A 263463-nucleotide genomic window follows, 5' to 3' on the forward strand; every position below is an offset into this window, starting at 1 on the left:
AAAAATGTCACACAATTTTGACATTGTTTTATTATATGTCTGGCCTGTTCTTTAGTTATTTTAAAACGCTTTTGTAAAGTATTAGCATTGACATGGAACCTTTTATGAAAATTTATAGCTTCTTCTATTGTGGAGAAAATATGTATGTCATGTGTAGATTTATCTGCTAGTTCATTGCCCATACTAAGGGCTCCAGGCAATCCTGTATGTGCCCTGATATGACCTATGAAGAATGGATCTTTTCGGTCCCAGATTAGACTTTGTATATCGGAAAACAAAGAGAAAACAGTAGAGGAAGGGGAAATCCTACCAGCATCTTCAAGGGAATTAATAGCATTAACTACATACTGACTATCAGAAAATAAATTAAATACAGAATCTTTAAACATCATAAAAGCTTGTAATACTGCATTAAGCTCTACCTTTTGAGCTGATTGTTTGGGTACTAAAAATGTAAAAGTTTGATCAGGAGTAACTACTGCTGCTGTACCATTGTTTGACCCATCAGTGAATATATTTGGAGCATTTATGATAGGGGTTTTTCTTGTCATTTTTGGAAAAACTACAGGATGCTTAGACCAAAAAGACAACAAAGGATTAGATGGTAAGTGATTATCAAATGAAACACTAGTTTTACACAGGATTATTGCCCAAGTATTTAACTCATTAGCTAACTCATCAATTTGATCCATAGTATATGGAGTAATAATTTTATTGGGAGAAATCCCAAACACTCCCTTAGCTGCTTTTATTCCTTTGAGTATTAATTGTCCTACAGCCTCAGGATATCTAGTAAGAATAGTGTTAGGGGAATAAGATAAATGTATCCACAATAATGGACCTTCTTGCCAAAATACTCCTGTAGGAATATTTTTTGTTGGTAGTACAATAAATAATAAAGGCAAACTTATATCAATTCTATCCAAATGCATATTTTCCATATATGTTTCAATGATTTTTAATACTTTTCTTGCTTCAGGCGTTAACATGCGGGGTGAATTTGGATCTGATGGACCTTTTAGAATATCAAATAAAGGTCCTAACTCTCCTGTTGGTATGCCTAGATAAGGCCTTATCCAATTTATGTCTCCCAATAACTTTTGAAAGTCATTAAGTGATTTGAGTTGATCTACTCGTATTTGAATTTTTGGTGGACGGACCATGGTTGAGGATAATAGAACTCCTAAATAATTAATTGGAAGATTTAATTGTACTTTATCTATTGCTATCTCTAGATTATAGTTTTTCAATAAGTTTGTAAGTGTGGCATAACATTCTAGTAATGTGTTTTTATCTTTATGTGCCAATAACACATCATCCATATAGTGAAATATTTGTAGTTCAGGATTTTGGTTTCTAAGTGGCTGGATTGCTTTATTAACATAAATTTGACACATAGTTGGGCTGTTAGCCATCCCTTGAGGGAGTACTTTCCATTCATATCTCTGATCAGGACCTTCATGATTCAGTGCAGGGATAGTAAATGCAAAATGTGGACTATCCTCGGGATGAATTGGAATTGAAAAGAAACAATCTTTAATATCTATAACTAAAACATGCCAGGTTTTTGGTAAAGCAGACAATTGAGGAATCCCTGATTGAGCAGGTCCCATAATAACCATCTCATTATTAATGGCTCTTAAATCTTGTAATAATCTCCATTTACCAGATTTCTTTTTAATGACAAAAATGGGAGTATTATAGGGGGATACGGAAGGTTGTATATGTCCTTCCGCTAACTGTTGTCTGACCAAGTCATGGGCTACTTGTATCTTTTCTTTAGTCAAGGGCCACTGAGGAACCCACACTGGTCTTTCTGATTTCCAAGTAATTTTGATTGTCTCAGTGGCCCTTTCTGAAAACCCAATTCATGTCTATTTATTTCTTGATCTATTTGAATAGGTGCTGTCATACCTTGTTCTTGTTCTCTTAATCTTTTTTCTTTCCTAAAGCCTTGTTTAGCCCTAGTAGTGGGCACGTTAGGATTGATGTTATTTGTTAATGTCAATCCTAATTGATCTAGGACATCTCGTCCCCATAAATTTACAGGAAGATGATCCAATACATAGGGCTGTATAGTTCCTTCACATCCTTCAGGATCCCTCCAATCTAATACCATAGCACTTCTATGGGGATTTGTTGCCACTCCTAGGCCTCGAAGCGTTTGAGTGGCTTGTTGTAATGGCCAATATTTTGGCCATTCTTGACGAGAGATGACACTAAGGTCAGCTCCTGTGTCCAGCAGCCCATTAAAGTCATGTCCTTGAATATTTAATTTTAGCATTGGGCGAGAATCTAAATTCAAAGACAGCATAGCCCAATCTACACCTGTGGAGCCTAATCCCTTGGAACCTCTTTCTACATTACAACTGGAAAATTTATCATGCAGGCTGGGTATTATTAATAACTGTGCTATTCTATCTCCTGGTGAAATTACTGATATACCTCTTGGAGAACTAGCTATAATTTTTATTTCACCTTCATAATCGGGATCAATTACCCCAGGACTTATCATAAGTCCTTTTAGTGTAGAAGAACTGCGTCCCAATAATAAGCCTACTGTTCCCTGGGGAAGAGGTCCTTTTACTCCTGTGGGAATGATTTGAATTCCCATCTCTGGGGTTAGTACTGCTCTGGCATAGGCGCAGATGTCCAGCCCTGCGCTCCCTCTAGTTTGTCTGATGAGGGATTTAATGGATAATGCGTCCTGGGCACTACCTTGATGGGGCTGTTGGGTTCCTCCATTGCCCCATATATTTGTGGTTTGGGGCCCCGGGGCATTGGGCCCTCTAGTCCGTTTTTTGGCAATGGAGCTTGATACCTTTCTCCACGATATCGTGGGTATACACTTGGTCCTTGTCCGTTTTTTGATAACGGAATACCCTCTATGGTGGTTTGAGAACGGCATTCATTAGCCCAATGTCTCCCTCTACGGCATCGTGGGCAAATACCTGGTATTCTATTCCTTTGATATCCAGCTTTGTTAAACCCTCCTCTTATGGGGCAACTCCTTTTAAAATGTCCTGTTTGATTACAATTATAGCATGTTCTTGGCCTGGCATCTAAAGCCTGTTGTACTGCTGCTAAGACTTGCCCCTGTTCATTAATGTCTCTACATAATTTAATATATGTGTTTAAATCCTCATGTCTCCATGGTCTAATGACCTCTCTGCAGCAACGATTTGCTTGGTCATAAGCCAGTTGTTTTATAAATGGCATTACCTGTTCTGTATTTCCAAATATCCTAGAGGCTGACTGAATAAGTCTATCTACAAATTCAGCATAAGGTTCATTAGTTCCTTGTATTACCTTAGATAATTGACCTTGTAAGTCTCCATGCCCCTGTAAAGTTTTCCATGCCCTAACTGCATCTACAGCAATTTGTGCGTACACACCAGGGTCATATTCAATTTGTTGTCTTTGACCCTCATAAGGTCCCTTCCCCAAAAGCATTTCTATATTTCTTTGAGGATAACCAGCTTCTGCATTTCGCCTAGCTGTCTCCATGCAAAATTCCTCATTGGCAACCTTCCATAACAAATATTGTCCTCCGTTTAGCACAGATCGACACATGTTAGCCCAATCTGCTGGTGTCATGTCCAAGTTGGTAACAGATTCGACCATGCTTATTGTGAAGGGAGCTTGCGGCCCATAGGTCGTTACAGCCTCCTTTAATTGCTTTATTGTTTTGAAATCTAAAGCACGGTGAATTCGTTGCCCTCCTGCCTGCTCAAGTACAGGGCATGCTAATCTTTGGGGTCCTGCCTCAGAATTCCGTCCATCAACTACGGGAATTGAGGGCCGCTCAGCGGTAGATGGAGCTGTTGGCTGAGTTACGCCCTCTGGTGATAGAACGGAGTTGGTAGTAACCTCCTGTTGTAATTCTCCACCTGATGGCTGCTTGTCCTCTAAGCTTGCTTTTTTTAAATTTTCCTCTGTCTGACTAGCTTGAGAGACCTTCTCTTTTGCTTGACCTAGCGTTTTTTCTACCATAGTCTGGACCTCTAACAATTTACTTAACAGTTTTTCGGTTTGTTTTTTATTGGATTCTAATCTACTATAACCTAACCCAATAAGGTAGGATAAAACAAAGCCGAAGCAGAATGAAACAAAAACGGAGCAGACAATGGTTGTATCAATTTTCTCTTTCTCAGGGCCGAATAACTTCAAACCTTGAGCCAACCATTTTTCCCAGTTCGCCTGAGAAAATTCTAGGGCTAGGGAGCTCGAAATAAAAACAAAATAAATCAAAACAAGAACACATTGTTTTTTGAGAAGGTCATCCATCCTGTCGCCTTCCCTCAGGGGCGAGCAATTTACTCACCTCTAAGCTTCAGGCGTTCCCCGCACGGGCCGCCAAATGCCGCAGTCTTGGCTGGGCACAGAATCACGAGCCAATCAAGCAGGAAAAAAACTTTATTTTGAAAAAGCCGCTAACACTCTCAGCGCCAGCAAGTCAAAAACCGGTCCTCCCACGAGGGTGTCCGACCGGAACCGCGCGCCGACCGGAACCCCGGGGTCCCCCGGACCTCCCCCGGAATTTCCTCCTACTATCCTTCCCCAACCAATGGGAACTCTCCAAGAGTCTGGTAACATGAGTCCGTAACATGAGTCCGGTAGCAGGCCAAGGTGAACAGCGGGAGTCCAATTTGCATATGAATGTAAATCTTAACATAATCATCTCAGTGGCTAGCTGGCGTCACTTTACAACCAAAGGTGCCATACATTGTATATTTGCTTGTGGCTCCTAGCACATATGGACACACCAAGACATGGAGGCTCACACCACATTAATGACTGATAATAAGATGCAGGACAACTTAATCCACCTGATCATCTTCAGGAATATTGGTTTCAGATGTGGTAGGAAAACCTTCTTCTGGGCCACTTGTCTACTTTACCCTATCTCTTCTTCCCCTTTCCTACCCTCCAGCTTTGGCATGTAAGTGTATCCACATCTCACCAATCTAGGTTGTAATGGAGGTTTCTTATGAAGACAGATTAAATGATGCAGACACACCAATAGGAAGATTAATAGATCAAAAAGGGACAAAAGAGAAGTTGAACGAGCACAGTTAAAAGGCATAGACAATTAGATGATGGCTAAGATTCCTTGTAAATCACAGGACCTTACCTTTTCTTGGAAAGTGGGAGGCAAGGGCAGAATAGGAGAAACCCAGGAAAAGGTGTTGTTGTGAGAATGAACAGAAAGTAATAGAGTGATTACAGGATGGATGTGTTCTTGGTGGAAGGGGTTAGTGCTAGAAGCAAGAAAAATTTTTCCAAGGAAGTCCAACCTGATAGCAATTCTGGAGGCTTGACAGGGGTTTTCTGGGCTTGATGTGGAGCAAAGGGTAGGACATTCCAGACAGGATGAGCATATAGTAACAAGAAACAAATAATCCACTTTATAATTGCTTTTCAACACTGGTTTTCAGAATTAAGTTTGTTTGGTTCCATCTGATAATTTTGTTATATTAGGTTATATAGCAACTGAACATGAGGAAGGAGGTCCCTAGATAAGCTATATGTGAGGTGAGAATCAGCCACAGGCATTATTCTAAGAGAACAATTCACAGGGATATTTGAGTAATGATTGACTTGATGTTTTGTTATGAAATCTCTATTAAGCACACATTTTGCAGAGTTAATTTTTCTAATGTTTCCTACCTGAATGCTATGTATAGTTCTTTTTCCTTATAAATATATTAATATATTTTAATATATTTTCTTTTTTAATGTATTTAATATTTTTTTTAGTTGTAGATGGATGCAATATCTTTACTTATTTTTATGTGGTGCTGAGGATTGAACTCAATGCCTCACACACGCTAGGCAAGCGCTCTGCCACTAAGCTACAGCCTCAGCCCTGTATAGTGCTTTTACTTTGTCATAAAATTCTTTATATGTTTAGTCTATTCATTCTGATGAGATTTTACTGGCCCAGTTGACTGTTAAAGTAATAAGTATAGGAAGTGTAGAGAAGCATGTCCAAGCCCTCTGGCAAACTTGGATCAAATGAAGACTTATACTCCAAGAGACCTCTAAATCACTGCAAAAGAAGCCTGGCCTCAACCACGGATTGTGTGCTAGGGAAGAGGTCATCACCATTATCTTCCAGTCATGGCTTCTTTTCTGTGTCTACTAGTCATCTGACTGCAGTAAAATAACATTTACTGCTTTTTGTTTTATGTTCTAGAATGGATGATTAGGAAGCCATTGGAATAGAGACAATGGGTAATCGCAGAATCAGTGAAATGTCCTGACCGGCCCTCTCTCTTGAGTTGCTGTTGTTGATGATAGGCAGAAGAGACAGAGAATGAAGCTGCTTCATCTTACCCTGAAGTATGACCAGAGCTAAAGTAGAAGGTAGGAAGCTTCTACTTTACCAAGGTCTTCGATACGGACAGGCTTAGGAGTGGTCTTTGATGGAGACTATTGTGAGGAGAGGTGCCATTATAAATCCCTGAGCTACAGGCTAGGAAGAACAGCCATCCTTCTTCCCTGTTCAACATTCCCCGCCCCAGAAGGAAGGGTCCCTCATCATCCATTTGTCTCACTTAGGAGTGAGCAAAGTTGCTAACAGGAAAAGGAACCTCAGCATGGGAACTGAGGGCCTTCGTCTTTATGTGAGAAGCCACATTTCACCTTGTTCCATCTTCATCTTCTTTTCAATATGTGGTCTTCAGGTTTAACCCACAATTATTTTCTTCTTTGAAAAATACACAGTGGTTTTCACACCCAATCTTTAAACATTGCCTTTTGAGTTACCAGGGTAGATTCTTCCCTGCATCTCTCCACCGCAAGAGTGTTTAGAAAAGTGAAGTACAAATGGTCTTCTGCTCAGACAATCCTGGCAGGATCCTGGTGGCAAGGTTCACGAAGATTTGGGTTACTCAGTCCAAGTCCTGCAGACTGTGTCTTTGAAATTCCTCCTCTCTCATCTTTCTTTTGGAATGCTTCTCTTCTCCTCTCCATGTTGCCTGTAATCATCACTTTTTCAATTTTACCTCCATTACCCAGACTTGGATTCCTGTACTGGTCTCGCTAGCTGGTGGATCTGATTGCCTGCTTAGACATTTGAAAAACTCCCTATTTTATTATAAAATGCACACATCCCTATCTAGGAAAGAAGTCCTGCCATGCTACCCATCAGGAGTGGTTAGCGTCTTCCTTACTTCAGGTTACAGATCCTCTGATCTGATATGGCCATGTCCTCACTAACCCAGATCACAGCCTTGGAAGACTTATTGCTGTTTTATTTTTTTATGGAATGTCAAGAGGACATTCCCTCCTTCTTGTCACATCTTCCTCAGCCTTTAAGACCCAGTCTTCCAAGAAGAACATTCTTGTTCTCATTCTCCTACAAATTTCTCTGGGGCTTCCTGACTATACCAATAAATTATGCAGTTTAGCATTGACATTTTTTAAATTTAAAATATATTTAATGATGATAATTCAGTACATATTTCTTTAGTATGTTTAAAGTGGTCCCCCAAATCCTAGGTCCATAATAATTCTGAACAAATACTTATTACTTGATTAATTTTGCATTTTATTTCATGGAAGGAGACTGTAGTTAGTTCCAGAAAAAAAAAGTGTCACTTGTTCCATTCTTCACAATGACTTTAAGACAATTTTAACATCTTTAGGGGGTTATGGTTTTGGTACTCTAGGTCCAGGATTTTTATGCTTTTCATTTGGGGAATCTTTTTTTCAAAACAAAGTCATTGTTGTGACCAGCATTCTTTTGTTCCTTCTAAATATCACCAAAATGTTCCCCTTTCTCTCTCCTTTCCGCTGCATGTTCAGACCTCTTAAATGCAAGAATTTCACCTGAGTATGGTGCTGCATTCCTTCCATTCTTCCCTACAGTTATTTCTTTTAAAACATGTATATTGAGTTTTTTTTTTTTAAATATGGATCATTGTGTTTATACACAGAGTGAAGTACAACACATTAATGCACTAACACCTCTCACTCTGAACCATAACTACAACATGTGGTTGTCACATGGATCCTCACTCCTAAGGCAACTCAAGGTCTTGGTCCTAATATCTGTCATGCTAGAGACAGCAGGATCAATGTCTCTTGTTTCAAGGTCATTGAAATTTAACTTTTCTGCCTTATACAATTGGAAGTAAAAATGAATCAACTTGTAGGGAGTAGGACACATCATTTTTTGTCAGGAAGGAACAGTTTCATTGATCCCCAAAGAACACTGGTCTTTTATTTCTTTATTATACAGCAAAAATCACTAATGGATTTTCCACCCCCTCCTCTGCTTTCTTTCCTCTGTTCCAGTTTTGCTCAAGGTTTGCACGGGGGACAGTCTTCTTCAGGATATAGCACTTCTCCTGGGTTAAAATGTCACATCCGTAGTAGTTCCATTTTCTTTCTTCCTAGGTTTTCCTTAAAATTTGTTTACTTTCTCCCCTCTTCATTTTCTAGGCCACTAACAAAGACACCCAGTGGTCAGCTCTCAAAGGAGCTGACTGTTAATTCATGACCAACCCCATTTCTCAAGAAAATTACAGGATGTATCTTCTCATCCATTTTAGCTTCAGTTAAAAAGAAAAAATAAACAATTAAGCTGTTGGCACAATAATTTCATACTATCTCTATACCACTGGACCTCCTGATTTCCTGTGTTGTCTTTACATTAAAGAATCGAGCTTAACAGTGATTTCTCAGTGATGCGTGGAGCTTTGGGTTCACCTGAAGAGTAGGAATTCATTTCCTGAAATGTTGTCTGGAAATGTAAATGAGATTAAAAGATTTAAGAGATTGCTCTTGGGAAGCACTATGCACAGGATAAAATAGAATCTCTGATGTGTCCAAATCCTTCCACTTGATCAGGGGTGCTCTTGTTTCTTTTCTAACATTCAGGAATTTTTGTAGTCCCTAACTTGGTCTGTTTCACTAACATATTAGTCACTCGCTTCTAGCTAGGACTTTTCCCTCCACTCACCACTTGATTTCTTCCATTTTAGGAGATTTTTCAATAGAGTTAGATTTAGAAGGAATACTTTTGGATGGAAAACAGAACACCCACACCAACAAGGATAGAATTCCTCACTCCTTTGTGAGGCTATTTGTAACCCAGGGTTAAACTTGATTAAGAACAAGTGTTGAAATTTCAGTTTCCTTGTACTAAGAAAACCCCAAATCTTGCCTGAACAGTGCACGGAGAGCGTGGATATCAGCAGAGAGATCCGCATTTAGGAATGGAAGTTCCTGCATTGCAAAGTGGCCACCACTTAGTAGGGCAGGAAATGAGGTCATGTGCATTGTCAAACAGGCACGGGTGACTGGAGAAACTGAACAGAGTTCAACAGGCTAAAGAGATCAGCTCCTCCGCTCCCCATGCAGGCGTCCTGTCTGCCGCCGAAAACCAATAGCCCTGTGCTTCCAGCATTTCTATCCAAGACTGTGTTTTGGTTGTATGGTTGTTTATTTTGGAAATGTCACAATAAATAACTGAAGAGGCAATATGAGAGAAAGCCTCCTTGGGAAAGCCTACAAATTCTTTGGGGACATAAAGCCACATGCATGTGGCCTCTGATAAGAGGAAATCGCTATAGATAATATTTGCTTTTTCTATATTCCCTGAGGACAATAAACCAGAAACAGGAACAAGCAGTAGAAAAAAAAAATCTATTTGTTTATCTAGGAAAGCCTTCTATTTTAGTCATTCTGGTTAAACAAGGGAATGAGGACACTGGATCCTAAGCTCACTGAGTACCCTAAGGCATGCTGGAACACTCAGGAGTTAGATGGCCAGATCCGGAGGGGTGTGATCCATTTTTACTCTTCCATGCTTGGGCCAGCTCTTTGGGGAACATGCCAGGGCTGTACTGCATGGATTAGGTCTCTGATCCATCTTGTCTGCCACAACCTGAGACTTTCTGACACACAGTGATCTGGAGGCAGTTTGTAGCCTTAGCTAAGGTGAAAGAAGAATAAAAATCAAAGCAACCCCCTCCCCACCCCATGGCACAATCCTGTTTGTGCATACATGGGCGGCAGGGGTGGGGGGTCTTTCCTTCCTAATCTCTTTGAGCTTTGCTCTGTAAGAGTTTTGTCCTGGTCACATAAACCGCCACAAGAAACACTGAGCCAGATCCAAATCTTACATCACTGAGAAGATAAAATGTTCCCTGTATTAGACCTGAAGCCACAGCATCTGGGGCAGTGACCCTCCCCAGGACTCTTGCCCTCCACCTGGAGGAGGAAAGACCCCTTAAGGAGTCCATGAGTTACTCAGGGGCTCATCAAAGAAAGGATTTTACTTCCCTGAAGAGTTGTTTATTTTTCTTCCTAATTACTAAAGAAGAAAGCCATCTTTTCCGGAATGTTGATTTGGAGATTCTGAATTTGAATTTGTGAGGCTGCCTTCCTTAGCTTGCCAGAGAGTGACATCCTAAACAACCCAGCAGGAAGACTTTAGGATTCCAATATCCCTAGAGGAAGAGGTGGACAGAAGGGTCAGAGAACACTTAGGTGACTGACACTTTCAAAGGAGTTAGTAAGGTGGAGAAAGACCAACAGATCTCCATGAAAGGCGGACAGAAGCCACTGCATTAAAAATACAGGGCCTCAGCAAACAACAGTCCCCTAGAATGAAAGGGATTAATTACACTTTGAATCTCAGAGGAAGATTCCTCTCATGTTGTAGATGACAGAAATGAAGAATGAACTTCATTATCTGATCTGAAGTGGGGAGTCAGAAGTTACTGAGAAGATCCACATGGCTGACAGGGAGGAAGGAACCAGAACAAGTTTAAAATAAGCTCAGGAAAAGCTTCTTTCTTTTTTCTTTTTCTTTTTTTTTTTCTTTTGGAGGAGGGGTGTCTAAAAGCCATAGAATACTATCCTGTTTGGACTGTAAATAACATGTTTCAAAGAGGAAAAAGCTGTAATAAGGAGAAAGAAAGTACCTGCCCGGGCATCCAGGCACTCTGAGGCTCTGTGCCACCTGGGACTCTCTTTGAAATCTACCCATCCACAGGTGTAGTTTGTGGAACGACCAACATGCCGGGTTAGTCTGGGTCCTCTGACAAAGTAGATGCCAAGATGAGATTATTGTGTGAACATCTGTATAGGGTGAACACCTGTGTGAGGGGAAAATAGCACAGGAGCCAGAATAAGATGAGAATCCTCATATTAATTTTGTAAATCAGATGCAGAACGAGGATCCTGGAAAGGATGTTTGAATGGAAATATCCAAGATGACCATGGAGTTCAAGGAAGGTTTAATAGGGCCACTGGGGAGCCCTTGAGCAAAGGCAGTCCCATGTCTCTGAGAAGTTTCATGTCTCCCAGGGGTACCCTGCTGTGCTATGTCATTGACTGGGGATCAGCTTGTGAAGGGTGACTTTGAGGCCAATGTCATGATGGACTTCAAGGCCCACAGATGGATGCTTTGGTCAATTACTTCCTGAAGTTGGAGATTTGCATGGTGCATTTTCCTGGCTGCTAAAAGAATTTATTTTTGTCCTCCGTGCTAGAGTTTTCAATACTTCTTTCTTATTCCATAACCCCTTTATAGAGAATTTGCTCCATCCTGAGCCCAGATAGGACAGCTTTGATTACTGTATGACTTGGCCTTTAGGGACACAGATAATGGGTCATTGATCATTAACTGTCCAAAGCTGAATTGTGAATAATCTTATGCAGAAATTTGTAACTGGGAAACAAAGACTGAGTTTGTTACCCGTAGGAAGTGAGACTCAGGGTAATATAGACTCAAGTGCTGATGTATGGTTCATTGTGAGCTACACATGAATAAATAAATAAATAAATAAACAAGCAGAGAAATCCGTGCAGCATAGTGGTTATGGAGTGAAAGTGAGAGAGTGAGAGGGAGAGAGAGAGAGAGAGAGAGAGAGAGAGAGAGAGAGAGAGAGAGAGAGAAAGAGAGTGGGGGTAGGGAGGGAAAGGGAGAGAGAGAGAGAGAGAGAGAGAGAGAGAGAGAGAGAGAGAGAGAGAGAATGCCTTCTGGAGGCTTTACTATAGAGCACACTGAAAGGCACATAGGCCTGCTACCTTGGGAGTCTGTCACTTTGCTTTTTTGCTGGCTCCCACAATTCTTGACCAGGTCAGGTGCCTCGTCCCACCCAGGCTTGGCTCACCAAAGTGCAGACCTGCTGCTTCTTTTGGGATAAACTGATGGCTGTGGCCAAGTGGTGCTCTGTGCAGAGGGTTTTAGTGAGAGGGGAAGGTAAACCAGACATTCTTCCCCTGATAATGGCGATGTTAGCTGGCTCAGGCATGGGAGGGGCAAGCCTTTGAGGCCCATTTCTAAAGAAGGAGGAGTTGGCTGGGTCTGGGATTTGAGTAAAAATGCCTTTAGGTCAGCAGGGGCTGGTCACATTTGTATTTCTTGAAGTTGATTCTGGGCAGTTGGACAAGGGAAGAAAGTCAGATGCCCCTGCATCTTTCAAATAATGTCTTTTTCTAAATCCTGGCCTCTTTTTGGTTCCTTTCTTAAAAATCATGAGACACTGAGAGTTAACTGATCTGTGGAAGCTTGGAAGCTGAGACAGGAGTGCCAGTGGCTTCTGCTGGAGGTCAGGAGAAAAGCAGAGAAAGACAAGTAGGTCTCAGTGAACCCAGTTGAGCCATTGAAAGTCCCAGCTCTCACCAATGCCTTCCGGTCCTTTCATGCTCTTCACAAAGGTAAATAGAAAATGTCATTTGTGATGACCTGGGTGGGTCAGAGGCTGGGAAAGGAGGAGGCCCAGTGAAACCAAAGCCAAGGGATCATTCCCTTCTGATCTCAGAGAAGCAGAGAACACAGTCTCCTTGTTCACCCCACTGTTTCCTGGAGTGAGTTAATAAAATGGCACCATGGGAGGCAGCCTTGCTGATCTTAGCCAGAGGCTGGAGCTCAGCTGGGGTCTTCCAGCTGAGCCTAAAAAGCAGCAGGTATAAGATTGGGGCCATTGTTGGTGGATATTCTACTTCCACTGAAAGATATCAGAACCACTCTATAGAGTATTTAAATAACTGCAAATATAATAATAGGTAGATCAAACATTGGGTATTGATGAGAGCTGTAGACATGGTTATTATGCTTAGTACAAAAATGATCTCACAAACTGTTGGAAGTTCCAAAGTCTTGATAATTATTAACCATTTATTCCAAATTTCTGGAATATTTCTCAGAGAAGACTGAAAAGCCTTTTATGTCTTAGACAGCTCAGAGTTAAAAATTAAGCCCAATTTCTGTTGAGGAACAGTTAGGTAAGTTGCCAAAGTCTTGCAGTGACAATGGAAATTAGGTCTCTAAATTGTAGTTGCTATTGAGAACACTAAACGTGGGTTAAATGCCAATTAGCTAGTTGTTCGAGTGATATATGAGCTATTTAAATCACCTTCCTGTAACTTTGGTGTCTTGTTAAACCATAGAAAATTTAAAGAACTGCTTTCTTTTCTTTCTCCTCTCTCCCTCCCTCCCTCTCTCCCTTCCTTCCTTCAGGGGCACTTAACCAATGGGCTATATCCCCAGCCCTTTTTATTTTGATACAAGATCTTTCTAAGTTGCCTACAGCCTGGCTGAGTTGCTGAGGCTGGCCTCAAATTTGCCATCCTCCTGTCTCAGCCTCCCAAGTTGCTGGGATTATAGTCATGTGCCTAGCTTCTCTCTGCTTTCTTAAGTGGGAATAAATCAACAAATTAATGCAGAAGTTACAGTAATTTCCAGAGTGTTTTTTTTTTCTGCCAAAGAGTAGGCTCAGTTTTTGCCTACATGATTTTCATTATTTAAGACTAAAATTAGAATAAAGTCATTTTTGAAAAGAAAGATCAGATATGAGTATAATGGTCCCCTTAACCTTTTTCTCCTTTTTTTTGGGGGGGGGGCATGCCAGGGATTGAACTCGGGGGCATGTGAACGTCTAGTGCGTTCGGGTCCCTGGGTAAGTGTGGCGAAATCACCGGGACACAGGGGATGCAGAGCCAAGGCAGCAATTGCAACTGCATGCTGAGGTTTATTTGTAAGCTCCTTTTATATTCTTCTTCTAACAAAGCAAGCAATTCTTCAGTAACATTTCATCTACATTGCCCAAATATCATGCCTCAGCGGGTACACAGAGCTAAATTCAGACTGTTCCTGTTCATTTGATAAGTACCCTCCCAAAGTTCTTTGTAGACATTATCTAATCCCCGAATGTACTGTTCCCAGGTCCAGTATGCAGGAAGCTTCTTCCTCTTGGCCAAACCTTGCAGAACTTGTGAATTGCGATAAGGGGAAGAGAACTTTTCCTCCTCCTAACTGAGGTTTGCCTCAGCTGACCTAAATCACAACCACAGCTCTTGCAACCTGTCAGGCCTGAGGGAGCTAAACTCTGCAGACTCAAACCCCAACAGGGGCACTCAACAACTGAGCCACATCCCCAGCCCTGTTTTATATTTTATTTAGAGACAGATTCTCACTGAGTTGCTTAGCACCTCACTGTTGCTGAGGCTGGCTTTGAACTCGTGATCCTCCTGCCTCAGCCTTCATACAGGCATGCACCCTTATGCCAGGCTCTTTGTCTTTTAAAGTGTGGAAAGTCAGGCAAGTTAAATGCAAATTAAAAGTGCTTAGTACAAAATCTGAGAAGACGTTGTAATATATTTGCAGTACCTCTGGTGGGAAGTTCATTCAGTTAAAAAATTTATTGTGCACCTGGTATGTGCCAGGCATATAAAATACCTATGTTTATTACTTGTATAGAGATGAAATGAGGGAACAAATCTAAGTCTGCCCCTTGAAACTTATGTATAATACCACTACCAAAAAACACATGCAATATTAAATCTCACCAAGACCAATATAGATAAGTGGAGACAACTTTGGGTGGCAAATTAAGAAACCTTTTCTTTAAGCCTTTGCTATATATCACCAAAATAGCTTTAATCTTTGGGAAATTGCTGGATACTTTTTTTCCTACAGCTCTGTAACCTCCTGAAGGGCAGATCCAGCATCTAATTTGTCCAAGTCTTCTACATTGCCTAACAGATTCCTGGGTCTAACAAATGTTGTGTAAATATCTGTTGAATGAACAGGCCTCCCCCCTTTTCTTACATTTCTATCATTCTAGTCAGCCATGATGGTATTACAGATTGTTTTTGTTTTTGAGAGTTGAATTTTACATCTCTCACATGCCAGTGTTTATAGACAAACCCCTCAAAGAAAGAATGCAGGAGGGATTTTCCTCTATCTGCACTCTTCACACATACCAAAGAAGCCAAGAAGTGTTTAGCATGGCTCCTAAGTCTTCTCTGGTGGCTCAATTTGTGCCACAGTACTCTAAGATGAGTTTCACTGAAGGTCCCACACCCACATGCTTGTCACTCTTGACTCCAGCCTGCAGGCTACTTCCCCCAGAGAAGTGGCCCCTGTAAGCAAGGTGTGGGTCAACTTCAAGATTCCAAATTGCAAGTAAGTTGAAGAATTTTTCAAGGATGGCAGGTAAGGCAAAATATGTAGGCGATAGGCATATGCAGAACCAAGGACAGGATTCGTATCACTTGGTGGCAGTTTTAGCTAGCTTTTGAGTTCTTCTCTACTAGCCCTGTTGATCCTCAGAATCCAGAATTGGTGTCCCTCTGTCCCATCACCACATATCCAAGGATAAGTCTCTTTGCTGAATAAGTGTGTGTGTGTATATATATATATATATATATATATATATATATATATATATATATATATTTCTGGTCATTCTTCCTTTTCTCTCATTTTTGTGTGTCTCTCTCAGGCTATGAACTGCTTGTGAGTCATGACTGTTGGGTTTGTAAACCTCACCATATTAAATTTTGGCATAATTTCAATGCCGGCATTGATAGCTAAATTTAAAACCAAATGGAACACAAGTCTTTACCTAAACAAGGCAAGGACATCAGAGCTCTCACCCAGGAAAGTCATTAAAGAAGGTGTTTTACTCAGCTTTTTTCTTTGCAGTGACTAAGGGATCTGACCAGAACAACTATAGAGGAGGAAAAGTTTGTTTGAGGGCTCTTAGTTTCAGAGGTCTTAGTCCATAGAAGGCTGGCTCCACTTCTTGGGGCTCAAGGTGAGGCTGAACATTGTGGCGGAGTGTGTGAAAGAGGGAAGCCACTCACATCACAGTGTTCAGGAGGCAGAGAGACTCTACTTGCCAGATACAAATATGTACCCAAAGCCCCACTCCAGTTCCCACCTCCTCCAGCCACGTCCTACCACTTCAGTTACCACTCAGTTAATCCCTATCAGGGGATTAAATCACTGAATGGGTTAAGACTCTTACAACCCAATCATGTGTCCTCTGAACCTTCTTGCATTGTCTTACACAAGAGCTTTTGGGGGACACCTTACATCTAAACCATAACTGAAGGCTTTGGAAACAATTGGGGAAACTTAAATATGGACTAGGCATCAGATAGTTACTATGAATTTTCTCAGTGGTAACAATCATATTGTGATTATGTAGGAAAACATATTATTTTTAGTAGATGCTTGATAATATATTTTTGGTAAAGTGTCATGATAACTGTAATTTGCTTTCAAGTAACTTGCAGTATCTATCTATCTCTCTACCCATCTAGATAAAACACACATGGTAAAATGTCAACAATTTTGGATTCCTGATAATAGATCTGTGTGTGAGCATTCTATTTTTCTGTATGCCTGAGAATTTTTACAAAAGCATTGAAGAAAGTGATAAGGCAGATGTTTCTCTTCTTGGGGACAAGTATGACCCCAAAGAAGCCTCTTATTCAGGCTTGCCTATCTCAGAATCATACTTGAACATGAGTGTTGGAGAATAATCTTTCTTTCCAGGGAGAATTCTGCCACTTTTGGCAGCCTACTCTGTATTTTCAAAATCTTTTCGATCAATAAATTCTTTCTTATGTCCATTTCAAATGATAACTGGAATTCCTCAAGCTCTTGGCTATTTTGGTCCCTTCTAAAGTTCAGCAGTGATTTGGATGTAGGATCAGATTTTCACTTTTTTTTTTTTTTTCTTTTCAGGATTTGAATTCCCACGGACATTTTAGAATGGCTGGTAAGACAGGCTCCTCTCCAGTGTGGTCTGATGTTTATGTGAAAAACAGAAGGGAAACAGAACACAGAACTATGATGCTAAGCTACACAGCCCCATGTCCCCCTCCCTCCCTCCCTTCTTTTTGCTGTCCTGGTGCCCTCTCCTCACAGAAACCTTTCCTTCCTGACTGCTTATCTACCAGAGCCCTCCCCCCATTACTCTTTTCCCTATTTCCTTCATTTACTTTTTTTTTTTTAAAGACAGCATTGATCATTTCCTGACATGATCTTGCACATCTTGTGCATTTATTGCCTGCCTCTTCCACTAGAAACACACTCCACGGGCAGGACCTTGGTCTATGTGGGTGGCTCTATAACTTTATTTATTTATTTAGTTTTTATTTTTCGGAGGCAGGATCTCGCTATGGTACTTGGCTGATTTCAAACTCCCCTAATGTTGTCAGGCTGAGTGGAGATAGAGTAACCATTAATTTAGCAGAATGTTCTGGGCTCAAGGGATCCCCCTGCCTCTGCCTCCTGAGTAGTGAGTTTTCAGATGGGCACCACCATGCCCAGCATGGTTTTCTGATTTCACTGTGCACCAGAATCCCTTGGGGAGCTCATTGAACAGAAGAACTGCTGGGGCCCTTACCCCAGAGTTTGTGGATCTGTAGGTCTGAGGTAGAGCTCAATAATTTGCATTTCTAGAAAGATTTTCAGTGATGCTGATGTTTCTGGTCCACACACCACATTTTGAGAGTCATCAGTCTGTTCTTCACCAATGTATTCCAGATATTTGTTGAACGGATGAATGCATGAATGACTGCATGGGTGAAAGCTGTTAGTTAATATTATCACAGGTTCTGGGAGTGAGAGAATTTTTACAACCAAATGAGCAGCTGAAGAAAGCAATGTGGTTCCCTGACTCGAGGACTGCACATTTCACCAGGAGGAGCATGGCACACAGTCCTTGTTTTGGATCATTAACCATCATTAGCCAGGAATTTTGGGATGTTTAGGTACATTTTAAACTTTGGAGGACAATGTTATAGAGGACAAATTCTATCCCTTATTAGAATATGAAAAAAGTGGACAAGTCCATGATTTGAATCTGTAGGATATTTCTTTGTTGGCTTTGCTCTCCTCCTGGTTCTCCTTTTCCTCTTCCTCTTCTCTCCTCTCCTCCCCCACCTTCTTCTTCTCCTCCTCCTCCTCCTCCTCCTTCTCCCCTCCTCCTCCTCCTCCTCCTCCTCCTCCTTCTTCTTCTTCTTTTCTCTCTCTCTCTCTCTCTCTCTCTCTCTCTCTCTCTCTCTCTCAATACTGAGGATGGAACCCAGGGATGCTTTATTACTCAGCTACATTCCCAGCCCTGTTCATTTTTTATTTTGAGACAGGATCTTGCTAAATTACTAAGGCTGGCTTTGAACTTGCAATCCTCTTGTCTCAGCCCCCTGAGTCTCTGGGTTTAGAGGCATGTGCCACCTCACCTGGCTGCTTAGGTGTCTTCTTAGGATGCTTACCGTTCAGTTGGATTATTTTCTTTTAGTCAATTCCATTCTAAAGGAAGCACTGTTATAAGAGATCCTTCACTTGGAATTACATACTTAGGGACATTTGGGTGACAACCAAGAAGCCATTCCCTAGTTTTATTTAATCTCTAAAATCTCACAGAGACATGATAGCCTTAGCTAAGTGCCTCAAATTCTTTTCCTCAAGCTATATATGATTGTTTTCTATTCATATAAACAAAACACGCTATATAGAGAACCAGTTTATTTAATTAAGTGCCAGAGAGTAAGAACAGAACAATCTTAGGTATTATTAGTAATGTGTTATATTTGTGTAAAACAATACTTTCCAAATGACACAAATGATCTCATTTACTTGGTGTTATTTTGTAGTGGACAGTTTGGTGTTTTGGAAACTCTGGACAAGTTGAGTAATTTCCATTTCCAGATGTACATTTGTTGGTCAAGATGATGGGCTCACATGCACCCTGGTAGAAGTAAGTTCTAGTCCGAAAGTGCACGTGTGTGCATATGCACACACACACACACACACACACACACACACACAGAGGCACAAGTGTGCACGCTGACATCCCTGCTAGGAAAGCTATGTTGCCCTGGATGTGCTCAGAAGGCTGGGGGAGAGGGAGTCTGGTATGTTTCCAGGGTTCTGTTTTGGTGTCAGATTGAGTGGAGATAGAGCACCCATTAATTTAGCAGAGCATCTGGGATCTTTAAAGCCAGAAAGAGCCATACAATTTATCAATCTTAATTTGCTCGCACTACAGTTAGACAGAGAAGATCTCTGGGAAACTCTGACAGGACCCAGATGTTCTCCATTCGGCTGATATCACACACATCAGCAAAGGCTATATGGCTCCCACCCTGGCTTCCTTAGCCCCGCTATGCCTCGTCCCTTGTGCTTGGGACTGCTGTGCTGGAGCCTGGATAGCGTGGAGTGGCAGAAACACACTAATGCAGCCAGGCCTCCTCTCTCCATGCAACAGGAAATTACCCTCTTGTAAGTCGTTGGCATTGGGGGTCAGGGTGAAACTTTCAATCAAATAAACATTGGGGTTGAGTTAGAGGACTGAGAGGGAATTGGCCAACTTACCCAGTGTCCAGAACATGCTCTGAGCTCTGCAACGATCAGCCCCATGTTTGAGGGCCAGTGGAGAGATTACCACAGTCACTTCATTGTTTGGAATTCTTGAAAGATATAAATTAAATGTTATATGTCTTTTAAAAAATTATTTTATTCATTCTTTTTAGATAGACATGACAGTAGAATGTATTTCAGCATATTATACATATGTGAAGTATAAATTATTCTAATTAGGAGCCTATTCTTGTGGTTGTACATGATGGGAAGTTACCCTGGTTGTGTATTCAAATACAAGGCTAGGAAAGTTATGTCTGATTAATTCTACTGTCCTTCCTATTCTCCTCCCCACTCTCTTCTCTTGGTCTAATCCAACGGACTTCTATTCTTACCCTCCTCACCCTCCCTTGTTATGGGGGTAGCATCTACATATCAGAGAGAACATTCAGCCTTTGGTTATTTGGGACTGGCTTATTTCTCCAGTTCCATCTATTTACCTGAAAATGCCAAAATTTCATTCTTCTCTATGGCTGAGTAAGATTCCATTGTATGTGTGTGTGTGTGTGTGTGTGTGTGTGTGTGTGTGTGTGTGTGTATCATGTTTTCCTTATCCAATCATCTGTTGAAGGGCACCTATGTTGGTTCCATTGTTTGGCTATTGTGAATTGAGTTGCTATAAACATTGATGTGGCTGCATTATTGTACTATGCTGATTTTAAGTCTTTTGGGTATAGAATAAGAGTGGAATAACTGGATCAAACAGTGATTCCATTCCAAGTTTTCCAAAGAATCTCCATACTGCTTTCCAGAGTGGTTGAACCAATTTGCTGTCTCACCAGCAATGTATGAGAGTACTTTCCTCCCCACATCCTTACCAACATTTATTTAACAATGCCTAATATAGCAATGTTTAGTTCATGAGTATGGCTGAATGGAATTATTAGAATTTCACTAAATCATCCATTTTCATATATTCCTATTCTCTTTGAAAATAGGGTTTTTAGTTATATAGGATTAAACACACACACACACACACTCACACTCACAATTTCTGTATTCTTTATGCTATGTATTGCCTATTGTGTGCCAGGGCCAGGTTATGGGCATACAGAAGGAGATAAGACAGACACCATTTTTGACCCCACAAAATTTAAGGTTTGGACGAGAAGGAGAAGGAAACATTAATTACATGAAAAGTAATAAGGAGCAAGAGAGGGGGAAGCATGGGTTTTTGAAAGGGGTTAGTTGATTTCTTACTGTACCCCAGAAATCAGGGAGAAGGAAGCAACCTTTGTTTAGATTCCTAATGCATAAGAAGGAGAGAGGCAGCCAGAGATGGGAGTGACTCTTAACACAAAGTTTATAAAGGAGTTGAGCAGGGTAAGGCTGGGTTTGGGGGTAACTGTTGTGTCAGTTACTTAGATGGCATGGAGTGAAAGAGTCCCTTCACCTTTCTAGTGATGACCTTAGGCATGGAAAGAGGAAGTGACTTTTCTTTTACTATATAGAGACACAAGGTTCTTGGCATTTGCCCAGTTCCTTGGAACTAAATCATTATATTTCAAAAGATCTTAGTACAAATGTAAATGCTCCCAGGAAGAGTTAATATAAAAATCACTACCCAGCAACAATTTCAAATGAATTAAATTATCTCTTCATATTTCCTAATCATCTCTCTGGACTTGGAGGAAGGGAGCAAGGAGGCTGTTGAATTTTGAAGGGAAGAGGTAACATACAGAGTAAGGAAGAAGAAACAGAGATGCTAAGATCTTGAGATCCCCCAAGTGGGTTTTGGGCAACACCATTTCAATTTGGTGTTAGTAGGTCTTTTATACATCTCAAAAGTTCCCATGACCATAAACGATGGGAATACACATTTAAAGAAAGTAAAAGTATATTTAGTAAAGCTTGTTGGAGCAACTATTATGGCAAAGTGTGCTATGATTCTGCAAGAGATACCAGAATATCAAACATTTCCTAAATGTATTTGATCATGGAAGTACCTTTTTTGGTGAAATTTTTTGGGGACTAGAGTTCTAGCTGTTATACTTTGAGAAATTCTTTTTTATCCATGGAGTGGTTGAAAGGAAGGACAACTTCAGGAAGAGCTTCATTATGTCATCACAATGGTAGAAGCATTCTGTGGTAAGAGGCATTGGGGTGACTCATTTTCCCCCAAACCCAGCCTTATGACATGAATGAACATGTGCTTGACTCACCGAAGAGTTAGGAATATTTTAGCTCAGTAAATGATCTTTCCCTGATTTATTTATTTACTTTATCTAATTTGATTTTTTTTGAGATTAAAAGTTTTGAATTATGCTCCCTAAAATGAGGTAGACTGTTAGAGTGTCTGAGCTCTCATGCAATCGCTTTCCAGAGAAATGTGCAGCAAACTATGTCTATAAAAGTGCCACACAATTCATCTTGTCCACTTGACCCTCCTTTATCTTGCTTGGTTTATCAGTTCATCTTGGAAACACACTTTCACCAAGCTGACCATGACTATTTATATATACTTGGAAGACATTCCACTGGAAATCACTCTCAAATGGTTCTGTTCAGTATAGCGAGGAAGTGGTAACAGGACCCCGCTGTTTCATCACTCTGTTTCCTTAAGATTGTTTCCTGTGGTGTTATCAGCCAGTTGAGGATTAGGAAAATCTCCCTCAGGCATTCCAAACTTCCTTCCAACTCTTTTGGTTTCTTTTGGAGCAAGCAACATTCATAGTATCTCTGTGCTAAAAGCTGAGAAGGCAAAATCTAACAGGGGGAAGGGAGAGAGCTATTTGTTTTGTTAAGGATTTAGATGTCTACCATGCCCAAGAGACTCTGTTGGGTATTGCAGAAGATGTTCAAAGGGGTATCATGTGGCCATGTGGCCCTTGCCATCAAAAGTCTGACAAAAGAGGAAAACAAGACATCTGCATCACTGATAAATTATCAGGTAGATAAAGGCAGATACAGATAACAGGAAAATGCCCTGAGAGTTTCCAGGGAAGACTTCATGAGAGAATTCTCATGGCATTTGATAGGCTTTGGAAGATGGTAGAATTTCACATTGAATACAGTTGGGGATGATGTTTTAGGGGGATGGAAGAATGGGAGCAAAATGTGAGAAGATAAGGTGTGTTGAAGGGCACTAGGCAATATTTGGGCATTAGCAAAGACACATCCTGGGATGTCAGCAGCTAGAAATCTGGAGTCATTCTGATTCCTTGCCTACTTCTTTCACATTTTGCCAACAGGGCCCCCAAATCCTGTGGATTTTATCTCCTGAGTATCTTTCAATCCCACCACGGATTTTCTCCTGTTTCATCTTTCCTATCTTCTCTCTCTGCAATCAATACCTGACTACTTTCCCTGATTTCTGTCTGGGAGGCTTCTGTTGGGCTCTGCACACAGCCTCTGAAGAAAATTTCTCAAAGGGCAAATGTAACTAAAAACAATCTTCTGCCGAAGCTAATGGCCATCGAGATAGAGCCCAAATTCCTTACCATGGCTGGGGTAAGGAATAGTTTGATGACCCTGGATTCCGATTCCAGTTCCCTCACAGGTGATGTGAACAACTAAATTGACTCATGTAACCAAACCTCAGTTTCTTACCCACAAAGTGGCCATTATTAAAAGTTATCATTAATATTCATATCCCCCCTTCCTCTCCAAACCTTCCTCCTTGCCATTCTTACAGGATCCCTACTCCAGCTTTTGTCTCTGTAATGTTCTCTCTTGGCCTTACCTTTCTCCTTGAATTCTTTTCCATTCCATCTGTTTCTCCAGACTTGCCTTTAGCATCCCCTCCTCTTGGAAATCTGCCAGAACCCCCTCCACCCACTCTGTGGTCCTCAGGAGCTATTGAGTATCTGGGCTCCCATCCCACACACAGGTAGCTGACTTCATCTTTCCATACCTGGTTGCCTCCCTAGAATAGGTTCCCAGAGGTGAATTGCTGGCCAAATGAAATGTGTGTTCTGAATTCAAATACCCAGTGCCAGATTGCTCTCTAAGAAGGGCTATCCATTTCCACTCCCACAAATAGTGGAAAAAAGGGTCTTATTTCCCTCCACTTTCTAACCCTGGATAATATAACTCTTTTTAGTCTCTGCCAATCTGATAGTTGAAATATGATATACCATTGTTGTTTAATATGACTGTCTTTGATCTCTAACAGCATTTCATTGTATCTACATTTCTACCTTTATGAATTGCCTCTTTGTTTTTTGCATGTTTTTCTAGTGGGAAGTTTCTCTTTTCCTTATTATTTGCAAGATAGCCTTCTCTATGTGCCCTTAAAAAGACGCCTTGCAAATATTTCTCCTAACTTGTTTATTACCTTTAAACTTAGCCTATGTCATATATTGCTCTTGTGTGTGCGTGCACGTGTGCACATGTGCACCATAGGGAAGTTTAAAATGTTTAGGTTGTCAAACCCATCTTTACCTTTGAAAAATCTAAGTATTTTTTATACTTAAAAAGACATTCCTACACCTGTAATCCCAGCAGCTTGGGAGGCTCAGACAGGAGAATCACGAGTTCAAAGCTAGCCTCAGCAATGGCGAGGAGCTAAGTAACTCAGTGAAACACTGAATAAAATATAAAATAGGGCTGAGGATGTGGCTCAGTGGTTGAATACCCCTGAGTTCAATCCCTGGTACCAAATCCCCAAAAAACTAGAAAATATATTCCTCATGGTAAGATTGTACACAATACTTATTTTCTTTGAATATTTTATGGTATTTATGTATGTAAAACAGATCAGTCTTCAATACATTCCTAAACCAGGTAATACAGTGTTTCAATAGTATTAGATAACACTCTTTTTTTCCCCCATGAAACACACACGTGTGCACACACATTTGAGATGAAGTCTTGCTATGTGGCCCAGGGTGACCATGAATTTGTGATCCTCCTGCCTCAGCCTCCTGAGTAGCTAGGATTGTAGATGAAACATCAGTTTAAAATATTTGCATCATACAACGAATTCATGTTATATGTGTGTGTTTGCATCTTGTTCCTGGATGCTTCGTTCCTTTCTATTGGTCTGTCTTTCCATTCTAGATGAGTTCTGCACTTTTTAAGTTAATATGGCATGGTAGTGCATTTTAGTATCTGGCTTATTAACTGTACTTTTCCCATAGCCCCGCCCTTGCCACATGGAGTGAGGAAAGGATTCACTACCATCTGAGATCCCATGAGATGTTTGAGTGTTGGAGACCTGAATGGCTTGCAGTAGTGTGTTCTTTCAGAAATCCTTGAGATTGAGCATATTTGCAGAGCTCTGGTTCTTGGTGTTGGCTCAGACCTTTGAGAGTGTCTGTGCACATTTGAAGTATTCTGAAATGATGAAGGTTCTAGGGCTTATGAATATGCCTTCTGAGGACTGAGAGTTGAAGGTAAGAATGGGGTGAGGGAGGGCCAAAAAGAGAATTATAGGGTTTTGATCTTTGTTGTCATTCTGATTTATGCTTGATAACAACGTGTTCCTCATAAAAGGAAAAATTTCATATTCATAAAATCATGATAACTGTGCTGCTTTGTTTTCTTAAAATAAGAAGGTGGGAAATGATAGATGGCAAGCATGAACACTAGTGACTAGAACACTGTGTGAAACGTTCAGTGACAGAAAGAATGAGTTGTTTATTCATACTGTGAAAAATTTTAAAATATTTTTAGGGCCAAGAGGAGAGAGATCTTACCCCCAGTACCTTATATGGGTCCCGTTCCTACCCATCCTTGAAGAGAGAGCACTTGAGTTGGCCTTGCCTCCATTCATACGCTCACATTTCTAACCACTGAAACTGTCTAGTTATCTTAACTCAATCCAGCCCCACAAAATACCATCTGCCAGAAACAGATCAAGAAAAGTAGCAAGCCAGGTTTGGATTAAGCCTGTGAAGAAGGACTGGTGCAGAACTGGTGCATGAGGAGGGGGGAATGTTACACAGGTCAAATTCCACTCAGGCAAGACTTGGGCTAAATCTTCCATGGTCTGTACTTTCCCAGTGATCAATGGATTTTCTTTAAGTGGGTTATCCCCGTGGAGTGTGGCCATCTTTTTTTTTTACTGTGCATTTTTGTGGTGACCAGATTTAATCTATAAATAGAACTCGCATGACTATGTTTGTTCCTCTGGGAACTAGGACCCAATCAACCCTAGATTGGGCTTCCACAGGTAACTTGGCAGGTTGTGGGGAGTGGACAGTTTCTCTTTCATGAAGAAAGGACACATTTTTGAGTGGAGGTGTGATCAGAGACTCTGCAATACATGGAAGGAATTTCCCTAACATGCTGCGACAGCGTCAGGACGTCTTCAGGCAGCTGATTTCTGCTCTGAGTTTACAAAATGAAACCCAGATTTCCCTTCTGGAGATGTAAACAGAATTACTCCCATGTAGAAGCATGGCCAGCAGGAGTCAAAATGAGTACTTCATTAGCTTCCAATTGTGATTTATTTTTGGTGTCTGCATTCTTTAATGTTATCGGTCCTCAGGGAAGGGAAAGCATGAATCTTTCAATCTAACTCTTCTAGTATGAGATACTTTGCTTGACCAATAATAGGCTGAAGAATCAGAATGGAACTGGGTTTGCAAGGTACAGGTCAATGTATATCTGATTTTCTTTTCTTTTTTTGTTAGTTTTTCTTTGCTTTTTGGTGGAAAGCTTGTCTGCATTATAAATCCCAGGAAATAATGACACTCTCTTAGTGGTGAACATGTGACATTTGCTGTGTGTGCCTGGACACAAAAAAGGCACAGTGATATGCCTTAGTGGAACAGAAGCAACAGAGCATACGCCATTGGGCTGATAATAGGGAAGGTGAAGAAATGAATATAGGGATGAAAATCTGTGATCTATGAGAATGTAGAGGAAGGCCAGGTATCAGAGAGGGGATGGGGCCAGGGGGCAATCACCAATAATACTGGGGAGGGGATGGTGTCTGAACTGCCTCTGGGCAGAGAAGGAGAAGTAGGTCCAATGAACAAGGAAGATTAAAAAGAAGTTCCAGGCAGAAAATTAGGATATCATAAAATCATGCTTTGGCAAAGTTATAGAGGTGTGATAAATAACTCAGGATGGGGAGACAACTGGGTGTGCCGGAAACCTCACATGATATTATTCAGAGAGCGATGCATGGCCTCTGGGAAGTGGGCAGAGAAGTTGGGGTGGAGGGCAGGGCATGATCAGATTTGTACCTAGGAATGATCATTTTGGCAAAAGGGTGAAAAAAAGGATGAAGAGTGATTGAAGGTAGTAACAGGAATTAGCTAGTTGTGGTCATGCATGTAAAAAGTAAAACAGGCTTGGACTGGCCCAGTAACACAAGGGATGGATAAAGTGCTTTTGACTAAATAGACACCTTGAGTGGTGGGTATGGAGACAGGAGTCTAGAAGGAGTTGGATGTTTGAACAACTGAATGCAGAACTATTTGACTGAGTTAGAGAATGGAGGAGGGGGACAGGGCAGAGGGGGCTTTGAAGAGGGAGGGTAAACCTGTGTCCAATCTGGACGTGTAGAACCTAAGAGTAAATGGTTCTTTTGTATTTGTGTCTGCATCAGGTGTGAACCCTGGCCTAGAGACATTTTCCCTCCCCGGTCCCTGGAAAACACAATTCCACTTTGTGCCTCTATGGATTTGATGATTTTTAAGATGACTCATATTAGTGGAATCATATAATATTTGTGAGTTTGAGTCAAAAATTTTTAACAGTATATATCTTCATCTAAGTTCATCTAAGTTGTAGCATGAATCAGAATTTCATTCTTTTTAAAAACTGAATAATATCCTGTTGTATGTACAGACCACTTTTTGTTTATCCATTCTTTTTTTTTTTTTAGTGGACACTGGATTGTTCCCTCTTTTGGCTAAGGCTGACATGAACACTGGCGTGCAAGTATCTGTTGATGCCCTGCTTTTCAATTCTTTAGGGTATATCCTTAGAATTCCTTTGGATGTTCTATAAGTGTCCAGTTAGAACTTTAATTAATAATGTAATAGAAATGAATGATACTGTGAAACTACAAAGTTTTAGGAAGGAAGAAAGCATGTAAGGTTGACAAATGTGCTAGTATTTGTGCTCTAGTCAAAATTTTGTGGGTTATAAGGAAATATATTGAATACAGTCTTAAGTTAATGGCACATTTATTTTGGGAGAAAGTATCTGCAATTAGCAAAATGCACTTAGATGAGATTTAGAGTTCATTATCATGTTAATATTTGTGTTATTTCTGATGGGGGAGGAAAGTATATTGGAGTAGGAAGGAGTAGATGGTTCTGCTGTCAACACGTAATTACAAGGATTTTTTCAAGGTCATGTTTTTAAGGACCTATGATTCTTGCAAGATAACAAGGATGAAATGTGGCTTGAACTACTGAAGCACTGAAGGAATTTTTAGTGATTGTATACAAAACCTTTTGACCTATGTCCTAAGACTTGTCCCAAGTCTTAAACCTCTTTAAAAATAGCCTTATTATAGTTGTATGAAGGACTGCCACATTTCTACCACCTCCTATAAATATAACATGGCCTAGACTTGGTCAAAATGTTACAGTTGAAAAACTGAATGAAATCTGTATTGTTCCTTATGTAACGGCATGTTAACTATAGGCAGTTAACTTTTAGAATAGAAATCCATCTTATATCATTGTGATTATCATCATCTTATTGACTTATAGAAACCATTTCCTTCTAAATTATTATGAGGTTTTTAATTTAATTTAATTGTTTTACTTTTTACTAATTTAACCACCATGATGTTGGAAGTAAAATGATTAAAATGTAGATATTCTTGAACTGCTGCTCTAGTAGAGGTGGGGACAGGGGAGGTGATGTAGTTGAAAGATTTATATGCAGAGTTGGTGACTGCTTTTTTGGGGGCCATGGGCTTCTGTTTCCACTGGGACTCCAGGCAGGAAGTGCCTCTTTTAATCCACCATGTTTTAGAGAAGGCCATTTCCTCTCTTCAGAGTCTCGACCATCTAGAGGGAATGTAGGCACAGAGTTCATTTAGAAAAACAGAGAGCAGGGCTGGGGCTGAAGCTCAGTAGTAGAACGCTTGCCTCACATGTGTGAAACACTGGGTTCAATCCTCAGCACCACATAAAAATAAATACAGCTATTGGGTCTATCTACAACTAAAGAAAAACAAAGAAAAAAGAAAAACAGAGAGCAGCAAAATTTCAAAGACATAGTCAGTGTTTGTTTTTCAGGCCAATCTGAAGGAAAATAAATCTTCCATAGGAATAGATTGATAATAATTATTTAAATGTTACTTGTTGGTTAGCTTATTTATGGTCTGTTAATCAGTCAGACTGTAAACTCCATGACAAAGGGAACATCTGATTTAGCATTGTGTAGTCTATGCCTAAACAGTGCTTGACCTGTGGCACTTACTCAATGGTTATTTATTACATAAATGAATGAATGAATCAATAAAGAAGGACTTAGCACAAAACACCAAGAAAAAAGAAAAAGTTCTGAACACATAAGGGAGAGTTAATTGGGTCACTTTGAGGTTATAGAAGATAATCGTACCTGGACTCTTTGATAGGTAAAATACTCCCCTCCCAAAGACATACATCTATATTTGAGTCCATAGAACATGTGGGTCTGTCTTATTACATGTCAAGGGTGGGGATTCAGGTTGCATATGGAACTAAGGTTGCTAATTAGCAGATCTTAAAGTAAGGAGGTCATTCTGACTTATCCCTTTGGGCCCAATATAATCATAAAAGTCCCTTGAAGTGATAGATGAAGGTAGAAGGAGAGAAGAATAAGAAAGTTGAAGATTCTGTGCTGCTGGCTTTGAAAGGAGAGGAAAGGAACACAGGCCAAGGAAAGCAGGGAGCCACCCGAAAAGGGACAAGGACAGGAAACAGATTCTCCCATGGAGCTTCCAAAGGAGCACAGTCCTGCTAACACCTTGCTCTTAACCCACATGGCCATTTTCAGACTTCTGATCTGTTGAACTGGAAGATAAATTTGTGTTGTTTTCAGCCACCGACTTTGTGATAATCTCTGATGGCAGTAATAGTAATTGCTCTATGTAGTAGGTATGTGTTGATCTCACCTGTCTCCTGATAACACTACCCTGATTCTTCTTTGAGGTGCTCCTGTTTTCAATCCCTGTCTGTATGCTTTGGGTAAAGTCAACTTCCTTCTTCATATCAAATGTGATCACGGATTCAGTCATGGCCAGTAGGAGCATCACATTTGCCTGGTCACAATGATTAGTTAAGGGTTGGGCATTGCTGAGTCAAAGTAAGGACTTTTTCTGGGATCTTCAGGAATAAGGATTATGGACTTGAAATCTGAGAGATGTTGGGGGTCATCTTACCACCATACAATTTAAGGCAACATGGAGGAGCGCACAGTCAAGAGAGGGAGACAGGCTGGGTCCCTGGATCCTGAATTTTCTTATGACACAAGTCAATAAATCTCTTTGTTGCATAAGCTCGTTTAAATCTGTTTTTCTAATTCTGTCACCAAGTTTTTAGTGAGAAGACATAGAAAAGTGATAGAAAAGTTTCTGCCTTTTATAATCCTAATATTTGAATATATGTGTTATATATTACATACTGAATTATTCTCATAGATTCTAGGTCCAGCCATTCCCAATCAGTCATCTTTATAAAGCTCTCAGTTTAATGTCCCCTATTTGCAACCACACCAACTATAGCTTTATATAGACAGATTCTCAACCTGAACCTACCTGACTGTTAGCATCAGATAATATCTAGAAGGTATCTATAAATACCTATTTATAGAATTTTGCTGCAACAAGTCTTTCTTCTATCTTTAAGTGCTTAGCATAATGAAATTCTTCCTTATTTGAAAATCTTAGCTGTTTAAAGATTTTCTTTCTTGTATTTTTTTTTTTTTTTGAGATTGGTTCTCTTTCTATTGCCCAGCCAGACTGGCCTTGAATTCCTGGGCTTACTCAATCCTCCCATCTCAGCCTCTCAAGTAGCTGGCACTACAGGTGTATATTACCGTACCCACAAGTTTCAGTTATTATCAGGAGGTAATTTTAAAGTGAAATAACTTTTTAATAATTTGTATTCACTAAATAATTTTATTTAGTTTTCTTGTGGGTTCTCCATATTTAACCAATCTATTTTTTATAAATGCACCAGTTTGAATTTGTATGCATTAGTGAGGCATGTCTTGTCATTGGGGTATTCAGAATCAGAGGGCAAAGATTTCTCTCCCACTGTGTAGAAGTCTCTTTTATGAGGCTTCGTCTTAGAATTAAGGCTTCATTTACAGGGGCCAGGCTCACCAATTCATGGCCAGGGTGTAATGAGTAAAGTGGATTGGGTGGCAATTGTGGTTGACCAGAAAACCCACATCTATCTGAAGGGGGCCTTGCCACTCAGGACCAGAGCTCTTTGCTGCAGAAGAATGTAGACCCTGTTGTGGATCTTCTAAATTTTCAAAGAAGCCAGAAATCTGGATATTTATGTACAGTTGCAAAGCTTTACATATAGGATTCAAATAAGAGTATGTTGACTCATGCTTGCTCATCCACAGAGAGCAAATTTGATCACTAGTCTCATTGTGTTTACTGTTCACATGCTTCAATTTCAGGTGTTGGGGACATTATAAACACTGACATGCTTCACCTGTGCAAAAGCGATGACACTGTTGAAAACACTAGTGAGGAAAAGCAGACATTCATGATGGAAGGAAATTAGGGAGAAAAACAAACAAATATACAAAAATGATGAATACACTGGATAAATTATTTGGGAGTTGGCATGATTCTGCAAAAGAAAGAGAATCCTACAGCACGTGAAAAGTCCACTGACATTTACAAAATTAGCAAGAAAATAAGAAAAGTGATTGACAAAATAGAAAACAAAAATAGACTAGTTAGTGAAGAATTTAGCATAAAAATAGATAGCTATTTGATCTAACACTAATTCAGGAGAAGATCAAACACCCTGAATGTACTGCTGATATTACTTTAGATCAAGACTATGTCATGGGTGAAGTAGTGAACATGTGAATGTTGTAGCTACTAAGGAATTTACAGTGATATTCATGGATGTCCTTAATAAAGAGATTTATTTGTTTCAATTGATTTGAAGTATTCATGAAGTTCTGTTTTTTTTTTAATTATGGCCAAAAAATGTAACATGGAATTTACCATTTAAAAAAAATTATATTTTCATTTTAAGTGGACACAATATCTTTATTTTATTTTTATGTGGTGCTGAGGATTGAACCCAGTGCGTCATGCACGCGAGGCAAGTGCTCTACCACTAAGCCACAACCCCAGCCTGAAATTCCCTGGTAACCACCGTGGTCTTTTTCTGTCTCCATGAATTTGATTCTTCTAGCTACTCCACACCAGTGGAACCACTTATATGCAAATTAATGCACAAAATTTATTTATTTGCTGAGGAAACTTGCTGATTGGGTAAGGGAAGGGGCAGAGGAAGGCAGATAAGAAATAAACTTAAAATGAACAAGACAATTTTATGTACAATTTGAATACATAAAGTTTGAGAATCCTATTGGAGAGTGAAGGTGTTGAGTAGGCATTGGGACGGATCAACCTGCTGTGTACATTCACGGTACAGAATTTGAATCACTGCCAGAGAGATGGTATCTAAATCTATGGAACAGAGGAGGTGAGCTAGAGACAGTGAAAAGATATCAAATGAGAAGACTGAGGTGGGATATGCTGGAGCCTTACTCTAGGCAATGACCAGTAGAAAAAGGATGTAAAAGAGACCAAAGATAATCTGGGATCAGAAGATAGGTAGCTGTGGTGAAGAAAAAGCCAGGAGAAGAGAATATAGTTGACCCTTGATGATATGGGTTTGAACAGCATGGATCCAGTTTTGCACAGATTTTTATTTTTTTTAAGATTTGTGACAATTGAAAAAAAAACTCTCAAATTAACTTTGTAGCCTGGAAATATTGAAAAAAAAATTAAAAACATGTCATAAATGCACAACATATGTAGATAATAGTCTATTATATGTTTCACTACTACAAAATACACCCAAATCTATGATAAAAAGTTAGAATTTATCAAAACTTATAAACACACCATTTGTAGTCCAGAGAAATGTAAACAGATGTAAAGATGCAGTTATCTTTAAGTTTTTATTCACTTTAATCATAAGTGCATGAAATTAACTAGTTTCTTAGACATCTCCTATTGCAATTGACTTCCAGTCAAAATTTATAAGCAGATTTTCAACTATATGGGTGTCAGTGTCCCTAACCATCACATGATTGAAATGGCAACTTGTATATCCAGAAGGAGCTGGTGGCCAACTGGGCTGAATGCACATGGAACAGGGGATGAGGAACAAGAGATGGTCCTTGGCTTTGGCCTTAAGATCACAAGGAGCCTGGATAAAGTTATAGGGGAGTGGAGGAAATAGAAATGGCCACAGTGTACAACTCTTTTGAGAGGTTATGTTGTAAAAGATGTGGAATGACAGATGAATCCTGAGATAATACAGTTGACTGTCTTTATCGGTGGGGTCTGTATGGGTGGATTCAACCAAACTTGGTTAGAAAATATTTGAAAAAAGATTGCATGTGTACCAAACATGTTCAGACTTTTTGTCTTGTCATAGTTCCCTAAACAGTATAGTATAACAACTATTTCCATGGCATTTCTGTTGTGTTAGGCATGATGAGTAATGTAGAGCTGGTTTAAAGTCTATAGGTGGATGTGCATAGGTGCTCTGCAAATACTATACTAGTTTTATATAACGGGCTGGGCCATCCACGATTTTGGTATTCTTCAGGGTGCTGGAACAAATCCTCCAAGGATACTGTGGGAGAACTGTTTCTCAGCAAGTGGGAGGAGTTTATGACCCAGCTTTCAACCTTCAAAGCGCCAACTCACTCTCTATTTAGAGGAAATGCCTCAGGCATTGCTGCCTTTGAATTTACAAACCCACTTAAGAAATACTTCTTGGAACCTAACTTATTTGTAAATGCAAGAACTCCTCCAAAGGATTCTTTCCCATCAAACTTAAAGAACGATTTAAAATATTTTGACAATTTTTGTTCTTTGAGCAACTTGGGGTAACAATTTGCACAGTAGGTCACGTTTGAGTATAGACAAAATACCGTTTTATGCTCAGATGAAGACTTTTCTATTCCAAAACAATTTTATGTGCTAGAATTATTATTTTTTTCACTAGTCAAATGGTGTGGATAGTAGATAAGAGAGGAAGAGAATCTAACTCCTGCAAAGGTGCAGAGGCCTTGGGGACATCAATTATACTCAAAAGCTGTTAGTTGCCAATGTTCTGTGACTTAAGCCCAGATTATCAAAGCAGGCATCAAACAGGAACAGATATAAAAGATGTTAGCCTCCAAACTATTTAATAGAAGTTCTCCACAAAATCTTATCAAAAGCTCTACTTGTGTCCAATAATTAATTACTGTGCAAAATTTAGAATTTCCCCAAGACCTCCCAATTTTAGTTAAGAGCATCTTTCTGGTTAATATATTTGGGGCAAAAAGTGGTTTAACAACATACATAAAATACTGAATTTCCTTTGAAAACCACTGCATTTTTTCCTCTGCCAAAGAACCTCACAACCTTAGGAAAAAAACATTGTCAGGTTAAGGCAAAATGGCTGCTGGAGGGAAGCTGCCATCTTCTCCCTTCAGCTGTTTCTCCAGTCACAGAACTTAATTCACTCCAGATGTAAACTCCTTCTCCTTACTCATAATTTTTGTCTTGATTGAAACAACTAAAAGAGACTATTTTTTTTCCTCATGTGAACTCAAAATAGGAGACACTGAATTGTAGTGATAAATACTTGGCAGTGTGTGGTTTATCTCCTGCCCCTTGGATAGACATGTAAAGTCCATGAAATGAGGGGAAAAGAATTCTTTGCAGAGATAGGCCAAAAAGGACTAGAAAAGAAATATGGTCATGCTTATCAAAGGAAAATCCTGGTTCTAAACTGAAAAAGACAATTCATAGGTAAGGACTCTCTCACAGACAACAGCATTACGAAGGAGAGAGAGAGAAGTGAGAGAGAGAGTTATGAAGACAGAGGCAGAGAGGGAGAGACACTCTAGAACACACTGGTTATATGACTGTCTCAGACAATAAAATATATGCATTCAGGTGGTAATTGTTGGTTGACTTTAAGGGCAAGAAGCTTTGAAAGACATAACTGGATATGAGAAATCCCTATATACATATACCCTTACCACAAAAATTTTAAAATATTCAATACACACCACACACACACACACACGCGCGCGCACACACACACACGCACACACACTCCACTGTACTCCAAACAGGATGTATGCATCCCAGGAAGGACTTCTCCTGTTCCTTTCCTTTTTCTATAAGGAGACTCTCTTGTAAGGACATTAGGGGAATTTTGTTGTGATTATCTCAAGAGCCTGCATAGGAATGAACGTGTGGGTGAATGGGGGCTGAGAGGAAATATCTTTCCTGCTTCCAGGTCATCATGGACCCAATCATTATCTGGGTGTTTCTGGCTATGGCCACCTCAGTAGGATGCCTCTCCATCTGCCTAAGGTGAGATTCCAGGGCATCCCTTTAATTCCCCTGCACATGTATCCTCCAGAGGAATCACATAGCATGATGGTAAAGAGTGGACTTTAATGTTGAACTTCTGCTCTTCCTTCTCAGGCAAGATTTACATCTTTTTCTGTATATAAATTTCTAGGAGTTGGCAAGGGATTCTCTAATCTACTGGGTTTGGGTGGAGCTGGTTCTGCTCCTTGTTTATCTCATTCTCCACCTGGGATAAGGAGTCCCACCTGGCATGTGTTTCTTTGGTGATGTTTAAAATGAAGATGATCAAGATTTATTGTGCATGTGTGCTTCCGACATGTTTGCTCCCCATTTGCTCAGATCCCATTGACCAGGGCATGTCAGCTGGCTGAACTCAGAAGCAAGGTGTTATGGTTTATTATAACAAAAAGCTCCGTGTTAATGCAGGAAGTGAAATGATTACATTATGAGAGCTGTAACCTTATCAATCCATCCTAGTTTGAATGGACCAACTGGGTGGTGACTGTAGGCTGGTGAGCATGGTTGGAGGAGGTGAGTCACTGGGTGCAAGTTCTGGAAGGGTTCATCTTCCCCTCCCCTTTTCCCTCTGCTTCCTGGCTGCCAAGAGCTGAGTAGCTGTCCGTGGTCATACCCTTTGGCCATGATGCTTCATCTTGGGACCAGAATCATTGCTTTAGTCAGCTTTTTTTTTTTTTTTCTGCTGTGACTAAAAGACCTGACCAGAAATATTTTAGGGGAAGAAAAGTTCATTAGGGGCTCACAGTTTCAGAGGTGTCAGTCCCTAGACAGTTAGCTCATTCCTCAGGGCTTGAGGTGAGGCAGAACATCATGGTGGAAGAATGTGGTGAAGGGAAGAATCTCACATGCTGATCAGGCAGCAGAGAGAGAGAAAAACCTTTTGCCAGATACAAAATGTATGCCCCAAAGGTACGTCCCCAATGTCCCACCTCCTCCTGTCACATCCTACCAACTTTCAGTTACCATCCAGTTAATCCCATCAGGGGATTAATTCACTCATGGGGGTAAAGCTCTCATAACACAGTCATTTCACCTCTAAGCCTTCTTGCATTGTTGCACACATGAGCTTTTGGGGGACTACTCACATTCAAACCTTAACAGCCATGGTAACAAATGATTGTGGATTGAACCTCTAAAAACCATGAGCCCAAAGAAACATTTTCTCCTTTAAATTGTCCTTGTCAAGTATTTTAGTCAGGCTGATGGAAAGCTAACACACAAGAGTTGAGGAATGACAGGTGGACTTTGATGGAGCAGTGAAGCCATGTGGTAAAGGGAATAGTTACAGGGAAAAGTGAAGAATTGGGGCCATTGAGTCTACCATTGAAAGGCACAGCAAACTCCCTTGGTATGGGTTCACCAGAATTGCAATGTTGGAGGAATAAGTTATTGATGTCACACTAAGTATTACTTTCCCACTGTCCATTGTGGAACACCATGAGATGAAGATCTGTAGAGGGGTCTCTCTTCTTCAATGCTTTCATGTTCTCAGCTCTGTCACTGTATAAACCTTCTCTTTTTCTAACCTCTGTTCTGCAAATCTCATCTGCACAGAGGGAAACTTGCTTCCCTCTCACCAGACCTCTCTATAGAGGAGAATCCATCTCTCTCCAAAGACTGTTTTCCCATGTCTTTTAGGCTAGTAGAATGTTCTTAAGATTCTTTATTGTAGCTTTTGACTTTCCATTGGCTGCTCCATTTGAGGTTTCTCCACAAGTGTGTGTGGCAGAATTCTCTCACTTTGTCTTACATGCACACACGAATACCCTTCAAATACATCATTCCCGTCTCCAAGGAATAATATTAGTTTTTGAAGGCAGCATAGTACAAACACATAAAGAGAAAGAAAATAACTTTCTGGATTTTTCTCTTTTCTACCCACCTCAAATGAAATGCTGTTGGTCCCAAGATGATTTCATATCACACCAGGCAACATAACATCATTACCTTTTCTTGATCCAGAGTTCAAGCAGGTAAGGTCCCTGGTTTTCTCCCCATTTGTGGCCCACAGGGGAGTGAGTTAGGAGAGAGTAAGAATATTTCTATTCTACAGATAGCATTTTGGTTTAAAAAAATGCATAGCATTGCAACCTCACCCAACGTGAATTACTTATGGACAGAGATTGATTTGGATTCAGTTAGCAGAACCTCCAAGGTTGAGGATGACATTGCAATTCTAATTGCCAGGCTTAATCTTTCATTACTTCTAGTTCCCAAAAGATGAAAATGAAAGATTAATCTTCTAGAAAATGAGGTCATAGACAGACGGCAATTGTTTGAGACCAAGGCGGACATTTATGTGAAATTCTCAATTGAAACAAACAAGTTTCGCATCTTTTGATTTGACAAATTAAGTTCATTCTGCCATTTAGACTTTTAACAAGTGGATTTTTCATATAAGGAAATTTATATAATAAAATATACTGTTCTCAAATCCTTGAAATCCCTGTGGCCTTGGGGATCAGCTCCAATGTTGGTAAATGACCTGAAGCAGAATCAATCTTTCTCTCTCTCTCTTTCTCTCTCTCTCTTTCTCTCTCTCTCTCCAAGAATCTTGAAAGTTAAAATAGCATTCACCAAACTGTTTAGGAGTCAAAGGATATTGGGATTGTTTAACCACATGCCTGAATCTAAGTTGACTTCTGAAAAGTTTAAGCAGACACAAGTTCTGATGTTCTAATTCCCAACTCTTTGTAAGCTGAAAGAAGGATTCAGTTCTGTACTTTTGCATCTAGAAACCCTTCACAGATCTGAGCTCTCAGCTTTTTATGCTCTCATTGTTCGAAGAGTTTAAAAAGATCCTCTAGGGCAGGAAAAACCCATTTAGCTCCCATTGTTTCCAAGGTTCCTTCTCTTCTTCCAGCATGGAATACAGTAGGGATTCTTAATACTTGTTGCCATGGTGGATTGTGTGATCTTGGTCCCAAATTAGGCAAATCTGGATTTGAATGTCCAATCTGCCACTAACTATGGTGTAAACTGGCCAGGCACTTACTGTCCCTAGACCTGAATTCATTTGTACAACAAGGTTAATTCTTGTAGTGGACAAAGATTCTCCCCTTGACTAGACTGCAGTCAGGTTCCCCTGAGCCTGCTACTCAACTTGAGCTGAACTGGGACTTTGAGCTCTGCCCTTATAGAGTCCAGTATTGGCAAGAATCCTGCTAAAGAATTCTTTCTCTCCATGTCTGTAAATTTCTCGCCCCCATTCTCTCCCAGGCAATATCCAATCACCCTGGGTGACCCCTTAGTCAGAATCCCCCTTTGCCTTGATGTATCCTTTTAGTAATTTTCCATCCTCTGCCTTCTACTCTGCTTCTTGGCTATAGATTCCTACTTTTCCTTGTTGTGTTTGCGGTTCAGTCCAGTCTCCTGCCCCTACTGCAAAACCCCATTGCAGTGGTCCCAACACCGATCGCCATGGTCCTGAATGATCTGCCTTACCTTTTAACAGGGGTCAGAATAATTTTTCTTCGACGCTGTCTGCCTCACAAGGTTGTGGTGAGGATTAAATGGAAAATGCTTGTAAAGCACTGAGTAGAAGGCCTGTCACAGAGTGCATGCATAATGCATTTCCAGTTTTATTGTCTGCATTATTGCTTTTATTATTCCATCCCCTACTAATCTCTACTTTTACGATCTCTTCCTCATAGCGGTTCCTCAGATACTTGCGGTCAGTATTTCTCCCTAGACATTCTCTTCTCTGAGTTGAACAACCCCAGATCTCTTTGCATGATATGCAGAGATGCCCCTTATTCTTGTTTCTTTACTTTCAGTGATGAAATCCGGCCAGTAGAGCTGAAGCCTGTGGCTCCTGGGCTCAAACTTCTGCATCTGAGTGTGGGCCGTGAGGCAAGTGGCTAAGGGAGATACTTCATACTTTCCACCTGGAACTGGAGCCACCTCCTGCATGCAGATTGATGGAAATTCCCTGATAAGGACTGGGAAGGAAGATGTCCAGAAGATGGAGTGGAAGCCAGGCAAGCTGAGCTTAATCATCTGCCAACCCTGACTATAGCCTATTGCCCAATCTGTGAGATCAGATGGACATCTATGAATCAGCACCTTTCTCGCCCATCTGTGGCACCAAAGGATCTGCCTTCATTTGTTTGGTAAACTCTTTCCTATCACAGGTGTGTGGCTGGGTGTCACATACAACACGTGCCCAGAGAATGGCACGTGTTTTATTTTCTGTCATTCCTTATGATAGCTATTGTTCTCAGGTCTGTATCATTACAGATTTAAACAACGCCTTTTCTGTGTCAATGAACAGTGTAGATACTAAACTCTTCAGCTTCAAGGAAGGAAATTCCCTTCCACTTTCTACTGACTCAATAATCAGTGCCTTTTGTTTCCAACCAGGGAGGAATCTGTTCAGTCATTGTGTAAGTTATATTTCTGGTGCTGTAAAAAAATAAATCCCTGAGTTTATTAATTTATAAAAGAAACGCCTTAATTAGCTCATAGTCTTGGTGGTTCTAATCTATGATAAAGTGACTCCATTGCCATGGACCTCTGGTGGGGGTGTGTAGATGGTAATATTGGGGGGTATAGGGGGAGCAAAACCACTTACATCATAAGCCAAGAAGCAAGAAAGAGGATGATACCAGGGTCCCCAAATCCTGTTCAGAGGCATGCCTCTAGTGACCAAATAACTTCCACTAGGCCTCAACTCCCAAGGGTTCCAGCATTTCCCAATAGTGCCAACCTGGGGACCCAATATTTAGCATGTGGACTTTTGGGGGTCATTCAGCATCCAAACTAGAACAATCACAAAACTCACATTTATCCTTATTGTCCATGAGAATATGATGATTATTTCAAAGGGACAAAAAAGCAGAGTATGGAAATAAACATATGAGGAAGCCACAGGTCTTCCTTTCACAATATTCTCATGCAGCAAGAATGCCATGTACTGGTAGAAAGAACTTGCAGAGCAAAGTAGAAGACATGAGGAAATGATACCAAAAAAATGCAATCATCTTAATCACCTTTGTGTATGGTGGCAGCAAGTGAATGAAAAACAAATAAATATTTGTAAATCTTTTATGCACTTAACAAAGCTTGCATTTCTCCTGGATGAGTCAAAATCAAAGGTTTGATGTAAAGCTATTCTCTTTAAATCCAGCTTATCCTTAATGTGAATGTGCTTTTCCATCTTGGGTTCATTTTTTTTCAAACTATCTTATAGGATAGATACGTTTGAAGGAGGATGTTATATTTAATGTGTTGTTTAACCCCCAGTATTTCAGAATACAATCCAATTCAGAAGGATCATCTTTATAGAGGTGATCAAGTTAAAATGAGAACAGTAGGGTGGACTGTAATTCAATATGGCCAGTGTCTATAAAGAGAGGAAACATGGACATGACACAGAGGGAAGAGGCTGAGGACACGCAGGGAGATTTCCCTGGGAAGAGATGGTATTGGTGAGGGGCAGACACTAGCCAAGGGACACCTGAGGCTACCAGTAGCTAGGAGCACTTAGGTGCTTCCTCAACACCCTGTCAACACCTTGGTCTTGGATTTCTGGCCTTTAGGACTGTAAGACAGTAACTTTCTGTTGTTTTAAGCCATTCAGTTCATGGTAGACTTAGGAAACCAAAACAGAGGAAAAATATGGAGTGTTTTTAAAATTAAAAATCCTTGGGGAAGTAAAAATTGTAAATAGGTCTGTACCCTACAGTCAATTAAGTGAATAAAAGGTGAAATCTAAAACTTTGAAACGAGGGAGGTCCACTGTTACTACTTAAAAAAGAATTCCATCTAACAGTTGGAGAGCAGAATAATTTGTTGATGACCTGGTTGTTTCTATAACACAACGCACAATCAAAATAAGCAACGGCATGGAGATATTAAGAACATTCCTACTGTGTCATATCATGGCGCCAATAGAAGTTAAATTCAAGACTTTTTATTGTCAAGAGGCCCTAGTATCAGGCTACATTTCCATATGGATTTTGTCCAACAATCATAAATAACAGAGAACTTGCTCATAAACAATTTCAAAGGCAGTGTGTCAGGCAGATGGTATTTTGCGGGTGGGGTGGAGAAATTTAAAAATGGCAAGCCAAGTTGTACCTCATGTACACTGGCCATTCTGAACTCACCACTGAACTAAGCATTGCTGGGAGAATTAGGGTTTTACTGAGCTTTCAAATGAGCCTAAATTTTAAATGTTTTAAAATCCTCATGCTAAAGAAATCAATATCTTCTGTTTTGAAAAATGAACATTAGACTCTAGGAAGTCACTGACTTAGCAATCATTGATATCAGACCAAGGTTTTCATGTTTATGCTCTTCCTGAGAGCACCAGAGAGATCTTTCTATAGGGTTAAACTGAATGGGTGCTGTAAATTTCACAAAGGAAGTGTGCACCTTGTAAGGGAATTCTACCTTGCCAGAGAATTCTGTGAGGAGTAAGCCTTTCTCATTTTTCCCTGTCTAGGAAACCAAATCCCAACTCAATGTTTAGAAGGTATTAGTGCAGTAAAGTGTTCACACATAAAATGGAGGAAAGGAGCAAGGATATCAATAGAATTTGTTGAGATGGCGGAGTTTCACCTTATATGTACAAAGTATTTTAGTATCATGAAAAAGAGTTCCTCTTCTTGCTCACTGTGAATATGTGCAGGCTTTAACCAGTGGGGCTGACTCAGGATGGATCCTTCTGTGTGTGCCTCAGGCAAGTCTAACCCTGAAGAGACTAGTTTTTATTGGGTTGGGTGGTTCCATCTTGATCTTTGGCACCCATATTCCCCTTTCTCAGATTTGGTTTAGCATATCTTCCTCCTAGATACACAAGTACCTCTGGATCACCATCAGCTTTTAGATATGTCTAAGTTTTGAAGGGCAAGTGACATACCAATATGAAGTGAAGGATTCATCCAACTGCTTGCTCTGAGCTACAGGGAAAGTACTCAGAAGTAGGTTCTTCTTGTTGAGATTCAGAATGTCAGCGAGAGAAATGGCAAGTATATAAATGTCTTGTGATATGTAGCCAATAAATTGAGTGGCTGATATATATCAGAACTCAATATTAAACATGTGCATTAAATTCACTGAATTTCAGTGAAATATAAATAAAAATAAAATCCAAAAACTATCACCAAACCATTTAAATAATGATGACAGAATTGTGAAGAAAATGATGTGTTTAAGTTGATGCAAATTGATACGGTCTTCTTAAGAGCAACATGTGATCAGGAGCTATAAACATCTTTATATACTTTCACCAAGCACTCCCCCTCCTTGAAACTTCATTCAGTGGAATAAAAAAAGAGTGCCCCACATATGATAGTATTCAGTTTGATGCTATTCTTAATGTATAAAGCTGTGAACAGTTATTCCCAACAAGAGGGAGATGGTTAAATAAATGTGGTTTGCTAGTTGAATAGAACATTGGGAAACTATTATACGAGTCGATCATCTCTTATCCAAGATGCTTGTCACCAGAAATATTTTGGATTTTGGAATATTCATACATATATGATGAGAGATCTTGGGGGTGAGACCTGTCTGAACATGAAATTCATTTATGTTTCATATACGCTTATACATGGAGCCTGAAGGCAATTTTATACAATACTTTTAGTTCACCTGTGTTTTGACTGTGACACATTGCATGAAGTCAGGTGTGGAATTTTCCACTTGTGGCATCATGTCACTGCTCAAAAGGTTTTAGATTTTGGAGCATTTCAGATTTGAGATACTTGGATTAAGGATGCTCAACTGGTAATAGCATTGTATGGGCCTTGTAAACAGGAAGATGTATACACATTTGTGTGTACTCTGGTGCTTAGATATGGAAGTGGATTTCAAAATGCATGTCACCGTGATTATTACTATGCACACAGAATACATTAATTCATTTATTCTAGAAGAATTTTTGAGCATCGTTTATATATATGGTAGGTGTTGTTGCTTGGTTTACAAAACACAGATGAAAAGATATAATTTCTTCTTCATTGAGGGTTAGTTCAGATGGAATATGGTCATGTAAACAGATGGAAAGGTGAAGTCATTTACAAAATGCTATTGGAGGGGCTGGGGATGTGGCTCAAGCGGTAGCGCGCTCGCCTGGCGTGCGTGCGACCCGGGTTCGATCCTCAGCACCACATACCAACAAAGATGTTGTGTCCGCCGAGAACTAAAAAATAAAATAAATATTAAAAATTCTCTCTCTCTCTCTCTCTCTCTCTCTCTCTCTCTCTCTCTCTCTCACCCCTCTCTCACTCTCTCTTTAAAAAAAAACAAAAACAAAATGCTATTGGAGGATAGGAGAAGAAATGATGTTGGTCAAAGGTACAAGGGAAATAAGAAGAAAAAGGAGCTAAGATGTGCATGTGGACAAAATTTAAAAGGCAATGTAAAGAAATCAGTTGTTTAAGGGTGGAAATATTAGGAGTGACTTAAAAATATTTAATCTCTTTATTCAGATATAATTCACACAGCATAAATTTACCCACTTAAAGTGTATAATTCAATAGTTTTTACATACTCACAGAGTTGAACAACCATGTCCACAATCTAAGCAGAAACTTCATCATCCCAAGGAGCATGTAGTTTTGCTTTAAATTTCTTCCAATGTTAAAAGATTTTAAAAGAATAAAGGTATCAGAATGATTTTTTTTATTTCTGTCTATTATAGCAAAGCTGTATGTTGTGCATAAAATGAAACACAAATATTCCATCAAGTCTTTAATTTTAGTTTTATTAATGACAAGGTAAATTAGGTACCTGAAAATTCTTCACAGATATCTACAAATGTATTTAAATAAAACAATATTTGAGTTTTAAGAGTGGGGTTTCAGTGGTAACTAGTATTTGTTATTCATTTACTACATAAAAAAAATCTCCAAGTTTATAAAACTTAATTTGGCCATTTTCCCATATCTTAAAAACCAGCTGCAAGAATTGGAAAAGGGAATTCTTTGAAGAGAAATACAAATAGGTTCTAAGAGGAGCACAGGGCATTGGGACTTAGGAAAGAAATAGGCAAAGCTGTAAGCATTATCTCCTCAGTGCAGCCAGAGTGCTCTCCATGCAGAGGGAGTGCCAAAGAACCCAGGACTGGAAGGCTCACCTGACCTTGCTCTCCTCCCTCCCTCCACTTGCTTCCACGTTCTGAGGGACTTTGTGCATAGGATGCTCCCCCACAGTGCCTACTGGCAGCAGTGTCCTCCTGGCTGTGACTGTAGAAGCTATGGTTGGCCTTTGAAATTCTCATGCCTTACTCTGTTCTGAGTCCCATTCCGGGCATCTCTAGTTTTCTCAGGTGTCTGCATGAACTATCTATGCAGTTCCCTATGTTTGGCTCTAAGTTTCTTCAAGGCAAAGGGTGCACTTTGTCAGGTCTATGACCAAAAGTCGCAAGGCTAATTTTTGTTGGTCACAAGTCAGATACGACAAAAGTCAGGCCATTATCTGGGGGAGAGAGAGTTGCCTGGCTTCCCTTAGGCCACATCTTATGGATGACAGATGGTCAACAATCTGTAAAACCAGTTCTACCTAAAGGTTGAACACCAAAGACCCCCAGAGGCTGGTGTGGGATCCTCAGTCTCTTAGAGGCAAGCATCATGCTTCTTTACCATCAGCCGTACAGACTGAGAGCTTGGCTTCAGCTCCTGACAGACATGAAATAGCTACCAGGACAGGATTTAATTCACAAGCAAAAAGAAGATGAACTGCAACAATGTGTTTTTCCATGTGCCTTTCGTCTGCTTTCCAATGAGGTTCTGCAGCTGTAGCCAAATGGCTTCTCTCCAGGTTAATGCACAACATAAAATTTAGTGTCTGTGAGTTTGGCTCATTTTTCAAATAAAGTGTGATTGTTGAAATTGGGACACATTTTTTTTTCTAACTGCTTTGTAAACTTGAGGATTATAGTCAGCTTGTTCTATCATATTTAATATTCAGGATATTAATTAAAAAAACTAATGCCAGTGTAAACATGCCTTAGATACATAGGTCTATAAAGTATTGCACATAAAAATTTGTTCAGCATTTCTTCATAGTAATTTCCCATTATTATAAAAAGTATACAAAAAAGTATACAAAATTGTGCAGACTATGAATTTGGCTAGCCATTCTTATTTCAAAATGATAATATTACACATGATTATGGATTATTTACAAGTGTTTTAAACAAAAGTGTTGATGGTTAAACTAAAGATGATGGGAAAATAGCTTAAATAAAAGATTATCCTCCAAGGTTATATACTATAAAGATTAGCAAAAAATGAATAATAAAGTTGGAATAAGCAACTTTAAATAAAATCTTTAGGAATTAGTTTTCTAGGTTTGTCTCACATCTATATAACTTACATGTTTCCATCCTATTTGTCTTCAACATGTTTTCTCTGTGTATACAAGCATGAAGTATAGCAGGGAAAACAGGTATTTAATCCTAAGGTAAATATTGGTGTTGCTTTTATAGCTATTAAAAATTATGTTTATCCATATTGTTAAATTTCTTTTTTATTAATGGACTCTAGAAATTTTACCATTACTTTAAAACACCACATAGTGTGATGAGTACCTTGAAAATCATGTATTAACTAAGTGAGTGGAAATATTAAAAAAAAAATATATATATATATGAAAGGAAATAAAAATGCAACATTTTTGTTAGGCTAAATGAAGCAGCTGTGAGTTTCAGAGAGTGTGAATAGTAGAGATTTCTGGTATGAGGCAGGAAAATATTAAATAAAACAAACTTCTAATATCAATTTGCTTTTTCTTAATATGGTCTGTTAATGTTACTGCACAAAGTGGTTATCATAGGAGGAAAAGAGGTGAGCGATTCAGAAAACTAGCTAACCAAATCTTAATTTCCAAATCCTCTAGATAACCAGAATCTGAACTTAGAGAAATGGAAAATAAATAAATAAAAATTTCTCCCCGCTTACAGAATGATCTTTGTCATTTCAAAAGTACTTTCACAGTACCGACAACTATTGCTTATCTCCCTGAGCCATCACTTCATTCAAAATGTTTCTTTTCCATAGGGAGATGTCAGATATTCCATTGGATACAGTAGTGTTGGACAGTTCATTCTTAGTTCACCCCAATTCTATAGTGATTCTGACATTTCGACTTTGCAACTCAAGTTGGATTGACCTGGACAACAACTTGAATTCTCATTCCCATTTCAACCATTTCAAAATGTCTGTCAAATATGGAATGAGGAAAGCAAAAGAAATCTTCCATGATGCTGATTGCTTCTACAGTGTAGGCATCTCCTTGTTCCAGAAGGTTTTCCGGGCTCTATGGAAACTTTCCTAAAGTGTGGAGCAGATGGGGTGATAATCTCAGGGGCCCTACAATTCCTAGGTCACTGGCAGGTACAGGAAAGCCTTTATTTAGCCCTTATGTCCTTTCTTTTCTTTGAACAGGATCAGTGTTTGGGTTTTTGGTCATTGCTTTTCCTTGTCACGCCTCAGGAGTTTTGTCACTGGTCAGCTGTTCCCTGTCAGCCATATCATCCTGAGGAGGTCTTGCTCTGTCAAAGAACCCGCACTATGAAAAGAAAAACAGGGTATAAAATCAAGCCATTTGGGGAACCTGTGGAGTTCCCTCATTTGAAGAATTTTCACTTTATGTATTTCCTAAGGAACTTGGGGATGTGTGAATATAATCTGCCCAGTTCTCCAAATTAAGAGGAGGAGGTAGCATGTTGTTTACCTGGAGAGAATTTATGGTATGGGTCAAGGTGGGCAGGAGGGCAGAGTGTTTGGGTAGTAGTGGTAGAAAGTACTTGTTTTATACCAACCACTCATGATTGTTGGATATTCTCCTGGGATTACAGCAGTGTGTCCCAAGGATGCCCTATCTGCTTTTCTGCATCTTTGCTGAGTCAGCAACAGTGCTAATTGTTGACCACAAAAGGGACATTATCTCCTGAAGAATTCTGTAGGAGGCCATGGGGTGGATTAAAGGAAGAAAGTGTGCTACATATCCCTCTGCACTGGGTGGGACATGCAGTACATAGAGGGAGAGCTGATTTGTTTTTTAGGCATTTTAGTGACTTTACATAGATTAACTTGGGAAGAGATGATTGTAGAATCTTTTTCCTCTTGAATTTCACCAAGGAGGATGTATCTTTTCCTAGGAATCTGGAACCTCAATTCTTATTTATTGTTTCTTGTATTGGAAGCCCAACAAGAGCTTTTTTTGTTTTGTTAGCAGAATGCTCTGTCATTTGGTACTTTGGATTGTACTTTATATTTATTGGAAATAAAGTTATAAAAATAGCAGAATAATACAAAAGTCATTTCTAAATATGTTCCATTGACTATGTGGGCTCAGGATGGCACAAAATAGGTGATAATGATTAGAAAAACCTTTCTTTCACTGGAGCCAAGACTCTTTCAGTTTATGGGTCTGTTAAGCATGCTACAAATTGTTTCAAAATAAAAATATGCAATGTTTTTTAGGGAAACACAACAATAGTGATTAATTAAGATGTGATTGAAATAGCTTATAGTCATGTAATCATTGCATTGTTTCTCTTTTGGAATGGAAAGCTCTGTAGGACTTGGCAGTTGTACATGTTTTGGGGCCAGCATTAAATTCCCATTGCAGACTTTTAGAATAAACCTCAGTATAACACATTACAGAATAAGTTATGGATCCCAATAAAGACAAATTACTTGGCAAGATTAAAAAATAAGTTCAAGCACCTTATGATATGCATGATCCATTTGGCTTAATTAATCAAAATTAAAAAATTAGAACGGACATTTTAATTGCATCAGTGCATTGCTTAGAAAAAAAAAAACCCTCAAAGGATTACTGATAGTACAATGTCAATAAGAAGCTTAAGATCTTGGTCAATGAAATTTCATAATAACATTATCACTCCAAGAATATTGGACAGAAGATCACAGGTCCTACCTAGTTAATAAAGCCTAAGTTTCTATATTTTTATTCACAAGAAATCTCAAGATAAAACCAACAACAAATACCCCCTTTTTTCTTAAATATGAGCCACACAAACAAATCAATATGTTAAAGCAAATAAAACACAATTTTCCCTTTATATCCTTTATATCTTTCAAAACCTCTAAATGATGCCTTTAGCATTACCTTTTAAAATCCCTAATAATATCTTTCTATCAATATCTGCAGAGTGACTTCTGCAGTTCAAAAGTAAAAATAAAGGAAATCAACTTACCTTCCATAAAGCTAAGGTTAAAATGGCCAGAACCAACAATCCAAGAAGTATTGCTAGTATTATGACCCACAGTGGGATGGAGAAGGATACATTTGGGGTTGCCCAAATAACTGAGGTCTTAATCTGAAATGAAAATAAAGCAAATAAGCTTTGAACTTTGAAAAAATGCTTTGGTGAAATAAGGCCGCAATTGCTTGTATAACACTGAGGATAGTTCTGAACAGATCCATATAATAACTGAAATCGTTTTAAGGAGAGATTTGTGAGATTAAGCATTTGAACACGGACTTGAAAAAACAAGCATATGTCCAGGTCTGGGCATATGGGGTGAAAGTCTTAATGATAGATGCTTCATGACTGATTGACTTGTCACGGGCAAGGGGTGGGGGGAGAGGGGGCGTGGACGCGGACAGGGAGAAGTGGACCAGTGTTGGGAGCTGCCATATAGTAGCTGAGCGCCCCCTAGCTTTGAGGGATGGAAATGTGGAGACTGGCTTCCCTGTGTGGAAGCAGGTGGATCCCCATCTCCACTCAGCAGGGGAGTGAGACTTTGGGAGTGGGTGTTACCCAATGGAGTGGGCTGCCTTCTTGTTCCTTTGTAATACTACCCCTTAGTTTTTTTTGGGTGGGATGTTGTATGAAGAGCTCCCCTCAATAAATAGGATGGTTTCAGACATGCTTCATCTGCCCCTCCCACTTCCCTAGTGGGAACTGGGGCAGAGGAGCTATCTCTGAACCCCAAGGAAAAGTTACTTTCTGTGCCTGTTATTATTTATTAGCTAGCCCAATTCACTTGGAGTGACCCTGACTAATTTAGTCGTGTGTTGCTGCAGACCAGGAACCAACAAGGTGGAAAGAAAGAACTTTAAATTGGGTTTCAAATACTGGGGTCTCGAGACCTTCACTGATAGAGCATAGAATCTAAAGAGTCCCACGACTGGCAATTGTTAGTGGTGGAAATTGCTTAGTTCTTCTGGGACTCAATTGTATCATCTGTAAAATGATCAGATTAGATTAGATGAATTCTAACCTTCTTGATGATTTCTAACTAGATTTGAACACCTGCTGACCCCCTTTTCAGCTTAATTTATTTAGTAACAAAGGGGATGCCAGTCTAAAATTGCACAGATACTTGCCGGCCAAACAGCTTTGTAAAATTGTTTTCTTCTAGCTTATTTAAAGACTCTGTGGTTCAGGATTATTATTTCACCCTATTTTATATAATCCTCCCAGTTTTTGCCTTTAAACATTTTGCCTTGCTGCAACCTCTTTAAATACGCTTACTGTTTACTACAGCTTGCACATTTCCATTGCACTGCTGTTCTATTCTCAAGTAAATACCATTGTCCTTTGGAGAATCTCTGATGTTATCTAGGTTGATGTGGCAGTGAACAAAGTAAATGTCGTCTTGATGTGTTGGAGCCCCCTTCAATGCTAAATCCAATTTTGGGTGCAAAATTAAAATAAGCATCTGGATATTGGATCCCATTTCATTCCCCACTGTTGTGAAGGAGCTTGGAGGAAAATGAGACCTTTCTAGCTGGATGGCATGCTCCACACCCTATGACCCATCCTTGCCTCCCGGAGTGGACGGAAGAAGCACTTCTATTGCTTGTGTGCTGGGAATCTGTGCAAGGAAGCTGCAGACTGCTCCCTGCCCCCAGAAAAAGCAAGGAGAGACATGGCCATGCTACTAAAACCTTTTGGGAAAGAAAATAAAAATTATTGGACTCAAATGTTACTCACCAATATAGGCATGCCAGGTTTTAACAGAGAGTAAGCATGGCTTTCACTAATGGTCTGTGTGTTCCTAGTTTTAAGTATGCTGTTTGAAAGAATCATGATTCCAAACATCCTGAAACATGCCCAAGAACTCTAGACCACAATTCTACAACCCACTCATCAGGAGAGGATACAATCATGACTAAGGTTGGTGGCTATGGAACTTGCCCTGGCAGGAAATGTCTGGATATTTTCATAGCCTGAACCCAAGTATTGGGCCCTAACCATGCTCCCTCTTCTGTTCTGCCTTCTTAACTAGATGTGGGCACCTTGCTGATGGTCTTCTCAGCTTGTCCTGGTTTTTAAATTGCTCATCCCCTTTCAGTTCACTTCCCCTATATGCAGATATGGTGATGCCCAAATTCACTGATTCTATAGTCCTGGGATCTACAGCCCTGGGTATCATTTTTATCCAGATTAAACAATGGAATCCACAGAATAGGGAGATCAGTAGTCACTCAACATTGACAGCAGTGCCAGAGACTTGACAGACCTTCTAAATAAGAAAAAGGCTGGCCTTAATCTACTTACCACTACACTTTCTCCCTTTGCCTATTAATGTTCCTTGTTAGCATTTTCCCCATTTCATCAATAAGAAAGGGTGACATTCTGTCCCAATGATGGCATCATAACTGCTGCTTGCCACTGTTCAAGGATGAGACACATGGTTCGCATATTGGAAAAAAGCATTTTAAGGACCCCAAATGGTTGCAATGCCACTTGGATTCTACAGCTCCGGTAATTTATTCTAAGATGATCCTTTGTGTATATGTGACTACATGAGCATGTCAGAACCTAGATGATTTCTCTTTATGTTTCTTTGCCTTGGTTAGTTACATCTGATGATACACATGAAATCACTGCCCAATCCTAACATTTTCAGTATTCTGGAAAAGGACATGGAGTAGTATTTCAACATAATTTTACTGGAAGCAAACTGACACAGTTTTGGTAATGAGAATTTCAGAATTTTGGAAAAGAAAGGAACAGTAGCGATCATCTGCTCAGAGTCCTGTTACAATGACCCAGGAGAGAGAAATCTGGAGCCAAGGACAATTCTGGTAATTTTTTAAAATAAAAGTTTTTTCTCCCTAAGCTCTAGTCCACCAAGAAAAAAAAAAAAATTCATTGTTGTTGTTTTTTGCCTGTGTTGGAGCTTGCCAAGTTTGCTAACAGGGAAATTGTTAAGAGCCAGATTTGTTAACAGGGAAATTCATGGTAAGAAAAGCAACAGATGCTTCAGAATCTTTAGTTTCCTGATTCACCTAATTAATATCTTAAGTTATCTCCTACTATTTCATGGTAAACTTCGGAAGCAATCCTATCTTTGTAAGTTAAGGAAATTTTGAAGGAGATGAAATAAGGGGCATAGACTCTTCACATTGTTCACCTAATAGTAGGAAATGTTATGGCATGCAAGGTGCCTCTGCTACTTGGCTAGAGCAGGCTTTGATGCATTGTCTATAAAACTGGTCTATCTATAGAAAGAGGCAGGGAAGTTCACTTACAAAGAGCTAATAAAGACATTTGAAGGGTTATTTTGCAATAGTGATGAAAATGTACAAATAAAACATGAAATAGATCAAGATATGTTTAATAGAGTCCCTTGAAGCAGGGTACTACTTTATGGGGATAGTTATAAAACTTGCTGGCTTTTTGCTTACTTTTACTTCCCAAAATTTGGACAGCAGGGCCTTAAAACAGTCTGTAAGGAAATGATCACTATGTCATGATCCAAAATTTTGAAATTCCCTTTCAGTTCCAAAATCTGAAATTCTCATTATCAAAATAGTTGCCAGTCTGCTTCCAGTAACATTAAGTTCATTTAAAAAGTACCGCTTCATACCTTTTCTCTGAGTTCTCTCAAGTATTAGGATGAAGCGTGTCTATACATTGCCTACATGTATTCCTGTGCAGTTCATCAGGGGAATGGGACACACAGTATTAAAAGACAAGCTTGGGGGGTCTCTCTGTGCCAGCATTCTTCCTCCTCACTCTCTGCCTAAATGACAGCCATATGGCACTGAGATGGCCCAATCACAGTCTATAGGTGGCTGCAACTGTAGAGACCTCCTTCACCTTGGTGTCTGCCTAAATTTTCTCTAGGCTTTTTTTTTTTTTTTTGTAGTTGTAGATGGACCAAATGCCTTTATTTTATTTGCTTATTTTTATATAGTACTAAGAGCAAACCCAGTGCCTCACATTTGATAGGCAGGCAAGCACTCTGCTCTGCCACTGAGCTACAGCCCCAGCCCTTTCTTGGCTTTTTGGTGCATATTCATAAAGTCACTACACCAAGGGCAGTGCAAATCCAGAAAATCAACAATAGTGACCCAGAGCAGTTCTGCAGACTTGCAATGTGGAGGCTCTGTCCTTGGGAAGAGCTAAATGTAATGCATAATTACAAAAGTCACATACACACACATCTTGGAAAGAGAGATCCTTCTGGAAGGACAATGACTAGGGAGTTCCATGACATTCACGTTTGTAAATCTGCCAATGGCAAGGGGGTATTTCACCTGCATGTGGAAACCAGCAAAACATAGCTTTTCCTGAAACTCAATACTGTGTCAATAAACTAGAGACTTAAACTGCCAGTCAGCTTAAAAGAAAAGAGTTGAATCAATCACTTTTATAGGACCAAGGTTTATTTAAATATGTGCCAGGACTATGGAATTTCAGGCTAATTTGGGGGAAGCTTGAGCCAGGAAGTAAAATGTTGACAAATACCAAAACTTTGTTATTTCTAATATTTATATTTGTCTCACAGCTCATCTTGACAAGCCCACAAGAATCTTGGATTGAAGGATCCACCAGATAATAAACAGAAGATTTTTAGGGCTTCTAATGACTAAGCAACAATTTACAGTAAGACTCTTTCATTGGTTTGAAACATTATTTATTAAACGCTCTGTGTTCTCTGAAGCTCTGTATTATTTTTGGCTATAGCTTCCTCCTAATGAGCCATATGTATAATTTACAATTTTCTAGTAGCCACACAAGGGTGAAAACAAATAGGGGACATTAACTTTAATATATTTTAACCCTAAGTATTAACTATTATCTATTTTCAATAAACTTATTATCATTTAAATATGTAATTGGTAGAAACATTTTAAAAGATATCTAACACTCTATTTTTATTTCTTTAAATGTCTCTGAATCCAGTGTGCACTATACACCAGTAACACATAACAATGGCTAAATTTTCAATGGTTAAAGGGAAATATAATCCTAAAAAAAAAGAAGCAATGTTTAATGGAAGAAGTAGTTAATTTTGCTTAAGTTTTTCATTTTACATCTAAATGAGTATAAATGAAATCAAGCTACAAGTTCAGTTCTTCAGTCCCACTGGCCACATATCCACCTATGACTGGCAGTTTCCACACTGGACCACTTATAGTTACTTAAAGTACAGCATACAATTTTAACAATTCACTTATTATCTGCAAGTTTAGGAAGTAGAATCCATAAATTATAAGTGGTTTGGATTTTCTTAAAGTGATCTTAGATAGGAAAAATTTAATCTTACCTTCATCATGTCATAAATCTTGTTTTTTTAATTATGGTTGAAAGACCACAAATAAATTTTTAATGTCTACATTTTATCATAGACATTTATGATATGTTTTTGTATATTTTTACAAAAAATACCAAGTTAGAAGAAAAAAACTCCTTGTATTTGCAAATGTAATTAATGTTGACATCTGTATTTATGTATCATAAAATCTTGTATAAACATACTTTGGTGGGGTCAGAAGAATGTTTTAAATAAATGTACCAAGCCACCCTACCTACAGTGCCATTTAGAACAAAATAATAACACCAAGTGGATCTGACCTCATTTTCAGCATTTAGATTGCTCCTACAAGGTAAGTAGTCACTGCAGTAAGTCTATACACCAATTATTTAATATTAGGATTCTACTGTCAGGTGTTGAAATTTTGCTAACAATTCTTAAAATCAAATGGATCTGAAGTTTACATATGAATTTTGAAATAAGGTTTTTTCACAAAATATTTGATAATGAGTCCCTTTGGAATTACACTACAAATACTTTTTCCAGATGTAAATTACAGAATTGGGCATTAGTGACATGGCATGCAAATGTCAAGGTTCACTGGGGTCTTTGTTGGACTTGAATCTCTTTGACCAACATACCTGATAGGAACAACTTCGAGGAGGGAAAATTTATTTTGGCTCGTGGTTTCCAGGTTTGGTCCTTGGTGGGCCAACTATATTGCTGCAAGCCTAAGGCTAGGCAAAACATCATGGCAGAAGGGCATGGTAGAGGGAAATTACTCCACTCATGGCAGACAGAAAGAAGAGAGAGGCACAAAGGAACCATAGGAAGGATAAAAGCTTCCAGGGCACACCCCGAGTGACCCATTTTCTCTAGCTACACCCCTCCTGCCCACAGTTAACTGCCCAATTTGTCCATTCAAACTAGGGTGAACTGATTAGGCTACTGCTTTTATAATCTAATCACCTCACTTCTGAACATTCATGCATTAACACAGAGCTTTTGGGGGACACCTCATAGTCAAACCATAACAATTGGTAAACCAAAATAGTGTTTAGTAATAATGTTCAGTAAAAAAGTATAGTAATCTTTATTCTGCTGTGCTATAATGATTCAGTGTTCTCTCATTCCCTTTGACTTCTACAACCTTTGCCTCACCTGTGAACAGGGCACATGTCACACTGCATGAAGGCATCATTTGTTATAAACACAGATATTATACAAATAGAAGATGAAAATTGCTAGTTTCTTCTATATGTAAAGCTTACATAGGCTCAAGAAATGGCTGAATTAGGACCATGTTGGAAAGATGTACAAACTAACTATACTGCACAAATATCTGGGAAAATGAGAACAAATTATTTAGTCTCATTACAAAGTCTTTTCCCAGTGGCTGATTGGAACTCTGACGATTCTAAAACTACCCATTCCAATGGATTTTACTACCTTACAGCAATTCTCTTCTGCTGGTCTTTTTTTGAGAGAACAACAAGATCTTTGAAAAGATGTTGATGCAAAAATTGTCTGCCAGCCCCAACCAGAGTTCTTCTCTCAACTCAATCCATGGAAAAACTATTTGCCTGTATTGCACAGCTAACTCTGTACTGGCAAAATCTCCAGATTGATATTGGGAGACTTGAAAGCTCTTCCATTCTTAAATGTTTTTTCAATAACCTTTACCTAAATGGTGTGGTAAATCATCTATATAAGATAATAAGTCTTTTATTTCTTCACAATATTGTAACCAGAGACGGGTTGGAGGAAGCATGCATTTGATCATTTCATGGATCTTTTGAGATGAGTTGAGAACAGCAGGCCATCACCTGTGGCCAGCACAGAAAGATGCTATTCTGTTGATGGAATCAACTGTAACATGTGTTTCTGTTATGGAACACGTGCTCAGAGAAAACAAAAGGGATTGGATTTATCTCCCTTCAAGCGATAAGCCTTTGAACCTCTTTGGATGAACATTCTATATTAAAAGCCCAAAGCCTCTGTTTTCTGGGTGGAACATAAATCTAAGCTTTAGCAGATATGTCATGAGAAAAAGAGAGGTGATGTAAACAAAGAAAGATGTGGCCATGCTGGCTTCAAAATACTTTGTGCAAATCTTGATTATCATTAATGTGGGCTGACTGAGAAAGTAAGACATTGAGGAATGTTAGAAGCATTCATTGAGACTTGAGATTTACCCGTTCCACGTACAATATTAGAGCTTTATGTACATAATTTAAAAAATTGCCTTCATAATGCCAACATGTGGATGAGGTTAACAGCCTTAGGGAAGTTAAGTGACTTCCCGAAGGTTTCCTAAGTGGAGCAAAGCAGAGCCAGGATCAAATCTGAGTGGCTCTATCTTGCAAGCCTTAGGCTTTCTTCTAGGTGATCTGACCTGCTTGTGCTTAAGTTCTTAACTCTGGTTCCACTACACAATTTGCACTTGTAAGGCTTTTAATAATTCTTTTATTGGTGTATATTAATTACACACAACAGTGGGATTCATTGTGAAGTATTCATACAAGCATAGAACACAATTTGATCAATTTTACTTGTAAGGCTTTTAAAGCACAGCACCAGGACCCCACCTCAGGTCTACCTAGTCCAGATATGTGGGATGAAATCTTAGCACATATATATTTATATTTATGTATTTTTAAAGCTGCAGGAGTGATGATTTTGTTTCATTAACCCATTGGTCAAAGTTGGATCATTGACCAATGGATCAGTTTAATTTAAATTGCTAAAAGTAGATTAGGTGATAAAGATTAACTATTACAATTAAGTAATAAATAAAGACCCAGGTAGAAAGAAATATCAATAGGACCAACTTATACACCATCTAACATAGTGCTTCTCAAACTGGAGTGTGTTTATGGATCCACTGATGATTCTGATAAAATGTAGATTGGGACTCAGCTGGTCTGGAGTGAGGCCAGTTCCTGTATTTCTAATCATCTCCCAGGTGATGCCAAGGCTCCAGACTGCCAACCACACCTTGTATAACAGAGAGTTCAATCTGGGGGTTGTAAGTACCCATGAAATGATCAAGAGATGAAAGCTGAAATCTTAATATTGTATTTCAGAGCAGTCTGTTTTTCAGAGGTTTCTGACTAACTTCACAACTTGAATGTCACAGTTTTGGTAATGGTGCCTGCTGGTCCCCTATCACCCACACCTTCATCCCTCTGTATAGCCCTTGCCACATTTCTGAGGATGTCAGAAGTTGTTCTGTGACAGACTTTGGGTGTCAGTGATGTTTAATAAGCCCTATTTTAAAAAAAGGAAATTTCATTCAACTGAAGCTCATTGTGTGCTCTTTTTTTTTTTTTTTTTTTTTTCCTTTCCAGGTCAGAATCATGGTTCTTTGCACAGAGAGGAAGTAGTGACTCTTAAAGCCATGTAGCCAGTCCATGGCTAACTTGCCCTAAGAAAGGGTTTCTTCTCTCACCAAGGAGACTCACCTTGCTGCCATTACAACTAAAGACTAAGTACAATTTCATTATGATGATCATTGCTATCTGAATTTCTCTGAAACAAAATGGCTTGATTAATAGATAATGAATACTATTAGTAATACACTGCAATTTTTTAGGTAGAAATTTATATTGGAAGTTTAAAAACCGGATCAAAAGGCACTAGAAAATTTCTAGACTGAAATAAAAAATGGTGAAGTAAAAATGGGAAACTTTTCTCAATTCAATGTAAACATTTAAATCAAGCACATCCTAAACAGTGATTAAAAATGACTTTAATGATGTAATTTGTGCCTGTGTATTTTTGAAAGATACTCACTGCTATGCTTCCTTCTGGGAGTTTAGCTGGCTGATCTTTATAAGGCATCTTCTTAACTTCAAAGGACACCAGGGATGCAAGAGCATAGGGATCATTTTTTCTCTGAAAGTAAAAATATTTATTTAAGTGTATTTCCTATAAAGCATTTAAAAGTCCTATTGGTAGCCACTTAATTGTTTTCAGTGTTTCTTTTACTGTTTTTCCTTTTTCTTCCTTCCATTCACCCATCCATCCATTCATATATCAAAGCATGCACAACTCAGCCATCTTTGTGATGTTTTCATGCTTAAGAGACATGAAATAAATATGGCAAAAAAAAAAGAAGAAAGAGAGAAAAAGAAAAAATAAAGAAAGCACTACTTGTAGAACCAGAAGTAGGAAAAAAAAAAAAAAACAAAACTCCATTCAAACATCCGTCCATCCATTCATCCATCCAAACACCCAATGAACCATTCACGCCCTTCCTATTTCTAAGGATAATTTACCTTTTTAATTAAAGACTTGTATATATGATTAATATGAAGCAGAAAATAAGGGTCCTAAAAAATGCACAAGGATTAATATAGTTACTGCGAGTGAAGTATAAAGGGCAGACACAATGAGTTACAAAATCCTTGTTATCTGACAGAGGAAAATATTGTGTACTTAGTTCATAAGAAATGTATCACATGTCACTTTGTACTGAAGACCCAAAAGTAAAGGAGACATCGCAGTGCCAGACCTCAAATTATACTACAGAGCTATAATAACAAAAATGGCATACTATGGGCTCCAATACAGACATGAAGACCAATGGAACAGAATAGAAGACAGAGACAAATCCATATAAATACACTTATCTCATACTAGACGAAGGTGCTATTAACATATGTTGGATAGAAGATAGCCTCTTCAACAAATGGTGCGGGGAAAACTGGAAATCCATAGGTAGTAAAATGAAATTTAACTCTCATCCTGCACAAAACTCAACTCAAAGTGGATCAAGAACCCAGGCATTTGGGCTGGGATTGTGGCTCAGGTTTCTCAGCTTCAATGCATGTCTTGCCACCAGATGCCCCAGTGTGAAAATCAGAAATGCCTCTAGTTATTCCCAAATGTCCCCCCAGGAGCAAAATTGCCAGTTAAGAACCACTGACCTACAAGCATACAATGTTTCTGATAGATTGTTCCCAAAAGTTCTCTTTGCTTAATTGGCTCTTATATTAAATTTTATTTATTTTTAATATTTATTCATTCTTATTTGTTCTTTTTAGATATACATGACAGTAGAGTCAATTTGACATCTAATACATACTTAAAATATAACTTATTTAATTAGGATCCCCTTCTTGTGGTTGTACATGATGTGGAGTTTCACTGGTAGTGCATTCATAAATGAACACAGGAAAGTTATTTCTGAATAATTCCACTGTCTTTCCTAATCCCATCCCTGCCTTCCTTCCATTTATTCCCCTTTGTCTAATCTGCTGAACTTTTATTCTTCCCAGCCCTATCTCCCCTTATTGTATGCTAGCATCTGCATATCAGAAAGAACATTTGGCCTTTGGTTTTGGAGATTGGCTTATTTCACTTAGCATGATAGTCTCCAGATCCATCTGTTTACTAGCAAAAGTTATACAGTCAAGACCTCTACAATGAAAACTACAGAACACTAAAGAAAGAAATTAAAGAAGACCTTAGAAGATGTAAATATCTCCCATGTTCTTGGATAAACAGAATTAATATAGTCAAAATGGCCATACTACCAAAAGTACTATACAGTTTTAATGCAATTCCTATTAAAATTCCAATGATGTTCCTCATAGAAATAGAAAAAGCAGCCATGTTTTTTTTTTCTTTTATCCATTCATCCACAGAAGGGCATCTGGGTTGGCTCCACAGTTTAGCTATTGTGAATTGTGTTGCTATAAACATTGATGTGGTTTTGTCCCTGTAGTATGCTGTTTTTAAGTCTTTTGGGTATAGACCGAGGAGAGGGATAGCTGGGTCAAATGGTGGTTCCATTCCCAGATTTCCAAAGAATCTCCATACTGCTTTCCATATTGGCTGCACCAATTTGCAGTCCCACCAGCAGTGTATGAGTGTACCTTTTCCCCCACATTTTCGCCAAAATGTGGCATATATATATATATATATACAATGGAATTTTACTCAGCAATAAAAGAGAACAAAATCATGGCATTTGCAGGTAAATGGATGGTGCTGGAGAAGGTGATGCTAAGTGAAGTTAGCCAATCCCCCCAAAACAAATGCCGAATGTTTTCTCTGATATAAGAAAGCTGATTCATAGTAGGGAGGAGGAGCATGGGAGGAATAGATGAATTCTAGATAGGGCAGAGGGGTGGGAGGGAAAGTGAGGGGGCAGGGGATTGGCAAGAATGGTGGAAAGTGATAGATATCATTATCCAAAGTACATGTATGAAGACACGAATTGGTGTCAACACACTTTATATACAACCAGAGATATGAAAAATTGTGTTGTATAAGTGTAGTAAGAATTGTAATGCATTCTGCTGTCATTTATTTTTTTTAAAAAATCAACAAAAAATCAAAAAAATAAAATCGCTTTTTTTAAATGTTAAAAAAAAAAAAAGAAAAAGAAAAAGCAGCCATGAAATTCATTTGGAAAACAAAAGGCCAAAGCAATCCTTAGTGAGAAAAGTGAAGGAAGCTGGGCGAGGTGTGCACACCTATTATTCCAGCAGCTTGGGAAGTTGAGACAGGAGAATCATGAGCTCAAAGCCAGCCTCAGCAATGGTGAGGCACTTAGCAACTCAATGAGACCCTGTCTCTGAATAAAATACAAAATAGGAGTGGGGATGTGGCTCAGTGGTCTAGTACCCCTGAGTTCAATCCCCAGTACCTCTCCCCCACAAAAAAAGTGAAGGAGACATCACAATATCAGACCTCAAATTATACTACAGAGCTATAATAAGAAAAATGGCATGCTATGGTCTCCAAAACAGACATGAAGGCCAATGTAACAGAATAGAAGACAGAGACAAATCCACATAAATACTAGACAAAGGTGGTATTAACGTACATTGGAGAAAAGACAGCCTCTTTAACAAATGGTGCTGGGAAAACTGGAAATCCATAGATAGTAGAATGAAATTTATCTCTCACCCGGCACAAAACTCAACTCAAAGTGGATCAAGAACCCAGGCATTAGACCAGAGACCCTGAGTCTACTAGAAGAAAATACAGGCCCAACTTTCTATCATGTCAATTTAGGAACTGAATTTCCCAGCAAGAAATAACATCAAGAATCAATAAACAGGATGGTATCAAACTAAAAATTTTCTTCACAGCAAAGGAAACAATCATGTTAACTATTGATTAAAGTCAAAGGGAAAATATTTGGGAATAACTTAGGAAAGTTGCTTTGAGAACTTATGCTTCTGTGACTCTCCTCCACTTGAAACAGTGACTAAACCCAATGCTGTGCTAGAGCTGGCCTCATAAAGGCTCTTGACAGCCAATTGTTAAAATTTCAAAAATTTTGGTGCTCAGTTGTTAAACAAAGGCATTATTAAACCTTCAAGGTAAATGTAAGTCCATTGTATTTCTTGGAAGGTAATGAATACTCAAAACTCAATACCTAATCATTTTAATTACATTTTCCTATTATCTATGCTCCCAATGCCATGTATGACTAAATAAATATCATATTTATAATAGTGTGCTACTGAGCATTTCTTCCCACCTCTGTATTCACTGACATTGTGTTGGTAGCCTGAAAACAGCCATGATGAAAGCATTTACACCATGGAAATCAACACAAGTTATACCTCAGAGCTTTTTTTCTCCCCTCCCAAAGAGCAGTTCAGTTTATTAAACAGTTACTAGCACATCACTATCTAAGATTCAGTGCTGGGTCTCTGGAGGCCAATTCAGTAATCTGGATTGTAATAATTTTGCTCATATATTTTTATGAAGCTTATTTTTTTCCTATGGCTGAATTTTCTTTTTCTTTGGTAAATCCTATTTTCCGCATATGATAAGGACAAGTCACAGGATACAAATTTTACATACTTAAAATTACTATATATCTGGCCTTTTTTCTTTCGAGCCCTTCAGGGTAAATAGCTCTATTCATTTGGAAAAAAATTCTTTTGAAGGTTTCATTCTTCTGCTGTTCTCTTTTCTGCTGATATTTCCATTTTAACTGAAAGTTGGATTTTTATTTCTATCTTTGAGAATTTTAAAAAATAAAGTTTGGAAATCTTTGCTCATAAAATCTTCTGTGTACTTGGCAATTTCAATCTAATTCCTTACCATCTTCACTGATAGACCCAGGGGAAATTTTAGCCTGGGCATTCTGTGTATGTGAAGATTTTAGTTGAATACTCAAGTGCATGTCCATGCTCCCAAACCCTGAACAAAGAAGCTTTCGTTCATTTCCAAGTTCACTTTAAAAGATTGGTAGAAAATCATATTCCTTCACTTGAAGTCGTATCTTTGGCAAACAAACTGTGCAAGACCCTTCCATCTTTGCATCAATTTTAGCTAAAAAGATTTGCTCTTACTTGATTTTCTGCATTTATGAAAGAATAAAATATGAAAGCTTCTTATAACATAAAAGATGAGGGTTGAAATCTAGATGTTTTTGGTCATCAATGGACCATGTATATGATGGTGGTCCCATAAGATTATATTGCCAAGTGGCATCATAGTGGCCTTCATTTAAGTACACTATGTTTACACAATGATGAAATTGCCTCCTGAGACATCTCTCTGAGTGCATCTCTATTATCTTTTTCATAAAATAATGTTAAATGATGCCTAGGTATACTTTTATCTCCAACTAGATGGTACAAATCTTCCATGGGACCTAGAACTCTGCACTAGGGCTTAATTGATATTGGTTGATTGACCACCTGAATAGAGGATGACTTAAGACATCTAATGATTTGGCTGTTTGATGATCCTACCCCATGTACCAGTCATTTGAGAGCACCTTATAAAAGGCTTAATGTTTTCAATTATTGAATTGGGTGTGCAACTTTCCATTAACTGAATTAGGAAGTTTGGGAAGTCTTAAGAGAAGGTCGTGATATATATTGAGGGCTTCAATTCACAATGAGGTCTTACCTTCATTATCGATTCACTCATGCAAACCAACACAGCCTAGGGCCTGAGTCAGTTAGGAGGTAGGCAAAGAAACTATAAAGACTGAAACTCTTACATCGGCCTGTTCTTTGTTTTAAATTCTCCAAAAGCAAAATTTCTTCTATCCTTTATGGCAAATAAAAAGGAATCTTTGTCTTTAAAAAAAAAAATTCCCTGGAGTGCCAAGGAATGGGAAATGTGTTTTATTAGACCATGATCAGCTGGGTTGATGTCAAAGATCTTAGTTCTGCATCATAGATCCAAGGTGTGGCATGGGTGGGAATTTAATTTGTAAGAAATAATTATGGGCAGTGTCACAATAATGATTCCCTGTTTAAAACTGAATGCTTTCAATTGTGCTTTTCACAAAACAAGTATAATATTCTCACATTAAAAGTAATCTCCTATCCAGCAATTACTCATATAATAGCAATCATTGCCATATTAGAGTTGATTGAAGACTGAAAAACAGGTTGTTTAATATTCCTTGACAATATCTGGGGCCTTCTTTTTACCCCAGATAGCTATTAATTCCCAGAAAAATGCCTGCCTTCTCTGTCATTACTGCATTATTTAAACTGTGGTTTTTAAGCCCACTGGCTGTCTCTATTATGTACTTTCGCACAATGGTTTGCTTACAATAATGGTACAAATAAAAATTATTGGCAACAAATGGAGAGGAGATGAGGCTTCTGAGGTGGTTAAGTACCTAAGTATGTCTGTCAAGGTCAAAACCTCTCCCTTTCCTGCCTTTGAACTGCTTAATTCCTTCTCCACAATTTTTTTTTTTAAAGAGAGAGAGTGAGAGAGGGGGAGAGAGAGAGAGAGAGAGAGAGAGAGAGAGAGAGAGAGAGAGAGAGAGAGAGAGAGAGAATTTTAATATTTATTTATTTTTTTACTTCTCGGCAGACACAACATCTTTGTTGGTATGTGGTGCTGAGGATCGAACCCGGGCCGCACGCATGCCAGGCGAGCGCGCTACCGCTTGAGCCACATCCCCAGCCCTCTCCACAATTATTTTAAAAACACATTTCCATTTTATGAGCCCATGTTTAAATACTCAACATTTCCCAGAAGCCAAGCTTTGTGAGGTGACAAAACCTAAGAAATTGCTGGAGAAACTTTAAATTATAAAGGAAATTTCCATTTTAAGCAACAATCACAGGACAAGGGGTTCATTTAGGATTAGCTAAAATAAAAACATTTTTTCAGACCCATTTGCATGTTTACAAAGGGACAGAACAAATAAATATAATGCATCAAGTTGCATCGACCATGAATTGTAGACTTTCTAGCCTGGATTAGGGAGGAAGAAAATATTTATCTCCTTTTGGATTTTGTGATAAAACTATTAAAATCCTCAATATATTATGTGTCTGTGTATACATATACATACACACACATAAACATATACAAATAGAGAGAGAGTTTGCAGTAATGCATTCCTCTCTGGTATTAGGCTTCCAAGACTGAAATACTGAAATAAGCAGAAACTGTGAAAGTATAGAAATTTGGGCTACTAGTGCGGTTAGACACATGGTGACTCATGCCAGTTTTTCTGGTATCCCAGGAAGTGACCCTTTTCCCTGGAAAGACTTCAGAATGTTGATGCAGGTTATTTGGTTTGACTCCTTGTGCTAACAACTTACTGTTTAGCCAGTCTCTCTATTACCAGGGACTTCTTCAATAAGAAACACAGGGTCTTATTTAATAGGAAAATGAAGATGCAGTTTGTACTCCGCTGACCTCTGGAATAGAATGTCACACATAGAATGGAAACATGTAGACTGAAATACTTACTTTGTCCCTCAATTGTAGGGTTGTAATGATAACTCTTTCATGGAAAAAGCATTCTCCCTCATTTCAGTATGATGTCATGCTCAAAGTCATAGGAGAAGTGCGTAGTTACCTTTAGATTGCATGGGCTTGGGGTTCCCTAATCTACCTCTCTTCCAACCCTTAGATAAGAAGCAACAGCAAAAGGCAGAGAAATCTGAAGCAAATGGAGGGAATACAAGTGGTAGAGTGGTTCTGGTTATTTGATTGAAAAGTTGTGTCATTAGGAAAATGGGCAACCCAGGGAAGCCCGTATTATTTATGAAAAGAAGAATATGACTTGAATAGGCTAATTATAATTTTCAAATTTATGTTATTTCGATACCTCTGAAATGACATAATTTTTGTTGTTCAGTCTTTGAAGAAACTAGTGTTAAAAAATGTATACCAAAGATAATTAAACAATAAAAATCTAACATGACAATTCATAATTGGGACACTAATAATTTCATTCTTGGAATTATTAGATGGTGAAAATAGTTTTTTTAAACTTATCTTTTTTATGCTTTCTCTCTATTATCTCATTTAAAGTTCCAAATTTTATGAAAGACCCTTCAAGAAACCATCTGACATTTTAACATAAAGTTTTGTGTTTAAACTTTCCTTTATAAGGCAAGAGAATGAACAGATTAAATGTTAAGTGACACAAAGATTTATATGTAATATTCTGAGATGTAGAATATTTTGCAAAGCTTCTTTGGAGTGCATGCTTGCTTCTGCATTTTTCAATTACAGAATAGCAAGCAACTTGCTTCTCATTTCCTTATAATGAGAAAGGATTTATGTTTGGCTTTGATGATAGAAACTGCATCAAACAAGGTAACAGGTTATTACTGGATATCCAGGAGGGTTCTCAGTTTCTGTATCAGCAAAAGAAATAAAAGAGAGCAAAATGCCTCAGCTATTTGAATATGTCCTTTGGTTATGTCTAAGGGGCATAGATGTGGGTTGAAGGAGACAATTTTCAAAACCTTCTCCCCTGGTTGAGTCTAAATCAATTATGACAAATGTGTGGGGAGGGTCTTGCAATGCTCAGACTTCTGAAGCTACCTGACCTTTGGCTGAGGGCTGGAAACCGTGCTGAGAGCACCTAATAGTGCTGTTCATCATCTTGGACAGGGAATAAGAAGACAATAATGACCCTTTGGACTTGTTTCTGTCACTTGGTATCCTGGATTGTCTGCCTCTTAGGACCAAAAGAATCAAATGAGGATGTGGCTCAGAGTGAAGAGGAAGCCTACTTTTTGACATTGTTAAAACCTTGCTATGGTTTTCTCCTCAATTTGAGAACCTTATCATCTCAGCCAGAAGTGTTTCATTGGAGAGAGGTAAGAAAGTGAAATGATCACTTCTTTGCCTACAAGAAGTCCTTACTAAAGCCACGTAACCAGACCAGCTTGTGGTTTGGGTGCAGGACAAGATGGCAAAGATTTGGAAGAAAAGCCAAATGTCATAGCAAACATGACCCAAAGCTCCTCACTGAAGACCTTTCCAGCTGTGCAGAGAGGTTCCAATAGGATTATCCATGTATTCATCTGTATTTTGTATCTCAAACTGAGCAAAGTGCATTTCTAGAGAAGGACATTTCAAGCCACTTCTTGTTCATGTTTTCTGGGGACATGCTGTTAACTTTGCCAGAATATTGGCTGCTTTCAGGGTTATCAGCATTAGACCAAGAATGATAATTTGTTATGATTTCATTCCTGATTAGCTTGATTGGTTTCCTTCTGAATGAATAGTCAATACGTTATGGTCCAGCCAACCCTAGAACTTGTCCACAGGTATTTCAACCATTGCAATGCCAGGTATAGCTTCCTGGACAAGGTGCTACAGGGCTGCTGGGACAGTCAAAGATAGAACATTTTTCCTGCCTCAGAGGAGCTCACATTCCTGGGTCAGCTATAAATTTGAGGAGGACTCCCTCCAAATTTAACTTTCAAAGAATGTAATCTCCCCACTTTTTTTTTCATTGTATATAGCAGAATTTCAATGTTTTATTTGCTAAGCAGTTCTGAATCCAAAAGTTTACTTGTACAGTCCCTAATTACATCCAAGCTTTGAAGTAAAGCCAACACATTTTGCTCCTCAGTCTGAACATCACATCATTTTGCTGTCCTTGCTGGCTAGTGGGGAGAGCAGGAGGTGGTTGTGTTTACTCAAACCTGGAATGCTGCACTTAGTAAAAAAGTGGATTTTTGACAAAGGTTTTTGCCTTTCGAAGCAGCAGATGATACCATCATGAAACAAAAGGAGGCCTCATTCTTACCTTATCAGGGGATATAAGAAAAGTCAGGAAACTAGTATTCAACTATGTCCAAATCTTCATTCATAGATATGATAATTGACCATATGAAATAACCTTATAAGTTTGAAGGGAAACATATTTCCCTAAAGTTCTAAAACAGTACATTTCATTGGAACTCTCTTCAAGGACAGAAATATTTTTGCACAGTTCTGTAGAGGAGTTAAGAGGAGAGATCCCTGAACACTTGAAGTGTGATTAGTGACATTGAGGAAGTGAATATTTAATTTTATTGAAATTAAAATACTTTAAATTTAGATAGTCACATGTGGCTATTACCATTATATTGGGCAATATAATTCAAGAATTATGTTTGTACTGGATTCTGAAATGGCTTGTTATGAAATTTATTGTATTCTTAAAAAAGCTAAAAAGCTTTAATACGTAGTATTTATAAAATATCTATACAGTTGTTACAGTACAGTAGTCTAACAGAAGAGTTAGTTTAGCAACCTGTAGAATTGCGATTATGATGTAAAAATCTATAGCATGTAGTTATCACATAGAAATCTCTAGCAGTTTAGCAAGGTAACATACATAGGACAAAAACTCAAAGATTCCTCCTCTTACTAGTTACATGACCTAGAGAAGGCCACTTAATCTCCATGTCTCAGCTTGCTTATCTGTAAAATGCAGCTAATAATAATAATAATAATAACATGTATCCCACAGGATTTTTGTGAGAAGAAGTTACAATTCACACACAAGCATTTACTATCCTGGCGCTGTGGTGATTACTCAATAGAAACCTTGCTATTTGCAGACATATCTCTTTGGAAAGGTTGGCTGGCTGCTCTTCAAGTTTAGAGAACCATTTAGATATAGTCTGTTCTGAGTCAACCTAAGTGTAAACATAATACAAAAGAGGCTATTAATAAAGCATGCCGAGTTATTGCTGACTTAAGCTAAGCAGAATAAACATTATAAATAACTTATTAGGAGAGGTTCCATGTGAGCTGCCCATACATCAGTAAAGTTTTAGGAATAAAAGGAGCCTTTAGCCCAATCCCTTCATCTCAAATGGGGAAAAAAAAGCCCCATGAAAGTTCACAGAGCTAGTCAGGAATAGCACCAGGCTCTTGCCTCCTGACCCAGTATCTACCAAAGATAGCAAAAACAGAGGAAATCAAGGTCAGGGCTCCTAGAACTTGTTCTAATGTGTGCATGTAGTTTTTACCACTTTGATTATGGGTAGTTTTCACAGAGGAAGGTGTGTATATATAATTCTGCTGGGTGTGGTGTTGCATGCCTGTAATCCCAGTGACTTGGAGACTGAGGCAGGAATGAGCACATGTTCAAAGCCAGCCTCAGCAACTTAGTGAGGCCCCCATGCCACTTAGCAAGACTCTGTATCAAAATAAAATATAAAAAGGGCTGGGGATGTGTTAAGCATCCTGGGTTGAATCCCTAATACCAAAAACATAAATAAAAATAAATAAAATTCAAAAACACACTTTGCCAGTGTTTACCAAAAATACAAAAGAGTCACCATAACTTTATTCTGATTAGAAAATCTGCCCAAGATTAGTGATGAAGTACCTGAGAGTATATTTTTAAAAGTATGTAATGAACTGAAAGAAAATAGTTATACCCCAAATGCCTTAAACCCAACTAATCACTTCCCCCTGTACTTTTAAGGTTAGTGACATTTTAAACAGTGTATTGTCTGGGTGTGGTGGCACACGCCTATAATCCCAGCTTCTCCAGAGGCTGAGGCAGGAGAAGAAATTCGAGGCCAGCCTGGGCAACTAAGGGAGACCTTGTCTGAAAATAAAATTTGAAAAGAGTTGGGGATATAGCTCAGTGGTAGATAGTTTGCCTAGCAAGCCAGAGACCCTGGGTTCAATTCTCAGTACTGGAAAAAGAAAAGCATACTTACAATATTAATTAATTAAAATATCGTGGCAAAATGGAGTAGCAAAGCTTTCAGTAGGGATGTTGGACTGCTGACTGGAGTGGGTTGAATAATGTCTCCCCTAAAGTCATGGCCATCCAGAATTTCATAATATGACCTTAATATAACTACATCATTACAGATGTAGTTAAGGAAAGGTTAGAGATGAGCATTTAGTAATTAGGGAGGGCTCTAATCCAGTGAATGTCCCCAGAAGAGACAGAAAGAAGATGACAAAAACATAGAGCAGGAAGTGATATGAAGACAGGGCAGGATACTGGTGTGATGTGTCTGTAGGCTACCAGATGCCAATATGGCTGGCAGCCACCAGGGGCCAGGAGGGGGCCTGGCACGGTTTCTCTCTCTCAGTGTGCAGAAGGAACCCGTTCTATGCACACCTTAGTTTTACACTTCTGACTGAGAGGGTCAATGTCTGTAGCTTGAAGATAATCAGTTTGTGGTTGTTACATCAGCTTTTAGGGCACTGACATATTGGTTATGATAGAATCATTTGTTTCTAGTTTCATTTGATTAGAGAAAGAACAGGATTTATGACTTATGCTTTGAGATAAGTTTCACCTTAAAAAAAGCAGAAAAGTAAAGAGTTGGTTAATGTAATTGGGGTAGCCAGGCTCCAAGGAGGCCCCAGTGATTCCTGCCTCCTGGTGTTTCACAACTGTATGTGGGTCCCTCCCATACTGAACAGGGGTGATACCCATGAACTGTAAGATATTGGGGAAATGCCAGAATGTGACTTCCAAGGCTAGGTCACAAGAGACATTCAAGATTTGCTCTCTCCTGGCTTGCTCGGGGGAAGTTAACCACTGTGTTAGGAGGGCATTCAATCAGCACCATCTGAAGAGGTCCACGGAGCAAGGACCTGGCTCTGCTAACATTAATCACTAGCTTTTTATGCATGTCCTTGAACCATCTTGTGGATGGTCCTCCAGCCCCAGTCAATCTTTCAGATTGACTTCAGCCCTCACTGACATTTCAATTGTATCATTCAGTGAAGATACACCAAACCAGAAGCACCCAGCTAAGCTGTGGCCAAATTCCTGACTTTCAGGGTGAAAGGATGAATACTTATTGTTTTAAATTTCCAAGTTGGGGGAAATTATTTTTATGCAGCAATAGGTAACTAATACAGTCAGAACTATAAAATTGTAAAAGAGCTCCTAGTTTCCTCCTCCCTTGAACTATTATAGTAGATTCCAAACTGTCTCAGTCCTTCTGGTATTTTCCTTTGAATGAAAGTTGTTCAATTGAATATAGGGCAAATACAAATCATCATTTATAACATATGATGATAGGGAAAATCCAAGATGAACATGTACATGACTTTTTTTAATGAAACACCATCAATACTTTGAAACATTCTCTATGTTGTTCCCTGAATGGCCCCTACTCAGGAGATACTTACTATTCTGGCGAATTTTGTGTTTTCATTCATTTGTTTTCTCTAAGATTTACCAATGAACTGTTTAGTTTTGCTTATTACTGTACTTGACTAAACAACATTATGCTCCTGAGATCCTGCACCCACCTTCCCTATAGAGGCGGCCCCCTTTCCCACTCAATCCTGTGACCTTGTTTTACTGGCTTCAGGGCACTTATCTCTGTCTAAAACAGGCTTATGCATGGTTTTGTCACTTCCGACTCTTTTGCTGAGGGGACAGCTCTGTGAAGGTTGGTGCTACATCTGCTTTGCTCACTGATATTTCCCTGTGAGGCAGTGCCTGGCACACAGTAGGTGCTCCATAAATATTTGTTAAGTGAACATATAAATAATGTTTTGGCCAAAAAAAAAAAAAAAAGGGAGAGAGAGATTAGTGGTTCAAACCTGGGGATGATTTTGCCCCCAGGAAACTGTCAATATCTGAAGACACTTTGGGGTTGTCACAAGTGGGTTAGGAGGCAGTGCTGTGGAGTCTCCTGTAATGAATGGATGACTTCAACAATGCAGGATTATCCAGTGCAACATGTTAATAGAGATGAAAGCTTTGCCTTCGATAAAAGATGATGATAATGATGATAATGAAGGTGTCCAAATGACCTTTAAAAAGTAACTAATTTTCTTCTTATTTGTTTTGGGGACAAAATTAAAAGAATTGAGAGATGGGAGAAGTATTTTAAATGGTAGAAATCATGAAAATATAGAGAAATAAAATTCTATGCTTATAGGTAGGCTCAAAAGAATTTTCAGTGGCACAATGAACCAGGTGAGTTTTTTAGTACTTAAAAAAATGAGCAAGAATGCATAGATTTGGTTGGAGTTGTAATTTAGTGTTTTAAAGAAGAACACTGCCTAATCAATAAGGTCTTAAAATATGGTAGTTAATTACTTAGTTGAATTTCATTTTATTGCCATAAAAGATATTTTTAAACTTTTAAAATGCAGACAATTAATGGACTTATCCAGAGCAGTAGAGAAACCCACAGTCAGGATAAGGCAAAGCACAGAGTAAACGATAAATTCCACAAACCAGGATCTCTGCTGAGATGCTGTTGTGGTTGGAGCCTGTGCTGCAGGATCACGTGATCTGAGGAATTTTCTGGAACACTCTCCTTTTTTTCCCATCGAAATTGATTTCCTCTTTTTTATTTTTCTGGACACATGGCTTGACTTGCGTTGCCAAACTCACCATCCTTTCATTGGCAAATATTTATGGGAGACCTACTGTGTACCTGGCACTGGGCAGATAGGGGTGAGCCAAGTGAAAATACTTGCTTGACTCTACATTACTACTGAAGGTCTTAGGGCCTCAGGGTGGCTAAATCATCTTTACCTGCAGGGAAAGATGACCTCAACTCCTCCACAGAAATTTCCTTCAAATGTTTTTAGTGAAGCAATTAAAGTTTTCAAATTTAAACATGTTAAACGTCTAAATTAAAAATTTTGCAAATGATAAAAACTTAAAAATTAAAGTGAGAATTTTAAGAACTGGGAATGTAGGTCAATGGTAGAAGGCTTCCTAGCATGTGGGAGGCCCTGGGTTTAATCCCTAATACAGCAAGAAAAAAAATTAAAATTAGAAAATCTAAAAATTTTTAAATTAAAAATTTATTTTTAAAAGACATCTCACTGAACTTTTGAGAAGAGGTTCCAGTGAATGGTATGTGGATGTATCTGTGATATTGTTACCTGGAGGAACGTGTGGGCCCATAGTCGAGATCTGACCTTGAGAACTGCACTCTCTCCTCCTTCTAGTCGTCCCACTACACAGGAGATTTGCAAACACTCGATATTTGTACAATTCTGCAACAAAACAAAACAAGCCAAAAACCCCAACATCAGGGACAGCACATTAAAAGACAGGGGCAGTTTTATGATTTAGATGCTCACATGTGAGACAATGCAAGAAGGTTTGGAGAGGAGGTGATCAGGTATTAGCATTAACCTAATCAGTGAATTAATCCCTGATGGAATTGTCTGAGTGGTAACTAGAGGCAGGTGGGGTGTGGCTGGAGGAAGCGGTTCAGTGAGGGTGTGGCTATGGGGTATATATTTTGTATCTGGAGAATGGAGTCTCTCTGCTTCTGATCACCATGTGAGCTGCTTTCCTCTGCTACTCTCTTCCACCATGATGTTCTGCCTCACCTGAAGAATGGAGCCAGATTCCTATGGACTAAGACTTCTGAAACTGTGAGCCCTCAAATAAACTTTCCCTCCTCTACAACTGTGCCGACTGGGTCTTTTAGTCATAGCAGTGAAAAAGCTGACTAAAACAGGCAGTATCTTTAAATGCTGGTAGAGAATCAACATTAAAGTCCACTTATTTCCATTTTATTTCTTCAGAAGTCACTGCCTTATCTGCAAATTTAATTTAAGGAAAGAACAGACGTATTGAAACAACCAAGGACAGGTAGGTTAGTGGTAATGATGCATGGATATTAGTGGTAAGAGAGAGAAATGGACATGCATAAAATGCAAGTTCTCTTCTAAGTACTCATCTTCTGGAAATAGTCAATGAGTTGTTCTGTTTCATTTACTCAGAACCTGGGAAGATGTTTCTTATAGACATTCTTTCCACTAGTTGCTATATTGAGCAAGTGTGGAGAGGGTTACAGAGGAAGCTCCCAAGTCCATAATCTGAGACTCAAAATTATTGACCTATTGATAAGCATTTGTTAACATGCTTCTCTCTGCCCAAAATACTTCCTAGTTGTGGAGCAGGCCCCTTTGTGAATTCTATTCATCAGGCTGTTTTTAACCAGTTCCTTAGGTTTCCCAACTTATAATGGGTCACTCTGGATATATGAGATGCATGATCCTAGAAAGTGTTCATTATGATAACATTTTACCTATCAAACCAATAATATTTTATCAATCATATTGCAGATTGAATTCCAGTATGGAAATTAATGGATGCCCATTTTCTATATGCCATTGTACAGAATGATACTTCTTTTTAAAAAGAATTTATTTATTTATTGCATTTCTTGTTACACATATAGAGCACTATTTTTCGTATCTCTGTACATACAGTATATTCACACCAACTTATGCCATTATACATGTACTCTTTTTTTTTTGCATTACAGAATACTTCCTCATTGCTTTGAATTTATCTTAGGGGTTATCCTTATTCATTTTTCATGTCTCAAACACTGGACTACAGGTGCCCAACACAAATAAGTCTATTGAACATTATGTGAAGCACTTGACCAAAGCATTTCACTTTAATGAAATTGATACATAACATAATAACCTGAAGAGCATATTACCATAAGAATATTTTTAGGAACAAAGAAAATTCTCTAAAAACTAAGCAATCAGTAACATATATCAGAATAAATTCTGGTAAGGTCAGATTTGTACAGGATGCTTCCAAATATAGGTAACTGGGCTATCCTTATAGTATTAGATTTGGAGCCTGAGGTGCTGATGATGGAAGTAGGAGATCCCAAAGCTCTGCACTTCCTGGGTCTCATGGGGACTCTTACATTTTTTATGTTCCACAATCAAGATGCTACTCACTGCTAATCCCACCCCCAGGAGGCAAGATGGAAGCCAGTTGGTGGCTGTTGTGACCTCCCTGGAGATTTCAATCCTGGTTAGCTAGCTCTGTTGGAGGACTTTGGAGAAGCTGATGTGTGGAATGGCCCTTGAAGAGTGAGAGTTACCTGGAAGAATGGGGTGACTGGCACAAGGTTCTCCTGAATGATGGAAGGGCATGCTCAGGAAAGGGGAGGGCAGGGTACGTAGGGGTGAGATGGATAGACAGAAATAAGATGAGAAAGAAAATCTAGGTAGTGAACAATACTGCTTATGCTAAGGAGCTTAGATTTAATTCAGAAGGTACTGGAGAACTGGCGTCAAGTTTTTAAATCAAGGGCCATGATCAGGTTTGTGTTTTAGAGAGAAAGGTAGTATTTGAGAAAAAAATAGAGTTAAGGCAGGAGGATAATTAAGAAGCTTGCAGCAAGAGCCCAAATGAGAAATGATAAGGCCCTGAACAGAGGCATTAAGAATAAAGAAGAAAGGTGAATTTTACAGAAATTTTGGAAGTAGAATAGACATTTGGAGATTGCAATGAAGCAGAGAGAGTAGTGGAGGGAGCTCTTTGTATTGGAACAGGGTGGAAGGGTACTGGTAGGATCCATACTGGTGTTACAAATATTGAGACTGCTAGAGAAGAGACACATTTAGGGTGGTCTTGGAGACAAGAGTTTTGAACAGGTTGGGACTGGGATGGCTACTAGACATCTAGGCAAACCTTTCAAGTCTTGACTGCAAGAAGGGAGGGCTAAGATGGCAGGCTGCATTTAGGCAGGACTGGAGATATGGTCATGCCAGAAATTTCCCTGAAAAAGCAAAATCAATGGGAGGAAAGCAGAGGTCCAGAAGATGGACATATGAGGTACAAGGGCATTTAAGGATGGGAAGAGGAGATGTCCCTTTAATTATTCTAAGAAAGGGCTAGCCAGAACATAGGACAAACCCATGAGAGAATTTTTTGGAGGGAAGCCAAGGGATATAATAGTTCCAGAAGGTGGCCAATAGTATCAAATGCTGAAGAGAAATTAAGAAAGATAAGGTTTCTGTAATCAGAGAAGTGAAAGGGAAGACAGAAAAATTTGGAGAGGATTAGAAGGAGGTGATAATAACAAGAGCAGCAGGAGAACAAGATGAGAAAGGCAAATATAGTCTTAGGTGGAGGAGAATTAAATTTCAGTGTTTTAGATACAAAAAATGTTATGCAAATTGGAAATTATGATCCCAACACAGGATGTTGGCATTTTGCACTTTTAAATTCCTAATCAGAAATGTGATTCAGTAAGTTGTTTTTAACCAAACAAAAACGGTGGGAGGTCTTATTTAGCTTTTGATTTTAGAATAAACTCTGCATAAACACTCTCCAGAGTTGTTTTGACTTGAGGACATAGGGAGGTGTATGATTTGCAAGTTTTGATCCTATAAGGGAAAATGTGAATAAAAGATGAGTTAAAATCAGATAAGGAAAAGAAAGATTACCCTGGCAATCATCCATGAGCAAGTAAGCTTCTATGATATTCAGAAGTTAAAATTTATGTCAAAATATTTAATAAGAAACAATAGAAGGAAAATATTTGACTCTACAACACAAAGGCACACGATTTTTCAGAAGAATTTTAGTTATTGATCTCTTTTGCCTCAGTGTACTCATGAGACATACACAGAAGTGGAAATTTAAAAAACAAAAAACACTCTGAATCTATTTTTCACATGGTTAGTTCTATGTGGGTTTGAACATTGGTTTTTCCAAAGGGCTTTTCCCATTTGTAGTGTACATATTAGAATTCTGCAGATGTCAATCATTGTTTTCTGTTTCATTATTTACCCTGGAAGCTTTTTCTTAATGACAATATACAGAGCTCTATGAATTTATGGGACGGGTATGTATTTATTATACGGTTATGAAATTTATAGGTACTTGAACCATAATCTGCCAATTAGAGCTTTTTGCTATATAATTTCAGGCACTTCTATTTTTAATAAACACTCCTTGCTTGACCTTAGTTTAACTGCACTGTTTGCTTGTACTTTTCTGTCCAGTTCCATGTTTGAACTTTTAATATCAAGATAAAATAAATGAATGCCAGAGTGTTTGAAACATATGTTTAAAACATCATTTTGACCATTTGAACCATATATGTGGCACCAGATATGTTTACATTGTTTTGCAACCATCACTACCGTCCATCTCCAGAACTTTCTCATCATTCCAAATTAAAATTATGGCTCTGGAAACGACTCTCCCCTTTTTAATTTATTTTTTATTTAAAAAATATTTATTTTTTAGTTGTAGATGGACAGCATGTTTTTATTTCACTTATTTATTTTTATGTGGTGCTGAGGATCGAACCCAGTGCCTGACGTATGCGAGGTAAGTGCGCTACCACTTGAGCGACATCCCCAGCCCCCCCTTTTTTGAATCAATGAACTAGAGAATTGGGATTTGAGTCTTTTCACCCCAATACTCTCTCTTTGATGGCTGCTTACTACCACTAATAAATTGTTATCGATGTGCTGGGTAACATGTTCAGAATTCTCAGAACTATGAATAATCCTTTGTGGCATTATCCTACTTTATTGAACTGAAATAAATGATTAGGATTACCAGAGTTTAAAGAAATATTTGTCTCTGCTTTTTAAAAAACAGTAATAAATTAATTCCAAGTTAGTATAGGAGGGTGAGAACAGAAAGGAAGTCAATTTAGGACTTCTCTAGTTTCCCACCTGTTTATCTTCCTCAAGGCTCGCATGCTTCTCGGCGTGTGGCTGGCTTAGACAAGGCCCCTGAATGAACTGATCTGGACTCAGAACTCAAAGAAAAGCAGAGCCTGCAGGTAGGGGGTGTTCAATTGGTATCTTTTCCAAATCTTGCCTTTATTGGAACTTCTCTGCCTCTGCCCTCCCCAACATGTACTAGCACGTAGTTGATTTTTCTAATTTAGCCAAGTATGATGCTATATGTATCCAGTGCATCCTCTGCTTTAGTTGAGGGGTCCAATGATTCATAACCTTCACTCCTACTATCATTCTAAGCTTTATCTCCTGCAATTCCTTGCTAACTTTCAATTTTTTAATTCTGTGAATTCAACTGATTATTACCCCTCTTCCAGTCATACAAATACTAAAATCAGAGATTTAATTCCTCAAGCATAGATTTATTCCCTTCAGCTATTTTGAATTATTATAGTTTCATAACTGGCTCCTATAATTATATTCCCCAAAGCAGCTGTTCATTGTCATAACAGTCATTTTATTTCAGATTCAGTAGGTAGAGAGGCTAGTGAATTGAGTCTCCATCATCACTATCTTTTTAACTGCTTGCAATATATTTAGTTAGAATTGAATTGAGGGTTCGGGGGCAGAATAAGACTAGATGGAATGTCGCAACAAGAGCATTTTGGAGGTGACTCAAAAAGCCATTAGTGGTAGCCATGATAACTTCATCCACAGTGTCATTCACACATTTGCTCAACAAATGAGCGAGGCACTGAGCTACGCCCTGAAGAAAAAATACTAAGGAAACTAAACATATTCTTATGCTTATGGGTTTTCAACAGAGTGAAAAGGTAGGGAGAAAAGAGTACCCAAGGGCCCGTTCCCTACCCCAATCCTCTGGGTGTGTCTACCCGGGATGATGGGTTTTGGGGTGATTACATGCGCAAGGCTGGAAGATGTACTTGTATGGTCTTACTCTTTATGGAACTGGTCTGTGGAACAGGGCTAAATTGTTCCTTGACGCTCATTTTCAGCCTTTGCCACATGGTCAGAGAAGTAGTGGATGTTCATGTGAGGAGATAAAGCTCTAAAAACAACATTGGGGTGAGTAGGAGAACTGCATCAAAAATACTGACTCATGAATGCTTTGTAAAGTTTTGCAAAGTACTGCCTAGGCTCAACCTAGAGCAACTACGGACCCTAACACTATGACGCTACAGGGATTATGACCCAGGAAACCTGAACACACCATTCCTGACTCTTCTGGATGGGCAGAGGACTCTGAGATTCAGGACAGGTAGGTTCTCAGGGCCCAGTGATGAACAGCCCTCCTCCAAGCTCACTTCAGACTCTCTGTGGACAGGTTAACAACTGAACCTTCATGTTCTTAAAATGGATTAAAGGTCACATTTGATGTTTTCATCCTTATTTCTCTAAAGTGGCCTCTGTGATAGGTTTAGAAGAACAAAAAGGTTATATCACAAATGCTCCTTAATCCTCACAGAAAAGTCACTTTCATTTCTTACAATATGTACTGCCAAAATATGTCAGGCATATCTGAGCATCAGAGGAGATTGCAAATAAGACTTGAAGTTAAAACCCTCTATATCTGGGATTTCTGACGGGTCCAATCATTCTCTTCAGATCTATGCACACAGAGACGACTCACCAGTATTTTTGTGGGAGTCTGTCTGTGGAGCTGGACACCAGGCACATCCCGCTTCCTGACAAGATGAGGAATGGTAGAGTTTCGCAGAAAGGCGCTGAGCTCAGGGGTGTCCTCTGGGGAGGCTGCAGGCTGCAAACAGAAAGTGGAAGAGATCATACACAATTGCATTAACAGTTGTTACCTTTCATTAGCCTTGAACTCTAGGCAGTTTTTCGCTCCCAAGTGAATCGGATTCATATGAGAGTTTAGACATGTGATTTACCAGCAAGATGTGCAACAGCAAAATGACCTGCAATGACAAGGAATGAGCCTTTCCACTCTCCTGTTACAGGAATTCATGAAGCATGGGGGAAATGCATTCTTAGGAAGTTTGTCTTGTAAGGATAAGATTTTAAGCAGCAGCAATTTCCCCAGAAGGCTAGAAAATGTGTAGCTGATTTTCAGACATGAGTTACTTTCCTCTCATTATATTTGGAGCTGGCAAAACTGAGGGTGGAAAGATGGCTTTTGAGGTAGCAGAAAAGTGGGGAAATAACCCAATGTGGTCAAGGGCCTAATGTTTGCATGACTGCATCCCACATTCCAGTGCTTGAGAAAAGTGTCCCTCAGGAGAGAACCATGTCCTAGTGAAAATGACTTTTGTAAAGCATGCCCCATGCACATGATGCTATAATGGAGTTTGTTTTTCAGCCCCGAGTTTATTTTGCAAGTGTTCTAGAACTAGTGATTTTATCTCAAGCTTCATGCTGGGTACATCCGATGGCTAAAAAAAAAAAAAAAAATTTGAGAGTTCCAATACATCACACACAATATCCTATTCACATTCTTTATTTGAGATGCACTGTCTATACAAACCTCTTTTTCTGCCCCTCCCACCCCCACTTCCATCTTGAGAATTCTGTCTTCTTTTACCTGGTTTTCCTTCAGGTCATGGAAGGGAAGCAATACTAGTATACTCAGCTCTAAGGAATGAAAAAAGAAATTTCTACATTGCAGATGTAGGATGTACCACATAAGATAACTCATAAGGATCTGGAGAAATCTACCAGACAGAAAGAGTCGAGTCCACACTCCCTAGCATGACATGTACAAGTCTTTACCCACTGATAATTGCCTTTGCCTGCTTCTTCAGCTTCATCTGCCACTGAGAGCTGCCCAGATCCAGCGCTCCAGTATGCAGAATTGTGCTGCATCCTGAGCTGCACCTGGCTAATGCCTGACCTGTTTCATGTTGCACATGCTTGCTCTGGTGCCCGTCAGTGTCTATCAAACTGAACCACAATTTCTGCTAACTGCTCTAAGTTGCCCAGTGAGAACATGTATGTGAGAAGCACAGTCATATTCAACCTCCCAGGAAGAACACACAGGCTGAGAAAGAAGATTCAGCCAGGAAAACTCAGATGGGGAAATCAGATGTAAGAGGTAGTCCAGGAAAGTGTGGTTTTATAGAAGCCCAAGGAAAAGAAAATTGCAAAAATAAACAACCAAGGATGCCAAGAGATCCTGAAAGGTAGTAAAGAAGGGTGAGGAAAAAAATCTGTTAATTAAGAAATTTTAGATGGCTGGGCGCAGTGGTACACCCCTGTAATCCGAGTGATTCGGGAAACTGAGGCAGGAGGATCGCAAATTCAAAGCCTCAGCAACTCTGCAAGGCCCTGAGCAAATTAGAAAGACTCTGTCTCAAAATAAAAAAATAAAAAGGGCTGGGGATGCGGTTAAATTGCCCTGGGGTTAAATCCCCAGTACAACCCCTGCCCCCCTCCAAAAGAAATCATGGATGCCCTTTGATTGATGGTACAGGCAAAAATCAAACTGCAGTAGCTAAGAGTGAATGGAAAAATAATTATTTGAAAAAAAAGTATAAGTTTAAATCTTTCTATTATTCTCATTAAAACAATTTCTAATGGCTCTGAGTTGAGATGAACCTTATCCTCCAAAAAAAAAAAAAGCATCAAAACAAAACATTAATTTTCCTAGCAACACTATGTATAACAGAGGAAAAAGATAGCAATCAAAACTTTATGGACAAATGTAAGTGATTGATTAAATGAATTAGGATACATGTAAACAAGACTAGATATTTTAAAAAAGCAATATAGAGCTATATTTTACTTTAGAAAGATACATGTATTAGGGGGAAAGTCAGGTTACACAATAGCATTATGTAATTAAGCTGTACTTTTTAATAGAAAAAGTGATGGATACCTATTCTATGTATCTATAAATAGAAAAGTCTGGAAGAGTAGTCATCAAAGTATTACCAGTGGTAGAGACTTGATGATAGATATCAGGGAAGTTTTGCCAATTTCCATTTTGGATATAACAATGATATTGCGAACTTTAAAAGAGTATTCTTATCTATTGGCAATATACAGTGCAACCCTTATAGGAATGAAAATATAAAACATAAGTTAATAGAACACATAAGAGTTAATGGGTGGGAACACCACTAGAGGTATAATATTTCCTTCATATATTGCCTGATATAGTCTTCTGATGGACGTTTAGTTTTTTTTAATATGAAAATTTAAAAAAATTCTAATTAAATGAGAAATATTGAAGTAGAGATAGCAAATTCAGTTTAGCTACAAATAGAAGAAAAAGAGACCCATTCCTGGAAGAGGACACAGGGCGGTGTTATTTGGCTTACTGTTTTGTTTTACAGTTGCAGGAAATTTTAGTAAGTTTACAGGATCCAAAGAAGGAATCAGTAGAAAGGGGAAGGTAGGATATACAGGAAACGGGAGATATTTGCTGCAGCAAAATTAGAGTAGGAGCTGGAGGAACAGTTGTCCTTCCTCTGAGAGTGATGAAGAGGAGTCGTGGATGGATGAGACATGATTAGAAGGTGTGTGGGGCTGGGTGGGCTGGCAAGGGGCCAGGGGTTATGAGGGGGCAATAGATCATTTTAAGATCACCTGGTAGTAAAATGTGAGAGAAAGTGGATAGGAAGTTCAAGGAGAGTCAGGAAGTTCTGGAGTAGCCATTGAGGAGAATGAAAAGGATAGATTATCAGGAGAGCAGAATTTCCTATGAGCTTGGCTGTCCCATGAGCAGTTCCTGCCATTAATCCAAAAAGTTGAGCTTGGAAAGGAAATTGAAAATTGGAGAAATCCTTAATCTCTCCTAGAGTTTCTATCATATACCTTATGTATGTGTTGTTTTCTCTTTTAGAGCCACCACATGTTATTTTTATTTTTATAGGTTGCTGACAATTAGGTTGCGGAGGTTAACTTTGTAGCTACCAAACTACAGAGAAGAGGTACTGGAATGAACTAGGGAAAGATTCTTTATTCCCATGTGACAGCCCATGATTGTATTAGAAACATCAGTATTCACCTCAATCAGTATTAGCTATCAACAATAGCCCAACAGCAAGAAATTCCTGCAAGGTTTCATGAGGTGCAATTTGTGTAGGAATATATTCTACTGGGGTACCGTGTCATTCACAATTATTTGTAAGTCTCTCGATAAAACACAGGGCTTATTCTGAGCTAGAGAATAAGTCCTTTGCAAGACAGGGGTCAGTGGAACAGTTATTTCTTTTTTTAACACTTGTATTTTACAGGTGGCAGAATACCACAAAAGGTCAAAAGGTCTTCAAGTGGCTTGGAAACCAGTTTTCTCAAATGGCATTCCAGAAATTATTTCAAAGAACAAAACAAGACAAAAAGTAAGGAAGAAGTTATCCAAGAAATGTAAACAATAAGGTCCATTTTCAAGAGGAACATTTGGAGCCATGAACCCACAGACCATGCTTTTCCTGAATCTGAACTCACTGGAAGCGAAGAGTCCAGCTTCCCAGCATCCTGTTAGGCAGACATTAAATGCTACAAGGAGCTGCTTGTAAACACTTCAGTGGCTGCCTCAGAACGAATGACAATGGTTTTTTTTCTACAATGAGGAAATAATTCTTAGTAAATATGTTTCTCCAGCTGCTACTCCAAATTTGACCCCAGCAAGAGTTATTTTCATAACTCTTCACTCTGGTATAGGTTTAAATTTATAGACCAAAGGGATACTGAGAGGCTAGAATGTGCAATGCAGCTGATCACGTAACACCGGAAGATAGGGGCTGGAAACCAAAGCCACATGGGTTACCTTTTTCTTGTTTGTGACTTGTCTTTGGATGCCAGGTATTTCTTGCACACAAGAAACAGTAGACTGTTCTCATGGGCTTCTTGGTCTGTAATTAAGTCTAAGTGGGGACAAGTCCGGGGGTCTGTCTACTTTGTAATTAAGCAAATGTTAAGGGTTTGTGGGGAAAGAAAAAAAAAACACTTTTTTTTTTCCTCTAGAAAAGTTCATGCAAACCATAACTAGAAGAATCATCACTTACTCCAGAGGTAATATTGGAGCTTTTCTTAGTCTTGGACATGGTGTTTTTGCATTTAAAAATATACATGGGCTGATGGGCTTAGGTCCCCACCCCTAAGGCTGCAGAAACCAGGTTAGCTTGAATGGCATGAATATAATGAATATACCTAACTTAGGAACTAGTACCTTCATGCTTTCATATCATTTTTCTATGGTTGGCAATTAATCCTTTAAAAAGATATATGTACACACACACATATGTGTGTGTGTGTGTGTGTGTGTGTGTGTGTATAATATAATTTTGATCTCAGGATTCTTCTTCCTTGAAGTTAGACCCAGAATGTGCTGTGATCTTAACACAGGTTACATTTGAGCATCACAGGTTACATTTGAGCATCTTAGGTACAGCCTCACATTCCTTAGTCTTTCCTTAGTCTTTCTAGTATATGTGTGTGTGTGTATAGATATATAGATATATATAGATATACAGATATAGATATGCAAATAAAATATACTCTTGGGAGTCATTTCTTTTTGTCTATCTTCTCTCTGAGATAGCCTTCCGAAGTGTGTGTGTTTGTGTATACATATATATGCATATATGTATACATACACATATATGTACACATATATGCGCACACAGACACCTGAAGGCTATCTCAAAGAAAAGATAGACAAAAAGAAATGGGACCCAAGGGGTGTATTTCTTTGGTGGCCAAGGATTTGACCTACAGGCACTGTTAAGAGTAAAAGGTGAGCGGGGTGCAGTGGTGCATACCTGTAATCTCAGCAGCTCAGGAGGCTGAGACTGGAGGATTTCGAGCCCAAAGCCAACCTCAGCAACTTAGCAAGGTGCTAAGCAACTCACTGAGACCCTGACTCTAAATAAAATACAAAAAAGTGCTGGGGATGTGGCTCAGTGGTTAAGCACCCCTGAGTTCAATCCCGGTATATTTAAAAAAAAAAAAAAGAGTAAAAGGTGAATAAATTCCTCTGCCAGAGGAAGGGTTCTCAGAAGAAAGCACACATAAGATAGGATGGAGAAGACAAACCCAGGATCTAGTGGTAGCTGTCACTATGGCATCACAGTTGGAAGAGAAGAAAATTAAATTCAGTACTGCTTTCTTGAATACACCACCCCTTACCCCCACAAGAAGGAGAGCTTGTAGCAGAAGCCTGAGCATATTACAGGGCAAGTAACAGACATCAAACAATGCCCTGGCTATGAAATAAATTGGAGCTGCAAATATTTAAGGCCCTCAAAATGATTTTAAAAAAAAGAATAAAAAGAAATCAGTAGCTAACATAAAGAAAGAAGAAATGATCTTCCTTTTTGTCTGATTTTTAAGTAGAGAGAGAGTTCGAAGGAGAGTTGTTTAAGAACTGACAGGGGTCACTGCCTTCTGAATTAATGAGAACCAGTAATCGGCGGCAGTTAGGCAAGAAGAAAGTACTCATAAGGATAAGACAAAACTATGCAAATTTGCCAAGCCACTGTCTGCAGGCCCACTTGATTCTAAAAAACGATTTGCAGGGCTATAATCCTTGACAAATGGACTGGTTCTGTGTCTCTGCAATCCATGTTTGTGCTATCTGGTTGTAATTTGGGCTTCCTGTGGGATTGGTGTTGTTGAAAAGCCTAGTTCTCAGCAGCAACCTCCTGCTTCCCAGGCCCTAAAGACAATTCTTATAAGCAGTGTGGGCTTTCTCTTAACATTATACTCTCTCCAGTGTAGTCTCCATCAGATCATTTTGATCTCAGGATTCTTCTTCCTTGAAGTTAGACCCAGAATGTGCTGTGATCTTAACACAGGTTATATTTGAGCATCTTTCTCTCTTAGGTACAGCCTCACATTCCTTAGTTTTTCCTCTCTCTCTCTCACTGTTTATTACAAAATCTTGCCAAATTGAAAAAAAATTCCCTTTACTCTTTATGAAATTTTTGGTTCCTTAGTAGATTTTACATTTTCATCTTATCAAAAAGATCATAGTGTGTTTGAAGGCCTCTCCAAACCCCAAGATAAAGTCCACCAAAATAACAAAATTGATAGTTTGAAATAATTATTTTACTGCCTTGAGTATAGTTGAGAAATACTTTACTCAATTCTAAAATCTGATTCCAAGAAGGATCTGGAACAAATTAGATTTAATGGATTGGTCTGAATACTGCAGACAGTTGAATGTTTCAGAATGTTTTGAATGGTAGAATCTGAAGAAATTGCCACATGACAGTCTTCTTCCTCTGACCTAAGATGGTGAAGGCTGGAGGCAGAACCTGCATGGATGTCTGCTAATGTCCCTAACGTCACAGACGGCAGGTGAATGAATCTGAGGAGGTGGAAGCCATCCTGGGGGAACAGAAACCCAAGGGCAGCAACCATGTCACAGAAGGCCAGAGTGAAAGCAGGAGGGAGTGAGCCCAAGGCACTTCTGGACCACCATGCGGACATTGGCTGGGTCTTGGTTTTCTCAGATAGGAAAATGAGGGTGTGCATAGCTCATCTTCTCCTGAACTCCATTATCACCCATATTTCTACCTACCTCAGACTCTGAGATTTGAACAATGTCAGCAAATCAAGTTGAATGAGTCTCACCGAAGCCTGCTGGGGGGCAGGCATTCAAATAAAAAAAGTACACAGACTTCTAACAGCATCTGTGTGTGGTCACTCTTGTCCCACCCCAACTCAGTGACTGATGCTTCCAACTTGAGCAGCCAAGGTGTGGATGAGCTGATAAGTTGGCCCATTGTTTCCTAAAGCAGCCACAGGTTAGAAAGTTCATGCTATTAGTGTTTCTTCCTCAAACTTGGGGGACATTTGGGTAATTTGGGGGATAACCAAACTCTACCAGTTACTGTTATAAAAACTGAACTCTGTTAGAGGCTCATTGGACTTTGAGGCTTATGTGAGAAGACTTTGAGCCTCATGTTGCATTTGGAACACTTCTTCAGTTTGTAGATGGGTTGGATTTCAGAAAGCTTTGGGCTGGATGTTTGGAATTCAGAATGCATTTCTCTTTAGAAATGATGTTTTGAATGGTAGTTCAGTTCTCAAGCCAGTCCACAAAAAGCCTACTTAAGCCTCAATATGGTTTTGATGCCATAAAACTGTGTATTTGCAATAAAAATAATAGTATCCAGGACTGTGGCCATATGAATAATTTTAAAAAATAGGGTAAAAAACTCATTGTGTTAAGTATATGATATTTAATGCTGATATTTAGGTGGAAATAAGTTTAATCGGAGGAAAATGAGAAAGTCCGCAGAAGCTTTGTAGAGATTCTAAGGGATATCTGGGACATTTCAAAGGCTTTAGATTGGTGGCACTGGTTCCTTGAAGTGGGTGGCCTAGAAGATGCTTCTAAGAAAATCTGGATAGTTTCTTTTTTATGATAAGATTTTTTTAGAAATCTGTGAGAGGGCTGAGAAGAGAGGAGAGCTCTCTTTTCAGTAATAATTGAGCAAAAGTAAGAATATACATGGGAGGAAAAAATTGGCTAAGACAAAATTGGCTAAGATGCATGTCTAACATTAGAGAAAGGGATTTGGTTGAAGGGAAATCAACTGAATGGCTGAGGAGGAGAATGTGGTGGGAGAATTGTGAAAATCCCTTGGCTTCTCTATGAAGGTTCTCTATGTCAGGCCATGGAACATCTGGAGGGTTGGTCCAGTGTGTGTGGAACATCCTCAGGAGGCAGAAGGATGTGTGGAAACTGGACTGCTCGCAAACACAGATGTGTCAGAAGCACTTACCACCTGTCCTTCTCCTTATAAAGAAACTGTACAGCAAATGGTCTTAGTCCGTTTTATTGCTAAAAGAGAATAACTGTGATTGGATAGTTTATAAAAGAAAATTTATGGTAGCTCATGCTCTGGAGGCTGGGGTGTCCAAGAGCATGGAGCCAGCACCTGTGCAGCTTCATGGAGGAAGAATGGAAGGAGTCCCATGGAGAGAGGAAGCGAGAGCAAGTGGAGGAACTGCTTCTACTAACAGCTTACGGCCACATTAGGGGACCCCTTACGGAGAAGTAACTAAAAGAACATCATTCATCCCTTTCATGCCGGCAGAGCTCCTGTGAACCAAAGTCCTCATGAAAGCTCCACAACCTCTCAACACCATTACCCTGAGGACCAAATTTTATCATGAGTTTTGGAGGGGACAGAACACACTCACTCCATAGCATAAGTAGGAGGAATTGTAACTTACTCCTGGGTGAATCAAGCCTGAATATTGGGATTTGATTCTTGCTTTAACAAGTATATTTCTGCCTCCCTGGTCCTTTTATTAAACCTGCTTTCTCTGTTTCTTACCAAAAAACAAAACTTTCTATACCATGTTAAAAAACAGAACAAACAAACAAATAAAGACAAACTAGCAATTAGCTTTGATGCAAGTATTTAAAATTGATATTAAATCAGAAATGTCAGGCAGGGGTTGTGGCTCAGTGGTAGACCACAAGGTGCTGGGTTTTTTTTCCTCAGCACCACATAAAAATAAATAAATAAAACAAAGTTATAAAAAATTATTTTAAAAAATCAGAAATGTCTGATGCCTATTGTGCTGAAGATAAGAACATATATATAACTTCAGAACATATATAAGAACATATATATAACTGCAGTTTCCTTTTCACTAATTTCTACTTTGTATTTAAGACAGGAAATACAGTTTATCTTTCCATTCTCTAGGAAGAAATAAATAGCCAAGTGAATTAGTAGCAATTTGACCAAGAAATTATAAATAATTTAATTTATCTTAAGAGAAAAATAATTTTCAAATGTTTTCAATTGTTTATAGCCACTGATTTGAAATATACTGGTTATCCACTTTAAAATCTATTTATTGATAAAAAGTCTTTTAGACTTTCAGGGCATATATTAGATATAGGTAGACATACTTTGAGAACCTTTAAGTAATGTTGTTTCAACCTTTTCTTGAATTCAGAATTTTAAGAATTCATATATTATTCTTTTTTTAAAGAGAGAAAGAGAGAATTTTTTAATATTTTATTTTTAGTTATCGGCGGACACAACATCTGTTTGTGTGTGGTGCTGAGGATGGAACCTGGGCTGCACACATGCCAGGTGAGCGCGCTACCACTTGAGCCACATCCTCAGCCCCTTCATATATTATTCTAATTAGTTACTTTAGCGATCTGTTGCAATTTTAATATTGTTACCAAATATTACATTCAATTTTTAGGAGTTTAGAACTTTAGAAAATGAGCAGAGGTTGCATTTTTTAAAAAAATTTTCTAGCTTTGGACAGATTTTTAATGAAAATCTATGAGTATTTACAGAATAAGTGGGAATTACTGGATACCAGGTGCTTAGTGTATACTACCACTTGGTTTTCATGAATCTGTCAACATTTGAGCAAGTTATCTAATAGTACTATTCCAGTCATTGTAAATGATTGTTTAATTGCCATAAAGGAAAAAAATAACTCAAAACCAACATAGTGAACATTAAACAAGTTACACAATATATACAAACATATATAAATAGTGTCAGATATAAACTTAAACATTGCACTCAGAGAGAGAAGTTTTCCACATTATCATGTGCTTTAAGAATCCATGACCAATATATAGTACATGAAAAATACAGAGTAGAATATGCAATAGTAGAATGAAACAGACATTATTATTACTGTGTGTATATATGTGACTACATGACCAATATGATTCTGCAACCTGTACACTCAGAAAAATGAGAAATCATATCCCATCTGATTCAAATGTATGATATGTCAAGGTCATTGAACTGTCATGTGTAACTAATTAAAACAAATAAAAAATTTAATTAAAAAAAGAATATGAAAAAGTTTGAAATTCTTCAATGTTATACATCAATATTTGAAGACATTATTGTATAAGGAGCTACAGTCTCTTAGGATGTTAAAATTATCCCAATGAAGAGTGAAGAAAGAGGAAATGGGGGGGGAGTCCTAGGGAGCAAGTATTTTAAATAACTTTTTGGAATACCAGTGGCCTTATTTATTGTTTCTCTGTGAAGAAAGAGACTGTTGCCCCACAAGTCCTTTACCATTGAGTCTCCTTTTTGTCTTCCTGTCTTTGAATAAGGAGGCATATGGGTTGACACAGAAAGCCTATTATGACTCCCAGTGACCCAATGTCTGGGCCCAGGGTCAAAGCTACCCTTTGCCCCAGATGGTTAAGTCAAATACTTCAGAAAACCTGCCCTTGCCCCATAGTTACTGTGTCCCTGTAGCTACTAAGGGAATATTTGTTCTTAAATAACATTGTCTTCTGAGGACACCATCTAATTAACCAATTTTTTTGTTTTGTTTGTTTTCATACAAATGTGACATTTTCTAGGGCTTATGCTAATTCATTTCTTTCCTTCCCAAAAGGAACCTAAGCCAAATTTGGATCTTAATCTGGATGGGATCAGCTCTTTGGACACTTGAGCTCCTTGTTAATGAACTCCAGCAGACCATCACGTGCACAGGAGGTGGGAGCTTGCAGAGAGGTGGAATGTGAGGGTCCTCCAGACCCTGCATTTCAATAGATCCCCAGGTGATTTGGAAGCATTTAAGAGATGAAGCACACTGCTGCTTTAGGTTTCTCCATAAGCTTCCAGTCTGGGGGTTTTCAGGGAGTAGAGAAGCCTTTGGCAAATTCTTGCATTTTACCACTTGCTATTGGCAACAGCTGGAAGAGCCCTTTCTGGCAAAGATGCTTGTGTCTTATGGAAATATACCAAAAAGACTTCAAAAATAGAATTTTGTACTAATTCTCCAAAACATGACATATCTATTAATGATTTTGATTTGGTGATGCTGCTCATCAAACCCTACATATAAGATGCATATTGAAATGGGCTAAATAATGACAAGTTACTATGAGCAATAAAACCTAGGAAAATTTAAGTTTTTTAGGAGTGACATTTAAATTTGGTGCTTAATTGGAAAACTAAAAGGAAAGCTCTGATCAATGATCATTGAAGCAACATAAAATTACTGTGCTATTTTAATTTTAAACAAGCAGCCATTTTTACTTTTTCCTTACTATAAAAAGTATATAAAGCTATGATTAGACCAGACTCTTACCTTTATGTCTTGTGGGTTGATATCAGGACTTGTTTGACACCGAAGAGGTCCCAGAGTTTGAATATGAAAAATATAAAGGAGAAACTCATCCTGCGCAGAGAATGGCCAGCCCACCTCCAGAATGGTGTCACTGATGGTACTTGGTCCAATATTGTGCAGCTGTAAGCAAGTGACAGATTATGGAATGGTACAGTTCAAGGTGGGAATATGAAATCCAAAACCGTCAACCTGTACCTATGTGCTATTGGTTGTAAGTCATCATGATAATAACTCTAGCAAATAAGAAAAAGAAGAAAAAAGTCCATATGGGAATCAGGAACTCTGAAAGCGTGATGTGATAATGTTTAGAAAAAACTCTTTGGTCTGGTCTGTGAAGCTCTGAAAGTGGATTTCTTCACTGAAGATCATACAGATTGAACATCTTTTACCCAAAATGCTTGGGGCCAGAAGTGTTTGGGATTTTGGAATGTTGCATTTATATAATGGGATATCTTGGGGATGAGACTGAACTCTAGACACAAAATTCATTGATAATTCATATTCACTTGAAACCTAAAGGTAATCTTTCATTGTGACCCATCACATGAGGTCAAGTATGATATTCTCTACTTGTGATATCATGTCAGGTCTCAAAAAGTTTAGGATTTTGGAATACATTTTTGATTTTCAGAATAGGCATGCCCAACCTATATTTGCCCAACCTATATTAACCATGCCTGATAATTGCAATGGTTACCTTGAATTTGTATTATTAGCACTAGAAATGTGATTATAATTAAATGCTTTCAAAACTTACTGATTTTTTCTTTATATTTGAAATCTGCCTTTTGTTCCCTGACTACTTGTCAATTGCAACCATATGTGATGCGCTCTCTTTTACTCTCTGGAAAATGGTTATCCATCAAGGGCAAAAGCCAGCCCGTGTTCACTACAGTTCATTTTGCACATTTCAAAGCTGAGCTACTTTTGTTTTAATCAGCAAATCCCATGGAAAAAAGGCCACATTGAGTAAAGAGATGGATGTTGTTAACACACAAATCCCATATTCACAGTACACAAAATAGCTTGCCAAAAACACTAAGCATATTTAGATTTATCATGGACTTAGAAATTCACTTCAAAGTTAACAAGGATCTTCCCCTCAGCCCCACAGTTCTGATAATTATCATGCTCTATGAAACAAGAAAATTTTTTTTTTTGCTTATTTAGGTGGCCTATTTAGCTGACATTATCAAAGAAGTATGGCATTCATTGGTACCGTATATTATGAGACATGAGATTAGCATGTAAGAAACATTTGATGATTGCTTTTGGCACTGCTGGTAATTACCCTAAACTTTTATGATCTCTTTATGCTAAGATCAGAAACAGCACTTCCCTGGGAATGATTGAGTCTGAGTGTTTTTTGCAAACTATAAAGTTTCAACTTTCTTGAGCAGAAACAGGCACACACAAATTTAATAAATTATTTGACAGCTTTTCATTTTTTTGGTGAGGTTCTTGATCTGAATGCCACTGGGACGGGGTTATCCCTTCACTATCAGATGAGCTTAGGGCCACACTTTGATCCAGCTCTGGACAGGGCTTGCAAACCTGAGCTGCAGTTTGGGCAGATAATAGAGGTTTCCAGGCTAATCCTACTCAGGACTTGAGGCTTTTCCCCCACTTATGGAAACAGCTCTTCAGTTTGGAAATGGCTTTATAGTTGCCCTGAGAGAATGCTATTCGTGACCCTGTAGCTTGAGATGAAAGTCAAAGCTAGAATCATTGAATTGATGGCATAAGTTACATAGGAAAAGAGCATAAGGCATTACCACTCTCGAGAAGGTACCTCAATCAGAAAACACCTTAGAACGTCATTTCATCAAAATTCAGTTTCTATTCCCTTGAAAAGGAATAACCATTCTCCACTAATAGCATTAACTTTATTAACAAACCAAACCAAAAAGCTGAACAGTGAATAAACTAACCCTTTACTATGTGTTGGTTTCTAATTGTAAAAAAAAAAAAAAAAAAAAAAAAAAATTAAATAGCTCCATGTCAATAAATCTTTACCTTGTTCACAATGTAAGACTTAAAATGGGAAAAGAATATCAGGTTCTTTTCATATTTTGCTTATTTGCTTCTGGAAAATATTTTACTAATCAACAGATTATTTAAGACTTCAAAATAAGTTGTTAATTTCTAATCAGGTTATTTGAATGAAAAATAAATTTATTTTTAGATGTCTGCGACACACCCATCTCATGTATTATATCTCATGTACATTTTTTTTAGTACAAGAAAAATTAATAAAGTTTTCTATCTGGCACCTTCTAATTGGCGACCTTCAATGGGTGGGTTTTAAGGTTATCTGAAATGAAAAAGAGTCTAGGGAGTTAGACATTTTTATGTATAGGCTATTCAAATATTAAAAAGAGAGCAAACAAAGAGCAATTAAATAAAGAAAAACAGTAACAAGATAAAATGTTTCTTACCATGTAATGGCTCTCATCACCAAGGAGAAGTGACCATGTTTGTGAGTGCCCAGAACATCTCCCACCACCCACTGAAATGTGATAGCATAAAAGCATGAATCTAAATAGTATATAAAGCTCAAAACTTGGATTGGTATCTTTTAAAATGCTGTATGTTTGTTAATAAAGAACATAAAAATAAAACCCTAATACAACTTCACTATCAGATGAGCTTAGGGCCACACTTTAGAAAACAGCTAATAGAAAATTGTTACCTAGCTGGGTACAGTGGCATATGCATGTAATCCCAGAAACTCAGGAGGCTGACATAGGAGGATCTAAATTTGAGGCCCTCAGCAACTTATTGAGATCCTGTCTCAAAAAAACAAATCTCTGGGAATGAAGCTCAATGATAAAGCATCCTTGGGTTCAATTCCCAGTGCAAAGGGGGAAAAAAAGAAACCTACCTCATAAATATGCTCCACCAATGGTCCAACTTCATCTTCTTTGTGGGGCTCCATTTCCGGTTCCCAGTTATGAATGGGCAGAATGATCTGCGGAGGGTGGGATACTCTGAAATATGGAGTGCTGTGTTAATTGCTACTGATGGCCCAGGTGAGGAATGTTTCACTAGTGTACACTGCACTGTCATCAGACAAAGCAGGTGGCTTTCAATTTATTTCAAAAGATATTTGTCAACAAGGAAAAACACTGGAAGTGAAGTTCAACAAAATGACTGAAGGAATTAGTGGAGGATTTGAAACATTTGTTCCTATTCAGAGATCAACTATTTTATAGCACCTCATCCTTGGACACCAGGAGGCATAGCAGAGAGCATTCTTGAGAGGAGTAATTGAACATTATGCATCCATCTGTCCATTTACCTGTCTATCCATCCATCCATCCATCCATCCAACCAACCATCCATCCATCCATCCATCCATCCATCCATCCATCCATCCATCCTGTGTGTGTATGTTTCTGTGTCTAAAGATTATATAATCCTTGCTTTAAGTCATATTGCAAAGTGAGATACTCTCTCTCTCTCTCTCTCTCTCTCTCTCTCTCTGTGTGTGTGTGTGTGTGTGTGTGTGTGTGTAAATTTCTAGAATCCTCTGTGATAGATGTCCAGTTGTAAAGAAATACTGTTTCTGGTTTAAGACTTCAGAATAGAAAGCAGTCATTGTATATTCCTTTTTCCTAGATATTTTTTTTCAGTTTCCTATGAATGCAATCAGACCTCTCACCAGACCAGGTTTAGAGCCAGAACAAAATGAAGCATTATTGAGTTCTAGAGTAGAGAATGCAAGGGTGAGTCCCAAATGCCATTTTAGGGATATCCAATAATTACTACAGTCTCTAGGAAATTTAAAGGTTACTGGTTTTTCTCCTCCTTGGGGGTAATCTCTTCCCAAGGTAGAAAGTACAACTTATTGTGTTAAATTATGACCCAAAGCAAGTAACTTAAAGTCAGTATGTCTGTTTTGCTTCATCTTGAAAATTATGATAAACTGTTTGGGTTGTATACCACAGACAATTGGAAAACATCTCCAATGCCTGTGGTCAAAGTTAATTTGGGTGCATTGTTTTCTAGAGGTGGGAGAAGGGCATTTCAAAATGGGCAACCCACAAAATGTTATTAGATCGTAAATTTATAGTCCCTTTGCATGTCCTTAATGTGTAACTGTTAAGTAAGAAGTGTAGGGCTCAGCTATGCTGTGCTGACACCTCAAAAATCACTTATTCAAATTGGCTTGTCATCATGCCCTGTTCTTGTCATTATGCTGTGTTCTCTTTTCCTGCTTGATTTAATTAAATCATGTTATGCTCAAACCTGGGGATATAGTGGGGAGAAGAGCACAGGACATGGTGTGTTGCTTTCATTAGATAGAATCTTGGAGATCATGAGTTCCATTCCCAAAGGCCTTGCCAGCTTTCCTACCCAAATCTTTACTTTATTCTCAGCTTGGCAATAGAGAGGAGAGTCCATGCTCAACATTCATTATTGTGCATCTCTGGGAATTTTTTTTTTCATAGAGAACAAACATAGACCTGAATACATTTTCTCTGAAATTTTGGCTCTTATGGTTTTTAATCTTATAGGACTGGTTATAAATTCTCCAGGATTACAAAATCAAATTTTTAGACCTCAACGGGTACTATGGAGACAATGTGATCAAAACTTTTCATTTTATACACAAAAGGAAAACTGGTGCACAGAGAATAATGGGTGAGCTGCAGGTGAGGACTACAGCTTACCTACTCATGTGGACTTTAGGGGCCACTAAGTTGCAATGATATTTAGTAAACACAACTTTAACTTCCTGTCAGGGCTCTGTAACAAAACTTAAGTAGAAATATATGAATAAATATAATTTATCGTGGAGCACAGAAAAATAAAGATTAAAAAGGGTCATAACAGTATGGTTTATTTATTTATCCATTGAAGACTGATTAAAAGCTGGGGAAACCATGGAAAAGAATGGGTCCCAAGTAAATCTGTGGAACACTATTGTTTCAACATGAAGCTTTTTATAAAGAAGGAAGCAAATCATCAAGAAAAAATACAATATTCTAATTTTCTTGGAATGAGCAGCCTGTGCAGTAATCTAACTACATCTATTGAATATTCCTTCCTTCTAAAATAGAGGCTAGAGCATTATCCTTGGAGATCCTCAGTTAGTAAAAAGATTGGTGTACTGTTAATTGTAGCATTGGATATCAGAAGGGAATTGGAAGCAAGGAATAGTTTTTTTTTAAATTAAATTTAATTATGAGATAATGTAGATTCATGTGCAATTTATAAGAAATAATATAAAAAAAGTCTCTTATACCCACAAATCAATCTCCCCCAATGGTAACATCTTCTAAAACAAGGTGTGCTATTGTATATAATGTCACAACCAGAATATTGACATTGATTTAGTTAAGATACAGAACATTTTTTATTTCCACAAAGAAAGCCTTTCATAGCTACACTTATTTCCCTGTGTCCCCATCCTCCCTTTCTCTCTTGACATCCACTAATCTGTTCCACATTTCTACAATTCTGTCATTTCAAGAATGTTATGTAAATGAAAACATACAGTAGACAGCCTTTTGGGATTGGATTTTTCCACTTTGTATAATTCTGAGTCCCATTCAAGTTGTCCATCTATCAATAATTCATAATATTCTATATATGGATGTATCACCGTTCATTTATCATTCACCTGTTGAAGGAAATTTGGGTTGTTTGCAGTTTGGGGTTAATTCAATAAATTGCTATAAGCATTTTTGGTATGTGTTTTATATTAACCTAATTTTCCTGAAATGAAACTTTTCTGGAATAAAGGAACTAGGTTTTTGACAGGTTAAAGTATGTATGCTGTCCAGAAGTTCAAGTCTGAGGGTCTGGTAGTATTTTGTGAACCCTGTTTTGAAATCCTATTACTTTCAAATAGCAAAGACATTCATTTATTGTCTGAACAATGCTGTGGACAGTATCCTATATAGACCTTGGTTAGATCATGATCCTTCCTAATACAAACCCATCCTATTCTGATTATTTCACAAATCCTGAAATTTATCTTTTCATAAGCTCAATATATGTTTTGATGTCTCTAGTGGCCAAATTTACTTCTCACAGAGCTATGCTAAATTGATCCTTTGTCCCAACAAATGGCATATAAATTGGGCCAAAGACAATGTTGGTGTTATCTAGCTACGAAACGAATGAAGTGGTTATCTACAATTTTCAGCTTCAACAAAAATCCATTTTGGTTTATTTTTTAAACTGTAAGAGCAACAGTAAATTAAGGAAAAAATACTATAGAAGATAGCATGTGATAAAATATGTTCAGATGAATACTATTGGACAAAAGAAAATAAAATTTTTCTTAAGATTGAACATGGAAGGTGTGTAGCATAGCAACTGTTCATTCCTTGAAGAAATAAACACTGGAACAAATATTTTTGCTGCATATTCAGAGGAAAGAGTTTTACTATATAAAAAGGTTCAAAAGAACTTCAATACTGTCTTAGAGAACAGACTTTGGACATTAATGTAACAATTAAAATAACTGTACCCATGTGAGAAACCTAACTTTAATAAACTGTTTGGATTACTGGCACAATTGAATAGAAATTTTCTTCTTTTATTTTTACTGTAAGTGATGGCAGAAATGCATCTCATAAAATAAATATATGAAAATAAAGACAGTTCCATTAAGCTTTGGATTGAGTTATGACTTATTAAATAAAAATATTTCCCAACTTTAAATTTATTTTGGAATTGCTAAACACTTCCCACTTATTTTTGGCTAGCCAAATTAAGCTAAGCCAAGCTTAAAGAAGAAGATAGAAGTTCACATATAATAGCTGAAAATTTTGAAAAGATATAAAAATAAGATAGTGCCAGTCATGGTGGTGAACACCTGTAATCTCGGCAATTTAAGAGGCTGAGGCAGAAGCATTGCTTAGTTCAAGCTGTGGAATTTAGTGAGATCCTGTCTCCAAAAAAGGTGTAAAAGAGAGTGCTGGAACCCAAAAAATTCCACCAGAAATCTTCTAGGACTAATAAATGAATTCAGCAAAGTAGCAGGATGTAAAATCCATACCCATAAATCAAAGGCATTTCTGTACATCAGTGACAAATCCTCAGAAAAAGAAACTAGGAAAATCACCCTGTTTATAATAGCCTCAAAAAAATAAAATAAAATACTTGGGAATGAACTTAACAAAAGAGGTGAAAGACCTCTACAATGAAAACTACAGAATGCTAAAGAAATAAATTAAAGAAGAGCTTGGAAGATGGAACTATCTATCTTGTTCTTGGATAGGCAGGAATAATATTGTCAAAATGACCATACTACCAAAAGTACTATACAGATTCAATGCAATCCCAATCAAAATCCCAATGACATTGCTCATAGAAATAGAAAAAGCAATCATGAAATTCATCTGGAAAAATAAGAGACCCAGAATAGCCAAAGCAGTCCTTGGCAAGAAGAGTGAAGCTGGTGGCATCACTATTCCAGACCTTAAACTCTACTACAGAGCAACTGTAACAAAAACAGTATGGTATTGGCATCTGTAGACCAATGGTACAGAATAGAGGATACAGAGACAAACCCACATAATTACAGTTATCTCATATTAGACAAAGGCACCAAAAAACATATATTGGAGAAAAGATAGCCTCTTCAACAAATGGTGCTGGGAAAACTGGAAATCCACATGTAACAAAATGAAATTATCTATCTCTATCTCTCACCATGCACAAAACTCAACTCAAAGTGGATCAAGGACCTAGGAATTAAATCAGAGATCTTGTACCTAATGAAAGAAAAAGTAGGCCCCAAACTCCATCATGTCGGATTAGGCCCGAGCTTCCTTAATAAGACTCCTATAGTGAAAAACTTAAAACCAAGAATCAATAAATGGAATGGATTCAAACTAAAAAGCTTCTTCTCAGCAAAAGAAATAATAAGTTAGGTGAATGGACAGCCTACAGAATGGGAGCAAATTTTTACCTCAAGCACATCAGATAGAGCACTAATCTCTAGGATATATAAAGCACTCAAAACCTTAACATCAAAAAACAAAACAAAAAAATAAATAACTCAATCAATAAATGAGCCAAGACACTTCTCAGAGCAGGATATACAATCAATCAAAAAATATTTGAAAAAATATCCAACATCTCTAGCAATTAGAGAAATGCAAATCAAAACTACTCTAAGATTTCATCTCACTCCAGTCAGAATGGCAGCTGTTAACAATACAAATAACCAAAAGTGTTGGAGAGGACATGGGGGAAAAGGCTGGTGGGACTGCAAGTTAGTGCAGCTAATCTGAAAAGCAGTATGGAGATTCCTTGGAAAACTGCAAATCAAACCACCATTTTTGACCCAGCTATCGAACTCCTCGGTATATACCCAAAGGAGTTAAAAACAGCATACCTCAGGGACACAACCACATCAATGTTTATAGCAGCACAATTCACAATGGCTAAATTGTGGAACCAACCTAGATGCCCTTCAGTGGATGAATGGATAAAGAAACTGTGGTACACAGCAGAATGTTACTCAGCAATAAAAGAGAATAAAATCATGGCATTTGCAGGTAAATGGATGGAATTGGAGAATATAATGCTAAGTGACGTTAGCCAATCCCCCCAAACCAAATGCTGAATGTTTTCTCTGATATAAGAAGGCTGATTCATGGTGGGATTGGGAGGCATAGCATGGGAGGATTAGATGAACTCTAGATAGGGCAAACAGGTAGGAGGGGAAGGGAGGAGGATGGGCGTAGAAAAGATGGTGGAACGAGACAGACATCATTACCCTAAGTATATGTATAAAGACATGAATGGGGTGAATATACTTTGTATACAACCAGAGATATGAAAATTGTGCTCTATATGTGTAATATGAATTGTAAAGCATTCTACTGTCATATATAACAAATTGAAATAAAAATTAAATAAATTAATTTTAAAAAAGAGGAGGCTGGGGATGTAGCTCAGAGGTAGAGCTCCCCTTGGTTTAATTCCAAATACCTTAAAAAGTAAATATATAATAGTAAAAAAATTGCTTATGTTTTCTTGTCTTTTAAAAACAGTGTTTTTTTCTCATCAAGAGCTAGAACTGAAACAGAAATCAACAAAAATAAAACATCTAGATTAGCTCCAAAAATCTAAATCAAACAAATATTTTCCCATAAGTCAACTCATGACTTAAAGAAGAAATCATAAAAGAAATTTAAAAATATTTTGAATTGATTTACAATGAAAATTTAATGTCAAAATTTTAGAATGCTACTGAAAGTCTTATAGGAAAATAATAGTACTGTATGGGTTGGATCTGATATGCCCCCCCCCCCCCCCAGCGCCCGCAAAAGCTCATAGATTGAAGGCTTGAGCTCCAAGGCAACAGTGTTTACATGTGAGTCTTTTGAAGATGATTGGATCATGAGGGCTCTAATCTCATCAATGGATCAATCTGTTTGGTGGATTCATAATTAATGGACAATCTTCAGCTCTTACCTCACACCAAATACAAAATTAACTTAAAATTAATCAGACTTAAATGTAAAATCTAAGATTATAAAACTTCTGGTAGAAAACACAGAGGATAAAAATATTTGTGACTTTGGAAAGGCAAAATATTTCTAAGGATACAAAGAGCACAAAATGTGAAAAAAATTAATCAATTGGATTTCATGCAAACTTTAGAAATTTTTGTTTGAACACAGCTAAGAAAATATGAAGCCATACCTTAGACTGGGAGAAAATGTTTTCAGGACATGTAATCGATGAATGATTTTCTATCTAGAATATGTAAAGAACTTCTACAACTCAGTAAGAAAAAGACAAACAATCACATAATGAACGAGGAAAAAAATTGAGACACTTTATCAAAAAAAGAGTTGAAAATAGGCATTGAAAGATTGCTTAATACAACTAATCATTAAGCAAATGAAAATAAAGCCTCAGGGAGATATACTACACATTTATTAGAGTGACTAAATATAAACAAACAAAACATGGTGGCTAGGATGAACATGACTAGAGAACTCTCATCCATTGCTAGTGAGAATGCAAAATGGAAATGACATAACCTTTCTGGAAAATGTTGGGCAATTTCTTACAAACATATACATCCTGAACAAATCAGTATATCCATTTGTGAAAACAAAATTCTCAACAGGGACCTGGCTGTGAATGCTCATAGCAGCTTTATTCTTAACAGCCCCAAAGTATAGACAACTTATATGTTCACCATATAACAAATACCTTGCAGGACATCATATAATGGAATACCTCCCAGCAAAAAAAGAAGCAGACTACCGATAGAGGTGAGAAAATGGATGCTTCTCAAATTCGTTATGCCAAGTGTACTCTGAATGAATGAGACCATTTATGTGACATTCTGGAAATGGTAGAAATACAGTGACAAAAAAATAGATCAAGATTCCCAGAGTGCAGGAGAAGGACTGACTAAAAAAGAATCTATAGGAATTACTGGGGTGATGATACTGTTCTATATTGAAAGTTTTTATGGTTTTATAGCTCTTCAAACTGGACTCTCAAAAGGCTGAATTTTAGTGTATGTAATTTATAACTAAGTAAATGTGACTTAAAAAACCCACAGACCCCATAAATTGTGAAAAGATATTTGCAGCATGTGTAATTAATAGATTAGTGTCTAAATTCTTGAATAGAAACAAATTTCTGTGCATTGACAAGAAAAAGTCAATCATTTTTAGAAGAAATATGTACATAATATTAACAAGAATTTTTCTGAATGTGAATAACTAATAACAAATGGGCCAAGGACCTGAACAGACACTTCTCAGAGAAGGATATACAATCAATCAACAAGTACATGAAAAAATGCTCACCATCTCTAGCAGTCAGAGAAATGCAAATCAAAACCACCCTAAGATACCATCTCACTCCAGTAAGATTGGCAGCCAATATGAAGTCCAACAACAACAAGTGCTGGCGAGGATGTGGAGAAAAGGGTACACTTGTACATTGCTGGTGGGACTGCAAATTGGTGCGGCCAATTTGGAAAGCAGTTTGGAGATTCCTGGGAAAGATGGGAATGGAACCACCATTTGACCCTGCTATTGCCCTTCTCGGACTATTCCCTGAAGACCTTAAAAGAGCATGCTACAGGGATACTGCCACATCGATGTTCATAGCAGCACAATTCACAATAGCTAGACTGTGGAACTAACCCAGATGCCCTTCAATAGATGAATGGATAAAAAAAATGTGGCATCTATACACAATGGAGTACTATGCAGCAATAAAAAATGACAAAATCATAGAATTTGCAGGGAAATGGATGGCACTAGAGCAGATTATGCTTTGTGAAGCTAGCCAATCCCTAAAAAACAAATACCAAATGTCTTCTTTGATATAATGAGAGCAACTATGAACAGAACAGGGAGGAAGAGCAGGAAGAAAAGATTAACATTAAACAGAGACATGAGATGGGAGGGAAAGGGAGAGAAAAGGGAAATTGCATGGAAATGAAGGGAGACCCTCATTGCTATACAAAATTACATATAAGAGGTTGTGAGGGGAATGGGAAAATAAACAAGGAGAGAAATGAATTACAGTAAATGGGGTAGAGAGAGAAGATGGGAGGGGAGGGGAGGGGGGATAGCAGGGGATAGGAAAGGTAGCAGAATACAACAGTTACTAATAGGGCATTATGTAAAATTGTGGATGTGTAACCGACGTGATTCTGCAATCTGCATTTGGGGTAAAATTGGGGGTTCATAACCCACTTCAATCTAATGTATGAAATATGATATGTCAAGAGCTTTGTAATGTTGTGAACAACCAATAAAAAAAAAAGAAAAAAAAACTGGAAAAAAAAAGATTTAGTTCACGGATTACTGAAAGCAAATGTCAATTTGAGAAAATAATTTTTATTTCTATTTTAACAATATGGAAATGAAAATATTCTTCTATTTCAAATATTTTATAAACATTTTCTCTTTGCAATTTTAAATAATAAATGAATAAAGAAACTTTTATAAAAAAAAAGAAAGAGAGAGAGAGGGAATTTTAATATTTATTTTTTTTTTTTGGTTCTCGGCGGACACAACATCTTTGTATGTGGTGCTGAGGATCGAACACGGGCCGAAAAAAAAAAAAAGAGACATGAACCTATAAAAAAATCTCAATTTCCTTTAAGGATAGGGAGCTGCATATCAAACTTTCAGTTACATGTTCTTTCTTATCCATCAATGGCTTAAAATTAAAAACTGGACCATTTTATCTAATAATGTGTAGCAATGAAAACTCTTATACACTTATGGTAGGAGTGCAACTTGACATAACTATTTTGAAAAAGAGATTGAAATTATTTAGTGAAATTAAATGGTGTAAACTCTCTGATCCTGAAATTCCAGTTTTTAACATAACGCCTGGCTGACATTTGTCCATTGTGTACTGGAAGACATGCATGAAAAAGTTTGTAAAAAAGGAGATAAGAAAAGTTCCAAATTTTCATCAAAAGTAGAATGGATGAATTAATTATGTTCTATTTTTACAATGTAAGACTGTTGTTCAGTTAAAATGAATGAACTACAAGTATGTGTACAAAATTGGGTAAAAATAAAAATACTGGTTTGAATACAAAAATCACAGAGCATACATACATAAATTTTATAGACAGGGTCCCAAAAAACTCTGACTCATAGGCAGGACAGGACAGCATGCTCATTCCTGAGCATGAGCTCTGAAGACAAGTTGCCAATGTACATATTCTGGCTATTTTCTACCTGTATAGCCTTTGAATTCTTGTACCATAATTCTTTTATTTGTACTAGGATACTACTATGTAATAAGATGTAATACATGGACTAGCACACAGAAAATGGTGATAAGTGTTGGGCAGTATTGATAATAATATTATGTTATTATTATTATCATCATCATCATCTAATCCACTGGGGGGGGTGCTCAGTGGTACCCAGACAGCTGGGCAGGGTCCCTGTGAGAGCACCATGGGACAGCCATAAGAAGGCCCATGGAGAATGGCTCTGGAAATGTAGAAATCCATTGTTATCATGGTGGAGTGTAAACCACTCAGGACCTGTGGAAAAGGAAGGGAACCAATATTCTGGAACCCCAAGGATGATTGGTCCAAAACACCAGTTGACATTTTTAACCAAGTCCTTGATTGTTCTGAAAACAGCAGAATTACCATAACAAGATCAATGGATTCCATATTTGTACAAGATAAGAACTTGGCCAGTCTACTGACCACTTTCCTCCTGTCTCTCAGTTGACTGCTTATTGGCACCTTCCTCAAAGAACAAGACCAAAGGGAAAAATACAGAACGTATATTCCATCCACCCTTGCACCTGAGAGTTAGTTATTTATTAATCTCAATGTGTGATAGAGTGAGGCTAAATTGTCACTGTGTCTAAAATAATTATTGAAAAGTGACCTTATTTTCAGGCAATCATATGGTTGTCTATTTTATCTAGCTTCTCATCAACTGGTTTTTATAGTTTGATTACTGAACTGTCAGTTTCGGGAATTCACTGATGTTTTGATATACTTAGAGTTAATTATTATACAAAGTTTACTGTATTTTTTGATAGAATGTTAGTGATGAGTAGAAAAGAATGAAAACTAGTAACAAATTGTGATCTCTAATACATTAGGAATATTTCATATAATTTTTTGGTATGTGTGTGTGTGGTGCTGGGAATTGAACCCAGAGCCTTGTGCATGTGAGGCAAGCACTCTACCCACTGAGATATATCCCCAGCCTCTCCATATAATCTTTACCAGTATTTCATCATAAGTCTTTACATACATGGAGCTATACTACCACTACTGCTACTGCATGCTATTATATTATTTTTATGTCTTGTTTATTACTTACCCTCTTATTTCTACTTGAGCTACAGCAGTGATGTTGATCTGCAAACTCACAAAATTGCTGTCTGGATTGTCCTTGTTGGAACTAAAACACAATGATACATTATTTAAATACATTTCCTCAGGTGTGTTACACACTATATGACCCTAAAAGACATTCTGGTGATCACAAGAGCAACACACATTCCTAACCTGATCATTCAGAAAACAATAATATATTCATTCTACAAAATCATAACCATTTGTACAGGGCAATGCTAATCTTTTATGACCAACAGTAAGGAAACAACTTTCCATGAGGAGACACTTTATCTGGAAATACAATACAGATCTAGAGAAGCCAACGCTTTTTAGTTTCATTGGCTAAAGCAAAAAGGCATTTAGCTGAGTTCATTTTCTGGCTTCTACCTTGGACAAATTCCTTAACATCTCTGAGCATCATGTTCACTGCCCATCAAATGGGAAATGACAACACAGTCAACTCCTGATTTTCCATGCTTATAAAGAGGGGAACTGGCATGAATAATCCAGAGCAGCACTTAATTGAAAAAGCATTTGTGTTTGGCTCTGGAATGCCTCATACCATACATTGTTTTGGCAGAAATTTTATCTTCCTCTTGGTTTATTTCTTAAGTTAATGTTAAAATAAGTGTATGTTCATGGCATACTCACTGTCTGGGAGAGGAGTGGGGAGTGAATTGGAAACATGGCTAATGGCAAGGAGAAACGAGACCCAAGGAAGTTGGGCATTTCATAAACAGGCCATTCAGAGGTGACATGGATCTTTCTGAAAAGCATCAAGAGTCTCAAGCTAGAAAGTGTGTGTTTACTATAATATTTCTTTGAACAGTGACAAAATTATTTTTAATTTTGCTGTTTTATTCCCTCAAGCAAATATAATTAGATATGAAAATTAAACTCCAAAAAAACAGGTGTGTTAAGTAATCAGTGTTGTAAGGAAAATAAAATGTACCTTCCAAGAGGCTCAGTCACTGGGCCATTTACATTTGTTGTCCCTCTGTGCTATCATTGAAGTCACTAGGCAGCTTTTAGCCACCTGGGATGTGGCCACATTGCCACTTATGGGTCATATTTATATTCTGGTCTCATTAAGAAAAGCTTCCTCTTTGTTCATCATTGAATCTCACTTGGATTTAAGGGACAAGATTTGACACCATGGTGATGGGAATGGGGTAGTTTCTGTCTAGATTTTGAAGATTTCAAAATGTGGGAGTGGAAAGAACAGGATGAAGTTCTGCTTTCAAAGGAAGAAGAGACAGAATTGTTCCCATGATGCTTTGCAAAGTCCTGATCCATTGTCTACACTGATAAGGCAATTCACCCTGCAAATACACATAACAGATATAAACAGGCAGGTGCCAGGCTCATTTCCTGCAATGGAGCATCACTGCTAACCTTGTGAAGGAGCCTACAAGAACTTTTTCAGTGAAGTTTGAACTCCAGTTTCCAGGCTATTCATTTAAGTATTATCTATTCTATCTAGCTTCTTTTCATTCCTCACCTCTCCTCCTCCTCTTCTTTCAAAGGCAGGATTCAAATTTCTAATCACCAAGAAATCATTACCAAATAATTCTATTTGTGGCAGAGTTTATGGTCCCAAATGTATTGAGTAACTCTTTAGTTTTGAAATTGAAATATCCTCGCTCCACGGATTAACCAGATTTTTTTTTTCTATTTCCAGTTCATTACTGCTTTGCAGTAGTGGAAATCAGAATTATGAAAAAAGTATCATTTAAGCTATTGCATAATAATTCCATTGAGTTTGTTGGTAATTAGTTTAGAGAACAACATATTCACTATGATACCCTGAAAATGTAAATGAAGATCAAATGTTGAAATTGTCTTTGAGATTCAGTCTAATATGAGGCTGTTAGAGGCTGTTTTAAGATGCAGCAAGAGCAATGACAGAGTCAGAGTCCGAACCCTCTGGTAGGTTCCCCTGTGACACAGGCATGCCATGACACTTGCTACTGAGTACCATGGGTGTTGATAAGATCTCCTTGTAATAAAGGAACCAGATTTGATACACAACTTAGATGTTTCTCTAACCTTCCTGGAAGGAAGTGTCCCTCACAAATACCCCCGCTACATTCAAACAAGTGATCCATCACTGCCACAAGGCTGAGTTATGTAAGGAAGGATGGATTTCCTCTACATGACTACGTCCTATGGCATAAACCACAGAAAAACATGTTTTTCACTTTGTTACCCAAATGCCATTTTTCTTTTTCCCATTGTTTCCTACTTTCTAACACTCTTTTTAAATTTTTCTGTGGTCCTTGGGATGTCAGCAAAGACAGTATAATGTACATTTCACCACTACTTAGGAAGTAACTTCAAGAATAATTGCAAAACCCTGTTTGTATGTGGAGACTGCTGTGTGAGAACCTCTCTACCCAGGGAGGGAAATGTTGATGTCATTTAGATCAGGGGCATGGAAACACCGTTAATTCAAATATTTGCTAATAGAAAATATTTTAAGCTTATTAACTTATAAAGCCCATTTCTCTTTTTTTTTATTTGTAGAAAAGGGAATTAGGCACAGGTAATGGTGATCAAAGTATGGTTATAAGAGTTCAGGTTTCAGAGCATTGGTTTAATTTATTTTGGATTTGAATGCAGTTAAACTGAATATAAAACTACCCATCTCAATTCTTATTTACATCTTCAGAGCCTGCCAGTGTAAGCAGATAAATGTCCATCTCTTAAATACTTTTAGTATTTGAGTTTTAAAAATATTCTCAAACACTTTTATCTCTATAATATATATTTTGAGAATTTGATGTTTTATCTATGTTCCAGTTCTTTCTGCATATTTGCATTCTTATTTTTTAGTGTAATGTTAAAATAGTCATGAGTAGACCTGAAATATAATTATGATCCATTGTTAGATGAAGGGGGATGTTAAAGATGTACCCATTTCTATTTTCTGTCCAATTCAACATTTCATTACTGAATTAATTACTTAAGTGATGCTCTAAAAGGTGGATTTGGATGTGGCATTTACAATATCATCTACTGCCTTTTGCCTCTTCAGTTAACTACTGTTTGCTTCCATTCTTTTATTCATAATTGCAATCAAGAGAAAGGAGGAAATATCAGAGAATTTGCTTGGCACTTTCTTCCTAAATAAGGCCATGCATTTTATGAGAGAGATATCCTTCGCCAAGTACATAAAGCTTCATGCTCCTGTAGGATCAATGGCATAGGCAATGATAGAGGGAAATAGAAGCTTCAGACAAAAGTCTAGAGTGATGTTGGTCCTTCACTTTGGCACTTTTCCCCTGTAAACTCAGTAATACAAGCTTAATAGTTCCAAACTGAAAATATTTACAACTATCTGAACCTTTTTGGAAATACATAGTTTTACCAATATAAAAACTCAATTTAATAATCTTTTGGTAACATGAAGAGATATTCTTTGAATACATTCATTCCATCTGATCTCATTGCTATCTGGAGAAAATAAAAATGTTCTAAGATTCAGCAGAAAATATTTAAGTTAAATTCAAGAAAGACCTAGGTAAAGTCAGAAAAGAATATCTAAGCTAAGTTAGGATACCTTCCTCCCTAGAGATCTATCACAAAATGTGAAGAGGGGTATTTTGTGATATAGGTTGCATATTTTTAAAAATATGCTATACTCTTCTAGAGTTTATATATTTTAAAAAAACCTCTAAACCTTTCATTGATGTAGTACTAAAAGGTAATCGGGTGCATAGAATAATTTTTCTAAAAGTTATCGCATACTAATGGCACTTCTTGAAAGGTATTAAGATAAATTTAGAGATTAGCCACATTGCATTGCAATTAGAGAACCAAATTCTAAGCACCAAATTGTAGTCATTTCTATCTTTAGAACAGGGATTCAAAATGTTGACAAATTATAACTATGGAAGGCACATATGTGCATCTATACCAGAGTTTTTTGAAGTTTTGAAACTTTACACCATATTATGGTTTGGATATGAGGTATCCACCAAAAGCTCATGTGTGAGACAATGTAAGAAGGTTTAGAGAAGAAATTATTGGATTATAAGAACCTTAATCCAACCATTGAATTAATCCCTGATGGGGGTTAACTGAGTGGTAACTGAGGCAGGTAGGGTGTGGCTTGAGGAGGTGGGTCCCTGGGGGCATGGATTTGTGGTATAAATTTTGTATCTGGCAAGTGCTTCCTGATCATCATGTGAGCTGCCTCCTTCCACCACTCTTCGCCATGATGTTCTGCCTCACCTCGAGCCCCAAGGAATGGAGGCTTCTGTCTATGCAGTGAGATCTCTGAAACTGTGAGGCCAAAAGAAACTTTCTTCTCCATAATTGTTCTGATTGGGTCTTTTAGTCACAGTCATGTAATAGCTGAATAAAACAGACCACACACACAAAAATACCTATCTACTTCACAAGGCACCTGCATGTGTACCACCATGCCTAGATTGTTTTCTTTTAATATGGATTTTGAGCCATTAAATTGATTCCATTCCCAGCTAATGGGTCGAAGTACATAGCCAGGAAGCCCTGACCTGCAGCCTCACTACCTGTGGGTCTTCCCACTTTTGGCCATGAAGGAGCAAACAGAATAGACAATGAAAGGACAAAGTTACAGCTGAATTCTTGAATAGGATCATCCTTAGAAAAGGGGGATGGCTATCTATGTGGCTCAGTTTATCATTGCTGGAGAAGGCTCTGCCCCCAAAATTGCACATGCAAAATCTATGCTTTTTTTTTTTTTTTGCAGATTTGCAGTAATTACCTGATGCTGTACTGAGACTATGGAGTGTGTGGTACGGGTGGGAGGCATGTGCATGGAATGTGGGAAAGTGGAAGAGAAGTGAGGTGTCCAGGACAAAATCTGATTATCTCATAATGTGGCCTATGAAATGCAGTCTCTGTGTCAAAACCAAAATGTTGAAAAAACTGAAATAATTTGAGAAAAATAAAGAATAACTGATCTGTGAAAGTCTAGGTTCTGATTTCAGAAGGATTTTTCAGATAAAAGAGCTTATAAGTGGCAGATACTATGAATCTCTGCTCGTAAGTGCTGTCCATAATGTGAGCATCGAAAGGTCTAACCTTCTGATTTGGAGATCGAAGTTAATGCTCATGTTCGTTTTCTCAAGATGTGGAACTGCAAACCGGAGGCCCAGAGAATACTGTAAACAAGGACAACAACAACAGAACACACAAAGGACACAAAATTATTATGTGAAAATATTTCCCAAGTAATTCCTCCAAAAATTGAACCTTAGTCACTGTAATATCCTTTTATCTGCTTCTGCCCTGGGTGGCTGAGAGTTGAGAGGAAGTCATGGAATCAGACTTCAGGAGTCCAGAAGATTCAGGTCACTCTACATTTTGTCCTGGACCCTCTCTTTTTATGTCACCTCCCTAATGCATTTATTGGCATCAATCCAAATATATGAGAGGATTGGTTCAGAAATCTATGATGCTTCTGTTTGGTAGACATTATATAGTTGTTGAAATTATAGCTGTAAGGTCAATGCAATAATGTGGGTGATGCTTTTGATGTAATAATGATCAACAAATAATAAAAGTTACAAAGTTCTTTGTGTAATGGGTTTTAAAAAGTCTATGCATGGAAAAATTACCACATGGGAGTGTGGATGTACTGGAGGGAAGTATGCCACAACAATATGTTGGGTTAGGGTTATGGTTGTATGGATTATTTTTTCCTCCTTTATTTCCATTTTTTTTAAAAAAACTGCTCTTATTGTTATTTTTTTGCTCTATTATTTTTATAATTTGAAAATAGATTTAAAAAATGGAGAAAACAATAATATAAAATGAGGAAGTTGGAATAATAGTTAACATGTATATAAAATTACGTTATTCTTCCAAGCACTCTACTAATGTGCCTCATGTCCTATAATCAAGACAAGCACTCTGAGATAGGTACAGTGGTTGACATTTTATAAATGAATAGCAATCTGAGGATTAAAGAGATTAAGTGTCTTGCTCCAGGTGCAGAGCAATAAACTACAGAGCAGGAATTTAAACCAATGCATAATGACTCCAGAATCACAGGTACTATAGTATGAGAATAAAATCAGATATAAAAACATATTAATGAGAATCAATAATACTCTAAGAGTAAATTATCATTTTGGTCATAGATCATCCTCATTGTTTCACTGGACTTTATGGAATGTGCTAAGGGTCAAACACCATCCTAGTAGCTTTACTTACACTATCTCAGCGTCTTTCTTCAAACCTTTCTACAAGTAGGTTTTTCCCCATTTCTCTGTGACTTGCCCAAGGTATCATAGCTGATAAGTGGCAAATCTGGTATTTAAACCCAGATGTATCTTAATTATAAAGCATGTGCACCCTCATGCTCCAGTAACAAGCAAGTCCTTTCTAATTCCAAATGAGCAATTTTTCTGTCAGGCCATTGCCCATGCTCTTTTCTCTTCTTTGAGATATTTTTTTTAGCCTTTTCTGCCTTTTCTACTTGAAGAACTCCTACTTAGGCTTCAAAACTCAGGATTAGAGTTGTTGTTTAAGTTCTGTAGTCACCGGCCAGGTCAGGAAGAATTTTTCCTTCTTCATTCTCAGTCTCCTTTATTACTCTACCACAACTCAAACCTATGACGTTGCAAATTTTGATTTTCATATTGGAAGGAAATTGTGTATCTTCATATTTATATTGTCAGATTCTAGTTTAGGAAGAGGCATATGGGAGGATGCAGTAAAAATTGTTAAAAGAATTATGAGAGTGTGCCCTTGTTTGCACACACCCATGATGGGAATTGTACTATATTGTGAATGAGGCTGCTTCACATTGGTCTTCAGTATAGAATGGTTCACAGGGATGAAGACAAATCAAGGCATGGCAAGGTCATATTGATAAGAGGCACATGTGGTCTTAACTCATACCTAACACCAGATCTCTGGACATTCATTTCAAAAATTTTTTTGATCTCCCCTCCTTTTTTCTCTTTTCATTTTCTTTTTTTAAAAATTTTTATTGTTGGTTGTTCAAAACATTACATAGTTCTTGACATATCACATTTCACACATTTGAAGTGGGTTATGAACTCCCATTTTTACCCTGTATACAGATTGCAGAATCACATCAGTTTTTCATTTTCTTATTAGAGAAAATTTGTGAGTTGTTAGGAACCTTTATTAGCATTGAACTATTTTCTATTATAACTACTAAAAGAATATGATTTTACTATTTAAAAATCAGAAGCAAAACTTCTAAATACTACCTTGAATGTTTTGTTATGTTAAAAGTCACTTGGAAATTAAATTTTTGAAAATATTGGGACTGAGATAAATATTCCTGATGATTTATGATTTTTTTAAAAAAAAGATTTAGAGCTGCATTTCTATTTGGGATTTTACTGCAATTCACTGAGAGTCTTTTAAAAGTACAAAATGAAGAAGTAAATAAATCAAAGTCTTTTATAACAAAACAGAATGCAATAAAATTTGATGTGTTTAAGGGCATTAAGGGGTAAGATAAGAAAGCTATTAGGTTTCTCCTACTAGAGAACTCGGAGATAAATGAATGTAAACAATTTACTTCCCTGACTTTTAAAGATTATTTGCTGGTAAAATGGATTGACATCCTTTCACATAAACACATTTGTGGTTCAGACCACACCGCCATTTTTACCCTCCTTTTTGAATGACACTGGTGGCCAGTTTTTGCTCCAAGACTATTCTCTGTTATCAATGACCTTATACACACTCTGGTCCATATTTAACACTTAACCAATACTGGAGAAGGACAGAGTGACTATACCTACGGATGCTAACCCTATGGCGCCATGTCAATTCATTTTCATTTGTCCTTAGGTAATCATATTGGGTGGTTGGATATTTTTCTTCAAAACTGGCAAAAGAATTTATTAGCTTCTAACTAAAAGGATTAGAGTGAAAAATGTTCTAATATCTCAGTTTGGACATCCCATTCTCTTCCATGGATTCATTTTAAAGTCTCATCTGCTCTTCATTAGTTTTTATCCAAATCCTCTCACAGTTTTGGAGACCAGACAGAGTAAGGTCTTTGTGGTTAGGCCTGGTTTATATCTGGGTCCTGTCTTCAACTTCTGTGTGACTTTGGGTAAATCATTTGACTTCTTTGTGCCCCATTCTCCTCATCCATAAATTGCAGGAATACTTGACTCATGGGGTTTTGAAAATTGAATAAAAGAACACAAAAGTACCCCCTTTCCCTAGGGATGGGTTTATAACACACAGGATAATCAATCCATGTTACCCAATAGTAATCTGTTAGAGGAATTTACCTTTCACATAAATATTTTTTTGACCCAAGAAGTAAGTTTACTGGAGTACAGCTTGGTACATTTTTCTTTAAATACCCAATATTAGTATAATAGTACAGTCTATACAGTCTATATTATTCTTGTTTATATCCTGAAGTATAAATTGGGAATACATATTATTTGAGAAAAAAGTTTCACATATTCAGGTAATTGTGTGAAGCACTGGCCTAAAAGATTTATTTACTGGAAGGCTTCTCAGTTTCTTTAAAATGCAAGTGTGTGCCTAGATCTCTCAGGGAAGGACAGGATGCTCTTAGTGACTGCAGAGCTCCCTTTAAAAGGATACCCAGAGGAGCAGCACTCTTTAGAATCCATGGAGAAGTCACTTGAATACAAACCTACATACAATTATAACTTTTCACAAATTTTTTTCAAACAAACCATTTCATTACCCAAACAAACCATTCACAAATATGAACACTAATTTTAAATCCAAGAATATGTTAGCTCAGTTTATGGAAGATTTATTATGTAGCATTTTCAGATTTCAGAATTTTTTTCCTGCCTTATGACTTTGTAATATAATTGCCATGATGAGATTTATTAAAAAATTACTATGTGTGGACTTAAACTATGATTACATAAAAGAAATTGATTATCCATAAGTAGTCCTAAGTGGGAAGTTCTTAAATCTGGAAACAGAAATAAAAAAGGAGGAGGAGAAAAACAAATAACTCCTATTCTTTTACAAGCATGTTGGAGAAAGTCATCAACCTTTTTGCCCTTGTTATCAACAATTTTCTGTGTTATTTTTCAAATGCAGACCTAGCACAAAAGCTACAGTATGGCAATAATTTAAATATGAATACTGTGAATAATATCTATATAGGAAGTTATACTGAAAATAATAGTTATTTTTTGTTGCTAAAATTAAGTTATTTTAAGTACCCCCCATACATTGTATTTATTTTTTAATTCAAAGGGGAAAGTCTTTATAAAATTAAAAAAATATTTAAGGAAAAAATCTAGTAAGAACATCTTCATAGATTTGCTGAAAAAGACTCATAAATATAGAGTCTAAAAAGAAACCCTGTAAAAGTCAACATCTTTTTGTATTTTTAACCTGTGATCATCAGTCTATGGTTATAGTGCTAAATTCCTCCACCCGGGTAATTTCCTGCCTAATTTGTTTTGGGTGCTGTGTGCTAGGTTGATGAGTGCTAATGGGGTGGGGGGGGGCGGTACGAATTCTCTGTAAAATTCAATTTGACGGAAATTGGTACATTCTGCTGGTTTTCTCTTACATTTGTTCCAGCCGCCATAGGGTTCCCAAGGTCACACACCACCATCCTGGTCACATTTTCCATCTTGTACTCACAGCTCAGTGGCCTCAAAACCTACAACGGGAAAGAACACCGGCTTGGAGTTCAGGGGGCAGAATAAATTACATCCCGTCACAAAGCAATGTGGGGCCTGGGAGCTGCCCTTGATTTCAAACACCTGTGTGAGAAGGGCTGCACAGAAATTAATCTGTGACCACTGACTCAGAAGGAACCTGAGAGGAAAAAGGGGAAAGTAAAATTTTAGAAGAAAATGTGTTGAAGGGTAAACATGGGCTTCACCGAGGAACACAATGCTCATATTTATGTGAATATTTTGGACATTATTTTCACTGATGTTAATGTTAAACTCAGGGCACGAATAAATAGATACTCCTTATGTTAGTCTGGCAAAAGCGAAATCCAGTAACATGTATGGTTCATCACAAGACTTGATGAACATTTGCAAGAGAATTTCCTTGAATACAAATTTCTACCCACCATGGTCTTGTCTAGAAATTAGAGTTAATTTTGTTCAATACTCAAAATATGCAAACAGAAGACGTTTATACTTAACCAGTATAATTCCAATCTCTTTGCTTCTCCTTATATCCTGTTCTGATTAGAGTTCATAAAAAGTCAACTTGGAAGAAGCACTTGGAATTCTAGCCTAGATAAGGGGAGGTAAAAAGAGTTTATCTTTGCTGCCTTCTGCTCCTCCCACCTCTACTTCCTGTCCTCACGCTACTACCAGCTGCCTAGAAATCCCTCCCTAGATTCTCACCCTCTTTTTGCATACTCCGGAACCTACTGGCCCATGCCCCTGCTCTCCATTGGATGATAGCTACTTATGCTAATCCATTATCTTGCTCTAACTATTACATGTCATCAATGCCCAAAGATAACCTTGCAATATGATTATTTTTTTATGGATCACCCTTTTGGGGATTTCTGTCCTGGAGATGATTCCCACCAAGATGGTCCTTTATCTACCTATCAGAAGTGTTGAAATTTTATGGAAGGAAGAAATGTGAAATTTTCAAGTAAAAGTATCAGAAAAGATCCTCTATTTCTTTATTTCTACTTTAGTAATGAAAAACCCCAAATTCAAACCCAAATCAAAACAACAAACTCCAAATTCCAGACATCTGCTTAGAGAATTCCCTAGGCAAATCACACACTTTGAGACTTCAACACACACAGTCTTAACTAAAGGGAAAAGAGTGAATCACTGACATTTGGAAGCACATTTAACACACGCTCTCTCCAAATACCCTGAATGACATGTTAGTTACGCTGAAGGAACTAAAAAGCATATTTTCCAAAAGCTGGTAATCTTCTCTTTTCTAAAGTTTGATTTAGCAAGTATTCAACTTCTTAAAATCCCATAACTAATCCTAATTACACAGAGATGTTTCATGTTGAGATTATTAACTCAGACACAAAGACAGGAAAAAAAAAAAGCTTTAACAAGTGCCCACATGTCCCTTGAATATAATTCAAGGATTTAGTTTCTATAGAAAATATTTTTTCATCTTATCTAAGCTTTAAAGGATAAATAAGGACATTTTTTCCAGCTTTCTAGAAATAGTTATTTGAAATCAATCAAAGATTTTTCTCACTCCCACATCCCCTCCACCCTCTGTCTTTTTTTAACCTTTATTTCCTTTCTACGAGGGAAACAATGATTGTTTGTCTAGATATTTCTAGATTATTTTCGTCAGCAGTTCCAGGGACATTTTGGTTCTAATCTGTTTATAGCTCATAAAGTATGATTCACTCACATATTCATCCACTAAAAATATTTACTGTGGACCAGCTATTTATCAGGTTTTGATAGATAAGATCTTTTGTCCTCATTGAATTTCTAATTAATATTATAATGGTAGCAAGTAACACCAGCAATTATAACAAGCCATGGAAACACATTATTACGTAGGAGCTAGTAAGTATTATAACAGGAGAATTAAATCATAATAAAGGAGGACATACACACAGATTTCAGCAATTGGAAATGTCCTGGAGGGGGTGGCATTTAAGTTGAAGGGGCAATGCTTGCCAGTGGTGAGATTTGAATCTTGATTCTGCTAGATCAAGTAACCTTGGGCATGCTACTTGATTTCTCCTTATCTAAAAAACAGGGATCATGATAGCAGTTTCTCTATAAGCTTGTTATGGGGCTTGAATAAATTATATACATACAAGAGCTCCAAGCAGTATCTAGCCTATAGCCACTGTTAATAACTATTAGCAACCTCAATTATTATTAAGCTTCAGTTATTAGTACATCTCAATTATTATCAATGTCTGAAGGATGAGTAAAGAGAGGTAAGTCAGGTGAGCAGAAAGAAGCAGTAAGCCATGGTGAGGCTGAAGAAGTGAGCTGGGGTGGCAGTATGAATAGCTTCAGAAGTCATCTGAAGGATTTGGATCTTATTCCCCAAACAACAGGGAACTGGTAAAGATTTCAAGTCAGAGAGTGACATGGTCGGATGTGCATTTGAAAAAGATGGTTTTCTCTGTAGTGAAGGGACTGGTAACAGGGAGATGGGAACATGAATTAGGAGACTGTTGGAAAAATCTGGTTAACGGGTCATGCCAATTGGGAGGAAGGCAGAGTCAAGTGCCAGTAATGGAGAGATGGAATATGGACTAAGAAATGAAGGACTGGTTTTAGGCTTTGGGAAATTGGGTGGCTACTGCTGCCATTCTCTTAGGAAATACAGGAGGAGTGTGTGGTGGAAAGACAAAAGTCTAGTTAGGGACAGGCTGTAGGTGAGGTGCTTGGAGAGATTTAAGTGAAGATGTATATGAACTACCTAGAATAGAAGGGGCTTTGTAGAGATAGAAAGAAGAGTGGTTCCTCAGGTCTGGGGAAAAAGGGTAATGGGACTGTAATGAAGACAGAATTTTAGTTTGGGATAATGAAAAGTTCTGGAACTGGAAAGCTGTGACAGGTGTACAACAGTGTGAACGTCAGCCACTGGATTGCACACTGCAGACAGTAAAAACAGTAAATCGGACCTCATACATATTTTATTACAACAACAATAATAAGACACATAGGCCTTTATTCCTAGAAAAATTTAGAAGAAAAGTCAATGAAAGAAAGTATATAGGTTGGCTCAATTCATGTTTCTAGAGAAAGTAATAATCAACATCTAAAAGATGAATGTTTTCAAGAACAAGAATAAAACTCCCAAATATGCAATCAGATAATTCCTAATACTTTTCCCCTTAAGAGAACGTTTTACTAAAAAAAAAAAAAAAAAAACCAAACTGCATTTAAATGAAAAGGTTCACAAACCTCAAACTGTATTAAAAACAAAGAAGGAAACAGAATGTGGCTTAGTCTTGTAAAATTCAAAGACTGAGTAAAAATCTTGGCCCAAGGGAAATTGATGGAGAGAAAAATTTGCTAAGGGTTCATTTGAGATGACGGATAAGGTCGATGGTATTATTTACAGCCAACCACAGAGTGATAAGCCCTCTCCCAGGTTTTCCATTGCAACCAAGGGAACAGTAAGCTGAAAGTTTTGCTAAAAGAACATAGATGTTTTGTTTAATGAAGTCAGGGATGGAGTGACACAAAGGGAATCAAAACAAAAATGTGAGTAGAGCTCTGGAACATTTTTAAAAATATTATACTTGAGCTTCTTTTTCGTAATTTGCTCACATATCATTTGCATATAAGTATTTGTAGGTGATTTTTCTTTCTTTGTAGAGGGTTTATTACAAGATGACAGTTTTCAACTCAAAATGGTCATCAAACACCATCTTTATAGGTGTATGTATAAGTGCTCCACTTATTCTCATTTTTTTTATATCTTGAAGTAACTTTAATGGAGAAATGAGTAAGGAAAATCACGTAATGAGAGGAAGAAGAAAATGCAATGATTATAGGCCATTCACTAGAGAAATGAAGGTACAAATTGATTTTCATGTCTGTAATGGGGACAGGAAGGAACAGGTTGTACAGCTCTATACACTTTTGAAAAGAAATGGGATGAATTTTCCTCTTCCCAGTCTCATTGCTAACATGGAAAAGAGAAAAATTTTGGACCATTTTTTAAACTCCTTTATTGAGGTATGATTGACACACCCAAAGCTATACATATTCAATGGATACAACTTGATGAACTTGGAGATATTTGTTCTATGAATTTCTTCCAGGGAAACTCATAATGATTTTAAATGAGTCAAAGATACTTGATTCTTATTCATCTGGATTTTTCTTTTCTTTTACAGGGAAGATAATTCAACTAGCACAAAATTCCATGAAACTAGAAGTGCTAACAGTGTTTCATATTCCCTAAGTATTAAAATGGCTTTAAAATAGCAATATCAAAATAGAGGAATCCCTTTTTATTGAATTATTAGAACTCCTTAATCATTAGGAAAAAAAAATCATTAGAACTCCTAGTGGTTTCAGTATTTGGAAACTAGCAAGACATTTAATAAACTTTAGCTAAATAAATCCTTCAACAACTATTTAAGGAGTGCCTGTTCCTATTGAAAGAAATGTGAAACTTGGTCTCTATTCTCAATTGTGAGTTTTGTATACTCCTGAAACTGAGGGACTCTTAATTAATCTATAATAAATTAATAATAGTTTTCTAGACCAAGTGATTAAGAACACTGTAGGAGCAGAGGATACACTGAGGTGGGAAATTTCATGTTCTGATCACGAATGTAAAGATGATAAGTAGCATTAGTGTCATTTTAACAAACATGAGAACTTAGGAAGAGGTTTGTTTTTTTTTTTTTTTTTTTTTTTTGTCCTGGTCACAATCCCAAAGTAGGCCAAGAAGAAAGAAAAATTTACTAGTTTCCTTTCCAGATTCTGTCCAGGTTGTTATCAGAGCTCAGCAAGATTGGCTGGACCTTCTTCCTCAACCAATAATCAAAACCAGGCCTCCAGTGACCTGCTGGGAACTAAAAGGAACTCAAAATAAACCTTGAAAAGCCCACAAGGATGGGTATTTAGCCTGGGATATTAGCTGATCTATCATTTTTCCCAGCTCTGTTCTCTTCCTTGCTGTAGCTTTCAGTCTTTGGCAAACTTACCTTTGTACTGTGGCAAAGACAGACATTACCACCATGTAAACCCTTCATCCTACCGTGATTTGACAGAGCAAGGTACCATTTTGTTCTCTCTCAGTTAGGAAGAAACTCACTGGGGCTTGATGACCCTACTTAACATTATGTGAATTTGAAAGCATACCCAGCTCCTTACTTCAAATAATTTTCAGGCATTACCTTGTTGTTACGTTCAATGCCAACATAATCCGCCTCTTCGGGTATCATTACAAAGAGTTCTGCTTCATAGGCCCCTTCCCCTTCATTTCTTGCATTTATTATGATCATAAGGTGATTTTCATCTCCAATGATAATCTGGTGCTTATCTCTAAAAAATGTAGTTTAGGAAGAATGATTAGTTTATTCTATTTCTCTGACTTCATGGATTTTCTTTTAAAATAATTTAGGAGGGAAAAGGAACAGAGCAAATACTAAACTAGAACTTCAACAAAGAAGATAGGTCATCATGAAGGAGTGGCAGGAAGAGTCAGGAGAACTGTGTCTGGATGGGAATGGCAGAAAAACACCCAGTGGGGTGCTGGAATTGTTTGACAATCAGGTCTCAAACCACAAAAAAATCTGATTTATAGCATTTGTGGATTCCAATGGGATAAATCATCTCACAGTAGTTAATTTCAAGCTACGAATATACTTAGCAATCTGCTAGCAAAAAATTATGCAAAATTAACATTTGGCTTAAAAGCCAGAATGAAGCAGCTTCGGGACACTGCTAAAACATATATTAGGAAGAACATAGGCTATGAGAAAAAAGAGAGATGGTTTAGAAAGTAAGAGGGGACATGACACACTTATGATAAGAAGGAAGAAATGGGCAGGACAGATCAAACAGGATCCTAACTGGCTGATAGAAGGTTTTGAAGGATTTTGAAGAACCTTAATTCACTTTGAACTCCAAATCAAACCAACATTTAGAAATGACTCTTCCACTTTTGACCTTCACTCAAATCCATTGCTTTTGACACTTGGTAAATTATGAAGTTTGGGCAAAGTTCCCTTGAGAAATTACCAAATAGATTCCAAACTACAGCAGTAACCATAGTTTCTGGGAGAGGAAGGAGCACAAATCTGCTTTTGCTACCAGAGGATGTTTTATATCTCAGTCTGAATTCTTCCTGAATGCCATGAAATTACAGATGCTCAAGTCTGGGCCCCCAGTTACTGACAACTAGGAAGCCCTTTGATTCTTATTTGACTTTCTGACATCTTATGCTTTACTCCCTTCTGTGCATTTTAAGTTCCTTTTTTTCCAGCAAGTTAAAATGAATTTTGTTTTGACAGTTTTAAGGATGGCTTTGAGCCATGCATGCTGTGAAAACCAGTTTGGTTAAGGTGTAGATAGAACCCCCCTCTCTGAATGCTTTGCCCACTTGACTCAGACAAGTAAATATAACCCCAGCCACCCCGTATGTGAGTTTACTTTTAACAAAAAATGCTGTTTTTTTTTAACTTTTGTTGAAAGACGGAATAGCTCAGGCAAAATCTCAGGGTGTCACTTGACGCCAATGACAAAGAACTAACCAAACCCCAGACTAACCCAAAGTGTTGCCAAACTCAAGAATTTCAAGTAAGTTGCTTTTTTTTTTCTCTAGTTGGAAGTGTGTACCTTCTCCAGAGAAACTTTAAATAAACACCTGTATTTCATTGGATAGAATGCACACATTTATTTATTTAAACTCACGGTCTAGCCGACAGCTTCAAATCAGGAACACACAGATTATCATCTCCACAGTCCACCAGGATGTGAGCCTGTGTTGTACAAACCACACATCAGGAATAATCTGGGAAAACCTGAAGCATATCCTTTCTCTTGAAAATTCCAAGCAATTCCAAAAATTAAACCAAAGCTTTTATCTCATGATGTCTAATTCTACCCAGTCCTGTACCCTAGGTTATGAGGTGACCTCTCGACATGGGCTAGTTTACCTTGTTGTCTAATTCCAATTCATTTGGAAATGTCTGTCAAGAATGATACATGTCAGTGTTTTGAGTATTATAGGCTGTGTTGCTTCTATTACTGCTACATTTTGAATAAATTAAATCTTGGTTCCATAAGAGGAGGGACTTCAGAAAACATCAGGATGCAGTGTTTCAAGAAACATGTTAGAAAAAACTCTTAGAAAAAAGAAAAAACTCCCAAATGTTGCGTAGTTACGCAACTATATACAGGAAACAAAACATAAGGGGCCAGCCTTCATCTCAGGTCACAGGAACCTGCACCCCCAGAGGTTACCTGTCAAAAATGCCATCAAAGTTCATCAAGGACATACCTGCTCAGTAACGACATTGTCCTTGTAGTGGTTCAGTATTGGGTTCACTTCCAGGCCTTCTTTAAAGGTGGATTCATCCAAGCTGTAATTCAAACTAATGTTGATTGGAGATAATTTATCTCGGAATTCTGTTTCATCCTAGGAAAAATTACCACAAGCTCAAGAGAGGCTCCGTGAAATAGCTGCAAGATGTTGGTCTGCAAAAGGCAGGCAACACTCAACATTGCTCAGTGAAAGTGACTGATAGAGCAACAACCATGGCAACAGGTTTAGACACATGCTGATTTATGTGGTATATAGTAGCTAGCGTAGTTAGTTTATGTTCAGTGATGCAATCATTTAGAACCCCAGCTTCACTAACATGTGCTTCTAGAGGGAATCTTTGGGATCTCTGGATTGTCAACAGCTCACACAGAATCTGTCAAGTTGCAAAGCAAAAGATTACACTTATATACTGTAAATGCAATGAAAACCACCAAGAATTAGGATTTTTGTTTTCAGGAGATTGCCAGAATTTATGAGTACACTTAGGCTCAGGGGGAAAAAAAATCTTGATTCTCTTCCTCCCTTATTATTTCTTTAAGGCCTAGCTTGCGTGAACTTCAAAACACTTTCAGCACATTTCACATTCCCTTGATAAAAGGCACAGAATTCTTCCAAGGAGAAGCTAAGCACCCACTAGCAAGCACGCAGCAGGCCTGTCACCTTTCAGTTATGCCATTTAAGGCCACAGTAAGAGGTGTGAGTCATGCCTGGCTTTTCACGTGTGAATGTGGCTGTGAATCTCTGGTCTTCCCTAGGGTTCCTCTTGCTAACCAGTCCCTTAGGGGAGAAGAAATGAGAATAAATGACCATCATCCAACCCACTGGCAAGGTGAAGGTCAATACTTGTGTTATAAATATTTGGACTTTTAAAATTTCATGGTAGGTTTTAGAGTTGTAAAAACATACTACTTTTAAAAAGCATAATTATAAATTACTTTTAAATTACTTTTAATAAAAGCCTTGAATGCCTAATGTTTTCCTAAGTTGGCTCTGAAATGCATACTGATAAAAATCTAACATGACATACTTGCATAGGATAAAAACTCAAATAAATTGTATTGAACTTTTATGATCTTTAGAGGGGAGCCACTTAGAAATGAAAACCACCTGAGTTGAGTGCTGTTATCAAGATTTTGTTCAAAACAGAAAGAAGCCTTAGAAATTAAGAGCAACAGATCATTAGGTTAGTTGAAGTCAGGGTCAGGAAGAGTATTCAACCTTGAAGTTTCCTCCTATGAAAATGAAAATAGATGTGGATCTCTGGAGACAAATAGGATGATTACATGGGGGAAAATGGCTGGAATTCAGATTTGCACGTGAGAGTCCACGAAAATGATTTCTGGAACACTTACTCGAAGGTAAACGACAAAATCCTGGCACTGGAGAGATTTCTGACGCTTTATCACCAGAGGGAAGAGGAGATGGGGCTGATGGTTATCCAAGAAGAGTGTTCTTTTAATGGCTCCTTTCTGTTTCAGGGAATCTAACTGCACCTCAGCTGTCAAGGCTAAATAGAATCAGGGGAGGAAAAGTATCCAGATATGAATTCTTATTTTAAATTGCTTATTCAGGAAATTTTTTTTTCAATTAGCTAAGATCAAACACATACATGAACTGAAAAACAAAGTCACGAAGTATTCTCCAAGCTCAAATGTTTTTGTAATGTTTTTACAGATTGTCATTTTCCTCAAAATTATATACTTTATACAAAATAGTAATACCAGTTATTGAAGTAATATTATGTACAAGTCTCCAAAAGTGCAATAGAAATCTGGGTGTTGAGCAAGGGATCTTTAGTTTTACATAGTCTATGCAGAGAGATGATTAATGTTCAGTTTTCTTGGTTCAGTACAGGAGTATACTCACCTATTGTGTTTGAAATGCTCTGACCTGCTACAGATGCACACACTCTTAAAGAAAAGCTATGAAAAAATAATAGTCAATAATTGATTGGTTAATACAGTTTTGAATCTGAAGTAGAAATCTTCCTATCCTTCTTCTCCATTAAAATGAACACATAATTTTCCCTTTATATTTTTAATTGTACACACACACACACACACAAACATATATATCTGCCACCAGTCTGCCCCAACACCAGTACAATTAAGACAGGTAACTTGTTATAGGAAAGTAATACTTGAAAAAATTACTAGAGTTCAACTGATTTAACAATTGATCAACTAATACACTGCAGCTTTTATGCAGTAAATACATATAAATATCTTCCATATGTAATGGAGTGAAGAACAAGGCAGGACAGGTGTGGATAGTAATGGCAAAGCCTGGATTAGTAGGAACATGGCCCGATCTGCAACACTGAAAGATTCATGTGGTTAGAGCATCCAGCAAGATACGGAAGTTGGTGGAGGCACAGCTGACTTGGTGGAATGATGGGAAACGGGGCTTTGAAGTCATGCTAAAGAATGTGAATTTAATCCTAAAAAGCATAGAATAGCACACTCTGCTTCACTTACATTGCCCACTCTGCTTGGAAGGACTGGAACTGGGTGGTAGCATGCTAGATGTGGGGCAAGACTGGCAGTAGAGGGAAAAGAAAAGGGAAGACAAGAGAAAGAAAATAAGGAGCTTAAGGTTGCTGTCTAGCTAGGTAGGTACAATATATAAGCTATTGGGCTGGGGATGTGGCTCAAGCGGTAGCCTGCTTGCCTGGCATGCGCGGGGCACTGGGTTCAATCCTAAGCACCACATAAAAATAAAATAAAGATGTTGTGTCTACCGAAAACTAAAAAAAAATAAAAATAAATACATATTAAAAAATTCCCCCTCTCTCTCTTTAAAAAAAAAAAAAAATATATATATATATATATATATATATATATATAGGTTATGAAGACAGTGATGAGAGGAAAGGTGTGCACGGAAGACACTTTACAGTTTTACCATGAACCTGCCTGAATCCTAATCCAAGGAAATATCTTGCTATGGCTTGTGGGATGACCTGCACTTGGCCCTGGTCTGTGACCACAGAAGGAATGAGAAACATCCCATTGTCTCCTCCTGAGTTGCCGAATGTTCTCACCTTCCTCTTGGAAAAATTCTGAGTTTTAACATATAGCATGAAAGATGGAGCCTTTTCACATTTCAAAGGAAGTAAAAAATATAAGAAAATACTTATTATGATTTAATGACCGTCTTAAAGATTTTACCAACAAAATACTATAGTATGATTTAAATATTCCCACAGAATTCAAAGTAAATAAGCCCCAATCATACTTTAATTACATGTTGGCTTCCTGTGTCAAACATAATGAAAATGTGTCACATCTGGGATTCATCTATCTCTGTGACCCCAGTCAATGTCTCCCTTCAGGGTAAATAATTCGCCACATACCATTAAGTCAAAAGTTTCCCGAGATGTCTATGCCATTACAAGTGTTTATACCACTTCCCCAGAGAGATCACAAATTCCGGTGCACTTCTACTTCAATTAGAAGTATTCAAGGACGATGACTAGTTAATCACATCTTTAAATTTTGTAGCAGGTCTGGCTTCCAAAAATGGAGATTTTCTGTGCACAACTTTTTTGTTAAAGTCATCTATTGACCTTTATTCTATTTATCATTATTCTGCATAGACAAAGCTCATTAGCTTTTAGAAGATAAATTCATATTTGTAATGAAATGATCAACATGAGTAAATTAAAATAATTTTGGAGATATTATTTTGTTTAAAACAAACAGTTCAAAAGCAATACAGGTTTTGGAAAAGGAATAAATTAAAGCTATGAAAGTGGACATTATTCCCACTTTGTGAGAAGGTATTTGGTAAATGAAGTTATCAACTGAAGGGTTCCTGTTGATTTATGGATTATATGTTAGTCTCTGTCTATATTTCTTAGTTTCCCCTTTCTGTTCCTTCAATACCATTAACAACTGGATGACTCACATTTTTCATGAAGCTTAATATAATCACTACAACTTACTGAATTACTAACAACAGTAGTCCAATCTGAATCTGTTGTTTTAAAAATGTCTTTAGCAGAAAAAAATCTTTGTAAGTCACAAGTTTCCAAGAACTCTGTTCTAATCAAAAGAGAAAAACCTCAGACTAGTTCAGCAGTGGACTGGCATATTCATCTAAAACACAGAAAAAAAAAATCTGTTATCTACAGATCCATGCACAGACATCATGTGTTTTATATACCGTAGAATTAGGACCACTTGCAGGTTAGTACATAGTTATAAAGTATACTTGGGTTGTCAGGAAAAGCTGTGAACCATTATTGAATTTATGGTCATATTCGGCATGGCCCATTATTCTGAATAGGTCTGATTGGAATAACAACCATGAAATCAATCCAGACCCCTCATCACATAAATCTAAATGAAACTGTTCACAGACAGTGCTTCTGATATGGTCAGGGCAATACAAAATCCTCATACTAATTGCCACCCATGCATGGTTGGAATAATGATCCTGTGATATGAGTCTGCTCATAGCCATCCACATATGATGAGATGAAAATGAGATCAATAAGAAACGTGATTTAAAAGTACAAAACAATTCATTTTTCATTCTCACCAATTCAATCCTTTTTTGATGATGGCAAATATTAGATTTTACATAAAGTCACTTAAATCTGGAAAGGCTTTTTGTTTGTTTTTTTCCAGATTGGTGAATTGACTAGTTACTTTTGCATTTATAAAATGCAAATTTCCACTAGTTTTTTTTTCTAATTTGTTAACAATTAATTATGCTAATATTTATTGAGTTGGATTTCCTTTTCTTTTTCTAACTCAGAAAGCCAATAGCAGATATCTTATAAAGCTACACAGCCAATTGAAAGACAGAAATCTACAATAAGCTGGGTTTGGTTATACGTGCCTGTATGCCTATGATCCTAGAAACTCAGGAGGCTGAGGCAGGAGGATCATAAATTTGAGGCCAGCCTCAGCCATGTAGCAAGGTTCTAAGCAACTTAATGAGCCCCTGTACAAATTAAAAATAAAAAGGGATGGGGTTGTAGCTCATGGTAAAGTGCCCCTGGATTCAATTACCAGTACCAAAAAAAAAAAAAAAGGAAAGACAAATCTATACTGATGAAAGTGAAGAACCATTTCAGATCTACAGTAAAAGGTTATTCACAGAGGCCTTTCAATTGCTTTGGAAAAAATACACTAAGTTATAAGAATAATAACAATAACTATAAAGAATGAGAGAGACACATTCTATACTAAAACAACTGCTACCCCTGTATTTTTTATACTCTGAGGTACCATCCAGATTTTTTTTTAATTTTTTTTTTGGTACCAAGGATTGAGCTCAGAGACCCTGGACCACTGAGCCACATTCCCAGCCCTGTTTTTGTATTTTATTTAGAGAGAGGGTCTCACTGAGTTGCTTAGTGCCTCATTTTTGCCAAGGCTGGCTTTGAACTCACCATCCTCCCTGCCTCAACCTCCTGAGCTTCTGAGATTACAGGCCCACTCATAAATTTTGCAAATGAAAATAAAAATGCCTTTCAGGAAACATATGCAATAGAATTAAATAAATAACTTTAAAGGAATGCAATATAATTTGTCTACATAAGAATCGCATCTCATCTTAATAACATGACTTAATGCAATAGGAAAATTGCTCACACAAAAAGAACATTTTCTGGTTAAAAAGTAATAATCTTTCTGTAAAACCAAACAGGTTCCATAAAACTACTTAAATCTTAAGGAAACTATCCAGGGAACTAAAAATTCTTAGAAAAAAAAATTATCTAGTTCAAAACCACCACATTCTATACCAGAATGTGCTGTCCATGCTGAAAGATCTCCTTCTAAAAATCCATGGGGTTAGAGAAGACTACATGGGGATATTAAAGTTTTAATACTCACACTCAAGTAGCACTCACAGTTCATTTAATGTTCATTTAATCATGCCAGGCTAAGGAAAAATGCTGGCCCTTTCACATATTTTCTCAGATCAGGTTTTCATTATACTATTTTATGGTCTAAACCATTTAAAAATGTGCTCAGGGCATTTCCCAACTACTTACAAAAGCAGTTAAGGGAGAGGGCATGCCTGCCCACTATAGGAACTCCCAGCAACAGGATGTTTTTGGAAGAATTCTTCAGGGTCTTCTGGATATCCCCCACCCTCCATCCTCAAGTGTTGACTCTGATATGAACTCCTGTCGAAAGGCCATCAGTAACATACTCACACGGGCTAGAAATACCTTCTTTGGGTCACGACTGGCCTGTTCTACCTTCTGACATTCTGAGAAACTGAACATACTGGCCTGAGTTAGACCGTATCTCCTGGAAAATGAGGGCAAATCTCAAACACCTCAGGGATTTATTGATTTTCCAGAAGATAAGCCCAGTTGGCATAATCCAATATAAAAATGACCTCTGACCCTTAAGGACCTACTGTTGAAATACAAGGGGGTATTTTCTTGGGTTTTGATATAATCTAGTTTCATTTTGTCCTCCTTTTATGTGACTGGCACAATTCACAAGGGACACTGAAAAGCTGGCTAAGCAATATTCTCCTGTGTTCCAGGCCAAGGAGCCATGATTCTACAACAATTCCTAATGATGAGACTGTGATCACAAAAATTCTGTTTAGGGAATACACACACACACACACACACACAAATTTTTTTTGTACTATTTACTTCTATCTAGTTGTACATGCTGTTACAAAAGTGACATCTGTTTTCAGCACCGGAAGCACTGATTTAACCCAAGCTAGACTATTAGAAAAGTTGCATGGGAGGGTACATAAGAGATATCTGAAAAGTGGTATCCATAAGCATATGCAAATGCAAGATAAGGTATTTTGTTTTATTTTTAATTTGATTATCATTTTAGTACGCCAAAGAGATCTCTCCAAGGTTTGTTTCACTGGGAATTTTCCCAAAGATTTTGATGTTTCTCATTTCAGAGCCTAAAGATCAGAGAACTAGCCAAAGGTCAGCATCACGTCATAGTTGCATTTGAAAGACTACTTCCTTGCTACTCAAACTTGGTCCACAGACAAGAGCATCAGTGGCCTCTTGAAGCTTTTTCTAGATATGCAAAGCTTCAGGCCCTACCTCAGACTTACTGCACTGAAATATTGCATTTTTTTACAAGATACCAACGTGATCTGAATCCACATTAGAGGTTGAGAAGCACTGGGTGAACTCACCAGGCCACAGGTGTCAAAGATTCTGGAATCTGGCAAGTTTTATTGTCAATATTGATAATCACTGGGTGCAGCAGAAGCTGGGCATCCACAGTCACAACTGGCCTTGCTCTGCAGGGAGAAAACACAGGGTCTGAATGGACCTCACCAGCAACAGGCAGAAGCTGTCTTCCTGAAAGACAGAAGTTTGCTTCCAAAGGCTACTGTCAACATTCCCAGCTTTGTGCCAAGAATTCTGTTCTCTGCATGAATAAAGAGGGTAGCACACTCAATTAGCTACCTCTGAACACATCTGATAGCATATGAATCCAAATAAGGGATGCCGTTGGCCTATCAAATGAAGCCATACTCACAGATCTGTTTCTTTATGGAATGGACTCACAATATTGTGGCAACATTGGTATAAAATATTGCTTTACAATTTGGTAGAATATTTATATCCATATTTGAGAAAATCCATCATCTTTCAGCCACTCACAATAAGTATTTGAATTTTACAATGTTGTTGGCTCATTGACAACGTTTTACCTCAGTTGACAATGTTCTATCTGAGCTTTGCAGAGTTAGCTAAGCACTCGAGGGTGGGTTTACAGAATAATTCTGTACTTAACTCAGAGTCGTGGTTCTTAATCTTGACTGCCCAGTAGAATCACCCAGGGAGCTTTGAAATACAAGGCTCAGACCACACCACAGAACAGCCAAAGGGGAACCTCTGGGGCAAGAACCACATTGGAATGTATTTCTAACATTCAACAAAGTTTGAGAGAAGAACTGATAGAGTTAGCACCATTCTGGCCACTCAGGTAAGGATAAAAAGACCAGAGAATAAATCACCACAGAAGTGAGTGGAGTGATCTTTAAAGCTTGGGAATCAACGCCAACAGATTTCAGGATGACCGTAGGAGTCAAGGCCACCAGGTCTCAGGATGCAGTGGGTAAATCTTCTCTGAAGACAGAAGAGGGAGCTGTGACTCAGGGGTCAGAAAGTTGCTTAGGACATTGCTTTAAACAATTTCATCATTACCACATGGGGCCTACTGGGATTTTTCCTAAGGTGTTTTATGCTGTATAGCTGTACTTCACTATTTTTATTTTCAATATTGTGTTAACTCCAGTCCTTAGAAGAGCAGAGAACAAAATGGAATTAGACATGCAAGATATTTATTGTAACAATCACCTACAAGAAAAGAAGGGAGTGAAGGGAGGAGGCTTGGAGTTTTGATACCTATAAGGATGAAGGAAGGAGAGAAGGTTGAATAAGAAAGTTCTGGTGTGGGTGATGGGGTGTCCTTGGGTCAGAGTTGCCTGTGAGGGGAGTTGCATGTCTTGTAGGAATAAGCTTCTATTTATGTCCTTGTTGTGTTCAGTAGTTGGTGGGGAGCTGCTCATGGGAAACAGGGCATTGACACAAGAGCAATGGCAGATGCAGAAAGCAGCAGTTGGGGCCATTTCTCTTCAACTTTTTGTGGCCATTGCAAATCCCAATCCCCATACTTCAAAGACTTTGGGAGTATGGAACTGATGAGGAAGAAACCCCATCTACAGAAGGAAACCTAACCTCAGACTTTCTCTGGGAGCTGACTGTATTAGCACTACCTTCCCTACATGCCTAGGGACAGCAATTTATGCTCTATGACTTTTGTCTTAATATCCTGACATAGTTTCTTAAATTCTTATAAATGTTTTAAAGGAAAGTCCAAACATTTTGAACATCAACTATCTAACCAGCTACTGTTCAGAGTACTTCATATGCAGATTCTCACTGAATTCTTTTGAACAAAGGTTACCTTATGAAATAAGCATTGATATTCCATTTTGCAGATAAAACACCTGAGGCTTAGAAAGTTATAGGAATTTGTCCAAGGTTACAAATTAGTGAGTGTGTGGAACGGCCTGGCTTGGATTCCACACCTGTTGCATTTGAACTGCTGATCAACACTTGATTTTGCAGGCTGCCAACTCCTGGTATGTTTTATTCCTTAACTCAGTGTCCACACTTGATTATAGCAGCCAAGGTAAAGAGTAAATTCCCCCACCCCAAACTCCTCTACGAGTGCACATTTCAATGATTTCCAAAGTACAAAGAAAAATTCAAATACAGTAATATTTAAAGAGTGGCTCATTTTATGATTTTCTGAATTTCAAATCTTATTTAATGTTTCACTGGTAGGGACTGGAAGTTTTGTCATCAAGTGTGAAAATAAAAATAGAGAAGGATGAAAGGCTAAAAACTGAGGACCAGAATACCTCCAGATTTTAAAAAAGAGCATCTGGAGTATTATCCAGAATAATCAGAATACGTTTTTAAGGCAAAACAAACAATAAAAAGAAAATGTACCTAAAACCATTAGAAGAACATTTGTATACCACCAGCCACATACCTGTAAACAGCTACTTTTCCTGTTCCAAATGCACCCACAAGTAAATCTAAGAAACAGGAAAAAAAATACATGCGCAGTTTATAGAAACAATCTACAGGTTGAGCATCCCTAATACAAAAGTTCAAAATTCAAAACTCAAAATGCTTCAAACAATAAAACTTTTGGAGCCCTGACATGGAACACAAGTGGAAAATGCCACACTACGATTCTTTGTTTCATGCACAAAATGATTACAAATATTTTATGAAGTTACCTTCAGGTTAGGTGTATAAGATGTATATAAAAAATATAAACCAATATCATGTTTAGACTGGGTTCCCATCCCCAAGATATCTCATTATGTATATGAAATATTCCAACACCTCCCCAAGCTGGGAATCCTAAACACTTCTGATCGGGGCTACTCAACCTGTGCTAAGCTCAGAAACATAAGTAACACATGAGCATCCTGAAGCGCTGATTGCAGAGTAGAAACCACTGAACAGGAACGAACAAACCTTTCTTAAGACATTTTGGAAAGGGTATTGGAGCTTCAGATAAACAACTAGATATGGCAGGAGAGTCAACTAATATCAAATCCTCCAGGACTCAGGGAGACCATCTTTCTAGAAGTGCCTAAGAAATTCATCATGACATCATTTTTCCTATCCTCCAAACTAGAGGTGCACATTCCTAGAAGAGGAAAAGGCACAAAGCAGTTCTCAGTGTCCACTATGCATAGTGTCTTATGAAGCCCTTACCAGCCACAACCCTATGAAGCCAGGATTATGACCCCTGGAGAGGGATACAACCATTTGTTCTTCATAGGTAGTGTGGATGGTGAGTTTGCTTTTGGCAAAGCAGTCAGCAGTTGGTGAAATAACTGACATATATTCTAACAATGTTAAATCACAAAGTGATAATAATAAATAGCTCATATTGATTGAACATTTATTTGCCACAAAAAAATTCTTCTAAACAATTTACTTTGATTCCTAACCAGAAGTTAGGAAGTCTCTATCATTAGTACAGTTTTGCAGACGAGGAAATGGAGGCTTAAGAAGGCCATGCTACAAATTTACTAAAGTTCAACAATCAGGTCAGAGGTGAAGCTTGCTTACAGCAGTAGATGATTCTGGAGTATTTGGAGGGATAGCACTCACAGTTGTTTCAGGGCTTCTCTGTGATTGGTTAGTATATATAGGTGAAACTACCCACTTTTCTCAACCTAATTTACAATGTTGGTGGGAGCAATCCAACACAAATGGGAATGACAATAGCTAAATCTGCAGAGTGAAATTCAGATGTGACAAAACTGGGCTTCATAGAAACAAGGGCCAACCAGCAGAAAACAGTTGAAATTATAATTGGTTCACTTTAGTAATAAAGTAGAAATGAAAATAGAAAAAACCCAAAACCCTCCAAAAAAACAAAAAGGAGAGGAAGGACCCTGAGTTTGTTGCTCCATATGGAAACTAATAGCCTAATTAAATTGGAATAATGGAGTTTACACAGCAGAATGATCTACAGCCACCTCAGCACCCACCTTTCCAGACAGTAAGCACCTGATTCTCCACCTGAGGGATTAATGCTTTTGGCCATTTATGAATGGAACCAGATGAAAACTAGTACAGTTTCCTATCCCTCAGGCATGATTGCCCCCGTGCCTCTGATTTTCCTGCTCAGGTGGAGCCCCAGCTGCCCATAGCAGCAGCTACCTTGATAAGAAAACAAAACAAAACAAAAAATCCTATGTCTTTCTTCCTTACTCCCTTCTCAAACCAACTACCTGTTTTCTAGTCCTTGTTTTAATATCTGCTTTGGGAAAATTAAACTTAAGACACAAAAATTCTAGTTAGAATTTGTATTTAAAAAGTGAACTCAAACATCTTTAAGATCAAAACCACAGTAAGATATCTTATAGATACACAGATTGCAACAATAGGCTCAGAATTTTGACACCAAATCTCTGCATTTAAAAAGATGCATATGCTAATATTCAGATAAGTCAAACAAAAGTCATCTAAAGAGCTCACCATTAGCGAAATGGAAGAAAACAGTAAGCAAATAGCCAACGATGGCTCATGGAACAAAACTCTTTTTTAAGGGCTTAAATCTTTGAAGATACGAAGGTTTCCTAAGTCTACCAATTTTTAATATTATAAGGATAAATGATGATATCAGAACTTCAACTTCAACTGATTTTTCTCATTCATTTTTGTTACATTTGCCTCTTTTAGCATATCAATGCATTTTTGCTATGTCACAGGAAAAGGAGCCACTGATTTGCAGAAACATAAACTCAGTCCATCCTGTGTAATCACAGACTCCAATATTTAGACAAGTGTAACACATGTGGCCCTGGCCTGAGTCCATATGTGTTGACCTGACACCAGACAGGAGTGCTCCATTATGAAAAGCAATTCAAGAGGAACTACAAGCTGTGCTCTTGACTCTGAGTAAGATGGCTATTTATACAGCAAGAGTAGAACTTGCATAAATCACAGGTGAATTTTATGAATGGACTCTCTGGATGGGCAAAGAAAACAAGACTGTAAACCTTTCCAAGCAGAAATCTTTAGGTTTGCATGTCCCCGGTACTTCATAGAATAGTATGGGTTGAAATAAAAGAAGAAATCATCCTTGCAACCACATTAGCAGGTACCCTGTCAGATACAGAGTAGAGACCTCATAAATGCTTGCTAAGTAGGGGAGTAAGTAATAATGGGATAATATACAAAAGATGAGAGGGATGAAGAAATGAGATAGTTATTCAGATGTGTTCATATAAACCACAGTTAAATTCTGCTTTGTACTTGGAGGTATTGGGACCTCCCCCCCCCCAACACACACACACCCCAGATTCTACAGAGTAATATAGAGGATTCGTCACAACTAGATTGTCATTAGAGGCGAGCATTTGAGATACCACCTGATGGTCCTCAGGAAGATAACTTTTCCTTTAGGAACTTTAATTCCTGAGCTTTAGGGTGGAAATTTTCCTACTCTGGAAAAAGAAAATAACTGGCAAAATAGGCCACAATTTTCTTTAAGAATGTGGCCACAGTTCTTTAGAGGCCAAGAAAACAGTTATCTACCACAAAAGTATGTTTGTCTTTTGAGACACCACCTTGGTATTGTGCCTGCTGGAAAAGGCCAGAGAATTTATAATCAGGACCTTAAATTGGTCAGATCTCTTTAGAGGAGCAGAATTTATTTGCTGGTTTGTGTTTCTAACCAATTTGTCTTTCCAAAATATGCGATTGGTTTTGATAAGCACTATATGATTTCTCTTTCTCTTTTGTGTCTCTCTCTCTCTATATATATGTGTGTGTGTGTGTGTGTGTGTGTGTGTATTTCATTTCATATATATTGCATATAATGTAACATTTATATGCATATACTTTAATATATGCTATAGACATGGGTACATGTACATTTATGTGTATATGTACATATTTATGTGTATACCTACACAGACAGAAACAATACCCTTTAAAATTCTTGCTTAATTCTGTGCTTAGGAATTTAAATGATAATCCGCAGACAAAATAATTTTTGTGCTGATCTTTGAATTCATAATTCTGAAGTTTCTTCCTTACTTTGAGATAACATAGGTCTCACGCTGTTATCTAATGTTTACTTGTCTTCCTTACAGAAATATCTTAAAGGCAGATCTAAAAACAAACAAAAGACACACTTTGCCCTCTCTCTACATAGACACTGTTTTTTCCACGTGCCCCCACCCCCAAGAAATAACTGGCAACTATACTTGGTTCTTTCCATTCAATCAAAAAAATGTTCTCAAAGTGCTCAAGGCCTTTCTTTTTGCCTCACATTGCCTGAGAAACAGAGTTTATTTTCCTTTTGGCTTTTGATGGAATAACTGAGTACTTTTAAGGAAACAAAAGGGCTGTTAGCATAAACGCAGGATCAGTTGGCAAGAAAAAATTACCCTAAAAATGTGAGGTCATAGGAGATGTATTATACCTTTGTTTTGTATTTCATTCTTTAAAACTGTTATTCTTATGTGAGAAAGAAGAGCCAAGCCTTTAAAGTAGTGCTTGGATTGTTGAATCTGATTCCACTAACAGTGAAAGAAATCTTAGCGTTGGAAGAAGTGCTATTTGAAAACATGAGCTTTGTTTTGAATGTTTCTTTCAGGTTTGGGTAGGTGCACAAGGTACAGGGAGGAGATGGAAAGAGGAGATTTCTTGGTAGAAAGGGCACATGGAAGAGGCAGATAGGAGGAAGAGAAGGGCCAGTATTCAAGAAGAGCCACTTCGTGGGAGAAGTCTCTGCAGCCCCTCCAGCACTACATTCCATAAGCTGTCAGCCTTTCCCACCTATCACCTCCCTGGGGACCATCTTCTCACATTTCACTCCTGTCTTGTTGAAAAATGGATGGATGCTGAAGTTGATTGCTACAAATTGCTGCAGATGTCTCCTTTTTTTTTTTTTCATTTTGGAATTAAAAAACATTCTTTAGCCGGACACAGTGGTGCACAACTGTAATCCCAGTGGCTCAGAAGGCTGAGGCAGGAGGATTGCAGGTTCAAAGCTAACCTCAGCAATTTAGCAAGGCTGTGAGCAATCTAGTGAGATCCTGCCTCAAAATAAAAGGTCAAAAAGGACCAGGGATGTGGCTCAGTGGTTAAGCATCCCTAAATTCAATCTCTGGCACACACAAAAAAAATTACTATTTTAGAATACTTCTACAATGAGAATTGCTATAAAGAACTATCAAGTGAATGAGAAACACAGGAACATATAAATACTAGTTTATGAAATGATTACAATGACTCAAAAGGGAAGACCCTCTTAAACATGAACAAGAACATAGAAATCACAAAGGAATTTTAAAAATTTTATCTTCTTCAGATAACATAAAAAAAACTTCAGTAAAGTTGAAAGAAAAATGAAAGAAGCAAGGAAATGTTTACAAAGTGTATGCTCGATCGAATGCTAGTTAATATTTTAGTGCTCAGTAGAATGGTACCTAGTAAAAATGAATGCTAATTATTATTGTTATGCCTAATTAAAAAACTCATAAAATTAATAAAACTATAAACATTCTAATAAAAAGATTATTCACATAAAAACTTATGATCAAAATATATTCAACTTCACTAGTCATCAAAGGAGTACAAAGGAATGGACAATGAAATATCTTTTTCAGCTTTTCAAATTTGAAAAGATGAAAAGGTTAGAACCAGGCAGGGTTGGCAGAGAGCAGAGGACCAAGAACTTACATGCTCTATTTGTGGAAGAATAAACTGGTATAATTTTCTTGGAATGCAGTTTGTTAATATGTGTGATAATGCATAGAATTTGCACTTCTAGGCATTTATCCTGAGATATATTGCACAATTGTATGGGGAATGTCAAACAAAAAGCTAACGTTCTAATTATCTAAAATGTGATACAGCAATCATCCTTTATAGCAGGTTCATTTTCTGTAGTTTGTTACTTACAGTCAACTATGATCTGAAAGTATTAAACAAATATTTATATATTCATTTAATATACACATGGGATATAAAAGTATAGTCATATATTTATCAATATATAAATTCATAAATAGAAAATTCCAGACATTAAAATATGTATTTTTTAAATTGGATACTGTTCTGAGAAGTGTGAAGAAATCTTGTATCAGAGTGTCCATTCTGCCCAAGACCATCTCTCTGTCTAGTATATCCACACAGTATGTGCTATCCACTCGTTAGTCACTTAGTAGTATGTTGGTTATCAAGTCAACTATCATGGTATCACAGTACTTGTGTTCAAGTAGCCCTTATATAGTTGCCTAACACTAAAACCCAATGCCTGTATCATTCATCTCACATCACCTCATCATGTAGGCATTGTATCATCTCCCATCATCACAAGAAGGGTGAGTATAGTACAGTAAGATATTTAGAGGGGGGAGACCTTATTTACATAATTTTTATGACGGTATATTGTTACAATTGTTTTATTTTACTAGTTATTAACACTTTACTGTGTCTAATTTATAAGTTAAACTTTATCATGATAATGCATAAAAAACAGAATATACAAGGTAAGATCATATTCAATTTCAGGCATCCACTAGGAGTTATGGAATGTTAAGGGAACTACTTAAACTCCTTTGTTGCAACAATCTCATGAGGAAGGTACTTTTATTATACCCACTTTATGGGAATAAAATAATAACAATAGTAATGAGGAAGAGGAGTTATAGAGAGGCAGGGCCCAGTTTGAAGACTGGACACTCTGGTGCTCAGCCACACTCCTACATGCTTACTATGATGCCACATTACATGCTATTTTTCTCTTTTCAAGGCTTTTTAAAAATTGAAGTATATTTTACCATAGTAAATTTCATTCTTTTTAATATGCAGACATGAGAGCTTTCATAACAGCATCTAGTCATGTAATTATTACCACAATTAAGAGATAGGGCATGGTGGTGAACACCTGTAATCCCATTGGCTCAGGAGGCTGAGACAAGAGGATCAGGAGTTCAAAGCCAGCCTCAGAAAATGCAAGGTGCTAAGCAATTCAGTGAGACCTGTCTCTAAATAAAATACAAAATAGGGTTGGGGATGTGGCTCAGTGGCTGAGTGCCCCTTCACCACTGAGCTCAATCCCCAGTACAAAAAAAAAAAAAGATATAGAACAATCAATCCATCATCCCAGAAAATCATCCCCAAGCAACTCTGCAGTCCAACCTGCCCTGACACCTAGCACCTGGCATCCTCTAATCTGTTCCAGAATGACATGTACAGTATGCAGCCTTTTGGATCTGGCTTCTTCCATTCTCCTTAGTGTGTCTGAGATTCAAACATGATGTGTGTTGGGAGTTCATTCCACCTGTCGCTGAGTGGTGTCCCAGTGCATGTGGCACTGGATGACCCATAATCTGACTGACCATTCTGGCTAAGAGACCCCTGAGTTATTTCTGGGTTTTGAAAAGTCACTGTACATACTTGGATACAGGTTTTTGTGCATCTACAGGCCAATTTTGATCTGCACATTGTCTCTTGTTGAATTTCTCTAAAGCCTTTGAAACCCTCTTTTCAATGCAGTGTAGTATTTCAAGTGGAAAATTAATGAATAAAAGGTAAAAACTAGGAAGTCTACCTTCTGGTCTACTTTGCCACTGGCTTCTGAACGACCTTGGAGAAGTCACCATTGACTGCCATTTCTCTGATGAAGCCTTTAAGGGTCTCAGATGAGAAAGCCAAGAACTCAGGAGAATTTGTTGGGGTGAGGCAACTGTATTCTCTGTGCTCTGATGTACAATCCAGGACTCTCCTTAGTCTCTTGACACAAAATTCCTCCTGAGGTGGGGGTCTTTTCTTGCCTCTATTAAGGTAAGGTCACTTTCTGACACTCTCCCTGGTTTTACCAGCCCTGTATGTGAGACCCTGCATGTCACCTTTGCAACTTGGCTTCACCAACTCATGGTTCCTGTCTTGGCATTTCTGCTGCCCTCACCCCACAGAATCACCTCCAGGCACTGCCCATAACTGACTGGACTCCACTTCCGGTAGCCTCTTCCCCTAGCACCCAAGTGTTTTTAAGATGAATGAAGGTTGTCAAGTGGAGTCATTTACTTGCACCTACCAAGGTCTATTCTCTTTCATTCGATGATGATATTAAGAGAAATAACAGGATTAGAGACATGGTATGAAATACTGTGGTTAAAGATGGCACGTAAATCTGGCAATGACCCTTTGGAAGTGGGCTATGACGTTGGTGTGTTTGGCACTAGAAAAACAGCTCTTGTCTGTGGAAAGGAGGCATTTAGATAAGTCAGAGGCTGTCTTTCTTCCTTGCTTTTTTATTGCAACATACAAAATATTACTGAGGGGAAGGTTATGAGTTGAGGAAGAAATGTTTGAAAAAAATGCATGATTTTATCCCAGAAAAGTAATAATCCTAACAATCTGTCTGAAATGCTTCCAAATGAACTCTGAAGAAAAACATTTATGAGCTTGAACATGGTATTAGGTTGCAACATTCTAATTTACTAAGCGTTTGCTTTCCTTTAAAAAAAAAATCCCACAAAAAAGTAAGAGCGAAATATCAAACGATGAGTCTGCCTTATGAAAATAGTTTTCTATACATTATTAACATCCTGTGGCTGCAAGGATTGTTTCTTCCCCTACTCTGCTGTATTGATCCACTTGCTGAATTCCATGTCACTGTGTCAAAGGCATTTCATTTTGTCCTTGTCGTGGCCACACCAATAAACAATATGGGTGCTGTCCAGTCAGTTACTGAATATCCCAGGGAAAAGTTTGTTTCTGTAAGACCAGGGTCATTTATAAGTAGCTTCCTATTGTGAATGGTTTCATACTTCAGAAGAGCCCAGCAGTTCACAAGACACTTCCCTTTACGTCCAACCTAATGGAGAAACTCCTATGATTGGAACCTCATGGGGTTCATAGGCTTGCTAAGTGCTGTGGGTTGAATTGTGTCCATATCCAAGTCACATGTGGAAGTTCTAACTTGTAGTACTTCAGAATGTGTCTGGATTTGGGGATAGGGTCTTTAAAGAGGTAATGCATTAAAAATGAGGTCACATGGGTAGGATAATCCAGTAGGACTGGTGTTATAAGAAGAAATCAGGACACAGACACACACACAGAGGGGAGAGCATGGGAAAAACGCAGAGAGTCAGTGGTCAGTTAAGAACCAAAGAGAGAGCCTTGGACTCCTTGATGTGGGGTTTCTTACCCCCAAAACTGGGAGGAAAGAAATTTCCTTGGTGTTCCTTAAACTACCCTCTCTGTGGTACTTTGTTATGGCCGCCCAAGCAAACCAATACCCTAAGATAGAAATGTGCAAATTTATAAAAGAAGAATAAGGAAAGGGAAGAACATTTACACCAGTGGATTTCTGTGCTGGGCATGCTCACTCAGCAACTTTTCACCTACCAGGAGCACCCACCAGGAGCCGGGCCTTGCCCTACCTAGGCACGTAGGGGGTCTGCGAAGCCAAGCACACAGGTACTCCCAGCACTCCATGTACTTAGTGTCCATCAACCAACTCATCAATGGATCATGTTGAAAACACAGACCAGGACCCACTGAATCAAAGTCTCTAGTAAGACCTACATCTTCTTAATTACTCCTATCCTGAGGAAGATATTATGATTATTAGATCCTTCCCTAGCGCACATTTGAGTAAGGGAAATAGTACACATTTCTAGAATTGGTGTGTGAGGCAGCTTTTAGGGACAGAAAGGAAAGAAGTGAAGGAAGAGAAGAACTGGGCATCCCCATATGAGCTTCCCCTACTCCATAATTTCATCTGAGGCCCGGCTAGACCCCAGGCTTTTGCTGTTTTTGCACTCTCTTATGAGCATCTTTTAGGGTTGATAGATTTTAGGTAACAGGCACTAATGTCATCACAGGAAAATGTCGGTAAACTTTGTTCAATGATTACCCTACAAAAGAACAATATTCTGTGACAATGTTTCCAAATAGAAAGGACTGAAGGGGATTTTATCACTGTACTGATTATTTTGAAAGTTGCCTATCTTTCATTTAGAGGTAGTTTTAGACATAGATTACCTGTGTCAACAGCTTATAGCACAGAAACAGATCTGGAACAAAGGACCCAGACCTCAGCCTTAAAGCTTGATTCATTCCACTCCTCCACCTCCATTTGGCCAGTGGAGTTAAGAAAGAAGAGCAATTGACTAACAGAGTAGTTTGAGAGTTTGCAAATTGTGTCCACAACAATTCTGAATGGTGGGAGTTTGGTCTAGACATTTTTCTTGTATGGTTGGATAAGCTAAGGTTAACAAGTGTAAGTATGTCCCAGGCTTCAGAGTTGGTCCATGATGGATGAGGAAAGGATCACATGGGCCCCTACCCCTGGTGTGGTGCTCTTCCCATTATGCTGGCTCTCCTGATCCAGTCACTTGAGCAGCAATTGTCACCTAAATACCCAGCTAAGATAGAACTAGGAGCAAGAGTTGAACGCTTGGCAAGAACGAGCCTGCCACTTTGGAGCCTTTTGTGCTCCCAGAAGAGGAATACCAAAGTTTATTTTCATCATCTCTATTTATATTTTCATATTCATTCTGTACAGGAATTACATAGTTTGCTGGTTAAGTAGGGTTGGAAGGCATTGGTGAGGTAAAGAGAGGAGAGCAATAATTTATGCGCAAAGATGTGTGGTTGTGAGGAAGTTGGTCTGTTCATTCATTTAGATCTTCACATTATTCATTCTATCAATCATCCATTGATGTACCCAGTATTGACCAGGGGACATTTATATCAGTCACTGTTTTGAAGACCAGGACTCCAAAGTGAGCAAAACCAAATCTGGCCTAGCTTTCAATTAATACCGCATCCAGTCTGGTGGGGTGAGAGACATTTATTTCGACTTCCTGAGGAAGTGACATTTGACCTGGGTTCCTCAGTGGGAAGTGAACTTCTGGGAGAATGGCCAGGGTGCACAAAGACCATGACACAGAGGGATGCATCAAGAGAATGACACTAAAAGGTGATTTAAAATTTGCATATTAACAAGTTAAAAATGACTTAGAGAAAAAATGGTCAGTGGGAAGGCAGAAATAATGTGGGATTCTAATATGAGGACAGCTTATTCCAATTCTTTCCCTTTCCTCTCTCCCTCCTCCTCTCACTGAAAGGAACCATGGCAAGGCAGCACGTTTTTTTTTTAACTGTATCTTTGCAAGCAAGATGAAGGGTAAATGATATTTTCTCCTACTCACTGATGCCCCGTGGCAGAAATATGTAATAGACATATATAGTCAAGAATTCACTTATCTGGTGAGGGAAATGTGCTATATTTTACTACTTTTAAGTAGGATATTATTTAAATCTGCTCTGAAGCGGACTCTAGGGTGAATCATGTATGAAAGGTTATTATTTGTGGAAAGTCTTGTTTTAGAACATGATTCAGGCATGTGAGAAGGTTTGGGTTTTCAATTTAAGGTCACTGCTGTGTCCTTGATGGAAGGCACCATATTTCAATATGGCTGCCTCATCAAAGGTGAACCAGGGGTAAGGCAGAAAGGGGCTCCCACAGGTCTTCATATCAGAATAAACAAAACAGAAATACCTGTCGCAGAGATATGACAGTTCTCAAGCTGTCATGTTTTAATTTAAACCTGGGGAGAAAAAAAAGTTCATCATACTATGATATTGGATTTGAAAATAATTGCAGATAATATTCTTTTGGTTTTTCATAACTGCAATTTTAACTATAGACCACAGTCATTTTCAAGCTCAGTCTTTGAATTTCCTCCTTGGAAAGACATCATAAACATAAAAGATGAGTGTGTTCGTGGATGCCTGGGCACTAGTTATGTAGGTATGCCAGGTTCATTTCAGGTGTACATAGAGCAATGATATAACTATCACAGAGGAGTCAATACAGCTTGAAATCAATCATGGTGGCGATATGTACACTGTGAAAATTGGTAAATTATACAAATCTTGTCTTTTTCTTTTTTTTTTTTGCTCTGGAGAGTTGGTTGTTAAATATTTTCTCCAACACACTCCTGAGTATAAAGGCTCATTTCCAATTAATGAGATGGACAGGACCTCTTAAAGGCATGCAGGATGCTCCCCAGCTGTCTGAGGGATGGGAGGCAAGGCAATCATCCGCCAGCTCTCACCAGCAGGAGCTGAGGGTTGACCTGGGCTTCTCGCTTCCAAACACTTCCAGCTGAACTCAATTGATTCAGTGCATCACTCTCACCTGGGAGTCTTTAATGTTTTCAAACTCAAGTTTCTTTTCTATTACAACTCATTCTTCTCATTGCTTAAAACCAAAGTCCTTAAAACATATAAAAGATACTGCCTTTTCTCATTGTTTTCCTAAGAGTATCAATTATTCAACCTGCTTTCAAGGCCTTTAATTATCTATCCCCAATTTACCTTTCAACTTTATTTCTCCATTTATGCTTCAATTAATTTGGATCAAATCACTTCCAAAAATTGCCTTGGAATGATGGAAAGAGAAAATCGAAATTGAGCAGTAATAATTGTTACAGGTCAGACTCGTCAGTGGATGCTTAGATTAGTGGACCATGGTATGATGAGAAACGAGATATTTGTATAGTCTCATAATAGCTCTTCAGAGATAGGGGGAAACATCCTGGGAAAACCTGGCTGATAGCACCCTTAGCAAGTGATTGAAGTGCCAAAGACAACAGACATCATCTCATGCCTCCAGGCACACGATGCAGGGCACAGCATGACCTGTGTGGTATTCTTGCCAAATATACATCAGCTCAGTCTAATTGTGAGCAAACATTTGGCAAACCTAAATTCAGAGACACTCTTGAAAACTGGCTAATACCTTCAAAAGTGTCAAATTGTGACAGCAAAGAAAGACCAAGGGACTGTCTCAGAGTAGAGAAGACTAAGCAAATGAGATAGTTAAATGCAACAAGGGATATTAGATTGGATCCTGGACGTAAAAAAAAAAAAAAAAGAATATGAATGGAACAAATGATGTAATTATGTAGAATTTCCAACAGATCAATTTGATCAGTTAATATTTCATTGTACTGCAGAGGTACAAGATGTTACTGTTAGGAAAAGCCATGTGAAGGGATTATCAGCTTTTCCAAGAATTTTTTTCCAAGCAACAGTTAAGAAAGTCTTGTATAATTTTATTAAACTTTTTTTAAAGATAAATCCTTAGTAATCCACTCAAAATTGCAAAGCAATCTGTGGAGGCAGAATATCTAGGTCTTTTTAGAATAATAGAATCAAAGAATTTTAGAGTTAAAAAAATTTAAAAAGAAATGCAATTCATACATCTACTTTACTTCTAGGTAGGAAAGGCAAGGCCTAGAGAAGTTGAGTTATTAATATCACAGTTGGGAGAATTGGTTCTAGAACTCAGGCCCTTTACCTCCCAATTCCTTTTGACTTCTACTTTATGACATTACTTGATTCAGGTCCATGAACTTTTCCAGTATAATTAATTCAATTCAATCCAAATTCATAAGATATTTTTATAAGAAATGTAACATTCTAATTTCTAATATGTTTATAATGAAATTATGAATATCTTGCTCTAAAGGAATGCAATGTTTTGCTTTTCATACGAACTTGAGGAGCAGTTTGAGAAGTGAAAATAAACTTTTACTACAAGATTTGAACTTGGTTCAACTAAACTTGATCAATTTCAAGGAAGCGCAAAGTTATTAAAATGCATCATTCTCTTCGGGTAAGCCCTCCCCCCTCCATTTCCTCTTGTATATAGACTCTCTTGTTCACTTATTTGCTTACCCCCCCACGCACACACACATATACACCTCATTAAAACAGATGATGGGTCATTTTATTTCACTGAGTGTAATTGTATGAAATGACTTCATGATATAATCATTGTATATTAGAGGTCTGAATGAAACAGTGATAGTCTTGGCATCCAGCCCATGTTTTCCTTCAGTTTTTATTGCCTGAAAGATTTCTGCTCCTCAACAAAACCTACCCTTCTCTTTCCTCCACCCTCTCATGTCTGGGCTCTGCATTTAGCAGATGGTGTTGTTATGCAATTATGTTTAACGGGATTAAACTAGATCATTGAATTTTAAAAATCCTGACCATCACAGCTGTTTTTCCTCTGAAATGCTTTCATTCAATTAATGTGTGTAAGACATCCTTCTGGTCAATCCTAGCTTTCCAAGGAGCATCAACAGGGGAACCTAAATACATCCATATTTTGGATAAGAAAAATAACTTGGGTGCTAGAAATGAAAATACTTATGACTCCTATTTCCGTATGTGTGCCCAGTGACAATATTTGTTACCAAAAAATGTCTAAAAAATACTGGATGGATACATTAGACATAAAGAAAATGATTGCCCATGTTTCTATAATCAAATCTCCATAAATCTCCCCATGTCTGTCCTTGAGACAGTATTTTTCTCAGGTATCCTGCTCAAAACTCCAGGTAGTCTTTTACAGTCACCTCTTTTTTACTTTCTGCTGTTCTGCTTTCCACTACAGCCGATAAGTCCAGTACAGTCTATTTTTCATTTACACCATTTTGTTAGTTCCTTTCCTTCAATTCCCATTGTTACCACACTAGTTCCCACCTAATTTATATGTAATCAAGTATTTTTCAATGGCTAAGGGGCTGAGAGGGAAGAGCATCTTCTCTCCCTGGCCCCCTCTAAAGCACAGCAGTAAGGAAAGAGAGAAGTACTTGGTCTCTCATCTCCCACTTTAGGGTGGGAGTGAAGAGGAATGGTAGTGGATTTTGTCACACTGGGGTAGCAAACTTATGATCTTATGGGGGATCTTCTACTGAGGGTCCAGCAACAGGAATTTTTTGAATGGTTCTCCACCCAACAGAGTCCCAACAGATATATCCTTACTCTCATATTCCCAATTGTCTGGGGCAGAAGAAGCAAATGTAGTCCTTTACATTAAACTTGGAGACCATGGAAGTTTGCTTATTTGAGCAAAAGAATATCAACTAGTTGTGTATAGGAAAAAGAATGCCTCCAAAAGATACACAGTTTTGTTTTAAAAAGTTGTTTGAAGAGCTGCTATTTATTAAACAAATTCTATATAACCTCACTGTAACTTAAATATATGATCTCATTTTATATCATAAAGTTATCTCCTTCCATTTTCACACCAATATACTCTTGTCTATTTCTATATACAAGAAAACTGAAATTCAGAGAGGCCAAGACCGTTCCTTACTCTTACATAGCTAGAAACCAGTGAGGTCAAATTTGAAACCCAGGCTATTTGTTTCTAATATCCTAGACTGCAGTTCTTTAAAATCATATGTGAGGCAATGTGACTGGGAAGTAAAGTGGTTTCTATTCTCTGAGTGGCAATCAAATTTATTTTCTTTGCTATTCTAAGCTATTCAGGACATTTTGTAAAAATCCTCTCCCAACTTAGAAATTGCAACCCACCCCTCTCCCCCGCCCAAGCAAAGTAGGTCTTTTTAGCTCTATACTACCAGATAAGGACATGGAAACTCAAAAACGTCAAATAACCCATTGAGTGCCAATTGAACCAGTGTTGCGTGGGAATTCAAAATCAGGCATCTGGTTTCCCTTTCCCTGATGGAAGTCTTTAATAAGGTTATTTTTATATTAGTTAGATGTTTTCCAAAAAGAAAGAAGTCTTACCACTCTCTTGTTATGTAAAAACATATACATACAAACAAATATAAACATATATATATATATATATATATATGTGTGTGTATCTGTGTGTATGATGGGATAATGATAATATTCTAATGGATATGCCCTGTATGTGTCTTCTATGCAGTGCTAGTATGCTTTGGACTTATAATATATCAATAGTTATAACTGCTATAATCACAAAAATATTAACAATATAATTGACTCCATTCCTGAGATCTCTGGCATTCCTCCTTCCCAAAACAAGAAGACTGAGTGGTCCTGCTAAAAGACATAACATATGTAGCTTGCAGAACAGATCCCGTGACAATCCAATTCTTTCATTTTGACACCAGCCTGTTCTCATCTAATTTTATAGAAAGGAAACTGAAATTCAGAGAGGTCAAGACATTTTATTGCTCTTACACAGCTAGAAAGCAATGGGGTCAAATTTTAAACCTGGGCTGTCTGTTCTCATCATCCTAGAATGTATAGACATACATCTTTTTACATGTCCATGCTTTTAGTTAATTCAGGTACCAGGTGAACTGATTTCTAGACAGTGTATAAGATGAAACAGCTATAATGCACAATAAGCAAACATAAAGCGTCACACTCATCCCTACTCTTTTTCCGTGTAAATAGCAGCCAGGTTATGTAAAGAACAGGTAGAGTACTGTGCTATCTATGAGTGGGGCAAAGGGTATGCTCTGCATTATTCGAGGTGGTTCCTCCCAAGCTGCCCAGACAGTGAGGACAAAGAAGGCCAACACTGCAATCTGTTTCTATCTGGCTGCTCACCACTGTAGTACCTCAAATGGGGAAAACATGCCAGTTCATTCTCAAGAATGGGGAAAGGAGCTGTGCTGCATGTCATCACTGTTGGGAAGCACCATCTCTTAGGTGTGTTCCATTTCATAATGATTCCAAGTGGTTTGACTTGTGTCAATTCAGAATTTCTAAACTCTTTGTCTTTGCATGTATTTCCTCATGATCCTGCAGGTAACCAGGCAGATGCAGTCATGAGATCTGGGATTTTTGTTTCTGGTCTATTTAGAATGGAAGAACTGGAACAGGGCCACTGAGAACACGTGACTTTGAAAAATGCATGTGAATTTTAAAATGTGCCCCTGCCCCTTCTTGAGTGGAAGACAGGCTTAAGGAATGCCCCAGAATATGAATCTTCCCCAACTTGCTCCTTGGCTGGTCATAACCTGTACATCATTTGCAGCAGCCCTGGTCCTGGAATTAGCTCAGGTTCTGGAAGTAATCAGGAGAACGGGAGATGCTTGTATATAGGGCTACAGGGCCTGTACATTCTCTTCTGGTAATGATTTTAATTAAGACCAAATGATTATAAAATTTCTAAGAGCCAACAATATTTTCCTCATAAAATATTTTAAAATTCACAAACATAATATTCAGCAACATGTTGATTTTTTTCAAGAACTATATTATTGTGTTCCAAAAAAAAAAAAAGACTTGCACTTGCAAGATTTAAGTATTTCATAAATTTGCAAATTCTTCCCTTCTATGGATTGCCTGGAGAAAGGCAAGAAAAGAGCCAAGACACAAAGAGAATTATCTCTCAGTTCAGTGTGAAGATTTATCCTTCATGTCTTGAACATATAATTGGTGGAACTGAGAAAAACTAACACTGAGCATGTTCAGAGGGGTCAAGAAGCTTTGAGCAAGGACTCCAGAGGGTAACTCACTGACAGAGAAATCTTGCTGAATCTGAATTATTCCTAACTGGCATCAAGCACAGATACCACTTTAGCCTCCACTCCCTCAGCACCTGGAGATCTGGCTGAGACCCATGCCTGCCACTGCTTGGGGCATCCCACCTGTCCCATGGGTGGGCCAAGTTATCCCAGACTCACAATGTTTAAAAATCATTATTTTCTCCACATTTCTGGTCCTCCTTCGTATTTTCTGTTTCAACAAATGGCACCACCAGCCAGCTAGTCACCAAAGCCAGAAAACTGGAAGTCATTATAAAAGCCTCCCTCTCCTTCATCCGTCCCCCATGAACAGTTGTCACCCAATCCTGTTGATTCCATGTCCCAACAAGCTCTTCAACCATTTACTTCTCCACATCTGCACTACCACTCCCGGGATCCAGGTCACTGTGAACTATACTGGTGCGACTCCCTGCCAACCCCTCTTCACACCAAGCCAAAATGAAACTTCCAAAGTGCCTTCTCCTTTTCCTCATTAGACACGAAATCACAAATGGTGTCTCCATCGGACTCCAGCCTCCTCCTCTCTTGAGCAACACACTGGCTATTTGATCAACACATCCTTCACTTCCTTTGCCTGGTGTCAGGCAGAGCCATTTTGTCTCTCAAGTCCCCTGGTACTGAGAGTGAGGGAAGGAAGCCTAAGACCGGCCTAAGGAATAGCAAGAACTTTCTAAATTAACTGTTCACCTAAATCGCAACCCAGGAGTTGAATTTCATTAATCACTGTGACATATGTTGGGTAGGAATAACATAAGGGATCTAGATTTTTGAATTATTTAAAATTAGAATACATTATGCAGGAGATCCCCTCTCCCACCCTCACCCCCTAAAAAGTAAAACTAAACATCATTGACTATACTAATATATCATGACCTAGGAAAATAACTAAATGTTCTTGACATTACCACAGGTAGAAAGCACTAGTATACGACATAATAGCAAATCCTCTTTGAGACCACTACAACATCTCTGTTGGTGTTGTGAAAGGTTTCTGGCAAATTTATAAAAATGTGTAATGTTATCCTTTTTGCCTAATCCCAGAGGAGAAGAGAAAGCCAACATATTAAAATTAATGATGTATATTTAGGCAGTCAGCTTATTGGACTCTTGCCCCAAACCAGAGAAAACCCTGGAAAATATATGGAAACATATGGAAAATTCCCAATTAGGGGAGATGCTGGTGGGAAGAGACAAGGTTTCAATAAATAGCTGAAGCTGTCAGTTAACTATTAATGATTTCTCAGCATTTATTGAAACCATTTAAAAATAACCAACAGAAAAATAAAAAGTGAACCATAAAACCAAGGAGCCTTTTGTTCTTTACTAAAAGTTCTGATTACTGAAATAATCCTTGAAGACAAACCCCTATTTTGATGTGGAATGCATAGAACATGAATTATCTATCAGCACTTTATGAATTTCAATTTGAATTAGGTAATCAAGAAGAGTTTATGATTCCCATCACAAACCACTTTTTTTGTTTTTTTTTTCCTTAAAATATTCTGTCTATCTTTGGAAAGCTCTAAAATGTGGCTGGAAAATATTTATGCTCTAAAAACATGAGTCTTATGACAGAAAATGTTGAGGCTCATCTATTGATTAACTGGAACTGTGAGCATAAATGGGAATTACTGAGTTAAAATAAATTATTCTAGAAAGGTATCTGCTGTACACTGTGTTTGTCAACAGAGACAAAATTACTGCAGGGTTTCAGTGAAAACTGGGGCTGCAAAGTTGATAAGCTTTATGTTGACTGCAGCTTTTTAAACCATCTTGCCTCTATAATGTTGTCTCTTGCTGGAAAGGGAAAGTTTGTTTTATTTTTCCTTCAAATTCTTATGAAAGTGTTTAAGCTCGACCTTCGTCTTTATGAGAGAACTGCTTACACATGATCCACTCTCCAGAGAATGGACTCTTGCCAGGAAGCAGACTCTCACATGGGAAAAGGAAGAAAACCTTACCTGGGTAATCATTCTTGTCAATGTCTGAATCTCCTCTTAAAGAAAAGCCAAATCCGGAAGGGATGGTCTGGGAGGCCCATGCTCCTTGCAGAATCTGGGACGCTCTGGTGTTCAAGCCGTTCTCATTCCCATTGTAAATGAGCACTTGGCCTCTTTGATCCTTGCCTGCAAAGGGCACACCGATGGCGATGTCTACAAATAGAGACATAGAAACATACTTTGAAATAAAGAAGAATTTTTTTTTAAAAAAAGAGCAATATTTTGAAATCCAAAGGGTTTATTACATTTTTCAGGAGGATTCAGTAGTACTGCAGCAACAGAAAAATTATCTGTTGCCTTTTATCCATCTGACAAGTATTTACTGACAAGTATTTATTTATTACATGTTGGGTGCAGTTGGTACAACAGTGAGTGGGACACTCAGTCTCTGCCTGTGTTCAGAAAAAAAATGTATGCTCTGGTGCAGGTAACAGACAATTTGAATGGAGACATAATCAAAAAATATCAAAAGTGATGAATGCTGTGTAGAGAATCTTAATGTTGATATAATTGGAAGTGGTGGGAGTGTTGTTTTAGATTAGGTGACCAGAGATGGCATTGCCGTGTCTGGCAGAGAAAATGAAGCCTAGGGACAAGGAGGAACCAACCACATGAACCTTAGAGGGAAGAGCACTCCAAGTGAAGTCACCTACCCAAGGATGAGCTATGGGGGAGCATGGTAGGGAAGGGGGAAACCAGGTCAGATCACAGATCACAGGGCAGGTGGACCAGATGAAGCACCTTTGTGAGTACTTAAGAGTTGTTTCTTTTGAAAAGGAAAGAAAAGAATGAAAGAGAGAGAGAGAGAGAGAGAGAGAGAGAGAGAGAGAGAGAGAGAGAAAGCCAGCCCCTTGTGTTTAAAGATGAAACTGTTAAATGGTTACCTAGTCCTATGAGCTAGGCAAGACCCATTTAATAGTCGAGGACATTGGGAAACCTAGAGAGAACCACAGTACCTGACTCCCACTCACATATAGTTTACCTGCCTCATTGTTTTGCAGGTTTTTCCTGAGCCATAAGTATAAATATATAGTTGTATTTGAAAAAGAATACCCCAAACATAGTAACATAAGAGGCCATGGCAGTGGACCATGGTGGTATCCCTTGTTTGTAACGTTCCTTCATTTCTCTTTGTTCCTAGGTCAAAGAGGATACAGAATGAACTAGGACTCGGTTTCAATTACATTCATGAGGATTGTAAATCTGCTTTTATTCAGCAGGTCAAGATAAATGATCTCAGAATTCAGATCTCTTAGAAGGGACATTGTAGTGGGGTAGGGTGAGGGCTCTTCCTTCTCTTCCTGGGAGTCAGTGACTTGATTTCTGTCCCCTCCGTTAAGCTCAGGTAGTGTGGCATTATTTTACCTACTCAGGACTCCTGATACCAAGGCTCAGAGGCTAAGACCCTTTTGATGGGGTTAAAAATGCTTCTTTTAGCTCCTAAAAGTATCATAAAGGGTTTAAGAAAAAAAATATGAATACAACCACTCTTAGATAATTGTACATTATTATTTCACTTAATAGGAAATAACGTACTGTGAGCAGCAGCAAGTCACTTAAAAGGGAACTTTTCTTTTGTCAATTCGTGCAATCATAAGCTTTTAGTATGTTTTCTGGTACTTTAAAAATTACTAGGGCTGGGATTGTAGCTCAGTGGTAGAGCATTTGGAAGCTACTAGGTTCAATTTATCAGCACCACAAAAAATAAATAAATAAATGTATTATGTTCATCTACAACTAAAAATATATTTTTTAAAAAAATTACTTAACACACATGGCCCAGAAATACTCTTTTCATTTATGGTACTGGGGATTGAATCCAGGGGTGCTCTATCATTGAGCTATACCACCAGCCCTTTTAATTTAATTTTTTCTTTTTTGAGGATAGGGTCTCACTAAGTTGTTGACACTGGCTTTGAACTTGTGATCCTCCTGCCTCAGCCTCCCAAGTAGTGGAGTTAGAGGTGTGCACCACTGTACTCTACTAAAATTGTATTTTCAAAGAAAGCATGAGTTCAATAACACTTGTCAAAAGTACAAATGAATTCTGACCTGATGTGAATACTTCCAAGATTATTTTGTATAGCAAGTTTCTGTTATATTCTCAGCTTTGATCTAGAAATTCATTCTACCTTGGTTCTTAATTGAAAATGTCTATAAAATTTTGTGTGAATTTGCATATTTTTCTGAGAAGAGGGTACTTAAAAGGTATCCATGACTTTCCAACCTAAAGAACTCCAACCCTATACTTAGGAATTTAGCACTACTTTACTGCAAACATTGAAAATGCCTTTAAAATGGAGTTTCTAGACCAATCACATTTCAGCAGAAACTATATGTAATCCATATAGGTTAGTCAGAAGACAATATACTTGCTAATATATCAATATGTATCTATTAATCTTGACTCTTTTACATATAGAAGATTCTCAAGTCACTAATGAAAGTTATTGTGGGACTTCCTAAATTGAACATGAGAAAATTTCCATGTAACATCTACATGAGTCAAAACATAAAAATTTAAAGTTGTCTTGAGATTTTAATAATTTATTAAAAACCAACAATAATAACTATACCGCCTACACCACATGTATACTTTAAAATGCCCATTGTTTCCTTCATGCAGCAGTAACATGAAATTATGACATAAATAACTTCCATGCATTAATTTGAATTACCATTGTATCCATCCTGGTTCAGGTCCCCTAAGTGCACAATAGCACTTCCAAATCTTCCAAAAGTCTCAGTGCCTGTGAGGACCTGTGGGTCTTGGAAGAGGAGGGCACTCACTTGCAAATACAGGTAGACTTGCCCTACTTCTCTAGGGTTACTCTCAAATTCACGTTCCATAAAGAGGGGTGCCCCAATCAATATGTCATCCATCCTGTAGGGAACAAAGAGAGCAGTCAGCAACCTGGAAGGCAGAAGATTGCTTTTTGGTATACTCGCAATAGGCTAAATTTGTACATTTTCGTTGATATTTTTTCCTTTTCCGAGGGTCAATTTACACCCATTGTATTTCTTTCACTGCTTTGTTATATCTATGAAATAGAATGCTGTTAGAAAATAAGAATTTTTAAATTATCACCTGGAACCTTTTCACTTCGTGGAAAATGACTACTTTAAGAAAACCACAGATTTTCCATAAGCTGTAGTTACATGAGGAAAATATATCAAAAACACCTAAGGAGTTATTTTTCTAGAAGGAGATTAGAGTTTGTCTACAATTTATACAGCTATAGACCAAATTATGCATATTTTGTGCAGTAAATAAGGTCTAAAATAAATGTATCTTTCCTTTTCCTTTTGCTACTTCTAAATAAATAAGAGTCCAGAGAAGTGAATAGTGCTGGCTAGAAAACCAGAAGAACTTTCCGTCTCAGATGAAAATTTATAGTTATTCTTTTTATATGTCAATTATAGCAGGAAACAAATTGATGACTTTTAAGGTTTTAAAAATTCAAGAAACCGCACCTAACAGATGATTTCGAGATGAAGACATAACCATCAGGAGAATAAAAAACAGCAGTGCTTAAAGGTATTTCTTTCACAGAGAAGTATAGAACAGAAAACTTTATTTTTTTTTTTTGCCATGAGCCTTCCTAGTTAGTTAATTTTTATTTTAAAAATAAAAAAAAATGAAATTCTTTAAAAAAAATTAAAAAGCCACACCATTCTGTGTATATGATCTTGCGTTTCACTGGTGGTGTATTTATATATGAACACAGGCAACCACAAGAATGAGATCCTAATTAGAATAAGTTATACCTCATGTATGTATAATATGTCAAAATACACTCTACTGCCACATGGATCTAAAAAGAACAAATTAAAAAAATTTAAAATGTCACACCAAATATAATGCACAATTTGACCTCTACTAATGACTAAAGTTTGCCCGAAGGCAGCCCTATCCTGGAAAATTCAGTGACGTAAAAGGTCGCTTAACACAAATAAATACAAACCTGCATTTAATGTTTAAGTATATGTAGGTTAGGTAATGCTGGAGTTTGACAAGTAACATAATTGCTAAAATATTATTGTAATTTAATTTGGTATCATTAATATTTACTACTAGTATCATATCATTAACACAGCAAGTACATTAATGCCATATATAGCATATTACTAAAAGTATAACTTATTGATATATATTAATATAAATGCATATTAATATTAGCATAGAATGTACATCATATATATGCTGTATATTTTAAAACTCATTAATAGTTAAGGTCAAGGATGAACTGAGGGCGGTTACTGATAGCCAGAACCTGCTTGCAGATCTGAGTCGTCTGAAAGACACCAACACTGCTATGTCCGTTCTCTCTGAATTTTCATCTCGCCTATGGTGTTGGTCTCCTGTCTGCTTCTGATTCTAAGTCACAGGCATCCTGTGTTCCTGCTAGTTCCTACTAGATACTCTGAAGATCCTATGATAAGTTATTGAAAGAATACAATGATGACTAGTAGATGAACTAATTAGGTCCCTGATTAATTTACAACTGAGGTTAAATTGTTACCCATATAGTTATACAAGTAAATAAGGCAGGCTAGGAAAAGTAGTATGAGGGATCCAAGTTAATGTTGGAATCACAGACAAGGCAGAGGCTGTGTACTTGGAGGGAATTAAGGAAGGCTCCCAGGAGGAGATGGCATGTGCCCTAGGTAAGATTCTGACAGGCGGGCCTGGAGGTGAGCTTTCCACAGGGTAGTGTTGTCCTAAAAGAGGTCAAAGCACCCTGGGGTGGGGCGTGTCATGGCTCCATGCTAGGAGGATTCCAACCCATTTGATTGGAAAAGTAATATATACAAAGAATTCTTGGAACTCAATAATCTGAGCTAAGAATAATATATCCCCAAAACACATTAGCTATCGTATTATGATACACAACACTACATTATACTATTTGCTATTTTTATAATTTATAGTATATATCTATAATATACAATAAGAACAAGAAAAAAAACAAAGAAAAATTGAACAAAGGATCTGAATAGATACCTCATCAAAGAAGATACAGATGGCAAACAAGTATATGAAAATATGCTCAGTATCATATATCATCAGGAATTGCAAATTAAAACAATAAGATACCACTACAAATCTCCTTGGATGGCTAGAGTCCAAACTGCTGACACCACCAAATGTTGGCAAGGATGTGGAGCAATAAGAACTCTCATTCATTGCTGGTGGGTGGGAATGCAAAGTGAGATGCTCCTTTGGAAGGGAGTCTAGTGGTTTCTTACAGAGCTAAATATAGCCTTACCATGTGATCTCACATTTGTGTTCCCTAATAGTTGCCCAAATGAGTTTAAAAAAGTATGTCCACACACGGGCTGGGGTTGTGGCTTGGGCTGGGTTTGTGGCTCAGAGGTAGAGCGCTCGCCTACCATGTGTGAGGCACCTGGTTCAATCCTCAGCATCACATAAAAATAAAATAAAGATATTGTGTCTACGTATAACTAAAAAATAAATATTAAAAAAATCTTTAAGAAAAAGTATGTCCACATAGAAACCTGCACACATATGTTTAAATCAAAATTGTCAAAACCTGTAAGCAACCATGATATTCTTCAATAGGTGAATGAATAAACAAACTGGTACATCATACAACGGAATAGGGTTCAGTAATTAAAAAAAAAAAAATGGGCTATGAAGCCATGAAAAGATAAAGAGGAACCGAAAATATATATTACTAAGTGAAAGAGGCCAATGTGAAAAGGCTACATACTCTATGATTCCAAAGAGCTAACATTCAGGGAAAGGGAAAACTATGGGCCAGTAAGAGCCATGTTGTCAGGGATGGGGGAGTGGATGGAGATGACAAGAAGAGCACAAGATTTTGAGGATAGTGAACAATTCTGTATGTACTGTAGTGGTGGCTGTGCATTGGTATGCATTTGGCAACACCCATATAACACAGAGTGAATCTTTATGTAACTTTTGCTTTATGCTCCTTTGTTGATATGTCAATGTAAATTTATCAATGGTAACGAATGGACCACATCCATGCAAGATGTTAATAATGGGGAACTGAAGCGGGAGAAGAGGGACTATAGGGAAGCTGTCTGTCCTTCTTACTCAGTTTTTCCTGTAAACTTGTAAACCCAGAACTTTAGTTTGCTCACATTGCTTGTTGTCCTGCTAGATGAGAGGAGAGCAGGGATCTGTGCCCCTCCAGTGCCTGGCCTTTCCTTAGGGGGAGCCTCGGTTGCCTATTTCTGTCATTGTCACTGTCCACATGAAGAGGCATTTGTTACACACCTAGGTGTGGATGTGGATGCCTCCTTCCTCAGAGTAAGATCCAATGTCGCTGGTTCCCTATTGCAGAGATTTAGCAAGGCCATGTTTTAATTCAGTACAGAAGGAACAAACCATACAATTGGTCTCCGGGGGTTAAAATATGACATAGGTCTGATACAATTGGCTCAATACCTTCCTCACTGTGAACATCAGATTCTAGAACTGGAAATTATTAGACCTATCATTGTGAAGGCCTGGCACATCCATGGAATCCTTGGATTTTAGAAGTAATATGAAAGCACTGATTTATTTTCTTAGAAATATGTTTCCCCAGATACTTAACTGTCTTAAAATGTTCTTAGCCTCCAAAAAGACAAAGAGGCATTTGTTCTTAATTTGTGATTATGCTCTCATAGAGTTGATCACAATAACTGTCTTGGATTTAATTGGTACAGTGTGCCTCAGAGTGTTTTGGACTTAGTATTGTATTAGCAATACCACTTAATCATGGTACATATTATTGTTTAGGCTGGCATTTTAAAACCTTGATTTGCAACTCATTAGTGGGTTATGAAATCAGCATAATGGGTCTCTGCCAGCATTTAAAAAAATGAAATTGCCTACAATAATAGAAGACAGAGTAAATGCCATACATAATAAAGATAATATTGTCTTGTGAAACTTTCATTTCTGTTGTGTGTGTGTGTGCATGTATGTGTACTGGTTTGTAATATCAAATGTATTATAAACCACAGGCAAAAAATGGTTGGAAAACCACCGCAGTAGACTATTTTGCCATTAAGCTATTTCAAAAATTGCCACATCCTCTTGTTAAATATACCCAATTCAAGTGTAAAGTTTTAAAATATTTATTAGTAAAGATAACTTTTGTTGAACTTCTGATAAGTAGTTGAGTATAGTAGGCTGGGTACCATTATAAAAGGATATATACACACGCATACACACACACACACACACACACACAGAGAGAAATAGAGAGAGAGAGAGGAGATTTTTAAAATATATTTTAATCTAAAAGAAACAATAATGCAAAAAGAATATTAATGATGTGGTTCTGATAAGTACCATTTCCTCTGGGTCATGTTGGTTGTTTGGACAAGATTTAAGTCATTTGGTAAAGGTATTTCATAAAAGTAGGGTGTGTACTTAAACTTCATTTTATCAGAAATGTCAAACTCAGTGCGGCCTTCATACAGGTTTTATTTTTGTCTCACTTTTATGTCTAAGTTCACTCTGATAATCTCATACCATGTGAGACTCGACTCATCTTTCACACGTCATTTGATACAGAACATTACGAAAACTTTCATCAAAAGCAAAGCACAAATATTATGATAAAGTATGAGCAGACCCACCAATGAGAATATTCAATAAGAAGAATCTGAATTCAAGTTTTCAGCAGTCAATTGGTGTTAATGGTTTGAGTTAATATATAAACTTTGCTTTTTCTCTCTTTTTTTTCCAGTAGTACTTTTTGTATGCTAAGTTCATGACTAACGTTCAGAATGTAGTTATTCATTAAAAGAATGCAGATCAGTAAACTGTACAATAGAGTTGATTCTAATCAATCTAATTGATTTATGACAGGCAAGAACAAATATAAGAATTATGCATAATTACATTGTAGAAATTAGTTTAACTTACTGCCTTTTTATGTTTTAACTTCCTAGATATTTTACCTAATTCGATCATAATGACATGTCCTGTACAAATGATCATACTTGTACTAAATCGAACATAAAGCCATAGCCACCCAAAGCTTCTTGCTTTCAAACAGATTTCTCTAAACTGCTCTCAGTTAACTAACTACTACGAATCTATGTAAATGTATCTGCTTTTGACTTCACAGAGGCTGGAAACAATATGCATATGGAAATAAATGTCCAATGAATTAAATTGTAATTCTGTGAATATCTGAAATCGTATAAATACTGTAAGATTAAAAAGCCTCAAGGAAAAAACCAAACCAAACCAAAATAATACAGATTGCTTCCTTGGGTACAGGATGAAAAATACCATCCCTACTTGTTGTTAAGGAGTTTGTCTAGAAATTTCTAGCAAAGTTTACATTGAAAGAGTTGTAGTTCTGGCTGTCGTTAGATAACTAAACTGAAGTTATTTTGCCAGTTTGTTTACACTGTACTTTCAAAACCATCACAAGCTTGAGAGTATCATCTCCCAGCCAGCAGGCACACAATTGTTTGGTCTAAATTTTTTGAGTCTTCTCAGAATACTGGAAGATTTTTTTTTGTAGTAAAAAATATTGGGGAAAATCTCCACCCATTTACTTGTCACTTAATGACACTTTCTTTTTCCTGATATTGAGATGTTGGAGCATTTGTAGGCACCTTGTTTTTGTTGCATAGTTGATAAGGAATACACGCTGCCGGAAGATGTTCACTAGGTAGCCTCATGTACAATTATACTTGATTTTCTCAATTGGAGAATGGAAAGTCTGGTCCATCCCATAAACTGTGTGTGTTTGAAGGGGTTCTTCCTCTGAACTCTGAACAATGACCTGGCCCAGTTATTTTCTTAAGTCTGTATATACTATCGATACCATTATTGTCATCTCAGCCTTCATTTTAGCTGCATATATTTATCTGGGATCTTTTTTTGACCAATTGCAATTGCTTCCAAAATAAATTTATTTCTAATAGGACCTTGAATTTAAATATGATATATCTGAGTTATTACAAACAGCAAGTTATTACCCCCTTTGGTCACTTTACCTTTGAGAATGGCAACATTAAGTTATTAGCACCTTTGGTTACCTTACCTTTTTGAGAATGGCAGCATTAAGTTAATGGACCTATTTTTTCATGCATTCTGAAGAATTTGGAATATGCTACATAATAAAAAAGAGAAGTCGTGTGCACAGCAGTTTTTATAGGGACATCAAGAAAGAACAAATTTATCACTTGAAAATTCCTGTGTTGTTATTATCATGTTGTTTCGATCAGCAGGAAGCCAACGAAGTCCTTTTCTCATGAGTTTTTGTCCTTAGCATGGCAAAAATATTTACTATAAACATTGTCACAAAACTTTGCTATAGTCTAAATTGAGGACGTTTCCAGGAAAGAAAGAGGGCCCTCCAGGGCATATTGTGAAACCTGGGAAAATTTGCAGGGATTCAAAACAGGAGCGGCCTCCGGAAAGGCACACATGGAATGAATCTGTGCCCTATAAAATGCCACAGAGCATTCACAGGGAAAAGCCCCTGTAGTCATGGGACCTTCTGTTGAGAGAAGCATATCTAGGCACATCTGAAAGGCCACTGCTGATGTTTTGTATTCACCGTAGAGTGGGTTCAATAAACCCAAAGAACAGGCTGTGTTTGGGCTTCAAGTTCTTCTCAACAATTGTCTTCCTAAGTTATTGACAGCCTTCCATGACAGTTACAGTCTGTCCAGGTTGGAATTCTTGACTGGTGCTTCGAGTCTTTCTTTTTCTTCACACTCAGACAAATAGAGATTAAGGGGATTTGATTTTAAGTTAAAACTGCTTCCAGGAGAAAACTGATACTGAACTAGACTTTCAAAATATATCCAGAGTGTAACTATTTCTGTTTCCCTCCAAGCCTGCAGCTTGGGTCCAAGATCTTGTCCCATGTACCTTGGCACATGGCAGTTGACCAGGTGGACAGAACCCACCTGTGAAAACCAGAGGCTGGGGACTCAATTAAAGCAAATTCAGGCCACTCCCTGCCTTGGAATCCTCCATGGTTCACAGGTTGCACTGTCTCTGTTGGAGACAGACTCATCCTAGTTCACAGCAGAGTCTGGGTGGCACTATGTAAATCTGTCGTGAATGCAGTGGCCTCTGCACCTTTATGATCAGACTCCCCGCTTGTTACCTCTCTGAGCCTCTTTGCTGTTCCTCAGATATGCCAGGAGCTCCCACCTCCAGAAATTTGTTTTACTATTTGTCTGGGAACACTCCTCCCTTTATATCATCAATGGCTTCCTTTTTAAGTCTCCTTTAGGTCCTTTCTCCTCTGTAATCATCACTGAGGTTTTTTCCATGTACTTCATTTAAAACTGTAGCCACGTCAATGTTTGTAGCAGCACAATTCACCATAGCCAAGATGTGGAACCAACCTAGGTGTCTCTTCAACAGAATGGATAAAGGAAATGTGGTGCATATACACAACGGAAGATTACTTAGCTATAAAAAAGAATAAAATTATAGCATTTGCCCATGAATGGATGGCAATGGAAAACATCATGTTAAGTAAAGCAACCTAGTCCCCAGAAGTCAAAGGTGAAGGTTTTCTCTGATATGTGGAAGTTAATCCAAAATAAGCAAAGGGGACAGATAGAAAGACAGACAAAAGGGGAAAAAAAGAGAGATGGAATTGCATCAAACTAGAGGAAGGATCAGTAAAATAGAGCAGGTGGTTGACGAGGAGGAGGGAGAGACAGGATAAGGGAAGAACAGTGGAATGAATCTGACCAAATTCCATAAGAACATTCATGAACATACCACAGTGAATCTCAACACCAAATATATCCACAGGACACTAATTTTAAAAATACCTATAAATAAATTGCAGAGAGATCAGTCGAGAAGAGGTGTGGGAGAAAGGAGGGGGAGGAAGGAGGAAGTGCTGGGGACTCAATTAAAGCAAATTACATTCCACACTTTTGTGATTTCATCAAGATGAATTCTAATGTTATATACAACTACAAAGAATCAATTTTAAAAAAAAGGATTGCATAAGAAAAATAACTGCATCCATGGGGCTGGGGATGTGGCTTAGTGGTAGAGAACTTGCCTGGCATCCCCAGCACCACCAAAGAATCAAAATAAAAAAGATAAAAGACAAAAAATGTCCCCTAGTACTCCTTTCTGTTTTCTTTTAAAATTTAATTCATAAACTTTATCTTATAGAGTTGAATAAAACTAAGCAGAAAGTACAGAGTTCTCACATTACTCACTCTCCTGTAATAGCCTTTCCCACCCTCATCCCCCACCAGAGTGGTGTCTTTGTTACCATCAATGACCTGACCCTCCGTGCACCATTGTCAACCACAGTCCATAGTTCACATGGAGTTCACTCTTGCTGTAGTGCATACTATGGGATTTAACAAGTGCATAATGACAGTATCTTTTATGATAGTTTCAGTACCCTTAAAGTCCTATGCCCCACCTATGCATCCCTTCCTGCCTCCCCCCAAACCCCTTGCAAACACTGATCTTTTATTGTTTCCATAGGTTTTCTATTTTTCCAGAATGTCATACAATTAGAATGATACAGCATGTAGCCTCTATACATTGACTTATTTCACTTAGGAATATGCATTTAGGGTTCTTCCATGTCATTTTCTGACTTGATAGCTCATTTCTTTCTAGAGCTGAATAAAATCTCATTGTCTGGATGTATCACAGCTTATTTATCCACCCACCTACTGAAGTATATCTTGGTTGCTTTCAGTCCTTGTGTTTTGGGCTTTTTCTACAGAGTTCTTATCACCATCTATTATTCTCTGTATTTGAATTATTTTTCCCCATGTGGCTCCCACTTTTCCAACTCTAGCATAATTACATGAAGTTGTTATATTCTGCACCCAGAACCAGGGCATAAAATATTCTCCAGAAATAAATGTTCAATGAAAGGATAATAATGGGATATTTTCTAAAAGGTATACAAGTTACTGAACTTATCTCTAATCATATCCCACAACAAAATATAGAAAATACATTTCTAGCTGTACAAAGGTCACAGGAAAATGTCTATCAAAGAAATTATTTAAAGAACTTGTTCCAGATCATGGAATGTGATAGGAGTTTTCAGATATTTCCTTTCTGCCAAACTGTGAGCTCTCTGAAAACAGAGAGCCAGTCTAATTTATTCACCTTTGTGCAGTGTTCTGGGCATGGAGAACAATGTGTGGGACAACAAGCAATAGTATTTATTGGGTGGATACTCAGTACATCTCAAAGATCTTCTTATTTAATGATTTATGAATTTATAGTGAATAAAGGGGTGTTTAATAGTTTTGAAGTAATGATGTTACTACAACCACAATGCAATAGTGCTGTTTGGTCAAAGCTTGACTGTAATTACTATCCTAATCAGAAAAATAACATTATTATTATTTCATCTTCCCCATAGATATTGCTAATAGTTGGCTAAAGCAATGTCAGCAGGAAAAAATTCATTTTTGTGCAAATGTATTATGACTGCATCACATTCTAGGGGGAAAATTCTTAGGATTGAAGAGACAGATGAACAAATTCCTCAATGGATGTGGATTTTGAGTGGCCAAGGATTATTCACTTCATAAAATTAAAAATAAAACCAAATAAAATAGTCCTCTTTTAGAAGTGGCAGATGTGGAAAATCTCAGTAAAGACATAAAATAGGATGACAGAATTCTTTATTAGATACATCCTCTTGTCCTGAATCAGAAAAAACAGTTCAAACAAAGGAGCCTCTATGTTTTTGAGGAAGTACAAAAGGATATACTTTAGGAAGGAAAAATATCCCATATTTATGAATGACCATGATATATTAGAGACTGAGGGGGGTTCTTATAAACTTACCCATCATTGTTAACATCCGATACGACAACACTATAACCAAAATAAGATGCCATCTGCAAAAAAAAAAAAAAATCAAAAGTGACATATTTTGTGTTCAAAAAGTCATTTTTATAGTCACCTCTTAATTACTCCTGAATGATGCATCTTATCTTGATAGATGTGGACTGACTGTCGGAGTCATTTAGTCTCACTCTGACCCGATGAATAATTTTCCCCATAATAACCCTGACATCTGCTTGGACATCCTCCTCTGGTTAGGCTTAACAATCAGCCCATTCAATCTGTGAAGACAACAATTAGAATGTTCTGTGCTTCATGCAACCTTTCATAACTTCTAGTCTTTAATCCCACCTAGTTCTGTAATCTTGAATCTCACAGAACAAATCCAATTCCGCCTCCACATGAAATCTCATGTTCAAATGTTTTCAGATGGATCACCATGTAGCACCTTCTTAGAGTTGCCACATGTAGAAACAAAAAAAAAAAAATGGATGATTCTTATGAGTATAGTAACAGAAGAGTTAAGTGGGATTGCCAATCTTTACTTTGGCCCCTGTATATTACTAAAGCATAAGGGCAGTTTTAATTTGGGGGAAACCTACATCTCAGTATCAATTTTATGTTAAGCTCATATTCAATGAAAGCTCCTGAATCTTTTCTACAAGTGTAAGTGGGGTACCATAATCTCCCCATGTTTTGCCTCTGATATTTTGTTGTTCGATCGAGGTTTTCAGGAGTTATATAGTCTTTTCAGATATGGCTGATCATTCCAGCTTGTCAATGTCGTTTCCATGGTCTGCCATCTGAAGTTTCAATTGATTTAGCCTCCTGCCATCTGCTAAGCTAATCAACTCCTAGAGAGTATGTCCATGGAAGGCAGAGAATGATCAGTTTAGTTCTCTCTTCTACTTAAGCAATGTTTGGACCAAAGTAGGCACCAGGTACCAAAATCTCTTTGCTGAGGGAAAGAACATGAAAGTTACCAAGTGTCACATGATCTCAGTTCTCATTTTCTTTTCTTTATTCTAAACATAAACAGTGCAAATCTTATACCTTGTGTCATGTGTGCGGCCTTTGCTCATAGAAATTTCATCATGTATGCATTAAGTTCTGAGGTTTAAGATGATCAAACTAGGTGGTATTGAAGATGAGAAGTTATAGAAGGACTAAATTTAGCAATATTAAAATGCTTCTATTGATAAACATGTAAAAAGAGATCTAGCTAAAGTAGACTTTCTGCATTTTCTCTTTTGGTTTGTTTTCTTTATTAACATGTATTAATGGGATTCTGTGTGATATCACCATACATGCAATCAGCACACATTGGTCAAATCCCCTTAGTTGTAGTTGTTCAAACTTTACAGAACCATCCAACTTCACTGCCATCCCACCCTCATTCCTCCATAACTTCCAAAAGAGTATCATGAGAGATGTGAACTGCTTTGTGGAAAACTGCAGAGTAACAGGTGGACTGACTCCCCACATTTTGGCAACAAGATGTCAAAAGCATTTTCGGCTCGTTTAATCAATTTTCTTGACATGCCTCTCAGACAGCAGTACCCAATTCGGTGCTTGAAGAAATGTGGCAAATTTCACCAGTCACAATACCCAGGAACATGCAGGGTGGGAGATAAACTGTGGACTCGACCATATTTGGTCAAGAGGGTGTTAGCATCCTGTTTTCAGGAATTGACCCACTCACAGTAGAACCTCAGGAAATGACAGTGGGAAAGGAGTAATGGTCGTCTCTGGGAGGAAAGGGCTCTCAAGATCCCATTTACTACTGAGGCTCAGGAGAGGGTTCCAGTTACAGGAAACAAGAGCAGCAGAAGTCCAGGCCCATCAGCAGTGACCAATAGGATGAGACCTCAGAGTTGCCACTGTCTTCTGAAAGGGAAGGAGGTACTGAGAGCTCACCACCAGGTACACTAAACAGCACTGGCAATATAGTAAGACCCCAGCAGATAATGGTGTTTTTTTTTTAAGGAGGGTAATCTGCCTCACTGTGCAAGCCTTGCTCAGTGGCTAGCATGGAGAATATGAGAGTCCTACATACCAGGACATGTTCTAGCTTGCTCTTCTAGGATTCTTCCTTTCTTAGAGCCCTGACAATATCTTCGGAAAGCAGAGGAAATCCTACTTGCTTTTCTTAATATTGCAATCTCTTGTCCTGAATTACTAGGTTCTTAGAGAGGTGTTTAACTCATTTGCTCCAACACACACACAAGAACACACATGCACACATACACACCCTCACACTGTCTGTGGGAGCTTTTCTCCTTGATGTTATTGAGGACCTGTAGCTACCTGGCATCCCAGAGGCTCGTCATCATTTGCAACTAATTCCCAACATGCAGTGCCAGCTCTACCTGTGCTGCCACCTATTACTAGTAATTACTTAGTCACTTCATTAAGACCCCGGCCCATTCTAGCATAGCCTCAGTCAACTCATTTTCAATTGCAGCATAAAGTGGCTAAGAGATCATCTTAAGTGGAACATGGAATTCTCTCTTTGCCACCTCAAGGAAGAGATATTCTAAAGGGCTTTATCTTTATGTCACCTTGAAAGACAGGAGCTTAATACAGGCTGTTCATGTCAGCTTCAAAGCATGCACTTAATTTCAAATGTGAATTTACTAAAAAATAAGTTGAAACTAGGGGGTTACTGAGAAATCTCATGGGGTAAGTCCCTGCCCCTCTTTATCTTTGACTTCTACTTCTGTTTCCCTTGTATAAACATTCTAGAGACTTTTCTGTGATTCTCAGACATGTAAGATGTTTGAATGTCTTAGAATTAGCTGCTATTAGCTATGCATTAGATGTTGCCCCCAGAGGATCCCCTGACCACCCTAAGAGATCCTTTACCACACCCTAATTATATAGCTATTTATTTTCTTTATATCATCAATCACTATCTGAAATTATCATGAACATTTTATTTGATTGTAAATTAACTCTTCCATCCTGCTGTACTCCACACAGAGCTGCAGGAGAGCTGGGTTCATCTTTCTGCTCCACAGTTGTATCCCAAATCAGTTTCTGACACATGTCAGATGCTCATTAAATATTTTTTGAGTGAATGAATAAATGATGTAAGTATTAAAGTATATTAGCATTGAGTGATACTATGATTTCATATTAAAATATCTTTACCTGTTCACCAGTGAAATTCTGAATGAAGGTCATATCTGTAGAATTAATGATTGACACCTAAAATCAGAGAAATTAGATAGACACATCATTTGACATAAAGCTAAAGAAATTATTTTTTAAAAAATTGCAACTTAAATCATTTAATATTTTGTGAAGAATAATAAGCTTTTTTAAAAAAATATTTATTTTTTTAGTTGTAGCTGGATACAATACCTTTATTCCATTCATTTATTTTTATGTGGTGCTGAGGATTGAACCCAGGGCCCCGCGCATTCTAGGCGAGCACTCTACCACTGAGCCACAATCTCAGCCCCACTAATAAGCTTTAATAAGTAATAAGAATTAGCGATATGCAAAACAAAACTGAAAGTCTCTGAGAATGACCTAAAGGAAAAATCCAAATAAACTTTTGTTTGTAGTTAACTCTAGAATATTTTCAGACAAAAAAAAATTCATGCTTACTTATTGGAGGTGGGGAAATAATAGTTGAATTCAAAACCACTGAGAACAAGTAAACTGATGGTCAGATAACTTACTAATCAGGCTTTTGTCTAAATATATTTCTGTTTTTATGCTATTCTAAGAATTCAGAACTTTGGTTCTTAACCAAAAAAATAGATTTTAAAGTACTATCAATATAGCAAAAATAGTTCTTTTAATTCTGTCTACCCAAAACCAAATCAACAAACATTATACCTTCTAGATTTTAAAAAAATAGACTTTGTAATATATGTTTTTCTTTTTATAAAACTTTAATATATTCTTTTCCTAATTTCATGATGACTAGTTGTGATGGACTTGCCTAGTATCCATCCCATATTCCTGTCTACCTGGAACATCAGAATGTGACCTTATTGAGAAGATGAAGTTAGTTAAGGATCTCAAGATGAGATTATCTTAGGTAGGCCCTAAATCCAATGATGTTGCCACAAGGCCAGGAAAACCAGAGTCATTGAGAGTTGGAAGGGTCAAGGAGAATCCTCCTTTAGCTATGTTGGAGGGACCAGAACCCTGCCACACCTTAATTAGACTTTAGGCCTTCAGAACTGTGAGAGAACATATTCATGTTGATAAACGTCACTCTGAGGTTTGTGGCAATTCTATGTAGCAATCTTAGCAAAATAATGTCCTAGTGAAATCACTGTTGATTTATTATTTCTACCGTATGAGACACATTAAAGTGCTGATTGTAGCAATGGAAGCCTTTACAACATTCCTCAATTGTGCACACAGACAGGGTCAGCTTCCTGGGTGTGTGGCCTATGTAGTCACACAAGGCCCTGGGCTCCACCAGATCCAACCTTAGTTTAACGCTTTGTTGTTGCTGTTCTGAAATTTTTAACAATTTAAAAATCTTTGATAATTATGGTTCTTTGCAAAAAAAAAATTGCCCCACATTTTCATTTTATACTATGTCCCACAAATCATAAAGCTTCTCCTGCATGTGGATCTGATCAAAGTTAGCTTCATTTGTTTTCCTTCCTATTTTAGTAAGCAAACAGCATGAATCAATAGGAGGCACTCATTACTGAAGAAAAATTTTGAAGCCTTAAACATACATTGCAGGAAAACATTTCTCTTCATAAACAAGAAATATCTTAGAATGCATTGTCAAGTACTCACATATCCAAAATTCTGTGCTCCTCTTGGAACTCCAGCAACCAATTCTGGAGATAAAATAGAAATTTAGAAGGGAAATTCCATGTATACTTAAAGCTGTATAGTAAGTAACTGGTAATGACAGTATTTTCAAAATGGGGTAGAGGGTTAAAAGTTCAAAGTCAGATTTTTGCATTACATTTTCATTAACCTTTGTTTCTTTACAGACAACAGAAAACATAAGAGCAAGTTTTTCTTTGAGATTGTTGAGTTTTCAAACCATTCTGCATGCACTTCTGTTTCTAGAACATCAGCCTGACTTTTCAAATCTGCAAGTGATTTCTAGGTTGAAACTTTTATTCTGATTTGCCAGTAATCACTATGGGAACTTTTTTTTTTCTTTTTCTGGTATAGAAGTACAGTTCCCATGATACTAACATGCTAAAACTAAATGCAAAGTTTGATTACCTAAGGGAATAAAAACACATATCATAAATTAGATGCTAATTTAATTTTACTGCCTCTTGGCAGCAGTGTTTGGGCAACATGGCAGCTAAGCATATCCCAGGGAGGAAGCACTGATGGTACAGCAGACAAGTCTGAGGAGGGGGGCAGTATAGTCCAGTGCACAGTGGCCTGGCTATAGGTTCAGAAAACAGTGGTTGCAGTCATGGGTCCTCCATATACCTGAGATGAGTGACTGAACTTAGTTTTCCACAATTACCTACAATCTATGGGAGTTAGATTATAATAATAATAATAATTATTATTATTATTTCTAGCTCTCGTTTATATAAATCTAAAGCATCTTTTATATTAGGGTTTAAAATTTAGTATAATTTAAAGAAAAGAGGCAATGGAATAGATTCCTATTCTATCCAAATTGCTACCCATCCTCCAAAACTGCTCCTAAAGGTACAGCACATAATCATTGTAGCATTAAGTATATCTGCTGTTCTGTGCTTCAGCAGAGTTGAGCGTGTATAGTATTAGTATTAATCACAAGGGAAGATTCACTTAGGTCAGACGTTAGATATTTCATACGTAAATTCATTCATCCAGTTGACAAATATGTACATGTGATTGTAGGGAAATAGTGGGAATAAAACAGACAGAATTCCTTGGTCTGTTGGAGCTTATATTCTAGTTGGAGAAGGTAGTCACCTAAAAATTAGAATCAATTAAATGGCATAGCAGAATAAAATAAATGAAGTAGAGAAAAGCAAAGGGATGAACTGGTAGATGGGGTGTTGGTGTTAGGATGGGGAAAGGATTGCAATTTATTAGTGTAGTCAGGGGAGACTCAGTGTGTAGAAAAGGAAGAAGTAAATATTGTAGATATCTGGCAGAAGTATGTCCTAGTTAGAAGGAACATCAAGTGCAAAGGCCCACAGGTAGGAGTGTGTTTGGATTTATTCAAAGAATAGCAAGGAGGCCACAGTGACTTGAATAGAACCAGTGAGGGGTAATGGAGCAGGAGATGAGACCAGATTTGGGCCAATGACGAGAGCCTTTTAGGTCATTGTAAAGACTTGGGTTATAGTTGGGAACTCATTGGGAGAAAAGAAGGTACATGATCTAACTTATGTTTTGGAAATTGAAGTTTGATTTCTGGATTTAGGACAGACTGTAGGAGGGCAAGGGTGAAGCAGGGAGACCAGGCAGGATGCTCTTGCAGTAATACCGGTGTGAGATAATAAACTTGGATCAGAGTAGAAAATATGCAGGAAGAAAGACATGAAACAAGTGGTCTGATTCTGGTTCTATTTTGAAGGTTTAGTTAGCAGGATTTGATTGTGGACTGGATCTGGAGAGAGAAAGAGCACTTGGCTGACTTCCAAGGTATTTGACTTGAGCAACTTAGAGGACAGCACTGCCATTAGGTTGCAGCTGGGAGGGTGAAAATGGAGGGCAGCACCTCTTTCTGCAGGAAGGGCAGGCCTTCCGTACCACCACATCAAATTTGGGATGGCTACTCTATTACAGATGTGGAGTAGGAAGCTGGATCCATGCACCTGGAAATCAGTCTAAGCTGGAGAAATAAAAACTACAAGATCGCCAAGAGAGAACTCAAATTTTGTAGAAACTGTCCATGGATTTAGTCCTGGGTCGCTCAGTGAGGTGAGGGAACTGAAAGAGCTGCCAGGGACCTAGAGGGAAGCCAGGTAGAGAGATGAGGAGGGAGGAATCCAAGCTGTCCAGTGCTCCTGAGGTTCAGGGAAGATGAGACACCTGGAGACCCCTGGTTTGCCTGACAAGATCAGAAGCAGCACAGATCAACAGGCTGAGGCTTAAAACAAGGGAACTGAGGAACTGTCACACAGAGAATACCAAAAGAGAAAAGTGACAATCCTTTCAAAGCAGAAAAATACAGGTGTTAGTTATAGCCGCAGGTGGAAGTGGGACAAGTAGATGTTTTTTGTTTTTAATGGGAGAAATAAGAATATGATTGAATGGTAGTAAGAATGACACAGGAGAAAGGGAAATGGTTCTATGAAAGATAGAAAAGCAAGAATTGCATCTCTGAGGACAAGAGCAAAAGGGACCAAAGCAGAGGGGTTAGCTTGAGAGAGCATGTGAATAGTCTACCTATAGCAACAGAACAAGATAAGGTTCTGGCCAAGGAAGCTTCTAGCACTTGTAGGATACTGTCCACTTTTTAGTCATCTTTTTGGAGGGTATAAATTAAATCCTCCTGACACTGAGAACCAACTACAATCTAATATAATGGAATTGACTTCAGGGTCAGACCTGTCAACTAAGACAGATTCAGGGGGGATTGTGTCATTTGAGATGCAGGGCAACCATTACTTCTCATATCTCACAAACATTTAGAATCTTGTTCCCCCCAAATCAATCATTATACCCAGTAACTTTGGAAACTGCAACCTCCCAAGACCACACCATTAAGGGGCTATTAAATGAAATGTTGATTAAAGATGTTTATAATCATTCATAAATGATTAGGATATTTAATTACTTAGGGCCAAAGGCAAATTAGAACTGTCAATCAACTACACAGATTTTTGCTTGGAAGGGAAAATAGGAGACTTTTCTTAGATCTATTCCAGTAACTCATGGTGAAACCTTCAGAAGTTTCTTAATATCAGCAATATGTTCAGAAAAAATTTAGGTGTTTGACCTGAAAATTTTCGTCTAGTGAGAAGCAGAAAAGAGACTTTCATTGAATGTCTTCTCTTGAACAAGCAATATACCATGTGATTTATCATATTTACCTCACTTAACCTCTAAAGAGGAGGGATTAATATCCCATTTTGATATATAGGGAAATCGAGGCTTAGAAAGATTCAGTCACTGTGGAGGCCATACTTATTGAGTAGAAGTCAAGAATTGTCAAGTCAATGTTCCTTCTCCATATTCAATTACTTTCCTGATAAGGGTCAAGTTCAGATCACTTTCTTGGGTCTTAGCTCACCACATCTAATTCCAAAATGAGATCACAGGCTCTTTTTTGAGTCATGAACACATTTGAAATGGAAAGAAACTTGTGCATCCTCTCAACAGAAAAATTCAAATACATAGAAAACTTGAGATTCTTAGAAATATATATTTACATATATATTTATATAAATTATATATATATATATATATATATATATATATATATATATATATATATATATAATTTCTAAGAGCTCAAAACTAGTAAAGCCTATCTGTGGACCACCCAACAGTCCAGAGATTCCATATTAAGAATCCTTCATGTAGAGGACATCAAATCCTTTTTCATGGCATTCTAAGTCCCTGCCTGGTGTCTAATTAAGTAAACAGTGAACATGGACAGCCTTGGATTCATGACAACCTAGTGAACTGACTGTGGTATGGTTTCAGAGAAGTTTTTATTTCAGATATCCTCAAAATTTGGATACATTTTCTAGATATTCCTGAGATCCAATGGAAAAATCATTATTTATTTTCTACCATCTTTCCTGGGAAAGTGTTGATGTGCAGCATCACTAATTTCCTTCCTTGGGTCAGAGTACTATTTTAGAGAGCTTTTTAAACAAGTGCTCAAATGCCATGGAGAAAGAAAAAAAGAAAATCATGTTGGGCAAAGTGGTGCATGCCTGCAATTCCAGTGACTTGGGAGGCTGAAGCAGGATTGTGAGTTTGAGGCCAGCCTCAACAACTAGCAACTTAGTAAGACCCTGTCTCAAAATAAAAAATAGAAGGACTGGAATGTAGCTCAGTGGTAAAGTGCCCCTGGGTTCAATCCCCAGTAAAAAAAAAAAAAAAAAAAAAAAAAGTGCATGGATTTTGCCTTCAAGGAGACACATGAAACAGCTTTTGTGGTTAACCTTCTTCCCTTTCTTTTTGTTTTGTTTTTCAAATCACAAGTATAATTGGATTATACTTATTACTCTGCTTAAACCTTTTGTGGCTTCTCCCCTGTTTTTTGCATAAGTTCTAGAATCTTTTCCATGACCTACAAGACCCTACATGATCTGGGCCAGTCCCTTTTCTCTAAACCAACCTTATTTCATTATTCGTATCAAAGTCCAGCCAGTTAAAACGAATTCCCTGAAAACTACATTTTTTTTACACACTTTAGAATATAAAAATTGGCCTTTATCATGGTACTTAGCACAATTTCTAATTAGGTATTCCGGGTTCATAAGTATCTATCAGACTCTGAGATTAAGGACCATTTGTTCACCTCTGCATGCTCCACACTTTACACACACACACACACACACACACACACACACACACACATTTGAGTAATGAATGGCCAATCCCATAGGAGAGAGAAAAGGAAGATGACATAAGGGTTCACAGAAGGAGGCTAAGTAAGGATTTCTGGAGAAGATGACTTTTAAAATTGACCTAAAAAGATAAATAAATAAAAGCACTTGGCCACTGGAAGATGGCGATGGATACAGACTTAGAGGACTGAAAACAGACACAACAGCCAAATGAAAGGAAAGGATAGAAGGCAGGCGATTGCATGTCACACATGAGAACAGGCATTAGTTTGTGCTGTTATTTTGGGACTGCACATGTCCAAAGGGAAAGAGAGAAGTAATGTTGGCATGAGGCATAGGAGTCAGGTAGGGAGTGTAGTTTCGGACATCTACAATATGAGATCTTAGAAGTTAAATTAAAAAGAGGGATCTTAATTTCTCTTTTAAGAGAAATTGGGTCTATTGCTAATGGCATGGCTGTTGTCTAATTCATTTAACCATCTGTACATTTTTCATTTGCAACATAGGATGACTGCCCTAATTTTTATTTCTTAAGGTTTATATCAATTCCTATGAAATTTGTTGTGACGGAAAATGCTGCACCAAATATGTACACATTTTTTTGCAAAATATTATCATATGTATTTGGGATTCCATTTTATATATTGTGTATAGCAAAGAAAACATATTTACAAAAGGACTTTTAATGTCATTTTACCTATTCTCTATGCTTTTAAGATGAGTTAAGTTCAATGATGTCTCTCACCTTGCTGAGAGTCTCCAGTGAATTCCCCAACAGCAACTGAGTATCCTGTTTTAAAAGAAAAGAAACAAACTGTAATCAGATTAAATGAGATATATCTAGCATAGTACTCCTTTATTTAGAAATCTTTATCAACATTATGAAATAAAAGCTCGTGGTTCAATAAAGAGGAAAAGCAATCTCACTACTATGAATACTTTCATAGTAAGTCCTAGATACACAATAGTTGTTACTACCAACATTATGTAGAAACTGGCAAAAAAATAATCAGATTCTGAGGTCAATTTTCAAAACACGAACACTTCATCATCAATCTGTATATGGAAATGGCAGCTGTTACATTTTAAGAGCTGCTGATTCATCATGATTAGGCAGATACTCTTAAAGATACCCTTTTTGTCAAGTTTTGCTACTTTTGATCATTAACAAGGCATGCTTACTAATTCCTTTAGTAATTATTTTTCACAAATTTCACTTAGCTCCAAAAGGAGGTGCTAGCTGTTCTTAGAAAACGTAAGTACCATTTAAAATTTTTTTCAAATTTATCAAGCAAACAAAATACCACTAGAATACCAAAGGTGGGAAAGAGTAGTGATGAAATGATATTGTGCAGTTTGCATATGCTAAAGTTTGAGAATATTCGAGCAGCTGGAAAGTCTCTTGTTGCTGATCTGGACACTGGCTCAGCAACCATGTTGCCCCAGTAACATTGGTAGCAGCCCTGCTAATACATGGTGCCTACTATCAGCCAAGTATTTTATATGCAAAAGATTGTTATGGATCCTACAGAAGAGCTGCTCAAAAACAAACAAAATAGCTTCTCAAGTTATGCGAGTATACAACATGAGTAAAAAAAAAAAGGTAGTTGTATTTAAAGAGAAAAGCTAAGCATCTATTCTAATAAGGAAAGGAAACTTATAGAAGATGACAAATGACATCAAATAAGTATGGAATCAAATTTGCATCTACATTTAAATCTGCTTTTCTTGAAAGAAAAAAATGTCTTGAGCAGTGGATCTCACCAAGGTAACTATCATCGTAGGAAGCTGGAGCTACTTCGGTCTGCTTCTCTCCAGCCAGTTTCCTCAGAATATCCTTGAATGAGTAATTTGCGATAATGTCTGCAATACTGGCGGTGATCACTTGACCTGTTTTTAGACAAACGAATAAGTTAACTGAATGAATGCAAGAGGCAGGCCCTCAGCAGACCCAGAACCACACACGATCCTTGAAAGCTACCATGGGATTACTTGCATTCTTGATGATAAATTTTCCTGCCTGCCACTAGAACTGAAAGGTAGAGTTGATTATAGCTGCCCAGAAGACCAAAGATGAACATTTCAGGTTGCTTCCAGCATACCTACTCCCTTTGCCTTCAATTTATATAATTAAATTTCTTATTCTAGAATATTCATTCTAGAAGCAAACTTTGAAATCATCTAGCCAATATAGTTTCTTAGAAAAGGGGAAGATGAGGCTCAGAGCCCTTGAATGCATTCTCTAAGGTCACATGATTTTGCTAGAAGGATATCTGACATGACAACTAAGGTCTCCTTTGGCATTTTAATAAAACTTTGTAGTCTTGCAAAGTATAGATGTACAGTAAATCTAAATAAATAATTTAGATTTAGATTGAGTATAAGTACTACTCAATAGATTGTAAAAATATCAGTTAAGTTAAAGGAAGAAATTATATGATCAATGAGTCATTTACTTTTTATGCTAAAATATATTGAGAATAAAATCTATTGAGCATAAAATTATGACAGTAGGAAGGAGCTAGGTTCAATGAGATCCAGAATTTTAGCAATAAAGGAATCCATGGCCACCAACATTGATAGGATAAGAAGTTTTGCTAATCTCTCCCAAATAAAGTCACACTTGAAAGTCTTGAAATATGATTGTACTGGAGTACATGATTGTCTAAAAGATAGTAATTTTCCACTATAGTTGCTTTGCATTCCACATCTTTTATGGACATCTAGGGCAGAAGTGTAATCATGAGCTCCTTGGAAGGAAACTGGAGGAATGCTTTCAAAAGACTAATATTTAACATCAATTTTGAAGCCAAATTAGTCTTGAGAAACTCACACATAAAATTCCCACAATCTTTCTGTTTGAAGTCACCCCCCCAAAAAAAAGTGTGTGTGTGTGTGGGGGGGGGGGGAGAAAGAATAAAACCGTCAAAAAAAAAAAAGCCACATCATAAATATTTCCAAGTCACTGGGACAGAAATGACTGTTCTGATATTAGACAATGGTGTTTACACACGAATTTTTGAACAATATCTATAGAATTTGCCAATTTTCTTTTAATTAAGGCTCTATAAACCTTCTTTCCCTCCCACATACATACTGCCTTTGCTTTTTTTCCTTCAGCTGTGCCTATAAACATAATCTTAAACCTGTATAAAATTTTAAATTCTATGTCTCAGACAAATGCTTCTATATGCCCTTGCCAGAGCTAATTTACAGCAAATCATTTGTATCAAACATTTCCCCAATTTAAACAAAGAAATGGATTATGCAAAATTAACCAAGTGAATTAGAAGACAATCTTTAAAAATAAACGTAAATTTTATTTTATGTCCATCTCTTGCAAAACATGTTTTTCAGTTTGCAAAATAATCTTTAAAGACCAAGATGTCAATTATTTGATATTCATGATTAATGTGTATGAATTAAGCTTAAGAGTAATTTTATAGAAATTTTTATCATAAATTCATCTTCCTGGACCTTTCCCATTGGCCTTTAAATATTATCCAGTCTCTTCCATTTAAAACAATCATTCCTCAGCTATTCACATTCTATTCTCACATTCTACTCTAATTATCCTGAACTTTATGGCCAAAATTTCATCTAAAGTCTCTGTATTCTCTTGTTAGATATCTCATTCTTATCCATGGCTTCAGTTATCACCAATATGCAAGTGACATAAGTTTATCTTTCACCCCAAGATATCTTCCTAGAACTTAAGCCTTGATACCTAAATATTTAAGTGAAAAACTCTCGGACAGTCCAACATTTCTATACTCAACATAACCAAAAGCAAACTGAACACCTTCTCTTTCCAACTTATTCTAAACCTGTTTTTTCCATTGTTCTCTAACTCAGTGAATGGTACCCAACTGATTTTAGTTGCAGAAGTCAGTAACATATTCTTAACATGAATTTTTTTTTTCTTTCTTTCTTTCTTCTTCTTTTTTTTTTTTTGGTAGCATTTGAACTCAGGGGCATTCAACCACAGAACCACATCTCCAGCCCTTTTAAATTTTTTTTTTTTTTTTTTTTTAAATTTTGAGACACTGTCTCATTAAGTTGCTAAGGGCCTCACTAAGTTGCTGAGGCAGGCCTTAAACTTGCCATCCTCCTGCCTTAGCTTCCTGATTTCAGGTGCGCACTACCATGTCTGGCAAATTTTTTCTCCTTTTCAATCTGCATATCTCTATTCTTAAGGAGCAAACATGTTTACCTGAAACCTATAGCTAGTTGACTTTAAAAACTTTTAGTTTGGGCTGGGGATGTGGCTCAAGCGGTAGTGCACTCGTCTGGCATGCGTGCGGCCCGGGTTCGATCCTCAGCACCACATACAAACAAAGATGTTGTGTCCGCCGAGAACTAAAAAATAAATATTAAAAAAAAAATTCTCTCTCTCTCTCTCTCTCTCTATCTCTTTAAAAAAAAAAAAACTTTTAGTTAGCTTATAACTTTATAACAACCTTATGACTTAGTTTGCTAATATTTCACTTCGGCCAACTTCCAATCAGCTTTCAGATCATAGCCATCGTGATGGTCTTAAAACGTGAATTTGATAATAGTATGCCATGAACTTCCCCAGAACCTTCCCATTGTTCTGAGGACAAATATCGCCTTCCTACTCCAGCTAAACCCATCCATTTATACTCTTTAAATCCACCAGTAGTGTTTTGTTTGTAGGACAGTGACAATGCTGTTTACCTTGGCCTGCAAGCCCTTTGCGTGATGGGTAGGGCCACTCCATATACAGCTCTTACCCCCTCCTTTTAAAAATCCTAATTATCAACCTAGTGAGGGCCTAAGAAGTTTAGTGAGATCTTGTCTCAAACTAAAAAAAAATTAAAAGGGGTGGGGATATGGCACAGTGGTTAGGCACCCCTGGGTTCAATACCCAGTAGCAAAAAAGAAAAAAAAGAATTAGAGGAAGTCATCCCATTTGGGTACATGCTGTCTTGCACCTGAGTTGGTGGCCCTTAAGTAGATTACAACTTGTATTCCACTCCCTGTCAGCCAACGATCAGAATACAAAGCTCACCTATTTGCAGCCATCCTGGGAAAGCCTCCTGCATTTTTATGGCCCCAGCATGACATCACTTTCCTTCCTCGTGTGTATCCTGATCAGAGTTTCTTAGGTACTCATGTTACTATTGAATTGATGCCTGTATCTTTCCCCAGTTATTAACTTCTGTGAAGGTAAAAACCATATCTGTTTTCACCCATTATTATATTCCTAGCATCTAACACAAAACCTTGGCACAGCGTCAGTAAATTCTTGGGGAAGAAATGAATTGTTAAGTTGCAAGAATTTTTAAAAATAGCATTTCTATATTAAGAGTACAAATTGAAACGATGCTTTATTCAAGAAACTATGACTAAGGATAAAATATTAATGTAATAAAAAGTCAACATTTGAATCCTTATGAGTAACAACAAATGTGCTTTTCTCCTCTGCTAACAGAACATACCTTGCCAGTAAAAACTTCCAGGTCCTCCGACAACGAGGTCTCCATTCTACAAAACAGAAGCAGCAACAGGAATAACAATTGGAAAAGAAACACTGAGAAACTTTCAGAGCGATAAATCATTGCTAATAAGCACTGCTCTAACCATTTGTTCTCATTAAAAAACAATTTTTCAAAGAGGTCCTTGTATCAGAGGCCTGCAGGTCGTTTTCTTTCCTCTTTTAATTTCCTTTCAATTATTTAGTATGTGATTAAAGAGTGGTAACATGACTCAGGTAAGTTGAACTTTCTCCCCTGAGAATATATAAATTCAGTTTTTTTGGCACTGCCTCTGGTAAACAAAACATCTGCATTTTTAATGCTGCACAATTTAGCAGGCATGGTCTTTGAAAAAGCCTTGATAATAAAAGGAAAATTCTGTCCTGATTTTTTTTTTCAAGGCCACAGTAATGCCTGCTTTATTTTCTCATATATCTGCAAGCCTATCCCCTTCTCAGGAAAGAAAGCAAACCCTCCGGACTAGAAAATGTAAATATATTTTCAACTGCATACAGTCCCACTTTTGGTACCTTAAATCTGTATATCCCAGTGGGAGAAAAATTAATACAAAACAAAAAAGCCATGACAGAAAATATAATGAACAGCAGTCAAACAACATATGTTGATGAAAAATTTCTACTGTATCTCTATTTCAAAACCCTAGGATGTCTGTTCTCAAGTACCAGTACTAGACATCTGTGTTTTTAATTTTGTAAAAGGATATGTGAATTTTCTTGTATAACCAAATCAATCAGTCCCAGCTAAGAGATTAAATAATTTATAGATTCTTCTGATAAATTTAGAAATATATTTTTTCCCTGAGTTTTTGAGATTTTCATTTAAAAACAATTGCTACAGGGGATAGGAAAGAAGATGATTGCTTTTCCTGGTATTCCTATACATATGTCATTGTATGTGATTTCATCAATAAATTGTTATGTGCATAGATTCCTTAACAGAAATAAAGAGTAAATGGAAAAATAATCTTAAGAAGTTGCCAGACATGGATAGGTACCTAAGGGTTCATTGGTTGTTGCTATTGTTGAGGGGCATGGGAGGGAAAGAGGGTTAAACAGCAACAAACCACATGAAATATTAGAGACTGCAAGACCAAAACAATTCACCTTATAAAAATCCAGACTAAATCCTGCTTGGCAGTAACCTTGGCCTTCAGGATCGGCATTGCCTGGAAGGATCAAGATATATAAGTGTTATAATGTCATCATTTCTAAGATATATTTTAATGACCAATTCCATATATTTTGTTGTTTTCCCTGTAGATTTCTAAACCTGAAATAATTAATATGTTCTGTATTTTAAAAATTCATTCCAAGTAATTTATTAAATGTGTTCCACGTATTTTCTGATTCTAAACATCATTGTGATTCTATAGTAAGAGCAATAGGAATAATATCTTTTTGGATCTACTGCTCACATAGAGTATTGACTATTCTACGTTTAGGGAATACAGCAAAAGAAACAGAGTTAAATTGGGTTTTACAAATCATGTTCATTGGAAGAAATAAAATCTCCACCTTTAGACTATCTTTCTAATTGCCCTTGTGACACTAACCTCTCATCTTTGCCTGCTCCTTCTCATACATTTGCCATTCCTAACAGGAATGCCTGGAGAAAGATCACCTGTGTTCTTGCTTTCTACTGGGGGAACACCAAAAAGGATTTCCATTTCAGTGCTTTTCATTAGGAACTGACCTTAAAATTATTCTATTGTTAGATAAATTGGCAAATTCCATTTCTGATTGCAATCACTCTCACAGGGACATTCCAATGCTGATGTTCACGAGAAAGAGAACACTCTAGGAATGGTTATTTTGTATTCAGTGTTATTCACTAACAGAATGTCCAAAAATATCTCATTGTATACTTGTGCAAATTATATACCAACAGAAGGATTCCAATAGTTTTATTATCAAAGTCTTTATGGCATTAAGATTAGAAATGTACTGCTCATAACTTGTACTTTAAGTACTTCTAAAATGCTTGAATTATAGCTAACATGTAGTTAAGTAGGGGAAATCTTAATAGTTAACATAGCTAGATATGGACCAGGTGTGGTAGCACACACCTGTAATCCCAGCAGCTTGGGAGGCTGAGGCAGGAGGATCAAAAGTTTAAAGCCAGCCTCAGGAAAAGCAAGGTGCCAAGCAACTCAGTGAGACCCTGTCTCTAAATAAAATACAAAATAGGGCTGGGGATGTGGCTCAGTGGTCAAGTGCTCCTGAGTTCAATCCCCCACTACCAAAAAAGAATATGTGGTGTGTGTGTGTGTGTGTGTGTGTGTGTGTGTGTAGTGCTAGATATGAACATGCTATTAATTACTTATTTTTTTATCAAGAATATTCCTAATGTGAGTTCATAATCCACTTGAATCAAATGTATGAAATATGATATGTCAAGAGCTTTGTAATGTTTTGAACAACTAATAATAAAAATAAAAAAAGAATATTCCAGAATGAAAACTAAAATGAGAGGGCAGGAAAGGAAACAAATACACATCATCACAGGAAACACTCACAGGTTGGATGTGTGCCTGTTCCAGATGCTTTCTGAAATGGATATTGTTCTTCCAGCTTTTCCTTCCATTTTTTTCCCCTGCCTTTGGTCAGTACTTAGCTAATTTTAGTATTGTCATCATCAGTCTCTCCAGATGCTCTCCTTCTTTTTTTAATTTAATTTTTTTTTACATTTCAAAGTTTTCTACCATATACAACATTTTGTGACATATTTTTTCCTTCTTTTTTTAAAAAATATTTTTTAGTTATAGGTGGACACAATACCTTTATTTATTTATCTTTATGTGGTGCTGAGGATCGAACCCAGTGCCTTACCCGTGCTAGGTGAGTGACCACTGAGCCACAACCCCAACCCCTCTTTCCTCCTTTTATAATCATATTTTGTCACTTATGGTTATGAATTTTATTAAGTTCCATAAAAGTTCATCTATATAACCTCTGGGTACTAGTTTTCTAGAAAGTCATGGGTGTAAATATTCATACACATCTAGAAATATATGTGCATGCATGATACACTGCTATGTGAATCTATATGTGTTAATCTCAATATGTTTAAGAAATGTATTCTTAAATGCACAAACCTTTTTCTTTTTCATTAGAATTATACATAATAGTGGGATTCATTATGACATATTCACACATGTACATAATATGATCCATTTCATTCCCTAGTACCTCTTTTCCCTACCTCACTCCCTTACTTGATCCTCTTACTCTACTGGTTTCCCTTTTGCTTCTTTTTTAAATTGGAAGGCACAAATCTTTTTTAAAAAAGTCAACTATTCTTTTTAATATTGTCAAGTATTCAACAGGAAAGGAACATGATCATTCTTGGAAGCTATTTTGCTTTAGAACAAGAAACTGAAAAAGATGAAGAGAAAACACTATTTAAAAAAAATTCATTGAGAAAATAACCAACTTCACATGTTTATTTTGAGTGGCAACTGGAGTAGCTTGTGAAGTTCTTTTGTCCACAAGCCATTTCTCTTTTCTTGTTGAATTATGATTTATTGGAAGAGCTGAAGGCATCCTTCTTCCTGGAATTGCAGAATGTCTGTGAACTTTATAATTACGTTCCAGTGAACTCAGGAATGTGAGGACGGATGCTGTTCATTTGCTACTAGTTCTTGGCATCCAGAGTACAATGGGAGAGTGTGTGTCAACTCTCCTCACCTGGATCATGAATAACTGTAAGAGCTGAGGATGTGACATCCATATGAATGAACAGGTGAGTTCCCACATTGCTCACAGTTGCGGAGTGAGTTCGTGGTGCGGAATGAACAGAAGCGATTCTTTAAATTCTCTTTTGAAAATAATATTGCTGGTGTCCCTGTTCTGTGATATTGACCATATGCTCATGAACAAGCTGGCTTTGTGTTAATGAACTGTGAATTTCTTAACCATGACAGGAAGTCTGCTCTTTGGATGATTTAAAGAGGAAGAAGTATAAGTAGGAATAGGGAGCCCCTGAGGATGTGAAGACTGTGGGTTGTATTAGAGTCCAAAAAAATTCTTGGCCATTTACTTAGCAATTCTGCAACTCAGCCTCAGCTCTGTTTTTGCCTTTATTCCACTACTCTTCTATTTAGGAAAATAAAGAATGAATAAATTGGCACCATAAAGAAGCTCAAGATGAGAGTGTCTGTAATTTATATTTAAATCATGCTTCAACCTCACACTGAAACTTGTGTCCCACAAGACTAGATTCTATGGGCTGTGTGAACTCTCACATCACATGGGCAGTCAGGCAAAGGGGCAGAACAAGAAGTAGGACAGGTTTTACAAATGATCACCCTTGATGTCAGTTGGAGGAATAAGACGTGTCATCAAGGCAAAAAGTGTGTAAAGATGGGCTCAGCTTTTAATTACCACAAAAATGTGTAATTTGGGGAAGCAACTATAGCCATAATGAAAAAAGTGCTATGGATAGGTATAAGCAATGATAAAACAAGTTCAGCATTGAATCTTTTGGGCTTAACAACACTGACCTCTTACCAAACCCAAGAACCAAGCACCTGAATGGAAAGTGAGCCACGATAGCCTCTTCTTGACTATGGCCTGTTCCTGGGAAATTTCTCCCCTCACCATCCCAACTACCACTTGCTAAAAGAATTTCTCCCTATCGTCCTGTCTAAGGAGCCCCCTTCTACCTGTCTGCCCCAGGCCTGGGTCATGCCTCTCTCTCTTGCCTTGCTGTTTCAAGGCATTTTTCTCTACCTGATATGATATTTGAATTTACTTGTTGATATGTTTGTTGTTTGTTCTCTATCTCTCCCACTGAAGTGTCAGTTCCTTGGACAAAGGGGTTTGTTTTCTCTTATTCTTTGGTGTATCCCCTAACTGTAGAATGGGTAGTGCTAATGTGTTCAATAAATGTGTTGAATGAATAAATAATGAAATCTGGTTATCCACAAAGAACCCTCAATATAGCTGTTTAAAGCGAAGTCCTTATTATTCCACAGATTATTTATTTAGCTGACATTTAGAAAATCATTTTCCTCATCAAAACCCATCAGAGTTAAAAATAAATTCCACTTTCAGGTGTGAAACTCAGTGGCCTCTCTCTTAATCCAACTGTATTTTATTTACAGACAGGGTCTCACTGAGACCTCGCTTTTACTGAGGCTGGCATTGAACTTGTGATCCTCCTGCCTCAGCCTTCCAAGCTGCTGGGATTACAGTGGATGTACACAGTGGATGTACCACTGTGCCTGGTTTTATTGTTTATTTTGAAACAGGGGCTCACTAAGTTCCCAGTAATCTTGAATTTTAAAAATATTTATGCAAAATGAGGAAAATTTACTTGTAATTTTTGGAGTTAAACTAACTCTGGATTGAGATTTTTTAAAAAACCATCTACTGAAATCAATCTCTAGAAAGTTCTTTCCAATGACATTTTTCCCCATCCAATGTCATTTGCTGAATTAATAAGAATAAGAGTAAAAACCCATTGTTCGCTTGCTTATCTACAAAAACCAGTAATCTACTTGGCACTTAGAAAAATGGAGGCATTCCCAAAAAACTCTGAGCAGATGACCAGTCAGTCCATCCACCCATCATGCCATCTCAGAGTCCTTGGGTATTCTACAAAATAAAGGGATTATACAGCAACGTCCCCCAAATGGCACTCACAGGCTTCCTTTAAAACATGCTTTATTGGAAGATTTCTAAAACTGCCAGAGGAGATTTGGATTCTAAGTGTACAGCGTTTTCACTGGGGGAAAAAATGGTGGTAGTGGTGGTAGTGGGGAATTGAACACCTTAAGGAGAAAAGTGTCTGTCAATCAAAGCAACAGCCCCTGAGAACACAGGCCAGACAGAACGCTGATGCTGAGCTGGGCCCAACACCAGGAGCTGACCAACACCATGCCTGCCATAAACAAGCAGAATGGGCAGCCACCCTCTTTATAATACTGTGTGAAATTTAAGCAGCAACTGACACTTTCAGACCTAAAACAGGGAAGAAATCAATTCTACTGCGGAATATCTAATAACTGAATTTCCAAAAACACAGAAAAGGGTCAGCAGAATTCTGAACGTTGGCCTTCCAATCAAAGCTTTCGATAATTTACACCTTCCTCCCTTTCCCCTGTAATGTTACAATGTATCATTGGTTTTTTTTTTAATATTAATTTTTTAGGTGTAGATGGACACAACACAATTCCTTTATTTTTATGCTGAGGATCGAACCCGGGTTCATGCCCCTCCTAGGCGAGCTCTCTACCGCTGAGCCACAATCCCAGCCCTCGCTGGTGTTTTGAATTTACCTGCATCATAGAAAAGGAATAGATAGGAATCCATCATAGAAAAGCCATTGAGCTAGATTTCAGTCTTAATGGATAAAAATAACTTACTGTTCCGACAAGGGGAGTACTCAGCATAGGCACTGAAATTCTGAATTGCCACGTAGCAAGTGCCAACCGGGTCTTTTTCTGGTGTTGGTTTAAGAGTCCTCCAGTGATATAAAGGAGCACAGGCCTAAAAAAACATCAAAGACAGTAAAAATATTTCTGATGCAGTTTTCTGTTTATTTTTCCTCACATTTTTATTGGTGCATAATAGTTGTACATATTGGTGGGATTTGTTTTTACACATTTGCACATACACACAATATAACAATAAAATTTGGCCAATATCTTTTCCCAGTACTTCCCCCTTCTCTCCTCAAGGTAGTTTTCTTATATAATAGTTTGACTCAAATTTTCAATTAGTGTACCTAAAGTTAGGACATATTATTTTAAATTGTCAGTTGAATTAATTGGCCTTCAGTATCCTATTGAGTCCTTGGTTGATTTAAACTCGCCAAACTGCTCTTTAAGATTAATATACAGTAACTGCCAAACATTAAACATATACAAAGGAATGAGCCCCCCTCCACAGAATTTTAAATTTTAAAAAAGTAACATGGCAAAAGAAAATTACTTCCTAAAAGCAAATAACCTTGTATTTTCTTTTCATTTCTTTTTTTTAATTGAACCTACAAGAAAGCTAATGATCATTTAAACAGTGAATGAATCACTGTGATGTCTTAAAATGAGAAATGCTTCCTTTCTTTGTTTAGTTGTTACTTAAAAAAAAAAAGATGACTTCCAAATCAAAGGATGCACACAAGTTTATAAATCTCTGTTTGGTGGATTTCCATAGTTGCTTCTTATGAATGTTTAAATAATGACTTCCATCTAGACATACTACCTCCTTATCACAGTATTTTTGGGCTTTATTTTCACTTATTGTTTTTTTATGCACAGTAAAACTGAAGGCAAGAGATAGCATCTTATGCCTGTTTCAGCAATTTTATGAGAAGTAATCAAAAAGTCATTTAAAAAGCACATGTTGGGGCTGGGGCTATAGTTCAGTGGCAGAGCATTTGCCTTGCATGTGGGTTCCATCCTCAGCACCACATCAAAAAAAAATACACAAATAAATTAAAGTCATGCTGTCCATCTACAATTTTAAAAAAAAGCACATGTTAATGACCTATAAGCATTTCCAAAGCATAACATTAGATGTGAAGTAATTCAACAATCTGACTCTGCCTGTAATGGAGAAATTTATTCTGATAAACTCTAAATACCACAGACAATCTTTTTGAAGGAGGCAAGTTATCCAAGTCATTCCATAAATGCACTCTCAATTCTAACAAGGCAAAACCCCAAAAGGTTAGAAAAGAAGCGTTCATGCTTATTTCCAGCTAATCTATAGAGTGGTAAATTTGATAAGGGTGCATGTTATACACTTGATCTCACACTGGAGCCTCTTTTGGAATTTATTAAACTGCCAACAGCACTTAACAGAGCTTTTTATGTAGATGTTTCTTAATAATTGCATGTTAAATTAAATTAAATGCATGCCCACTAAATAGAAATTGAAACATAATTTTACAATATTAAAATAGTATGTATTAGTTATTATATCTTTGTTTTATGATAACAAATTTGTCATATTAATATTAGAAACTTATCTGATGCTTTACTCACTTCTTCTACTTTTAAGAATGCTCCTCTGGAGAAAATAAGACATATTTATTAGAGTCTTCCTTATGGTGCTGCTTCTAGGAGTAAATTATGGTGAAAAGAAGGACTTGCCTTTGAATTAGCTCACACAATATTAGGAATTTTATCAACAAAAATAAATTTAAACACCATTAAGAAAAATGTGATTTTTTTTAAAATGACATGCTCTGATTTCTTCTTCAGAATTTAGATTCTAACAAGGGCATGATATTTAAAAGGATAGAAATGAAATCCTCTTTAAGTTAAATAATATTAATGTTGCTAAGAATGAGAGAGGCAGTAAATGTGTACAAACCATAGGCAGCTTTTAAAAAAATATTTATTTTTTAGGTGTAGATGGACACAACACAATGCCTTTATTTTTATGTGGTGCTGAGGATCGAACCCGGGTCCCGCCCGTGCTAGACTAGAGCTCTACCTCTGAGCCACAATCCCAGCCCAACATAGGTAGCTTTTTTGACTTCTTTTTTGCTAGCTTGAATTGATTGTTCAAGCCTCATCCCTAAGGACACAAAATTGCAGAATCCTAGAAGGTGGAGCTACTAGGCTAACTTCTAATGAGAAGTGAAGACATACTGATTTTAAAGTCATCTTCTGCTTTTAAATTTATCCTTGGGGCTGGGGATGTGGCTCAAGCGGTAGCGCGCTCGCCTGGCATGCGTGCGGCCCGGGTTCGATCCTCAGCACCACATACCAACAAAGATGTTGTGTCCGCCGAGAACTAAAAAATAAATATTAAAAATTCTCTCTCTCTCTCTCTCTCTCTCTCCCCCCTCTCTCACTCTCTCTTAAAAAAAATAAAAAAAATAAAATAAATTTATCCTTTATAATCTAGTCCAATACATACTTTTAGAAGAGACAACCCATATTTTCAAGTCAATCACCTTTCTACAACTTTGGCTGTGTGGTTTTGCTTTCCTATACAGTATAAAGTCTTGCTAGTGCCCCCAAAGTCTCCAAGGCATCTCGGCTCCCTTGTCTTAGGGCCCTCTCAGCTACTTGGTTAATAAATTCAATGCAAGGTATGAATGTTGAACACAGGGGGAATCAGGACAGTGAAAAGAGTCACCTGTAGGCCTGATAGTATCCAGTGTTTGCCTGATGTCCATTCTAAAAGGTTACTATAGATAATATAGATATAGATATTATCTCTCTGTATGTCTGTTTGATTTCACTTATATGATATGTTTAGGTTTTGACTCAAGTCTGATGTATATCCATGATACCTGGGTATTCAAGATGATCCTTTTGGGGGCGGGTATTGAAGATTGAACTCAGGGGCACTCGACCCCTGAACCACATCCCCAGCCCTATTTTGTATTTTATTTAGAGACAGGGTCTCACTGAGTTGCTTAGCTCTTGGCTTTTGCTGAGACTGGATTTTTAAACTCATGATCCTCCAGTCTCAGTTTCCCAAGCCCTTGGGATTACAGGCATGTGCCAACTCACCCAGCAAAATGATCCTTCTGTAGGCAGATTTTGTATAATTAATTATTGTGCATTGCTAGTTGTTAATTTTAATATTGTATCACATAGAGTAGAATTTAATTCTTCATTCTGCTAAGTTTTGGCACTCAAAATAAAAAACAAAGATTAACTGAAAATACACTTTACACTATTCTTTTCATCACATAATTTTAAAAATGCAACCATATCAAAAATAAAACATTCTTATCATGAACATATTATATTATTGTATTTCCAATTGGAGGTTTCTAGAAATATTGTGCAACAATTATGTGCTACAGATAAAATTTCAGACTCCAAAAAATAAAGTACCCAAAAGATATTTTGAATCCCAAACAGTTATTAGGATGGACTTAGTTTGTCATTAGTAATTCTCATAAGCCATATATAACTAAAGAATAAAGAAGATCTTATTAATTCTGGAAGAAAACTATCTAAATGTAAAAACTATATAAAGTGCATTGTAAATGCTATATTTCTAACTAAAGAAGACAACCTATATTTTGCACGTCCTCTATGTATGTAAAAATCTTTTGGAGGAGGTTAGCCAAAGAATAAATAAAACTTTTAGATATTTATTCTCACTAAACTATAATTTAGGTATTTATTCTTTAGATGTTTATTCTTAATAAACTATAATTCAAATAGCTTTAAACAAATTCTAAAATCCAAAATTATTTCTTTATTGTTGAAGAGAAATTAAAGCCAACAAATTAAAAAAAAAATCCCTAACCCCCCAAAATTCAGATTAATTCAATGGTTACTTATTTCTCAACAACTTAGACATGTATTATTGTTTATCAAAAATAAGAATAGGAGTTATAATCACAACAGTTTAAAACTAAAAGATATCTATTTGAGAGTTTTCAGTACAAAAGCAGTAATGAAATCACAAAATCAGGTAGTTAGGAGTTTCTAACATTTTTATATTAAAGAAAGCTTGACTTTTATTCAAAAAAGAATCAGTGATAACTGCAGTAGAGGAGTGCTCTTGTTTTTCTGTTCAGATTTTAGACAGATCTTTAAATCTTAATCAATAAAATACCCTCCTGAATAATTAATTAGCTCTTATTTTTTTCATATTTCTTAGTCACCTTTAAAATATGTGGAAGTATCTAACTGCTCTTTTGAGAAACAATTTTCATTTCCCATAGCTTTGAACATTAAACTACATTGTTTAATTTTAAGCACTAAAAAGTATTAGAAGCCAATACTTTACCTTTGAGAGTGTAATAAGTTCCTGGGTAATGGGGTTTTTCTAAATATGAGCATTACAACATTTCTGTGCACCTACTATTCCAAAGCAACACCACAATCACACAATTTGTACTCACCACAACTTTCCCTTTGTGAGCTTTCACTGTTGCTCCAAACCACTGATTTGATTTAAACTCTATAGGTTCTTTGGTTCCATTAACTCTGATCTTTCTGTTGTCTGACAAGGAGGATATCAATTATTAGTAATTTGTAAAATTCGTCATCCAGTTAAAATACACAGTAATAAATTTGTGCATTCAAATGTCAGAAGAACTAATACTAATCCTTTTTAAACTTTTCAAAAAAAAATTGAAGAGGAGAATATTTCCAAGGAGCAGCATTACCCTGATACCAAAATCAGACAAGGACACTACAAGAAAAGAAAATTATAGGCCAATATCCATGGTGCACACAGATACAAAAATACTAGTAATTCAGATTAAACAGCACATTAAAAAGACTATTCACCATGATCAAGTGAGATTTATTCCTGAGATGCAAGGGATAACGTTTCAATATATGCAAAACAATAAACATGCTACATCATGTCAATAGAATAAAAGAAAAAAATATATTATCATCTCAATAGGTGCAGAAAAAAGCATTTGACAATATTTATCCTTTCATTGTAGCAACTCAACTTTCAACATATTAGGTATTAAAGGACCATACCTCAACACAATAAAGGCCATTTTTTTTTAAAGAGAGAGTGAGAGAGGATAGAGAGAGAGAGAGAGAGAGAGAGAGAATTTTTTTAATATTTATTTTTTAGTTCTCCGCGGACACAACATCTTTGTTGGTATGTGGTGCTGAGGATCGAACCCGGGCCGCACGCATGCCAGGCGAGCGTGCTACCGCTTGAGCCACATCCCCAGCCCCAATAAAGGCCATTTATCCACAAGCCCATAGTTAATATCATACTCAATGATGAAAGTTGAAGGAACAGGATAAGGATGCTCACTATTGCCATTTTTATTCAACATAGAATTAGAAGTCCTGACCAGAGCAATTGGGCAAAAAAAAAAAAAAAAAAGAGAGAGAGAGAGAGAGAGAGAGAGAGAGAGAGAAATAAAAGGAATGTAAATCAGAAAACAAGAAATTACCCCATCTGATTCAAATGTATGATATGTCAAGATCATTGTATTGTCATGTGTAACTAATTAAAACAAATAAAAAATTAAAAAAAGAAAAGAATGCCGCAGTCTTGGCTGGGCACAGAATCACGAGCCACCACACAGCTTTGTAGATTCAAACAGCAATTCTTTATTCCCGAACTCACACCGACCTCCACACACGTTCTGGGGCAATCCCAGTTCTGCTGCCACCCAATTCACCTACCCACGAGGCTTTTTTCCCAAAATGCTCTCTGAATCTCAGGAGAACTCAATGGGAGCTCAGGCAGCAGGAACGCCCTAATTCCAGCAGCAATAATCCTCAACATCGAACTTCCCTAAAATCCAAGGTCTTAAACTGGGAACGCCCTTAACCCAAGGACCGGGATACTTCCTCAAACCTGATCAGCTCTAAACCCGGATCCGCCTTGGTCTTTGAGCAAGGTCACCTTACATGCAATGTCAACAGCGAAATCATTAACATGGGGTACGCTAGCAAGGAAATTTTGATGCGTCATTTCTACTTGGTAATGGCCCTCAGCAAAAGAAGAAATTAAATTGTCTCTGATCTCTCTTTTCAGATAACATGGTCTTATATACACAAAACCCTAAAGTGTGCCAAAAAATGTTAGAAATAATAACCAAATTCAGTAAAATTGCAGAATGCAAAATTAATACAAAATCAGTAGCATTTCTAAACTATACGAAAATAAGGTCAAGAAAATCAAACCCATCAAATAGCATTAAAAATACTTTGGAATAAACTTAATGACGAGCTGAAATATCTATACATTGAATGCCATCAAACACTGATGAAAGAAACTGAGGAAGACAAAAACAAATGGAAATGTATACTTGGTTCATGGATTGAAAAGAATAAATATTGTTAAAATGGCCATGAAAAAGAAAATATGGTATATATACATAATGGGATATTACTCAGCATTAAAAGAAAATAAAATCATGGCATTTGCAGGTAAATGGATGGAGTTGGACAATATAATGCTAAGTGAAGTTAGCCAATACCAAAAACCAAAGGCTGAATGTTTTCTCTGATATGAGGAGGATGATTTATAATGAGGATGGGGGTGGGGGAAGACAAACTTTATGGAGGAATAGACAAACTTTAGATAGGGCAAAGGGGAGGGAGTGGGAGGAAGGGGGCATAAGGGTAGGAAAGAAGGTTGAATGAGATGGACATCATTACCCTAAGTACATATATGAAGACATGAATGGTGTGACTCTACTTTGTGTACAACCATAGACATGAAAAATTGTGCTCTATATATGTACTATGAATTGAATTGCATTATTCTGTTGTACATAACAAATAGGAATAAATAAAATTTTAAAAATAGCCATGATATCCAAAGCAATCTATAGATTTAATACAATCCCTATTAAAATTTCAATGAGGAAAGCAGTATGGAGATTCCTAAGAAAACTTGCAATGGAACCACTATTTGACCTAGCTATCTCACTCCTCAGTCCATACCCAAAGGACTTAAAATCAGCATAGTATAGTGATGCAGCCACATCAATGTTCAAAGCAGCTCAATTTAAAATAGCTAAACTGTGAAAACAACCTAGATGTCCTTCAACAGATGAATGGATAAAAATAACTGTGGTATATATATACACAATGGAATATTATCAGCATTAAAAGAGAATAAAATTATGGCATTTGCAGGTAAATGGATGGAGTTGGAGAATATCATGCTAAGCGAAATAAGCCAATCCCCCAAACCCAAAGGCCAAAAGTTCTCTCAGATAAGTGGATGATGATTCCCAATGGGGGGGTGACTGAGGGTGGGGGGAGAAAGGAGTAACTTTGGGCCAAGGGGAGGGAGAGGAAGAGAGGAATCATGGGGGCAGGAAAGATAGTGGAATGAGATAAATGTCATTACCCTGGGTAAATGTATGACTGCATATATGGTGTGACTCTACATCGTGTACAACCAGAGAAATGAGAAATTGTGCTCCATTTGTGTACAATGAATTGAAATGCATTCTGCTGTCATGTATAACAATTAGAACAAACAAAAGAAAAAGGGAAAGCAATTGTAAAATTCCTATTGAACTTACAAAAGACACCAAAAAGCCAAAGCAATCCTAAACAAAGAGATCAAAGCTGGAGGCATCACACTACATGACTTTAAAATACAGTATTTTTGCAAAGCTACAGTAATCAAAATAACATAGTACTTACATAAAAACAGGTACATGGACCAATGGAATAGAATAGAGAGCCCATAAATAAATCCAAAAACTTAAAAATCAACCAATCTTCAACAAAGGTGCCGAAAACACACAATAGGTAATGGATAGCCTCTTCAATAAGTGCTCTCGGGACAACTGGATATCTACATGCAGAAGAACCTTTATCTTACTCTATATACAAAAATCAACTCAAAATGGATTAAATGCTGAATTGGAAGATTTCATACTGTAAACCTAGTCGAAGAAAACATGGGAGGAAAGTTTTTTGTTGTCGGTCTTAGCAAATATTTTTTGGACATCACCCCCCAAAACAGAGACCACAAAAGCAAAAATAGGCAAATGGGATTGCATCAAATTATAATGCTTCTATACAGCAAAGAAAACAACCAAGAGTAAAGAGACAACCTGTGGAATGGAAGAAAATACTCACCGACCATACTTGTGATAAAGGTTAATACCTAAGATATATAAGGAATTCAAGGAGCTCAATAGCAAGAAACACGTAATCCAGTTATAATCTGAGCAAAGGACCTGGATAGATATTTCTCAAAAGCAAAGGGTGAACAAGAATATGAACAAATGCTCAACATCACTCTGATCTACGGGGAAATGCAAATTAGAACTATAATGAGGTATCACCTCACCTTAGTAAGAATGGCTATTACTAAAAAGACTAAAGACAACAAATGCTGGCAAGGATATGGAGAAAAGGAAATGATGGCACATTCGCGATGGGAATGCAAACTAGTACCCACCTCCCCCCAATGGATAGGAGTGAGGAGTTAAAATACTTCACACCAAGTTAAAAAATAGAACTCCCACATGCTCAAGCAATCCCACATCTGAGTATATATCCAAAGGAAATAAAATTAGTATGTTGAAGAGATCTCTACGCTCCATGCTCATCACAACATATTCACAACAGCCAAGATATGGAATCATCTTAAGTGTTTACCAATGGAGTAATGGATAAGGAAAATGTGACATATATACACTTGGGACGCTAATTAACCTTAAGAAATGGAATTCTGTTATTTGTGGCAACATGGATGAACTGTAGGCACATTATACTACATAACATAAGCCAGGCACAAACAGACAAATGGTGCATGATCTTGCTTATGTGCAGAATGTAAAAATGCTGAAATTACAAAAGCAGAGAGTAGAATGATGCTGGTCAATGCATGAAAAGTTTGTTAGGAGATATAAGTTTTAGAGATCTATTGTATTGTGTGTGACAACAGTTGTTATAATGTGTACTTGAAAACTGCCAAGAGAATAGTAAATTTTTCACCTCAACAACAACAAAAAAGTAACTGGGTTAGATGGTGGATAGATTAATTAGCTGGATTTAATTGTTCCACAGTATATACATATATCAAAATACCTTGTTGTACACTGTAAATATATACAATTTTATTTGTTGATTTAAAAAATACTTAAAACTAATTTTCATACACAAGGGTGATTTCTCTTTAAGTCCAAGGTAGAGGATGACTTTCATTACATAAATACAGAATGAAAATATGTACATGACATTTCACAACTTAAAAAAAAATATTTCTCACAGTTTACATTTTAGAGCTAACCATACCTGATGTGGACACTGGTAGTCTTGAATCTACTCTTCTGTTATTGATTTGTTTCAGATAGAAGACCAAATGATTATAACTGCCCTAAAGAATTCCAAACCACGAGATTCTCTCTGGTCTGAAAAGCACACAATTTCTCAGCATATGACAGCAGGAGCCGGCATCAAGGATGCCAAGGTCTTGTTTCTTAACTGAGTAATGTGTCCACACAGCCACCAAAGATGACACTCTATTTTACACACACTTCACAGGGATCCCCATGAGAGGAATCAGCTGGGGAGAAACTCCTCCCAATTATAACCCACTTCAAGTCTTAAACAAAGGCAAATATCTTTATTCACTGTTGTTTCCCCAATCAACTAACTCCCCACACAGTTCTAACTGCATTGTTCTAACAGGAGTGTTATCAAAAATAGTTGATGACTTTCTAAAGACATTGGTACATTGGGTGTGGTGGGGCACACATGTAATCCCAGCCACTTGGGAGGCTGAGGCAAGAGGACTGCAAGTTCAAGACCAGCCTCAGCAATTTAGTGAGGCCCTAAGCAACTAAGCAAGACCCTGTCTTTAAATAAAATACAAAAAAAAAAAAAAAGGCTGGGGATGTGGCTCAGTGGTTAAGTGGCTCCTGAGTTCAATCCCTGGTACAAAACAAAACAAAACAACAACAACAAAAAAACATTGGTTCTAAATCCTCTTATTTACATATCTCCTTTCGTATGTATTTTATTTTTCTTTCTTGATTCTATCATAAATACATTACAAAATGAACTTTGACTCTCCGTTAGATAAGGCCAAAAAAATGTCATTAAACCTTCAACTGTGTATAGAATGCTTATAGACTTTTTAAAAGAATAATTTATATATATTCAGTCTTACCCTATACTCAATATTTTGATATCTTTGAAGAAAATAATGAATTTCTGTTGAGAGCCACAGCCAAAGGGGCCCCAGCAAACTTCCAGCTGCCAGCAAACTTCCAGCTGCCGGCTGATGATTGACTCACAGCGGCCCCAGCAACATCTAGCTGATTGGCTCCTCTGCGGTGATGTTCATTGGGCTGTTTCCCTGCCCTTCAGACTGCCAGCTGATGATTGGCTCACAGCGGCCCCAGCAACATCTAGCTGATTGGCTCCTCCACGGAGCTGCTCATTGGGGGACTTCTTTGGCTCCGCCCACGCGACCCAGCCAATCAGCCTCTAGAACAGGAGGATTGTGGGAGGTGGTGAGGGTTGTGTGGGGGTGAGAGGCTTGTGGGAAGCCGGTGGTGGCAGTTGGGCTCTGAGGGTTTTTTCCTGAGGAGCTGTTTTGTTTGGCGTTTGTAGTTCTAAAAATAAAGTTAGTTTCTTTTGACAAGTGGCTCCTGAATTGTGCCCAGCCAGACTGCGGCAAATTTCCTTCTTAAAAGTTGTATGCTTTTGATATGGACATTAAAACAAACAAACAAACAAACAAAACAAGCTCTGGATATCCTCACCCAAAAGTGCACACAACTGGCAAAGAAGAAGGGCATCTTATACCTTATAGCCTAGAATGAAAACATAAACATTTCTATTTGTGTCCAGGCAGCATGGACAGTTGTAGAACTCAGAACCGAAGGATCTTGTCACCACTAACTGGGTAGCCATTGGCCATTCACTTAATCTTTTGGAGTTTTAATTTCGTCTGCAAATTGAGGCTAATACCTTCCCCCACTAGTCCCATAGAGATGCCATAAGTCACTAAGACCAAAGGAGATAAATGAACTTGGAAATTCTTTATACACTGGGAAGTCACATATTCCAGAAATCTCATAAAAATACAAGTCCATAATCAATATCTTTTAAACAGAAACCTGGAAACTCAACTTAGGTCTAAGAATTGAAAAGGCTCACATATGCACAAGTATAGTAAATTATTACTAGTGATTTGTGGCACTCAGGAATGAAATTAATAACACCTCATCAAATTGTCAATGCAGCTTTGATTAAGCACAGGGAGAAAATACAACTATGGCTTTGAAATTTCTAAACTACTAAACCATCATGGAAAGAAGGCTGGTACCTCAAAAACCCAATCATAGTTAAAAGAGGTCCCAAAACAACTTTAAAAAAGCAGGCTTCTGCAAGGAGGGAATTATAGGGAAAAAAGATACAAGTTATGAAGTAGGCCTGGCTTTGCTAGATTCAAGGATGCTATTCTACCAGGGTGGTCCTGAGGCATCTTTTCTACCACTTAGGTTTAACTGTGTAATGACTTCATCGAAAGCATGAACTGTGGGCTATTTTTCAACAATTTTTTATGGATGAAGAATACAAATGGATGGACTTCATTAATTCCATACCCTGTCCAAGGAGCAGAATAGAAAAAAATGCACTATCATGCTTTTATTGATTCTCAAAGTCAGTAAATCACTTTTTAAAAGTTCTATTCTAAGCCAGACATGGTAGCGCTTGCGTATGATCCCAGTGACTTGGGCGCCTAAGGCAGGAGGATTACGAGTTCAAGTCCAACCTCAGCAACTTACTGAGACCCTGTCTCAAAAAAAAAAAAAAAATTAAAAGGACTGGGGGTGTGGCTCAGTGGGTAAGTGCTAAAAATAAATTAAAACTAAATAAAAGTTCTATTATTTTCTGAAGTTTCTGGTTTTAAATCTAACATTGTAAATTTTTTCAAATAATTAAAACAGATTTGGCTTAATGGTGAAGGTAGACTTTTCTTCGTCCTTTTTTTTTTAACCTTTCTTTCCTGAACAAGAAAAAAAAATGCTCAGCGTCGCTAGTAGTCAGAGAAATGCAAATCAAAACCACCCTAAGATACCATCTCACTCCAGTAAGATTGGCAGCCATTAGGAAGTCAAACAACAACAAGTGCTGGCGAGGATGTGGGGAAAAGAGTACACTTGCTCATTGTTGGTGGGACTGCAAATTGGTGCAGCCAATTTGGAAAGCAGTATGGAGATTTCTTGGAAAGCTGGGAATGGAACCACCATTTGACCCAGCTATTCCCCTTCTCGGTCTATTCCCTAAAGACCTAAAAAGAGCATGCTACAGGGACACTGCTACATCGATGTTCATAGCAGCACAATTCACAATAGCAAGACTGTGGAACCAACCTAGATGCCCTTCAATAGATGAATGGATAAAAAAAAATGTGGCATTTATACACAATGGAGTATAACTCTGCATTAAAAAATGACAAAATCATAGAATTTGGAGGGAAATGGTTGGTATTAGAGCAGATTATGCTAAGTGAAGCCAGCCAATCCCTAAAAAACAAATGCCAAATGTCTTCTTTGATATAAGGAGAGTAACTAAGAATAGAGTAGGGACGAAGAGCATGAGAAGAAGATTAACATTAAACAGGGATAAGAAGTGGGAGGGAAATCGAGAGGGAAGGGAAATTGCATGGAAATGGAAGGAGACCCTCATGGTTATACAAAATTACATACAAGAGGAAGTGAGGGGAAAGGGAAAAATAATACAAGGGGGGGAAATGAATTACAGTAGAGGGGGTAGAGAGAGAAGAGGGGAGGGGAGGGGAGGGGAAGGGGGATAGTAGAGGATAGGAAAGGCAACAGAATACAACAGACACTAGTATGGCAATATGTAAATCAATGGAAGTGTTAACTGATGTGATTCTGCAATCTGTATACGGGGTAAAAATGGGAGTTCATAACCCACTTGAATCAAAATGTGAAATATGATATGTCAAGAACTATGTAATGTTTTGAACAACCAACAATAAAAAAAGAATTTTTAATATTAAATAACCTGATACATTAGCTCACTGGTGCTCAATAAATTTTTGAAGCCTGGGGGATGTTTTTGATTTAATTTGATCTAACCTTGACAAAAAACAACCCCTAGGTAATGTGTGTCAATATGCAGCGCTCTTTCTACCCTTCTAAGCTTTCCTCTGCATAGCGAAGACCAAAAATCTAGAAAACACATTTCCATGAGTTTCTTATGAATGGGATTCAGGCTGAATGAGCAACTCATGAGAGGTTTGGGAAAAGGGAAAAAGAGAAGCTGTTATTTTCTGGTGGCAGCTGGAGGCAGGCTCATGGGCACAGGTGACAGATGCAATGCTCTGCCAGTGGCTCTCTGCTCTTCCGATCTTTATCTTTGATGGGCTTCAGGCAGATCACACTCAGTGATTCCTGAACTTCCAGATTCTCTGATCTGTAGGCAACAACTTTTTGACCTTCATACCCCAGACTTTCCCAAGGCCATCTAAACCTCTCAGTCTCTGTGTGAAATCCCTCCCTAATTGAGACACTCAAATCAGGTTCTGTTTTCCTAAGCAAACCCAAACCCTGACCCACTAATATTGTGGGACAAAGCATGAAGGGCTGGGCCACATGTCCTCTATAGAAAAAAGAAAGCTTCAAGTTATCCCAGGACATTGTCACCTCCACAGAATTCGTGAATGGACCAGTGGCTCTGAGGGATGCTTGGAACCACTGGTCACCTAAGCGAGTCTCTCCTTGATATATCATAAATGATAGAGAAAGCAAAGTCTAAAGCTAGAAAAAATCTTTTACAGTTACTGCATAAAATTTAAGTTTTTCTTAGTGGCATAAGACTATTTATAAAGTTAATAAACAGTGAAAATCCTATGAGTCTTTTTTCAAGAGAAGATCAATATATTTAATATGTAAAAAGCTCAAAAATCAATACAGAAAGACTAAAATTCTATAGAGAAAGAGTTCTAAGGGCCTGGATAGGCCTTGCAGGTGAAAATAAATTAGATAGCTTGTGTAAATTCATGGAAACATCTTGTGTCTCAAATTAAAACAACAATGATTTAACACTTGTAATCTACTGGTCTGGCAAAAGATTAATAATATTTGTTCTTAAGAGAGTAACTTGATGCAATGTTTTGGAATGTCCATAAACAATATGTATCAAATTTTTAAATGTAATTTTTTTCTTTTGATTGAGAAATTCTTTGAAATGTTTGTTCAATGAAAATACAACACTAATGCTCAAAGATATAATACAAACATACTACAGTTCTATGTGCAATATGAAAAACTGGAACTTATAGGCACATATATAAGGGACTCAAAAATAAATTTATTTTGTCTATAAAATGGATTACTATCCTACTGTTAAAACATGTACAAATAGAGTTATATGCATTGTTACAGAATAATGTGTATAAAATATATTTTTTTCTTTTTCAAGCATGAAAAGTACAAGGACTTAATATGGCAACCACGTGTTCCCACTGTATAGAACTGATGATTGTGAAGTTTTTCAAATGAGCAGTCCCATCTAATGCCTATGCCACCTTTTGCCCACTTCCTTCCTCGTCCAGAGGTTGCCACCATCATGAATTCTGGCCATCTAAAAAATAATGTCTATGGATAATACAGATCAGGGCTCTGCAAAAATTTTTTTCCATCAAGAACCACATAATAAGTGTTTCACGTTATTCTATCTCTCTGGTCTTTGTCACAACTACTCAATTCTGTCCTTATAGCAACAGCAACCCGTAGGCAATATATAGAAGGATGACCGTGGTGGTGTTCCAATATAATTTTATCTATGGGCACATATAATTTCATGTGTCATGAAATATTATTCTTTAAAATATTATTATTATTATTATTATTATTATTATTATTATTATTATTATTGAAAATCGTTTTCATCCATTTAAAAATGTAAGAACTATTCTTAGTTTATAGGCAGTACAAAAACAGATGGTAGATCAGACGTAGTTGTGGTTTGCCAACAATTGATAGAGTATTCTTTTGTGTATTCCTTTTTGGGGGGATGGGGAGTACCAAGAATTGAACTCAGGGGCACTCAGCCACTGAGCCATATCCCCAGCTCTATCTTGTATTTTTATTTAGAGAGAGCGTCTCACTAAGCTGCCTAATGTCTCACTGTTAGTGAGGCTGGCTTTGAACTCGATGTCCTCCTGTCTTAGCCTCCTAAGCCAGGCATGCACCACAGCACCTGGATGTGGATTTCTTTTAACTGAAAATAAGGCATTACTTTATCTTTATGTAGCAGCCTATATTTGCATTTTACATTCATTTTTATGTCTGTGAGAAGTGAGATGTCCATGAATAGCTAGCTAGATACAAAGACAAATACATAGTGACATAAATGGGTAGGTGGATGAACGGATGGAAAGACAGATGGACATCTCCAGTTCATTCTTTATAATTCCCATATAGTATTGAATCATATTGAATAATCACCTAATTTTTATTTATCCATTTCATTTACCTATAAAACTTTAGGTTTAAGGCAGGCTTGGTGGTGTATGCCTGTAATCTCAGCAGCTGGAGGAGTTGAGACAGGAGGATCACAAGTTAAAAGCCCACCTGAACAATTTAGCAAGGTCCTAAGCAACTTAGCAAGACCCTTTCTCAAAAAATAAAAAGGGCCAATGATGTGGATTGGTGATTAAGCACCCCTGGTTTCAATCCCCAGTACCAAAAAAAACAAAATAACAACAAAAACAAAATTAGGTTCATTTTCAGTTTTACAACGACTATAAACATGAGCTCTAGGTATCTTTATATCCATTGTCATCTGCATATGTACAAGGGTTTCTCTTTGGCAATAGACCAGAAATGACGTTACTGGATCAAAGAAAATGATCACATCCATTTCATCACTTCAAAGCAACCACAATTTCCGGGCCCACCAGTGGCTCATGAGAGAAGGGGTATCAGCTCTTGATGTTTCAGATCATTTAAATTATTCCCAACCTGAGTGACTGTGAAGTATATCTCACTATGTTTTCATTTTCATTTCCCTGATTGTTAGTAAGATTGATCCTCTTTTCATCTTTACGTACCATTCACATTTTTCTTCTGTGAATTGCCTGTTTATATCCTTGGCTCATCTTATTTGGTTAATGGCCTTGATTACCACAAATTCATCACCCATTGGGGGTCTGGAGTCTTCTTTCCACATATCAGTTGCAAGTACTTTCTCCCAATTTTTCTTTTGTTGTTTTAATTATATGGAGATTGTTGTCCATCTGAAATTTATTTTTGCATATAATGTGGCAGGAATATCTTGCATATTTCAATTTAAAGAGTCAGTTGTCCCAACATCATTTACCAAACAATCTCTCTCTGCTGGATGATTTATGATGCCACCTTTGCAACAGTAAGTCCTGGCGTGGTCTATGGGGCCAACACAACCTGGCCGGCTTGCTTCTCTGGCCTCACCCCCTCCTACATTTTCAGGTTCATGAAGCTGCCGCCATACTGACTATCTGTCCATTGATCACACCCAGCTATTTCAGTCTCGCCATTGCAGTTACTCTTCTTGCTGCCTGGACTGTTCCTCCTGTGAGTCCCACAGGGATGCTATCTCATTACCCAGGTTGCAGCTCAAATGCCACTTCTGCAGACACACATCCCCTCATGCACCTGGTCAGACTGCCCTGTCATTCACTCCTCCTGTTACTCTTTCTAGTTTTCTTCGTAGCACTTGCCACCATCTCAGATGGCCTTGTTAGTTTGCATTTTGTTGACTACACCCTTGAGAATACACATAAATTTTGTGAACAGAGACTCCTCTGCTTCTCCAGTGAATTTCCCATTTTTTAAACAGTGGAGGGCACATAATAGACCCTCAATAAGTATTTGTTGAATGAATGACCAATGGCCCATCTGTGCCTTCAGAAGTTCGTCTATGATACATTCATTGTTCAGTATGGTTCCACTTTCTTTGAAAGGGCAAATATTCTCTGTGTGTGTGTGTGTGTGTGTGTGTGTGTGTGTGTGTGTGTACACAGAGTGCTTAGAGTGGGCATTATTACATTTATGATCTAAAAAAAATAAGAAAAGAAAACCTGAAGATACAATGAAAAACTCTGCAGGCTAACTTGGGAAATTTAGATAGGTGTTAGGAATAAAATTGATCTGGTTCATCCTACGTTTCTAGACTTTGATGCAATCGTCCTTAAATGGCAGCATTGGACTGTCTCGGTACAATTCCCAATGGGTGGCAAGCCTACTGGGTTTTGTTTCCTTCATTCTCAGGAGTATGCCTTTGAGAGCAGGAGTCAGGGAGTGTAGAATGTGGTGCGCACATGAGCTACAACAGGTTTTTCCAATCTTCTCGTTTAGCAAAACGGGGAGAATTACAAGAAGTGAAGATAGATCACTATGAACGAGGGAAGGGAGAAGCTGAAACGGACACAGGTGTGACCAAACATTTTGGCAGACGATGTAATTTTTGAAAACTATAAAGCTCTCGACCTTGTACTGGAAAAACAGTAAGTTTCCCTATAACTTTCAGTCATCACTTCCAAATCCATCCCCTTAGGGACTTTCTTAAAGCCGTTGCAGGAGCTGTTCAGACAGTTTTAATCAGGAAAAGGGGAAAAGAGATCTTTAAACATTTGTTTATAATCTTTACCACCTTCAAACGTGCACTGTAAAAGTTTCATTGAAATTGTGAGAATGAAGAGCACTCATAGTTAAAATTCAAGATAAAATAGCAGTGGTCAAAAATGAACCGTGAATTGATTTTTTTTTCTCCCAGAAGACTAGACATCAAAATGTATAATTCCTAATACTGAGAAATTGCTATAGAAAGAACACCTTTGTAGCCCTCACACTCTTGGTCATCTTAATATGAATTTTCAAGTATTTAAGGAAATATTGCACTAATTAATTTTCCATGTGATGTTCAAGAAATACATTATTCTGATTAAGTGGGCATTATATATAACAGAGAGTAGTGATCTATATCATATATGTGTAATATTTAGATAGGTACATAGTGCATTGTATGCAACATTTTTTTTTTGTCTTCCTAATGGATCATGTCCAAATGGCCTGTGCCTTGCACCTGTGGACCCTGACCTCAGCTGATTTCTAGGTATGGGGTATCCTTCTCAATCAGTTGCTACCCCTCTGTTCCCTCTGAGTCATACTCTAAGGCTGCCTTTTCAGCTCTTTATCTTGTCAAATACATTTCCCTCTTGTTTACCAATTTGCCCAAATCACTTTTTTTTTTTTTTTTTGGCACCAGAGATTGAACCCAGGGGTGTTTAAACACTGAGCAACATCCCAAGTCTTTTTTATTCTTTATTTTGAGACAGAGTTTTGCTAAGTTGCTTAGGGCCTCTCTAGTTGCTGAGGCTTGCCTTGAACTTGTGATCGTCCTGCCTCAGTCTCCCAAACTGCTGGGATTATAGGTGTGCACCACTGCACTGGGCCCAAATTGATTCTTTAAAAAGCTGTTTTAAAATATAGGGCCCACAATTTGGAAAGCAGTATGGAGATTCCTGGGAAAGCTGGGAATGGATCCACCATTTGACCCAGCTATCGCACTTCTCGGACTATTCCCTGAGGACCTTAAAAAAGCGCTCTATAGGGATACGGCTGCATCAATGATTATAGCGGCACAATTCACAATAGCTAGACTGTGGAACCAATCTAGATGCCCCTCAATAGATGAATGGATAAAAAAAAATGTGGCATCTATACACAATGGAGTATTATGCAGCACTAAGAAATGACAAAATCATAGAATTTGCAGGGAAATGGATGGCATTAGAGCAGATTATGCTAAGCGAAGCTAGCCAAGCCCTAAAAAACAAATGCCAAATGTCTGCTTTGATATAAAGAGAACAACTAAGAACAGAACAGGAAGGAAGAGTGTGAGGAAAAGACTACAGTAAACAAAGACGAATGGGGGGAGAGAAACGGAGAGAGAAGGGAAAGCACATGGAAATAGTAGGAGACCTTCAATGATACATAAAATTATAAGAGGTTATGAGGGGCAAGGGGGAGGGAAAAAAAGAGAGAGAATTGAACAACAGCAGGGGAGGTAGAGAGGGAAGATGGGAGGGGAGGGGAGGGGAGGGGAGAGGGGATAGTAGGGGATAGGAAAGGTAGCAGAATACAACAGTCACTAATATGGCATTATGTAAAAATGTGAATATGTAACAGATGTGATTCTGCAATCTGTATTTGGGGTGAAAATGGGAGTTCAAAACACAATTTGAGTCAAATGTATGAAAGATGATATATCATGAGCTATGTAATGCTTTAAATAATCAATAAAAAATATATATAGGGCCCAAAACTCCCTACAAATTAAAGTTATTTCAGTTATTCAACAATAAAAGTTGTTCAACAATAAAAATATTGTTCCAAATTTTTTAAATAATAAAATGTAACAAAACTTATATAAAGAATTATATGACATAGCAAGTGAAAGGCTATTAGAATTCGATTCAATTCAATTCAAGTCCAGTTGCTGTTAAATTTGATAAACTCATCCAGCTGTTCAGAATTTAAGAGACTTTAGTTCACTTCTCTAGTTTATAGAGAAATAAACTATTCCTTTCTGGAACTTTTGTTTTAAATCATTTCTTTATATCAGTATTTAAATGTTAAATTTCATACATAACCAAATACTAATAAAGATAAGTGAGATAAATGTGTAATTTTAGAGTTTTAAGAATTATGTTTTTATGTATGGATTTGGAACAGCAATCGTATAGATGGTATTGCAACCTTCCTATTATATAGTTTTCCTACTGTGGATCACCAAACACATTTTTTGCTATAATTATTTCCATGTCAAGATCATCTTCCCTAAAATAGAGATCACATTTCCAACTCTACTATTTTGAATAGCCAAGAGTAGCTAGCTAGTGTTCTTTAGAGTTTTGCTTACTAATTAAAAAAATGAATAAGCTTTCTACATTGAATATCATTTGAAATGTTTTTCATATTTAACTTGACTAAGGTCTTATATAAGGAATGTTCTGGAAATAATGTGGAATTTTGCTGGCACAATATGAACCATTTTGGGGGTGGGTATTACGCTGATTGATATGATGCAAGAACAGCAAGAAATTAGGGGTTAAGAAATGAATGAATGACCTCTTCAAAGAGAAAACCTCAGCCATGTGTGGCAGCCCAGATTGAAACAAAACAAAATACCGTGAGTCCCAAGACATAATAGTTGGAAAGGCGAAACTGGCTCCAGTTACATTGTAGTGATTAAAACATCAGTTTTCACCTCATTTACAACTTGCTTCACTACATCCACATTGGCTGCAGCAGTTTTCTCTCTTATCTGCCAATCCCAGAGATGGACATGTACATGCACATATTTATTCATGTTCACACATGCACATTCATGTCACTCTTTAGGTCTGACCTTTAGTGCCATTCTCTCTGAAAAGCCTTCCTTGACACATCAATCCCCTTCCCCCTTCAGTCAGAAAAGGGGTCCTTTTGCACACCTATAGTATTCTTCACTTTCTGCTGGTATGGCACTTATATCTGGATTAGAGATGCCAGGTACTGGTCTTCCATAGGAAGCATTGCAAGGTCAGAGACTATGTCTATCTTGTTCATTAGTTTTGCCTAATATAATAGTAACCCCATTAACCAAGCCATAAACTTGGAACTCATTTTTTTTTAGTTTTAGATGGACACAATACCTTTATTTTATGAACACAATACCTTTATTTTATTTATGTATTTTTTATGCTGAGGATCGAACCTGGTGCCTCAGGCTCTGCCACTGAGCCACAACCCCAGCCCAGGGAACTCATTCTTGAAAACTACCAATCTTGTGCTTACAAATTCCATTCAGTCATCACTTCTGGTTGATCCTTCTGTTAGGTTTGGATATGAGGTATCCCCAAAAAGCTCACATGAGAGACAATAAAAGTAGGTTTAGAGGAGAAAGTATTGGGTTGTAAGAGTCTTAACCCAATCAGTGAATTAATCCTCTGATAGAGATTAACAAAGTGGTATCTGAAGTGGTGGGGTGTGGTTGGAGGAGGTGGGAGTTGGGGTGTGGCTTTGAGGTATATATTTGTATCTGACAAGGAAGACCTCTCTCTCTCTCTCTCTCTCTCTGCTTCCTGATCATCATATGAGCTGCTTCCTTCTGCCACACTCTTCTGCCATTGTGTTCTGCCTCACCTTGAGCCCCGAGGAATGGAACCAGCCTTCTATGGACAAAGACCTCTGAAACCGTGAGCTCTCAAATAAACGTTTCTTCCACTACAGTTGTGCTGGCCAGGTCCTTAGTCACAGCAGCAAAAAAAAAAAAAAAAAAAAAAAAAAAGCTGAATAAAACACCTTCCTTCCAAATCCCTCTCAGTCCATCTTCTTTCCACCCCTATTTCCGTTACCTCCATGGTGACCACCATGTGCTTTAGCTCTGGTTACTGGCACAGTTTCCTGGCTCACCTTCCTTGCTCTAGGCTTGCCACCTTCAAGCCCATTCTCTATCATGGAGCAGGGTTCTTTCTACAATGAGAAACCAGTATAAGCCAGGATCATCCTCAGCACTCTCAACCACTGTGATTTGCTTTCAGCTCTTTGAATTTTTCACTTTCTCTGGGTTTTTTCATCCTTGGAGTAATTACCTGGGATCACATATCATGGTTGTAGGTGCAATTGAGAAATCAGAACTCTTGGTATGGCTTAGATATCACCTTTGGACGGTCAGGAACACAGCATGATTCTGTTTAGTGCCCCATTGTTTATTTGCTTCAAGAAGTAATGAAAACCTCTCAGCATGGGAATCTCAGGAAGCCAACTGACACAAATATCACTGGTATATTCTCAAAGGACCACTTTAAATACAGGATGTGATTGGGTTTCACAATGAAGGTTGTATAAACTTACTTCCCATTAGCACTTGAAAAAATATATTCCCACTCCCTCCTGTTTCATAGCTGTGTATTCCTCTAGACTTCATCCGTGTTTATAGAAATGCTATATTAAAAAGGGGTCCCAACCATTCATCTCACAATACTCTTCATATTTTGTTTCTTTAAGAAGGTAACTCCCTAATGTTACAAAAAGTAGGAACTGAAGAATTCAAACTTTTTATGTCTGCAATGTGTTTAATCTTCCAAGGTAGAAGATTAAAATCGAAGATGGAATTGTTCTCTAGGAGATCTTCTTAAATCCTACCCTAAATAAACGGTACCATTCTGTGGGGTGAGCAGAGACAAAAGTTTACTCATTCAACAGATTCAGACTTCTTGGACATCCCATTTCTTCACTAGTTGGTTCATTCTGTCATTCTTATTACCAGTCACACTGTCTTCTCCTCCCAACCTTCTTCTCTGCCTCCTCCCTCTTAGCCAATGACCTTGCTTCTTATTTCACTAAGAAATGGAAAATGATCATTTTTTTTCCTCCAACCCCCAAATCCAAGAACTTACCTTTGGTTGTTTCCTTTCTCTGCCTTCCTTCCCATTGCAGAGGCTGAACTGCCTTCCCTCTATGATGCTCTAAGGCCAGTCCCTCCATTTATGTAAGAATCCCACCCATTCTCATCCACTCAGAAATGTGCTCCTGCACAGTTCCTCTGTTTTGATCATCGTGGTTTCCCTCTTCTCTTCGTGTATTCTGAATAATTTCTATTAGGCTAATACCTTATGAGAGCTCCTTGACTTAAATTTCTCTGGTCCTATTTATAACAAGACTCCTTTAAAAATTGTCTGCCTGCATTGATGTCTCTTTGTTGTCTTCTGCCACTTCCTTTCTTGATATACTGCCCTGCAACTACTATTTTCAGTCATTGATAATCTTCAATTAGTAAATCAAATGTTTAAACTTCAGTCCTCATTTCACTCAACCCACATTCTTCCTTAGCTTCCCAGCTTTTACCTAACTGCTGCTCATTTGTGGGTTTGATGCATCCCCCTCTATTTACCAATACTATTCTCAATTTCAGGGTGCTCCAGGGTGGCCTCAACCTTGATTTTATCTCTTTTATGTTCCTTTTTCTTTGATTCACTTCTCTTCTCTCTGTCCACACTCACTCCTCAAGTCATGTTCTTTAACATCACCCACATACTTCCGATTCCTAATTTAAATCCTCAAGACATCTTGCCTGAGGTCTGGGTTTATTTATCCGACTGCCCATTTGACCTCCATTTGGATGTCCAACTAAAGTCTCAAATTTCACATATCTGGACTCACCTCTTGATATTTCCTCCAATATGGGCTTTTCCCCCCACTGTTCCCTGTGTCGATCTCTTTCCTCCAGACACTCAAGTCAAAATGTTCTTTTGTACTCTTCATCTGACCCATAATGATATCCTACTAACTGCACTTTCTAATCCCGTGTCCAACCATTTCTCAGGCATCTGCTCTCACTCAAGCCAAGCCCTATTTCTTTTATTGGACAATGAGAAGAGGCTCCTGTTCATGCTCTGACATGGCCCCAGGCTATTTTTCGTCCAGAAGTGAGACTGATCCTTTCAAGTACATAATTCAAATCATGTTAACTTGCCTGTTCTAAAGGCACCCTGGGCTTCCCACCACTCATTTAATAAAATCCCAAATTCTGATTCCAGATCTGATCATAATCCTGAAAAGACAGAATCCTGAATGCCATAATCCCAAATATTGAAATTCCAAAAGACCAAAATCTATATCTCAAGTCAAAAATCCCCCAAATCATAATCCTGAAAGATTAGAATCCAGAATATTAAAATCCCAAAAGTTGAAATCCCCCAAACCACAATTCCCATTGAGGGGGAAGAAGGTTATCTAAGAGGGATTGAAGGCCGAATTCTGGGGAATATTTTTGGTTGTTTGTAGAATAGATGCATTGTTACACAGAATAAATATGTAGAAATCTGGTAAAGCACCGTTTGGGGAGTGTTTCCAGAGATTAAGGTATCCATTTAGCCAAAGGACCAGAGATAATGAACATGGAAGGTGAATTGGTCTCTGAAAGCTCGGGCAGAGTTTTCTTGTGCTACCATGGACATCAGCACTCCAGGCTCCCTGGCTTTTGAACTTTAGGATTTAGTCCAATAGCTTCTTGTGACCTCAGGCTTTCTCGGTTTCTTTCTTTCTCTCTTTCTCTCTTACTATTTTAAATCCTTATCATTTTCTTTTTACAATTTGCTTTGTATGTGTTGTATCTTTGCATCTTTTCCAATAATAGCAGTATTAATTGTGTAATGACTTTTCAAGAGTCATAATTCACTTGAAGTATTTTTTGAAAAATTGACACTGAAATTTTATTATATAAAATAATTGACTAAGCTTGCAAGCATTGATATAAACATTAAAACCTTGGAATTTCCTCAATAAATAAAGAGATGTTCTTTTTATACATCTGTACTTGTTAAAGGTAAAATTTCTCTCTCGATATTTTAGCTCTTTCTGCAACTGTGCATGCAGTGGTTACCTACAGAGGTTTTTTGATTGATCTTGCAAAAGCTTAGGTTGTCCATCACAGAATTTCAGAGAAGACAGTTAGAAAGCCAGTTGCACACAATTATCAACCATAGTAAGATAGATTTATATGCTTCACTTTTTGACCATTTCTTTATGCATCTGGTACATCTGCTTGCAGCTGTCACACTCACAACTGTCATTAGTATAACTGAGAATTTATGTTTGCAAAACTATGAATCTTCTTATTGTCTGCTTTATAATGCCATGAGGTCTATGAAGTGTTCAGTCCTGTTTTTATGTGTCTCACATAAATCTCCTTTAAAAAGTATAAATAGTCTTTTAGATAAATTCTTAAAATTATATTTTCAAAATTATATTTTTGAAATTTTAGACTTCAGGGATTTTAGAATTCAGAGATTTTGATCTTTTGGGATTTCAATATTTGGGATTATGGCATATGAGAGTTCATTATTGGGGATTATGGCCCCAACCCTATATGCACTTGGCTTTCTGGCCAGTTTTCTATCCTTCTTTCCTTGACTTGTTTCTCTAGGCCAGAGGCCTTTGCTCCATTTCCCAGGCACACTAGTATTCCCTCTAGTCTTGAGGGAAGTGTTCTAGTCTTGAATGCTGACTTTGCTACAATCCAGGCTCTTCTCCCAGGGAGACCTCACTTAATTTAAACTCTCACTCAAATATCAGCTACTCAATGAAAAATTTTTGACCACTTTTGATAGGCAAAATAATAGGCCTCCCAGCAATCTAAACCTTTATTCCACAAGCCCATAAATATGTTGTTGCATAAGAAAGGGAATTAAGGTTGCAGATGGAATTAAGATCGCTTATCCTCTGACCTTGAGAGAGGGAGATTATCCTGCATGGTCAAGGATGGGTCCAATGTCATCACCAGGGTACTTGAAGGTGGAAGAGGAGGACAGAGAAGAAGAGGACAGTGGAGATGGATTCTGCCCAATATTGTTAGTTTTAAAAATGGAAAAGGGCCATAAGCCAAAGAATGTGGGCAGGCTGTGAGTGCTGGAAAAAGCAAGGAAAGAGATTGTCCCTAGAGCTTCCAGAAGGAACACAGCTCTGCCAAGACCTTGATTCAAGGGAAACCTATTTTAGACTTTGGCCTCTAAAACTGTAGAATAACCAATTTGTGTTGTTAAAGCCATTAAATGTGTGGTAATTTGTTATAGCAGCAATAGAAAAATAATGCCACCCAACCTAAAATAACATGCCCACTCCCCCACTCTGTCCCCTCAACCTTACCTTAATTTTTCTCATCTGGTCCCTGCTGTTCACTGTAAACCATATATGGGCAAGGCCTTGAGCTTTGTGGCCATCTTCCAGGGTCTAGAAGAACACTGCTTGTGGGATGTCACAAATGCTAAGCTTTATTTTCAATTCCACTGAACCATTCAGGTGAAGTCATGATATGGTGTTCAATTTCACAATATGAATTGGTGATTAGGTCTCAATCTGCTATGTACAATAAAAAGGGTTCCCCGCCGCTTTAAAATATTATATGTGCCCCAAGGGTAAGCTAAAAATCTATTTAGAGCATTTCTTTGGGGATAAACTGTATTACTCAGACCCAAGTAAATTGTTCAGAATTCTGTAAAGACGTGTCTGTTTCTATAAATGAAAAGTATGTCGACATATTTGTCAGCAATAAGGGTTGAGCAAGGAAAAGGGGGAAAGCAGTTGGGGGTAGTGAATGCATTTTCCAGAATCTCTTTTACAGAAGTATTTTGACTGAACATGAAGGGTAAAAACTGGTTCTGTGTCCAACAGGTGCAGAGATGATTGCGTTTGGTCTCTTCCCATGAGACTCATCGTGCATGTTTTTTTCTAGAAAAGGCACTAAGAATTCATGAACTTAAAAAATACTGGATTCATGGGGTAGAATTTATTGCTATTACTGCTCCTCACATGTACTAGTAGGCCAAAAGGTGCCAAGATGAGACTATAGAAACAAATGACCTCAAATCTCTGGCTTAATACAACCAAGGTTTATTTCTTGCTCATATTATATATTTCATGTAAGTTGACAGGAAGGTTCTGCTTATTCAAACCACCCAAGGATCCTAGCTCATGGAGGTTCCTAATGGATACACGTGTCCAACTTCTCCCTACTGGGAAAGGGGGAGAAGACACAGTGCACAGTCTATACACCTGGAGTGGATCTTCATTGTTTCTGACATTTCATAAGCCAAAGCATGCCTAGGAGGTTGGCGATTCCAATTTATTTAAATGTTGAACACTTTATTTATTATCTGCCCCTATCAAAATGGTATCCGTACCTTTAAAAGACCACAAGAAAGGAAATGCAACAAAAAAAGGTTGTCTTAGGGACATGTGATTAGCACCAATTTTACTTCTTTTTACAACAAATGGCTTTTCCTGAAGATGTTTTTGGAACACTCAAATGGCATAGTTCTTTGAGGCTTTCATCCCAAACCCAACTCTTGTGGTAGGGAGCATATCATGTGGCAAGAAAAGGAAGATGTTTCTGACAGCAGATTTGAAGATATGACTTTCATACCAGCTGTCAGTCCTCAACTTGTCCCCACTCTCTACCATGCATATCACCTGGTTTCATTTCCCTTCTCATACTCTTCAAAAAAGTTGCAGACACAATTTTGGAGTTTGTTTTTCATTTAACATTAAAACAAGCGTATCTTCCATATTAATGTTGATGCTTTCTGCACTTCATTTTTATGGCTGTATAATATTTCATCATATATCTTATGTCATTCTTAATGGACTATATCCATATTCAGGCAGCCTGAAACATTTCTAGGTGTTGTGTCCCCTTTTTCCCACAAAAAGGACTCACAATGATTTTATAATTAATTTCTGAAATAATATATCCTGGGTGAAAATGTAGGGAGAAAGAAGAGCTGAAAGTATTGGAAAGTCATCACTGAAAGATAAAAAGTTCTGAGTGGTTAAGAACTGAGGCCCAGGGTGAGGGGGGACATGTGTATGTAGTGGGTATTTGCCATGTACTTGTACTGTCCTGCGGCATGAGGAACTGGGAGAAGGAGGTAAATTGTGCAAGCCGTGTGCAAGAAGCGTTGGATGGAAACATCTGGATAAATCACAGGACATGACAATGGAGGCAGCTACCAGGAGTTGGCTTTCATCATTACCTCTGGGAGAGATGCTGGGTGTAATTTGGGCCACCTGGGCTCCTTTAATAAACCTATTCCTGTAGCAATGGTGTGTATCCTTCTCCCTAGTTTTTGTATGGCCTGGAAATCTGGGCAGATTGATACAGAGGCTTTTGCAATGTCATATCCAAATCTGTTTTCCCATGTCAAATACCAGAGATAAAGAAAAACGTTGACCTAATGTGAATAAGTAAAAGCCCTGCAGTGCAGTTGTACTTTTGTGGATAACTACAACATGTGTCTGAAGTGAGACCTCCTTAGCTTAGTGAACACCAAGGAGGGGTCCCATGCCTGTGTTTCATAAGCACAGAGGAATGACACAGGGTGACACTGGATTGCACAGGGGTCATTCTTACTCAACATGTTCTCACAGTTCTTCCACCAAATACATGCTGAACATTCTCTCCTTTATTTACAGAATGAAAAAGAAGGTCCTACATGATGATTTTGTTGTTCACCCTTATTTGGGAGCAGTGGCCTAAGTTATTCAGTCACAAAATATGTCCTTAGACTTCCAAGAGCTATTGTATCAGAACTTCCTGCTATCAAAGATCTTACTGTCAACCTGCTCATAGCAATGGTCAGAAAACCAAACTGATCATATATACAGCTCCCTCATATTATCCATGGAGGTATTTTTCTCTTTTCATTTGGTTTTTACTCGCACACCATCAAATTCACTTTTACTGATACATAGTTTTATCGGTTTGGATAAATACACACATACCATAATAATGATTCAAAAAGTTCCATCACCCTCCCTGAATTTCCTTATACTCCCCCTTCAAAGTCAGCTCTCTCCCCCCCAATACCTAGAAAGATTTATTTTTCTAGAAATACTTAATTTTGTAACCAATGCCTTATTTTTACCAAAAGAACACAACAGCTAAAGGATCATTTTCATTAATGGATACGGATCTAGAAAAGATTCTCAAGTTGGCAGACATTTGGGATGCTACACTAAATATCAGAGATCCAAGTTCTGGTCTTTCTGCACAGATGAGGTCGAGCTTGAATTCTTCTAGGATGTCTGGAGACATCCATCTAAGGACTGCCTGCCTGGGTTCCATAACAGTCCAACTGAGGCACTGAGTGGACTATTTTGAGTTTCAATCAGTGAATCATGATTTGCTTGCACATCTAAAGTCTCCCTATAACATAACCCAGAATTGACTTTATTTAAAATCTATTTTAGGATTCATCACTCAGATATACCTTGCTTTACCCAATACATATTTTTAAAGCATGTATTAAAGATATATATTTTTAGGGGGCTGGGATTGTGACTCAGCAGTAGAATGCTCGCCTAGCTCGGGGGAGACCCGGGTTCGATCCTCAGCACCACATTAAAATGAAGGCATTGTGTTGTGTCTATCTACACCTAAAAAATAAAATATTTTTTAAAAAGATATATTTTAAACATGTATTCAAATGTATTTGGAAAATTACATACTTAAAGGTCTTAAGCATGTTGACTGGTTAAAAGATGAATGGGTGCTTTTAATAAGATCAATGATCCATTTTTCTTCTATCTTCCTCAAAAAATCCATGTCTGTGTGTCTGGATGGTGTCAATCAGGACACATACTTCAGGACACTTCAGTGGAGCTCTTAATGATGTTGGCCATTCTCTTCATCAATACAACTCTCAGGTACAGAACTCTTTATACACATGGGGTAATATTTGAATTCATTCATCTCAGCCAGTCAGCTGAAATGTCAAAACATATTTTGTTTCCAGGATAACATCAAGACTATTTTGGACAATTCTTCCAAAATGCTGCAGCTGCTGCATGGAGGATTCCTGCCAAGAACCTGGCAGCCTTTTCCCTCCGACGGACTTCTAGCTTCTTGAAAGAATTTTGCAGATTAAGGAACAGGATCCTATGTTCATACTACTCAACTATCCGTAGAGCAGGTCTGTTTCCTATTTCTAACTAGAGTTTCAAGGACTTCCTTTTTCTAATTGCTTCCTTGGTTGCTGTGCTGTGGGGACCTCCTCTCTGCTCCTATCAAGACTCAATTGCATTCTGTTGCATGGGTGTCTGAGCCAATCAGGATCCTTACAGGGATGCATGGTGGTTGCCTGTGTCAGGTCCGCATATTCAGACATAGCAGCCATTGTGAACTGGAGAATTGCTTGCAGAAAAAGTAAACATTCAGCAAAACAAGACCTGATGACTCAGTGGGATCAGAACTCGCTACAGGAAGATTTCTATTCATATATATGTATGTATGCAAATAACAAAACTCTTTCTACTCCTGGCATTATCAATTCTTAAAAGAAATAGGTAATCTTTGGGCTCCCCCTCACTTTTTTTAACCTTACAACTGAGCTTACTGGACCATAGATTTCTGCTGTTCCTGAATCTTATCACATTTATATTATTTCCTCTGTCATCTACTTGAGTAGCTCTGACCTACATTTTTTTTTATTTTCTTTGTTCCCAAACAAAACCTAATTTCTTTCTGGGCAAGTCAGAAAAAGCAAGACTTATGTGACCAATATGTTTCCCAACCCTCACATGAGAAAGAGGGCACACCCCATACTATCAAAAACCAGTCCTGTACCAGTCACAGAAACAGATGCTGTGAGCTGCTTCTTATTGTGGGCTTACTCGACACAAAATAAAACAGAACCCCCAAAACAAAGGCTTCCGGTGTCCAAGCTAAAACATAATTCCAACAAAAGTGTTACCGTTCTGGAGCTTTGAAACGTCCTAACCAAATCATCTTCCATTCGAAGGGGTTTTTCATGTACTTATTTTAAGCACAAAGATACTAAATTAAGGCCAGGCTAATTCTAGTAGTGTCTCTCAGATGACTTCCAAATCTCAATGGCACCTCCCAGCTTTTCCTGTTCCCTTTTTATGTGGGTCCCTAATTGTGCATGTATCCCAGCTGTACTGACTCTGCTGATGTCAGTGCTATGATGATTATCATCATCTATTAGCACAAGCCATTATCTTCCTCCTCCAAATGTGCCATTTGAGCATTGAAAACAATCAAATATTTCATGTACTCTGCTTTGGCTATTATTGTTGCAAATCACCCATTAATTATTCCAAAAATGAAGTGTCTGTTTCATTTTTTTTTTTCATTCTTTCCCCCTTTTATCAGAAGGGTTGTAATCTAGCCATCCTTATTTAATCTTCACATGGGTTTGGGAAGTGTTGGAAAAAAAGAAGAAATAAATGTTGGAGTAGACTTAGCAAAGAGAGGCATGAATGGGGCAGATGTGATGTTTTAAGTTGGTTAAGATACAGCATAGTTCAGAGAGCTCCTGAGGCAAAAGTGAAAGAAATCAATTTGGTGATGGGAGGAATTTTGTTCTATTGAAGTACGAGGGAAAGACAGAAGGGAGACGAGAGAAGTGCTTTTTTGGAACCATTTGATTTTGTGCAGAGCAGGAAAATTATCTACTCTTTGCACCTCCCCCACCACCATATGCTTCCTTAAAATTTCCCTTTTCCTTACTTGAAAGGAACAGAATTTAATAGTATTCATGCATTTGAAATGCTAGGCAAAGTCCAAGCTTCCTCTCTTTTTGAATTAAAGAAATAATAATAAAAACCTCCCAGAAATCCAAGCTAAATGATAAGCTATAAATCATTATTATTTAATGAAAAATTTAACTAACAGCTTATTTGTTTTTCAAAAGTGGTTGATCTTAAATTGAGGTACAGGATCACAGCCAGATTCAGGGACTAAATTATAAGCCCATCTACTTTAGTATCTAGGCTGAGAAAATGTAGTTGGTTACTCCAGCAAAATGCTAAATTACAGACACCCAAGAGGCCTGAACAAGTTGAAACAACTTTATTAAAAGGTTAACCTACTTGGCACGTCTTGAATTCAGACATGATAGTAAGAGTAGACGGGGTACAAGACAGCAAAAGTCACAGATATCCCCACAGAGGAATACTGGCAACATTATATATATATATACTGTGCTGCACATCACAAACTGTTCTGTGGATGTCAGTTTGTCGGCGTTCACCCGTCAGAGCCACTACATTGTCAAGCAGGGACCTTTGCTTCCTCTTTTTAGGGAAACAGTGAATTGTTGCCACTGGGCAGAGAGTAACTCTGGACGTAATAGGGGACTCTGGGGATGACTCTATGGGAGTTTGAGCAAACCAGAGACATACACAACCAAGACAAACTTCTAAACCTTGCTTCTAAACCTTTGGTTTCTACAACTTTCCTAGCAGAGCTGTTCCTCCTTTGCAGCTCTTCCCTGTAGGGGCACTTCTGTTGGAATATCTAGAGCCAGTGTTTGGGGTGGTGGTGGATGGAGAAAAGTCAGGAAAGGGGCACAGTGCCTGTTGGGGCTCCTCATGATCCTGTCACAACCCTGAACTTGCATGCCATGAGAACTAATCCTCTCCCCATCTTTGGGAGGGAGGCAAGGTGAAGAGGCTAGATTTGGAGTAGGCAGACCTCCATCTCAATCATGCCACTGTAGGATTTTGGACCAGACCCTTGAAGTCAGTTTCCTTATTCATGTTACAGATTAGGAATCACGTATACCAAGTGACTGGTACATGGTAGTAATCAATAAATGGGATACGACTGGCAATATTGAGTGCAAGACCCAGAGTCAGCAAGGTCCATTTCTATCTTTCCAAGATTCTACTCTGCCCACAAAAGTGCCTGCTCTGATTGGAGCTAGCTCTACTGGTTTCTGCTGGTCCTTCTTCACCTTCAGAGCCAGTTCCATTGTCTCAGGACATGTGGATAAAGTAACTGGTGGAAATGGGGTACCAAGTGTTGGCACCCACTCAGTAGCACCCAGCTGTGGTCCTGATTTCTTTTCATCTCGCCTTTTCCAGGCCATTCCCAGCAGCAACCAAGGTTTCTGGGCCCACAGTACCCCCTGATGGCTAACGAGGAGAACTTTCTTTTCCCAAAGAAAAATTTCCCACCTCTCTACGTGAGACACCCTTTTCCACAGATCACTGCCCTGTTCATTCCATCATGAACCATTCATTTCTTACAAACTTTGTATAGCCTTCCTGCCTTGCTGCTTCTTCTTTTTTTTTAAGTAAATTCCTGCTCAGTTAACTATTTCAGGAATATCTTTCTCTCTCCTGCCCCTTCCACTTTGTTCCATTTATGAGTCCTCAAATTACTACAATGATAGTTGATATTAGTAGGATGCATCTGTCTACCTGTCAAGAAAAACTCCACACATTTCAAAGTAAGATCTAGTATAAAGCCAGCAGCATCAGTCTCTGAAACCCTTTGAGAGAGACATCCAACTGTCTTTTTCAGAACCTGCATAAGAGTCATCTACCCCCACTTCCATCTTTCTCCAAGCAATATTGATCTTTCCTTGACATTGTTTTCCTATTCATTTAATTGCTGAAATTGTACAGATTTATTCTCAAGTTTCTCACTGCAAATATAATTCAGCTACAGTAAGGGTGAAAGGCATTCCTGTAGGCTATTCTAGAAACCAAAGCCCAATTTTTCAGCATTAGTTTTCTATTGGGAAAGTGAATTCAAAGTTCCAAACAAGTGCTTTAGAATGAACCTCGGAAAGTTTTTCCTATTGTGATTTAACACCAGAAAATCTTGGTTAGGAGTGGTCAGTTTTTAAAAACTCATACTAATGCCTGGATTTTCTAGTTTTTAATCTACTGAATCATGGCATTACTGGGATTGGGGGTATAGAAGGTGTTTGTTCAGGTGTAACTTATCTGGGCAGACATTGATTCTCCATTTAACAAAGGAAAACTACACCAACTAGATCCTGACTTGATATGCTAAGAAATGTCCTAGGTGGGTTATTAAAATCATTTCCATGACTATAGATTGTTTCTTGGTGAAAACAAACTGAATGTGTCAAAAAATATACACATATTTTCCTGAATGTAAATTCAATTGATGTCAAGGATGCTTTTACTTGTCAAGGTCTGAATTTTAAATATTTTTTAAAATTCAAAGGATTTGGGCATGAATGATTAAAATGGCATTAATTTCACGCTTAACTGATCAATTCTTCTGATTTAGGAAGTTTATTTTTAAACTAAGGGTCAATAACTAGGAGGCATCTCAAGCCTGATAAAACAACGAATTAAAGAATTTCTGTCGTAAAGTAACATTAAGCAACTTAATTTTTCCATTATCAATCCTTAAATTTAAAAGAAAAAATCTTATAAAACTTGGTTATGAAATAACTGAATTATTTAATGAAACATCAAATAAGCTATTATGACCATATATAGACAGGCATGAAAAATATAATTTAAAAATGCTTTTATGGAAGACTTTCTTAGTTTGGTCATAAGTCAAGATAATTCTTGCACAGAATTTTAAAAAAATGATTTCCATATTCATAAAACTGAAATACTTTTTCTCCTTAGCATAAAAGGTATAAATTAACAAGTAAAAACCACCCAATGGATTTCATCAAAATTCTGTTAAAATGGACATTCTACATAAGTTCTGAATGCATACTAGGATACCAACAAAATACACAAAGAATGATGTTATAAAATAATTGAGCAGTGCACAAGGGATTTTAAAAGATTGGTCATCAAAGGGTTATTTGAGCTGACATATTCACATTTTTCTGGAAAGTGATTAGCTTTCTGATAATACATATCATTTGAAATTCATAAAAATTTGGTGGTAAAAATTAAAACATTCAGTGTTAATGTTTTTGAACACATTACATTTAAATTATTTTCTCAGAACCCAAAGAGAAAACACAGAGGAAACGTAACCAGACTGAATTGTTTAAAATGTATTTTTCCTTTAATTAAATAAGAAACATCTGTCTAGGGATTTTGGAAATGAATGTAATCCATCTACACTCTGCCTGTACTAGTTTGCATCTAATGTCCAATATTTTGAAAGAAAATTCTTTCTTTCTGTAAAGAATTAAACAGCAACATGGAGTGATGTCTGGGTCTGCTGCAGCTAAGTCAGCTAAGTCTTGCCTCTGGAGTTTGGAACTGGGCTAAGAATCTGTCTTTTCCCAGGTTAGTCCTTGGGAAGCAACCACATTCTCTTCATGGTCTAGGTTAAGATGTAACTTTTGTATTTTCCAAAACATCCACTCACCCTAAAAATGCTCACCTCTGGACAGCAGAGGGGAAAAAAGAAAAAAAAATTACCTGGATGCAAGTAAACACTCAAGGTCAGATACCGTTCCTTCTCTAAGGGTTCACTAAACATTTTCACTCAGGGTTGAAAACTTATTTCTCTAACCTGCACCGCCCGCAATACCGAAAAGTCGAACAGGACTGTGAATACAAAGAAAGTGGGAAGTTGACTCCAGGATTGCTCTGGTTCTTTCAAACCAGGGCCCAGAGTCCAGAATGACAAATAGCACTTACTGGTGGTGTCAAACCGTATCTGCTTGCACTGTGCAGATCCTTCCACCGGCCAAGGGCAGTAATAGACGGCTCCCCCTTCCACGATATCCGGCTGGCTGGTGTTGGCTTTGGGTGCCCCCACCAAGACACTTGCTCTGCGAAAGGATTGGAAAAGGTCACCTGGTGGCAATCATAAAACTGTGCGCGCACGCTTTGCACTCGGGAGTTGCGTGTCTACTGAGACTGGAGTAGGGGTGGAGGGCAGAAGCATATTTACGATGGAGAGAGTGTTAAGGTTGATTTCCTCTTGGAAATAAATGGGCGTCAGAAACCTGGTTTGGAAGAGGGTGCGAGTGGTCCTAATTCTTCTCTAGGTGGAGATATGTAGATACAGTGAGATGAGAGTCCGTGGGGAGAAAGTAGAGGACAGGAGCCCAGGTGCTTGCAGCCAACCAGCAGCACTTGCACCATATTGGGTTTTTGTTTTAACCATTTTAACTGGCTCACTTCGGTCCCGTTCTCTCCTTTATGGGATGCAGGAGTTGAGTCATTGAACCAGGAGTTCTTTGCAGTGGCATTTCTCTAGTTCAAAGTTCACAAGGCACATCTAGCGTGCAAAGGGAAAGAAAAGGCTGATGGCGAGCCGAAAACGGGACGGAAGCCCCGGTGAGCAGTGAGGTGGGACCTCAGACGCTGCCTGTCCGAGCTCGGGAGACCTTCGGGTGCTAGCAGCAGAGGGGCAGGGACCCGACCTGTGAGCGGGTTCGCGCACGCGTGCCACCTCCCCCAGGAGAACGACTTACGTGCGAGCATCAGGTATGTGGAAGTCCACTGCATAGCCGAAGTAGCTGCCCTTTGGGCCGCTGTACACGGTGAGTTTGTCCACGTCCAAGTTGAACGCCTGTGAGGCAGGGGTCCACAGCATCCCCAACCCGACCGAGAAACACCAGAGGGGAGCGAAATGCTGCGCCTGGTTCCTCCGGGGACCGCCTCGGGGACCGCGGTAGGCCCCAGCAGACATCGCCCTCTGCCCGATGCTGCTCACTGGGGAGCGGGAGCCAAGGACTCCGGTGGGACAAATGGCGGGGTGGCGCCTGGAGTTCCCTTGATGCTCGCGTCCCGGGTCGGTAGGAGCGGCGCGTCCCCAGTGACAGTCCCGGTGTCTGGTCCCGCCTGCCTGCCCCGCGGGCTAGGGGGTTGGTGGAGGGGATCGGGCGCTAGCCCTCCTCCAGCAGTGGGCGGGGGTGGCGCGCTCGCGGCGCCTCCTAGCGGCCGGTTCTCGGCTGCGAACCGGAGCCGGAGACCCCGAGGTTTCCCTGGTAGGCTGGTGATGGACGGGTGGCGCTGGTTGGGGCTGCCGGCTTTCTATTGCAGTTGCATTGCGAGGACTATGCGAGTCTCCCTTATGCCACCGCCAGCCGTTGTTTTAATTTCTCAAGTGGGAGACAGTTTGCGCCAGTTTCTTACCATTGCACCGCTTGAATGGAAGGGTGGGAAGGGCGGAGTAAAACTGGTATCTTCGCATCTAACTTTTCTATAGCCTGAGGACTCAGGGTTCCACGTTTGTGACTGGGAGTTTAAAGTTGAAATGCAACAATCCCCACCTCCCTTATCTCCTCCCTACCTAAGAGGCAGCTAATAAAGAAAGCGTTGGGGATTTTACTTAGGTCTTTCTCAAAGGCATCTTGGGTATTTAAAATGACTTGGTAGTAAGTCTCCACCCTGTGTGATTATGATGTGGCAAAGTTAGGGATGTTGCCATGTACCGTTTATCCAAAGCAGGAGTAAAAGGTGTGGATTAGAATCTGAAGGGTTAAACTTCAGTTCCCATGCACAGCTATTAACTGTTGATCTCTTTCTATGTCCCTTGTGTAAGGAGGACTCAGGAACCAGGAGGTGAAGGGAGGAGAAGGGAATTAAAGTATAGATGCTCTTACTTAGCACATGGAGCTTCCAGGATCACAGGACTAATGCTCATACAGTATAGGGCAGAGGGTAGATAGCAAGGAGAGTAGAGTCAGAAGAGGTAAGTAGTTTCTGAGGTATTTTGAACAAATTTGAGGACAGATGTAGACAAACATTAGATTTGGGTATTGTAGAAGGGAAAGTCGCAGGGACATTATTAAAGGAAAAAAAGGCTGAGATTAAAGGGTTGTTCACAAGACTGGTACAAAAGGAGTGGGCTAGGGATTGGCAGGAAATAGGACTGGATGGATCTCCTGATCTTCATAACAAGAAAGTGTATTAAGACAAAGGGATCCAGTTTTAGAGCAGAGACAGGGCTTGCACACAGGGATTCAAAAAGTTAGAGGCAAGGGTGTGTATATGCATGGTTATTGAAAGGAAGAGAAAACGAAGAAGCTTATTCCCAGAGATGCATGGGGGAAAAGAAGTGCCCTACTTCGCTGGGAGAAGTAAGAGAGTGGAAGGTCAAATGTTAGGGAAAGACAAAGGGTCAGAGAAGAGATTGCAGGAGGAAAGGGTCCAAGGTGAATCTGACAGTATCCATTTAGAAGAGAAGAACCACAGATGGTATTAGCAGGTGGAGGTGAAGAAGGTACAGGAAATAGGTGGTGAATTAGATGCTGGACCTGTTGAATGAGTTACTAGCCTGGGATTAGTTTGCATTAGTTGTAGTCTGGAGAGCTGTCGGATTCAGACTTGGGAGACTATCTGGAGGAAAATCTCTGAGCCCACTGAAAAATCAGATATTCTCATCTATCTCCCTCCCATCATAACCTGCTTGATAGACTGATGTGAATATCATGTCTTTATTTGTCTCTATCATCAGAACCCACTTGGTAGACTGATATGAATTTCTTATTTTTATTTGTCTCTGTAAAATGCTCGAAATAAATAGTATGTATTGACAAATTGTCACATCTGGATAATTTCCTAACTGGATAGTCATTTCCCAGATAAGGACTTAAGAATAGATGATAAAAGACGTTTTTTTCCTGTCATTCAAAAGTCCTTTTGTATTGGACACAGAATCTGCTACTCTGGTCAAAATACTATTGTTAATGAATATGTTATTCCCCATAGCAAATTTCCATGAGTAGTTCAAGTACACCACACACATAAGGCTAGGGAATAACCTCAACTTGGTCATTCTTGACATTATTATGTTAAAATTTGGAAATTTATCATGTAACAGACAAGCTTTATATTATGTGTAACATCTATATAGGTAAAAATTATAGCAGGGGCCTAGAGGTACACCTGACCCATATACTGTCTTAGAGGGAGAATGAGCTGTGTATTACACAATGCTTTGGTTTACGTGGGATAGCACATCATCAGAGCATCCTCTATTGCACACATTTCATACTTTACTGGCATATTTCTTTTCTTTTTTTTTTTTTTTGACGGGGGGTGTACCAGGGATTGAACTCAGGTGCATTCAACCACTGAACCACATCCCCAGCCCTATTTTTTACTTTATTTAGAGACAGGGTCTCACTGAGGTGCTCAGCACCTGGCTTTTACAAAGGCTGGCTCTGAACTAGTGATCCTCCTGTCTCAGCCTCCTGAGTCACTTGGGTTATAGGCATGTGCCTCCAACTGACATATTTCTTAATTTTTATTTTTTTAAACTTTTTGTTTAAGATGAATAGGTAAGGAAAAATATTCTCCTTCTTGTCATGTAATTGAATATATTCTTGCTCGTTTCTTCTAAAACACACTTGCTCTTGAATTACAGAAGTCTATATTTTTAATATTGCCACTTTCTACTTTACATATGAGGACACAAATTAAAGTTTAGGAAGTACAATAATATGCATGTTTACAAAGGAAGTAAGTGATATGATTTGAATTCAGGCCTCTCTGATGCCAAAACCAAGTCCTTATGCCATAAGGTCTCTAAAGAATAATGTGTTTAAAGTTACAATCGTAACAAAATGTCACCTTTCTAAGGCAGTAAGGCATTTGGGACTTACCCTTTGGGCATGCCTGAGTATTGCTTGTGAGATAAAATAAAACAGTCCTGTGTTTTTCTAAGTGATCTTGGGAAAAGGTTTGGTGGCACCTTGGTTTTAAGAGAGTTGAGGGAAAGTAAACTAACTTGAAGCTCTTTGACCTTCCTGGGAGGCCAAAAGTCTGGGAGAGTAGTAAATCTTCCAAGAAGTCAGAAAAATAAAATAAAAAAAGCATCTGCAGTAATTGCAGGGACAGAAAAGTTTGAATAGGTGTCTTGTACTTTTCAGCATTCTGACACTTGGGAACCATGCCAATCATTATGATCTGAGATGTTGTCAAAGAAACACATGGAGAGCAACAGGTCTCAGGCTGAATGAGAAGTTTGACATTTCAAAGATGTACTGGCACTGATTTATTTGTCAGAAAAAGCAAGTCTGGGAATTGTTTATCATGCATGTGAATACGTGTGTATGTTTAATACTGGGAAAGGTATACATAGTTGTTTCCCTAAAAAAGAAAAGAAAAAGAATCCAAAGGTCAAAGTTGGAACAGATTTGGCCGAAACATTCCAAAAATAAACAAGTTAAGAGAACCAGAGGAAAAAAATGATCTTGGACTTGTAGCCATGGATGAAGTGCTTAAAAATAGAGATGCTGCAGTATTTAAGCAGTTAGAACAAACATAGTCAAAAACTTAACAACCAACTCTAATTTCTGATTCTGCTTCTCTATTTTGTTGTGATGTGATCACACCTTAAAATCTAGAGGTATGAGAGTTCTGATGTAATTATTTCATCAATACAACCACACTGTCAATACATTAGCTAAACCACTAAGCCAAATGTGAAAGCAATGTGTTCTCGAGGATTCCATCAGCTTTAAAAATAAATACACTGGACCAATAAAAAAATATGGAAAAAATAAAATAAATGCTCCGGAAAGGGAAAATCGTTTTCCAACCTCTTATGATTTGGGTCATTGAGGTAATTTTGAATTTTTCTTTTTCCCAACTGTACTTAACTTTCCTGCAATTTTAAAAACAACTGATGAATGAAAACGGGTGAGTTAAACCTACTGAGGACAAACAACTTTTATATCTGTCAAGTATCTCTGCTGTCATAAGCTTATGTCTGCAAATTTTTTTTTCTATTCTGGTCTCTAGAGGGTGTTTTTCATCACAGTCAAATCATTTTTTCTCTTTTTTGATGATTTTGTTTGTAATTCTCTTTTATGATTTTTCTTCATGATTTTATTAGCCACTATTGAGTTTCAAGTGCTGCAGTGATAGCCCCCATACTGGCAGAGATTCAAGCACAACCAACAGGTTTGGCTGAAGGAAAATTCCCACTAGTCAGAACCAGATTTGAATTTCTTTTAGAATAAAAACTTTTAAAAACAACATTGCTTTAAAGCAAAATAAAAATTGATAAAACAATGATTTCTCTAAAAGGAAGATTAAGGATATGAATGTTCTTTTCAAGCATTGAAATGAGGGTCTAAATCTTCCTGAGAGGTCAAGATCTGGGGTGTGGGCATTGGAACCCTATAGCCAGGATCTTGATTGATTTACAAGTTTCAACTAAGACCAATTCATTCCAGAATCCTGCAAATCCTACACGTCTGATGGCTTAGTAGGAGGGAACTTTTGCTAGCTATTGGCCAAAATGACTAAAGGGAACTTGTGGGGAGACAGGGATCTAACAGCCTTTTAGTCTTATAAATGTGGAGTCTGGAGAATGGGAAATCTAGTTTCCCCATGGGCTTGTGTTTGAGTCCAATGCAAAAAGAAAGTGTAGGGATGTATTTAAGAGGCTTTAAAAAAAATCTAAATCTCCTTAGCCTGCTAAGGTTGAACGGAGTACCCCTCTAGAATAAGGGCATTTTAAATGGAAAGTAAGGCCTTCTTTCCACCCCTGCATACTCCAGGGCTTGGAAGCAGAGACCTCCCTAAGTATGTGCTGCATGCCCCTTCATGAACCCCAGACAATGGCAGAAGCAATGCCTGTGGTTCCTGGGGAGCAGCCAGACCATCTCCATTCAGCTCTTGGGGGAGGCTCCAAGACTCAGGCAGGACACCAGAGAAGTTTTCCTACAAATAGGTGGAGAAACCATGGAGGAAGTCCCCCAATCCTGGAGGGGTGAAGGGTGGAGTATCTGTATGTTGATATGCCTGTGCTTGAAACCCTAGGTTAGGCTGCTGTGTTTATCCATCATTAGGAAGCACCATAAGGGTGTCTGGGTCTGCCCTCTAGTGTCTGTGATCTTATGTGAGTCATGGGATTTTCCATGGGAAATAAAAGTCTTCCTTGTGAAAAATGACAGCCTCAAAATAATGTAGACAACCTTCACAAATGGATTTTTGAAATATTTTCATTAAAAAATGTCCAATGTTAAGGTGATCTCTCCCACATTCATTAGCATTTTTATTTCCTTGTTACAGTTTTGCAAATCATTATATGGGGAAAAAAAGAAAAGAAGAAAAAAGAGAGAGGCTAGAAGGGAGGAAGGAAGGATGGGAGGGACAGGGGGAGGAAGTAGCCCATAAAAACACTACTTAATATTTTCCCAATTAATGACAACATCCAAATTGGATTTCCGTGTCATCCTTGCAAAATTTATGACTTACTCAGCCTCACTTGCCTTCCTGATTTTGTAGATTTATCTATTCATTGTTTGTATCCTTTCAACAAATAGGAGTACCAAGTATACACTAGGCACTCTGCCAACACTAGAGATACAATGATGAACTAAAGGGATACATACAGCAGCCGCCCCCCTCCCCGCCCGGCCAGCCCCAGATCTAGCCAACTGTACATTGAAAATATTCAAGAAAAATGTCTGTACCAGACATAAGCCAACTTTTCTTATTTTTTTCCCTCCAAACAATACAGTGCAACACCTATTTTCATTATTCTCTAAACAATACAGCATAACAACTAGTTACATAGAATTTACATTGCATTATGTGTAAGTAATTTAGGGATGATTTAAAATATATGAGAGGACATGCATGGGTTATATTAAAATGCACCATTTTACATAAGCAACTGAAGCATCCCTGGATCTGGGTATTCATGGGGGTTCTGGAACCAATCCTGTGCAGATACTGAAGGAAGGCTAGTTCCTCCTTTTATGGAGTTTATGTTATAGTGAGGATATAGGTGGAAAACAAGCAAGAAAACAGATAAGAATATAATAAAATAGATAAATATCAGGAGAAAAACTAACAGTGTTTGGTGCTACAGAATAAAGAGGGTGGAGGTAAGGTGGGGAACTTTTTTTCTTTTTTGATGGTACTGGGGATTGAACCCAGGGCCTTATACATGAGAGGCAAGCACTCTACCCACTGAGCTATATCCTCAGCCCAGGTGGGGAATTCTTTATGAGAAATTTTTCATTAGAGAAGACTAAAACCATGTGACCAACTAAAGAATAAAATGGACTATTCATGACATAATTGTGGCCTGCCTCACCTATTTCTGAAAAACAAGAAATGGCTTTTTTGGGCCCATGGACTTAGAAAAGTTCATTCTTAGCATACATCTGTGCACATGAAACTGAGTTAAGACATTTAGCGCTCCTGTAGAGTACCATATGTCTCCTATATGGAACCAGTGCATCTCAGCTTCTGTGTAGCTTACATAAAAAGGCTTCCTGGTGGCAGGCACTGTGACACACATCTGTAATCCCAGCTATTTGATAGGCTAAGGAGGGAAAATTGCAAGTTCAAGGCTAGCCTGTCTCAAAAATAAAATGAGTTGGGAATGTGGCTCAGTGATAGAGCACTTGCCTGACATTGGAGAGGCCTTGGGTTTCAACCTTAGTATTGAAAAACAAACTAAGCTCCTACTTCTCATCTAAGGATTTCCATGATGATCCATGATGGTGTCTAAGCTATCTAAGATCATGGCAATTTTAAATTGCCTTAGCCAGTTTGCACACTTCGTAAGCTTCAAAAGAATAACTTGAAAGTTGTAAGTGAATTTCTTGCCTTCTACTTAGATTACCTAAAATATGACTAATTGACTTAAATTGATCTCTCTGGTTTTTATTGTTCTGACGTATTAAAAAATGTGTCCTTTTCCCAAAGGCCTTGGGCACATGTACAAAAAAATAGAAATATGACAAGTTAAATTAAAACCAGCCGATGAAAGTTAAAGTCCTCTCACAAAGGAAAAAGGAAAGGCATGAAGTAGTATTGCCGGAAGGAGAAAGGACTAAATCAAATGGATTCAATTTAGCCCATTTCTCAACTGGTTTGCAAGGAGGATTTGTTCAAAGTAGATGTGACAACAATTTCCTACAAAACCCCTGAAAACTTTCTTGCCACTACTTATGTTATCATACCAAACCAGGGAAATAATGGTCATCAGAGGGGCAGAAGGGCTCTAAATCACAGTTCTTTTTATGGAGTGCTTGTTTAGCACTTAGTTACAGTGTGACCTCACTCGTTTGCACCTCAATCAAAAGAGGTGAGACATGACCTCTAAACATAGTTAACATGTCTCTCCTGAGCTCTAAATCTTGCAGTCCACTTAGCCACGGTATGATTCTATTTGGAAACCAGTGCTGTGCACAGGTACAAAGACCATGTACTGCAAGGGTTAAGATAATAGATTTTGGAGCCAGATACAGTGGTTTGTTTTTACCCAGTGTTGCCACCTATCCGTGGGAGCCTAGTCAGGTGACTTACCATTTCTCTGTCTCAATTTCCCCATTTGTAAAATGTACATACCAACAGTATATCACATGGGCTTGAGGAGTAAATGAATTAAAATATAATAACCTATGAAAGAATCCATACAAGAAGCATTATTAATCGTTAGTCATTTTGGCTACGTACATTTCTAATTCGTTATGGATTGTTGATGGAATGATGTTATCTTTTGCTTTTAATTTCCCACATATGCCTGCTCTTCACCAGGGACCTCAAGTACTCACTATTTGCTGGAACTCAGCATGAAAATTGTTGTACTCTTGAGCACAGTGCGTGGCTGTCATGGTTGAACCTTCTTGGTTAATACCCTTGAGGCAATAGCAGGGTATAGAGAGGTTACCAAATTATTTTGAATATTTGGGAGGTATCATAAATGATGTTTTAGGAATATTAATCTGACAGTTATGTGACTGAGGAAGAACAGAGAATAGTTAGTACCCTCTTAGATTTGTCCATATGTGAAAAAAATAAAGGTCAGAATTGGGATGGTGTAAGGCAACAGGATGTGCAGACAGGAAAATTGTAAAGAAAGAGTAAACAGAACCTTGTGAATGCCTGGCAGGAGAGGGCGGGAAGAGTAAACACGTAAAAACTGGAGTTTAAAAAATTTAAAAAAATCACAAAACAGAAATATAATTCATAATGGGGTATCATAAAGTAAAATACCTATAACTATCACCCAGGTCAAGAATTAGAATATTACCACATCCTAAAACCTCCACTAGTGCTGCTCTCAATCACCCCATTTGTCTCCTCCTCAAACTTAAATAAAGCATAAATAAAGTAAAGCATAAATAAAGCATTTGTTCCTAATAAATAAAGTATAGCATAGGTTTGTCTATTTTGAACTTTTTATCTATGGAATAATACACCGTCCTCATTTGTCTCTGCTTTTTTGTCTCAATGTATGTTTGAGAGTCATCTGTGTTATTGTTTGTATCAATGGTTCATTATTTTGTATTGTTGAGTAGGATTTCATCGTATAAATACACTACGGTTTATTTATCTATTCTCCTGTTGATAAAGATGTGGATTGTTTCTGAAAGGAAAGTGACCACAACACTCGGAGCAACCAAAAGATCTTTATTGCAGCAGTGCAACAAAGAGAAAAGAAGGAAGGAAAGAGAGAGAGAGAGAGAGAGAAAGAAGAGATGAACAGGGAGAGAGCAAGAGCAAGAGAGAGACAGAGAGTGCGCGCAAGAAAGATAAAGAGAGCAAGAGAGAGAGAGAGAGAGAGAGCAAGAGAGAGAGAGCAAGAGAGAAAGAGCAAGAGAGAAGGGGGGCTGGCAGGAGGGATTTTTTATAGCCCAAATCTAATGGGGCCTCTGGGTCTGTAAGCTGCCTTGTTGGCCCAAGGGGGGTTGAGTGCTCAGCCTTGAGCAGGACTTGACACAAACAGGTGATAAAGGACCAGATAGAGGGGGTTTGAGTGCGTGGGCTATCTTGCAGCCAACATCTGTTCAGCCTGCCCTGCAGACAACACAGTTCAGCCTGCTCTGCACCCAACAGTTTCCATTTTTGTGTTTGTACAAATAATAACACTGTGATCAGTTATGTGCACGTCTCATGGTACTCATGAGTGCCGTAGTCTGGCTGGGCATAAATAACCGAGCCGCCAGAAAGCATTTGTAGGTTCAAAACAGCAACTCTTTATTGCCGAACTCTACCAGCACTCCACACACACTCCCCGGGAACACTCTCACCCTCCACCAGGGTCCGCGTACACTCTCCCTGGGAACCCCGAGAGAACTCCAGCGAGAACTCCAAGGGAACTCCAAAGTTGCTGGCGCTGGTGCTGGTGCTGGAGACAGTAAAGGTCAAATATACAATTGAATACACAGCTTAACATAACCATCGTCATCTCAATGGCTCGCTGGCATCACCTCTCAACCACTCCCTCTGGCAATATGCCTTGCATCATCCTGACTCAGCTGTGGCCCTCAACACATGAGTATGCATTGTGGTAGGATATACACCTTGGCATGGCTTTGGTAGGTCAAAGGTATTGCTGATTGGATTGATGTTTGTGTTCAATCCTTTTAATGTGGATGTTGTGTACTAAGTAAAACAGATAGGTTCTGTTATTTTATCTACTCTTCTAGTCTTTGACTTCTAATTGGAATATTTAGTGAATTTACATTTAATAGAGGTTATGGATAAATTTGGATTTGAATCTACTATCTTCCTATTTGCTTTCAATTTGTTTTAATCCTTCCATATTCTTTCTGCTCTCCTTTCTTGTCTGCCTTTATACTGTTGACTATGTTTATTATTTGCTTCCCTCTCTCACTTTTATACTTCCACACTACACTATTCTAGATGTGCACCCTTTTCATGTTTAGTTTACTGTAAGTTAACATTTTCCCCTCTTCCCAGTAATTTTCAGACACTTTAGAATATTATAATGCCATTTACTCCCTCTTGAATTACATGCTATAATTTTTATATATTTTAATTCTCAAAATTGAATAGCACAAACATTATTACCTCATGCAAGCAATGCTTATTTATATTTTCTCACATGTTTATCATTTTTGTTTCTCTTCAATCTTTCCTGAATTTTTTTTTTTTTTTTTTTTGGAAGGGAGAGTACTGGAGAATGAACCCAGGGCACTTAATCTCTGAACCACATCTTTTATTTTTCATTTTGAGACAGGGTCTCGCTAAATTGCGTAGGGCTTTGCCAAATTGCTGAGGCTGTCTTTGAACTTGGCAATCCTTCTGCCTCAGACTCCTGAGCCACTTGGATTTTCGGCATCAAACACCAAAAAATTTTCTGAATTTCTGCATGTACACGGTCCTTAGCCCTCTATCTAAGAACATCCTTTAGAGTCTTTTGGTGGCTGATGATGAAAATGGTTTTATTTCACTTTCATCCTTGAAGGATGTTTTTAATGTGTATAGAATTTGTGGTTCACAACTGATTTGTATTTGTTTGTTTTTGTCACTCTGAAGATATTACTCCATTGCTTTTTTTCCTATTAGCTCATTGTGGCTTCTTTGAAGGTACTACACCATTTTTTAAAACTGCCTGCTTTTCAGATTTTCCTTTGCCTTTGGTTTTAGTGGCTTTAAGATGATGTGTATAGTTGTGATTTTCCATTTATTCATACTTCTAGAGGTAAGGACTTTTTTTAATCTATAAGTTAGTATCTCATGGTTTAGAAAAAAGTTTCTGCTATTAACAACAGCTTCAAATATTGTTTGTTCCATGATATCTGTCACCTATTGACACTCCAATTCATGCATATTATGCCTCCTCATACTACAGCCTATATTTTTATATATTTTATCTTTTTAATTCTGTGGTTTATCTCAATTTTTTAAAAAAAATTATCTCCCAGTTCACTATCTCTGTAATGATGATGAATTTGTTTGTTAGTAAATGAATCTATCAAGTTCTAATTTTTCATTGTTGTTGTGGTTACCAGGATTGAACCCAGAGTAGCTTAACTCCTGACCACATCCCCAAGCTTACCCACTGAGCCACATCCCCAACTCATTTTATTTTTATTTTGAGACAAGGTCTTGCTAGTTGCTTAGGGCCTCACTAAATTGCTGAAGCTGGCTTTGAACTTGCAATTCTCCTGCCTCAGCCTCCAGAGTCACTGGGAATACGGGTGTGTGTGCCATTATCCCTAGCTTCAAGTTCTAAATTTTGACTGGTATGTCCCTAAATTGTAGAATTCCCATATTCTTTTTTTATAGTTTCAAATTTGCTGCTAAAATGTTTTATTGTTTGTTAATTCACTGAACATTTCCAGAGTGATTTTAAAGTCTATGTTCATTACAGTAACTATTATGGACATCATGGGGTAGGAGTATATTTGTACTTTCTACCTTTTCTCCTTGATTTTGCTCATATTATCTGGTCTCCTTATGTAGCTCTCACATAAAAACACTTGAAATTTAAATGATATATTTTACATATGAATGATGCTATCTTCATCTAGAGCTTAATGCTCAGGGGGGCACTGTGAGCCATAATAATATTTAATCACTTAAATGAATTTTTTAGGGATGGTGGTGGTTTGAACTTGGGCTTCAGTTGCTGGAATGCTGAATCTATTTCCAATTTATCTTTCATCATAAGGTGTCGACCTTTGGAGTCTGAAGCCTATGTGTGACTTGTTTCCACTGAATTCTTGCAAGTCCATGGATTAAGATTTTTCTCCCCTCATCCAACAAGCCCTTCTCATTGCTACCTGCAAATAGTTATAAATAACTACAAATACTGGCATCCAACTCTGAATTTTCTTCTCCCTTTGATCATCAGCTCTATAACTCTTCAGTGCCTTATAAACACTTCAATGCCTTTAAGAATATTGAAAAATATTTTGTCAATATTTCCTAGTTGTTTTCAAATAGAGTATTACTATGAAATATATATTTTGACATTGTTCAAAGCTAAAGAGTTTGAATCTGGACAATCTGAATGGATTATTGTGCTTCTATTAAAAAAAGAGAAGATCTAATGTGGGATTTGGTTTAGGAAAAATAATCAGCTTCAGATATTTTAAATTGGAAATTACATTCATATTCATTTAGTAATTGGTTTAAAATACTGGACAGAATCTGAAAAAATAAATGAATCTATCAAGTTCTAACTTTTTGTTATCAACTGACTTTTGCATTACATTTCACATGAGGAGAAAAATATTTATCAAAACAACTATGCCTTTATTAAAAGGTCTAAAAAACAAAAAAGAATTAGTAATCCTTTTATGCTAAAGGATTGCTAATATTTTTCAGTCATGGGCATGGTCTTTATTTTACCCTTTATATACACAATCTCTTTTAATATGTTTTTAATTATTCACATTTTTGTTGGTATTATTTCACCTTAATCTGAAGTTTTTTTCAACTTTCTGGGCTTCAATGACTCTTTAAAAAAAGAATTATCTAATTATTCACATTTTTAAAAAATGATGGGTCCCTGGCTTGATGGAGGTAAGTAACTTGCAAGAGATTTCATATCTAGTCAGTGACAAAATCAGAAGGTAAATTACAGAACGTGTATCTACTTCTTTCCATTATTCCTTTCCTATTTCTTGGTTTGGGACAAAGCATTATATCAGAACCTTCTTGTTTGTTGTTTGTTTTGAGACAGGGTCTTGCTATTGAAGCTGTGGAGGAGCTGGCCAGTGGGCTAGAGGGCAGGCAGAAGACACCACTTGGGGCCACTCAAAGCCTGTCATGCAGGCAGTAGCTGGAGGCAGCCCAGCGCCATCAGGTTCAGACACCTGCTCTACACAGCAACCAGGAGCACCCACAATCTGAGCACCTCAACCTCCTGCTTCCCTACCAACTGTAGGAAAACCAAAGAGGGACACACCTGAATCGGATTGCAGGTCTAACCAATAACACTGGTACTCTTCCAAACCCTAATTAGCAAAAATGTGGACCAATAGCATTGACCCAAGTGATAGATAAACCTCTAGACTAGCACACTGAGATGAAAACCCCTATTGAGGGTCCCCTCTGGCCCCGGTGAGAGTTCTGTTTCTATTCCCTACCTCCGAATAAATCCTACTCCTTTCATTCTGGTCTTCCATTGTCTTGTGAACTTCATTCTTCAGATTTGTGAGAGAAGAACCTTGAAAGAAGTTGGTGGGGAGCTGCTGGAGTCTAGTGCCACACTGGAGGGCACAGCGCCCTCATTCGGAGCTGCAGTACTGAGAGCTGCCACACACCTGATTCAGAGGTAGTGGAGGAGAACTGGACTTTGCCAGCTGCGATCCTCGGAGCTGACACAGGTGGGCATTCCTTGTCATGATTAAATAGCCTACAGCTTGCTCAGGCCCCATCTCCCAACAGAAGGAAGAATCCAGTCTCCTCTCGAATTTCAGTTTCACTATGTTGCAGGGTCTGGTCTCAAACTCATGACCTCAAGGAAGCCTTCTGCCTCCGACTCCAGAGTAGCTGGGACTATAGGCCATACCATCATTATCTTTTATGAATGTTTGAGAAGTCAAAAATAAGGAGCATTAAGACAAGAGTTACCACTGAGAGGACTTCGAAACAATGACACCCCAGAAGCAATAAGCACAGCCTGGAACCATACCTTGGTTTTGAACACCATTCTCCAGTAAAAGGAATTGGGCTCTCTGGAGAAGTGGCTTATTCTAGAACTGGGGCAAGTAATACACAAATTTAACCTGGTGTGCCTTATGATGCAGAAAATAAGAGAGGCCTCAAAAGACAAATTGATGGGAGTATGACAAGGGACTGTAGGAATCCACTAAAGAAGCTCACAAGACCCAAGGCTGGAACAACTTGAAGAACAAAATAAATAATACATGAATGATAATGAATTATAACTCAAAATGTAAAATAAATACCCATAAATTCATTCTGATAAAAGTCATTGAATAAATAAATACATGGGGAGATGAGACAAATCCCTATACAGAAAAAAAAATGTTTAATTTATGCAGCTACTTCTCCATCCCTTAAAGGTCAGATACACCTAGAGACTTCCTTTCCAAAGATTAGAGTATGGAAAGGGAGTAAACATGCTAAAGGTGAACATCATTAGCAATAGTCATGTTGATAAACTACCCTTGATACAATGGGGTGAGAGCAGCATTTTACCTCTCGATTCTCCTCTGCCAAACCTATAACTCCAGTCTAATTGAGAAAAACATCCAAGAAATACAAATGGAGAGACACTAAAAAATGTCTGATCAGTATTTCTCAAAAGTGTCATCAGAAAGAAGCAAAGTAAAAAAAAAAAAATGTCACCATCTAGAGGAGACTAAGGAGATGCGATGTCTATATGCTAGTGTGATACAGGAACAGGATCCTGGGGCAGGAAAAGGACTAAAGACATCTGAGTAAGGCCTGTGTGTTGGCTAATGATATTGCATTAATCTAAAATTATATGCATTCATTGGTTGTGACAAATGTATCAACTCATTTGAGATCCTAATAACAGGGGATACCTGGTTCAGGATACACATGGAAATTATGTGCTATGTGCGCAGTTGCCCCTTGATATCTATGGGAGACTGGTTGTAGCCTCCCCTCCTGAATATACCAAAATCTGTGGATGTTCAAGTCCCTAATATAAAATGGCATAGTATTTGTGGGTAACCCACATACATCCTCCTGTGTACGATGAATCATCTTTAGATAACTTATGATAACTAACATAATAGAATGCAAAAGCTATCTAAATACTCATTGACTGTATTGTTTTGGAAATGATGACAACAAATAGAAGTCTGTACATGTTCAGTAGAGATACCATTTTTTTTTAGAATATTTTCTACCCCCACTTGATTGAACCCATGGCTGCAGAATCCAAGTATATACAGGGCCAACTGTATGTACTATGTTTTGCAAATTTTCTATAAATCTAAAACTATTTTAAGGTAAAATGTTTAAAGTAAATTACACATTCCATATTCATTGCTTTTTCTTGGGAACAGGGTTATTGTTTTGTTTTGTTGCTCTGCTTTTTCTCACTGAGCAGGACCCCATATTCTGCCATGTTTTGGCAGAAGCCCGGGAGGTAAAGAAGGTTTGGGAGAGGGCAGGCATATGTGCATGAATGGGGAAGCCCCATACTCTGAAGACATATGGTAGTCCTTGGAACCTTCCTATGGTTCTGCCCTTCTGTCTTTTAGTGGTCAGTCTTTTTCTCTCTCTGTAGAGAATCTCTGGAAATCCCTGAGAACAATATTTGCTTTTAGATGTTTTGGATTAAATCCTCTATTGTCTTTTTTTCCTTTGAATCCTCTTCTTCTCTCTTTTCCCACAGAGAAACTCCCAGAATTTTCATTTTAAGATCATGTTACTAAACCGGATGATTCCTCTTGATCCTTTGCTTCTCAGGCTAAAAAATAAAATAAAATAAAATAAAGGCCAAAACAAAAAAAGCAACCGTGGGTGCTGTGGGATTTAACCAACACCTCTATCTCTTCTTTTCCAGACCTGTCAGCTGCATTGTTCCAACAGCACTCAAAGTAGATCGACAACTCCAAAGCTCATTCCTCATGGATTTTAGTGCTGGCCTTCAACCAAGAACTTGCTCCAGCTGTGCTGGCCCTCTGGTTTCCTTAACTCTTTCCTCTTCTTTCCTCTGGGTTTAGGAATTAGAGAGAACAAAGGAGATCCACTCATTCTTCCCCTGAGTGTTTACTAGACATCTATTGAATGCCATGCACCTAGGTATAGCAATGAAGCAGGCAGGAACAGAGAGGTCACATCTAGTGGTTGGGTTATAACTATGAAATATTTATTACTTTACAAGACCTATTTGCATGTATGATTTAACTTAGTCCTTATGATGTAGGCACTGTTCTTATTGTCATTTATTGAAATACAGATAGCACTTATTGACTTACTGGATGTCAATACGAGTGCTAAGTGGTAGAGGTACTATATAAACAAAACCCAAAGATTCCAATTCCAGGACACTGATTTCTAACTACTATAATTATGATAAAAATGATTCTTTTGAGTAAATAAATACTATAGTATTTCTTTTTCTTCCAGATATGAAAAAATGGTATGCTAATTTTAAAAATCTGCCATGTCTTATTAAAATTCTAAAGAAAACAGTGTGGTTGGTATTCACTAGTTCCTTACCTAGTATCCCTCTCCTGTCTTTCCCAGGGGTGGGGCTCACCCTCCTCACTTTTCTCCTCATCTCATTACAGGCTATCAGGTGGGACAGACCCACCATCAAGTCTATGGGCAGACTCTGATTGGCATGAGCTAAACAGTATATGCCATCTTCTGCCCACATGATTGGTAGGAATGAGGTTAGTGTCCCAGGTATGAGCCTATCAGTGCCTGGCATTCAAATAGCTGCAAGGATTGGTTCAGGCTCAAGGAGCCATGTAACTAGGGATGCATGGAGGTGTGGCTTTCTCTCCAAGTATATAAGCCTAATGGCCACTAGCAGCTTTCAAGAGGGCAGACTGTCAAAAGCAGAGAGAGTGGAGCCGGACTTCTAAACTCATCGTGCCTAATTTCTGCCTCATTCCCTTCTGGACATTTTGGTCATGAGAGTCATAAATCACTCAAATCATTCCATCTGATACAAATAATTTGTTATATTTTAGGCACATAAACATTTAAGTAACTTTTTATTTTGGTGGAGGACTACTGGAGATTGAACTCAAGGGCACTCGGCGACAAATCCTCAGTCCTGTTTTGTATTTTATTTAGAGACGGGGTCTCACTGAGTTGCTTAGTGCCTCAATTTTGCTGAGGCTGGCTTTGAACTCACAATCCTCCTTCCTTAGACTCCTGAGCCGCTAGGATTACAGGTGTGGGTCACCATGTCTGGCTTAAGGAAGATTTTTTAAAAAAATATTTATTTTTTAGTTGTAGTTGGACACAATACCTTTATTTTATTTATTTTTATGCAGTGCTGAGGATTGAACCCAAGGCCTCGCATGTGCTAGGCAAGCACTCTACCACTGAGCCATAACCCCAGCCCTTAAGCAATTTTTTAAAAAGCAAATTTCACTAGAAACTAAACCAAAAGAAAAAAAAACAAAATTTTAATTATCCAGGGGTTTTCAAATATCTGGAGAATATTTGCAAACAAATTCAAATCTCTAACTTATGAGGAATAAAAAAAGATAAAATACATGTAGCCTGGGTGATTGCTTTGCTTCACATGTGAAAACAATCAAGATTGTGAGCGAGGAGTTGGAGGCCAGATGTAACAGATGCTCACTTAATTGGTCCTTGCTATGCTGGTTTCAGATTGTAGCATACAAGTGTCTTGGATTTTGTTGCTAAAAAACACTCCTGTTTTTGCCAAACAACCCTGTTTTGGAGACTTGCTGTGAATGAAGTTTTGTGCTTTTAGTGCTACTACAGGATATAACTAGATTATAATAATGTGAGAGGGAAGACATCAGTCTTCATGTGATCAGTTTATCACATGTTCCTCTGTAGATTTAAAAGCAAACTTCATTCTTGATAATCAGTAATGAAGAGGGAAGACCACAGTGATGTGATTAGGACTTAAAAATGCATGGAAAGCTGCCCTCTCTATAGGAATGTGTGCCCAATCAGGGACATTCCTTCCATGTCCAATTTAATGTTCCATGGAGATTTTAGCCTATGTGGAACAGAAAGGCAAAGCTAATCAAGAATCAGTTGGGATATATCCCTCTAAGACTCAACTTTTACCAAACTGGGAAGATGGATGTTGGAGAGGATATAGCTCTCTATTTGACATACTCCTTCGTGTTTCCAGCTTCCCTGTTAGCTTGGTTGGCCCAAGATAGCTCTATGGGAGGCCATTTTGAAAATGGAAGCTCTCTGCTCTGACAACAAATACTAACAAAACAGAAGTCTGCCTGGCCGTGGGAAAAAAAGAAACTTTTACTTTCCATGTTTGTTTCTTTTAACATTGATTCCAGTTATCTGACAGCTGAGACATGGATAGACATAAGCCATAAATTTGTTCCCGTAGGAATGAGATACACGTGGGTCTGTGCTCTATTTTACTGAAATGAATGAGGTAGAAACTCATTTTGACTGTGGGGATAACATCACAGGCAAGCAAAGCCAGGCTTGGAACACATCATGCTCTAAATGTCAGTTTTTATAGACTGTATGGAACCTTAAATACATTTTCTGTTAGGAACAAATATGATCATCAAAAATTCAGCCCACCTGGTTTGCTCACAAGGACCTCAGTCATGCAACAGTATGGCACAAAGCCCAACTCTGTGTGTACAGGTATTTCTGGGGGAAATGGTTCAGACCTCACACTTGGCTTTCTGTCCTTCTCCCTGGCTACAGTGGGAATGAGGTGCTCCTTGGCAGTTCCATGGAGCAGGTGGCAAAGGTCGTTGATGGCTGGGAGTGGGCAAGGATGTGGATGTGAAATGGGATAGTACTGAGAGAGATGGGAGCCTTAGCAAGTCAGGATAAGAAAGTCCATGGCTCCTAACAGTGTATGCCTTAGTCCCTGCTTGTGATCTGTTTTAAAAAATTCTTGTCATCTTCAAGTACAACATCAAGGATGCAAACTTTGTCTAAGTTCACCTCATTGATCAAGGAAATAATAGGGCATTTATTCAACTCAAAGAGTTGGTGGGGCATTGAACTTGGACTCCTCTGACATAATGAACTAAAGAACTAATTTTATTAATGGTTCCAGAGTCCTATGTATTGGACTCTGTATTTGGATAGCATGATGGCTATCCAATAGGAATGTGAAAACTAAATAGATATTGGGAATAGAGATGTGGTTCCTGTGCTTATCCAGGGGTCAGGAAGCCCTGTCTATCCCCAGTACCACATACACAGACCGAATGAATGTTAAACATTATCCCATTATGGAAATTATTGCAACAAAGGCCTTACTATTATTTCATTTTTTAAAATTTTGAGGCAAAAGAAATTCTACTTCTTATTGACATATGACTTATAATTTCTTTTTCTGTTTTTATTTATGATTTTTAATTTCACTCAGGTTTTATGGCAGGAAGTAGACATTAATTTGCCATGAAATAAAACATACATACACATCTTTTTTTTTCTGTTTTGTGTATGTGAATAGACCCATTTACAAGTAAAATAAGTTAGATAAACTTTTTTCTTGGGAGAGGGGCCACAGCTTTTTTTTCCATCAGCTCCTCATAGCATTCATGTCCTCAGAAGGTCAAGAACACTGCTCACAAGGAGTTAGTGTACAATTAATTATTGGTTCATGTATAGTTATAGTGTAATGGGTGGTTTTTTAGAAAAGCTGGAGCTCTTTCAGCAACATCTAAAATGCTGACTTTAGGACTCACTTGTCTGATAGTACCAAATGCCTCAGTTCTATTTTAGGATGACAAAAGCGAAATTTAAGTAAACTCATGGGAGACTTAAATTCATGACTTAGAGTTTATTAAGGGAGAATAGTTATAAGTATATAATATTTATTTTATAGATATTGTTTAAAGGTACATGGATGTATAAATGATGAGAGCTAAATGATGATTCCTGACTTAACACCTTAATAAACCATTTCCTGCTGTGATACTTGGTCCAGGCTGTCATTTATACAAAGCAGAGAGCATAACCCTTTGTGATTAGGAGCTCTAACTTCCATGATCTTTGGATTCTTCCCAGGAAACAATGTTTTGCTATCAGTGTTTTTATACATCTTCTGTTGCACATCTGAGGAAGATGAGTGTGGGTATTGGTCCAGTTTTCTTTCTTGCCCCTTGTCAACCATCTTTCTCTTCTTAATACCTCCACTTACTCAATATCCTAGTGATCCTCCTCCAGTGTTAACATCCTCTTTGTCAATATCCTCTAAATTTCCCCTGAACTCTTTCTGCTATCCCATTGTCATCTTTGCTCACTTTTCCATGTTTCTAGAGTTGATCAAAAATCTTCCTTAACTTAAAATCAATATACTACAGTGACACAGCCACATCAGTGTTTATAGCAGCTCAATTCACAATAGATAAGCTATGGAACCAACCTAGGCGTCCTTCAACAGATGAATGGATAAATAAAGTGTGGTATACATACACGCAATGAAAAATCACTCAGCTGTAAAGAAGAATGAAATTATGGGGCTGAGGTTGTGGCTCCGTGGTAAAGTGCTTGCCTAGCATGCAGGAGGCATTGGGTTCGATCCTCAGCACCACATAAAAATCAAAAAATAAAGAAATTGTGTCCACCTAAAACTAAAAATATAAATATTTAAAAAAGAAGAAATTATGGCATTTGCCGGTTAAGTGGATGAACTGGAGAATATCATACAAAGTGAAATAAGCCAGTCCCATTTGAACAAAGATCAAATGTTCTCTCTGATTTGCAGGTGCTAACCCATAATAAGGCACAGAGGGAGGGGAAGTATAGAAGTTCATTGGATTAGACAAAGGGTAATAAAGGAAGGTAAGGGGAATGGGAACAGGAAAGGTAGTAGGATGCATCTGGTATAAATTTCCTTTGCTCATATATGATTATATGACAAGTGTAACTTCACATTATGTACAACCACAGGAATGGAATCAAAATTGTTATGGGCTTCACCCCATGTAGGTACAATATGTCAAAATACACCTTACTGTCATGTATTTCTAAAAACAACAAATAAAAAATATCTTCCTTAATTTTCCACCCTACTTTACTCTCTTTGCTTGGTAAGAACCAAGAATATGGGTATTTGATAAGCATTCCCTGAGCACACTCTGTTGGTATCAGGCAATATGCTTGGTACAGGGGACAAGATGCATAGTCTTTGCCCTCAAGGAGTTAAATCCAGGCAGATTAAGCAGACTTGCAAGATCTTCCAAGACCTTTGTCACTCCACTGGGAAGGGAAAGGGCTACTGTGAATGAATAAATTGGGGTGCTGCTCCCTCTACCATATTTTCTTGCCCCATTGTGTGTATGTACAGCCATTCCCCAGTCTCATTTTATATAGGGGCAAGCAGACATACTGAGAGAGTGACCATTTCAAATATTAATTCCTCTCAGAATACTCCAATTTTCCTGCTCCCTCTCCATCAAAAGTCCTATTCTGTTTCAACTGATGATGCTTTAGAAAGATTGCTTTGGACTTTATTTAATCACCCAGTAAATGTTTACTGAGCACAGGTTGTTAAGTGCAGGGTACTGGGGTCACAACAGCAGAGACAAAGGCCTTACCCTCAGGAATGTATAATGTACTGGAGAGCAGGTGGGGGATCAATTAGATTGTCCTTTGCTACAGTTCTCTTGGGTCTGATTTAATTTCCTTCACATCATCCAAGCCCTGTAAATAGCTGGTTTGGAACCAAACTTGAAACTCCTAGCTTCCAAGCGTCAGGAGTGTGGTGAGACCCCTTAGAATAGCCTCCACTCAATATCAGTAACAATGACCTGTCTCCTACCGAGACTGATTTTTACTGGCTATGTGGGGATCACTTTTCAATTGGAGAGACGGCGGTAACCTTAACTATACTGAGTGGAGCCATAATAATGTTCTTCTGCCAAATTCTCCCACAGGATAGACTGACTTCCATTTGCATCTCCTACTGTGAAACTCATAAAGGTGGATTTGATCCATAACATTACTAAAGTTTTTTCCAGAGATATTTTAATTTGATTTCTGGGAAAACAAATGGCAAGCTTTCCCTTCAAAGCCTGTGACGTAAGCCTCAAAGAACTTTAAAGTAAATATCCCATCAGAGTAGGGTTTAACTATGTTAGCTTTCTCTCCACCCAATACAGCCCATACTTTGTGCTGATGCATTAAGACATGACACATGTCCCTGTGTCCTCATTCAGGATTCTATGCAAACATGCTGAGACCATTTTCTATTGATCTTTCTAGTTTTTTTCCAACATTGTGATTTTCTGAAGGAATGAATTATCATCCTGAGGAAATTGATACTTGTCTTAGACCATTTCGTCTTGTAAAATAGAGTATGTAAGACTGGATAATTCATAAAAAAATTTGTTTCTCATTGTTCTGGAGACTGAGAAGTCTATGTCAAGAGATGTGCATCTAGTGAGGTCTGTCTTACTGTATCATCCCATGGTAGAAGGCAGAAATGGAAGACTGCATATGTATGGGAGAAAATAGGGAAGAGACCCAACATTCTTCAATCAGGAACTCACTCTAAGGATTACTGACTTATTCCCACAATAACGGCATGAATCCCTGATGACTGAACCACCTCTTATAAATCCTCCTTCTCAACACTATTGCATTGGGTATTAAATTTCCAACACATTAATTTTGGGGAATCACATTAAAACCACAGCAGTGCTCACGCAAGTTTGGAGTCCATCTACATCTAGATCTTTTAGCTACTCTACTATAATCTGTGTAAAAGATAACACCTTATTCTGACTACCTTTACAGTTACTGACTCTTGATGTGACCTTGTAGGCTGACTAGAGCATCCACTCAACACTGAACTGATCACTTGGTGAACAGATGTCTATGCCTCCTAAGTCCCTTCATGAGGAATTCTTTGGCTCCCAAACTTTGCAATGTTATAGTTCTGGCTAACATAATGACAGAATGATAGTAGATGTGCCTGTACTGTGTCTTGAAATAAGACAGCAATTGTCGAAGGTGGTGCAGAGGAGAGGATATGAGATGATGGTGGTCATGTACCATTCAAGGTTGCTCTGAGCTTATGTACTTTGTCTGTGCTTTGGTACCACCCAGCTGACACTGGGCTGATTCAGAATATTAAATGTGATCCAAAGAGACTTTTGGTGACCTTATATCTGCCATGGCATTGAATTAAGCTGCCAACTAGTGGACATGTCTGTAGACTGACCAATTTAGTTATAGGAATTTGGACCAATGAAACCCACTCTCCTCTGGATAAAACTAAGCATTCTGGATAAAACACCAGGAACTTTAGAATGAAATGAAATTATGATCAAACAAGGATATGGTAATAATAATAGATTAGATAGTCTACCCAAGCTCCCCAGGAGGATATTTTCATGGCTGGGAACTATGTGGTTGTCAAGGGAGGATGTTAATAATCCCCTTGAACCCAGACTTGCTTGCTGTGGGGATATTGTTTTTCCTTGCTTCCCTATGAGAAAATCATGGAGAAGAAATAAGTCTCTTCATCAACATGTTCCCTTCAGTGATCCCACGTCTCAAAGCTTTCTGCTTTTGTCTAGGGCCCACAATCCCCTCCCATTGGTGTTATCATAGAGCCTTTTCCATTGGTCATTCTTTTTGTTCTGATAGAAAGTGTCCGGAGCCATTGTCTTATTTACCAAAATCCAACCAGAAGAGTAATGATTCAAATACTACTAATACAACCCTTTTTACCTCAGTGGATTAAATATAGATTCTCCCCAATTCATGATGGCGTTACGTCCCGATAAACTAACTACATTGTAAGTGAAAAATGTATTTAGTATACCTAACCTGCCAAACAGCACAGCTTAGCTTCGTCTACCTTCCATGTGTTCAGAACACTTACATGAGCCCACAGTTGGGCAAAATCATCTAACACAAAGTCTGTTTTATAATAGTGTTTAATAGCTCATGTACACACACAGGCATTTTTAGACAAAAGGGGATGCCAAAACACAAATCACAATATCCAAAAAACTCTGGCAACACAGTACGTTGTAGAATATTGGTTATTTTCCCTGGTGATCATCTAGCCAATTGGAAGCTACGTGATCATGGCCATTGCCCAGCATCCCAAGAGAGGATCATACCACACATCACTAGCCCAGCAATAGATCAAAACCCCAAATTCCAAGTGTGTTTTTTACTGCATATTCCAAGTGTGTTTTTTACTCCACCATCATAAGCTTAAAAACTTGTAAGTCAAATTATCATAAATTGGGGACTCTCTGTACTTAGGAATGATAGTAGATGTGTCGGTACTGTGTCTTGAAACAAGACAGCAATTGTCAAAGGTGGAAAAGATGAATCTGACTAGGTCAATCCAACCAGACCATGATTATGTCTGATCATATATTTTAAAACATTAAAAAATTATCAGCCTAACCTTCTAAACATATTCACCCTCTCCTTTCTCTCCCAAGAGAGATGATCAAAAACAATGTTAAAATAAGAGAGCACAGACTAAGATTTATTTATCATTTCCCTTGTTGCTCCTAAAGTGAAATAACTTCAAACAGAACCTGAAGTCATTGCTTTTTAGCCTCGGAGTGAAGATACATTTATCTCTCCCTAATTCCTGCATGAAGAATTGCCACCTTGTCTGTCAGGAAGGGCTTCTGCCTCTGTGGATTTCCTAAGTATAAAACATCTCCATCCATGGCAATGGCCCTATACCATCTCCACAGTGTAACTAACCACACAATGTCAGAACTAGCCTTCATTTTGTATTCCAATGATGGAAAATATGGCCCTAAAGCGGAGGTTCACATCCTCCACTGTGGCTCTGAATCACTTTAGGAGTTTTAAAGATGTTTGTGTGCTGATATTCTGCCCTGAATACTCTGATTCAGTAGACCCAGGAGGAAGTCAGTGGTCTGTAGTCTCAATTCCACAGATGAATCTGCTGTCAGGCCAAATAGTAGGCTGTTCTAGACCTTCCAAATCTGGTTCCACATGTTCACTGCCTGCAGCCTACCGACCACTAGCCCATATGGATTACATCCATTTGCACTCAGGTGATAACTCCAGAGTAACATGGCTTCCTCAAGAAAAAGACAAAAAAAAAAAAAAAAAAAAAAAAAAGACAAATGCTCTTTGTGTGCACAACAGAATTCAGTTGTAGTGACTCACCATAGTCCCCTCGCCAGAACACTCCCTTTGGTAACGATCATTGCTCTACCCCTGCTGGTCCCCTGCCATCCCTGGCACCACTGTTACACTAACAGCTGGTCAGGATTAAAGAAGCTGTCACCATATACATATAAGGAATTCAATGACTAGGGCTGGGCCTGGTGGAGTGGGGTGGGGTGGGGGGATTTGTGAGTCTGGGCTCCCCTCCAGACACAATGCACACCCTGCCCATGCCAGCTGTTGGAAGGCCACAACTTCAAACTGTTCAGGGACATGCTATCTTCATGTTCTATTAATGCTTGTTCAAATTTCAAGACTTTCTTCTCCACCTTGAGTCCCACTTGTGTGTTGAAAGAGGCTCTGAGAGCCCCATGGCACAGGGAAGTGTGTGGATGAAAAAAGAAAGCATCCGCCTCAGAATGTTCTAGGGAAACTTGGGGCCTGCCCTGGGTAAATCTGGGAAGCACCATCCCTCCCTTCCTGGTGGGAAAGGGTCTGACCTGGTGGGAGGTGATGTCTATGTTGAATGAGCCCCATTTTTCCCACTAAAATACAAGGTTATAATTCTCTTTAATATAAAATGCTGCAACTATTTTCTTTGACTTGGGGAATGTTCCTAGGCTCTGCTCAGCACCTGGTTCAAATCTTTCACTTACCTGGGCTTCTTTGTTTTTTAGCTGGTGACCTCTCTTGACCTGTATTTTCTCTCCTTCCTTTCTCAAATCCTGGCCAAGACGGTTGAATAGATTGAATTCCTGATTGGCTGTTCTGCAGAATTCCGATTTAAATTCTTCTCAAAGGTACTGCTTCTTGGGTTGCCGGCAACATTTTTCCCTCTGATCCTTCCTCAATGCCTTTGGATAGAAGATCATGAATCAGGCCCAGCACCCAAATAGTTTTTAGTAGGTGGAGGGGCTACACTCAAAACATCCAGCCAGACTCTTAAGAAAAATTAATACTTCTTTCTGCATAGAGGGCAGAAAGTACAGAAGAATATCTAGCCCCGGTGGGATTTCTCCTTTTGTTCCTCCAAGCAATTTCTATGTATCCTGAGCTGTTTCTTAATTGCTGCATCATTATTTAATTCATGACTTTTTTTTTTTTCGTTCATCCTGCTAGATTGTGAGCTCCTGGACAGCAATACCATACTGAACATACTTGGCATCTGGTATTGTCTTACTTGGAATAGGGCCCAAATAAACATCAATACACAGAAACACTAAGAAATATGCAAATTGACATTACTAAGTGCTGTCTTTTCATACAGAGACAGGAATCTGATGCACTCAGGGGACTTTCTGTGGTTTAAGATGAAATGTGCTGGTTTAATAATCAGAGACCTCTAGAAGGGCTCAGTGACAGATAGGAAGGCTGTGGCCCACATTCACAGGAGGATGGTGGTGGGGTCATGACAAAGGCAACAGAAGGGTTTACTGAGAATGGCTGAGCTCATATTCTAAAATGAGAACTACTTGCAATTTACCATAGATCTTTCCAGATTCTTCCCTCAGAGCTATAAGAAGCATATGGTGGATTGTGATAACTATCTTCAGTCTTCTTCATTTGTGAACTATGATAGTTTTAACCAGAGTGGGCACAAGACTCTTGTCTGGAATCTTCTTTTTCCAGGCTCTCGTCTTTGTTCTGCCCCTTTGTTCTGTGCTGTGACATCCTTTCTTTCTTTTTCTTTTCTTTTCTTCAAAATCCAAATAACTAAGCACAGAAATTTACTAGCTTTTGCTTATGTAATCGCTCCCAGCGTGCTCTTTCAGTGATGAAATCTTTATCAGTTTTTTTGTTTTGTTTTGTTTTTGTTTTAGGTTTTGTTTCTCTAGATGCGTCCTGCAAAAAGTTGGCTAGAGGCTTCGTAAATCAATGCTGCATCTCTGACTTTCCCTCGACCTAGATGACTTGTGCTTGAGTGCTCTGCAGGCTTATTCTCTGCAGGCCTGGGGCACTTTGTTTTTCCAATTTACTAATTCTGTGCAGTTTTAAACAGTACTGGTGGGTGCAGCCACTTCCTGTCTCCTTCTGGGTTGAACATGGATTTTCCTCTGTGCTGTCTTGACACTCCCTGTGGCTCAGAATGAAAGAGCTCAGGGCGTTGCCACTGTCCACTCATTTCAGGCTCAATGGCAGGCCTGGCAGAGCCATGGTAAGGAGGGGGGTGGGGATTAGCAGGAGAGCTGCTGCTGCTGTTTGTAACTGAAGTTGAAGGTTGTTGGATGCTGGGGGGAAAGATGCCAGTAAAGATCTCTGTGACCCATAATTGGTTTGATTTGATGGAAACAATAAATACAATTTAATCACTGTGATAGACAGTGAGGAACTCTGAGGAGACGGTCGCAGGTGTGAGATGACATAGGAGGAGGCTGATGCAGGAAGATTGGTTAGGGGCTCATTTAGGTCCTGTGGCTGAATAATTCAGGAGAAGGGCAATGCTTAGCTCTGTGTAATGGACTGGAGAGTGAGGGAAGAAAGACTATACATCTGGAAGCCCCAGCGAATATTGGGCTGCCAACCCCTGGGCAATCTGAGAGAGTGAAATTTAGCTGTAGTTAGTTGGTTAATGAGCTGCATTTATGAAAGTCTTTTAATTCATTGACTCCTATGTTCCCTGGTCTTGAGTGCCTGGGTTGGCATGACACGTGGCACTTCACTGTGCACAGGGCTTACAGTCTCATTGGTTAGTTCCCTTAGGACTTTCTACCACCAATTTGTAGAATTCTGCTTGTCACCAGTCTGTGGATAGCTTCAAGGACTTGCATGACTTTCTTACTGCTGAGGTGCTATTAGCAAAAGGTGATATCTTCTTGGGGTGATAGTCCATATATGCTTCATATAGCTTTGAGAAACACAAAGTAAGATTTTTTTAAAAAATTCTTAAAAAAATCAATCAACGTGGTGAAATTCTTTTTCAGTTTGTCTATGCAGAGGACTGGAGGTTGGGTGAGGGAGTGAGTGAGAAAGGAGGGACAATTTGAGAAAATATACTGTGGTGTACTGCTTGGCTTTTGTTTTGTTTCTTGAAAGCCATAAAGCCCAGTGCTCAATTTGTTTTTGATTAGCTGCAATTACTGAAAAGAGACCCCTTTATCTCTGGCAAAGCCAGACAGGAGTTTATATAGCAGTAATGCAATACTAAATATTTGATTTGGGCTCCATAATAGAGGCCAACAGTGATAAGCACAGATAATTCTCTAGAGGGGCCCTGAGGTGACAGAGTGTAGAAGGCTGAAGGTTCAAAAAGCGCTAGGCTCCCATGCTGGGGAACTATGGCTAAGTTTGATGGACATGAGTTGGTTAAATGAAAAGGTCTGGATTTCTGAATGGTACCAATAATTATCTCAGTTTTCATGGGGTCCTAGCCAGCCGGCAGGTGTGTGTGTGTGTGTGTGTGTGTGTGTGTGTGTGTGTGTGTGTGTTTTGATCTTCCACTAAGAAGCAGTTAGGATATGAGAGACTGTCTTGTGTTCTTTCAGTGTCCAAAATTATATTGTTTTACTCTTAACAACTCAGACATTCGAAATCTCATGTGGAAGCATTAAAAAAAAATACAGTAACTGGGAAGAGTGTAGTAAAGCCATTAACAGCTTGCCAGCACACAATAAGAAAATGCAAGACGATCCCACTGGTATGGGTGAAGCTTTGTGTGGATTGTGAAGTTTTTCTAGTCACAAGACAAGGCAGCCTGCCCGCCGTCTGTCCTCCGCCACATCTGTCGTCCATACAATGAGAACTCCCGTGAGAGCTGGGTACTGAAAGAATAATGATCCATCCTTTTGGTTCTCACCAAAGTTCTTATTAGAACCCCCTCCACACCCCACACCACCACATCAAAGTATAAATTTAAATTAGGAACACTTCAAACTTTAAGGAAATTAAATAATTAATTAAAATTCAATTTAAGTATAAACTCACAATCTATCCTTATGCGGCAAATACCGTCACATAATCCTGGCAATCAATGGACAAATTTGAATACATAAGTCACAATCTTGGAGATAATGACATCACAAATGTAATTTTATTAAATGGGTCAGATACTGGAAGAATCTCCAGTTTGTACCGATGCATTAAAACTCATGCATTCTATTATAACTGTAGAACTTGTTTTTATTAAACCACTTTGCATTTCCCATGCTAACAGTCAACATAGGAAAACAGATCATTCTATAGTGCTGGAAAATTCATAACATCATGTTTTAGGGCCAGATTTTCTCGTACTATATGAATAGCTAAGATTTGACTCAGCCTTTATTTGGAAAAAAAAATCTTATGCAGATATTAGTATTCTAGAACTGTATGCAGTTTTTAAAAATGCCAAATTAGAATAGATTGTTATTTCTCTTATAATTGAACACACATATTTATTTAAAAAATAGGATATACAACTAAGCATAAAAAAAGAAAATAAAATGACTCTGTAACTCTTTCTTCTTAGAATTAAATAGTATTTAGTGTCTTGGGACACATTTTCCCAACTCCTTTATTATGTATGTAAATAGCAGAGAGACCACTTGCCCAAGCTTGCCCGGAACAGATGTGTGTTCTGGGGTAGTGAACTTTTGGATCACAAAGTGGACAGTTCTGTGTAAACCATGAAAGTTGGTTTGCATAGAGGTACTCATGTAAATGTGCACGTGTATACACACACACACACACACACACATTAATAAATGAAATTATTCCTATTGAGATTTTTAAGTGCAGGGCCAAGACTAAACCTTTTATGTGCATTATTATTATTCCCATTAAGGAAGTGTTTTTCATTAATGAGTATACTGCTAGTCCACAACTCAATTTTCCTATTGGAGTACAGTGATGATATAATTTTTTGTCACATATATATATTTTTTCCCTAGTTTGTCATTTCATTTTTTATTTTACTTATGATTTTCTACATATAGAAATTATAAAGTGTCATCATTTTTCCATGATATATAATGTTTACAAAGTCTTTTTCCCTCCTAAGGACACATAAAGAGTGGCTTACAACCTCAACAGTACTCTTATGTGATATAAAATTAAATAATTTACGCTTTTCCTTTTGATTTGAAATCCACATATTAAACACACTCTATACTCATGTGTACACAGGCATGAGCTCATTTCTATACCTTCTGTTCTGTTCCCTTGGTCTCTTTGTTTCTGGGACTAGATCTCACTATGCAGCTCTAGGATGAAGACAGAATGGACAGAGAAATGTTAATTACTTCTCACCTGATTTTAGGAACTATGAGAGCAAAGATAGTCTTACAGACAATAATGTAACCATGAAAGGCTTCCTCCAAGTCAACCAAGGTTGTGAGTGGTAAATATGACAGGGCCAGGTTGTGTATCAAAGTCATAAGTTCATATTAGAGTCTGTAAACAAGTCTGGATGGCGCCTGGCATTTTGCCAGGGGGAGTGGTTTGTGAAGTAACACCAGCGAGCCATAAGTGTGGAGATTCCTTATTGGTTGACTGATGTATCTAGTTTATGCTAATTAAGATAAGCTGTGTGGAATGTATAAATACCTCTGTTGTCCTACAATAAACGGCTCCCACTCCTGCTGTATCAATCTACACAAGTTGCTTGTCACCCCCCGGTTATTTTGCTGCAGCCGGACTGCAGCAAGTTCATGTTTTGTAGTTCCCATAGAGATAGGCCAAAGGGACCCATGATGAGATTGATCCTTGTAAAGGTCTTAATTGCCGTAGCAGACAACCCTGAGCCTCGGCCCCTCGTCTGTATTGTTGCTACACAACACAACACAGAGCTTCTACTGTTCTTTCACATTGAAGATTCCAAGCTCATCACCCTTTTCTTGGAGGGGTGGTCCTTTCTGGAAAAACACAGAAGTTTGAAGGGGTGATGAGGGGGTTGATAACAAAACTACAGAAAGCAAACAGCTGCAATTGGAGCGATATCAAAAAATCTGGAATTCTGGTTTCATTCTCAAGTGGCTCAATTGAGGATTCCAAGTTTCCTTTTCATCCTTAACTACAATATTAACAAAAATGAAAGTTAAAAATGAAAATATCATTGGCACTGCTTAATTGTAGTGAAGAATGTGTTTTTCCCTGTTTAATGGTGCTGCTCTAAACTGTAAGCTGGTTTGTTTCCTTAGTCAGTGTAATTCAAACTATTTCACTTTTTTTTTTGAAGGCTTGAGAAAAGTAACAAGTGATTTTCCTTTTTGCTTAGAATGTCTTAGTTGTAGCAAACTGGTATCACACCAAAAAACATGCTTGGCCTGTTTGTAATTTGCTTTGGCGGTAAACTAGTGATAAAAAGAAGTTTGAAAAGTTTATCAAGTTTTGATAAACATGGCAATTATTTTGTAGTAAAGTCCTTGAGAGTGTGTACAGTTTTATATCTTTCCTTTCAGACGTGGTGTCGTAGCAAATGAGCAAAGACATCCAAAAATAGCCAACTGAATGACAAAGACCTTCTACAATTCAGGCTTTGTTGCAGTTTTTAATCGATTCCATGCATGCTAAAATCTTGATTTAGTTCTTAAAGATTTTATGCATCAAATGAGCTTTAAAAGTCCATCTAAATCAACAATAAAAAAACATATATCAGCTTGGTCAATCAGTGCCCAATAATCAAAAAAGACAGGGACTTTGTTGATGCATGAAATGGTGGAACATTCCATTTTTTCTAAAAGTTTGTGGCAAAATTGAACCAGGACACATGGCAGCAGCCTCAGTCTCTAGTTTTCAATTTCTTTTTCTTGTTCACCTTTAAAAATTTGGAAATTTTTCCTATGAGTGCATTGATCCATCCAATCTGTAACTTTCAAGTGTCTGGGAATGTGAGAGACACCAGGTGCTGAGGATGTAGCAATGAGCAGGTTCCTGCCTTTTTGAGCCATATTCTAGAGAGAAAAGAGAGGCAAGAAAAAATAAACCAGTGTAGACACAGAGTGCTCAATAGCGCAAGGTAAGGGAGTTAGCAAATTCTTGTTGGGCAGTTGGTGGTAGAGCTCTTGCCATCTTACTTGGGAGAGACTAGGAAGGCCTTGCCAATAAAACATCATTGTGTAATGATTTGGATAAAAAGAAGGAGTGGGCCGTGTGGGTATCTTGGAGAAAATCACTAGAGGCAGAAAGAGCCAGGAGCCCACAAGCCATGCCCAGGGATCTGCTGGTGGAGCAGGAGGTTGTGCAGGTAATAGTCAGGTCAAGGAGGTGAGAGAAACTGACAGGGAGGGCTAGTGTGGGGGAGACACACGTGGGGTCTTCTGGCCATGTGGGATGTGGGTTTTATTCTGAGTGAGATGAGAAGGCTTTGGGGGTTTTTGAGAGGAGACATGACATTTGGCAGGACTTGGCTTAGATTTTAATAGGATCATTCATCTCCTGAATTGAGAATAGACCCTACGGACTCAAAGAGGGTTGGAAGGGTCTCAGAAAGCTTCTTTGATTAACTGGGAAAATGAGGGAGTTGAATCATCAAGAAGACGGCAGTAGTATCTGATGTATTTTGAAGATATAACTGGCAATATTTGCTGATGGATTAGATGAGGGAACATGAGAAAGGCAGGAAGACCAAAGGCAGAGTCACGGTTTGGGCCTGGAAAACAGGAAAGATGGTGTTTAGGTAATAAATAGCCACAAATATTTTCACTAGCTGATTTCACTAGCTGTGGTCCTGACTCTCTCCTTTGACCTCAGCCCACTGCTCTACTCAACCCCACTGGTTTAAGTTAATAACATCTACCTTTTAGAGCAGTTTTAAGTGCATTACAAAATTGAGTGGCAAGCACAGAGTTCGTATATAATCCCATGCCCTCATCCACTCACAGCTTTCCCCACCATGACACCCTCGCCCAGAGTGTGTCATGAAGCTACACGGACACATGGTTATCACCCAGAGTCTTCAGTTAATGTTAGTGTTCACTTTCCATGTTTTATGTAAGCTATGGGTTTGGACAAATGTATCATGGCATGTATCTACCACTGGTATCATCTGGAATTGTTTCATTGCTCATGAAGATCTTCCATGTGCCTTTTTATCTGTCTCTCTCTGACACCACTGATCTTTTTTCCTGTATTGTTTTGCCTTTCCCAGAATATTATATAGTTGGCATCATATCATATGTAGCCTTTTCACACAGATTTCTTTCACTTAATAATGCGCATTTCGGTTTTCTCCCTGCGTTTTCATGGCTTGTTTCTTTTAAGTGCCCAATAATTCAACTCTCTGGACGTACCAGAGTTTATTTATCCATTCACCTATGGAAGGACATCTTGATGGAGTTCAGGTTTTGGCAGTTGTGAATAAAGCTGTTATAAATACCAACGTGCAGTTTTTTGTGTAGATATGAAGCTTCAAATTTATTTGGGTAAATACTAAGAACTGCGATGGCTGGACTGTGTGATAGGAAGATGTTTAGTTTTGTAAGAAACTATCCAATTATCTCCCCAAAGGGGATGCGCCATTTTTCATTTCCACCGGTAGTGAATAGGTGGGTGTTCCTGTTGCTCCATGTCCTAGCCAGCGATTGGTGGTGTCAGTGGTCTGGATGTCTTGTCTGTTCTAATGCTGTGTAGTCGTATCTCATTGTTAATCGATTCCATTTTCAATGGCTTTCAAGACTTCTTTTTAAAAAATTGGCCCCTTCCAAGCCTTTATCCTCCTGCATCACTAAGATCTTTGGAACTTCCTCCCAGTTTTCAGGAATTCTTTGGGGTCTCAGATTAAGCAAAACAACAAATAAGGCCCTACAGAGGGCATTGCTAGTAGATAAAGTCCTCCAAGACCCAAAGTCTGTCTTTACCCACGTTCAGGTCATTTGACTCTCTCCCTCCACTGACCATTAATCTCTGTGAGTGGCCTTCTGGTTTTCATGCATCCTGTCCATGGCTAAAGAGCATTCATTCCCCTTTGCATGACTTACTGTTCCTATTCAATGCTTAGTCCTTATGAAAACTTCAACCACCATATTTAGGCTGACAATTCTCCAAATTACAACACTCATCTTAATTCTAGCTCTACATTTATAGGTACCTGGAGAATCCTCCCACCTTGAATATCTTGCTATCTTTTCTTTTGCTATCTCTCCAATTCTGTGTCTCTCATTTTTGCTTTCTGGGGTCTGCAAAATAGCTTGCACAATACTCTCCTTTCCTCACATTCTTCCTTGAATCTGCCAGAAGGTGCAGTTGGCTCTTTCATCCAAGTATATTCACTGAATTATCCTTGACTATTCTGCTGTTAGCACCTAACTCAGACAACATCTCTTCCCTGGAGTCCTGCAGGAGCCTCTCAATGTCTCTGGCCTCCTCTTGTGCTCCTTTGTGATAATCTCACAGAGCAGCAAAGTGGTATAGAATGGTCTTTCCAATTAAATCCTTACACTTTTTTTTTTTTAACCAGGGATTGAACCCAGAGCCACTTAACCACTGAACCACATCCCCAGTCCTCTTTTTTGGTTTTTTATTCTGAGACAGGGTCTCTCTAAGTTGCTGAAGTTGGCTTTAAACTTGTGATCCTCCTGCCTCAGCCTCCAGAGCCACTGGGATTACAGTCATGTGCCACTGCACCCTGATTCCTTGCACTTTCTTCTTTCGTTTCTTTTTTTTTAAATTAAATTATTTATTTATTCTATTTTGTTACATATGATGGCAGAATGTAATTCATTTCATATTACGTATATAGAGCAAAATTTTTCAAGTCACTGGTTGTACACAAAGTATTTCACACCATTCGTGTGTTTATATACGTACCTAGGGTAATGATGTCTAACTTATTCCACCATCATTCCTACCCCCTTCCCCCCTACCTCCCGTTTTCCTTATCTAAAGTCTCTCCATTCCTCCCATGCTTCCTCTTTATTGCCATTATTAGTCAGCATTCTCATATCAAAGAAAACATTCAGCCTTTGGTTTTTTTGGGATTGGCTCACTTCACTTAGCATTATATTCTCCAACTCCATCCATTTACCTGCAAATGCCATAATTTTATTCTCTTTTAATGCTGAGTAATATTCCATTGTGTATATATTTCCCTATCCATTCATCTACTGAAGGACATCTGAATTGGTTCCACAATTCAGCTATTGTGAATTGTGCTGCTATAAACATTGATGTAGCTGGGTCCCTGTAGTATGCCATTTTTAAGCCCTTTGGATATAAACCAAGGAGAGGGATAGCTGGATCAAATGCTGGTTCCATTCCCAGTTTTCTAAGGAATCTCCATATTGATTTCCAGATTGGCTGCACCAATTTGCAGTCCCACCAGCAATGTGTGAGTGTGCCTTTCACTCCACATCCTTGCCAACACTTATGGTTGTTTTCATTCTTGTTAACTGCTATTCTGACTGGAGTGAGATGAAATCTTGGAGTAGTTTTGATTTGATTTTTAATTTTGATTTCTCTAATTGCTAGAGATGTTGAAAATTTTTTCATATATTTGTTGATTGATTGTATATTACCTTCTGAGAAGTGTCAGTTCAGTTTCTTGGCCCATTTATTGATTGGGTTACTGGTTATTTTGGTGTCAAAGTTTTTGAGTGCTTTGTATATCCTAGAGATTAGTACTCTATCTGATGTGCTTGTGGTAAATATTTGCTCCCATTCTGTAGGCTCTCTATTAACCTCTCTGATTGTTTCTTTCACTGAGAAGAAGTTTTTAAATTTGAATTCATCCCATTTATTGATTCTTGATCTTAATTCTTGCACTATAGGAGTCTTTTTAAGGAAGTTGGGGCCTAATTCGACATGATGAAGATTTGGACCTACTTTCTCTTCCAGTAGGCACAAGGTCTCTGGTTTAATTCCTAGGTCCTTGATCCACTTTGAGTTGCATTTTGTGCATGGTGAGAGATAGAGGTTTAATTTCATTTTATAACTTGTGGATTTCCAGTTTTCCTAGCACCATTTGTTGAAGAGGCTATCTTTTCTCCAATATGTTTTTTTTGTGTCTTTGTCTAATATGAGATAACTGTGTATCCTTTATTCTGTACCATTGGTATACTAGTCTGTTTTGGTGCCAATACCATGCTGTTTTAGTTACTATTGCTCTGTAGTATAGTTTAAAATCTGGTATAGTGATTCCACCAGCTTCACTCTTCTTGCTTAGAACTGCTTTAGCTATTCTGGGTCTCTTATTTTTCCAGATGAATTTCATGACTGCTTTTTCTATTTGTATGAGGAATGTAATTGGGATTTTGATTAGGATTGCATTGAATCTGTATAGTGCTTTTGGAAGTATAGTCATTTTGACAATATTAATTCTGCCTATCCAAGAACAAGAGAGATCTTTCCATCTTCTAAGGTCTTATTTAATTTCTTTCTTTAACATTCTTTTGTTTTCATTGTAGAGGTCCTTCACCTCTTTTGGTAAGTTGATTCCCAAGTATTTTATTTCTTCTGAGGCTATTGTAAATGTGGTGGTTTTCCTAGTTTCTCTTTCTGAGGATTTGTCACTGATGTACAGAAATGCCTTTGATTTATGGGTGCTGATTTTATATCTTGCTACTTTGCTGAATTTATTTATTAGTTCTGAAGGGATACACAGATGAGTTCCTCAAGACATTTAAAGAAGAACTAACACCAATACTCCTTAAACTATTTCATGAAATAGAAAAAGAGGGAAGACTTCCAAACACATTCTATGAGGCCAATATCACCCTGATTCCAAAACCAGACAAAACACATCATCAAAGAAAGAAAACTTCAAACCAATACTCTAATGAATATAGATGCAAAAATTCTCAGTAAAATTCTGGAAAATTGAATACAAAAACATCAAAAAGATAGTGCAACACAATCAAGAAGGGTTCATCCCAGGGATGCAAGGTTGGTTCAACATATGGAAATCAATAAATGTAATTCATCATATCAATAGACTTAAAGATAAAAATCATATGATCATCTCAGTAGATGCAGAAAAATCATTTGACAAAATACAGCACACCTTCATGTTCATAACACTAGAAAAACTAGGGATAACAGGAACATATATCAACATCACAAAGGCTATATACGCTAAGCTTCAGGCCAACATCATTCTAAATGAAGAAAAATTGAAGGCATTCCCTCTAAAAACTGGAACAAGACAGGGATGCCCTCTATCACCATTTCTGTTTAACATAGTTCTTGAAACTCTAGCCAGAGCAATTAGTCAGATAAAAGAAATTAAATGATACAGATAGGAAAAGAATAACTCAAATTATCACTATTTTCTGATGATATGGTTTTATCTATACCTAGAAGATCCAAAAAATTCCACGAGAAATCTCCTTACACTTTCTTTCTTTTTTTTTATTAAAGAGAGAGTGAGAGAGGGAGAGAGAGAAAGAGAGAGAGAGAATTTTAATATTTATTTTTTAGTTATTGGCGGACACAACATCTTTGTTGGTATGTGGTGCTGAGAATCGAACCCGGGCCTCAGGCATGCCAGGCGAGCACGCTAACCACTTGAGCCACATCCTCTCTTGTTTGATGTTTTTCAATGGTGTCCCATCACTATTAGAATAAAACCCAAATTTCCTACCAAGGGCTAAAGTTCCTGTATCACCCGGCCTCCAAACTAACCTCTTTCGGTCATTTCCAGGTTTCAAACAGGCAAACCTGGTTCTTGCCTCAGGGCCTTTCCATTTTCTGTTCCTATTGGGGAGCCTGCCCTCAGGATACTCGCTGAGGTGGCTCATTCTCATGTTAAGGTCTTAGGCATTTCCCTGAGCTCCCCAGGGAACATAGTTATATCACCCACCCCTGTGATTCCCCTTCATTCTCTATCCTATTTCCTATTTTAATTCTCTTCATAGCATTTATTTATTATTATTGGAAATTATCTTATTTGCTACCATGATTGCTGTCTGCTTCTCTCCAGTCAAATGTAAGATCCCCCAGGGAAGTAAGAGCCTAAAACATAACCTGCCAAAGGAATAAATATTTTAAAACTAGTTACATCCCCAAAATAACTCACCATTCTGTTCCTTCCATCTTATTCCAAATAATTTTCTTTCTTGCATTCCATTTTCTCACCCACCCCCTCAATAAAATTGTTTGAATCATCTTTATTTCTTCTCTTTGTATATCATATCCAACATTTGGTCCTCAAGTAAGCCCTCATGCTGCTTTGGATTTCTTCTTCATTCCATGGCCCTCATCATTGATTTGTTTTTCCATATTGGTCTTGCTATATTTTCCCAACATTGTGAAGAGTGATACCAGAGGGATGTTTCTAAACATTTGTGTGAAAAATTTATGCTCCTATAGGGTACACTCTTTTTATGTGCAAAAATATCACTCTCTACAACTGATGCTGCTAAGAAGCCTCTAGAAGTGAGTGGAATTACCTATTAGGGTCCCTAATCAACTATGAGGTGTTCTGTATAGATTTAAACCAGAATCCTTGAATTTCATCCAGAATCTACTAATTTAAGTTTAAGCTAGCAGAAGATAAGTTCTTGGTAACTCAGTAGCATTTAATTATAAATTAATGATTGCACAAGTCAATAGAAAGTCTTTAAAGAAGACTTAGAGGGTGGAACTGGATGCCATTCCTGTGATTGAGATGGAAACACTCTTTGACTTGGAGAAGGATAATCTATGAACTGTCATTAGTTTGCTGTCAATGTCCTTTTGATGATGCAGAGCCTTCTCTTTTTTTTCGGATTCTTTGCTGACCAAGTGACTTGCAATTTGGTCTCCTATTGACCCTCTCCACTTCAAAAATACACTCACACACATACATACACACACACCCCCCCACACACACACACAAACACTGAGTTCTCACTGTGTGTTAAACACTGGTGATATAGTAGTAAACAATACAAGTGAAAAATATTGTGTTAATTGAACCTACATATGACAAATATTTGTGGTTTTTTTGCATTTCAATACTTATTGCACATATATAGCACAATTTTTCATATCTCTGGTTGTATATAAAGTTTGTTCACACCAATTTATATCTTCATATATGTACTTTGGATTATATATAAGTATAGTCCACACATCTATACATATATAGAGAGAGCATTGAGTTTTGATATAGGTGTATTTCTCAAGAAAATTAAAAGATTTGCATTTTCATTTATACATGGGACTTTTGTGAAGTTGGTTGGTGTGAAATGACCTCTCAGATTAATTCCCCCTTAGATAAGTGATGAGTCTGAGATTTTGGATGCTGGATTCGTATTTGCTGCAGTTGTTTCCTGGGGTGTCTGTAGTGGACTGCGACTTCGCCCCCTCTAACAACCTGGACTTCCTGGTGCTAGTGTCCTGGTGTAGCCACCTCTCTTGTTGATTCTGAGCTTGGCAAGGTGTCTGACTTGGTCAGAGGAACCTAGCAAACATGATACAAATGGAAACTACTTGGCTATTATACTCTGGGCTATGTTCTCTTGGAACAGCCCTTTCTAGAACCTAGCTCTTGGGTTGGGGCAGGGGTGGGAGGAGTCCATGCACCTATGGGAAATTCACGTAGCACAGAGCTGAAGATGGAATAGAACTTCAGCTGAACTCCCAGCCAGCAGCCAATATCCAGCATCAGCTGCATATCAAGGGTATTTGGAACTTTCTGCCATCCCCAGTGACCAACAGTTTCCATGTTTTTGGCATAATTACAGATATGCTTTATCATACAAATAGTGATGATAAGCATGATAGCAAAATTTGTTTGCAGTTGTGTGATCACAAATCTGTGGTGGTATAAATGTGATGTTTTGTGTTTTTTTCTCAGTCACTGATTTAAATCATACTCTTTCAGTTTCCCATTATTGTTCTTTGACAAGTTCTTGGCTGGAGTGATTCATTCAAAAAATACCAAGTTCCCACTGTGTTAAACATGGGTGATACAGTAGTGAACAAGTGAAAAATACAAGTGGAAAATTTTGTTTTAATTGGGCATATGTTGTAGGAAAAAATATAGATAATAAAAAATAAATAAATGCATCAATTAGCTTAGAATGAATTATATGATAATAGCAACCCAAGAAAGCAATGGCGAAGATGGTAGCATGGCCTATGTAGGTTGTCTGCTGTTCTCTGTATCTTCTTCAGTATCAAGGAACAAACCCTTTCCACGTCATGCTGGTCTCATAGAAGAAGGTAGAAGAATCATGTTATGGTTTTTGCAACTTCTGCCCAGGAATAGCCCACATCACATTCTCTTATACTTTATTGACCAAAGCAAGCCATATGAAATAATCCTTAATGAGTAAGGAAGCACGTAATTGGGAACATAATATGCTCTATCACATCATCATTAGATGTTGATAAGAGTTGAATCAAAAAATAAAGAAAATGGAGAGAGGGAATACTGGGGACATGGAGCAGAAATTAAGATTTCAATGTCAAGTGGTCTTACTTGGAAGATGACGTTTGAGAAGGATTTAAAAGAAGAGGGTGTATTTGTCCATTTTTCATTGCTATAAGACACCTGAGGCTGGAAAATGTGTAAATAAAAGAGGTTCATCTAGCTCATAGTTCTGGAGATTCAAGCGCATGTTACTGGCCCTGGCATTGGGTTGGCTCTGATGAGGATCTCATGGTGGATGACATCACACTGGCAAGATAGTATGCCATAGAATGGGGAGGGGCCAGCCTAACTAACTAAGGTCTTGGGAGCACTATTTTAATTTCTTCTGAAGCTGATGCTCCAATGTCTTAGTTACTTTGTACAAGGGCCCAGTACCTCGCAACATCACTGCACTGAGGATCATGCTTTCAACACACAAACCCTGGGAGGACAAACCACATCTAAACCAGCAGAGGGTGAGTCTTGATATGTTGAGTAGAGTTTCAAGAAGAGGCAAAGCAAGTTCAAAGGCCCTGAGGCAGGAGCATGCCTGAAGATCAGAAGAACAACAACAAAGAGGTCAGTTGCGTCTAGGAAATGTAGTGCTTTTATGGGTAAGTTACCAAAAGTAAGATCAGAGATGAACAGGGTTTAGTAGGTACAGAATCTTGGGAGTGGTTTGGACATAAGAGTGCCTCCATTTGACTTGAATTTTAATAGGATCATTCTACCTGCTTTTCCAGACAGACCAACGTGGGGGAAGGCTAAAAGCCAGGATACAGTGTAGAGACATTTTGCAATAATTCAGGAACGTGATAATGCTGAGTTGTACAGAAATGGAAGTAGCATCATGGTGACAGTGGGTTGAAGAGAGAACTGACAGGCTCTTGGAATGATTTGATTGTGGGATGAAGGAAGGGAGAGGAATTAAGTATGACTTTAAGGTTCCTAAACTTCAGGGCAATTGTAGTTATTAGAAGCAATTTAGTCTGAAGCTTTGGTTTAGGACTCAATGTCCGACTCAGAGTCGCCTGCCTCCTTTCCTCGCCCTTCCTGAGCTTGTGTAGGGACCTCACTTGGATTGGTGGTGTTGGAAGTGCTTGGAATGTGTCTGAGATACCTTCTCCCATGCCCTGCCTCAGTAAATAAAAGAGGTTCAACTAGCTCATAGTTCTGGAGACTCAAGAGCCTCAGATCCTCCCATGTGCTGGGGCAAGGAGGGAAGAGAGGGACAGCAATGAGTCCTTCTTCCTATAAGTGGAAACTCTTGCAGTCTTGTCTGGGCTGGTTGTTACTCCTTTCCTGGATGAGATGAGACTCCATTGATGTTCTCTGTTCAGTGGGCTCCTAAATGCTGCTCTCTCAAGTGGGTACCCAACCAAGTGAGCTCTTTGGAATGTGCCAAGGTCCTCCCTTCTTTTGCACCATCTCCTCATGCATGAATTCCTGTTAGGTGGCCATCCTCGCTGGGCCACCTGCAGATAACTCAGATATGGCTACTTCCCCAGGGACCTTGCTACCTGCTCCAATTCTCTTCTGGTTCAGCAGGCCATATTGATATGTCCTTGTCCCTGCTACCTGAGGAGGTCTCTCATACTGGCAACAACCTACCATCTCAAAAAGTGTTTCTTTTAGTCTTTTTCTTACCTGGTGGAAGGGGAGACACCCTCTACCTACTTCCAAGCCCAGCATGAATATTTCACTTGTACAAAGATGACCACCACAGGACTGTGCTCTCCTCTGTACCTTCATTTTCTTCTACAAAGCAAGAGGGACAGGAAGTGGTAGAGAATGGTTGCTGAATCAAAACAGCAGAGCTGAACTAGATCAGCCAACTAGAATATTTTAGATCTAGGGAGCAAGGATCTGATGGCAAAAGGAAGGGTGTTAATCTTTTTTAAAAATTTTTTTGTAGTTGTAATTGGACACAATAACTTTATTTTATTTATTTATTTTTATGTAGTGCTGAGGATTGAACCCAGTACCTCACTTGTGCCTGGCAAGAGCTCTACTGCTGAGCCAAAACCCCAGCCCAAGGGTGATAATCTTATTGGCTCCCATCTCTGAAGACCGTGGTCTCACTTCCTGTCAGTCTAGCCTTGCCCTAAGGTCAGGGACAAGTAGGTACTACTTGTGTTGAAGTCCCCATTGTGCAAGCTACTAGTGCGTGACATTGGGTCTTAATTTGGTCCAAATTGCACCTTTGGGCCACTCAGTATCAACATTTCTTGGTGCACAGGGGTTCTGGTCAGTGGAAGCTTGGTCTGATACTCCATATTCATCTGCCTAGGCAGGCATTATAGTAGATATTAAATTTACTGAGACAATACAGGAAAATTCTTAAAACCCCTCAGCTTTAGAGAAAAATTAACTCATGCAATTTCCCTTAGTGGTTGAAAATTATAGTAGATGACAGATGAGTATTATGTTCAGTAACAATTCTAACACACCACTGCCGAGTCCCAATTTTGTTCCATAACTTCTGCAGGCAGAAGTAAGGTCTGGTTGCTCACTGAAAAGCTTATAGTAGTGCTTATTTATATCATCAGGAAGGGCACAAATCCCTGTTGAAAACTTGTCCCATTGATCCTGTTCCCTAAAAGGATGGATTATTTGGGGGCTTGAGTCTTTTAAATAGTTACTACTATTTGTCTGGTACACATGTATTTGTGTACCATCTCTTTTAGTGAGGTGATTTTTTTTCTCCCATCTATCATAGTTGAGTTAGTAGAATTTTTTGATTGGCTATAATATTGAGCCATTTGTTGGTGAGTAAATTGATAATGATGATTATAGTCCCCACAATTTTTTGAATATTTACCTTGAGTCAGATAATTCACGCACAATATTTAGAAAGCTCAGTTACCCATTTCACAGAATAGAAATAGAGAACAGAATGGAAACCAAGTGAGTTGTCCAAAGCCATGTAACTGGTGATGTTTAGAATCAGAGATGTCCACATGCTAGCTTCTGGGTCCTAACCCTGGCTAAGAAATGCTGGTAATCCAGTCAGAATTTGGGGACTCTGCCAGGTGAGGAAATAATGTACTTGACTTTCTTGGAACTGTAAAAATGACTAAAGTGTGACAGTAAGTAAATAAGACAATATAGAAAATGTAGTAGATAAAAAAAACCATCATTTTGTTTTATTTTCTCAGATTAGCATGATTTTTGACATGACATATTTCCCCCATTAAAATTTTAACAAGATTATATATGTATTTATAGACAAAATGTTTTAATTTAATTCCCTAAGACAGCAGGAAATTGTTCACATTTGCTTTTTCACTCAGAATATTTGTTTAGAATTAGTGAATTGATTTAATATGTAACATCAGTTAGTGTGAACAAGAAAAGAAGGGAAATTGACAGGGAAGAAAATATTATTGCATAATGTAACCACTGTGTTGATAGAATGAGTTAGTGTTCTCCAGCCGAGATGTTTAGTATTAACTCTGATTCAGAACACAGTGAAAAAACCATTTATACTGTCAGTCTTACATCAAAATACCTTCATGGAAGAAATTCTTATGCTTAGAAAATTGTTGTAAGCCATATAACCTGATACGATAAATACTATGCTATAATGGCAGTCGGCCATTTGTGTATTTTTCTTAATTAAATTGGTACTTACTATAAATTATAATTATAAAAATATATCTTAAGTAGATTCAATATAGCTTATACTTAAGTGCCAGGAAGAGGCCAGCAGAGAGAATAAACATTTGTTGATATATGTGTTAGGATGCTTTATGTTGAATAGCTTGCTTAGTGCGTGTAACAGTGTTCAAAAAATTCCTGTGAATGAAGATGAATATTATTTTCAATCCAGATTATATATAAAAGGGACTTGGTATTTAAGTACATTGCTCAATACATACAGGGGCAGTTAGTTGGGGGGGCAGGTAGGGGGAGACTAGCCCTTGTCTTCATTGTGCTGTGTGCCAAGTCTCTGGATCTTTGAAGGTGTGGGTGACATTCTTGATGTTTGGCACGACTGTTCATGTGAGTTCAGAAGGCAAATTCAGGTCTCTGGACCACTTTTAAATGTGGCTATCTTTCTCTTTTTGATTGGTAGCAGTTCTTTTAAGTCCTAGATACAGTACTTTGTGTCATATATATGTAATGCAGGTATCTTTTCCTGATGTTTGTATTTGCCTTTGCCTTTCTTAATGTCTGATGAACAGAAGCCCCCAAACAAGGTCCAATTTATCAATCTTTAAATGAATCTTATATGTTTTCTTTTAAAGCTATCTTTGACTCCTGCAAAGTCATAAAAATATTATCCTGTGTTCATCCCTAGAAGTTTAGTTTTATAAATTCATTGTAGGTCCATTTTCCATTTTAAATTAATTTTTGTGTATGAAGTGAGGTAGGGATTAAGTATAACTTTCAAATAAACACTAACCAATAAACACTACTTATTAACTAGAACATTTTTCTATTTAACTGTTGAACCATTTTTTAAAGAGAATCCAGCTGTATTTGAGACTGTTTTAGAACTACAGATTGAACATCCCTAATTTGAAAAAGAGATCCAAAATGCTCAAAAATCTTAAACTTTTTGAGCACCAAATTCTATACCACAAAAT

At 38.0% G+C, this 263463-nt stretch overlaps 1 protein-coding gene and 1 long non-coding RNA gene across 3 annotated transcripts; one reads left to right on the forward strand and one right to left on the reverse strand.

Annotated features, from left to right (window-relative positions):
- Nucleotides 1-45760: 45760 nt before the first annotated feature.
- ITGA8 (integrin subunit alpha 8) lies at nt 45761-219367 on the reverse strand. 2 transcript variants are annotated; one of them, XM_081297409.1, is made up of 30 exons: nt 218583-219367; nt 217801-217934; nt 187276-187376; nt 182816-182939; nt 177552-177613; nt 176392-176437; nt 172694-172819; nt 171675-171719; nt 166227-166270; nt 164604-164660; nt 161451-161503; nt 151312-151517; nt 148595-148786; nt 129767-129812; nt 127389-127496; nt 122109-122164; nt 121595-121749; nt 120198-120335; nt 119609-119676; nt 118090-118237; nt 112816-112908; nt 108327-108406; nt 103237-103317; nt 92301-92406; nt 89378-89536; nt 77988-78116; nt 71750-71863; nt 57461-57562; nt 48364-48486; nt 45761-46706 (listed from the first exon to the last, which is right to left on the reverse strand). In XM_081297409.1, the coding sequence occupies exons 1-30, from the start codon at nt 218798-218800 to the stop codon at nt 46620-46622; spliced, it is 3201 nt and encodes a 1066-aa protein (XP_081153535.1). In that variant the 5' UTR covers nt 218801-219367; the 3' UTR covers nt 45761-46619. The 2 variants fall into 2 exon arrangements, with proteins under 2 accessions (XP_081153535.1, XP_081153536.1); XM_081297410.1 differs by lacking the exon at nt 71750-71863.
- Nucleotides 218040-234938, forward strand: LOC308650903. Its single transcript, XR_014022430.1, has 3 exons — nt 218040-218595; nt 231996-232172; nt 234353-234938. It is a non-coding gene; the product is annotated as an uncharacterized lncRNA (long non-coding RNA).
- Nucleotides 234939-263463: the final 28525 nt, after the last annotated feature.

This window comes from Spermophilus citellus (assembly GCF_964194105.1).
Source record: "Spermophilus citellus genome assembly, chromosome: 6".
NCBI classification, from domain to species: domain Eukaryota; kingdom Metazoa; phylum Chordata; class Mammalia; order Rodentia; family Sciuridae; genus Spermophilus; species Spermophilus citellus.

Excerpts from the sequence above, each read along its gene's own strand:
- ITGA8 (XM_081297409.1), bottom strand. The coding sequence starts at position 218,800 with ATGTCTGCTGGGGCCTACCGCGGTCCCCGAGGCGGTCCCCGGAGGAAC. Across the intron at positions 129,813-148,594 it reads TGACAAGAATGATTACCCAG|ATTTACTTGTGGGTGCATTT; the intron begins GTAAGGTTTTCT and ends CCTGTTTCTTAG. Across the intron at positions 78,117-89,377 it reads TCAACCCACAAGACATAAAG|CCTGCAGCCTCCCCAGAGGA; the intron begins GTAAGAGTCTGG and ends TTCTGTTTGCAG.